The 288,358-nt window shown below is 45.0% G+C and overlaps 1 protein-coding gene across 1 annotated transcript; it reads right to left on the bottom strand.

The window, feature by feature from the left end:
• Positions 1 to 97,711: 97,711 nt before the first annotated feature.
• RYBP (RING1 and YY1 binding protein) lies at positions 97,712 to 216,021 on the bottom strand. Its single transcript, XM_077451832.1, has 5 exons — positions 215,684 to 216,021; positions 205,942 to 206,067; positions 122,349 to 122,972; positions 112,543 to 112,641; positions 97,712 to 107,136 (listed from the first exon to the last, which is right to left on the bottom strand). The coding sequence occupies exons 1-5, from the start codon at positions 215,713 to 215,715 to the stop codon at positions 106,884 to 106,886; spliced, it is 1,134 nt and encodes a 377-aa protein (XP_077307958.1). The 5' UTR covers positions 215,716 to 216,021; the 3' UTR covers positions 97,712 to 106,883.
• Positions 216,022 to 288,358: the final 72,337 nt, after the last annotated feature.

Raw genomic sequence — 288,358 nt, 5'->3', positions numbered from 1 at the left:
CCACTGCCACTCCTATGCTCAACATGGCCATTTCCTTAAAACAGACTATCACCCATTAACACATCTCTTTCATTCATAGTCCCTCCCCAATCAATTAGATAATGTTTCCCCGTTTTTAGAAATGTTTATTACCTTTTTTGTGCTGCACTATAACATTTCTTTCTTTCTTGCCTAGGTGACAATAACATTGGGCTTCCACTGCCTTCTGGGATGTCCATGTCAGGAGCATACTACACAACTGCACAGGTTGTATTAAAAAAAAATAATACATGGGCTCTCCCGAACCCCTCCTGGCTGGTCGGTCACCAGCCTCGCACTTACCCCCATCTAGGACGCAAGCTTCCTCCGGGCGGCGGGTTGCGGCTTTACCCTGCGTCTCTTCCTTCCTTGGCTTCACGGCGGCGCGGCTTCCACTGTGTCTCCTCCTTCCTCCTCCTCGGCGGCCAATAGGATCGCTTCTCCTCTCAGCCAATCGGGTCCCAGGATTCGCTTCCTGAGCCAGGATTGGCCTGGGGGAGAATCAGGAAGACAATAGCGAATATTAATTTGCTATTGTCACACAACTGGGTGGGCTCACTGCACAGTGCTCTGCGCCCAGAGCCCACCCTTTTTCGAAGCCAATTAGAACCTCTGGATGAGATGCCGCTGACGGAAACAGAACTACAAAAGATACAAAAGCAATGGCCTTTAATGGGGGATAGGGCAATCAAGGTAAATTGCTGCAGCCACTGGACAAGGGTGAGAGAAAAGTGGGAACATTATTTCCAGAACCCCAGATGATAGAAACTGGGAAAGAAAGAGAAGCAACCAAAGTAAGGAAAGTGAGGGCAAGGGAAAAGGAAAGGAAAGAAGGACAGTTTGATGGGAAGAGGCGGGGGAGTATAAGCAGTAATAGAAGCATCTAAATTGAAGGTAAGGGACGAAATAGAACATAATCCATGGTACCCAAACCTTATGCTGTGTACACAGGGCCTGACTTTTCAACAGCAAAAGTCTGACAGAACAAATCCGTCGGACAATTTGATTGTGTGTGGGCTTCATGGGACCTTTGCTGTCGAAAAATCAGACAAACTTTAGATTTAGAATATGTTTTAATTCTTTCCGACGGAACCTCAAGTCCGGTTCGTAAAATCCGTTCCTCTGTATGCTAGGCCAATGGACGAAAACCAACGCTAGGGCAGCTATTGGCTACTGGCTATGAACTTCCTTATTCTAATCCGGTCGTACATCATCACGGTCAAATCCGTCAGACTTTGGTGTGTTTGTGTGTGTCCAAGTCCATTCGTTCGGAAAGTCTGTCGGAAGTCTACCAAAAAGTCCATCAGGAAGACCGTTGGACCTAGTCTGCTGGAAAGTCCGGTCGTGTGTACACAGCATTACAGAAATTTCTATCATGTTGTTTTGCTGGGAATAAGCTTTCCAAAGAACTAAACTTGAGAAACTTGGTGTTTGACTTCCATAAAGGTAACAGACTGGGTTTTCCAAGGTTGGGCAATGATGGCATTTAGATTTTAATACCTCCAGTCTACTACAGGAGTGTTTCTTAATTACTTTTCCAGTGTTTGCAAAGTTTATCCATCCTTCAAACCTCCTTCAGCACCCTTTTGACATGAGCATTATTGTCAGCTACCATTTAGGGCACTTTGAAGTATTCTCAATGTTCCATCATTTCAATTATCAAAAAATTGCACCCTTTCCCCTCATTCCAAACTGTTCTAATCCCAGCGCTTTTTATCCCTGACTGAACTGACTGTTGATTTTCTTCTGTGATTTGTCTGCTATCACAAACCCCTGAGATCTCCATTTATGACAGGAAGACAAAATAGATGTAGATTATCCGGGAGAAAATTACAGACACGTTGAGAAGCCGATACAAGAAATGTCAGAACGTTATTAAACACAGGCACTTTATAAGCACTCTCGTAATTCATCACGCTATGGGGAAGCTCTTCAAAGATATCCAGAGCAGATAGGACTGAACAGCTCCAGTAAAAAGTGCAATTTGACATGGCCTGCTTGAACTAATTCACATATTAAAGAGTTCTCTCTGTACAGGTTTACTGTTACTGTTTGTGACTTTATAGATGGCAGGAAATGAAAAGTTGGAAAAAATGTCATATCTAAACTTGATAAAAGTTAAAGCCTTTTAAAGGAAAAAATCTAATCACACATAAAAAAAGAGATTCACATTAATTTCACATCTATCTATCCACCCCTGTTATGCCAGGTAGTTTTCTTGCAATTCTGCAGATTCCATAAGATTACCTGAACCACCTGCCTGCTCGTTGGACTTGTCCTTCTACTTTGATCTCCTGCCCTTTCCACCTATCAATTTTTAGAGAAGGCAGTGCATTTTAAAGGACAAGCTCAATATTTATCTAAAGAAGAAAAAAAAAACAGCCTCCTTTCTACAACCCCAAATCCAGAAATGTTGGGATGTTGTGTAAAATCTAAGTTAAAACAGAATGCAATGATTAGCAAATCTCATAAGCTCATTTTTTATTCATCATAGAAAATAGAAAATCATCAAATGCTTAAGCTGAGAAAATGTACCATTATAAGAAAAATAATGATGTAATTTTAAAATTGATGGCAGTAGTAATACATCTCAAAAAAGTTGGGACAGGGCAACCAAAACAATAACTAACAAGGAAAAGCTGGAAGAACATTTTGCAACTATTTAGGTTAAATGACAACAGGTTAGTAAAAAAGTTCATCGTATATAGTCAGAGTGTCTCAGATGGAAAGACGGGCAGAGGTTCACCAATCTGTGAAAATCTACGTCTAAAAATTGTTTAACAATTTCAAAATAATGTTCCTCAATGTAAAATTGCTAAGACTTTAAATACTGTATATCATCATCTATGGTACATAATATCATCAAACAATTCTGAGAATGAAGAGATATCTCTGCATTCAAGGGACAAAACCGAAACACAATATTGGATGCCCATGGATCTTCATGCACTCAGCTGGCACTGCATTAAACACAGATTGGCATCACTGCATGGGCTCAGGAATACTTCCAAAATCACTGTCTGTGAACAGAATTTACTGTGCCACCCAAAAAATGCATGGTAAACTTTAGAATGTACAAACAACACAAAAGACCTTTTGCATTCAAAGTACACTTACAAATCTTCACTGTGCCACCACTATTATGATATTAAAGGTATGCCTTCACCTTGTACAGTGGACCCCACTATTTTTATAAACAGGAGGTCAAACAATGACTAAATGTAATAGATGTGCTCCCCAGCTACTCCTCTCAAGGTTGCTGGTATCCTCATTCAAAGGGCTGCTATCATCCACCATTTTCTTAAACGCAACTCTGATCCAGGGCAATCCATAAACTGTAATGCCGCGTACACACGGTCGGAGAATCCGTCGGAATGCGTCTTATCGGACCGTGTCGTCAGATAATCCGACTGTGTGTGGTATGCATCAGACTGATTCCGTCCGAATCTCCGCCGGACCCAATTTTCCAACATGTTGGAAATATTTCCCGACCAACTGGGCCGGTCGGGCGTAATCCAATCATGTGTAGAGAATTTTGATCGGACCAAGTGCCACGCATGCTCAGATCAAATTCCTACATCAAAGCTATTGGCTACTAGCCTGAATCTAGTCCCATCGTAACGAAATTACGTCATCACGTTCTGAAAGATCTGAGTTTTCGACAACTTAGTCCGACCGTGTGTATGCAACAGTTTCGGACACAATCCGTCAGACTAAATCTGACGGACAAAATCCGACGGATTTGGTTGGCAGAATCTCCGACCGTGTGTACAGGGGCTAAGATAACGCCATAGAATGAACTCACTTACTTTGAAATAAAAGAAGGTAAAAATACACTTACAATCTCCAATATACTAAAGACTTAAGCATCAAACACTAGCTAGTACAGGGAATCCAAGATGGTGCCTCGGGTACATCCAGCGATGACGTCACATTGCTCTGCCCACCTGACGTGTTGTGACCTACCCAAAATTTCTCAAAGGTCCTTTGCTGCCTGGTACAGATTGGAATTGCCAATATTACAATGGTTGTTTTTTGTAATTTTTTTGTTTATTGCAAACACCAATAAACTTCTTAAAAAAGAAAACTGCTCCCACCCCATTCAATGTACAAATTTCTCAGAATTTGCACAGCCTCTAGCTGTTGTGAATAATCCCTATAATGTGTCCAATAGAGATGTATTTAGGCATCCTTTGAACTCCTGCTTATTTGTACACCAATGAGCTCTGGGTCATTTCACACCCTGCAGGTCATGTGAGCTGTGTGGCTGGGAATCACCCAGCCTACAACTCAATGGAGTACATAAATTCAGAGTTTTGGTTAGAGATGGGTTCAGAGGATGCCCCAGCTCATTTCTAGTGTCGAATGTGTTTATTACCTATGGTTGATAGCTCCATCTGGTGGCCACATTGCAGTATTTCTCTGAAATATCACATTCAGGAAAATACTGCATTACGGCCATTAGATGAAGCTGACGATCAAAGGAAAATAACACCCATTATGCCGCGTAAACACGACCAGACTTTTAGAGGGACTAAGTCTGACAGACTTTCGACGGAGTTCTGACGGAGTTCTGACAGAGTTCCGACGGACTTTCCGAATGAACGGACTTGGCCACACACAATCACACCAAAGTCCGACGGATTCGAACGTGATGACGTACGACTGGACTAGAATAAGGAAGTTCATAGCCAGTAGCCAATAGCTGCCATAGCGACGGTTTTTGTCCGTCGGACTAGCACACACACGAGCGGATTTCTCAGTAGGAACTGGGTCCGGCAGAGTTCTGTCGGAAAAATTTGAAACATGTTCCATTTCTAAAGTCTGTCAGACTTTTGCAAATCAAAAGTCCGCTGCAGCCCACACACGTTCGAATGGTCTGCCGGAATCATTCCGTCAGACTTTTGATGTTGAAAAGTCTGGTCGTGTATACGCGGCATTAGACATATTACAGGGATCGTTCCCAATGGCTATTTGCATGCTAAAACATTCACATTTTTTATAAATAGACCCCAGAAAGTAAATCAATTTGTAAATCAAATTTGAGAAACCCCCATTATATGTTTCAGTATAATCCAGATGACGACAATAGGGTTTATTTACTAAAGGCAAATCCACTTTGCACTACAAGTGCACTGCAATTGCGCTTAGAAGTGGAGTCTCTGTAGATCTGAGGGGGACATGCAAGGAAAATAAAAAAACAGCATTTTTGCTTGTACATGATTGGATGATAAAATCAGCAGAGCTTCCCCTCATTTCAGATCTTCCCCTCAAATCTAAAGCGACTGCACTTCCAAGTGAACTTGTAGTGCAGAGTGGATTTGCCTTTAGTAAATCAACCCCAATGTTTGGATATTCTGATAGCCGTGGGTGCTGACTACCAGAATGCCATAGCTAGCACTCCAAATGTATCCATCCATGCAGTTTAGCGTGTTTGTATGTAGCAATAGTTCCTTTCATTCAGCCTGCTGGGATGAATAAGAGAAATGTTAACGTGTATGGCCAGCTGTAGTCTCTGCCCCAGAAGAAGCTTGTAACGTTGTTTTCCAATCGCAGTCATGCACAATTCTTTTGATTATCTTTGTTCTGCATGGTAATGGGTAGACAGTTCGAAGATGGTACATCTTGGATTCCAGCTATTCGGAGATCTGACATATTTCCCAAGAATGACAAAAAGCTAACAAAAAATACATTTCATTGTTTCCTGCTAGTTTCTGGTTTGTGACCAGCAAAAGGTAATATACATAAAAAGAAAAAAACATAAACTGTGAGGCTCAAATGTAGATACCATCAATCTTACCTTGTAACTCCAAGATAAAACATTCCACAATCTTCGAGGAACTAAATTAATACAGTAGACAGAATTATTATTATTATACAGGATTTATTTAGTGCCAACAGTTTACGCAGCGCTTTACAACATTGAGGCAGTCAGTACAATTACAATACAATTCCATACAGGGAGGAATCAGAGAGCCCTGCTCGTTAGAGCTTACAATCTAGGAATTGACTTTAACCAATAAATAGACTCATTAAAAATATAAAATATATATATATAAAACAACATTACATGTGTATAACTACATACAAAGGATGGAGACATTCCTATCAGTATATCTAATTTATAGTAGATTATATACTAGGTTCATTTAAACCAGGAGTCTCCAACGTTTTCAAACAAAGGGCCAGTCTACTGTCCTTCAGACTTTAGAAGGGCCGGATTGTGGCCAGCGGGGGGGGGGGGGGGGGGGGGAATACCCCAAGCCCAACATCAGTGAGAATAAAATATGACCTCAGGGTTGGTGGTCAGTAGGAGGAGTAGTGCCCCATTATTGGTATTAGTAGGAGGAATAGTATCCCATCATTGGTATCAGTGGAAGACATAGTGCCCCATTGCTGGAGTCAGTGGGAGGAATAGTGCTCTAAGGGCTGGATAAAGACTAGCAAAGGGCCACATCTGGCCCTCGGGCCACAGTTTGGATACCCCTGATTTAAAATATAAACAGAGAAAGATTTAAAAAAAAATACATCAGAAAATAGGACTGGTACCTTGTATAGACACTACTCTCACTCAAATGTGGCAAATGTGTACAGAATTGTTAATTAAATATCTATTTAAACTTCACACCAGTATGTTGTGGTAACAGGCGGCAGAAACTGCATTTTAATGAGCATTACCGTAATGCATGCAATGAATTGGATATGTGTGAAGGGGCCTTAAAGTAAAGCAAGAATGAGAGAAACATGGATGCTGCACAGCCGAGACAAGCCGCACCACGGCTCAAGGGGAGGGGGGGGCAGGTTAGACTTCAAAATTAGGGTTAGAAAGCACCTAAAGTGATATTAAATGTTTTTTTAAGTATACATGGTATACTTACCAGATCTGTGTAATGGTTTTGCACTGAGCAGCCCCGATCCTCCCCTTCTCGGGTCCCTCGCTGGTTCTCCAGGCCCCTCCCCGCTACCTAGTGCCCTCATCAGGATCACTGTTAGAAATCATGGGGTTCCATACAGCCCTCCTGACGGGGCCCTCCAACCATGTCTACACCCCTCCCACACCCCTTGGGAATGCAGCGGAAAAGCAGCACTGACTTTATCCGCCTACACCCTGAAAATGAAAAAAAGTCCACCCTCCCACCTCCAGGGCCCCTCTGTTAACCTGTTGGGGCTCAGGGAAATGTAATTCAAGCCCTGGTAAGTAAGTAGGAGTGAGGGTGTGTTCTGGTAAAATCCATTTATTAATTTAGGCAGAAATTAACAATTAAGCCACCCTGGGCCCCCCTGTTTAGCTGATGGGGCCTAGGCCCAGTACAACAGGACCGGTTGTACTATCTTATCAGCAGCCCTGGACCCCATAGTAAGCAACTTTCTATGGAGGCACCTGAGCAAGCTTTCTCAGTGTTTCCATTCACACACAGGGCACGGCTTGGCCCTGCCCCTGCTCTCTCCCCATTGGCTCACTGGCTGCGACTGACAGTAGCAGGGGCCAATGGCTACCTCTGCTGTCTCAGCCAATGAAGAGGGAGAGCCAGGGCTCTTTCTGAACATCGCTGGATTGAGAGGGGGCTCGGGTAAGTTTTAGTGGGGCTGGGATGCATAGAATGCATCAAGGTAAAAAAAAAAAAAACTTGAGCCTTTACAACCACTTTAAGAAATAAATAACAAAGTACTACATACACTTTACACTTTGACCCATAGGGGTTGGCAGTGCAAAGTTCTAATGGTTGATTATATAGCAGAACTAAACCCTCCTAACCCTTGGAGCCATAGAAGCTGCCATCTTAGCCTCTGTTTGATCTGCAGTTGCCCTGGTGCTGCACATGTGATCAGTTTTGACAAGTGCAACTGTGATAGTTATCATTCGCAGCATGCCTTGAATTTAACTCTTTCGGGAGTTCTGTTTTAAGTGGTTTTGCTTATACTGAGATGATTTCATCAATCCTGCTCCAGGCAGGAGGAAGCATTTCATCTTTCTCTTCTCCCCCAGTGATCACACAGCATTGTAGCTTTGTTGAAGGTCACTAGAGAAAGGCAACACAATGCAGCTGATCTGTTTCAGACCTTTGTGAACATCCAAAAATTGTACAGGCATCAGCATTTGCATGATGGTGTCCTCTCTAAATCCCAGCATGGGAAGTAGGTTTTTGACCCTGAATTATGCCTAAACAGAGATGGTATCATCCTTTTGGAAAGTGCAGTGGAACCTTGGATTACGAGCATAATCCGTTCCAGGAGAATGCGTGTAATTCAAATCATATCAAAGCAAGTTTCCCCATAGAAGTCAATGGAAACGAAGATAATTTGTTCCACATTTACTTCTATTACATGCAATACATGGCCAGAGGTGGGGAGAGGGGTGTCAGAGAGCCTCGTAAATACTCGAGGACAGCTTGGAAAGCCTCGGAAAGGCTCAGGAGCACTCGGGAACAGAGTATTTCCGAGTGTTTCTGAGTCATTCCAAGTATTTTCGAAAGGTTCCGAATGGCTCCGAACTGTTCCGAGTGTCCCCGGCGCCCCCGCACCTTTGGCCAAATGCGGTACTGCACTGCCCATTAGCTTGAATTCTGCTCGTTTTGCAAAACAACACTCGCAAACCGAGTCAGATTTAAAAAAAAAAAAGTTGCTCGTCTTTCAAAACGCTTGTTAACCGCAATACTCGTAAACCAAGGTTCCACTGTATAGCAGATAAAGGCATTATATAGAGGGGAGTGTAATTTGAACGGAAATTTTGGTCGGAAAAAGCTCTGATGGTTTTCCCGACAGAAGGCTGATGGCTCAAGCTGTCTTGCATACACACGGTCAGGCCCGGACTGGCCATAGTGCAGACCGGGCATTTGCCCGGTGGGCCGGGGCCACCCGTTGCCTGTCTATGATCAGGCCACACATCGGGAGGTAAGCGGCGGCCGTGGCCTGATCCTGGGTAACACAGGCCACGGCCGCCGCTTGCCTACCGCCATACGGCCGTGCCTGTGTCATGCGGAACTGGCGGCTGCATGGGCTGAGCTGTGTGTCTCTCTCACACACAGCTCAGCCTCAGCGCCGCGCTGACAGTTCCGCTCTCCTCCTCCAGCTGTGGGCGTCCGCACGGTGAGGAAAGCTGCTGTCACTATTCCCCCCTCGCTCCCCCTCCCCTTCTCACGTTGGCAGAAGGGGAAGAGAAGGCGTTCCTATATGGTCGTTTTCCCTCCCCATTGGCCAAAACAGAGTGCCAATCAGAAGAAACTAGAGGGGCATCATGGGAAATGTAGTCCCAGAGATACATGGCACCATTGGTCTCAGCAGCGAGCAGACTACAGTCCCCAGCATGCACTCTGCTGGGGTGAAAGAATAAACCCAGAAACAAGCTGAGGAGTGCTTGTAGCAGCTACTACAGCAGACATGGCAAATGAAACAGAGGACTGTGGGGGGGGGGAACTAATAGCCCCAGCACAACCAGAGAGAGAGCTACGCTGTACCTGCACCACCAGAGAGCCACGCTGCACCGCTCCACCAGAGAGAGTGACGCTGCACCGCACCACCAGAAAGAGCCACGCTGCACCACACCCCCAGAGAGAGCCACGCTGTACCGCACCCCCAGAGAGAGCCACCCTGTACCCGCACCCCCAGAGAGAGCCACCCTGTACCCACAGCACCAGAGGGAGCCACCCTGTACCCGCAGCACCAGAGGGAGCCACCCTGTACCCGCAGCACCAGAGGGAGCCACCCTGTACCCACAGCACCAGAGGGAGCCACCCTGTACCCGCAGCACCAGAGGGAGCCACCCTGTACGCGCAGCACCTGAGGGAGCCACCCTGTACGCGCAGCACCAGAGGGAGCCACCCTGTACCCACAGCACCAGAGGAAGCCACCCTGTACCCGCACCACCAGAGGGAGCCACCCTGTACCCGCACCACCAGAGGGAGCCACGCTGTACCACACCACCAAAGAAAGTGCCACGCTGTACCTGCACAACCAGAGAGAGAGACACGCTCTACCGCATCGCCAGAGAGCAGGTCAGTGTCACTGGGCCATGGTCACAATAGGAGACAGACAGTACTGGCATGGCCACAATAGGACTGGGACACTATAATATAAAGGGGACTGCCCTGTAAAAGGGCACTGCAATCATTGCAGTGCCCCTTTTTAGCGCAGTTCCCTTTATATCACAGTGTCCCTGCACATTACAGTTTGGAGGACCAACACCAGCCACCCCCGCTAATGTGAACCCCCCCCCCCCCCCCCCCCCCCGGTTGGCTGCTCAGTCTAAAATGCCCGGGCCTATTTTTTGTCCCAGTCCGGGCCTGCACACGGTCACATCAAATTCCGACCGCCAAGAGCGCGGTGACGTACAACACATACGACGGGACTAGAAAAAGGAAGTTCAATGCCCAGTAGCCAATAGCTTCCATCTCGTAGTTGAATCTGAGCATGCGGCATGCAGGAATTCGGCCAGCTAAACTCCGATGGAGCATACACACAGATGTCTATGCAAGTCGCACTTGAAAGCACCAAAAGTAGTGTAGCGAACTACGTTTTCAAATCACAAAAAGTCAGCGTCTTACAGATTTTAACAGGTTCATTGCCGACACTAGGGCGTGACTTGTCATGCGATTTTGGACCTGTAATATCACATGACAAGTCACACCTGTGTGACAGGGAGCTAAGTCCACTTTAAGAATATCTCCTGGTTGATGTAGTAGGTAGGCCGAGGCAGTTTCAGGTACTTTGCAGAGCATAACAGATTGGTCGTTGGTGTGTAAAGGCAGCTGTACACAGCAATTTAAGAGGCCATCTGCACCCTGCTTGCATTGTGACCAATCCTGCCATTTATAGGGCTCATTGAACCATGGAAGCAGCACTAGGTGCACGTGTGCACAATTTTTGCATGGGCGCAGTGCAAAGCATCTCAGTAGGATTGCGCCCCTTTGGACTTCTTTGCAGCTGGCAAAACTGACAAGTGCTGCCCAATGCAGGTGGGGTGTAAATGGCCTCTTAAGCGGTTGCCTATAGCTGCCCTAACCCAACAAAGAAAATGCTTTCTAATATAGGAGCTGTGTCACCTTTGCATTGTGTTATAATGGCATAAGCTAGAATTTCTCTTTAAGGCAAGGGCCTTTCTCTAAAACAAGTCTGACATCATCCCAGTCCTTTTGTCTCCTTTTTTCCACGCTTGTCCTCAGCGGGTCAATGGCGGCCGTGTGTCTCTTTCCAGCTTGCGAGCCTGTTCCTCCAGCCTCATTCTTGGCAGCTATAAAAGAGATCAGCCGTGATGGATTGTGGCTTCGTTCCAGCGTCTTTAAACGTTGCACGCTTGAGTGTTGGCAGTGAATAAAGAAACGCTCACATGGCTCTCCAGTGTTTATTTTTTTTTTTCTGGTTACTGCACTATGTGTTTTATTTCAGAATACTATGTTTCGATCATTACTCTTCATTACTTTTTAGAGAGAGGCCATATGCTGTAAATTTGATATGTCTCAGATCTTCTGTACTTCAGATGCTGGAGAGGATCAGTGTTATTTTCTCGCTGTCAAGAGAAAAGCAACAGCTTTGTGCATCTGGTGGTGGCTTATCTCTCATAGACAATCGTCCCGGTCACTGAGCTGTCACACCAGTCAGAACTTTTCTTGGCTAAAGTGACGTAGAATACAAAAACCTCTGTGAGCCAGCGCTGGATAAATTCCAATAGTCTGGTAGTCAGTATGCCCAAAATATTCCAAGTAGCATCGCCTTTAGATCTGAAGAACCCTGTCTTTCTTGTTGTCTTAATTTTACCATTATGGGTTCTAGGCTTGACCACCTACTAAGTTTTACATGTAAGTTTTATACTCTTCCGCTAACACCCAAATCCACCACTCAGCTTCTCCAAAGTTTGTGTCAACTTATAGGACCATGCGGCCTCTGCTTAGGCATTTTATTACCCTGCATCAGCCCCATTAGTATCCAAAAGTTCAGTATCAATTGATCATGAGCAAACTTCCAAAATGCTTTGAGATGGACAACTCGGTGTTGTAAGTTGAGTGCACCAGCTTCACTATGATGAGAAAAAAAAGGACCAGTCCACCCAAAAGTGACATTCAAAGTGTAATTCCAGTCTAAACCTAACTAAGCTAAATTCTACTCCCACCCCCATTCTAAGCCTATACTATCTACCCTGTAATAAGGAAAGATGCTTACACTTGCCTATTAGTGGGGGTACCTTTCGCGCAGAGTGCACTCATCAATGATCGGGACCAGACAGAGACTGCAGTCATGTGGAAGTCTAATGCCCCGTACGCACGATCTGACTTTCCGACAACAAAACCATGGATTTTTGTTCGAAGGATGTTAGCTCAAACTTGTCTTGCATACACACGGTCACACAAATGTTGGCCAACAATTATGAACGTGGGAACGTTGTAACGTACAAGACGTACAACAAGCCGAGAAAAGGGAAGTTCAATAGCCAGTTCGGCTCCTTCTGCTTGATTCCGAGCATGCGTGAACTTTTGTGCGTCGGACTTGTGTACACACGATCGGAAATTCCGACAAAGTTTTGTTGGCGGACAATTTGAGAACCTGCTATCAAACATTTGTTGGCGGAAAATCTGACAGCAAATATTCGATGGACATGGTCGGACTTTCCGACATCAAGCTCACATCTAACATTTCCCGTCGGAAAATCTGACCGTGTGTGCGCAGCATAACATAAAGGTAGTTTCTCGAATTAGAGATGAGCCAACACACTATTTGCAGTATTAAAATACAGATTTCCTCTAAAAAGTGCTGTCCCGCTTCACTAAACACTTATAGCTTAATAACTGTTGCATTAGGAGGGACGCTCCAGAGTCCACGCCCTCTCCACCAGTCCAGTGTACCTCCATTACCTCATTCCCAGTAACAGAATGGGGTCCCGCCTTGCACCTAGCGTGGACCTCATGTGCGCACTTGTTAACTCCTTCTCTTCTGTACTCATGTGACCAGGTCATGGATCTCCATAACGCAAGTTTGGTTACCCATAGTAACTTCACTGATGCTCTTGCTTACTTGCCGAGTAGACCTTTGATAGTGGCCTTGCTTCATACCCCACATGTGCCCTACAGACCCTGGTTCTTCTGATACGCCAAAGCCAACATGCACTCCTTTGAATAACTTCAGACCAGGCTCAGAACATTTGATGTAACTTTACTGAAAAGCTTCACAGTACAGTCCAACATGAACAGTGATATCATAATGTCCCTATCTACCTATAAATGGCTGCCCAGGCGTACCTCAGAAAGGTAGAAGTCCATTATGGCCTTCTTCACATTTTGGTTCTTCTTCAGAAACCCGATGCCTCAGACAGATTGCAAGGCGCAGTCCACAGCAGCTATGGCATGTACCTTACAATGTCGCCATCTGAACCGATGAGAGATAACCAGAGAGCCCCAAATGAAGCCTTCTCCCATATTATATCACTGGTGCATAGGCTGGATCCAAAAAGCACACAGTTTCCCCCTCATCCAGTGTAGGGTCTTCTTTTCATAAAACATGCTTCATATCCACCTTGGAGGTTTGGGTGTTCCTGTCCAGTTTACAGTGTAATAATATAAAAATTCTCTTGCATGCCTATTATTATAATATAAATCAAATATCCAATGGAGGGCGTGGAACTGCACTTGTAATGACTTTATCAAAGTATTTTCTGTTTGGAAGAGGTGGCAAACGTGACGTCACCACTCGCCCCTCCACCTCGCCCAATCAGGGAACACTTTGCATTCGTTCGGAGAAGGGCACCCTTACAGAGTGACTGTTCTCCTGTGTTCCCAATGCAACAGGCTGGCCAAATAGCACAGGACCCGTAAGCTAGTGGAGATCAGTAGCAGTGTCTACTTAAAGGGTAACTCCACTTTCGTGTGGAAAAAAATAGCAAATAAAGAAAAAATAATATAGCCCATATAATTGTGACACTAATATTGTAATTGAATGATATTAAAAATGACCTTTCCTTTTCAATCTTAAGCCGCTGTAATTTTCTGAGAATGCATTGTAATATGGCTACATGGAGATGTTCTGTACACAGAGTGTGTACTCACTACTCCCCAAAAACATAATTTCCCGCTTGTGTGATTGGCTCAACAATTTTCGCAGAAGTCTGCCTAAGATACAAATCAGATTTCAGGCATCCCCTGTAACAAAAATGTAATTTTTGGAGAGATGCTTTCAATAGGAACACATCTAAAGGGATGCAGGCCAAGCAGCTTTCTTTATTAGTGCCCTACAGCTGCACACCTGACAGTTAATTATGAAACCACTCCCTTTAGACCTACTCAGTACAGAGGCACAGAGAAATACACATGGATTTATTCAGAAAAATAAAAGGTAGGAATCTGCAGAGGGGAATATTTTTTTCACAAACGAAAGTGGAGTTACGCTTTAAGTGATTTCCAGCTTTCAGGGGTATTACTCAGGTATGGAGTATACATAGTTATATTGGTCCAAGATGGACCAATGTAACTGATGGACCAAGATGGACCAATGTAACTATGTAAAAACATACCATACATGGAATTCTACTTTTAAAGAGGAAGTAAACCCTGATGGGTGTTACTTCCTCTTTGATCCTCTGCAAAGGTAAAGCATAATGGACTACTATGCATCGCATAGTAGTCCATTATGTGTCACTTACCTGACACAGGGGCCAGTGAAGTCACCGCTGTCCCCTGTAGTCCAGAGCGTCCATCTTCTCGATGGATCTCGCTGCTCCGGTGCTGTCATTCGTCGGAGCCGCGATGATGCCACTCGCGGCATATCCTGCGCACCGCTGTCTACGGCGCATGCGCCGTAGACAGCGGTGCCTGTCTTTCGGCAAATATCTCCTAAACCGTGTAGGTTTAGGATATATTACTTGGACCTACAGGTAAGCCTTAATCTAGGCTTACCTGTAGGTCAACGTGGTTTGTAAAGGTTTACAACCACTTTAAGTGCTTTACTGCTTCTTCAGGATATGTAAATACTTTAGTGTGCATAGTCTGGATACAGGTTCTCTTTAATTATATGCTTAGTCACCTGCACAGCAATCACTGATTCGCTTGCAATGGAAAACAGTTTCTATCCTTATTAAATTAATTCCTTAGAATCATTTGAGGATGATTCTACAATTTAAATACTTCTTATTGGAGTAAAATTTCTTTGTCCATATTCACTTGGTCAGTAGCCCAATTCCAATATAATTTTATGAAGAAATCTTTAGGCATTTGCTTAACAACGCTTTGAATGGCAGTTTTAAAAAATGATTAATTTTGTGACTTCTTAATAGTTCTCTGTAGATAAATGATATAAATCATAACTTCATTGCAGACATCTCTTTGTACCCAGTGGTGGTTAAATGGAGGACAGCGTGATTATAGTACCATCATTAACAGCTAATTTTAGCCTTTAATACATCTAAAGCAGTAAAGAACTGCCTGGAATGGGCTGCCGGGTAGTGCAGTTAAAGCATTAGTCCAGGGAAGTCACAAAAGTGGCCATCTCTAGAAACAATTGGTCCAACCAGTATTCATATATCAGTAATAGGTGGGGTATGGCAAGGTGTAGACAAAGTGTCCCGTCTCCCAAAGGCTCCCTTGCTTCCTACGTTTCCACCTGTGTCAGCACTTTAAGGGCCCCTTCATTTTAAATAAATGGCACTACTACACACCACCCAAAATGTAGTGTGCTAATAAGCCCTAGTAATGTTCTATAAAATGAAAAGTAAAGTTTGAAAGCAGATGCTGACTGAGGTATTTCTTTGCTGGTTATGTTCAATACTTTTGGGGTTAAATGTATTTTCTGCTGTGTAAGTTGAACTGCTTAGTTAATGTTTGTGGTGCTGTTTGGTAGGTAAGGGTTAGCTCTGTTGGTCATCTTTTCCCAGGCTTTTCTGAAGAGTACCACTCTCTTCTGAGCAAAACATATAAAAAGTGAACTGAATCTAGATCAAGGACTCTTTGGGGACTGAATTGCTCAGATGTAAGCTGCCACTCTGCCAGGTCAACACCCCTTGTGGGAACCTAGTCGGGGTTACAAAGGGGTATAGACTTATATGGACTTTAATGGACTTATACTGCCAGTCATGGATTTACTACCCATTGAGGATAATTGCTACCAAATTATGGATTTACTGCCAATAATGGACTCTTGCCCTGCAAGGACTTTTGATGGACTTTACTACCAATTAAGATATGACTACCTCCTGGGGCACTACAACAAGGGCACTTGGAGAACTTTGTCAGGAATGTGTTCTTGAGATGTCTTGGAGAACCATTTCTTTGTTACACTCACTACTTTAGTAAAAATAACTTTGTTGTTCAGTTCAATTGCCTGGTCTGAAGTCATTAATGGCGTGTCAAAAAACAGGGCTTAATCAAGGGGACAAGAGAAGTTAAGGAGGATACAGTACAGAGATCTAACGAGCAGAGAAACTGTCCTAGGGAGGCTATATTGCCACTACTAATGACTATCGTACTTGTGCCAAGTGCTTAATCAGCCAACCAGTCAGGTAGCAGATGACATGGCACGGGAGACAGAGTCTGGGGTAGTGTAGGCATTTGATGCTTGGTCTCTTTTACTGGCGACCAGCTCCCCCATACTGGGACTGTCCTCATGGCACATAGTTTCTAGGGACGTAGCTTGGGAGTCACACATGCTGAAGTGAGGACCTGGGAGAACAAGCATGGGTTTACGAGTAATGTGCTTCCTGTATTCAATAGCAACATATGGATCATAGTCACTGGGATTCAGATCACGTGATTGCGGAGTTGATGGAGACGTTGGTGGAGAAATTCTGCACACCTCCAGAGAGGAGAAGTCCAGCAGAAGTGTGTCCATAGTGCTTATGTGTACAAGTGTGGCCAGTGTAGAAGTTTGGCCATGGATTAAAAAGAGTCAGTAAGTTTGTTCCCAGAGGAATCTCACTTTTAACCTAGAGTGCTGCCTTAACACTGGTTTCCTGTGACCGCAGCCCACGCCCGCCCCTGGGGTCACTAATTAAGGCTGGCTCTAGGGTTCCCGCACTTGGGCGCTGTAAGCCCTGTCTACACATAACTGCACTGCAATAGTTTGAAGCCATCTTAAAGGCAAAGTGCACAAAGCAGATAGTAGCAAGTCACTTGCATTTTACACCCCTTTCACACCAGGGCGTTTTGCAGGCGCTATAACATTAGAAATAGCGCCTGCAATCCGCCCTAAAGAAGCTGCACCATTGTGTGTATTGTGAAAGCCCCGAGGGCTTTCACACTACAGCGGTGCGCTGGCAGGACGTGAGAAAAAAGTCCTGCCAGCAGCTTCTTTGGAGCGGTGAAGGTGCGGTGTGTTTACCGCTCCTCCACTGCTGCACCCCATTGAAACCAATGGGGCAGCGCTGTAATACCGCTGGCAAAACGCTGATATTGCGGCGTATTGCTGGCTTTTTTAACCCTTTTGCGGCCGCTAGCGAGGGGTAAAAGCGCCCCACTAGCGGCCGAAATACGCCGCAAATCCGGCGGTAAAACGCTGCTAAAAATAGCGGCGTTTTACCGCTGATGCAATGGGCGTTGTGGTGTGAAAGGGGTCTTATAGTAAAAGCTACACATGGGAAGCTGCTTTTGGATGAAACAGAATGTGATGATGTTCCCCTACATGTCTCCTACATATTCATATATGATGTTTTATGACCAGGTGCATAGGACACATGGAGAAGTGTCACTTATCCATTTTGTAGGATGGGATTGACCAACAGCTCTCCACTTTACATTAAAGTAAGTGCTGATGTGAGTGGCATTAGATGGGCACTGGAGCTGGGATGCAATTGCAGTCGACCTCTTTTTTTTTTTGCTGCTGATTGGCTGGATACCTTCTTGTTTCTTGTACTTTGACCAGATCAAAGTTCCATACTTCCTAACCTTCTGTGATGGGATCAACTCCAGAGATAAAATGATAATTCTCCTGCTCTACAAGACTCTGGTCCAGCCGCACCTGGAGTATGCTGTTCAGTTCTGGGCACCAGTCCTCAGGAAGGATGTACTGGAAATGGAGCAAGTACAAAGAAGGGAAACTAAGCTAATAAAGAGTCTGGAGGATATTAGTTATGAGGAAAGGTTGCGAGCACTGAACTTATTCTCTATGGAAAACAGACGCTTGAGAGGGGTATGATTTTAATTTATAAATACCGTACTGGTGACCCCACAATAGGGGTAAACCTTTTCTGCGTAAGGGAGTTTAATAAGGCACATGGCACCTCATTAAAATTAGAATAAAAGAGGTTTAACCTTAATCTACGTAGAGGGTTCTTTGATGTAAGAGCGGCAAGGATGTGGAATTCCCTTCCACAGGCGGTGGTTTCAGGGGTGAGCATCGATAGTTTAAAAAAACAATTGAATGACCACAACATACAGGGATATACAATGTAATACTGACATATAATCACACACATAGGTTGGACTTGATGGACTTTTTTAAACCTCACCTACTATGTAACTATGAAAAAAGGACATTGCTTTCCCTTGCCATATTCCTTGATCATTTAACACAAAAATGATCACCTGAGCACATTGAGGCTTTTCCCCCCTCTACTTATCTGTTATATTAGCAATAAAAGTAATTTATGCAATAATCTGAAGGATGGATTAAAATATTAGCTCTATAAATAACTATGGCAGTTAAATAGTTAGTATATTTATATAGATCTCTATACCTGTGCTAAAAAAGGAACATCTGAGGAGACACGAGGGACAGAGGGATTGGGTTCCAAATGAGAGACAGTTGGAGTTTAGGGTATTTCAACCCACCAAAAAAGTGAATCCAAAATCCAACAAAGATTGGAACTTCATACTGGTTACAATGTGTTGTGTAGATCAGGGGTCTCCAAACAGCAGCTAGGGTCGGTGACATATTCTTAATCTGCACAGATTAAAGATTAAGCTAAACAGAGGCTGCCTATGGTTTCTGCCTTCAACTTTACCCCTCCCCCCCTCCATGTCCCTCTGGGGACTTTGATTGGCACACTGGTGCAAGGGGTAATCTGCTGAGGATGCTTATGTAAGGAGAGCTCTGATGTAAGGGGACCCTGATATATAGGGGGGCCATGATGGGGACTCCAATGCAAGGGGGTTCTGATGGGGACCCTGATGCAAAGGTGACTCTGATGGAGACTCAGATTAAATGGGGACTCCTATGGGAACCCAGATGTAAGGGTGGACTCATGAATATATCTAAAATATAGGATGTGGCCCTCATGATGAAAAGTTTGTGTATCCCCGGAGTAAACGAAAGAAGCGGAGGGATCTAACAATTGTAGAGTCTGAAAAATGCATGAAACCATTAGGTGGTTTAAGACCCAACCCCATCAATCTACCTCCCTGCCCAACACATCCCCAACATGTTTGGAGCACCCCCACTCCCATTTTATTGAAAAAAAAGTCTATATATACAGTGTAACCTTTATCCAAGTACTCATCCATTTGTATTACTTAATGCATGCCTAGGTTAATTTCTGCTTAAGGTAGATGTTTTTCTTCCTGACCCCCCCAAGCATTCCAAAGCCAGTACGATCTCCAGTGGGCATCCCATTTACCAAAGCAACCCACCTAGCAACCAATGACACTGTGTGACTGTGGGTCATTGATTGCTAGGATGCTGGTGACTGAGCCACACAGCATCATTAATGGTAAGGGTGTAGGCGGCAGGGCCACACAGCATCATTAATGGTAAGGGTGTAGGCGGCTGGGCCACACAGCATCATTAATGGTAAGGGTACAGGCGACTGGGCCACACAGCATCATTAATGGTAAGGGTACAGGCGACTGGGCCACACAGCATCATTAATGGTAAGGGTATAGGCGACTGGGCCACACAGCATCATTAATGGTAAGGGTACAGGCGACTGGGCCACACAGCATCATTAATGGTAAGGGTATAGGCGACTGGGCCACACAGCATCATTAATGGTAAGGGTGTAGGCGGCTGGGCCACACAGCATCATTAATGGTAAGGGTACAGGCGACTGGGCCACACAGCATCATTAATGGTAAGGGTACAGGCGACTGGGCCACACAGCATCATTAATGGTAAGGGTATAGGCGACTGGGCCACACAGCATCATTAATGGTAAGGGTACAGGCGACTGGGCCACACAGCATCATTAATGGTAAGGGTATAGGCGACTGGGCCACACAGCATCATTAATGGTAAGGGTGTAGGCGGCTGGGCCACACAGCATCATTAATGGTAAGGGTACAGGCGACTGGGCCACACAGCATCATTAATGGTAAGGGTACAGGCGACTGGGCCACACAGCATTATTAATGGTAAGGGTACAGGCGACTGGGCCACACAGCATTATTAATGGTAAGGGTACAGGCGACTGGGCCACACAGCATCATTAATGGTAAGGGTGTAGGCGGCTGGGCCACACAGCATCATTGGTAGGTATAGTACAGACTCAGCTGCCAGCATTCTAGAAGCCAGCTCGGTAACATTGACTTATGTATACAAGGCAATGGTACTGAGCTGCAGTGAGGATAGCAGAGAGTCCGGTATACTGTATATACTCTGTCCTCAGTGCTGCCCACCACAGAGTGGTGGTGGACAGGTGGTCACCTCAGTTTGCCCTGTTAGTAACATACCTCTGCATGGACTCTCTTCCTCAATCATATGGTGGGTTCTGAATGCAGCATTCTCCTGTGAGCATCTGGATGATCCACCTTGGGGTGGGGTCCTGGCGCCCTAGATTTACAGGAAGTGGGTGCAATGGCACTTGCATACCTCCCAACTTTTTGAGATGGGAATGACACCTATTAGCAAAAGTATGTAGGCATAGGGCACACACCCTGCCACGTCCCTCTTAAAGGAGAATTATGCAAAAAAAAAAAAAAAAGATTAGTTAAACCTACTTCTTATTTACCACTACTATACCTTTATATTGGCTTTTGAAATGTACAAATTCAGCAATTTAGAATTTGGATGAAAGGTTTAGCACTGGGAAACACTTTTTGAAAGTTTAAAAGTGCATTTCATATACAAGTATATAGATCAGACCAGAATGAGGGACAAATGAGAAGGAAAAAAAGATAAAGGGACTTTGTTCCAAAATCAGGCCCAGTCCCTTTAAATCAGGGACAGTTTGGGGCTATGCATGTGGCACCAATTAGCCTAGTTCACTGGTGACATCTTGTGGTGGAGAATAAACACTGCAGGGGACAGCTCTGGATTAAAGACAAGTACTGTAGTAAAATCTGCTTTTTAATGCAGGCTTTGTCTAGGCACAATTTTTTTACGTTTTTTCCTGAAACTGGGTTTTGAATTTCCGGCAATCAGCATACCTTCAAATATCACTATTGGCATGGACCCTTTGCATGCAAATTTTTTCACATTTGACTTGAGTTCACCTTTAAATCTAACCAAATAAAGGCTTAATGCATTCTGAAATGACGACTCCTATTGTCATTCTAATGCAGGTTGAAAATGGATAATCAATATTCTGGTTACTATCAGCAACAGAGATTTTTTTTTTCCTTCAGACATTTTATACAAGAAACCCAAAGCTCTTTGCTGGTTTCTATGACAACAGGACAGGGACACAATCGCTCAGCAGCCCTGGCAGAGACTTGGCAAAGAGCTATGACGTATATCCAAGAAGCGTGTAATAAAAGATCCTAGAAAGCTTCCTGAAAAATAAATGAAAGCATGACAGAGCTGTGGCATTTACATAATCCACCTAGAATTAAAACATTTAGCGTTTCGGAAAAACAAAAAGTGCCGTTCTTTGGAACGCTGAACGGTTACGATTGAGGGCTTTTTGTCTTGTGCGAACAACGCGCTGCTTGTCGTTTACTCTGCCGTGGCATAAATTTGCTGGAGCTTGCTAGGCGGCATACCAGCATTTCTGGAGTTGGATACCTCTGTCTTCTATGGGAAAAAAAACATGGCAATTGTTAATGATACACAGTGTTTTAGCAAGCTTAATGTTATCCAGTTAGGGCTTATTCACCCATGCAGTCGGGGGACAGTAAAAGAAGGTGGTTGAGCTGTGGTTTTATCCCCCCCCCCCCAACCATCATCCCTCTAAACAAAGCAATGCAGCCACTCGGGACTGCACCCATGTTGTGGCTGCAATGATTTGCTTTGTGGCCACAGCAAAAGTTAAACATCATATCGTAATTGGCAGGCAGTACCACCATAGAATGTGACTCTTTCAAAGGAGTGGGGCCGCAACCTATAACTGCATGCAATGCACATGGTTGTGACTCGGGGGTTTGACATTTTGAGACTTAAAGCAAGCTGTGGCAAGGCGCCTTATCGCCTGCTCATCACCTGTTAAACGCAGGTGGTGGCAGTATAGCTGCACATTTAAACAAGCCTTTAGGCCATACTGCAAGGCTCCATTCGTACCTAATCTCCGTAATTTCCTTCTGCGATTTCAAGTCGCAGCAAAACGCGGGACTTCTTAATGGCATCCCAATCCCCCTGTGATTTTGTCGTACGGTAAATCGCTCTGCAATTGAAACGCGCGACGCTTGTTGCTCAAAAAGGAACATGAGCTTCGTTTGGGTGACAGCAACGCGTGTTGCGCTTTGCCATGATTGCAGCTCGATTTACCTTGCAACAATTGTTGCAAAATCGCAGTGTGATTGGCTTGCCACTAGAAGTAATGGCATTGTAAATGCATCCTGCGTTTTGCAGCGATTCTGTCCATGATCAGGTGTGAATGGAGCCTAAAGCTGGACTCCAGTCAAAAATAATTATAAAAAATAAATAAACAAATAGTCCATTAAAAGATACAATAAAAACAATCAGTGTTTGCTGCAATACACAACTTCAGTCCAGAGCTGTCCCTCACAGTAAATTTTTTTCCTACCACTAGATGCCCTTAGTCTAGTTTGAATTGAATCACGATCACTTATTCCAGAGGTCCTTAACCCCTAGGCCAAAGACTGATACTGGTCTTTGGCCTGTTTGCAACCAGGCCCCACAGCATGAGGTGAGCGGCGGGTGAGTGAGCAAGGATTGATCTGTACTTACAGCAACTCATATTACCGCCTGATCTCTGCCTCCTGTCAGATCAGCGGCAGTTTTAGAATCTCATAGGACAGCAAACTTGTACTGTAAACTGTGCATACGTGGGATTTAGGTTGCCCACTCCTATGGGAATCTAATGCCGCATGATCAGAACTGGAGGTAGAGCCGTGGAGGTGGGGAGCGGTTGCAAATACCAGTTTGACTGTCTTTTCTTTGACTAAATCAGTCTCTGGTGACAAAAAGGTTGAGATTGCTGACGTATGCTTTCCTGCCAAAACAGTACCCCTGGAGGTGGTTGCAAAGTACCTGGTACATAATTATCTGTGTTGTCCGATTTTCCTTGGGGCCCTTCTGTGGGTGGTGCATGTGTAGCTGTCTCTTTACAAATGTGCAAATGATGGCTAGAGACCTACCAGACAAGGGAGCTGTCTTAATTGCATTAACCTTGTTAATGTTGGGATAAACATAGATGGTTCAGCTCACCCCTTCTGGTACACAGGAATCTGGTCCAGATCACTTGGCAGTCTGCTGTCCTCTAATGTCAGGTTCCGGCGGCTCAGTCTCTTAGCTTGGATCCCCACAAGGCTCAGTCCCTCAGCAGATCGGATGATTAGCAAATTGCCTCTGGTCACACAGTACACAGGTCTTGGCCCTCTGGTCCCTGTGCGGCTCTGTCTTGGTTGCTCAGTTCTCAGGCTATGTAACTCTAGTGCAGCTGTGACAGGTCCAGCAACATGTCTGCTCAGATCTCCTACCTCTCTGCAAAGACCCCACTTTCTGCAGATTTGCCTAAGAAAAAACCCAGTTCTCACTTCCTCCAAAATGCAGAAGATCCTGGGTAGAGAAGTCCACAGTCCATTAGCCTCCCTTGACTATTGTGCAGTGCTCCTTTAAGAACCACAATTCCCATGTTCCCTGAAGTTTCCAGAGTTCTGGAAAGGTACTCGCAAAAAATGATCCTCTCCCCAGACCAAACCTCTGAATAGCACCAAGTCAAGGAAATATTCATGACTTAGTGGGTCATCCTTTTCACATTCATTACTGGAACCTCCGACCAGCAACAGGCAGAAGCAATCGACCCATCAGGCTTGGGGAAAACCTACAGAACCCAGAGAAGATTACCAGCTCAGGCTGGTTATAGCATAGCAGAAGCACTTTCTAATTTTATTAGAGATACAACTCATAGGGCAGGGGGCGGCTACATTAGCTTTTTCAATACCATCTTCCTTGTCCTTCTGCCAGAGACTTGCAGAAGGACAAGACCTGTAAGATTTACTTAAAGCAGAACTGAACTTACCTCCTCTGTAACGGTTCAGGTCCCTCACTGATGCTGGCATCTTCTCCCCAGGTGCCGGTCCTCGGGCATCTCCACTGGCCCACATGGGATGACGTAACTCCTGCATATGCGCAGGAGGCCGTCTTCCTGGCACACAGGGATTGTTCCAGCAATGTATGCTGAGTTATGCATGCACGGCTCAGTTTACGTGGAAGACTGCGAGCAGAAGGTAGGTCTATTTTATCGCAGAAGAGACATTGCATGTCTCTTTTGTGATAATACCCTGTCTGCTCGCAGTTTTGTTCTAATAAGCCTTTGCTTCTGCTTTAAGTGCAGCAATAAAATAAAATAAATCAGATCTCCTGCCTTTCCATATAGGACTGTGCTAGGTTGCAGAGCTGTACAAATGTTAGGACTGGATGGATAGAAGTACAAATCCTTTGGCAGGCAAAACAACTCCTATATACACCATATATTACACACACACACACACACACACACACACACACACACACACACACACACACACACACTTGACTGGCCTGCACACAGTCCTGACCTCAACCCGATACAACACTTTGGGATGAATTAGAGCGGAGACTGTGAGCCAGGCCTTCTCATCCAACATCAGTACCTGACCTCACAAATGCGCTTCTGGGAGAATGGTCAAACATTCCCATAGACACCCTCCTAAACCTTGTGGATGGCCTTCCCAGAAGAGTTGAAGCTGTTATAGCTGCAAAGGGTGGGCCAACTCAATATTGAACCCTATGGACTAAGACTGGGATGCCATTAAAGTTCATGTGCGTGTAAAGGCAGATGTCCCGATACTTTTGACAATATAGTGTATGCATTTCATCTGTGTATTTAGCCTGGAGTTCAGCTTCTTAATCTTTCACTCTTTTCTTCCGGTAATCATTTCTATTTGTTTTTTTCATCTATAGCACAGTAATATCTACACCAACATCACTATGTCAAACGTGCGCAAAATAATTAAGTCATAGAAATTCTTCCTTTTTTCAGGTGTTTTTGAAATACCGAACAGCATTATCCGTCCGATTACGCTTTACATAAATGAGTAAAACCGTCCGCACAACATTACACAGTTCACGTAGCTAATGATTACAGTTCACAGTCTAGGTCAGATTTAATTAGACGATGCATTAAAACAGATTTGCAGAAGCACTTATTCTGATTTAATTACTTAAAATGATAGTGTAATGAGCATGCTTATGGGGTGGGGGGGGGGAGGTTGGGGGGAGAGAAAGTACTTTAATGGCATCCTTTGAAGTTAATAAGAGGAAAAATTAATCTTTTAACCAAAAGTGTAATGTAACAAGTACGTTTTTAAATCATGCTATGGGAGCCAAGAACGCGGCTGGAATGAAGAAAAGGTGTTTCTCGTTGCCAGGACTGCAATAAATATGACAAGCGTGCCAGGATTTTTCAGTAAAAGTGATTTTTGTAACAAGGGATCAAAATATCTTCCGGCAGCAGATTTAATAGGAAGCAGTCCTGCATTTTTTTGTCAAGGTACTATTTTGGGTTTTTACCGAGTTTACCCAAAAATGTTTTGGGGGCGATTTTATTTTTCATATATTTTGAGCTATATTTTCTGGACCGTTCAGATTTAGTTGGAGGTGCTGTGAACGCTGTTACTGTTTCTCGGGTTGTCATCTAGGGGTTCATTTTATTTACTGTTTCGGCAGTACAGTAATTATCCAGTCTCCAGAGGAATCCCCACTTTTGGGGGTAGGGCTATTGCTGTGTTGAATACTGTCCCTCGTCGGATAGTGTCAGCCCTGTACTGCGCTTGCACAGTACGGAGGACAAGGAGACGCCGAAGGTCTCCGAAGATGAACGGCGCCTGCGCCCTGAGTCCAGGTTCAAGCCCCACCATCCAAGAGGACATAGAGTTAGATTAAAAAATTGCTGAGCAAAGCGAGGCCGTGCCCAAAGCGTGGGGAGCGAAACGAGCCCGCGAGGGGCCCTGTTACTAAGTGCTACCGTATGTCCACTTGCATGGTGGGGCTTGAACCAGGACTCAGGGCAGAAGGTACTAGCAAGTGTGCAGGCGCCGTTCATCTTCGGAGACTTTCGGAGTCTCCTTGTCCTCTATACTGAGCAAGCGATGCTCCTGCACAGTACGGGGGAGACACTATCCGATAGGGGTAACGGTTTTTGGCAGAACACCGTCTTTAAGGCAGGACAAAAGGGGCAGCTGCCCTGGGCCCTGTCATTGTTGTGGGACCCAAAGCAGCTGCCTCATACTTGCCAACTATCCCAGTTTAAATTCCCTTGTCCCTTGAAGTTTTAGTCCCATGCTGTGTCCCGATATCTCAGTGTGAAGTGCTGCTACCAATGCTGCCCAGCTCTGCCCTATTGTTGTGTACAGATTACTCACATACAGACCCTGTGTTTACATGTAAATAACCGGCAGTTCATATGTAAATAGCTGCATAGATATGTAAATAAAGGCGGCATTCATATGTATATCATGCCCGCTGCAGTGAGGAGATGATGTGCTGTAACCCCTAGCAACCAATCAGTGAGCGGTATTACTGTACAGTAATCTCTAGCAACCAATCAACAAGCAGAAATCATGTGCTGTAACATCTAGCAACTAATCAGTGAATGGTAATGTGTGATGTGTGATGTAACCTCTAGCAACCAGTCAGTAAAGGTAATGATACACTGTAACCTCTGGCAACTAATCACAATTTCTTCCTGATCTGATACAGTAAACTGATTTTAAGTCTAGCTGCTATTTATTGTATGTCTCAGAGCAGGTGGAGTGCGAAACGGTATGGGGGGCCAGTGGCGGAACTACCGCCATAGCGACACACGCGGCCGCTATGGGGCCCGTAGCTGAGAGGGGCCCGTGGGAAGGATGAGGAATGCATACTGCGGGGGGGCGAGCACCTCCCGCACGGTCCCCCAGACAGCGGAAGTGAGGAGAGGAAGAGGCAAGCTGTCTGTACGAGCAGAGAGCTGTAATAGCTTTCATTTGAATGTCCTGTGTTCCCGGGGCTCACCGTCACATAGCCCCACCTCTTGGCCTGGTGCCTTTGATAGACAGAACACCGGTCCAATGCGGGACATGTGACGTCATCAAAGGCTCCGGGCCAAGAGGTGGGGCTATGTGACGGTGAGCCCCGGGAACACAGGACATTCAAAAGAAAGCTATTACAGCTCTCTGCTCGTACAGACAGCTTGCCTCTTCCTCTCCTCGCTTCCCCTGGCTGGGGGACCGTGCGGGCGGTGCTCGCCCCCCCACTCTGAGGCAGCCCCACGCTTGCCAGCAGACATTTGAGGGCTCCAGTATGCATTCCTCATCCTCCCCGGTAGTTCCGCCACTGGCTCGCCTCTTCCTCTGCACAGGTGAGGCTGCATTGTGACTGCACATTCATTCAGCATTTCTCTAGTTGTTAAATTCTAACATTAGTCATTGGTTACATAAAGGAAAATTACCAGATCATTCAGATCTTTACAAATGCTGATCTTTTAATTCGTGCTATATGGTAATTTTTTGAATTGGCAAAGAAACCAATGTTTGAAAAAAATGTTATGTCTAAAGAACATGTAATGTACAGTGCATTTTTGCATGTAGGAATTATCTTTACTACATATTTCAGATTTTTTTTTTTACAGCTATAAAGTTCTCAGTATTAGTGTTTGCGTTTTTAAACGATAACTTAATTTTTCACTTAGAATGAGAATGAGGGAAAGGAAAAAAATCGCTAGGTTGATTGGTTGAAAAGGGACAGTTGGTAGATTAAACCCTATAATGAATATTCTCACTTTTATTCTATCCAAGTAAAGGTATAAACCTCTGCCAAATGCAATGGGGCTGATTTACTAAATGAGTAGAGAATGTTTACTCTCAAAAGTGGTTATGCTAAGCCAGCCTTTCTCAGCCTTTTCAACACAAAGGAACCCCTCAAAAAACTTTTCAGTTTCAGAGAACCCCTGCTAAAAAATGACTATATCTACAACTCATGATATACTAGTATGATGGTCAGTGGTAAGAATGCTCCTTACTCTTGTGGTCATTGTGAAGAATTCCCACCTTACAGATAGCTAAAAAGATCAATGGTGTCAGTGGGAACTTATCTGAGACAGAAATTGATCAAGGAACCCCTAGCAACCTCTGGAGAAACCCTAGTTGATAAACCCTGTGCTAGGCTACGGTTTAGTAATTCCTTTATTAATATTATAGTGTAGCACCCTCTACCTTAGGTAAGTACATGCTAGGTGTAGGTTTTGTGTAAGCTGCCAGCGCAGGTAAATTTAAGAAGGCCTATGCTGTGAGCTAGGTCTGTTTGTTTTGATCTGGGGGCAGGGGAGTGGTTTAGTATAGCAGCAGGTGACTGATATGTGCCTCAGTTCTTGGGTGCCTCCTCTGTTTCCAGGGAGAAGGTTCTGGAAAAGGGACATGGCAGAGAGCTGGAGTGCCATGTGGTGCATGTGGGAGCTCCGACCAATCCCCAACTAGGACTCCTTCATATACCCATGGTCAACCTGCTGTGGGAGGAGTTGTCGGCTGGATGATAGAGTGTTAGACTGTTGTGTCTGAGGGAACCCCCTTTCTTGGGGGGGTGTACCTCAGGCAGGGTGCTCGGGGCTGGGAGGGAGCCTCTCCTTACACGGTTATGGAGAGGTGTCTGGGAACAGGAGCCAGAAAGGACAGCTGGTCAGCACGTCCTGAGTAAAGTCATTCAGGAGGGATCCAGGCCAGGTATCGGTGAGTGGAAATCACAGTGGAAAGCTCTGGAAGAGACATGCCAGGAGTTGGATGTAGAGCCAGAGCCCCCCCACTCTGAGGAAGCCCCATGCTAGCCAGCAGCCATTTGAGGGCTCCAGTATGCATTCCTCATCCTCCCCGGTAGTTCCGCCACTGCCTCGCCTCTTCCTCTGCACAGGTGAGGCTGCAATGTGCACCGGTCACGCTGCATTGGGCACAGGTGAGGCTGCATTGGGCACAGGTGGGCAGAAGTGAGACTGCATTGGGCACAGGTGAGACTGTATTGGGCATGGATCACGATGCATTGGGCACAGGTGAGGCTGCATTGGACACAGGTGGGCACAGGTGAGGCTGTATTGGGCACGGGCAGGCCATGCTGCATTGGGCACAGGTGAGATCACAATGGGCACAGGTGAGGCTGCATTGGGCATGGGGCATTCTGCATTGGGCACAGATAGGTCACGCTGCATTGGGCACAGGTGAGGCTGCATTGGGCACAGGTCACACTACGTTGGGCGCAGGTGAGGCTGCATTGGGCACAGGCCACACTGCATTGGGCACAGGTGAGGCTGTACTGGGCACTGGACACGCTGCATTGGGCACAAGTGGGCACAAGTGGGCACAAGTGAGGCAGTATTGGGCACAGGTGAGGCAGTATTGGGCACGGGCAGGCCACGCTGCATTGGGAACAGGCAGGCCACATTTGGTACAGGTGAGGATTATTGAAGCACTAACACCAGCTGTTTGGAGTATCTTTATCTGTTGATTGTTAAACTTTCTGGAATATGTATATTGCTATTGTGGTGTAGGATCTGGGCCTGTTGTCCCTCCATCCCTTTGCTTCCTTCCTTCCTTCCTCATTCATCTCGGACTCGAACCACACCCCCTTTTAGCCACGCATTTTAAACCACGCCCACTATTCAATTTAAGCCCCACCATTTTTTTGTGGGGGGGGGGCTGTTTGAAGGGGGGCCCCATACAACATTTTGCTATGAGGCCCTGTGATTTCTAGTTACACCCCTGTGGGGGGGCCCAAGAAAACATTTGCCCAGGGTCCAATCAATATTAAAGATGGACCTGTTTTGGGGTTATCCTTATAGATCAGTTGTCAACTTATGAGCTAAAGGGCAGACCAGGGGCAGATCCAGGGGGGCAACAGGGCAATTGCCCCCCCTCCCCTGAAAATATCACACTGTCATGATTGTTACACTGCCCAGTCACAGCGCTGCACTGCCTGAGTCTCTCTCTCACTCTCATCAGCCAATTAGCGGCACAGAGAGAGAGACTCTAGTGTTTAATTACGCGGCACCGGGACCAGGAGGAGCCTGGAGGTGGGTGGAGCTGCACCACTGGCATGGCAACCCTGCACTCGTTGCTAGCGCCTGGGCCGCCTGGCGTCTAGCAACACGTGATGTCACTGAGTCAGTCAAGTCAGACTCAGAACCGATGTGATGGTGAGTGACAATCCAATAGAAGTATGTAACGCTGGACCCATAACACCAATGAGCCCACCACGTAGTGCAAAACAGTGAGTAATTCCGGCTCCCCTCCGCCCTCTGAGCAGTGTGTGAGGGGAGGGGACGTGAAGGGCCTGGGATGGAATCCGCCATGTGTGCAGGTGACGTGGTAAGTGACAATCCGCAAGGTGTGGCAAGTGACAATCCGCAAGGTGTGGCAGGTGACGTGGCAGTGACAATCCACAAGGTGTGGCAGGTGACATGGCAAGTGACAATCCGCAATGTGTGGCAAGTGGTAATCCGCAATGTGTGGCAAGTGATAATCCACAATGTGTGGCAGGCGATATGGCAAGTGACAATCTGCAATGTGTGACAGGTGACGTGGCAAGTGACTATCTGCAATGTGTGACAAGTGAAAATCCGCAATGTGTGGCAAGTGACCATCTGCAATGTGTGGCAGGCGACATGGCAAGTGACAATCCGCAACATGTGGCAGGTGACGTGGCAAGTGACAATCCGCATCTGGTGGCAGGTGACACACTCAGGGCTCCCACTGATTCTGCATTATGGTGAGTTGAACCATTTCATTTTATATAACAATGTAATAATAGAAATAATGCACTTCAATCATCCTGACACCATATCAACCATGGTGTCAGGGTGATTGAAGCGCCAACACCAGCCATTTCCCCGATAAATTGCCCACAAATTTTTTTTTCTGGTAGTGCCCCTCCCAAGAGTAGACTCTGGATCCGCCCCTGGGGGACCCTGACAGCACCCAAGAGCCCCACATTATGTTCAGTGTATGTAATGAGTGAGAGGACTGTCTGACTGCAAAACTAATAGAGGAAACGAAGGTCAGAGTGTGGACATGCTGCAGAAGACAATATGAAACTGGCAATAAGTTACATGAGGCTAGTAGAGATCAATGTTATTACCCTAATCAATGTTCCCACTACAAACTGCTGACATCTGAGGGCTGCACATCATATACCCAAGGGCCGCTTGTGGTCCTGGGGAAACAGGTAGGGCACCAGGGCTAAAGATCCTCAGACTAACCATTGGAAGCCATGTTCCTTCAAACCCCACTGCGTCCGCCACTGGGTACACATTTGTATTCAAATTTTTAGCTGGTGTGTCTCTTATTTTGTCCACCTGCAGTCCCCCAGTGACTTCCTGGGTTCTTTTGGTGGCCTTTTATGACCCATGTCTGTTGGCTTCTCCAAGCTGTTTGAGGTTGCTGGCGCAATACATCTTTACTACTCATTTTACCTTCCTGATGAAGCCTATTACAAAACCCACTGAAGATCTACTTTTATCACTACCCTACTGATACAGTAAATAATGTTTTCTACTTGTTATTCGAACACCTATGGCTAGAATATATCTATCTATATATATATATATATATATATATATATATATATATATGCAATGTAAGGGGTTCCGTTTAGATGGTATTGTTAAATAAAGATGTTCTCTACAACCGCTATTTTGTATAGAAACTCATGTTGATGTTTTTTTATTGAACAATTTTCTTGAATAGTAATAAAGTAAAGTAAAAATAATACTTTTGTAGCTCTATGTTTTTATTTTATATTTGGCACCTTAAAAGCCCTATATTTTCTCTCTATATATATATATTTTCCTCACGTACAGGTTTGTAGAATGTGATGAACAAATCTATTTTTCCAAACAGGGATTCAGATATGCTCCATCTAAAGCTCATAAGTTGGATTTGCTGTGTTGAGTGATTCTTTGGTAAATGGGCCCTTTGTTTACTTCCTCGTTGTACAGCACCCTCTGGGCAGTGGCGGCTGGTGAAGTTTTAAGATGGGGGGGCGCTAGACCACGCCCACCCTTTTGACCCATCCCACTTCTCATAAGCCCCACCCATTATAGAATCCACCAACTCCGTCCCCTGTAGTACATCATATACAAGGCTCTACATTATACACAGGGCTCTATACTTCATATACCAGGCTCTACATTATACACAGGGCTCTGTACATCATATACCAGGCTCTACATTATACACAGGGCTCTGTACATCATATACCAGGCTCTACATTATACACAGGGCTCTGTACATCATATACCAGGCTCTACATTATACACCAGGTTCTAATGACACATCAATATGTCTGACAGCCCAGCCACACTCCTCGTTCACCAGAGAAAAAAAAACAGGAAACACAAAAAAGGTGCTCGGGAAACAGCAATAGGCAGAGGTCACCGCAGACAATGAAGTACAAGAAAGCCTAATAAAATAAAACAAATACAGTCATCACATTTAGTGACTGCAATAATGCAATATCTTAGGCCGCGTACACACGCGGGGACTGTTCGCCCAACTTTGTCCGTCAAACAGTTTCGGCAAACAGTCCGCTCAAAATTAGCATGGACGGACATGGCCACACACGACGGACGAACAGTTTGCTGAAACCGTGCGCGATGACGTGAACGGCACGTACGACGGGACGGAAAATACGACGTCCTATACACTGCATTATAACTTTCGGCGTGAAAATCCTTTCTGAGCATGCGCGCAACTTTGTTTGACGAACAAGCCTACACACGCGGGGACTGTCCGCTGAAACAAGGTTTCAGCGGACAGTTTTTCGGAATTTCCGAAAAACCTTGTTCAGCGGACTGTTCGCTGAAACTGTCCGCTGAAAGCCCACACACGAGCGGACTGTCCGCTGAAACTTGGTTTCAGCGGACAGTTTCAGCGAACAGTCCCCGCGTGTGTACGCGGCCTTACATGTTTGCCTTTGGTGGTGGGATCAGAGGGATGGTGATGATCAGAGACAGAAGGATGGAGGTGGGGTGGGGAGTTGGATCAGTGGTGGGTGGGATGGGATCAGGGACAGAGGGATGGATCAGGGACAGAGAGATGGTGGGTGGGATGGACCAGGGACAGAGAGATGGTAGGTGGGATGGATCAGGGACAGAAGGACGGTGGGATGGATCAGGGACAGAGAGATGGTGGGTGGGATGGACCAGGGACAGAGAGATGATAGGTGGGATGGATCAGGGACAGAAGGACGGTGGGATGGATCAGGGACAGAGAGATGGTGGGTGGGATGGACCAGGGACAGAGAGATGATAGGTGGGATGGATCAGGGACAGAAGGACGGTGGGATGGATCAGGGACAGAGAGATGGTGGGTGGGATGGACCAGGGACAGAGAGATGATAGGTGGGATGGATCAGGGACAGAAGGACGGTGGGATGGATCAGGGACAGAGAGATGGTGGGTGGGATGGATCAGGGAGAGAAGGACGGTGGGATGGATCAGGGACAGAGAGATGGTGGGTGGGAGGGATCAGGGACAGAGATATGGTTGGTGGGATGGATCAGGGACAGAGAGATGGTGGGTGGGATGGACCAGGGACAGAGAGATGGTAGGTGGGATGGATCAGGGACAGAAGGATGGTGGGTGGGTGGGATGGATCAGGGATCAGGGACAGAGAGCTGGTGGGTGGGATGGATCAGGGATCAGGGACAGAGAGATGGTGGTTGGGATGAATCAGGGATCAGGGACAGAGAGATGGTGGTTGGGATGAATCAGGGACAGAGGGGTGGGTGGGTGGGGGGAGGCTTCATATGGGCTGTGTGTTTCACAAGAGCCTCCACTGACACTGCCAAACCGAGACACAGCAACACCAGTGGAGGTAAACAGAAGCACTGACGATCAGCACTTGACAAAACACACAGCCCGTGTGAAGCCTCCCCCTCCATCCATCCTGTAGCTCTGCCCCCCTCCTGTGGATTTCCAGCAATGCATCTACGCTACGGTCTACCTTGTTTCATAGTGCACTGGCACTGCAGTTCTCTCCTCTGCTCCTCCGCTCGGCGCACTGATCTGACGAAGACCGGAAGTGACTAACTAGTCTGTCACTCAAGCCCATAGCAGGCGCCGGGCGGATGCAGATCGGCATTTTTAGTTGCGCCGCAAGGCGGGTTAAAACCCCGCAAATGAAGCGCCGCGTCCGCAATCTTGTGATTGCGTTGACGTGGCGCTTCGCATAGTGCACTGTGTCCAGCGCTGCACTGTGTCCGGCGCTCGTACACAGTGCACTTAAGGACTTTTTGCATTTTTTTTTTTTTTTAAAGGGCCATTTAAAAAAAAAAATAAAAATGTTTTTTCAATTTTTTTTTTTTTTGTGACTGCCTGGAGGGGGGGCGGCGCCCGGGCGCCCCCTATGGACGGGCCGCCACTGCCTCTGGGTCCTCCTCCTATCAATATTTTCTTGCGGATAGTTAAACAGCCCATAAACTAGTAAAGTTTAGTTTGAAATGTTTCATTATATAAAAACATTTTTTTTTTAACCATTAGTGGGGTCAAACAAACATTTGTTTTCGACTGCAGTGATGAGGAAATTTGAAAGAGCGTGATGGTAAATTTTTGAAGACTTAACAAATTTTTAACACTGAATGCGATTTTTGTTTGAGAAAAAAGATTAATTTCAAAATCCAACGTTTAAAGCAGACAAAATGTTGAAGTACTTTCAAATCACATTGGCCAGGTCAATAAATGTACTGAGAATTTCAGACAAATGCTACGTAGGGCAAAGAAGAGCACCAGGGTAGCAATAGCCACCTGCATCCTAAAAAATTAAGGACACTAGGTCGCAATATGGAATCAAAATGTATAACCGGCAACTCATCATCCAAAAAGAAAATTCATTTATTGATGCAGGTGGAGCACAGATATACAGTGGTTTACGCGTTTCAGCTACAAAGTCTTAGTCATAGAAAATGAATTAGCTTTTTGGATAATGAGTTGCCGGCTATAAATTTTGACTCCATGCTGTACCTGGGTGAAAGGATTACACAATCAGCCAGAGCACCGTTCCCTTACCTCCAGATGGGTGTTGTTTTTCCTCTCAACACTAGGCCTCCCATCTCCCACCACCGAAGAATGCATAGTTGCCAACGGTCCCGAATTTCCCGGGACATTGCCGGGATTAGGACATTTGTCCCGAATTAATTTTGTCCTGGGAAATTCGGTTTGTCCCGGGAAATTCAAATTTCCAGTTTTTCGCCGCCGGCCGCTAGAGGTCCGTGGCCGGCGGAGACAATGTTAGTCTCCGCGCGGCAACATGAACGACGGGATGTTGGGGGCCAGTGGTATGTCGGGGCCCAGTCTGTGGATGGGATGTCAGAGGGGGCCAGACCATGGATGGGATATCATGTCAGAGGGGGCCAGTCTGTGGATGGGATATCAGAGGGGGCCAGTCTGTGGATGGGATATCAGAGGGGGCCAGTCTGTGGATGGGATATCAGAGGGGGCCAGTCTGTGGATGTCAGAGGGGGCCAGTCTGTGGATATCAGGGGGGGCAGTCTGTGGATATCAGAGGGGGCCAGTCTGTGGATATCAGAGGGGGCCAGTCTGTGGATATCAGAGGGGGCCAGTCTGTGGATGTCAGAGGGGGCCAGTCTGTGGATGTCAGAGGGGGCCAGTCTGGATGTCAGAGGGGGCGCCAGTGAGTCTGGATGTCAGAGGGGGCGCCAGTGAGTCTGGATGTCAGAGGGGGCGCCAGTGAGTCTGGATGTCAGAGGGGCGCAGTCAGAGTCTGGATGTCAGAGGGGCGCAGTCAGAGTCTGGATGTCAGAGGGGCACCAGATGTTAGGAGGGGCTCCGCTGATGGACACCAGATGTGAGGAAGGCTGCTCTGATGGACACCAGATGTGAGGAAGGCTGCTCTGATGGACACCAGATGTGAGAAAGGCTGCTCTGATGGGGCACCTGATGGCATCTGGTGGCAGGCAACGTGGCTAGTGACGCGCTCATGGCTCCCACTGGTTCGGCATTATGGTGAGTTGAATGATTTCATTTCATATTACAATGTAATAATAGAAATAATGCGCTTCAATCATCCTGACACCATAACAATCATGGTGCTGGGATGATTGAAGCGCTAACACCAGGTATTTGGAGTATCTTTATCTGCTGATTGTCAAACTCTGGAAAACACATTGCTATTGTGGTGTAGGATCTGGGGGCTGCTGTCCCTCCAATCTTCCCCCCCCCCCTTTCCCTCTCCATCCCGCCTTCATCTCAGACACTAACCACACCCCTTTGAGCCATGCCCAATGTAAGCCACACCCACTATTTTACGTAAACCACACCCATATTTTGCCGCGGCGCAATGCGCATTTTATCCTTTTTCTATGCCACACCTATAACCACATGCCCCGCCCCCTAATTATAACACAACTACGCCTACTACCAAAAAAGTGTCCCGAATTTTTTTTTTTACAATGTTGGCAACTATGAGAAAGGTGGCATTAGGCTGCATTAACGCTGTACAATCGTATGCATGGTAAGTTTACATAAACTTTACGGGTTCTCAGCATTTGGACTTAGACGCAGGATCTTGCTGCCATTGTGAAACACAGTACAGAGATCATGGTCCTGTTGCATAAGCGTACTTTAATTGCTACTATAATAGGATCATTGCACATTTTTCAAAACAAAATTAGTAGCAAGATTCATTTTTTGTCAAGAAAATTTCAAAAAATGTGCTGAACAATATTAAAAACAAAGCTTGAATTAGAATACAATAATAGGCAGGTGAGCCTGGGCTTTTCATTTTTTTTTCCTTCAACGCGTTTGGAGCAAATATTTCTTCATCAAGCTGTCTTGGCTTTAATACAGACACTTGTAAATATTTTATATTATACACAACCCACATGCTTCTCTTCATGTTGTAGCGGTGCAGCGCAGCTGTCAATCTTCAGCGCTGTTTTGGTTGTTTTACAGCCTGGAGACAGAGAGACCTTAATCAATAGAGCAGACCACAGCCTTGGCTGTGTCTGAGGTCTGGATTGTCTCTGACTTAAGAAGAATATATATCAGATAGAGAAGCTGGCCTCACACTGTTTGTGGTTTTAAGGATAAGTATGGGAGCTGAGGCGTTAGTCCCAGGGGATTCACTGTCAGAAACCATACCAAGATCTCATTACAAGTCTCCGGTGATGTGTGCAATCAATGTGAATCATATATAGAATATAGAGGAAAGAATATGTTGCCCAAAGCAGCCAATTAGAATCCAGCTGCCAGTTTTCTTAGTGCAAGCTACTAAATATGAAGAAAATATGAAGAAAAATATAACTGGCTGCATACATTCCTAAAATCTAGGCCTTATATATGTACAGTGAACCTGTGTGTGTGTGTGTGTGTGTATATATGTATATACACATATACATACCCCTGCCAGAAAGCTAACATTTCCTGTTTCAAAAGAAGATATTCAAATCCAAGGCCTGTTCCACTTAAAAACATTCCCACCCATGCGTTTGTTCTATAAGCCCTTGTACACACGGTCGGAGATTCCGTCGGAATGTTTCCTATCAGACCGTTTTGTCGGATATACCGACTGTGTGTGGTCTACATCGGACTGTTTCCGTCAGAATATCCGACAGACCAATTTTTCCAACTTGCCGGTAAAATTTTCCCACAAAATGCTCCGAACGGATCATGTGTAGCCTACTCCAACAGACAAAGTGCCACGCATGCTCAGATCAAATTCCTACACCAAAGCTATTGGCTACTAGCCTGAACATTGTCCCGTCGTAACGAAATAACATCATCACGTTATGTACAATCGGATTTTCCGACAACTTAGTCCGACCGTGTGTATGCAACATCACTTCCGGACCTCTTCCGGAATTAATCCGTCGGAATGACTCGGACGGATTTGGTTGTCGGAATCTCCGACCGTGTGTACAAGGGCTAAGACATGAAATTCAACCATTATAGCTTTCTACAAGTTTGCTCCCCATAGCCTTTTTGGACTTGTGGACCAGTTCCAACAAATTGGATCTACATAGTGCATTTGGGCTGATCCATTAGGTTGGTCTACATAGTTAGTCTTTTTGGGATGAGCCAAGACACCAGATGGTCTATTTTATGGTAAACATACTAGGCAGAATACACTTGATTCTTCTGGTACATGATATATTCTTCTACATGACATAGGAAGCTTTTCTTTAGATTGCTATTTGTCCTTTACCATCAGTCCTGTTTGACAAGGTACGCTGCTAAGAGTGTAAGACTCCACATAGCATATGTGAATCTAAATGCCACAGGTGCATGAACTATGTTAAGGTGATTTTCCGAGAAAAGATTTTCTATAGATTAGAGTCTGAAAAGGTCTTAAAGCAGAGTTGCAGCTCCATTTTTTAAGCTGAGATGACAAGGACCGCTCCTTGAATGCCTCTTGGAAGGTGTATCATGGAATGTCCACTTGGGGGTAGACAGCAAAAGGTAGACTCAGAACATGTGGGTGGAATTATTACTCCTAGCTGGCATGAGACCATCATGGAACTCTGTTGAAGAGCTAAAGTCTACAGATAGCTGTTAATGTGGGTTGTTGTTTGTTTTGTACCACCAGGTCTGTTTGTCAATGGACCCTGGTAGGAGTACAAGGCTCCAGGTTGCATTTCTGGATCCAAAAGCCAAAGATACTTGCACATCATATAGGTGATCCTCGGAAGAAAAAATATTTTCTATAGATTAGAGTCTGGAAAGGTTTTGAAGAAGATCTGCAGCTCCAGTTTGCAAGCTGAGATGGTTGAGGCCTCTCCTTAAAGGCCTTCTGGGAGCAGAACCAGGGGATGTCCACTTGGGGCTAAAGACGCAGGGTAGACTTAACACATGCGTGGGATCATATCACTTATTTAGCATGAGACCACCATCGTTTCCTCTTGATGAGCTAAAGTCTAAGGACAGACTTTCCTCTGCGTTGTTTGACCTTCACCATGAGTCTTGTTCATCAAGAGACCTGACAGAAGCACAAGGCTATAGATAGCATTTGTGGATCTGAGTGCCAAACATGCATGCATTATATCTAGGTGAGCTTTAGAGAAAAGATATTTTATATATTAGAATCTAGTAAAGTAATGTCTTAAAGCAGAGCTGCAGTTCCAGCTTGCAAGCTTGAATGCCTCCTGCTAGTGGCACCATGGGATGTCCACTGGGCGTAGACAGTGCAAGGTAGACCCAAGACATGTGGGTGGGGGTATCTCCTAGCTGGCATGGGACCACCATGAAATTCCGTAAAATAGTTAAAGTCTAAGGACAGCCATTACTCCATTAATGTGTCATGTAATTTCTACTTATCTGCATTGTACATTCATAAGGCCTGTGATAAGATCATCCAGTGCTGCGTGTCGCCCTTCTCTTACAGCCAGAATTGCCGTACTGGATCAGTATCACTCTTTATTATACAGTTCCACTGTTTGCAAATACATTCAGTTTTACTTACCAGCCCCATTTCCCCACTGACTATGCAGGGAGGCAGCATTAATTAGTTTTGGCCCGGCTACAAGAGATTTTGACAAGGATACAGAGAGAGAGTGCCAGGAAAAGATGGATGCGTGGCTTAACACCACACAATACAGATCCTGTCTCACTGTCACAGTGAAATTGTTAGCACAATAAAGTGACAGGCTGTTAAAAAACAAAGCAAAAAAGAAAGTGATGACAGAAAACATTTCATCATTCTGTAACTTTAGAAAATAATAAAGTCCATAATGTTCAAGTTCCAGCAATATCTAAGCCCTTGTACACACGGTCGGAGATTCCGACAACCAAATCCGTCGGAGTAATTCCGACGGATTAATTTCCGGAAGAGGTCCGGAAGTGATGTTGCATACACATGGTCGGACTAAATTGTCGGAAAATCCGATTGTACATAATGTGATGACGTTATTTCGTTACGACTGGACTACGTTCAGGCTAGTAGCCAATAGCTTTGGTCTAGAAATTTTATCTGAGCATGCGTGGCACTTTGTCCGTCGGAGTAGGCTACACATGATCGGAATATGTCCGATAGGAGCATTTTGGTCGGAAAATTTTACCGGCAAGTTGGAAAACTTGGTCCGTCGGATATTCTGACGGAAACAGTCCGATGCAGACCACACTCAGTCGGAATATCCGACAAAACGGTCCGATAGGACACATTCTATCGGAATCTCCGACCGTGTGTATAAGGGCTAAGAGATTTGGTCCAGGATAGGCAACCCACAGTAAAACCGCTGCCAATTTTGTCCCCAAAGGGGTAGGGAAATTCCTGCTTGAACCCAGAAATTACAGTTGAATTTATTACCTGGATCAAAACTTTCTCAAACAATTTCTAAATAATAATAATTAGTTCCCATTAACCATATTGAAAGCAGTTCATTCTTAAATGCAGTCTCTGAGGAAGTTGGGATACCAAGGAAACCGGTCAGATACTTGACCCTCTCCCATTGATCCTGTGGTGGTTCTTCCTACATCTATTTCTGATAGATGGACTTTTGCTTTTAGACTTGGAATGAAGTTCCTTCAACTTGAAGCCTCATGAGAGAGAGTGGACTTTTAAGTTTTCTTTTACAGTGATCTACTTCCTAGCAATAAGGATGACATCCATACCACGTATATATATGGTCTCAGTGGTCCCTGTTGGAATATGTGTGTGGACATTTACAGGCTAATTCCACCTGGAGGTTTTGGTGGTCCCCGTAGAAGTCCATGCATTCATTTTCTACTGCAGATCACAGGCTAAATCCAACTTGAGACTTCTCCAGGAGTGCCCAAGGCTCCTGGATAACATTTACAAAGTGCTTACAGATTGGCTACATCACCCCATTGTTCTGGCTTCAGTCTTTGGATACAACCAATATGCTTGGAAAATGTTATCAACTAAGGCCCTCTTGTGTGATTTCACATCTTTGCCTTTGCAAATTGTTTTCACTTTACAATAATATACAGTGCCTCGAAAAAGAATTCAAATTTTCTACATTTTGACATGTTCCAACCAAAAATGTATATGTATTTTATTGGTATTTTATGTGATAGACCAACATAAAGTGGCACATATTTGTGAAGTGGAAGGAAAATGATAAATGGTTTAAAATTTTTTTTGTACAAATAAATATCTGAAAAGTATGGTATGCATTTGTATTCAGCCCCCTTTACTCTGATACCCCTAACTAAATACTAGTGGAACCAATTGCCTTCAGATGTCACCTAATTAGTAAATAGAGTCCACCTGTGTGTAATTTAATCTCAGAGGTTTGTTAGAAAACCTTCATGAACAAACAGCATCATGAAGGCCAAAGAACACACCAGACAGGTGAAAGATAAAATTGTGGAGAAGTTTAAAGTTTAAAGGTCTAGGTTATAAAAAAAATAACCCAAGCTTTACACATCTCGAGGAACACTGTTCAATCCATCATCCAAAAATGGAAAGAGTATAACACATGGCCGTCCACCTAAATTGACAGGCCGGGCAAGGAGAGCATTAATCAGAGAAGAGCCAAGATGCCCATGGTAACTCTGGAGGAGCTGCAGAGATCCACAGCTCAGGTGGCAGAATCTGTCCACAGAACAACTATTATGCCGCGTACACATGACCGGACTTTCCAGCAGAAAAGGTCTGACAGTCTTCCTGACGGACTTTCAATGGAGTTACGACGGACTTCCGAACTAACAGACTTGCCCACACACGAATGGACTAAAGTCCGTTCGAAAGTCCGTTCGTTTTGAAAGTGATGACGTACGACGGGACTAAAAAAGGAAGTTTAATAGCCAGTAGCCAATAGCTGCCCTTGCGTCGCATTTGGTCTGTCGGACCAGCATACAGGCGAACGGTTTTCCCGATAGGAATTGAGTCCGTTGGACAGATTTGAAACATGTTCCATTTCTAGGTCCGTCTGAATTTTTTAAAGAAAAGCGATCGGACTATCCCACACACGATCAGACTCTCCTACGGAATGATTCTGTCGGACCTATTCTGCCGGAAAGTCCGGTCGTGTGTACGCGGCATTAGTCGTGCACTCCACAAATCTGGCCTTTATGGAAGAGTGGCAAGAAGAAAGTCATTATTGAAGGAAAGCCATAAGAAGTCCTGTTTGCAGTTTGCGAGAAGCCATGTGGGAAACACAGCGAACACGTGGCAGAAGGTGCTCTCGTCAGATGAGACCAAAATTGAACTTTTTGGCCTAAAAGCAAAATGCTATGTGTGGGGGAAACCTAACCCTGCCCATCACCCTGAACACACCATTCCCACCGTGAAAGATGGTGGTGGCAGAATTATGTTGTGGGGATGCTTTTCTTCAGCAGGGACAGGGAAGCTGGTCAGAGTTGATGGGAAAATGGATGAAGCCCAATACAGGGCAATCTTAGAAGAAAGAATAATTGAAGAATAGCGCTTTTTCCAAGTATCAATCAATAAAGTATTTATAAACATGACATAAAAAATAGTGAAAAATTGTTGACCAACGTCCCATATGCAAAAAGTCCTCTTAAGGGTTAAGAACTTCATAAAGTGTTCATAAAGTGCTCCTAAATCTAAGATTTATATCTTAAAGGTGCGACTAGACTCAGTGGGGTCACTCTGTAAGGTGAGCTGGCATTGCACCCAGTGGTGAAAGTGGTGTCACTTATCACTGGAAATGTTTTTTGGAGGAGCACTTTATAAACACTTTATGAAGTTCTGGGTTATTAACCCTTTAAGAGGACGTTTTGCATATAGGACTTTGTTCAACAATTTTTCATTATTTGTTTGCCACGTTTATATATATACTTCATTTTTACTATGTTGGAATAAGCGCACCATTCTTCAATTATACATTCATTATAGTGCAAACATCACTTTTAAATGATGCAGCTGTTCTGTTTGTGTATAACACGTATTTATTCAACACACATAGCAGTGTGCTGTGTAATCCATACCACTAAATCTTAGAAGAAAACCTGTTATGCCGCTTACACACGATCGTAATTCTCGTCTGAAAAAGCTCTGATGGTTTTCCTGTTGGAATTCCGATGGAATTCCGCTCAAACTGTCTTGCCTACACACGGTCACACCAAATTCTGACCGCCAAGAACGCGGTGACGTACAAAACGTACGACGGGACTAGAAAAAGGAAGTTTAATACCTAGTAGCCAATGGCTTCCATCTCGTAGTTGAATCTGAGCATGCGTGAGTTTTTGCGCGTCATAATTGCATACACACGATCCGAATTTCCGATAGAAAGTTTTTCCATTGGGAAAATTGAGAACACGCTCTCAAATTTTTGCTGGAGGGAATTCGGCCAGCTAAATTATGATGGAGCATACACACTGTCGCATTTTCTGATGAAAAGCTCTTTTGCTGGCCAAAATTCCGCTCGTGTGTACGCAGTCTGCAAAAGACTTGAGACTGGGGCGGAGGTTCGCCTTCCAGCAGGATAATGACCCTAAACATACAGCCAGAGCTACAATGGAATGGTTTAGATAAAAGCAAATGCATGTGTTAGAATGGCCCAGTCAAAGTCCAGACCTAAATCCAAATTGAGAATCTGTGGCAAGACTTGAAAATTGCTGTTCACACAGGCTCACCACCCAGTCTGACAGTGCTTGAGATATTTTGCAAAGAGGAATGGTCAAACATTTCACTCTTTAGATGTGCAAAGCTGGTAGAGACATCCCCCAAAACACTTGCAGCTGTAATTGCAGGGAAAGGTTGTTCTACAAAGTATTGTATGTGTGTATGTATATATATTAAACATTTCATGATAGCCCTGTCAAGTAGGTATTTTTACAGTAGTGGTTTCTGTTTCAAACTTTTACCATTACTATCACATGCAATGCGTTCTGCGTCTATGAGCACATGTATAGCCAAAACCTTTCTTTTTAGTTTTGGGTAAAGTAAGGAAAAGTTAAAACCCCTGAAGTTCATTGTTTGGTGCCCATATCATGTTGGAGAGATTTTATTTCACTCGCTATCTTAGAGACACAACAAAAAGTGAGAAGAAATGCCTTTAACCACTTCCCACCCGGCCAATGCACATATACGGCCGGGTGGGAGCCGTCTACTCCTGATAGGACGTTCAGGAACGTCCATCAGGAGGAGCGGGATCGCGCGCACGCGTGCCCGCGCAGCGGCGCGATCCCGATGCGCCCGTGTCACCGGGACACGGTGCATCTCAGATCGGCAGGAGGGCTCTGTGATTGGCCCTCCTGATCACATGACGGCCGTGTCCAATCACGGCCGTCATGTGATGTAAACAAACAGCCGGTTGCTAGGCAATCGGCTCCTCCTCTCCTCACACAGAAGTCATCGCTGAGGAGAGGAGAGCAGATTGCTGCAGCCGGCTGATGATCAGTGAGTATGAGCTGTTTTTTACAGCTTTTTACTCACTGATCTTCAGTCTAGTGTAAATACACAACACACCACACAGTGTAAACACAGTCCCCACATATGTCCCCATAACACACATGTCCCCAAAACATACATGTCCCCAAAAAATAAAAACACATGTCCCTAATAATAAAAACATGTCCCCCACATATGTCCCACTAAAATCACTTGTCCCAATGATTATGTGCACACATATGTACGTGATCACCTGCACACATATGTACATGATCATTTGCGTACATATGTCCGTGATCACACAAACCAATTATTATACACTTAACGGAATTTTTTTTTACCAAAAACATGTAGCAGAATACATTTTGGCTTAAATTTATGACAAAATTTGATTTTATTGGATTTCTTTTAAAATAGAAAAAAGAAAATATTGTTTTTTTTCCAAATTTCCGCTTTTTTGCGCTTATATCGCAAAAAATAAAAAACGGAGTCGTGAATAAATACCACCAAAATAAATCTCTATTTGTGCGAACAAAATGATAAAAATTTAATTTGGGTACAGCGTAGCATGACCGCGCAATTGTCACTGAAAGCGCTAGAGCGATGAAAGCTGAAAATTGGTCTGGGAAGGAAGGGGGCGAAAGTGCCCTGTATTGTAGTGGTTAAAGCAGTGTTTCTCAACTCCAGTCTTCAAGGCGCCCCAACAGGTCATGTTTTCAGGCTTTCCGTTATTTTGCACAGGTGATTTGATCAGTTTCACTGCCTTTAGTAATTACCACAGCCGTTTTATCTGAGGAAAATCCTGAAAACATGACCTGTTGAGGCGCCTTGAGGACTGGAGTTGAGTAACACTGCTTTAAAGTATATGAAATTCTGCTTAGACAATGGTCTCTAGGACAGGTATCCACAGTGGAAGGCTTACCCTGACCTTCTCTTCTCATGACAACTGAAACATTTTAGATTTCCCATCAATTACGGTCTAAAATATTTTACCTAATCTTTAATTTTTAACAAAAAGCAAACACAAACTTTATTTTACTTTTTTTTAAATGTTTTATTCATATATGAAGATGTTAAGGTAAAGTTGCCTTGTTGCTATGCTGATGCAGGTACAAAGAGTAAAATGAAAATGTGGCCTTCTGCTCATATACCCACCATCCTAGATATTAAAAAAGACCTTCAATGTATTCTTCTGTGAAAAATCATTACCTTCATCTCCATCTATTTACTCCCCAATCCCCCCCAACCTTACCTTTACTTTGTCTCATGGTCTGATTAGCCTGCTGGTGTTTAGTACCTTGCTTGTTTTCACATGCCTCGTCCCTTTAACTTTCTCCACCCCTTAGGTGTCCTGATACCCCTTATTGCTCTATTCTGAATAGTTGTTGGGATGACTGGTCTCCAAATCCGTCTTGCTCAAATCATTTGTTTGTAGCCTTTGAACACCATTGCAATATCTGTATTAACCATTGATTCCCATATGCTTATGGGTGTTTTCTGACTCTGTGATTTATAAAGAATTACCCTTACTGGCATAGGGAGTGGTATGCCAAGAGCAATAAACAAATACTTAAAAATCAAACTTTTGATTGTTGTGTTACCCCCATGGGGGAGGGGATCATTCTCTATCAAAGTGGTTGAAAAAGCCAAAAAAGGCTTTTTTTTTACCATAATGTATTCTCTTCATTAAAGTGGATGTAAACCCCATACATGAAATCTGACCTGGGCACATATATCTGTAGTATTTACTTATTTCTCTCCAAAGCCCTAAGTCTCGTGTCTTTCTGCTGCTCTGTTCCTCTGTTATCTGCATGATAACTTCTGACAAGTTCTCTGACACAGGAGATAAAAGCAGCTGGAAATTTGTGTTGGGAAGGGTGCTATAAATAGACTAGCAGAGAGCTGGTCTATTCACAGCACAGCTCTGCAAGTTTCTTCGTTCCTCGCCCTATGTGGAGTGGGGGTGTGTGTCTTTCCTCTAATCAGCTGTCACACAGTGTATGCCCGGACTCCCCTCCCACTGCTGAAACAGGAAGACAAATTTGTAACACAATGTGCACTTTCTAAAGAATATAGAAACCTGAAGACAGCAGATATACATGTAAAACTTATGTAGGGAGACTTGTTTCATCTCTGTGTATCATTCTGAGGCTGTTCACTTCATTGGGTATATGTGAGGATTTACATCCACTTTAAGGTAAAAAAACTTCATCTGTCTATGCAATCACAGCCCCCCCCAAGCTAAAGCACTCACCTGACACCTCTCGATCAACACTGTCCCTGCCAGCAGCCCTACTCTCTCCACCTTTCACAAATAGCACATCCTGTGACAAGGGAGTGAGGGACAGAGTGGCTCGAGAGCAAGCCTGCATGTAAGCAGGGGTTTTCAAAAGGGCTCTAAAGGGTTAACAGTTTTCTTTTGCTGTGTTTATGCTCTGGTGTAAACCAGGTGAACTATATTGCAAATTGTTACACTGTAACAAATGTTGCACTGTATCCCTTGGTGATCCTGTTGAACTGGTGGTTCCTGAGAAACAAGGGTTATTGCTGCTAGCCAGGTTTTCCCTGCGCATCCTACCCTATAAATAAGGGTTAATTAGTGCTCTAGAGGGGGTTTTACAGAGAGGTTTTGGAGACATTGTAAAGATGTAGTTGTTACTCTGCCAGTTTGCCCACTTGTGGGAACCCAGGTATGGACTCTTATGAAATAATTATTTCCCTTGGGGATTTATTGAAGCTAGATTGCCATGCTAAGGACTACAGTATTTGTGTCACCTGCTAAGGCAACCAACCAGTCAGGAAATGGGTGACATGGCAAAGGTGACAGTTACTCTGGTAGTGAAGGGGCTTTATGCTTTGCTCCTGATGATTGGACTGCTGAGTTGGTGGAGACCCGTACATACTCCATGGTAGAAAACCAGGAGGGAGAGGCCTTCTCTAATAGAAGTTGTGTCTAAAGTGTTAACAGCAGGAGCGGACTGACAACTCATGGGGCCCCCAGGCAATAGGAGATTATGGAGCCCCCAGGCAATCAGAGATTATGGGGCCACACAGTATACACACACACAGTATACAATCACACAGTGTACACATACATGTACACACAGTATACACAGACATGTTTCTATTGGCTGAGAAGGTACTGGAGAGGTGGGGCAGCTATAATCTCTGGATTTTTAGACCAAAAGTATGTTGGTAAGGGATATTTCAGAGACAGATGTAAAAAAAAAAATTTTTTTACATACTGTCCCTGGTTTTACTGAGCCTGGCAACCCTGATGGGGCCCCCTAGTGGCCCGGGGGCCCTCGGGCAGTGCCCAAGTGGCCGAATGGTCAGTCCGCCCCTGCTTAACAGTGTAAGAAGTCACAGATTACAAAGTGTTAACTGTTCAAGAGCCTGCTCACTTTTAAGTCTGGAGTATCACCCTAATGTTTATTTTCACATGGCCACAGCTCCTGCCTAAGGTTTAGGCATTAGCGAGTGTAGTTCCACAGTGTTCCCACTAGGGTGCCATAAGCCCTGCCCAACATGCTGGTGGGCCCCCACAGGAGGCGGCTTCCTATGGGGTCCACCAAGAAAAGAAGGAGCCAGGAGTGCCAGTGGGGGATCTGAGAAGAGGAGGTTCAGGACCGCTCTGTGCAATACCATAGCACAGAGCAGGTAAGTGTACAGTGTTTATTATTTTAATAAAAACAAAAACTTTGCAATCACTTTATGCTAGGTTCCTCTTTACAGGCTACTAAGTGATTCAACAAATCTAGTATTATCCGTATTGTACTGTACTGTTATCAGACTGAATCATTTTTGTGAAAGCTCACTATGCCTTCAGTTAGAAATCGTTGCTCATTTGGAAGTTAGAAATGTATTCAAATATGTTTCATTAGACATTACATGGTACCATTGTGCCCACACTACTTTTTTTTCTTTTCACATGGCCATCAATGGTGGTTGACCTGAGGTATCATACAGTGGATTAGTGGTTAGCACCTTTTCTTTGTAGCATTTGGGTCCCTGCCTTGAACCCTGGTCAAGACACTGTCCACATTAGCATTTCTCAACCTTTTTACCACAAAGGACCCCTTGAAATAATTTTGAAGCTACAGGGAACCCCTGCTAATAAGTATTATATTTACAGCTCACAGTACAATAGTGTGATGGTCAGTGGGAAGAATGCTCCTTACTTTTGTGGTCATTGGGAAGAATTACCCCCTTACAGTTAGCTAGAAAGATCAATGGTGTCTGGGTACACATCTGAGAGATACAAATTACTTATTACTCGAGGAACCCCGCTAGCAACCTCTAGAGGAACCTCATTTGAGAAAAGCTGGTCTCAATGGAGTTCACATTTTCTCCCTTTGCTTGTGTGGTATTTCTCCCACGTGCCAAATACATGCTAATAGGCTGGCACTAGTATGTGTACACTGATCAACCATAACTTTATGACCATCCACCTAATATTGAGTAGGTCCCCCCTTTGCCACCAACCCAGCTTGTCAAGGCATGGACAACACTTGGCCTCTGAAGGTATGCTGTGGTATCTAGCACCAAGCCATCATAGCAGATCCTTTAAGTCCTGTAAGTTGGGAGTTGGGGGCCCCATGGATAGGACTTGTTTTTCCAGCACATCTCTCAGATGCTTGATTGGATTGAGATTCAGAAAATTTGGAGGCAAAGTCAACCCAGCAAACTGACTGCTGTGATCCTCAAACCATTTTTGAACCATTTTTGGAGTGTGGCAGGGCACATTATCCTGCTGACAGAGACCATTGCTATCAGGCAATACTGTTTCCATAAAGGGGTGTGCTTGGTCTGCAGCAATGTTTAGGTAGGTGGTATGCATCAACATCCAAAAGAATGGCAGGATTCAAGGTTTCCAAGCAGAACATTGGCCAAAACATCACACTGTCTCCGATGGTTTGTATTTTTCCCATACTGCATCCTGGTACCATCTCTTCCTTAGGTATGTGATGCACATGCACACACATGCACCTGGCCATCCACATGATGTAAAAGAAAATGTGACCAATCACATCAGTCAATCTTCTTACATGGCTCTGTGGTCTAGATCTGATGCTCATGTGCCCATTGTAGCAGTTTTTAGTGGTGGACACGAATCAGCATGGGCACCCTGACTGGTCTGCTGCTAATCAGCCCCATACACAACAAACTGCAATACCCATTTTTTTCTGCTTTCAGCACATCAACTTCAGGGACAACATGTTTGCTTGCTGCCTAATATATCCCACTGACTATCGTGTGCCATTGTAATGAGATATTCAATGTTATTTACTTAACCTGTCAGTGGTTTTAAAGTAATGGCTGATCAGTGTACAGTATATGTATGTGAGCTAGGGACCTTAGATTGCAAGCTCCCTCCCTGGTGGCAGGGACTTATGTGAATGTACAATCTGTAAAGCAATAATAATAATCTGTAATACAGAAATAATAACATGAGTTTGAAAAATGGATATATAAATACATGTTTATACTTTATAAAAAACTGATTAAAAAAAATGTTAAAAAAAGTCCAAAAGAAAGTCAGAAGTACTTAAATGCATATTTTATATTAGGTTAGTAACTTGCAATTTCAAAAGGAAAGGTCAGCAATGACAGCTTCCCTGCTTCTGTCACAGGTACTCTTGAAGAAGGAAACATGTCCAAGCATGTCCATGTCCATGTCCAAGGGGAAGCAGCCTTAAAACTCCAGATCTATAGAGTTTTTTTTGCAATGTTCCTCCACTGAACCTCTGAAGGCCCCAGTCACACCTGAGCAAATAGGGGCATCACCAGATGAGAGTGTTTCAACACTAGATTTTCATTATATTCAATTTCGCTTGAAGCTTGTTGCTCTATGAAGCACTTGACCTCTCATAGGGCACAACTGAACGTTTTCCACGTAAACACCTGCAAAAAAAGTGAAAAACAGGCAAAGTGCTGTTTTTTTTTTTTTACGTTTTCTTGGTTGGTAACTGACTTTCCATTGGCTAAAAATGAAATAAAATACTCAAGCCTGAAATGCGTGCAATATTTTTTTAAAAAGCCAAAAAACAACCAATGACGCTCAGGTTAAGTGTAAATGGGGCCTAGTGGACATCATTTTCTATGAGCCCGCCCATTTGTCAGCAGCTTGAGCTCTGAGGAAGAGCGCTTGTCCCTCAAAATATGTTAGAAGCCTTGCATCTACTGAATCCTGCTACAGGTGCTAAAGAGTTCTTTTAATGGAACCTCCAGAGAGATGGTAAATGACCCCAAGTCTGGAATAGGATGTAATGCCGTGTGATTTTATTGCTTTTGTGAGTAATTTTAAATATTTTCATAATAAATTGGTGTCTGAAGGTTCGGACATATAAATTCCCCACTCCAAGCCGCTCCTCCTCGCTGTCACTTCCCCGGATGCTGAGGGTTATACGAGGCGTCTCTGCTCACAGACCAAGTGCTGAGAAGAAAGCCACCGCACACGCCAGAGAGATCACTGGTGCCCACATTTATTAGGAAGGATATCCACAAATTTGACATTGACAGTCCTCGTCTAAGACTAACCCCCCCTAATACATTTCACCAATCGGACATACAGGTGCATATCACAAAATTTGAATATCATCAAAAAGTTAATTTATTTGAGTGATTCAGTAATTCAATTCAAGAAGTGAAACCCATGTGTTATATAGATTTATTACACACAGAGTGATATATTTCAAGCATTTCTTTCTTTTAATTTTAATGACTCAAAATTCAGTATCTTAGAAATGTTGAATATTGTATAAGACCAATAAAAAAAAGGATTTTAATACAGAAATGTTGGCTTACTGAAAAGTATGTCCATGTACAGTATAGTATGCACTTAATACTTGGCCGGGGCTCCTTTTGCATAAATGACTGCATCAATGCGGCGTGGCATGGAGGCGATCAGCCTGCGGCACTGCTGCGGTGTTATGAAGCCCAGGTTGCTTTGATAGTGGCCTTCAGCTCATCTTGATTGTTGGGTCTGGTGTTTCTCATCTTTATCTTGACAATACCCCACAGATTCTATATGGGGTTTAGGTCAGGGGAGTTTGCTAGCCAATCAAGCCAATGATCATTAAACCAGGTATTGGTACTTATGGCAGTATGGGCAGGTGCCTGCTGGAAAATGAAATTAGCATCTCCATAAAACTGGTCAGCAGAGGGAAGCATGAAGTGCTCTAGAATTTCCTGGTAGAGGGCTGCACTGACTTTGGACTTGATAAAACACAATGGACCAACACCAACAGATGAAATGGCTCCCCAAACCCTCCCTGACTGTGGAAATTTTACACCTCATGCAACATGGATTCTGTGCCTCTCCACTCTTTCTGTAGACTCTGGGACCTTCATTTCCAAATGAAATGCAAAATGTACTTTCACCAGAAAAGAGGACTTTGGACCACTGAGCAAGAGTCCAGTCCCTTTTCTTCTTAGCCCAGGTAAAACGATTCTGACATTGTATCTGGTTCAGAAGTGACTTGACACAAGGAATGTGCCAGTTGTAGACCATGTCCTGGATACATCTGTGTGTGATGGCTCTTGAAGCACTGACGTCAGCCTTAGTCCTTATGGATCTCCACCAAATTCTTGAATGGCCTTTGCTTCACAATCCTCTCACGGGCTGTGGTTATCTCTGTTGCTTTTGCACCTTTTTTCTACCACACTTTTTCCTTGAACTTAACTTTCCATTAATATGCTTGGATACAGCACTCTGTGAACAGCCAGCTTCTTTAGCAATGACCTTTTGTGACTTACCCTCCTTGTGGAGGGTGTCAATGACTGTCTTCTGTACAACTGTCAAGTCAGCAGTCTTCCTGAGAGACCATTTAAAGGCTCGCAAAATCTTTTGCAGGTGTTTTGAGTTAATTAGCTGATTAGAGTGTGGCACCATGAGTGTACAATATTGAACTTTTTCACAATATTCTAATTTTCTGAGATACAGAATTTTGCACAATTTTGGGTTTTTACTAGCTGTAAGCCATAATCATCAAAATAAAGTAATGCTTGAAATATATTACTCTGTGTGTAAAAAAAAATCCATATAATCCATATAATATATGAGTTTCACTTTTTGAATTTAATTCCTGAAATAAATTAACTTTTTGATGATACACCTGTAGTTGTAGAAGCCTTCTGGGTGAAACGCATTAGCGGGGTGGTCCTAGACGAGGGCACTCAGTGTCAAACTTATGGCTTTCTTCTTAGCACTTGGTGTTTGAAGGTGTGGCACTAGCCCGGTGCGCTTTCTCTTTTTGTGATGAATGCCTGGCACAGGTTGTGGCAGTGGAGGAGGAGGGAGGGATGTCAACATTTCCCGTAGGGTGCACAATAGAACTGCCAATGTAATTATTTACTTTTTGCAAGGCTGCTTTTTTTTATTTGTCCAGTAATCCTTTTATTAATCCTTATAATTCTACCCAGTCCTTCTACACCAAAGCCTTTGCATCCCCCCTTCTGCCATTCGCGGAGTCATTTACAAGTGTTATTCTTGGAATTAACAATACAACCTAGAACCCAATTCGGTTTAATTAACATATCAGCCCATGACTTCAGAGTATAAACGGAATGTGTCCTGATGAGACTGGAGAAGCCATCGCTGTTTTCTCCTTGAAGAAAGCCACAAATTACAAGGTTGCGCAGTCTTTATGCAAAGTGTGAGTGATTTATGGACTGTCTTTTGCAACCTGCCGAGTCAATTCTTCAAAGATGTTGCTTCTAATTAATTAACCTCATTGGATGAGACTGACATTGTGTCTCCTGCTGAGCAGAAGTGGGGAAGGAAGATACGGTGACCTAACCTCCTGTATGAATATACATAAAAATGAGATTGACAACCACGGTGCCCACACGCTACCAGTTCTCCGTTTCTGGAAATAAACCATAATTTGCAGCAAGAAACTGGCCTTTTTATCTTTATTCTTTTTCATATGTTCGGTATAAAAAATTACAGTGCATTGAAAAAGTATTCATACCCCTGGAAAATTTCCACATTTTGTCATGTTACAACCAAAAATGTAAATGTATTTTATTGGGATTTTATGTGATAGGCCAACACCAAGTGGCACATAATTGTGAAGTGGAAGGAAAATTATAAATTCAAAATTTTTTACAAATAAAATGTCTGAAAAGTGTGACGTACATTTGTATTCACCCCCTTTACTCTGATACCTCTAACTAAAATCTAGTGGAACCAAATTGCCTTCAGAAGTCATCTAATTAGTAAATAGAGTCCACCTGTATGTTATTCAGTCTCAGTATAAATTCAACTGTTCTGTGAAGCCCTCAGAAGTTTGTTAGAGAAGCTTTGTGAACAAACAGCATCATGAAGGCCAAGGAACACATCAGAGAGGTCAGGGATAAAGTTGTGAAGATGTTTAAAGCAGGGTTAGGTTATAAAAAAATTCCCAAGCTTTGAACATCTCACGGAGCTCTGTTCAATCCATCATCCAAACATGGAAAGAGTATGGCACAACTGCACACCTACCAAGACATGGCCGTCCACCTAAACTTACAGGCTGGGCAAGGAGAGCATTAATCAGAGAAGCAGCCAAGAGGCCTATAGCAGTGGCGTAGCAACGTGGGAGGAGGGGGTGGTCCACCCCGGGTGGCACACATTGGGGGGAGGGGGGTGTCAGCCAGGCACAGGCAGCAGTGGTGGCACTGTGACATCCAGGGCAGGGAGAGAGGTGAGCTGTGACAGGGTCCCATGTGCGGACCGTACCCGGGTGACTGACACCCAGGGCCACACTCACTGCACCGCTCACAGCCAGGGAGAGAGACAGTTAGCAGCGCTGAATAGAGGACGGCAACTGCTCAAGTTAACCAGCAGGTGATTAGTTGCTAGATGGTCCTAGCAACCAATCATTAGCATTGAAAATATGAAAAATGAACTCCAGCAGTTCCCACCCTTTGTTCTGTGCTGCTGTGTCTCCAGCTCTGCATGCATGCCCCAGTAAGGTAGGAAGGGGCAATGTATAGGGGTCCCGAGCTGGGGGGGGGTTGTGTGTAATATGCAGGGGTCCTGTGCTGGGGAAGCTGTGTGTAATGTGCAGGGGTCCCGAGATGGGGGGATGTGTAATATTCAGGGGTCCAGAACTGGAGGGGCTGTGTAATGTGAAGGGGTCCAGAGCTGGGGGGGGGGCTGTGTGTAATGTGCAGGGGTTCAGAGCTGGGGGGGATGTGGAATGTACAAGGGTCCAGAGTTGGGGGGTGTGTGTAATGTGCAGGGGTCCTGAGCTGGGGGGATCTGTGTAATGTGCAGGGGTCCAGAGCTGGGGGGCAATGTGTAATGCGCAGGGGTCCAGAGCTGGGGGAGCTGTGTGTGATGTTCAGGGGTCCAGAGCTGTGGGGGGGGCTGTGTAGTGTGCAGAGGTCCTGGGCTGGGGGGGATGTGTAATGTGCAGGGGTCCTGAGCTGGGGGGGCAATGTGTAATGTGCAGGGGTCCTGAGCTGGGGGGGCAATGTATAATGTGCAGGGGTCCAGAGCTGTGGGGGGGGGGGGCTGTGCAATGTTCAGGGGTCTAGAGCTGTGGAGGGGGGGCTGATGTGTAGTTGTGGAGAGGGGGTACACAGTAGTGACAAAGAGATATTGGAGGGTGCAGAGGTATGTAGGGGGCACAGTGGGATGTTTTTACATTGTAAAGTTGGGGGAGTGCCAGATATAGGATCCACCCTGGGTGCCAAATGCTCTAGGTAGGCCCCTGGCCCATGGTACCAAAAGAAGTCCCATTGCATTTTGTGAGAAGCCATGTGGGGGACACAGCAAACATGTGGAAGAAGGTGCTCTGGTCAATTGCGACCAAAATGTAACTTTTTGGCCTAAAAGCGAAACGCTATTGCCACGTACACACGATTGGAAAAACAAATGTTGGATGCGAGCTTGTTGTCGGGAATTCCGACCATGTGTATGCTCCATCGGACATTTGCTGTCGGAATCTCCGACAACAGATGTTTGAGAGCTGGATCTCAAATTTTCCGACAACAAAATCCATTGTCTCATATGTAGACAATTCCGACGCACAAAATTCCACACATGCTCAGAATCAAGCACAAGAGCCGCACTGGCTATTGAACTTCATTTTTCTCGGCTTGTCGTACGTGTTGTACGTCAAGGCGCTCTTGACGTTCATAATTTCCAACAACATTTGTGTGACGTGTGTATGCAAGACAAGTTTGAGCCAACATCCATCGGAAGAAAATCCACGTTTTTTGTTGTTGGAAGATCTTCTGTACGTGGCATATTTGTGGCGAAAACGAACACTGCACATCACCCTGAACACATCATGTGTCCCACCGTAAGACATGATGGTGGCAGCATCAAGTTGTGGGGATGCTTTTCTTCAACAGGGCCAGAGTTGATGGGAAGATGGATGGAGCCAAATACAGGGTAATCTTAGAAGAAAACCTGTTAGATTCTGCAAAAGACTTGAGACTGGGGTGGAGGTTCACCTTCCAGCAGGACAACGACCCTAAACATACAGCCAGAGCTACAATGGAATGGTTTAGATCAAAGCATATTCATGTGTTAGAATGACCCAGTCAAAGTCCAGACCTAAATCCAATTGAGAATCTGTGGCAAGACACTCTCCATTCAATCTGACTGAGCTTGAGCTATTTTGCAAAGAAGAATGGGCAAAAATGTCATTCTCTAGATGTGCAAAGCTGGTAGAGACATCCCCAAAAAGACTTGTAGCAGTAATTGCCGTGAAAGGCGGTTCTACAAAGTATTTGACTCAGGGGGGCTGAATACAAATGTACCCCACACTTTTCACATATTTATTTGTAAAAAAAAATTGAAAACCATTGATCATTTTCCTTCCACTTCACAATTATGTGCCACTTTGTGTTGGCCTATCACATAAAATCCCAATAAAATACATTTATGTTTTTGGTTGTAACATGACAAAATGGGGAAAATTGCATGGCGTATGAATATTTTTTCAAGGCACTGTATATGCAGTACATCTTTTATCTTTACAAATGCTGCAGGGACAAAAAATCTTACCAGAAAACCAGTATGCTCCTAACTACTTGTAGTGAAGTGACCATTCAAACTTTTCTGCACTGAAATCTCAAGCAGCCCAGGACAAGGGTGGGCAGGAGAGGAAACTGCCCTGGGCGAGGTTGGTGATTTGGAGGGTTGTGTGCTAGAAGGGGTGATTTGGAGAGGAGATTGTACTAGGAAGGTGGATTTGTGTTAGGAAGAACGATGTGTGTGTGGGGGGAGGATTTGTGCTAGGAATGATTGGAAGGGGATTGGTGCTAGGAGGGGAAATTAGGGGGAGGATTAGTGCTAAGAGAGGGTATTTGGAAGTATTTGGAGGGGGGATAAGATTTATGATTACCCCCCTCTATGGTGAGGGGTAGACGATTTGTACTAGAAGGGGAGTGAGGGAGGGGATTTGAGCTGGGAGGGGGAATTTGTATTGGAAAAGGGTATATTTTTTGTTTGGGGATAATTTTTACTTGCAAGGGGAATTTTTATTTGGGGGTGTGAAGATTAGTGTTTGAATTTTTTTGGAGGGGGGGATTTTTGCTGACACAAAATGCTCGTACATTTGGGGGGGGGCATCCCTGTCATTGCGGTCAGAGAGAGCATTGAGTCAACATCTCAAGAAGAGAGGAAGAGAAGAACAGAAGGCGGCGAAGACATCAGACCGGGCCACCGCCAGTAAAAGAGCTGGAAGAAGGAGCGGAGGCCCAGCAAGAAGAACCGAAGAGGGGGACAAGACCCCCAAAGTCGGAAGAAGACCCCCGGACGGCGGCGGCGACGAAGAAGAAAGCCGGGCTCCTCCGCTAGTAAAAGAGCTAGCAGAAGATAGCAGAGGAGTCAACGAGAAGACCCCCCAAGACGGAAGAAGTCCCCTGGAGATGTGCAATAAATTATTTTTAACCCTTGTGTGCTGTGTTTTATTTCCATTTTTTTCACAGGTGAATGGGTACGGGTACATTGTACCCCATACTCATTCACATAGGGTGGGGGGCCGGTATCTGGGGGCCCCCTTATTAAAGGGGCTCCCGGATTCCGATAAGCCCCCTGCCCGCAGACCCCGACAACCAATGGCCAGGGTTGTCGGGAAGAGGCCCTTGTCCTCATCAACATGGGAACAAGGTGCTGTGGGGTGGGGGGGCCGCACGGCGACATTGACTACCTTCGATAGTCCCGGCTACCTGGAGCCGCGTTGAAAATGAACGGACTTTCCTCCGTGTGTGTGGGTAAGTCCGTTCATTTCAAAAGTACGGCAGATAGTCCGGCAGACTATGCAGCGGATAGTGTGGCGGACCTAGTCCGCCGAAAAAGTCCCGTGTGTGGGCAGGTCCGCTCGTTCGGACAGGCTGGCGGACTTGGACTTTACAGCAGTTTGTCCGGCGGAAGTCCGCCAGATTAAGTCCGCCGGATAGTCTTATTGTGTGTACGCGGCATGAGCGTGGTATGGTTGTTGGTGCCAGACGGGTTGGTCTGAGTATTTCAAAAACTGCTGATCTACTGGGATTTTCACGCACAACCATCTCTTGGGTTTATAGAGAATGGTCCGAAAAAGAAAAAATATCCAGTGAGCGGCAGTTGTGTGGTGGAAAATGCCTTGTTGATGTCAGAGGTCAGAGGAGAATGGGCAGACTGATTCCAGATAATAGAAAGGCAACAGTAACTAAAATAACTACGTGTTACACCTGAGGCATGCAGAATACCATCTCTGAATGCACAACACATGCAACCTTGAAGCAGATGGGCAACAGCAGCAGAAGACCACACCGGGTGCCACTCCTGTCAGCTAAGAACAGGAAACTGAGGCTACAATTGGCACAGGCTCACCAAAATTGGACAATAGAAGATTGGAAAAACGTTGTCTGGTCTGATGAGTCTCGATTTCAGCTGCGACATTCAGATGTTGGGGTCAGAATTTGGCGTAAACAACATGAAAGCATGGATCCATCCTGCCTTGTATCACCGGCTCAGGCTGGTGGTGGTGTAATGGTGAGGGGGATATTTTCTTGGCACACTTTGGGGCCCTTAGTACCAATTGAGCATCGTTTATATGCCACGGCCTACCTGAGTATTGTTGCTGACCATGTCCATCCCTTTATACATAGCTCCCAACTGTCCCTGATTTCGAGGGACTGTCCCTGATTTGGGGCAATGTCCCTCTGACCCTATTCCCCCCTCATTTTGGTCTGATCCATATAGTTATATATAAAATGCACTTTTTATCTTTCAAAAAGTGTTTCCCAGTGCTAAACTGTTCATCCAGTTTCTAAATTGCTGCATTTGTACATGTTAAAGCCAATAGAAAGGAATAGGTAAAAAAAAAGCTCTTGTGGATTTGATTAACCTTTTTTTGGGGTTAATTCTCCTTTAAGGGGGTGTGGCAGGGGGCGTGTCCTATGCCTACATACAAACAAGATATTTGGGGGGCGCACCCTAAAAAAATGCATAAAGATGGTGCTGCCATAAGACCATACAACAGAACAAAAATATTACAGCGCACGCATGCAAAACTAACATTTTACCTCCAGCAAGGCTTTTTAAAAACACCTAGACATTTTCAAAAAACATAAAAAAATATAGGGATTTGGTCACACCATATTGCTATACGGTGCTTAAGCCCACTTACTGCGACAAAGTACCCCATGATTGGTGGGTCCTACACTATCCATAGACTAGGAGATCCTGCTTCCCTGAACCATGGGAGCTATACTCCTCTCTATGGGAGAACATGAGGTCTCCACCATGACACAGGTGGTCACTTTCTTGTTTGTCTATTGTATGGATTCTGACCAAATCCTGTTGGGTGGAGCACCCCACTCCCTCAGTAAGTACCAGGGGCGGACTGACCATTCGGGCATTCGGACGCCGTCCGAGGGCCCGCGGCCAGTAGGGGGCCCGTGAGAAGCTCCTATGCTGCTGGCAGTGCTGCGGTGGAGCCGTTCTGCCGCTGCGGGGGGGGGGGGGGGGCGGGGGGGCGGCCAAGACACAGCATCTCCCCTGCACCTCTAGCTTTCAGTTCAGTAGGGGCCCGGGAGATGGGAGGCGGCGATCGAATATGTCGTTACAGCGGCATCTCCCTCGGGCTTGTGTTTCTCCATTACAGTGTATAGAGTGGAGAGGGGAGGGGCCTCTGACCCGGGCAGCTATAAGTTTCACTCTTCTGTGAGTTGCTCAGCTTGTACACTGTTGCCGACTGCTGCCCGGGTCAGAGGCTCCTCCCCTCTCCACTCTATACACTGTGAAGGAGAAATACAAACCCCAGGGAGATCCCGCGGTCCACAGGCACCATGGAGCTGACGATCGCCCCTCCCACCTCCCCGTGCTGGGGGTTGGAGGTGCACAGCCAGGTACAGGGAAACCTGGGGGGGGTGTTTAAGTCTGGGGACCCTGCTGCATGGAGGGGGCTCTCTGGGGACCCTGCTGCATGGAGGGGGCTCTCTGGGGACCCTGCTGCATGAAGGGGGCTCTCTGGGGACCCTGCTGCATGGAGGGGGCTCTCTAGGGACCCTGCTGCATGGAGGGGGGCTCTCTGGGGACCCTGCTGCTGCATGGAGGGGGGCTCTCTGGGGACCCTGCTGCATGGAGGGGGGCTCTCTGGGGACCCTGCTGCTGCATGGAGGGGGGCTCTCTGGGGACCCTGCTGCTGCATGGAGGGGGCTCTCTGGGGACCCTGCTGCTGCATGGAGGGGGCTCTCTGGGGACCCTGCTGCTGCATGGAGGGGGCTCTCTGGGGACCCTGCTGCTGCATGGAGGGGGCTCTCCGGGGACCCTGCTGCTGCATGGAGGGGGCTCTCCGGGGACCCTGCTGCTGCATGGAGGGGGCTCTCTGGGGACCCTGCTGCTGCATGGAGGGGGCTCTCTGGGGACCCTGCTGCTGCATGGAGGGGGCTCTCTGGGGACCCTGCTGCTGCATGGGGGGGGCTCTCTGGGGACCCTGCTGCATGGAGGGGACTCTCTGGGGGCCCTGCTGCATGGAGGGGACTCTCTGGGGACCCTGCTGCATGGAGGGGGCTCTCTGGGGACCCTGCTGAATGGAGGGGGCTCTCTGGGGACCCTGCTGCTGCGTGGAGGGGACTCTCTGGGGACCCTGCTGCATGGAGGGGGCTCTCTGGGGACCCTGCTGAATGGAGGGGGCTCTCTGGGGACCCTGCTGAATGGAGGGGGCTCTCTGGGGACCCTGCTGCTGCATGGAGGGGGCTCTCTGGGGACCCTGCTGCTGCATGGAGGGGGCTCTCTGGGGACCCTGCTGCTGCATGGAGGGGGCTCTCTGGGGACCCTGCTGCTGCATGGAGGGGGCTCTCTGGGGACCCTGCTGCTGCATGGAGGGGGGCTCTCTGGGGACCCTGCTGCTGCATGGAGGGGGGCTCTCTGGGGACCCTGCTGCTGCATGGAGGGGGGCTCTCTGGGGACCCTGCTGCTGCATGGAGGGGGGCTCTCTGGGGACCCTGCTGCTGCATGGAGGGGGGCTCTCTGGGGACCCTGCTGCTGCATGGAGGGGGGCTCTCTGGGGACCCTGCTGTATGGAGGGGGGCTCTCTGGGGACCCTGCTGCTGCGTGGAGGGGGCTCTCTGGGGACCCTGCTGCTGCGTGGAGGGGGCTCTCTGGGGACCCTGCTGCTGCGTGGAGGGGGCTCTCTGGGGACCCTGCTGCTGCGTGGAGGGGGCTCTCTGGGGACCCTGCTGCTGCGTGGAGGGGGCTCTCTGGGGACCCTGCTGTATGGGGGGGGCTCTCTGGGGACCCTGATGTATGGGGGGGGCTCTCTGGGGACCCTGCTGTATGGGGGGGGCTCTCTGGGGACCCTGCTGTATGGAGGGGGCTCTCTGGGGACCCTGCTGTATGGAGGGGGGCTCTCTGGGGACCCTGCTGCTGCGTGGAGGGGGCTCTCTGGGGACCCTGCTGCTGCGTGGAGGGGGCTCTCTGGGGACCCTGCTGCTGCGTGGAGGGGGCTCTCTGGGGACCCTGCTGTATGGGGGGGCTCTCTGGGGACCCTGATGTATGGGGGGGCTCTCTGGGGACCCTGATGTATGGGGAGGGGCTCTCTGGGGACCCTGCTGTATGGGGGGGGGCTCTCTGGGGACCCTGCTGTATGGAGGGGGCTCTCTGGGGACCCTGCTGTATGGAGGGGGCTCTCTGGGGACCCTGCTGTATGGAGGGGGGCTCTCTGGGGACCCTGCTGTATGGAGGGGGGCTCTCTGGGGACCCTGCTGTATGGAGGGGGGCTCTCTGGGGACCATGCTGTATGGAGGGGGGCTCTCTGGGGACCCTGCTGTATGGAGGGGGGCTCTCTGGGGACCCTGCTGTATGGGGGGGGGGGCTCTCTGGGGACCCTGCTGTATGGGGGGGGGCTCTCTGGGGACCCTGCTGTATGGGGGGGGGGGGCTCTCTGGGGACCCTGCTGTATGGGGGGGGGGCTCTCTGGGGACCCTGATGTATGGGGGGAGGGGCTCTCTGGGGACCCTGATGTATGGGGGGGGTTCTCTGGGGACTCGAGTACCTGTATGTGATTCTGCTCACAGGAGACACAGCCCCGCAGTAAATGCACGTGGTTAATGTGAGTTTATTTTTCTTTATTTTCCTAACTCTTTAAACCTTTATTTTGAACATACAGTAGAGAAATTCTGTCACCAATGCATATGATGCACCAGTGCAAAATATACGTGGTGCTTTGTGAGGGTGTGGCTTGTGTTTGGGTGGGGACAAGGGGGGCCCCATGATCCCCCTACTGTCCGGGGGCCCCATGAGTTGTCAGTCCGCCCCTGGTAAGTACCTCTCATTAGTGACCACCTGTGTCATGGTGGATACCTCATTCCCATCTTGGAATGTTGGGAGGTATGCTTTATTACTACAGTGTCCCCATCTTCTGATGGCTCCTTCCAGCAGGATAATGCACCATGTCACAAAGCTCCAACCACCTCACCACTGGACAATGAGGTCTCTGTACTCCAATGGCCTCCACACTCACCACATCTCATCCAATAGAGAACCTCTGGGATGTGGTTGGACGGGACATTCTCATTATGGATGCGCAGCCAACAAATCTGCAGCAACTGTGTGATGCCATCATGTCACGATGGAGCAAAATTTCTGAGTAATGTTTCCAACACCTCGTTGAATCTATGCCATGAAGAATGAAGGCAAAAGGGGGTCCAACCCGGGACTAGCAAGGTGTACCTAATAAAGTGGGCGGTGAGTGTAGTAAGTCCTAGGCGGTGAAGCTGAGATTATTTCACCGCAAGCAATGTTATAAATTCTGACCAAGCACATGGCTTGCTAAGCAGTAAATGGCTGCTTCCATCAGAGGATTCTGAGGCAGGTGTTCAGCTTCCTCACAGATTGCCTTCAATTCTGCACGCCGCTGATAGGCCCCCGATTCTGCGGGGTGAATTGTAAATTTAGAACTGTGAGCGAAGTACAAGGCGCTCTGTTCTGCTGTGACTTGGATTCCTGCGGACTGCGGCCAGCGTCACTCCATCAGCACAGGTGCCCTTCCAGAATACAAATGAGATGTCTGTAACACAGGCGGAACGCCACGGGCACGCTGGTGCTCTACGCCTGTTTATGCCTAATAGGAAAATAAGAGGTCAGCTGTGTCTGCTTATCACATAGCAATTATCCCAAGAGTGTGCAGCAGGAGAACAGGCAAGGTCACTACGCATCTGCTAAAATATTCACAATGCACTTCCATTAATGAAAACCATAAATCTTGACAGCCAGATAAATAATATTTATGAAATAAAAAAATTTAAAAAGCAGCTGCGTGCAAGATGTCTGTCGGTCAGCGAGAGCTCAGGCTTGCGTCAGGCACAGTCTTTCGGTAGCGAAACTCAGGGTGTTAAAGGAGAACTCTTGGCGTGTTCCCTAAGAAAAAGTATAGTAGTCAAAAGTCAAATGTGCCGACAGGGCTGGATTTCCAATTAGGCACTGTTGGAATGTGCCTACAGGCGCCCTTCCTAGAGGGGCGCCCATCTGTTTGAGTTTTTTTAACCCTTTCACTGCCGGGTCCGTACATTGTACAGACCTGACAGTGGGGGGGAGTCACACACAATCTGTGTGTAAAACTGACAGGCAGCTGCCTGATTGCTTCCACATACTCCCCCGGGACTGGAGCCCCCCCAGAACCAACAGGGAGGTTGCCAGCGGGTCGAGGGGAGGGAGAACAGCGGATAGCAGACACACATCTGCCCGTCATCCCAGGAATGGGATGTATTGCAATGCATTCAGTGGAGCCCAGAGGAGACATGCACTGTCTTTTAGTTGCTTTAAAGAGAACCTGTAATATAAACATCATCATATAGGGGTCTTTTTGTCCCCTATGTGATGAAAAAAAAAAAGTTACACCCAGGCACATAAAAATTCCCCCACCCCCATATATACGCACGTACGAACGTAAAAGCATGCATTGGGAGAGCCTACACGTGATTGCAATACACGTTACATGTCGCCTCGCACGCCAAAGTGAGAGCAATAATTCTAGCACAAGACCTCCTCCGTAGCACTAAACTGATGACCTATAGGGGGCTTTTGAAACATTGTCACTGGACTTTTCTACAGCAAAGGTCCAACTGAACGAATCGGTCACACCTTTGCTGTCGAAAAATCTGACGGACTTTAGATTTAGAACATGTTTCAAATCTTTCCGATATGGACTCGAGTCCGGTCCAAAAATCCATTTGTCTGTATACTAGTCCGACGGACGAAAACCGACGCTAGGGCAGCTATTGGCTACTGACTATGAACTTCCTTATTCTAGTCCGGTCGTACATCATCACATTCGAATCCGTGGTGTGATTGTGTGTGGCCAAGTCAATTCGTTCGGAAAGTCTGTCGGGAAGACCGTCGGACCTAGTCTACCGGAAAGTCCGGTCGTGTGTACATGGCATTACTGTTTTCTTTTTTGTTTTTTTTGGGTGGGGGGTGCTTCAGAATTCTCTGCCTATTGGCTTCAGAGATGTAAATCTGGCCCTGTGTGCCAATGTACAAGATGTAAGGCAACTATAGATGCGAGGTGGTCGGTTGCAGAGACATGTCTTTTCAAAATGATAATTGCCCAAAGAAATGTGCCCATATTGCCTGACCTCCACAGTACTGGTGACAGACTGGTGACATCCCAACTATTGTCCTTATGTGGGGTGGGGGAAACCATTGTAAGTGGCTGAGAAATTCCAAACTGGCCCATCAACTATTCCCAGAGGTAGGGATGACTTTTGACATCTCACACTTTTGTTGAATTTGGAAACCATTTTGAACATGGTGGACATTTTCCTTTGTTAGAACCCCACTGTGGACAAACATACAGTGCCTTGCGAAAGTATTCGGCCCCCTTGAACTTTTCAACCTTTTGCCACATTTCAGGCTTCAAACATAAAGATATAACATTTTTATTTTTTGTGAAGAATCACCAACAAGTGGGACACAATTGTGAAGTGGAACGAAATCTATTGGATTTTTGAAACTTTTTTAACTAATAAAAAAATGAAAAGTGGGACGTGCAAAATGATTCGGCCCCCTTGCGTTAATACTTTGTAGAGCCACCTTTTTCTGCGATTACAGCTGCAAGTGGCTTGGGGTATGTCTCTATCAGTTTTGCACATCGAGAGACTGAAATTCTTGCCCATTCTTCCTTGCAAAACAGCTCGAGCTCAGTGAGGTTGGATGGAGAGCATTTGTGAACAGCAGTTTTCAGCTCTTTCCACAGATTCTCGATTGGATTCAGGTCTGGACTTTGACTTGGCCATTCTAACACCTGGATACGTTTATTTGTGAACCATTCCTTTGTAGATTTTGCTGTATGTTTGGGATCATTGTCTTGTTGGAAGATAAATCTCCGTCCCAGTTTCAGGTCTTTTGCAGACTCCAACAGGTTTTCATCCAGAATGGTCCTGTAATTGGCTGCATCTATCTTCCCCTCAATTTTAACCATCTTCCCTGTCCCTGCTGAAGAAAAGCAGGCCCAAACCATGATGCTTTCACCACCATGTTTGACAGTGGGGATGGTGTGTTGAGGGTGATGAGCTGTGTTGCTTTTACGCCAAACATATCGTTTTGCATTGTGGGCAAAAAGTTTGATTTTGGTTTCATCGGACCAGAGCACCTTCTTCCACATGTTTGGTGTGTCTCCCAGATGGCTTGTGGCAAACTTTAGACGAGACTTTTTATGTATATCTTTGAGAAATGGCTTTCTTCTTGCCACTCTTCCATAAAGGCCAGATTTGTGCAGTGTACGACTGATTGTTGTCCTATGGACAGACTCTCCCACCTCAGCTGTAGTTCTCTGCAGTTCATCCAGAGTGATCATGGGCCTCTTGGCTGTATCCCTGATCAGTCTTCTCCTTGTCTGAGCTGAAAGTTTAGAGGGATGGCCAGGTCTTGGTAGATTTGCAGTGGTCTGATACTCCTTCCATTTCAAAATGATCGCTTGCACAGTGCTCCTTGGGATGTTTAAAGCTTGGGAAATCTTTTTGTATCCAAATCCGGCTTTAAACTTCTCCACAACAGTATTACGGACCTGCCTGGTGTGTTCCTTGGTCTTCATGATGCTCTCTGCGCTTTCAACAGAACCCCAAGACTATCACAGAGCAGGTGCATTTATACAGAGACTTGATTACACACAGGTGGATTCTATTTATCACCATCAGTCATTTAGGACAACATTGGATCATTCAGAGATCCTCGCTGAACTTCTGGAGTGAGTTTGCTGCACTGAAAGTAAAGGGGCCGAATAATTTTGCACGCACCACTTTTCAGTTTTTTATTTGCTAAAAAAGTTTAAATTATCCAATAGATTTCGTTCCACTTCACAATTGTGTCCCACTTGTTGATGATTCTTCACAAAAAATAAAAATTTTATATCTTTATGTTTGAAGCCTGAAATGTGGCAAAAGGTTGAAAAGTTCAAGGGGGCCGAATACTTTCGCAAGGCACTGTATGAATGAACATATATGGTAGCCCAGCGATCCTTTCAATAAGCAGCTTGAATGAAAAACCCCAACAGAACCAGAAGATTACAGTTTCGGGGTATGAAGGGGTAGTGGCAGAGCACTTCAGAAAAAATAAATAAAGTATACATCTTTTAAATATATGAGTCTTCTCACAGTCATGTGGCAAGTTCTGTGTCTCTTTCTCTAGCACTGGAGGTAGGCCGTCCTCAATTCCACTATAAACACCAGGGTGATGACTCTAATCCAGGCGCAGGAGCGTTGCTAGTTGGCAAAAAGACCAGGGGCTTCAGCCAGAAGTCCAAGGCCGGAAACGGGGGAGATTGGTTTACGTGACACAGGCTTTTTTTTTTTGGCTGGGCCGTGACCTACCTGACCTACATACACTGACGGTAGTGACCTACATACAATGATCTACCTACACTGACCTGCCTGACCTACATACACTGACATTTACATACACTGACGGTAGTGACCCACATACACTGACATTTACGTACACTCTCTGACCTACCTCAGCTCACTGAATGATCCCAGTTAACCACATCCATATTCACCATCACTGTCCAGGCTGTCAGGTGACGTTACGGACATCGATGTCACCGGACTCCTCCCGCCTTCCCTTCGTTAGCAGACGGAGTCACCTGGGGAATGAGGGAGGAGTCCGGTGACGTCTATCTCCGTGATGTCACCGGATCTCCGACGGAGCTCCCTGAAGACCCGGAAGCCTGGCGGAGAGGTGAGTACCGATCAAAAGAATTTTGATCGATCAAAAAATTTTACGATTAATCGAGTAATTAATCTTTAATTTTCCCAGCCCTATTTTTTTTAACAAAAAATAAAAACCCAGAGTTGATCAAATACCACCAAAAGAAAGCTTTATTTGTTGGAAAAAAATGATAAAAATTTCATTTGGATACAGCAGCCTTTCTCAACCTTTTCAACACAGAGGAACCCTTGAAGTAGTTCTCCAGGCTCGGGGAACCCCTGCTAAAAATTAGAAATCTACAACTCATGATACATTAGTGTGATGGTCAGTGGGAAGGATGGTCCTTATACTTGTGGTCATTGGGTAGAATTACCTCCTTACAGATAGCTAAAAAGATCAATGGTGTCTATAGGAACTTATCTGAGAGGCAGAAATTTCCCAATGCTGAAGGAACCCCATAGCAACCTCTGGAGGAACCCTAGGATTCCACGGAACCCTGGTTGAGAATCACTGGGATACAGTGTTGTATGACCACGCAAATGTCATTCAAAGAGTGACAGTCCTAAAAGCTGAAAATTGGTCTGGGCAAGAGGGGGGTTTAGGTGCCCAGTAAACAAGTGGTTAAAGGACATGCCTAGTTTTGTTGGGCCAAGCTAAAAATCGCTCCCCCCTATTTGAATGCTAACATACCAAATAAATGTTCTGTTCCTTTCAAGAACTTAGATGCAGCCTCTTGCTGAGATAGTGATCCCTTACCGTGAGTCATATAGGCAAAAACATAAAGTGTGTGAGAAACACCGATGAGCACTGATTGTGGTTCTGCATCCAACGACTGTCGCCATTGACAGTGGAAAACGTACGTCAACAGCTACAGCAGTCCTGTGTGGGCTGACATTAGTGAGTTCAGATTATATGAAGTTCTGGGAATTTAATACTTAACATCCCTGTAATTATTCTAATTGGCGGCGTCACTGCAGTCACAGCGGTGCTGAAAAGTTTCTTTTCTTTGAGGCGGTTTCTTAAGACAGAAACACGGCTTCATTGAGATCAGCCGCTGACATGTAACCGAGGCTTTTTCAAAGTGCGCATACCCAGTGGGAGAGCGACCATGCTGCGAGTTTAGGGCTGTTCTATGAAAACTGTAATCATTACCCCACATACACCAAGCAGATTGAAACATTGATTTCCAGGGAAGATTTGAGCCTCGGAGGGGCAGAATTATAAAGTAGTGGTATAGTCTGACTACAACCTTCCTGCTGCTTTTCAAATAGTGCTTTCCCCTTTGCTTGCATTTGGACGTTTCTGTTCATTTTAACCATTTGCTTACTGGGCACTTAAACCCCCCTCCCGTCCAGGCCAATTTTCAGCTTTCAGCGCTGATGCACTTTGAATGACAATTGCGCGGTCATACAACACTGTACCCAAATTCAATTTTTATCTTTTATTTATTTTGTTAAAAAAATGTAAAAATGTAAAAAGACCGAATTTTTTTACAAAAAAAATAAATATATTTTTTATATTTTGTTATAAAATTTTGCAAACAGGTAATTTTTCTCCTTCATTGGTGTACACTGATGAGGCTGCACTGATGGGCATCGAAAGGTGACAGTGATGCGGGCACTGATGGGTGGCAATAATGGGCAATGATCGGCACTGGTAGGTTACATTGATAGGCAGCACTGCCAGGTGGCACTGATTGGCACCACTGGTGGGCATTGATAGGTGGCACTCATGGGCATTGATAGGTGGCACTGGCAGGGGGTACTGGTGGGCACAGATGAGGCAGAATTGCTTCTCCCTCTTCGGGACCGATGTCCTTTGCACATAAGCTGGTGATCAGCTTTTTTTTTCTCGTGAGGAGGAAAAAAAAGTTTACCGAGCTTTTGTTTACATCATGGGATCAGCTGTCATTGGCTGACAGCTGATCACGTGGTAAGGGATCTGTGATCACCCGAGTCTCAGTGACTCGGTGATCACAGCGTGCGCCGGGGGGGGGGGCGCGGGAAGCACGCAAAGGGGAGGACGTCATATGACGGCCTCCCAGAAATTCAGTTCCTCGCTGTGGCCATCATTCGGCTATAGTGTGGACACCAAGTGATTAAAGTGTTTTAAAGCATTTCTTTTTAATTAAAATAATAAATATTTTATACTCACCTGACCCCGAACCTCCTTCTCTGGGGGCCCCCACCAGCACTCTTGGCTGCTCCTCTTCTGTGTCTGCCCTCAAAGCAAGCTGTTTGCTATAGGGGCAGATGTGCAGGCTCGCTTCCGAGTGTGTGTCCACTAGACATGTGCAATTCGCTTTGTTCCGAATTCTTTTTTTGATGAAATTCGACAAATACGGAAATATTCAAATTAACAAAAAAAAACAAATTTGTCTGAATATTCGTAAATTCGAAAATTCGTAAATCTGAAAATAAGAATCAAAATCTGAAAATTCAAAAGAACGAAAATAAGAACGAAAATCCAAAATAATAACTAACTAATATTAACTTTTACTAACTATTAAATAAAGGTATTGGAATTTCCTTTCAAATTTGGCTATTAGTGAACGCAACGAATAGAAATTTATCTGAAGTTATGAATTATCTGAAGTTATGAATTATCTGAAGTAGCGTATGCCGCATCTAAACGAATGGAACATAACAAATTATTAAGAATATATAACAGTAATAATGAAAACTTTTAATTAATATTATTTATTATCTATTCGTTACGGTCCATTAGTTTAGATGCGGCATTCGTTATTTCGGATAATTTGTAACTTCGGATAAATTGGTTACGTTCATAAACAGTCAAATTTGAAAATAAATTCCAATACCTATAATTTAATAGTTAGTTATTATTAGTTATTAGTTAGTCAAATTTTTGAGTAAACAAATGGAACATAATGAATTCAAAGTTTTCCAAAGTTATGCATTTATTCAAAATAACGAATTTCGATCATAATGAATGACCCGAAGGAGCCTATGGGAAGATGGGAAAAAGAACTGCAGTCGTGCACAGCGCGGGATCGATACAGGACTCAGGTAAGTGTTTGGGGGGGAGGGGGCACACTTTGAGGTCAAGGGGGTTAGGTTTTTGGGTCAATGGGGGGGGGTGTGTCAATAAATATAGGCAGTTCACCCATGTTTTTACTGCCCCCCCACCCCAACATTCCTTTGCAATAGTTGTAAACGCTTAGGGTCGGTTCATGCTGGGTTTGAACGGGAAAGTGTGCGTTCCTGTGCAAATCCTGCACGGTGCATTTTGAAAGCCTATTCATCTGAATGGTCTGCAAAACACACTGGACCAGGGCTGCTTGTAATAATTTTAAAAACGCACTGCATAGTACCACATTAACACTATATTAGCACCTGCATGCAGATCGCAAGGGCAGCAAGTTTTCAACACGCCTTTCCCGCACCGCATTCTGGTGTGTTCTTGCACTTACATATACAGTGCCTTGAAAAGTATTCATACCCCTTGAAATTTTCCACATTTTGTCATGTTACAACCAAAAACATAAATGTATTTTATTGGGATTTTATGTGATAGACCAACACAAAGTGGCACATAATTGTGAAGTGGAAGGAAAATTGATAAATGGTTTTCAACATTGTTTTACAAATAAATATATGAAAAGTGTGGCGTGCATTTGTATTCAGCCTCCCCCCCCCCCCCCCCCCGAGTCAGTACTTTATAGAACCACCTTTCACTGCAATTACAGCTGCAAGTCTTTTTTTGGTGGTGTCTCTACCAGCTTTGCACATCTAGAGTGACATTTTTGACCATTTCTCTTTGCAAAATAGCTCAAGCTCTGTCAGATTGGATGGAGAGCGTCTATGAACAGCAATTTTCAAGTCTTGCCACAGATTCTCAATTGGATTTAGGTCTGGATTTTGACCGGGCCATTCTAACACATACAGTATCTCACAACAGTGAGTACACCCCTCACATTTTTGTAAATATTTTAGTCTATCTTTTCAGGTGACAACACTGAAGAAATCACTTTTGTTGCCATCGGTTTAGACATTAATGGCTGTTTGTTGTGTTATTTTTAGGGGACAGCAAATGTACACTGTTATACAAGCTGTACACTCACTACTTTACATTATAACAAAGTGTAATTTCTTCAGTGTTGTCACATGAAAAGATATAATAAAATATTTACAAAAATGGGGTGTACTTACTTTTGTGAGAAACTGTAAATATGCTTTGATCTAAACCATTCCATTGTAGCTCTGGCTGTATGTTTAGTCGTTGTCCTGCTGGAAGGTGAACCTCCACCCCGGTCTCAAGTCTTTTGCAGACTCTAACAGGTTTTCTTCTAAGATTGCCCTGTATTTGGCTCCATCCATCTTCCCATCAACTCTGACCAGCTTTTCTGTTCCTGCTGAAAAAAAGGTGTGATCAGGGTGATGTGCAGTGTTAGTTTTCAGCCACACATAGTGATTTGCTTTTAGGCCAAAAAGTTACATTTTGGTCTCATCTGACCAGAGCACCTTCTTCTACATGTTTGCTGTGTCCCCCACATGGCTTCTCACAAACTGCAAACAGGACTTGTATGACTTTCTTTCAACAATGTCTTTCTTCTTGTCACTCTTCCATAAAGGTCAGATTTGTGGAGAGCACGACTAATAGTTGTCCTGTGGACAGATTCTCCCACCTGAGCTGTGGATCTCTGCAGCTCCTCCAGAGTTCCCATGGGCCTCTTAGCTGCTTCTCTGATTAATGCTCTCCTTGCCCGACCTGTTAATTTAGGTGGACGGCCATATCTTGGTGCAATTTCAGTTGTGCCATACTCTTTCCATTTTCGGATGATGGATTGAACAGGGCTCTGTGAGATGTTCAAAGCTTGGGATATTTTTTTATAACCTAACCCTGCTTTAAACTTCTCCACAACTTTATCCCTGACCTGTCTGGTGTGTTAATTGGCCTTCATGATGCGGTTTGTTCACTAAGGATCTCTAACAAACCTATGAGGGCTTCACAGAACAGCTGTATTTATACTGAGATTAAATTATATACAGGTGGACTCTATTTAATAATTAGGTGACATCTGAAGGCAATTGGTTCCACTAGAATTTAGTTAGGGGTATCAGAGTAAAGGGGGCTGAATACAAATGCATGCCAGACTTTTCACATGTAATTATTTTGTAAAAAATTTTGAAAAACCATTTATCATTTTCCTTCCACTTCGAAATTTTTTTGGTTGTAACACGACAAAATGTGGAAAATTTCAAGGGGTATGAATACTTTTTTCAAGGCACTGTACCCAGTGAATTAACTGGCCTCAGGTGATACACAGAGATTAAACAAATCTATATACATTGTACCTGTTTGTCTGCAGCCATCTCTTCTCTACAGCCTTTCAAAGCCCAGAATGTACACAACATTTCTGAGCTCCACAAAGCAGGGGGCAGGGATCTGTTGCCACACACTGCACAGCATAGAGCAGAGAACTGGGTGTAATCTGAGATCTGAGTGGAGGGAAATAATAAACCCCCCTCTACACAGTCTCATAGGGAAACATGAAGGAGTTGAGGTTGTCAATCACCTGCTTTGGAGGAGGGGGGCAGGGCTGTTTCCTGGGATTGCTTAGTGTCTTCATAGACTGTCAGAAGTGACTAATTTAGATAGCAGAGTAATAACAAAGGAGAGGTTTGCAACCATTTTAAGCTGCAAAGACCGCTGGAAGGGGCTGTATACATGTAGCAGTTGTGGCAAAATATTATATCCCCTTTCACTTTTGGCGGGCACTACTGCCATTGCATGTGACCTATTCAAGTGAACAAGGCAGTGCCACGTGCAATGTTTTCGGTTGCGGCACAGTGGTGTAGTCCTTACAGGGTTAAAACAGGTGCAGTGGAGGTCCTTCCTTACCGCCTGTCAGGTGCCTTTGAAAATCGATCCACCAGGGATCACTTTTAAAAGTCTGCCGCAAGTGTAAACTTAGCCCAATAAATAGCAAAAAATAAATAAAAAATGTAAAAATCAGTGGCACACCAGTTGTTCTGTGCAGCATTACACAGAGCGTGCTCAAAACATTCATTTTGAATCGTTAATTTGCCTCCTTACCCCCTGCCTTAACCTCTTAATCCCTGAGCTAGCATAACTCAAGAGGGCGAGTGCTGAGCAACTCCATTCATATTTGGCAGGCATAGCAAAGCATTGTGGCCACAGCATGTGTACACCCTGGGCCACTGCCTCTGCAGTTAAAAGGGGTAGCAGTTGAGGACGGTAAAGACACGGTTCAACCGCAGGGTTTTCCTGTCCCACAACTACTAGTGTGAATGAGCCCTATGATGTATTGCAAAGAGTGATATCTATTCTCTATTATAAATGAACCTTTAGTATTGTTCAGGGCCCATTTACACTAAGGCTGCTTTCACACTGCAGCGGGAGCAGCGTCGGCGGTAAAGTGGCGCTATTTTTAGCGGCGCTTTACCGTCGTTTTAGCGGCGGTGTGCGGGCGCTAGCGGGGTGGTTTTAACCCCCGCTAGCGGCCGAAAAGGGGTTAAACCCGCCCGCAAAGCGCCGCTGCAGCGGCGCTTTGCCGGCGGTATTGCCGCGGTGTCCCATTGATTTCAATGGGTAGGAGCGGTATAGGAGCGGTGAATACACCGCTCCTTCACCGCTGCAAAGATGCGGCTAGCAGGACTTTTTTCACCGTCCTGCCAGCGCATCGCTCCAGTATGAAAGCCCTCCGGCTTTCACACTGGAGTTAAAGGGGCCGGTTTTTTTCAGGCGTTACACAGGCGCTATTTTTAGCGCTGTAACGCCTGAATACCGCCCCAGTGTGAAAGCAGCCTTACACGCTGTGATAACACACCTGGTATCATATATAACATGTTACAAAAAAAGGGTTATGTCCGATCTTCAGAACACTGTCTCTCTGTAACCTTGAAAAAGAGGATCTGCATACCCTTAAAATGTTGATTTTTCTACTGATATGGTAAGGGGCCATCCTGGAAGTTCAGTTAGAGAGTTGGCTTAGCAAATCCAGCCATAGATGGAGCATTTTTCTTTCCTGCAACCACGGGTTGCAAGAAAGTAAATTGTTTAATCTCCCCATTAACGCAGTCAGCGTTGTCAGGGAAATTCCTCCCATGGAGCCATTGTATTCTCCCGGCGGAGAAGGGAGCAGGGAAAACCGCCCCAGCTGGCAGAAAACACTGATTACAGCTAGCAGCTATAATAGAATCCGACAGGCTGGTTGTACCTAAGTTGATCGATCAATTGATAAACCTGGGTACATTCAGCCTGCCCATATATGGTTCGAATCTCAGCCAGTTCAGCAGGAAAGTTTGAACCGTCTAACAAGGGCAGCCCGTGTATTGAAGTAGGCCGCCTTAAAGTGATCCTGAGGTCAAAAATGTCATACTTACCTGCTCTGGTGCAGTGGTTTTGCACAGAGCTGCCCAGATCCTCCTCTTCTCGGGTCCCTCCCTCCTGCCGAGTGCCCCTACAGCAAGCAGCTTACTATGGGGGCACCCATGCCCGAGCCGCTGCTCTGTGTGTCCATTCAGACACGGAGCCGCCGCTCGCCCCCACCCTTTCATGATTGGCTAACTGACATTGATTGACAGCAGCGGGAGCAAATGCCACCGCTGCTGTGTCTCAGCCAGTCAGGAGGGAGAGTCCCGGACAGCTGAGGCACATGTGTACATCGCTGGATCGAGATGGGGCTCAGGTAAGTATTGGAGGCTGATGCACACAGAAGGCATTTTTCATCTTAAGCATTACAACCACTTTAACACACTGCAAACATGTGAATGGTGCCTCAACGAGAGCCACTGCTTGGAACAGGTAAAAACAAAGGAAAATCTTTCTGCATAGCTGTGTACTTGGACCCGAAGCATGGAGCAGCGCGCCCTGAGCCCATCCAGTTGTGTGACAATAGCGACGGGGGAGGGGGATTTTGACCGATGGACCAACCAAACAGGGTTTGCCGCTTCCCCAAAAAATGGAGCACCAGCCGCCACTGGCCAGAAGTATAGCGAAAATTATACTTCCTGGCATCAGTGAAAGTTTAAATAATGCAGAAATGGCAGGGATCCAGCAGGTGGCATGTTTAATAAAACATTTAAGCCTGCAGTTCTTCTTTAAAATCGCATGATCAAATAATTGCATTGCATGCTTTTATCGCATTGTGTATCACTTGCGTTAGAAACAGTACTAAAAAATCGGAAGCGAGGAAAAAAAAAAAAAAACAGAATCTCAATTAACAATATGTATGTTTTAATGGGTTTTAAAGCCAAACTAAATCCTGTATAATAATAATAATAATGGGAGAAAAAAGTGAACTGGGGAACGTAAAAGTCCAAAAAAAGTAAAGAATTATATTGGTACATTTTGTATTTAATGTGCATTTATTCCTGAAGTCTTAATCAAATGGTCAAAAGAATAAAAAAAAAAAAATACTAATGAATTTACAGTCCATGGTGACACATTGCAATAAGCTTTGAGTTTGTGTCTTGGACTAAAAGCGATCCTGCGGTCCTCAGAATGGCCGCCCGCTGTGATAAGCTCATATTGCAAGCCAGCTAAGTGTATTGATTAAAAGGATTCCCAGCTGGTGCCAGGAGGTTTTACAAAGTTATTGAATTAAATGCCTGGTAAGCCTTAACACATTAGTCCTACGTTTTGGGTGTAGAGGAGCTATCGCATTTCGCTGCTTGGCAAATTATTGGCATTGTTTTGCTGCTTGAAGGATCAGTGGCGAGTGGTGACCAGAACATGAGTACAGTGAAATGACAGTTCTGATCCGTGGATCATTGTCAGGTACAGCTCCCCGGTCCCTCATCTGTGCCAAATGTCCAACCTGTACATGCAGCACATTTAAAGGCACACTCCAGCTGAACATGAACATGGGAAGGAGGGCCCTCTGTTGTTGTGTGCCTATAGTAAAATCTTCCCAACATAGGCAGGGCAATACAAATCTGACAGAGGTTCTAACCCTTTGTTACAGTACAGAACATATTTTCCAGTAGAGAGGGATGAGATCTGGCTTGCCCTCTCCAATTGCTTTCTTAATGTACAAGCCATGGAAAACTCATAAGATAATGGTCTTTGGTACTTCACCCCACCAAGAATAGCAAAACGTATTCAGTCATATCCTGCTACTTGTTTCCGAAGATGTCCAGACATAGGGATCATGGTACATATTGTGGTGGACCTGCCCCAAGGTTCGCTGTCTGTGGATATGAACCTACACCACGATAAATGCAATCCTATTGATTAACCTACATAAAGATCGTAGGAGGCCCTTCTCCACTACATTAAAATGTTCCTCACCCTAGCCAGACCATTGCCTAGTCTTGTAAATCTCCATCTCTTAATTTTCCAGAAGTCAAGATCTGCATACAGCGCAGAATCATTGAGGAATCGATCGCCATAATAAATGATAAAACACATTCCTTTTGATTTGGCAGCCATTGCTTAAAGCGGGAGTCCGCCGTTTTTATTTATTTATTTTTTTTTTTAAAGCCAGCAGCTACAAATACTGCAAATAATGACACTTACCCGCCCAGCGCGCCCGCGATGTCGGCACCCGAAGCCGATCTCTCGATCGTCTCTCGGGTGCTGCCGCCGCCATCTTGGGTATGGGAATCAGGAAGTGGAGCCTTTCGGCTTCATTTCCCGGTTCCCTACTGCGCATGCGCGAGTCGCGCTGCGCAACAAGGATGGTCCCCGCTGTCTCTGGGATCCGTGTGTTTCCCAGCAGGCAGCGGGGGACCTTCGGAAAGGGGCGTAGATTCTGCGGAAAGGGGTGTACCTTCTGCAGAATCTACGCCAGAAGTGGGTGCAGATACCTGTACTGTACAGGTACCTGCACCCCCCTCCCCCCTGAAAGGTGCCAATTGTGGTGCCGGAGGGGGGGAGGGTTCCAATGAGCGGAAGGTCCACTTTAGGGTGGACCTCCGCTTTAATTGTTCTATACTCTCAAAGTACACCACAAGCCTACTCCAACTCTAGGCTTCAAAAGCCATTTCCCATGCTTCAAGAGTCTCTACTTCTTTTATCCACAGGCTCCCCTTTCTACTTTGGCATCTTTTGAGAACCCCTTCTTCCCTCTACCTTCTGCTCCTAGCGGTCCTACTCACGTTTCACCAGAGTGGCATCTTCTGCTTGAAGTCACCTCCTGAAGACGCCGCTCTGGTGAAGTGTACATAGAAGCGTAGGACTGCCATTTCCGGGTCCTGTATGACATCACATCTGGCCCAGGAGGCTTGGAACGCACACGGTCTAATGACAGGCGTGGCAGGGCAAGTTTACCCACATAAGCTGTATACACCGATGCCGGTTCTAGGCACCAACACATGTGAGTGTAACTTTTTCTTGATCTATTGATCTTAATAAATACTACACAATGATACTTTTGAATGGTCGCCATATCAGTGAAATGTCATTCAACTGGAGGAAGACAGTGAAGATCATCCTAAAGTGAGAAGAGCCTTTGAGGGTCAAAAACCACTGCTTAACCTACCTTTAAAAAGGGGTCGAACGCCTGGTGACTGTGCATCTACACTTTTGAGCACAAGTAATGAAGACATGAAACTATTTTAATAAAATATTCACTTTGAATAAATATTGTTTCACAGTTTTGGCGTTGGGATCAATACCACATTGGATTTTTCTTCTTCTTCTTTGCCTTTATTGCATTCTTATGGTGGTTAGTATAATTGTTTATTTATGAAGCATGCAAGCGCCACACTTTTTATGGTTTAATGTTGCAAGGGTGGATTGGTTTTTGCTTAAAGGAGCAGCTACATATGCATATACATTAATCACAGACATTGTCCTGGGGCAATTGGTTGCATTTTTTATATATTGATTTGATTATTTTCAATAGAGTTCTGTGAAACCCTAGGGTTCCACCAGAGGTTGCTAGGGGAATTTATTGTTTATTTACCTACTATTTGACGGTGCGTGTAAAGTTCCAGAGCCAATACCACTTTGCAGGGCCAGTTACAATGATCTTTTTACCCCATCTGTAAAGGGATTTCTCTCTACAGGTCCCAAATGTAGGGAAAATTCTGCCACTGACCTCCAATGAATTGGTTTTAGCAGGGGTTCCCCCGAAGCTTGAAGATTAATTCAAGGGTTCCTCTGGGGTTAAAATGCTGAGAAAAAGTCCCAATGTCCCTTACAATTTCCCCCCCTTTTCACTTTAATGTTTCCATATAAATAGGGATGGAGACCTGTGTACCGGATGGTCATGGCCTCATATAAAGTCCCAACCTTTTCTCCTTTTTTTGAATAAAATGCTGAGAAAGGCTGGTGTACACTAATGTGTGTAGAACATAAAATCCAAATGTGACAGACCCAACTGGGACAGGGGCTTTTGGAGGAGACCCTAGGGTAGCCTCTTGCTTACTGTCTATGGGCCCTGAATTTTGAGGGAGCTACGAGCATTCAGGAAGATATCCTGTTATGGTAATAACAAGTCATCTTGCATTACATATTTAACAGTCAAGGAAGCCATGATGGTCTCTGCCAACCTGAAACTCAGTGGGAAGATGCATGTGAAAAGAAAGCTGGTTAATGAGATTTGGACAGCTCTGGGTCTTCTTGAATGCTCGTAGCTCCCTCAAATGCCAGGGCTCATAGTCAGTAGGCAGGAGGCTAACCTGTAGTCCCCTCCAAAAGCCCTTGTCCCGATTGGGTCCGTCACACCAAGTTGTGACAATAACAATGTGAAAAAGTCTCAGTAGCTTAAGGCTGTACTTTCTTTATAGGAATAAATCAAATTATGTATGTATCTCTAAGAATACTCTGCAAAACACTTTCACGTTAAAGTTTTTGTACTATGTTTAACCACTTCCCGACCGGCGCACGCCGATGTATGTCGGCAGAATGGCACGGGCAGGCATATTGGCGTACAGGTACATTTCTATATGCCGCCCTGCCATCGCGTGCGTGCCGCAGACCCCCCGTGAGTCCGGTCGAGACTCGATCGCCACGGGAATACCCGCAATCGTCTCACGGGGAGGCTGAACGGGGAGATGCCGTTGTAAACAGCATTTCCCCGTTCTGCCTAACAACAAGTGACACTGATCTCTGCGCCATGTGATTGGAGAAGAGATCAGTGTTCACCAACACAAAGCCCAGCCCACCACAATTAGTAACACGCCCCTAGGAACACTTAACCCCTACACTGACACCCCCTGGTTAACCCCTTCGCTGCCAGTGTCATTTGTATAGCACCAATTGCTGTATAAATGACAATGGTCCCAAAAATGTGTCAAAAATGTCCGATGTGTCCGCCATAATGTCGTGGTCACAATAAAAATCGCTGATCGCTGCCATTACTAGTAAAAAAAAAAAAAAAAATCATAAAAATGCCATAAAACTATCCCCTATTTTGTAAACGCTATAACTTTTGAGCAAACCAATCAATAATCGCTTATTGCGATTTTTTTTTAACCAAAAATATGTAGAAGAATACTATCGGCCTAAACTGAGGAAAAAAATGTTTTTTATATATTTTTGGGGGATATTTATTATCACAAAAAGTTAAAAATAATGCGCTTTTTTCAAAATTGACGCTTTATTTTTGTTTATAGCGCAAAAAATAAAAAACGCAGAGGTGATCAAATACCACCAAAATAATCCATTTGTGGGAAAAAAAAGGACGTCAATTTTGTTTGGGAGCCACGTCGCACGACCGCGCAATTGTTAGTTAAAGCGATGCAGTGCCGAATCGCAAAAAGTGCTCTGGTCTTAAGCCAGCAAAATGGTCCTGTCTGAAAGTGGTTAAAGATCCTTTATTAAATACAAATGTATTTTACACGTAGTAATACATCTCTTGGGCTATGCTGAGAAGCAAGTAAGATATTTTTAGTGGCACCTTTTTGTTCTTTTTCTAGTTGTCGAGAAAGTATATAAGTGTTTTTGTTAAAGATAGAGATATACAAGTAGCTGGGGTTTTTCCAAGCCTTTCTCGATTTTAATAGCTAACAATATACAGAAGATTAAAGTTTGAGAATGTCTGGGGATGTCCTAAATTGGATTATTAAGTATAAATTGTGGGCGCCTAGGGACTTGTATTCCAGTAACTTTCCATATTAAGTTTAATATTCTATTCCAATATCTCTGATTTGGGGACATTCCCACGGTATGAGGAGCATAGTTCCTTGATGTTCACAACCCCTAAAGCACAATGGAGAAGTTCCTAGGAATATTTTCACGAGCCCAGTGAGACATCGATACCACTTCAACAGAACCTCCAAGTTAGCTTCCATAAGGGAGATATTTAGAATGCCAGGGTAGACTCTGGAACATCGATAGAACCACTTTTCCAAATGATGACAATCTAACTTCCAATTCACATGCTGTTACTTAAGGTAGTTTGTCACTCCACTCAGCTCAGCAGGGGATCAGCAGACAGATCCACCAGATCCGGCCCATGTGAATGGGACCTTAGTACTGTGGGAGTAAATACATTTTTGGACAGGCTATGTCCTTTATTTTCAAAAGAAATTCTATTATTTTTGCTTGGAGTTTCTGGAGATCTGCCTTTATTAAATGAATTGGAAGAGATCTGAACTAATATGTGAGTTTGGGCAGCAGTCATTTTTATCAAATGTATTCTACCCATCCAGGATAGGATATATAATGACCACCTGTCCAATTCTTTACCTAATTTGTTTAAAAAATTGTTAGGTAGTTAGTGTTAACTTACATTATAGTGACAAAAGTATTGGGACGCCTGCCTCTACACGCACATGAACTTTAATGGCATCCCAGTCTTAGTCCGTAGGGTTCAATATTGAGTTGGCCCACCCTTTGCAGCTATAACAGCTTCAACTCTTCTGGGAAGGCTGTCCACAAGGTTTAGAAGTGTGTCTATGGGATTGTTTGACCATTCTTACAGAAGCATTTGTGAGGTCAGGCACTGATGTGGACGAGAAGGTCTGACTCAGTGTCTGCCATAATTCATCCCAAAGATGTTCTATCGGGTTAGGGTCGGGCCAGTCAAGTTCCTCCACCCAAGACTAGCTCATCCATGACTTTATGGACCTTCTCCACTGGTTCAAACCATTTGGTGGAAGGGGTATTACGATGTGTGGGATTTTTCAGAGTTTGGGCTTGGCCCCTTAGTTCCAGTGAAGGGAACTCTTAAGGCGTCAGCATACCAAGACATTTTGGACAATTTCATGCTCCTAACTTTGTGGGAACAGTTTGGGGATGGCCCCTTCCTGTTCCAACAAGACTGTGCACCAGTGCACAAAGCAAGGTCCAGAAAGACATGGATGAGCAAGTTAGGGGTGGAGGAACTTGACTGGCCTGCACAGAGTCCTGACCTCAACCCCATTGAACACCTTTGGGATGAATTAGAGTGGAGACTGCAAGCCAGGCCTTCTCGTCTGACCTCACAAATGCGCTTCTGGAAGAATAGTCAAACATTCCCCTAGACACACTCCTAAACCTTGTGGACAGCCTTCCCAGAAGAGTTGAAGCTGTTATAGCTGCAAAGGGTGGGCCAACTCAATATTAAACCCTATGGACTGGAACGCCATTAAAGTTCATGTGTGTGTAAAGGCGGGCCTCTCAATACTTTTGGAAATATGGTGTATCTATATTCAGGGTGCGTTGGATGCATTGATGTCGCCTGCCAAACTTTTCAGCCAGAGTTAAAAATAAAAGGCAGCGGCCGAGGCATACGTTTTAATTAAAATGGCGGGAGTTCAGTAAAACCATGGCTAAGCCACCTGCACCCCCGAGCCATCAGTATGATAATGTGAAACACCCTTTCCTGTCCAACTGACAGGTGTCACAGGAATAGGAAACGCAGGAGGAAATCTTCCCAAAATGGATACTGATAATAAAGAAAACCCCAGAGCAACTCTAAAGCAACCCATATAGATTACTCGGACAGAAAGAAAATGATTCAATTCCCCCCATCAACACTGTGTTGCCCCCCATAGAACTATTATGTTCTGGTGGTGGGGGGTCAGGGAGCCTTCCCGGCTGGCAGAACACAATGGCTATAGCCACCAGCAGTAATCAAATGTATAAAGCCCGTCACACTGGTTGTACCCAAGTCAATCAATTGATCGACTTGCGTACAATCAGCCTGCCCATACACGAATCAGATCTTGGCCGGTCCTTGCTAAATCAGCCAAATTTCGATCCATGTATGGCTGGCCTAATCCTTTTGGCTGTTTTTGTTTTTTTTTGTGCGGAGGGGTAAAAAAAAAAAAAAATAAAAAAAAAAAAAATCAATAAAAGCATGAATATTACATTCATTTTTACTATTTTATTTGTGAAAAAAACTACAAGCAAGAGATTCATAAATAGACATTTCTAATTAAAGCAGAAAGGAAAATGATAGAGTGGCTTCTAGGACAGCGGTGCACATGCTAGCAACAGGAATATATTAACATCTTTTTTTTATTTCATTTTGCTAGACAAAAAAAAGCAGTGTTTAATAAAAATTCCCCGAAAACATTTAAAGACCTGTGAATTTCTGACCATTGCACAAAAACCACCAAATTGACAATTTTTTTTTAGCATGAAAAAAAAAAAAAAGGAAAAAAAAAAAAAAAATCATAAAATGTTTTTATAGACTGTACAGTAAAAACCATTAAAAGCAGACTACAAGCTTTATTTTTTTCAGGAAAAAGGGAAAAAGTTTATATTACACAAAAAAAAAAAAAGGTTTCACAAAGTTATGTCCTAACAAACAAGCATTCAATAGGAACCGGCAGCAGAAAAAGAAATGCTAAAACTACAAAAACTAAAAAGACAAAGGATGTAACCAGCTTTACACAGTAAATAAAGGTTACAAGTTATACGTAACAGAATTTGTTGTCCATTGAAAGCTTGTACGTTTCAATGGAATTGCTAAATGTTGGCTCTCAAACCATGTTTGGTTACATACACGCAAAAAATCAAAAACAAAAAAAGTAAATATATATAGTCAGTAAATAAAAATTTCAATAATTTAAGATACAATAAGCTTAAGAGGGAAAAAAACAAAAAAAAACACAAGGGGGTTTTAGTAAGGCAGGTGAACCATTATCAGGAGTTGCGGAGTGTACTTACATTTTTCTTAGAGGAGCCGCTATGTACAGTATGCTTACAGCCCAACAGAACTTTTAGTTCAAATCAGGTGCATACAATTCATTGCATCAAAAGAAAAGCTGCATTAAGTATTAACAGCTTGTTAGAAAACAAGACTGAGTAGGAAAGCCTGTCTCCTGCTAGCATGTTGCAGAGAAAGAACCCTTGTTGTGTTATGTGGAAGCAGCGGTCTCTCTGCCGAACTCTGACATGCCCTCTGCTGAGACAGAGCTAGAAATCTCTAGGTAGAAACCTCCAGTCACCTGTTGACTGTAGAAACCTAGTTCTGAACAGTGGCGGCCACTCCAGTAGGATCGCAGCCCCCCCTAATCCATGTGCCCGGCCCCTAATCTACATGCAGGGTACCAGACGCGTGGATTTCAATGGGTTTTTTATTTAAATTTTTTTTAACCGCTTGCTGACCTGCCGCCGTCATTATACTGCGGCAGGTCGGCACGATCCCGCGAGCCGTCGTACACTGTTTCCCCGAAAATAAGACCTAGCGTGACTGACGGTGATGGCTGCAATATAAGACCTACCTTCCAAATAAGCCCTAGTTAAAGTCATTGTAGGTCTTATTTTCAGGGTAGGGCTTATTTTCGGGGGGAAAGGGTAGGGCTTTTTTGGGGGTTAGGGCTTATATTGCAGCCATCACCGACAATCACGCTAGGTCTTATTTTTGGGGAAACAGGGTAGCTATACATCAGCTCCTTTAAGTGGGGTAGCAGGCATGCGCGCTACACTGCGGGGGTGCCGATGCTCATTGTGATGACCGCCGGCCACGAGAGGCAGAACAGGGAAGTGTGTGTAAACACACAAATCCCTGTTCTGTTCTATGAGGAGTGACAGATCGTGAGTCCCTAATAGCTAGAAATCCTGATCTGTCATTTCCTCTCGGTCAGTCCCCTCCCCCTACAGTTAGAAACACACACAGGGAGCACAGTTAATCCCTTGAGCACCCCCTAGTGTTAACCCCATTCCCTGCCAACGTGGTTTATACAGTAATCAGTGCATTTTTATAGCATTTATTGCTGTATAAATGGCAATGTTCATAAAAGTGACCATTTGACTGATGTGTCCGCCATAATGACGCAGTCCCGATAAAAATCGCAGAACGCCGCCATACTAGTAAAAAAAAAAAAATAATAATAAAAATGCAATAAATCTATCCCCTATTTTGTAGACTCTATAACTTTTGTGCAAACCATTCAATATAAGCTTATTGCGATTTTTTTTACCAAAAATCTGTAGAATACATATCGGCCTAAACTGAGTAAAAATTTGCTTAGAAATTGAAAAAAATGGGGATATTTATTATAGCAAAAATTACAAAATATTGTGTTTTTGATTTTTTTTTTTGTTTGTAGCGCAAAAATAAAAGTCGCAGAGATGATCAAATACCACCAAAATAAAGCTCTATTTGTGGGAAAAAAAGGACGTCAATTTTGTTTGGGCACAACGTCGCATGGCTGCGCAATTGTCAGTTAAAGCGACGCAGTGCCGAATCGCAAAAAAACGGCCTGGTCATTCATCAGCCCAATCTTCTGGGGCTGAAGTGGTTAAGCATGTGATTAGAGCCTGAGGCTCTAAAAAAAAAAAAAAAAAAAAAAAGGGTGATCAAGCGATGGGGGGGGGTTTGACCGACCGAACGGGAGGGAGGTTGGGTGGTTTTGCATCAGCCGCCACTGGTTCTGACTTCACAGAAGGACCTCTGCAGAGACACAACTGCTTCCACACAGAGAGCAAGCGTGCTTTTCTACAGCATGCTGGCAGAGGACAGGCTTTTCTACTCAGATGTGGCTACTTCTGAAATAATTTTTTGCGCACATTTGCTTTGATGCACCGGGACTGTATTTAGCAAATTTAAACTGGACTTTAAAAAGTGAAATCCATAGTTCTTATTAGGATATATACGTAAATGTGGTCAGCTAATGAAAATAGTCTTTTCATGTTATTAATATTTGTAAAATCCTTTGGAATTGTATGTGAACATGGGAACTGCCATATTTAATTACTGCATATACATGCTGTGCTCTGAATCGCAGCACAGAGATTGTGCTTTACCTCTCTGCCTTTCTCAAAGCAAGGCTAGGATTCACCCCAGCGCCAAAGGATTCCTTAAAGGGAAAACAGTGGCTTATTCTGTAACAAATTTGTAAGTCTTGGCAGCTTTTCAGCAGCAATACTGATTGCACTGTCCAATATACAGAAAGCCACAGGAGGGAGCACCTACAAATCTGTATATATTAAAAAAAAAAAAAAAAATCATCATGAAATGATGGCATAGCAAGCAAGTAAAAATGTGACACGTCAATACTTTTAGGTAAGCTTTACAATATTAGCTTCATATGCAGTCACTAAAAAATAGATAATTGTTTCCTTTTGAAGCAAAATGTGAAGTGCTAATTTCTAGGGTGTTAATTGGTTAAATAAAATAAATTTCACACCAATTATGGCTGCCTCCATTGTGCCTCTACGGCAAGTACACTTTAAAGATTTTTGTTCTTAAGTGTTTTGTCACAAGGAAGAAAGAAAAGCTCCTTGCGATTAATTATTTAGACAATAAACGCATTTTGATTTGTACAAAGTTGAGAAAAACCGTGATCTGAAAGGGTTGAAATATGTAACACTGTGCTCTCTATACAATCTCTGTTGGACCAAGCGCCGAAAACTTACAGGGGCCTCAGTTGTCAAAACCAGGAACAAAAAGGGTCTATCCAATCAGACTCTCGCTGCCTATTTCACAAGGCACTTTAGCAAATGAAAGCTTAAATCTGATTGGTTGTTGCAGGCAGCACTCCCCCCCCCCCTTTTCACCCAGTTTGAGCTATGCAGCCCCCCACTGCCATTTCAATATTTTCATACTGAATAGATTTGGCCCATTTGTGAACAGTGAACCTCCAAATTCTAAAACATTGCTAGAACAAAGCAGGGAACACACAATGGGTATGCTCTGAGGATGGAGGAAAATTAAGGGAATTATCGCAGAAGTTTACTACACAAAAAAAACAGCATTGGGTAAATGCTCAGTCATGCACAACAGCTATTAGTAGAGATCCATTAAATTCTTCTTCTTAAAAGGTGAGTTTTAATTCATGGATTTAAAAGAAGTTTCTTTAGGTAGCAATAGTTGCCTATACACTTGCTTTCAAGGAAAGTTCCTTCTGTGCTTCTGCCGATATAGTTATTAATGCCCAGCCCTCAAATCATTTGCTAGTCGAGAGCTGTGTAAGGCAGGCTCTCTGACTAAGAACTAAATGTCCGAAACGCGTAGGTGGTTTTTCGTTACAGCATTTTACATGTCTTTTCAATTAAGGAATGCTTTTTGGATGTCATCCTAAGTGCCGACCATCCCTTTCCTTATTCAGGCCATACACAGTTCAAATCTTGGATGGTTCAGCAGAGATTCGAAGTGTGAATGGGCAGGCTGAATGTACCAAGTTGATCGATTGATCAACTTGGGTACAACCAGCATGCCGGGTTTTACCTGCGATTATTGTTATCAGCTGCTAGCATGAATCGCTGTCTTCTGTCTTTTCCCAGCAGGGACAACTTCCCCCTCCAGCAGAAGACAATGACCTGACAGGAGGGATTACCGCATCAACACTGTCTGTGTTGATGGGGGAAATCTAGAACATTTCTTTCCTGCAACCCGTGGTTGCAGGAAAGAAATTTGCTGTATGTATGGCCAGCCTAGGGCTTTGGTCCTTATCTTAAACTAACATTTCTAGATTAGTTTGATTGTTCCACCATAGATACCTATTGAGTTGCATGAAAAAAATGCCATTTATGGCAGGACCTCCCTTAGCTCATTTTAAATAAAAGTCCTGGCCTCAACACAGCCCTTTTGTGAAAGCATAAATAGCAGAATGCCATATAAGTAACAAAGCTGAACTCTTGGCGTGTAAAATTTAATATAAAATAAATTCCTCAATAGCCACAAAGGATTTAAAGCACCTTGCAAACCCACATATTACCTTGTAAAGTAGTGGTGACGTCATCACTGCGCTGTACACAGCCTATGCAAAGAGCAGAGCTGTGGGAGGGACCTAGTAGGCCCCACCCACTACAGACTGCCTGCAGAAAACCTCAGGAGGGGGCGGAGACAAGACCGGTCATCCTGCACAAGCAGAGAGGGCAGTAGTGACCGGTCTTTATTAAAGGAAGTCAAAGTTTCACATTGGATTACTGCACAGATCTGGAAGAAATACACAAAGCACACCAAGATTTAAGAACGAATGCACATGACTCTAGTATTTAGACAATATCTACTTATCCCGGAGTTCAGTCTTAAGTTAAAAAAACAGTTACTCCAGGAAGGAGTGAAAATCTCGTCACCCGTGGGTGGAAAATCTGTACAGTGGTGGGTTACCTGCATTTTCTAACAGACATTGACATAGTTCATAAATATCTTATAATTCAATCACTTGCACTTAATTTGTTGTTACACTGCAGTATAATGTAGCTCATAAGTTCAACCTTTTTGCTGTAGTTTTCAATTCCAGTGCTGGGCAATTGAGTTTGGGCAACCTGTGGCTCCCCAGCATGCTTTGGCAGCCTTTCAAAACTCAGTCCCCCAAATGTACTGGTAGAGAGATAAATTGTTAATTTAAAGCAGTGGTTCCTTAAAGTGGAACTAAACCCTCCTATTCTTCACATCCAAGGAAGCTGCCATCTTAACCTCTGTTTAATCTTCAGTTGCCATGGTGCTGCACATGTGATCAGTTATGACACCAGCCATTTGGTGGCTTGACGGTTCTGTTGACTGAACAAGCAACTGTGATAGTTATCGTTCACAGCATGCCTTAGGAAACCATTAAATCGATGGGTTTAGTTCCACTTTAAAGCGTTACTAAACCCAGGACCCTGCACTCACTATATCTGGTCTCCCACAGTACACAGAACGTGGAAATGCAATTATTTTAGCAAATATAAACTGCTAAATACCTTTTCTCTATAGCAGTCTTGTGATTTCTATCAGTTCCTGGTGAAGATTGCGGGAGGAGTTTTCATACTGCACTGAGCTGTCCTATGAGGCTGCAGGGCTCCTGCCCCTTTGTCTGGACAGTGCTCTCTAGCAACACACACCAAACTGAGCATGTGCAGCCCGACTCCAAAGGCTGTCTTATCTGGACTTGTGCAGGGGGACAGTGCAGGGAGGGGAGGATCTGTGCATACAAGATAGAGCAGCCTTTTACACAATGCAGAGGATTAACCCCTTAGGTTCCACAGCAAGTATAACAAGCATACTTTACTGAACATACAGAGTTATTTTACTGTTGTGGGTTTAGTAACACTAATTACCAGCAACAGATCATGTTTTGGGACTTTCCCTTCGATAACACTCCTGTCATACAAAGCAAGCCATTGACCATTTAAAGCACCTCTACTGCCGTGCTGAAAACAAGACCTGTTGGGGGTATTTGAGGACTAAGGTTGAGAATCTCTGATGGCTGTACATATAATAAAGGTTAAGAAGGCTGCCTTTGCGGAAAATGCTAGTTGCTTGGGTGTGATGTTGGCCCCAATAGTTTCAAACCTTAACCCAGTATCGGTATGCAGATGTAGATATCGATCATGCCTTATATGCATTCTTAGTTCAGTTCAGGTATTAAGGAAGTAATAAAGCTCAATGGTTCATTAGCTTGCGATTTCAGAATGAGTTCAGAAATGGAAGCCACTTTAAATCCACAATCGCACCCCCGATCTTAATATCTTCAGATACGTCTGGTGCTTCCCCCGTCTGCCCAGTGCTCTGTGGCGGACTAGAATTTTTGGCTGACCGCATAAGGATTTCACTATAACTGGATTGCATCACAAAGACACAAGCCAGCCTGCACCCAAACATTGCATGCCTGCTTTGAAAGCATGAACGTAAATACAATGCACTCAATTAAACCCACTTCCAGCCCAATGCTGTATATAGTTGAGTAATTTGGCTTAAAAAAAACACAAGAACGCCTTAACCCCTCTACAATTATTTTTTTTCCATTTGCCTGATTATAGCAAACTGCTGAAAGACGATTTTATATATAGTTACCATATTTATATAGTGCTAATATATTTGGCAGTGTTTTACAGAGTACATGGAACAATTCACATCAGTCCCTGCCCCAGAGGAGCTTACAATTTAATGTCCCTACCCAAGTCGTAGAGACGCAGACACACACACACACCAAGACCTATGTGGTCAGAGGAGAATGGACTCTCTGTAACAGTTTGTCTTCAAAACTCAACTTCAGGGTAGCTTAAATATTATTACTTTGCAGTGCCACCCTTCCAACCAAACTGCAAATTGGTTAAAAGTTCATGGGGGGTAGAGGAATAAGCAGTAATACCTTATTCCTAGCCTTCCCAGCAGATGGTGCTCTTCTGTGCTCCATTGGTGTGGATGGGCCCTCACATACAATGCTGTACCGCTGGTCCTACATTGTACGTGAGGACGTTGCAAAGCCTGCAACCAACTAAGGGAAGAGGTTTTGGGTAACTAGTCTTGTAGTCAGACCTAACTACAATTAGCTGAATTGGAAGGGGCTTTGGGGAACTGGTTTCGTAGTTAGGCTAAGGTGAGAATGAGACAAATTGTTTTACTCCTGGACTAAATGAGATATTTTTAATGCTGCTGGGAGCTGGGCTTTAATTTGAGGTAGGAAAACAATAGATAAGTCTAACTCATTGATGGTTTGGGCATAAAGGCCCAAATTGTATCCTGGGCCTAGATTCCCAGAGTCTGTGCGTTTCAGAGGAGACATGGACCCAAATTCGAAGCAACACCACTCCAAAGGGTCCCCTAGGCACAAATCTCCCAAGAATAGAGAACCCTCAAAAGCCAGGGCCCATAATCAGTAGGCTACCCTGTATTCCCCTCCAAAAGCCATAACATTCCTGATAGGAGGCAAACTCTGACGACGATAACTGGGTTTGCACATTTTGATTTTTGCCCATACATATAGTGTTCCCCATTTGCAACCTCATCAAAGCAAAACCACATTGCTAACCACTAGGCCATCATGTTGTTCATATTTAACTGGCTGTCATGGATTACTGTACTCTATTGCTCATTGCACAATACCATTAAATATCCAATATTACATAACATCTTTTTTCAATTTTCACAGTCCAGTTCACTTTTTTAAATTTAATGTTGGACTTTCAGCTATGCTCAGGTACATGATTTGTCAAACGAAAAAGTGTTGTACTACTAGGAAGGGTCTGTTCACACACTATGCATCGGCCAACACATAGACAAGGCAAGTTGCCATAAGTACTATGAGTTTAGTTAACTTTTTTTTTTTTTTCTCCAGGGAAACCACTCCAATTTTAGATTTTTACCAACATCTCCACCTGCAGATGCCTACTCACTGAACAAATGCCACTTTTTGCTGTCAAGAGAACTTCCCTATTATTCAATGGTACTTGCCAGTAACGTCTGCCATATTTATAACTTGGATCACTTAAAAATTAGCAAATGGAAAGTCATTCATTTTACAATAGATTCTACATCAGATCCCTATTAAGACCTGCTAGCTCTCCTAAATCTACATTTTCTGCACTGGAAATGAGGATATCTGTCTCCATTAGGTACTCATTAGCATACACCAGCATCAGACCTATGAATGCTAAGGACGAACGTGGTCGACGCCTTTGGTTGAATTTTCCCTTATGAAAGAAACTTAAAGCGGAACTTCACTCTCTCAATCAACATTGACTATTTTTTCATTCCTTATGCTGCTAGCTTTAGTAAATAGACAAGAAAGTATATCATATTTACTTGTTTTAAAGCTTTTTCTCTCTTCTGCTAGTCTCTAATCCTGGTCATATCCTGCAAGTAGGGCGCCAGATATTCACTCCCCTTGGCCTGGTAAATAGCCATGGGACCCCCAGGAGATCGCAGCGATAGTTAAACATGGGCAGGCAGATGCCTAAAATGAATTAGTGTTTTTTTTGGTTTCTGGTGCTCAGATGCATTGCAGTTCTGCTTTAAAAAAAATTAATAAAAGTTGTACCATTACAAATTTTTTCTGGCTTAATTTGAAGTTTTCTTGCAAAAAGTGCTTTATTTGGAAAGGCCAACCTTCCAAAGTATTCCTCCTAACAGTTTACTGATCTATGTTCTAACCTTGCTACCCTTTGCTAGGTCACCAATGTAAACGTGTTGTTTTTCCTCTTATAAATGGCAATTGTGACTGCTAAAAGATAAAACAAATGGATTTCCTATGGAAGGGTCAGATCAACTATTGTAGGCACTCCAAATATTTGGCACACTGAAATCAGATTTTTTATTTTTATTTTTTTGGATGCGCCAAATGATAGTTGGATTTGGAGGGTTTGAAATTAAAGAGGTGCACTAATCATTTAAAAAAAAAAAAAAAAAAAAAAAAAAATCTGTACCAGATAATGGTTCAGAAAATAGTTTTGTCAATATTTGCCACAATAGAAGGTGTAAAAGTAGAACAGCAAGAGGATGACGAAGCAAGACAGTTACACATTCTACTATACTTCAAATAAACATAAGTTTGCCATGTGAGGTGTCAGAATAAGACATCACGTAGAGCAATTTCATTGCATTTCTCAACCACCGCCAATCTTCAATCTTCATTTATCTGGCCCTTTATCTTTCTTCCCAGCAAGGTTATACTAGAGGAATTTGTTAAATCCGTGACAAATATCCCTACACCACTATCGGATGGTTAAGTGACATTGGTCTGTGTTCCATTTGCATTAAAAAAAAAGTCACAGAACTATTATAAAACGTAAAAAAATTTGAGCTGTTGATGACAGACAAGTATCTGTAAAGTGACCTTTATATCTTTCAGCAGTCACTTGGAGAGATCTGAATCTTTGTTTCTGTGTGTGGCTACTTCTCCTTGAACAGGTCATACACTGAGTTTTGGTCAATAACTGCTAAACTGGCCAAAAATTGTGGGTTGCCCTGTTGGCTCTTGAATTGAAAAAACGAAAGAGCCAGGTGGCCGCACTGCAGTTTGCACACACTTGGGGCGATTTACTAAAGCTGGAGAGTGAAAAAACTAGTGTAGCTCTGCGGCTTCCAGGTTTTTTTTTTTTTGCCAAAGTTTAATTGGACAAGCTGAAGTTAGAAGCCGATTGGCTACAATGCCCAGCTGCAGTAGATTTTGCACGGTTCCGTTTTAGTAAATCAAGCCCACTGTGTAGTAGGGATATTTCCCTTGCTCAAATCTGAGTCTGTGCAGTTTTCTTCGTTGGTGGCCCCTCGTGAGAATCCAGCTTTGAGAAGCACGGTCTCAGTATTTAATAGTGGTGGTGGGTAGAGACAACATCTGCAATGGTTTTCTGGCAAAAGACTGCATCAGCTACTCTTCTACTGCAATGTGGGGCAGCCAAGCACTATCGGATCTTTCCTCTAGCCTGGAACACAGGTGGGCAAGCTGGACATTATTCAGGTAAGGCCGTATCTATCTTCACCTGTGTCTCTGTGGGAATGAGGCTTAGGTCCACCTTAGTAGTGGAAGGATTTTTTCCTGATTTATATTTATATGGGAGGGTAAATAGAGACGTGTCCCGATTGACATGGCACCACATCCATTTCAAAAAATGTAGAAAACAAAGAAAAAAAAGGTATAGGACTTTAACAGTTGCCACAAATAACCTGAAGTGAAGAAACTTTAGACTACGTAAAAATATACAAAATTTTATTTCATATCCTCATAAAAATGTACAAATTACATACAACTATCTCCTATACATTTCCCAACTGGCTATATTAAACACTATGTATGTGAAAACCTGTAACCAATGGCCCAGTTAACTTATTATATAAGCGGATGAGGGTCTTTCACAAACAGGCCAGGTACAGGAATCAGTAGATCATTCCAGATATGGATCCCTACGCATTTCAACAGATTTTTGTTGTTGATGTTACAGGTTTTCACGTATATGTTTACATTGCGGTTATCTGTGGCGACTGTTAAAGTCCTATACCTTTTTTGCTTTCTGTAAATGGGGAGGGATGACTGAAGGTTTTTTTTCCCCTTTAAGGCCTCATACACACTGCAGCTAAACAGGCGTTTGATGTGTTTGTTTGTTTTCTTCCTCTAAACGCCCCGTCGGGTTAGCCTGTGTGTCCATGCACACACAGGCATTTACAGGCTGGAGGGTTTAGAGGCTGAAAAAAAAAATCACTTGCATTTTTGGAGTTGAGCATTTGGGCAGAAAATGCAGATGTTAATGCATTCTACTGGCCAGAATAAAGGATCATTCTGGCCAGTAGAATGCTTGAACGCTAAAAGCGCATAAATGCTTTTGAAAAACATGGCTTTTACTGCTTTTTTTTTAGCCGCATTCTCCTATAATGAGAAAAGGGATCCAAAGGAGCACATGTGCATGGAGCGTTAAATATCCCCTTAAAAAAGTAAATAGGTTTGTGTACACCAATTTCAGTAGCCCCCACTGTCGAAAATACTGATCAGAGATCTATTTACAGGGTAAAATATGCAATAATGCACATGCAAGCCAATAAACACAAAAAAAAAACACTCCTGAAAACAATCTAACAAAAGAAAGGTGATCTGTAACAAATACCAGCCATAACTTGGGACTCTAAATTTGTTTTACATGGAGGACTGCAGTAACGGTAAAGAATAGGTATAGCTATAAGCTCAGGCAGGAATCCGCGGCTCGCTAACTGCAGGGAGTTAAACATGCTCGGCAGGTTGAGCTAAACCAGCAATTATGGCCCCATAAAACACTGTAATAAGACCATGACTTACGCAGATAAACAAACCCGCTACGGAACACTTTGTAAACGCTAACGTTAATTCCTTCTCTGCAAGTCCCTGATCTAGCTGTAAACTTGCCATAAAACAGAGAAAACCTAATAGACAGGACGTGTAGCACAATGATGGAAAAAAATTAAATAAAAAAAAAAAAAAAAAAAAAAAAAAAAAAAAAAGGGTGTGCGCTCTATAATAGCAATCAAACAAGAATCGCCCTTCTGTGCTATCAGAGCAGATTAGAGAATGAAATGGAGAAGCTGATTGGTTACCGTGAGCACAGATGTTCTTTCAGACAGTATAACTTCACAAACATAAGCAAGAAAGATAACATTTTTTTCATTCTATTTTGAGGTGTGCGGGCAACACAGTAGAAGAAACTAAAAAGGGCACAACAATTACTTAGTATAGAGCAGCCACTTTCCACCAGGGTTCTGAAAAACCCTAGGGGTTCCTCAAGAGGTTGCTAGGGGTTCCTTGAGCTGTGGTTGATTGACCCTCCTGTTTGACGTTGCCTGCAGAGTGTCAGGGTCAACACAACTTGGCATAGCCCGTGGCATGACAATCAATCACCTTTTTTAGCTGTATGGTGAGCTTTTTTTTATCACTAGCCACCAATGTAAGGGTCAATTTTGCCACTGACCATCAATGAATTGGTTTTATAAATATATTTTCAAGGGTTCCTCTGGGGTAAAACGGCTGCAATAGAGGAATTTAAACATTTTAGATAACTGAATGTATATGTAAAGACAGCACTCTGGTCAGCCCTCTGTAATGAGGTGTTCACCGTGTTTATTGTTGGACTAAGCAAGATTACCCCACTGTGAATAGGTAGGAAAAGGGAAAGAAAATCACAAAAGACTTTTCAACACCAAGCGTGTGTGAATTACGATTAAAAAAGGAGGTATAACTCCATTAAGGCCAATACGGTACAAATGCATATCAATCAAAAAAAAAAAAAAACCCACATCCTTCAAAACAGTACTTAAATGTTCAACCCTACCATTTTTGCCATCAACCAGTAATATGCAAGCTGGGATGCATTTACATGGTTTGCTGGCGATCTTACTTACTACCTAAATTTGACTTACCAGTTAGAACTGTTCTATCGAGAACTTAAACATGACCCTTGAACTATGATCTATGCCAGGACATGTAGCCAAGGAGTTGGGGTGACCATGGATGGGCAGAGGTCTACAGGAGAACAATAGGGGGTAGACATCTGCTCATTCCAGACATGGAATTAGCTAGTGATGTGTCTTATGGCTCATCCCAGTGGACATAATCGGCACACATACAGTTTGTCTTCTCTTATTGGGAAAATAGCAAGTTGAGAAGGCTCTGTACACAAGGTACGCTTCCAGCAGTTGGAAAGTTCTTGTTATTAAAATGACCAATGCTAGGTCAGCAGCATTAGAGCTTTTAACATCCACATATCATCTTTAGGCTTTCGTTAAATTGTGCATGTCTACATCTCCAGGTAATATGGGCATCATTGTTCTGTAGTATTGTAATTATAAAAGTTTAGGTGTGCCACAGAGGAGGGATTGCCTGAAATGATTCTGAATTGTAATGTCTGATGCACACATATCTTGTGGTCTCTGTAAATAGTACTAGGTCTTAGGTTTATATTAACCAGTAGATAGCAGTAAGGGCGCCACAACAATGGTAATAAAGTTTTTTTTATTACTGAAAGATCAACACAGGAAATCCAACATGTTTTGGAGGTTCACACACTCCTCCCCTTCATTGAAATTGTGAGTTATATCATGTTAGGAACGAGGCATTACCTGCTGGTGCAAACATCTGATGTTGTATCTAAAAACCCCATTTGAGTCCATGCATTCCTGAAGTAACATAACTCACAAGCCCTGATAAAGGGTGAGTGTGAGCCCCCCCAATTTGGCTTCCTTATATTAGTGATTTTCCAACAATAAAAAAAAAAATACACTACTCATGGCTCTCATCATTGGTGTGGTGCCCTTGAAGCCTAACTCCACGCTAAGGCCTTATGTACACTAGCAGCTCCTAAACTTGAGTTTATGAGCTTTTTGCATTTTTTTTTTTTTTTTTGCCAAAGCGCCTAAACTCAACTCCAGAAAAGCCTCGTGTCCATGTACCCATAGGCTTTTACCAGGATTTAGGAGCTGCTGTTTTTAGGGGAAAGAATTGTGCTCAGAATAGGAATGTATTGACCCCCAGCCGCAGGAAAACGCAAACCTAAGCAAAACTGCACTTCAATTTTGTCGTGGTCGGCAGACAAAGCAGGTAGTGTGTACTTGAAGCCCTATTGTTCCAGACTTATTTAGTGCCCCTACTGGGTGTGCTGTATTAACCGCAAGTCACCTCAGCTACACACAGTATACAGCGCTGTTTTCCGGCCGTGGGAGGGAGACTTCATCTCTCTCTCCCAAAACAAGATAGAGTTGGGTGTAGAACTGCTCAGCCATTCACAGGAAGCTTTGTGTTCTATAAATATAAAGCTTCCTCTGATTGGCTAAGGTGGAGACACATCCAGATGATGTCGCAATCTCTGCCTCAGCCAATCATAGGCAGGTTTGTAATCCTTCATAAACTACAAAGCCCCCTATGAATGGCTGAGCAGAGGTCAGCCTGACTGTTTTGTTATGGGAGTGGGACAGGAGATCTAGTCCCACTGCCATAACACAGCGCTGTATATTTTACGTAGCAGAGGCTACAAACCGTAGTAATATTATAGCATACACAGCAAGCACCTGTTACTGCAGTAAATAATTTATTTGGGTCAACTTGGCCCAAACTAACCATTTAAAAAGAGACATTAAACATGGCGTTAGGATTTTTTAAAAAAAAGAGAAGAATAGGACTCCTTAAAGAAAAAAAATATTACTCATCTAGGTGGATCCAGCATTGGTCCGATGCTTCATCTGTTCCCCCACCGGCTCTAAGACCAATGAACCGAGTGATAAAACACCGCCGACTGCTCAGCTCTCAGTCAACCTGCAGAGAACTGGTGGCTGTCAGTCACCGGCTCTCTGCTCCTTCAGTGCTCACTGGAGCGCTGGGTTGTGGAGGTGGCAGGAATGGCTGGCTCAGTCTCCCAGTGGCTTGCCGAGAGGCTGAGCCAGCTTCCTGTCCAAGCATCTGGGTGGATTCCCAACCGTATGGTCAGGATATTTTCAGAGCCTGCATCGGCTGTGACGTCAGCTGATAGGGGGCTTTAGCCCACTGAAAACTGATCACAGAGTGCAGAACAAACTGCACTCCTGTGATCAATAGAAGTACAGCCAAAAAATCTTGGCTATACTTCTCCTTTAATGATATCCCTTCAGACTTTCCCTCAGGACCTCTTCTTTTGGCTGAGGGTTCTTTGTGTAGTTCAGCTTGATTAATGAGACAGTCATTAATACTGGACATTATTAATAGGAGATGTTGGCACCTCTCATGTATGCCTTCCTAGTTTATATTATAGTCCTTTATGCTTACTCTGTGGTCACAGCTCCTTAGGGTACTGGCACTGTAGAACTGTAATGTGCATGCAACCTTTGGTCAAAAATTCTACATTTATCTGCAGGTTAACATAAATTTTATTGTCATGGCCAAATCCTTTGAAGATCCACGGGGACCATGCAGAACTGTCTGAAAGAATCACCATGTGTAAATACTATGAAGAACAGAAAAGCCGCCAAAAAAAAAAATGGGAGCAAACAGAGTTTATTTGATAAGACAGTGCAAAGAGCAATAACGATCTGCAAAGTGCAGTAACCCATGACAACTAGATTTCACTGCTCTTCAATTTAGAGCGGTCTGTACAACAAACAATGGCTGCTTCTATAGAATAAGGATTAATGGGTTGCCGCATTTATCCTTATTCCATAAACCTCTTTAGTGTGCATTTCTTCCTACCTGCGAATTTTCCTAAGAACGTTGTATCTATACTCTTGCAAGCATTTGCGCAAATACATAAAAACATGTATCTTACGTCAAAGGTAATACTTTACAGAAAACCTCTACATATGAAAACAAACCAGCCTTTAAAAGTCAATTGCTTGCCCAATAAAGAGATCGTTGGGTTTATTTAAACCAGCAGTACAAATTGCAGCAACCCATCGCAGCCAAATCAGATTTCAACATACTATAGGCAGATGAGAACTATGAATGCTGACCGTCTGCTATGGGTTATTGTTCTTTGCCTTGCTGTCTATACACCAGGACGCCAATGAGTGCGAAAAAAAAACAATAAGTGCTCAAAAGTAATATTCACAAAGACACAAGTTACATGAAAATTACTGGAGAATAGAAAAAAAAAATGCTTTTAATGCATATATTCTAGGGAATGTTCTTTTCAGCAGGAAAGATAAAATACCGGTACTTTAAAATATTTTTCCCAATATGAACAATTCAGGCACATATTTTAAACATTAAAATGACCTTTGTGTATTTACGTGTAAATCCAAAAAGCAAAACTTTTTGAAAAAAAAAAAATTTTTTTTTTTTTTTTAAAACCCACGTCTTTTTTTTTTTTTTTTTAATAGCCATTTCCTCATTGGGGAGATTTTTATGCTCATGTAGACAAAGAAAAGAGATCCTATTCAGTTCTATGATGAGCTGATGCAGCCCAGAAATGGGTCAGGAAGCTGCTGGTCAAATAATTCATGTGACATTAGCCTTTTAACAAGATCAGACAGGCCCTTTCCTAAAAACACTGTAAATGGTATTTTAGTAGGACATCTCTTATGCTAGTTTTCCTAAAAACTGTGTAGGCTCAACAGCCTCTAGCTTCTGATGGTCAGATATAATCCAAATGTCAACGTTTTTTTAATTTATTTATTGCTTAGGATAGAATTGAGAAGGATATCTGGCATTTACCGATACCCATGGCTCACTGAGGCCTTATTCACATGGGGTTACTGTTGTGTACTCCCGTACAAAAAGCTGTCTTTGGATAGACTGCATTCTAATCGGTGCATCGATCCGTCCTCACAGACGTATGCTTGGGGATGTGCTGCAGCCACTCACCTGTGCCTCCCATGCTGGTAGAAAACAGCACTTTGTATGGGTGTACATAACAGTAAGCCTGTGTAAATAAAACCTTAGGCTTCGTTTACACATGTGCGCCTGGGTAGGGGGGTTGTGCCCTTGGGCAGTCAAACCAGGAAGTTGAGCTGCAGTTTTACCGTTCCTTAACTGCTCGCCTGAATGCTAACCTGCCATGGGAAAATGTAAACAGCATATCGCTTTCGACGGGCAGTGCCACTGCCCAACATGACGAATGCAGTTCTGCTGGGCCACAGCACAACCATGTGCAATGTACATGACTGGGGTGTGGTAGTACAGCAATTCTAGGTTTAAATCAACACCTCTGAAAAGTGATTTGAGCCCTGGTTCACACCAGTGCAGCTTTGAAATCATGTGACTTGAGCACGATTTCAAAGCCACACATCAGGTTGGTTGGCATTGCCGATTTCATTGCATCTTGCAACTTTATTTAAGAGGAGTCTATGAAGTAGTAGCAATAAAATCGGTAAAAAGTAGTGCAGGAACTCTTTTCTGCGAAATGAGGCAATACGAACAGTTCCATTGCCAGCAATGGAGTGTGACTTGTGCGATTTGGAACTGTGAAATCACACACGTTGCACCGGTGTGAACAGGGGCTGAGAGTTGAATGCTTTTCAGAGGAGAGGCAGTCCCTGCTGCAGAGATCCCTTCTCACTGATGGGGGTTCTAGCCTCTTCCCCATATGGATTTCAGTCCATGTGGCGGTTTGAGATTTACCTTAATTTCTATCTGGTGAAACCATTGTTATTAGGACAAGGAGATAACTGAAAACTCCAACAGAGCACCCATGGTAGCAATAAAAACCAGACAGTGGTTCTTATGCTTTCCAACACTATAAAAAAAAAAAAAGCCTGGACATTGAAGAGAAAAAAAAAGGCTAGCAATAAACAAGTGCAATATTCTAAAGACACCACCACTCAGAATCCGTCATTAAGAAGTGTCTCTGCATCTTTCAAATCACACAGGGGACCAAGTGCATGTAGCACTTGATCCTGTTCTGATCCATTCAGTGGTTGCTGAGTAGCATGGTTGAACAACTTGTCCCCCTCACCCCAGAGCTGTCCAACCATGCAGCTAGTAAGGAGACAAAAACTTAAGGGCTCACTGATGCTCACTAGTATTTGGCAGCAGGTGTACTGTGGAGGTGAGCACCATTCATCACAGCAGGGAAGGGGTGAGCGCCATTCATTGCAAAGGAATTAGTAAATGATCAGCACTGTGGGGCTGTGTGATCCATCTGCTAATGCATCGGATGTTTACTAGTCAGCAGTGGTGAGGCTGTAAATGGGTAGACATCAGAATGTATATAGTGAGAATCCTAGAATGGAAGATAGAGCTGTAGCTCCCCTAAAGGAATGCTGATAAATTGGGCTACAGCCTGGGGTGGAGCTACAGCCAGTACAAACAGAAATAAATGCGTTTAAAATGCACAAGGGGCTACGGATCAAAAACGGGACCGAGTGTTACATCCACCTAGTTCCCTGGAGGGTTGAAGGAGGATTTTTAAATTGTGGCAATAATTATTTTATTACTTTACCAATGTAAGCAGCTAAAAGATGATTGGTGCATGGTTATCAGTTACTATCCTTCTTTCCTGTCTGAATCATGTTCTCAAAAAATGTATTTGTGAATATTACTAGCCACTGACAAATGGTCCAGCATTTAATGCATAATGGGATAAAGCAAAAGTATTTGTGGAATCGTTGAGAAGCATAATAAAAAAAGGAACCAACAATGGTCTGTATGATTACATTTTATGGCTTCTACGACACAGGGGGACAAACACGAGCTAGAGAAAAACAAATGCGTGCTGTTAACCATAGCAACCAGCTTTCAGTTTTCATATGCCAGGAAAAATGTCAGCTGCCCTCTGGTTGCCTTGAACAACACAGCCATTTTTTTTTTGTTTGGAAATGGGCCTTATACATATAAAGCATATCACTTTGGGATCTTCCTTCCCCCAGCTAATATAATTGGACGAACTGCCACTTGTGAATTATTGCACTGGCTCACCTTTTTGGAGCAGGTTTGAGAATGTTGTGATGTTCTAAATTTGCCCAAATTGACTAATTTCAGAAGTAATTTTCCCAAAGAAACAATTGACCTGTCCTGACCACAGAATTTGCCCTGCGGTGTCCAATTTACTAAATCCACCTAAACATCTGTTTTACAAAAGTCTGCCCTCAAGGCTCTCTTTTCCTCCCATGCTTTCTTCTAATTCAGGCAATTGCATTGTCAGCCTTGTTGCTGGAGCGGTCACTACCTTGGAACTAAAACTCAGCCTGTATGGCAGACAACACTATTACAAAACCACCATATAAAAAGTACAAGGGAAAAAAAGGGAAGAAGATGCCTTTGTTGGCTTATCTTTGAAGGTGGAGGCACCGCCATCCTCACTATGCTTTGTCAGGTCAGTTACGTGTAGTAGGCATGTACAATATTTGGTCAAATGTTTGTAGGAAACTGACTATCACCCCTATATGAGCTTGTTGGACATCAAATTACAAAACAAAGTGCATAAAATCAAGCACATAGCCAAGGCCTCTCTATTGACAAGCATTACCATACAAAGACATTTAGACAATTGAGCTCTTCCAAAAGTTTGGTGAAGGCCCTTTTCTTTTCCAGCATGACTATGCCCCTGTGTACAAGGCTAGCTCCATAAAGACATGCTTTGATGTGAAGGAACTCAAGTGACCTACACAGACGACTTCTGACCTCAACCCTACTGAACACCTTTGGGATAAATTGGAATGATGGTTACAAGCCAGGTCCTTCTAATCCAACAATACCTGACCTCACAAATGCTCCTTTGGCTGAATGGGCACTTCCCACACACATTACAAAATGCAAATACTAGATCCAGGACAGTGACTCTTGTTGAAGTAGGATAGCCCCAAAGACTGGACCTGCAAAGGTGCAGCAGCAGCTTTTCCTTCTATTATGGCACAAAAAGTATAATTGGCACAACAGCCGTTTGCTTTTTTAAAGTACTATGAACTCATGAAGTTGACAGTTGTTCCTTAAGGCTGGATTCACACCTACGAATTTTTAGTGCTTTTTGCATTTTGCAGATTTGCACTACAGTCCATTTACCATGGTTTTCTATGGAACACTTTCTGTTGTGCAAATCTGCAAAATGCAAAAAGCACTAAAAATGCATAGGTGTGAATCCAGCCTTAGGCCCCTTTCAAATGAGTGCTCCGATTGGGTCCACCTGTCCGTTCGCCTCTATGGAGTGGAGGAGGTAAAACTGACTTGTGTCCGTTTACACCCATCTACCTCCAATTGGATCCGATATGGAAAAAAACTGGAAGGGGATGAGTTCTCCATCTAACCAGATCAGAGGGCAGACAGATGTAAATAGACTGCTGGTCCGTTTACATCTGACTGCCCATAGTGCAAAGCCAGCTGTGTGTGTGTTTAAGCAGAGCAGACATGGACCTGTCATCCGTCTGCTCAGTTTATCAGGGGACAGATCCCCTGCTGAGAAAAACAGATACGGTCCATATGAAAAGGGCCTTAGACTAGTGAAATGTTTGCTTTATAGTCATTGCAAACTTGGTTTTTAAAAGTGCAAGTTCAGGGGTTACCATTGTTATCTTTCCTTCAACTACTCAGCGACTGACCCAACACAATTGTGCAGTCAGAGACATTGGAGTTTCAAGCCTGCATACCCATTCTGGATTAGTGAATCTATAGGCACTGAAAAGTAAGAAGGAGGATGAGAGCCCCGAAACTTTTACCATCACATAAAAGTTGGAAAGCACACCCTTTTAAGCTTTTAATCATCCCCCCCTTAACATAAGCCCACTGTCTCCACTGGCAAAACAAGAGAAATGGAACGTTTGAGTAGAGCCCTGAAAACACATCCACTAGACCAGTCTTTCCCGACCTTTTCAACACAGAGGAACTCTTGAAATACCCCAACGCTCTCAGGGCACCCCTGTTTAAAATGACTATATCTACAAATCTTGATACATTAGTGTGATGGTCAGCAGGAAGAAAGCTCATTACACTTGTGGTCATTGGGAAGAATTACCCCCTTACAGATAGCTAAAAAGATTAATAGTGTCAGTGAGAACTTATCTGAGAAGCAGAAATTGCGCATTGCTCAAGGAACCCCTATAGCAACCTCTGGAGGAACATTGGGATTCCATGGAAGCTTGGCTGAAAAACCCTGCACTAGACTCTCACTTTTAGGTCAACCGTTTCCGTGGGAAGATTAGCTGCACACAATAGCCCGTTTTGGCAAAACTATAAAAAGGTTTTCCTACTTAGACCAAACTGATTTATATTTCAAATGTGATAAGACCTCTAAACAAAATCATTATTTATTGGCACATCTAGTGCAATGTTAAAATCCCACGTAATAAACTGGTACCCCCAACAAACCAGGGCAGAAATTAGGCAAATGTTACCCGACTGCTGGAACGGGACAGCAAGGCTCTTTTTAGGATCACACATCATTAAGATTAAAAGATCTTTTTGTACAATTTGGCCAAAATGGTAAACAGCAAAAGCAACAAAGACAACATGCTGGATTAAACACTTGCATCTAAAATCTAGGCAAAGACCAGTGGTTTACAGTGTCCCTAGAAATGATAAATATTGGCTTCCTTAATTTTCCCACACTGAAAGTCTAACTCCAGCCAGAACTTTTATCTTGGGGTCTAAACACAGCGAAGGGCGAGAACTTCTGTCAGGTTTTATTGCGGTCTGTATCCCCACTGAGATTGCCCCTTCTTCCAATGACACTGTGCACTGGCATCCAATCCATGTGATATCTTGGCCACCATACTTTTTTGTGCCCAGTACATCCTTGAACCCACCTCTATATATTATAGAAAAGTGCAGCGCTGTGAAAATGAACATAGACTAGTGCCTAAGTAAACACATGTATATAGTACATAAGTGAACTAAAAGAGAAGTATGGGGGGGAAGAAAAAAATTCAGAATCATACTTACCTGTCCCCTACAGCTTGAACACTGAGAACCAAGCAAAGACCGCTGATCGTTCAGTTCTCAGTGTTCCCCGAGCAGAGAGCTGCTGCCTATCATATATATGGTCCACATACCATATGGTCGCGACCTTTCTCCAGCTTGGACTGGCTCTGTGACATCAGCCGACAGCGGGCTTCAGCTCACTGTCTGCTGAAAATGGGTCACAGGAGTGCAGAACAAATTTCACTCCTGTGATCCACAGGAGAAGTACAGCCAAACGAGCTTTGGCTAAACGTCTCTTTTAAATGACAATATTCAAATTATGTGAAAAACATCAATCTAATCAAATGAAAAATAAAAATAAAAAATAGTCCCAGTGGAGAGCCAATGAAAACGGGGTGATCTTCCCAGACTGCAGCAATGAACCTCCAAGCCTCCATCCACACAGCAAGACCACACACCACCTCAGTGCAACAAGGAGGGGGTTTACTGGAATAATATGACCCACCAATCAAGAGTGGTCAAATCGCACTCTATATAAGCTCCAAGCAATCAGCTTTCCTCCAAACACGTGACAGGCACCCACACCGTTATGTGCATACACTGTGGTTCAAAGAAGCTCAACCTCTCAATAGATTAATTCTGAAGAAAACCAACATTGTAGAAGAGAATGAAAAACGCTCCTGCCACTGCCTCTGGGAGGTCTGTCCATCCATTTGTCTTTTTTGCATTTAATATTGATGTTCATATAATTTGAATATTGTCACTTAAAGCAGATTTCCACCCGAAAGTAGAACTTCCACTCATTTGTCTCCTCTCCCCCTCTGGTGCCACAATTGGCACCTTTGGGGGGGGGGGGGGGGGTCTTTGACAGTTATCCTGTTCCCACTTTCGAGAGTGGGCCGTGGCCAGTGACATCACCGCGGGGCTACCTCCTCCTCTCCCTGTCACGGGGCCTCGCGCATGCACAGTAGGGTTCCCGGCGTGAAGCCGTAAGGCTACACTGCCAGGTACCCTTACCAGCAATGGCGGTGGCAGCACCTGTCAGCTGTGGAGCAGACATCGATGGACTCCAGGACAGGTAAGTGTCCAATTGTTAAAAGCCAGCAGCTGCAGTATCTGTAGCTGCTGGCTTTTAATTTGGTATATATTTTTAATATACACACACACACGTGTTTACTTAGGTACTATTAATATTTGTCTATGTACGTTTTCATAGTGCGGCACTTTCCTACATTATATTTGAGTACTGTGTGCTATACTTTTGGGGCTCTAGCATGTTTGTTTGTTTTTCACCTCTACCTAAAGCCCTGAGGAAGAAAGTTTTGAACCGCCAAACCGTGTTGGAAACCCATTTTGTATCATGTTTAATAAACCTGGATATAGTCAATTTTTGTGGCACACTAGTCTTTTGCATACCCTACAGACGGTTCCAATGACACTGGGACTGGAACCGAGACTCAATTACCCCAATGTAGTCACAGACAGTAATACACCTCACAAAAGTTTGACTCATTCTCCATGCTATCCAAAACCAACAACAACAAAAGTTCTGGTCGATGTTAGGCTTATTATCAAACAATTCAATTCCCTTTCAAGATAAAACAAGAGAAAAAGAAAGTAATTTCTGCCAGCTATACACTCATCAAGCCCACACAAATGTAGTACATAAACCGACATCCTGGACATGGGTCCTTATTCTAAAGTTTGCTTAAACAACTGTGAGAGTTTCCCACGTTCCAATGAAACCGTTTCTTAAAACAGGTGCAAGTGAACCTTTGGCAACAGTTTCTATTATGCTGCCATCTTCTCCTTCGTTACTAAAGTTTTCATTTTTAGACTGATCTTAAAATTACAGCTATATTGTCCACAGCCACCAGTCAGAACGTCTTGTCTGATTGGTAGGTGCAGGTAGTAGAGACAGTTCATATTGTTCTGAGATTTTACCAGCTTGAAATAAGTCAAGAATTTAAACAACACAAGGAGGATCTGTGAAAAATGCAGCATGGATACGGTTACTGAGACAACTTGCACCTGTTTTCAGAAGTAACAAGATACATCTTTACATGGGTCAAGGAATACTTTGTCAGGAGACAATTTTTGGGGAGGAAAGGTTCACATGGTTTGATATTTCTAACAACCAACGCCAGAATGGCAGACAGAAGCTGCTGGCACCATAACGGGTTAGATATCTTGTCTTCGGGCCTGTGTTCAAAGTTCTCCATTCACAGTGTATCAAGCACCAGTGTTTGTTTTTCTATGTATTGGTTTAAATAACCATTTATTCATATATATATATATTTATATATATTTATATATATATTGATGTATAAAAATTGATAATATGCTGTATTACAGGGAACAGGTCCAGGGAGGGCAAGAAAAAAAAGAAACGTAAAAGATAGGCATAAGCACAAAACAAACAGGAGGGAAGACGGGGTTGTGAATGCAATAAATAAAAGTCAAAAAATAGCAAAAAACAAAAAGAGTACAAGGAAAATTGTGCACAGTAGATCTGTATAAAAAGGTAGGTTGAGGAGCACATCCAAATACAAAGGCTTGAAAGAGGAATTGATGAAAACTATGTAATAGGTCGTTGGTGTGGGGTTATGAAGTTCCACGGTTGCCAAAAGCCCAAAATCCGTCCAAAATGGTCCTGGGGGAGCACGTGACAGGATGGTGTCCAGGAAAAGAAAAATGGTGGGGGAAAAACCATCAATAATAAAAAAAAAAATAATAATAATATTAATAATCCAGGAATATAAACAGAGGCAGACGGGGTCCTGGAACTCCTGACCCCCCAAATCCAGAGTCTCTTCTGCCAAAATGAATGTGCAATATTTTGTTTTTCCTTTTTTTATGTATTTTTCAGAAAGACTCGTCGTTCACCACAGACATGTCGCCCTTGGGGGTTGAGGAACGGGATGATCCTTTGTCTGTGCATTCTGAGCCGGAGCCACTCTGGTTCTGCTGTTCTGAGCCCGCGCTGGAGGTGACTGTGGAGGACGAGGTGGAGGAAGATCGAGTCTTTTCTTTAAAGTCTGTGATTATTACCGTGACGTTTCCCACTGTTACAGCAAGCTGCTGTGCGGTACTTCTGTCTACGTTTTTCAGCCTGGGCCTAGAGATAAAAACAAAACAGAATAATCCTTATTGGTTGTAGAGATTCTCTGCTACAAGAGCTGGCCATACACGGCTTGAACGTCATCCAATTCCTGTGGATTGGTTGATTTTCGAGCCATGAGTGGCCATGCCGACACCACCCGTCATTAACAAATTTTGATTGGGAAATTGACAGAAAAAGTCTGCTGAATTTTGCATTTAATAAGGTGCAGTCACAGTTCAGGTATATGAACAGGTGCGAATCCTGAACACCAGATCAGAATAGCCAGCAGCGGGAGATTCTTATTTCCACATTGTTTAGCGTGGATAAGGAAATCGGTTTGTTCAGCTCAGTGCAAATCTTTACATGTACAGTCAGAGTGGAATGTCCTTTGCTGCCCTTGTGCTATGTGTCCAGTGCACCCCTGTGCCTTTAAGGAGGGACAGGCTCCTTCCAGGCTCACCTGCCCTCTGCCTATCCATTATAATGCATGTGCTTCTACTAAGGAGGGTCTCAAAATTTAGGGTTAGGCTTGGTTCACACTTATGCAAATTGGATGCGGGTTTCTCTGCATCCAATTCAGATGTCAGGAGCCTGTGACCCTCTCTCAAATGGAGTCATGTCACACAGCTCTGAGATGGCTGTGGAGCGAATTGCACAGGAGTCCTGTGCATCTTCTGGTCCATTTCAGGTCCAAATTCAGCCAAAAATTCAGACCAAAAATCAAACCACTGCTGTGAGCTGCTCCGCATGGCAGTGTGAGCCCAGCCTTAGGACTGCAGATAATACTGGGGTGCCATGAAGTAGGTATGCAAATTACACATTTGTAAATGTATGCAAACTAAAACCCTGTTTTTAACGCATACTGTTAAACAGGTTGGTTGCGGGCTGGCCGTTAAGTTTAGCTGGGAATTTTCTTTGGTTTTGTTCGACATGCCTCGCCCTTCCATGTACTGCAAAGGCCAGTTATAGAGCAGTGGCCATTTGTTTGTAGAGTGGACCTTCACTTGTTAGATGAACAGGTTCTGATTTGGTTTCTTGCCCCTCTATTACAAAACTGGGACACAATTTGATATCATTGGTAAATAGTGCAGTCTATACTGCAAGGCAGCACTTCATGCTTTCTTGCCTAGGCAAGAATTCTGTGTGCATCCCTTACTTCCTTCTACCACAAGACTGTGCACATGTGCAGACACAGCACTCTGCTTTGCCAGGCACCCAGGACATGCCAGGGCCCAGCAGCACATCTGTGCCTGCGGGAGGACCCCATCGCGTGCAAAGATGTACTGCCGAGCTCTGCTAAGCCCCGGATAGCCAGCCGAGATCTGTGAACGTGCCATATTTAAAAAAATGGTGGTGCAAAAGAGCAGTACGGTTAAAAAAGCAGGGGTGCACCTCTGCTTTAAAGCAGAGTTCCACTTATTTAAAAGTCAACAGCTACAAAATGTGTAGCTGCTGACTTTTAATAATCAGACACTCACCTGTCCCGTGATCCAGTGATCCAGTGATGTGGCTGCCTGAAGCTTTGCTCTTCTCCCCCCTCCTCTACGCGGTGCTGGCATTGTAACTGTGGGCTCCCGGATGTGGCTTCACAGCTGGGCGCACAACGCTCAGCCTCGCTGTGAATGGCCGGGCAAACTTCTGGGATCTGTGTTGTGTCCCAGAAGATTGCAGGGAGGGAGGGGGGAGAGGTGATCTTCCTTCCGGCACCAGGGGAGGAAGTTGGAACTGGGTGCCTGTAAAAAATAGGCTGCCCACTCCCCTCCCCCCCCCCCCCCAAAAAAATGACATGCCAAATGTGGCATGTCAGGGAGTCACCAGAGGTTCCATTTTCGGGTGGAACTCATTTTAAACAGTAGAAGTATCCAACTGTAACAATAAATAGTACTATTCTATAGCATTTTAAAAGGGCAATTAAAGTTTCTGTAAATCTCTCAGAGGGCGACACAGATTGCAATAAACGCTGCCTTTCTTTCCAGGAAGGGTAAGAGTCACTGTCCGGTATTTCATGGCTGTGTTCATGTTTGGGAGATCCTTCTCACTTCCTGTGAGGTCACCATAACAGGACGTGACCAGAGCTCTCCCCATTAGGGACAAAGCAATACAATCTTGAAAGGGGTTATAGCCCTTCACTTCTTAATCAAAAACTGTTCATATTAAAAGGCCAAGTTCTCCTGTTCATTCTTTAAGAATCCCCCCCCCTGCCCTTTTCCAGCTGCACTTTATAAAATGTCTTTTGCTTCAGTGATTTTAGTAGTGAATCAGCAACACACATCCATTGTGCGACACTGACATGCATGGTGCAGAGCTTGCATTTAAAAGGCTACATTTGGCTTTTCATAAAAAAATAAAAAAAATAATTAATAATAATAATAATAAAATCAAGATGAACCCGCAGCCCCCATTGCACTTCCCTATTATGATCGACTTCTCCAATCATCCAGGCACACTTGAAAATTTCACTATATAGCCCCAGAGGTGGGGCTGCACACAATGGAGAGCGAAGGCTGCGTTAAGCAATGAAAGCTCCCCATTGCAAGCATTGTGATGGTACACAGTCCTTGGTCGGGGCCGTAAAATGAAATTGTGTGCGGACTGTTGCACTGGCTGACCTGTAAAGCAGGCTGTCAATAAGGCTAAGGGCCTGTGTCTATAGGCTTCAAAGGGAAAATGATACGTGCTTAGATTAGTTTGAGATGCTTCTGACATCATTGAGGTTTCCTTGTGGGTGCAACAGACGTGCTTTAACTGTCTTTGTATTCTTATAGACTTTTAGCAGATCTGACACCAGCAAAAGCCTGCCGACACAGGCCCTAACTGAGCTGATCTCATTTAGGGTTGCTAATCCTAATTCCCACAATAAACGCGACCATTAGAGGGGCTTATAAATCTACATTCAAATCGAAATAAGATAAAGCAAGCAGAAATGCAATAATCTCATAGTAAATTACTATTTGGTGATTTTTACGACCCAAAAAGGTGTAGGTTTCCCTACTATGAACTACTGGGAGGACTGGGGTTGAGAAAAGTTGCATTTGACTATATGCAGGTCTCAGAACTGAATGCTATGATGGCATTACATACATTATAAAAATAGTGATGTTAAAAATGTATGTACCCAATTGGGAAATTCACCTTCTCAGTTTGTCCTGACCACCATTGTCAGACAGATGGGTGGTCACACTCCATAGCCCCCCCCCCCCTCCCCCCCACCAACACTTCTTACTAAATCCAGGGGATCTTCTCCCTTGTATTTTTTAATTTGTTGCTGGTGTGTGTGGCTCAGGATCTGTGCACGAGAAGACTACAAGTCACATCTGCCACTATTGCAGAGGGTCTCATAGATCTCTATAGACTACAAGTGAGGTGACCTCATTGCACTTGTAATCCACCGATACTTCATGCGGTTCCATAACTGAAGCCCTGTACACCATTCTTTTTCAGAGTTTAGTAGATAATGTTATAACCTAATTCACATTGTATGGCGTCTCTGCACGCTCCCCTTCTCCCCGATCTCACTGGCGTCTCTCTGCACGCTCCCCCTCTCCCCGATCTCACTGGTGTCTCTCTGCACGCTCCCCCTCTCCCCGATCTCACTGGTGTCTCTCTGCACGCTCCCCCTCTCCCCAATCTCACTGGTGTCTCTCTGCACGCTCCCCCTCTCCCCAATCTCACTGGTGTCTCTCTGCACACTCCCCCTCTCCCCAATCTCACTGGTGTCTCTCTGCACGCTCCCCCTCTCCCCAATCTCACTGGTGTCTCTCTGCACGCTCCCCCTCTCCCCAATCTCACTGGTGTCTCTCTGCACACTCCCCCTCTCCCCAATCTCACTGGTGTCTCTCTGTATGCTCTCCCTGTACGCTCCCCCTCTCCCCAATCTCACTGGTGTCTCTCTGCACACTCCCCCTCTCCCCAATCTCACTGGTGTCTCTCTGTATGCTCTCCCTGTACGCTCCCCCTCTCCCCAATCTCACTGGTGTCTCTCTGTATGCTCTCTGCACGCTCCCCCTCTCCCCAATCTCACTGGTGTCTCTCTGCACGCTCCCCCTCTCCCCAATCTCACTGGTGTCTCTCTGCACGCTCCCCCTCTCCCCAATCTCACTGGTGTCTCTCTGTATGCTCTCCCTGTACGCTCCCCCTCTCCCCAATCTCACTGGTGTCTCTCTGTACGCTCCCCCTCTCCCCAATCTCACTGGTGTCTCTCTGTATGCTCTCTGCACACTCCCCCTCTCCCCGATCTCTCTGCACGCTCCCCCTCTCCCCGATCTCTCGTTGTACGCTCCCCCTCTCCCCGATCTCTCGTTGTACGCTCCCCCTCTCCCCGATCTCTCGTTGTACGCTCCCCCTCTCCCCGATCTCTCGTTGTACGCTCCCCCTCTCCCCGATCTCTCGTTGTACGCTCCCCCTCTCCCCGATCTCTCGTTGTACGCTCCCCCTCTCCCCGATCTCTCGTTGTACGCTCCCCCTCTCCCCGATCTCTCGTTGTACGCTCCCCCTCTCCCCGATCTCTCGTTGTACGCTCCCCCTCTCCCCGATCTCTCTGTATGCTCCTTCTCTCCCTGATCTCTCTTTATGCTCCCCTTCTCCCCGATTTCTCTGGTGTCTCTGTATGCTCTTTCTCTCCCCGATCTCTCTGGTGTCTCTCTGTATGCTCCTTCTCTCCCTGATCTCTCTGGTGTCTCTCTGTACGCTCTGAGAGTCAGTGAGCTTTGTAACTTGCTCTCTGGAGGAGAGGAAAGTGAAAGTAAACTCGGCTCTGACCTCAGTCACAGTGAGGTTCAGAGCAGCAGACACACCCTCTTCACACAGGTTCAGGCCCTTGTCATATTACACAGTCTGTCAATCAAAGGAAAAGGGGGTGTGGTGGCACTTTTTTTTTTTCATGGTGCCAGTTTTTTTTTTAATCAGGAGGATTACAGACGACAGGCTATTTTCCACCTGTCATAATATGCACAAATGATTTGTGCCCTTGTTCCTTATTAGATTTAATGTTCTGCTTGCATTTTATTTTCCAGGTTCACAACCAGTTTAATGCAAAAAATTTAAAAAGATCATTCTCACATTGTGTGCCTAAGCCCATTCAGCGTAACTGCAAGTGCATTTCCTCTGCTCAGTTTTCTGATTTTGTGCATAGAGAACAGCAGTGCACAGCCATTCATGTCAATGGAAGGCTGAACACTGCACCTGGGCTGCCTAGGCAGAAGGAATATGCTGGGAGTTGTGCTGAATGTGCATAGAGCCTTAAATGCACTTTAAAACAATATGGGCGCATTTAAATTTTTTTTTTTTTTTTTTTTTACAAAAGGCGGGATTAGCCATCAACTCTTTCCGGTTTGATTTAAAACAGAAACCAAAAAAAAAAAGTTTTGGCTGTGTATACACTTTAATAATACAACACCCCTTCTGTTTGTCAATGGCACTTACCTAGAAGTGTGGTTAAAGTTGCCGATCTTTGTCACTGAATTTGCAGACTGAATACTGTTCACTTCGCTCTGTGGGTCTCTGTGAATATCTGGCTTTGGTCTGCGGGAGAGACAACCAAAAACAACACACGCTATTTAGATTCTGTTTATGTCAATACAGACACACGTGCCAAGTCATCAGTCTGTTTGGCTAGCATGAGCTGTACAATGTGGAGAGATAGGGAATGCTCGCTATCTCGTCAGCCCAAGGCGGGGAACCTGTGGCTCCTGGCAACTGCTGGAACTACAAATCCCAGCATGGTGTACCAATCATCTGCTGGCAAGCCATAATGGCCATTATACTGCTTAGCCTGTGAGCACAGATATGATGGGATCCCTGGCTGCTGACCTGTGCAATCTGCGCTCTACGATACTGATCCTGTCGGGCTTGGAAGAAGCATGCGGAATGGAGATCAGACCTGTTAGGTTGTATTGGCAGAGCTCGACCCTGTACCTTTAAGTAGCCAACGGCATATATTCTACTAGCCAAGGTTCCCTTTCACCACTTCAGCCCCAGAAGGCCCCCCCCCCCCCCCACTTCATGACCAGGCCAATTTATGGGATACAGAACTGCGTTAATTTAACTGACAATTGCGCGGTCTTGTGACACTGTACCCAAATAAAATTGATGTCCCTTTTCCCCACATTTAGAGCTTTCTTTTGGTGGTATTTGATCACCTGTACGGTTATTTTGGGTGCTTTCAGAAAAAAAAAAAAAAAGACAAATTTTGAATAGCTTAAGGGCCGGTTCACACAGGGGGCAATGCGAGGCGACACCGACTTGCCTCGCCGCGACCTCATCGGCTACTTGCAAACGACTTCTGTATAGAAGTCAATGCAAGTTGCCCCGAGGTCGCCCGAAAGTAGTACAGGAACCTTTTTTCTGAGTCGGAGCGACTCGAGTCGCTCCTCTCAGAACGGTTCCATTGTACAGAACGGGGGCGACTTGTCAGGTCGCGGCGAGGCAAGTCGTGTCGCCTCGCATCGCCCCCTGTGTGAACCGGCCCTTAAGTTAAAGTGGAAGTAAAGCCATCGATTTAACCAGTTAAAAAAAAAAAAAAAAAGGCATGCCGGGAATGCTAACTGCACATTGGCTGTGCTCTAAGCCAAACTATCAAACCATCCAATGGCTGGTGTCATAACGAATCACATGTGCAGCACCATAGCAGTTGAAGATTAAACAGAGGCAAAGATGGCCGCTTCCTTGGCTGAAAACGATAGGGGAGTTTACTTCCACTTTAAAGTGGCATTGCGGGCTATACTTAACTAATCTTAAAAACGTTCCCTCCCCTCCCTAACATCTATGCTGACTAACTTGTACAAGAAAGGCGTAAACACCCATTTTCCCGCTCTTGTCCTGTCACGTGTTATTCCTTGTGTCAGTCAGTGGCAGCTGCAGGGGAGAGAAGAGAGTGCTCGACAGTGGCTGGTGATTTTTGGAAGCGACGAAGTCACCCGTAGGATCCTATGGCCCATCTGCTGTCAGTGCTCCCTCCTCTCCCCTGCAGCCACTTCTGTCAGACACAGGAGAGCCAGATCACGCGTTTATTACCTTGGTTTGTATTTAAGACTTGAATCAAAGGACAGGAAGGGAAATTAGGGATGGGGTGACGCTTGATCGTTCAGACTCTGTACTTTTCGCTGGTATTTCTATGCAGGTGTGTCTCCCTGATTGCTCAAAAAGATTTCTTCTCAAAATGCGAGCGTCCCCACTGCTTACAATTATCCAACCTACTTTTCTTGGGTTGGCTTTTTAGCCCCCTGCGATTCAGCACTGCTGTGGCTAACCCCCGAGGTGGACAATCCCACTACTTTACCACCAACGTAGTGGTTAAAGATCTTGTTCAAACTTTCACACATCCCCTGAAGAAGCAATCTAATGCGAAACATGTCGGGACTATGTGTGCTTGACGAGAACAACCACTGTATTGCATTATTCTGAATCTTTTAAGCATATATTGCTACTGATTTTAAGCTCAAACTTAATAAATTTTTGTACTACTAATTTTGTACTTCAATTAATTGTATTTTGTTAATTAGCACCGCAAAAATCCCTAATTTCCCTTCCTGTCCTTTGATTCATGTTTCAAACTTTCAGGGATGAGGTGCCATCTTTGTTAGGTGTTGCTTGAGGTTGAACCATCAAAATTATTCCAATTTTGTATTTAAGACTGTCTAAAAATTGAAGGCCACAACAGACGTTGAATCATCCATAAACAATGTTTTTTACAATACAACATAAAAAAAAGATTAGATAGCCAACGTGTTTCAGGGGTAATAAAACTGCTTCATCAGGGCTCAATATTGGATTTAGCATATAGTGGATTGACTGTAGTACATGCAGGGTTTCTGATCCGGGCTGGTGAAGTAGCACAGCTTCTTTCAGCACTTGTTTTAAGTCGTCTGTTCTTCTACACCCCTGAAATGTGTTGGCATCAACATGCATACATACTTACCTTTACAGCATCCTGTGTATTGAAACTTCGCTACTCCCCATCAAGGTAATAGACACTTTAGGTAGGTTGAATACCTGTCATCACCGCCATGTTTTTTTGGTTCCTACCATCAGGACCCAAATCCAGCAAAACGGTCTTTAAAAGGTTAACAAACTGATAAACTGGCTGAGGGTAGGAAGTCTTTGAAGACCCTATATGTGGAAAAGCTGAAGTTCTGGCATTAGCAATGGTATCTACAAGTTGTCCAAATAGCAGGAAGTCAGGGCTATGGCATGGAGTTGTGGTTCTGAAATGTTGCAGTGGATAACAAAAGTATGTGCAATATCTTTACACAAGTGTCCCTATGGTCGACACCATTTGGTTTGGTTAAGGTTAGTTTGGTTGCACCTTTGTGCAGATTCTGCATCAAAAAATCAAGCAGTATCAAATTCATTACTTCAAAAGTAAGGATCTAAGTGGTCTGTAGTTTAAGGTTAGACAATGACAAAAGTTCCAGAATACCCTCCGGAAAATGCACAAAGTACCGTAGATCTGAAATTTCAACAAAGGGAGCATTGTTCTAGTGAATTAGTAGTAAGATAATAAAATTTAAAGTTTCAAATCTTTAATGGCAATAGTATTGATTCATGTTTAACATGGGTTTCTGTTTAACAGGCCAATATCCGGCCGTGTATACCAGCCTTTAAACTCTCCATCACATTTTTATAAATGTGAGATATATAAGGAAATTCCACAAAGGAAGCTCTGTTCCTGTGAATTAGTAGTAACGGACAATAAAATTAAAAGTTTAAATATTTAATGGTAATCGTATCAATTCATGTAACAAATGTCAAATGTTATACAATGGAAGGAAAGTACCCTGTGAGCACAGTGACTCGCGTCTGCCATGGTATTCTCCGCAGAACCAAGAAAAAGGGATGGATGGCTGTCACATACCCTAATGTTGTGGAGGAGGGATGGTTAACCCGGAGAAATGCAGGCTTCGCTCCCGGGTCTCAAACCCTGCCAGATGGAAGGAGGATGTGGGAGAATTCCGAAGCTCCTGGATGGAGGCAGGGAGCCCAGGAGGAGCCCGCTCCACTCCCGGTGGTCAGGGAGATGGTACAGAGCTGGTCGGTCCAAATGGGGGGGGGGGGGTGGACGGACGACGACAAGAGCAGGCAAGGAGCTTGGGTCCATGTTGGAACCATAGGCTCAGTCCACAGGGCAATAGAAGAGAGGGTGTGGATGTTGAAGAACATTTCTTCACAACATCCACACCCTCCCTCCCTTCCATTGCTCTATAGACTGAGCCTGCCTGTGATTGCTGCTGCCCTCCAACATGGGTCCAAGCTCCTTGCCTGCTCCTGTCGTATTCCCCCCCGATTGGGACCGACCAGCTCTGTAGCATCTCCCTGACCACTGGGAGTGGAGCGAGCTCCTCCTGGGCTCCCAGCCTCCATCCAGGAGTTTCGGGATTCTCCCACATCCTCCTTCCATCTGGCACTGCTTGAGACCCAAGAGCGTAGCCTGCATTTCTCCAGCTTCACCATCCCTCCTCCACAAAATTAGGGTATGTGACAGACATCCATCCCTTTTTCTTGGTTCTGCGGAGAATACCACAGCAGACGTGAGTCACTGTGCTCACAGGGTACTTTCCTTTCATTGTATAACATTTGACATTTGTTACATGAATGAATGAATAAATGAAATACTTGTATAGCGCACAATGAGAACTGAATCGCCTCTAGGCCTAATACGATTAACATTAAATGTTTAAACTTTTAATTTTATTGTCTGTTACTACTAATTCACAGGAACAGCGCTCCCTTTGTGGAATTTCCTTATATATCTCAGCTGGTCCTTAAAGTGGTTGTAAACCCTTACAAACCACTTTGACCTACAGGTAAGCCTAGATTAAGGCTTACCTGTAGGTCCAAGCAATATCTCCTAAACCTATATGGTTTAGGAGATATTTGCCCGAAAATGGGCACCGCTGTCTACAGCGCATGCGCCGTAGACAGCGGCGCGCAGGCGCACTGAGCGCGGCATTTCCAAAAATGGAGCTGCCGCGCGTGTCGACTGCCGTGCGCATGCGCGGGAGTGACGGCTTCGCCGAATGACAGCGGCGGAGCTGCGAGACGCCACCAGCAAGATGGATGCGGCGGACTACAGGGGACAGCGGCGACTTCGCTGGCTCCTGTGTCAGGTAAGTGACACATAATGGGCTACTATGCGATGCATAGTAGTCCATTATGCTTTGCCTTTGCAGGGAATGAAAGAGGAAGTAAACTCATCAGGGTTTACTTCCTCTTTAAAGTTTGGGAGCAGTGACCAGAGTACATTGTATACATATATTTTTTTATGGGCAACTTTGATTACATTAATGCCCCTGGCACCTGTGTTTTACAAAGAATATCTGGGCAAGGCAGAGGCATTAGGCACTCTGAAATGTAAAAAAAAAAAAATGTGATGGAGAGTTTAAAGGTTGGTATACACGGCCGGATATTGGCCTGTTAAACAGAAGCAGCCCAACATTTGGCCAGTATGTACAGCAGCCTGTCCGGCTTCTGTCTGGAAAACCAGCAGCCGATCGTCATTCGAATCGGTGTGTTCTGCCCGAGGTGGGGGTACCCTGTCAGAAAACGATTGCTCAACAGGGAGATCGCTGTACTAACATTACATAGTCAGTACAGCAAGTGATTGCATATTTTTTTTTACATTCAGCCTGCTGGGTTGAACGGAAACAAAAATTGGTGTTGACACCGGTGTACTACAGCGTAAACCTGTGTGAGGGCTTTGTTTACCTGCACTGGGATGCATAGTCATAAATATTGGCACCCCTGCAGTTCTGTCAGATAATGCACCATTTTGCCCAGAAAATTGTTGCAGTTCCAATTGTTTAGGCATTCTCATGTTTATTTCTTTTGTTTGTGTACGACACAAAAAGGAAGAAACAAAAAGCCAAATCTGAGACATTCCACGCAAAACTCAAAAAATGGACTGGACAAAATTGTCACCTTATCAAAATTGTAAGAAATAATTGCATTCCAAGTTTGTGATGCTCCTGTAATTTGTAATTAAACTCACCTGTATCAATTAACAGGTGCTGGCAATATAGAATTCACATCAGCAACCAGTAAAAATTTAGAAAAATGGACTCAACCTTTTTGTTATGTGTCTCTATGTGCCACACAGAGCATGGAGAAGAGAAAGAGCAGCAAAGAATTGTTTGAGTATTTGAGAACAAAAATTGTAGAAAAGCATGGACAATCTCAAGGTTACAAGACCATCTCCAGAGATCTTAAGGTTCCTGTGTTCACTGTGTGCAACATTGTCAAGAAGATTACATCCCATGGCACTGTAACCAATCTCCTGGCTGGAGGTGGACGAAAGAGAAACATTGATCAAAGATTACACAGCAAAGGATTGTTCAAAAGGTGGATAAAGAACCTCGATCAACTTCCAGGCAAATCCAAGCTGGCCTTCAGGCACAGGGTACAACTGTGTCAGCTCACACTATACGTGGTCATCTGAATGAAAGGGATAGCTATGGTAGGAGACCCCACTGCTGGCACAGAAACATAAAAAAAGTCAGATTGGAGGAAGCCGAAATCCTTTTGGGAGAATGTGCTGTGGACAGACGAAACGAAATAACAGCCTTTTTGGTAAAGCCCATCCTACTGTTTTCAGAAAACATGGTGGGGGTTCACAGAGGTTTCGTGGTTGCTTTGCTTCTTCAGGCACTGGATGTCTTGACCATGTGCATGGCATTATGAAATCTGAAGACTACCAAAGAATTCTGATGTGCAACGTAGGGTCCAGTATCACAAAGTTGCTTCTCCATCAGAGGTCAAGGGTCTTGCAGTAGGACAATGACCCAAAGCATACGTCAAAAAGCACCAAGAAATGTCCAGTTTAAAATCACATAGAGCACCTGTGGAGAGATCATAAAACAGCAGTTGCGAAAAAGGAACCCTTCCAATCGCAGAGACCTGGAGCAGTTGGGCAAAAGAACAATGGTCCAAAATTCCAGTAGAGAGATGCAAGAAACTCAATGGTTACAGAAAGCGATTCATTTCAATTATATTTTCGAAGGGGTGCACTAGCAAATATTAAATTGAGGGTGCCAATAATTTTGTCTAGTCCATTTTTTGAGTTTTGCGTGGAATGAGCCAGATTTGGCTTTTTGTTTCGCCGCTTCTTTGTGCCGTACCCATACAAAGAAATAAACATGAGGATGCCTAAACATTTGTAATTGCAACAATTTTCTGGGTGAAGTGATGCATTATCTGACAAATGCAGGGGAGCCAATATTTTTGGCCATGACTGTAGGCGTTCCATGCACCTCGTGCAGGCAGTCAAATTTATGTCAATTGAGACGTAGCGGCTTCAGCAACACAGCTACTGATCCCAATCTGACATTTGTGCAGGAACCGATGCACAGCCCCAAAAGTACACTGTCTGCGTTCGGGGGCATGCATCTGCAGGGTTGTCAATTTGGGAACAGCAGTGGTATCTGTACAACCAGTGGGTCCCAATTGACATGGACGGGACTGCCTGCACAGTGATGCATGGAACACCTGTGCGGCTTAACTGCAGCTTTTAAAATCACAATTGTAAACAAGCACACAAAAAGGGAAATAATAATGGGGATACTTGTTCTGATATCAGCTGTATCAGGCCACATTTACACCGGCGAATGAGCTTAACACTCATTCCATGCAAGAACCAGTGGGTGTTCCCGGCGAATAGCAATGGTAAGCTTCTGGCTCCCGCAGATAACCATGGCCAGTGTTATGTATTTGCTCATGGTGCGGTTGCGGGTGATGACAAGTGAGCAGCAGTGATTAGCTGCGGGAGCCTGCAGCCACCCTTTGCTTTCAAATAGCGATGGGCTCGGGCGTGTTTTCGGATCGAACCCACCAGGAAGCTGGCACTGCACACCAACAATCATAGGCAGCGTGTGTACATGCAGCTGCCCGTCAGGAAATGCCTTACTGCCTATGACTGCCTTTCAAATTCTCACAGGAGCTCTGGCATGTAATCAGTGTTGGGCCCAATCGAGGGTGTGAATGTGGCCCTAGAGGATGCTCCACATTTTGAAGAGATTTCCAGTTGTGTAAAAATGATCAGGAGTGAAGGCAAAAAAAAAAAGAAAAAGAAAAAAAAAAAGGACGGGTGTAGAGAAACACTTCTCTACTAAACAAAAAAAATAAAAAGGTATATTATGTATATATATATATATATATATATATATATATATATATATATATATATATATATAATTTTTTTTTTTCAGCTGTAGGCATATACTTGCAGTGTTTTTGTAGGTTTCATTTACCTTTAAGCATAATTTCTCTTACAAACTTCTCATTAATCCCAATTAGGCTGTCGTTCAATAACCTTTTATTCCAGCTATTCCTTACAGGACCGTGAAACAGGATTTAAAACATAATTTCTGGGCCAAACTCAATCTCTCGACACATAAAAGGAGAATTTTTTTGTCACCGTTCAAATATCTGTTGGCCAATACATCCCAGCAATGCGCTGATCCCTTCTCCGGTTTGGAATGTAAATGAGCTATTGAAACCGTAGCAACAAATACACAACCTCCCAATATCAAGTAATTATGGGCTCTTCAGCCACAAATTCAGATCGTTTCTCACACGAGGAGGCAAACAATGTGCAGTCTTTATTCGCAGACAATGAGCCTTTTCACTCCCCTTCTTAATTCACGCATCTGCTGAGCCAATGATGTTTACAATGATACAACGTACACTTCCAGAACACTGACAGTTGGTTGTCAGCGCCGGCATTTCTCGCCTATCTGTGGTCATTAAAGAGCCTTTAACATCTTCCTTTGCTTTTCATATTGCAAACATTAAAGGAGAACTTTGCTCAGCACTGTTTACATCTAAGGGCTCAGACAAGCATAACTATTTCTCAATGTAAAATGAAGGATCTTGCTGGCAGAAAGATCCTGCGTTTTAGATGTCTGTATGCATCTAACGTTTGTTAGACGTTTATATAACTAGAGATACAGCATACATGGACCCTACTGTTGGCAGACATGTAAATATCAACACTATTGATAGGTCTCTGCTACCCAGCGTCCTTTGGTTGCTAGGATGCATGCAGCCTCTGCCGTCCAGTGTCCTTGGTTTCTAGGAAGCAGGCAGCCCCCTCTGCCTAGTGTGCTCAGTCTCTAAGATGCAGGTGACCCTGCTTAGTATTAAAAAAGAAACTCTGTCGTAAATAAAAACGATTCTGAAGATGCTAATGACCTTGTGTATTAGGATGAGTGATGAGCGTGGTATAATCTGTACAATCATTTAAATTGATGTGTGCTAAGCCGTGTATGTACCACCCAAGATGCAAGGGATACACATGATCAGGGTGGCATTTGTACATTCTCCCCATGTATGTATGAATTTCCTTCAGGTGCATCTCTTTCCCCTTACCATCCATGGCAGCTTAAAGTGGTTGTAAACCCTTACGACACACTTTGACCTACAGGATAGCCTAGATTAAGGCTTACCTGTAGGTCCAAGAAATATCTCCTAAACCTACATGGTTTAGGAGATATTTCCCGAAAGACAGGCACCGCTGTCTACGGCGCATGCACCGTAGATAGCGGCACGCAGGCACACTGAGCGCGGCACCCGTCAACGGCAATATGCCGCACGTGGCGGCTCCCGTGCGCATGCGCGGGAGTGACGTCATTGCGGCTTCGCCGAATGACAGCGGCGGAGCAGCGAGACCCACCGAGAAGATGGATGCGGTGGACTACAGGGGACATCGGTGACTTCGCTGGCTCCTGTGTCAGGTAAGTGACACATAATGGGCTACTATGCGATGCATAGTAGTCCATTATGCTTTACCTTTGCAGGGAATGAAAGAGGAAGTAAACCCATCAGGGTTTACTTCCTCTTTAAAGCAAAAAAAGTTGCATGTTTGCATTACTCCCCACCCCTCCTTCCTCTGGCACAGCCCCTCTGGGCTGCTTATGATTATGCAGGGACAGCTTCCTGGCAGGATAGCTAAGGTGGGATAGAACCAGGATCCTAACACGCCTGAGCTCATCCCTGTTATTTACCATAAGGAGTATGGTTAGAAGGTCTCAGTAGGGAGCCGTGAGAGAACATCTTTAGTCCAACAAGCAAGGAAGTGACTAAAAAAAAAAAAAAGTTACGTGGCCCATTAATGATCCTGTTGCTCATGAAGAGTCACCAGTGGTGGGACCCTGGTCTTAAACGGCAACAAGAAGCTGTACACAGTAGCCCTGGTGGTTATGTTCCATGTACAGATTGACCATCACATGTGAACCTACCTTATCTTTTTATTAGTGGTCTTCTTGACAACACTTGAACTAATGTCTCGCTCATTTTTCTCCTTCTCATGTCTGTCCCTCTCTACTTTCTGTTCCTTTTCTGGTTTTTCTTTATCATTTTTGTCTTTCTCTGTTTTCTCCCTGTCCATCTTTTCCTTGTCCATTTTCTGACGATCTAGTCTCTCCCGGTCCAGTTTCTCTCTGTCCATCTTGTCCCGGTCTAGCTTCTCCCTATCAAGCTTCTCGCGGTCTAGCTTCTCCCGATCAAGCTTCTCGCGGTCTAGCTTCTCCCGATCAAGCTTCTCGCGGTCTAGCTTCTCCCGATCAAGCTTCTCGCGGTCCAGCTTCTCCTGATCAAGCTTCTCGCGGTCCAGCTTCTCACGGTCTAGCTTCTCCCGATCAAGCCTCTCCCGGTCCAATTTTTCTCGGTCTAGCTTGTCCCTGTCCAGTTTCTCTCGATCCAGCTTTTCCTTCTCAGGTTTCTCCTTGTCCAGCTTATCTCGCTCTGTTTTTTCCTTTTCAGGTTTTTCAACTTTTTCTTTCTTCTCTTTCTTGGGAGGTGGCGGGGTTGCATACTGTTGGGCGACTTGCTGCGCCACCAGTTGAGAGTTTATTCTGGGCTTCCTGCAAAACATAAAGTTGAAAGAAAATGGTAAATACCTTATAGAGTAATGGTTCCAACCAGTGGATTAGGATCCACCTTAAGCTGCCCCCCCCCCCCAAGTGTCAAAGTATCTGTCTGAGCAAAACCCATAATGTAAACTGGTCATGACAGAAATACATAATATGCCATAGCGGACCTCTTTTTGACAAAGATGGCTGCCCAATTTCTTTATTCCACAAAAAGCAATCCACAGCCTTACTAAACAACTGCTTAAATAAAACCAGTTACAGGGTAAGCCAACTACATGGGTCAGAACTAACCCAACACAAGATTAAAGAACCCATAATGCCTAATTACTATGTTGCTACTAAGCAGCAAGCACAACTCAGTAGTAAGCCAACACGTCTGCTCTTCTGTACATATGCAAACAACATTTAAAAGACTGCATGACTGAGATTATACACACACACTATATCTATAGATAGATATATCTATTATGTATATTAATTTGTATTTTTTTAATTTTTTTTTATTAACTAAGCCCTCCCATTTACATCTGAGTGATTTGTTGCCCGTTTCTTGAAGCTCAAGACTCATATTGTAGTTATGTTGACGTTCAAGGAACATGAGCTTTTTTTGTTTTTGCAGACAGAATTGCGCATTATAACTCCGACTTTAACAGAAGCACCTGAAAATATGCTATACAATCATATTTGCATCTAAAAAACTGGTCTCCTCCTTCAAGCAATGGAAAAAAAAAATTCAGGAATGTCCATACTAGATGTGAAAACCTTCATCTAACTGGTAAGGGCCCAAAAAGAACCTCTACGACCGTAGAGGGCCTAGGAAGAAAATGGCATAGCGGGCATTCATCAAGAGCTCCAATAGCTCTAAATTGGCCAAAACAAAAATACCTGTAGCTTGAAAATTCATGAAACCCATGAAAAACCATGCTGGATAAGAGTTTATGCTCTGATCTATTTGGTGGCCATGATTAATGTAAATAAAAACCCCAGAGTTGCGCTGTTTAACCGCCTGCCAACTGTATACAATACATATACGGCAGCAAAGCGACTCCCTTGTGCAGGATCACATACCTCTACCACTCCCGGGTCTGGGCTGCTTACATGCGCCACCAGCGACCTGCTCCCGCTGTGAATGGACACATCGGGAACCAATCAGTTGGTCCGACGGACGTCCACCAGGACCCACAGATCGTTCAGGAGACTGCCTATATAAACAAGGCACATCGCCATTCTGTGACAAGGGAAGGCTATGATCCTGTGTTTTTGCCAAGCAGGAACACGGATCTCTGCCTTCCCTCAGTACAAGCACCCCGACACAGTTGGCAAGCACTCCCTAGGAACACATTTAACTATTTGATTGCCCCTGATGGTAACCCCTTCCCTGCCAGTGTCATTCGTGCAGTGAAAGCTTATATTTTAAGCACTGATCACTGTATTAGTGTCACTGGTCCCAAAAAATTGTCACTTTGTGTCAGATTTGTCCTCCGCAATGTCACAGTCCAGTTATAAGTCGCAAACATATCAATATACGCTTATTGGGATTTTTTATCAAAACCACGTAGCAGAATACATATTGGCCTAAATTGATGAAGACATTTTATTTACCTTTTATTGGATGTGTTTTATAGCAGAAAGCAAGAAATACAGTTTATGGTTTGTTTGTTTTTTTCAAAATTGTGGGTATTTTTTTTGTTTAGAACGCAAAAAATAAAAACCAAAAGGGAGGTGATCAAATACCACCAAAGGAAAACTTATTTGTGGGGAAAAAAAAAAAAGAAGAAGGACATCAAATTTTATTTGGGTAGTGATGCACGCAGGGTGGATTTGATTTAAATCACTACTAAAAAGGCTCGATTTATACCAACTCGATTTAAATCATAATTTATAAAGAGCAATTGTCACCGGCCCCGCAGCAGCTCCTCTGACCCGCTGTTGACTCACCGACAGTCCCATTCACTTTAATGGGACAGCTGGTGATGTGGCAGTGACACAAGGTGATGGACGTGGCGGCAGCAGGTGAGTGGATGCCCGCTAACAGGCGCTGCCATGATAGATCTGAAATGACAGGTGTGCTTTAAATATAAGGACTTATTCTTGCTGGTAGTTCGAATCTTTAATATTTGCTAACAAAATTATTAGATTAATAAGCATTCAGGTTAGTAAAATAGAGGTATCAGAACCTATTCAATCATACAGTTTGTAGTGTACATAGATTTGCAAAACTATTGGATAAAGGGATATGCCTCAACTTTGTTTTATCACATGGTTACAGGGAAATTCTGTAAATGCATTATTGCTGTGCAATTGTTATCTCAGCTTGCATTCACTGAATGAGTTTATCAAAAATGTAAATATTGCAGTATGCACAGCCACATAACCAAGCTCCATTTCATGCTGAATAAGCCAAATTATTAATGCATCTTAAATAGAAATCTTTAGATGGATTTTTACTCCAAAAGAATTTTATTAAAATAAATTTGATGAAAAAACAAACAAAAAACAAATCAGATTTAAATAAATTGTTTTTGATGTTTAAAAAAAAAAAAAAAAAAATCATTGATTTTTATCCACCACCCTGATCGCACAATTGTTAAAGTAACGGAGTGCCGTATCGAGAAAAAAAAGCCTGGTCCTGAAGGGAGTAAACCTTCCGGAGGGCAAGTGGTTAAAGTATAACTGAAGGCAAATTTTCTAGTTTTAGATAGAATGGAGAGGGATTAGGACACCTGTCAGTTCATATTGCTGTTGTCTGTGTCCCCATTAGAGATAGAGATATTCACCCCATTTGTCCTGTTTACCATTATCACTGAAAGTAAAAAAAAAAAAAAAAATAAGTAATAGAGGGGAAATCTTCCAATAGGGACACCAATTCTGGTGACTGGGGGTCACTCCATCAAGTCAGCATACCAAGACATTTTGGACAATTTCATGCGCACAACTTTTGAAAGTTTGGGGATGGCCCCTTCCTGATCCAACATGACTGCCCACTAGTGCACAAAGCAAGGTTCATAAAGACATGGATGAGTGAGTTTAGGGTGCAGGAAATTGATTGGCCTGCACAGAGCCCAGACCTCAACCCTATAGAACACTTTTGGGATGAATTAGAGTGGAGACTGTGAGCCAGGCCTTCTCGACCACATCGGTGCCTGACCTCACAACAATTGCGCTTCTGGAAGAATGGTCAAACATTCCCATAGACACACTCCTAAACCTTGTGGACAGCCTTCCCAGAAGAGTTGAAGCTGTTATAGCTGCAAAGGGTGGACCAACTCAATATTGAACCCTACGAACTAAGACTGGGATGCCATTAAAATTCATGTGCATGTAAAGGCATGCTTCCCAATACTTTTGGTAATATAGTGTATACAAATATATATATATATATATATATATATATATATATATATATATATATATATATATACACATACATACATACATACATACATACATACACACACACACACACACACACACATATACACACACGAGAGAGAAACAATAGGTATTAACCAGCATCAGCAAGTACGCTCTTAAAAACGGATATCGGTACATCCCTACTATAGTAGGTTGGTCATGCTTATACCATTTTCCAGTGCGGAATAAAGGAGGTACGTGGCTCCGGCCTACGTAATTCCTGCTCAGATTTAGCACAGCAGCTTCTTAGATCCTACTTGACTTTAAGTTGATTTATGCCGTCTATTTCAACCTATACATGTTTTCTGTACCCATCACATGTGCTTTTTGTTGTGTGCCTTCTTCAGTTGGGTTTTGCCTCTATTGCGAGATTTTACCTGAAAATCTCTAAAGACTGTTGTCTTAATAACCTTAATAGAAACACTGAAACAAAAAAGCTTCAAAACAAGTGTCAAAATTGCCTGCAAACATTCACGCTCAATTTTGAACTGGGGGGGCCTAAAGGTTAAACTACCTAAAGAAATTTTTATGAGTTTTGCCACACTACAGGCTTATGCCGGCCATACACGGTTCGAATTTCGAAAGAATTTTCTTTCGAAAATCGTATCTAAGAATTTTCGTATGAATTTCGCACCATTAGTGGGCTGCAGCAACAGCCGATTTTCGTGCGGAAATAAAATTTGAGGAATCGGACATGTTGGAAATTTTTAGAAAAACGAACGATTTTCTGATCAATGATGGGAGAATCGTGCGAGAAACGTAAGAAAATGTACGGAGATAAAAGAAAATGTACGGAGAGAAAAGAAGATTCCCAGCCAAGAAAATTCTTTTCTGTAGCAACATGAGGTGAAATTGAAGGCTTGGTCGGCCGAATTTCGAAAATCAATGGTGGCATCATCGGATCACAAAAAAAACGAATTTTCTGATTTTGAAAAGAAAATTCGTTCGAAATTCGACCGTGTATGGCCTGCATTAGTCAATCAGTCACCTCTGCAGGAGGCAATACAAGTGAATCTCTTGACTCCACAAAACGCAGGTAATATACACAGCTAGATTTTTTTTTAAGGTAAATCCTTCCTAAATAAAGCGCTATTGCCAACTAACGACATGATTCAAGTATGGTGTGGCAGCCTTAAACGACAGGTTTGCTTTAACAGAATCCTGGATAGATTCTACAGAAAGTTGCACATTGTCTGCTGCGCCGTGCTGCTTTACAGCAGTGGAACAATGGAAACGCGATCCTTCAGGCAGCGAGGCGACAAAGGCAGCGCGGCTAATCTCCAATGCAGAGCACGTCGGTTTCGTGCGGCGGCGTCATGGCAGGACAGCCTTGTTCTATACAACAATAGCGTCTGTGTCCCTCTGAGGAATCACGATGATTACTTTGTCTGCGGAATGACAGCTTCACACTTATCGACTTAAGAGTGGAGAGGAAGGACTGGCAGTAAAGGCTAAAGATTCAGATAGGCAAGAAATACGGTGAAGAAAATCTGTAGGGGTAAATGTCTTGGTAGCTTTGTATTTCAGGTTTCACCACACTGGGAACATTTTAATTATTGGACAGGCTCCACAAGGCCCTGGACACTAGGAGGACAAATAACACCTCTTGCCAGACTGTCAACTGTTTGTGACCCAAGAAGGAGCTCAATGACAAGAATTGAGCCTACAACACCTCAGAGTAGGCTAGACCAATGGGTCTCAACCACTAGGCTGCTGGTCAGGCCATGAACTTCCTTCTTTTCTTGCCTTCCAGCCAGCTGTAGATCTCTTAATGTGCCACAGTGCCACCCAACCCCTCATAGTGCCCTCAGGTCCCTTGTGTGTCTAGAGCCCCTATGGTGTCCCCCAACAGTGTCCTCAAGCTTGCTGCAAAGCCTTGATTCTTCCATAGTTCTCCGAATCTGTAGCCATGTGCTCCACTTCTGAAGTGCCCTCCAGTCTCCCACACGGTTCTTGGAAAATCCCCAGTCTCCTGGAGAGAACGAATAGCCCCCTCCAGAGATCACAGCCCCAAAAAAGTTGCTACCTCTAGAAACCCAATTCCCTACAAGGCTACCAAGTCTGAGTCCCCCAACCCCACCCAGAAATCCCACCCTCCCACTGCGACACTCAGCCCCCTATCCAGAGCCTTCCAGCATTCCAATACATATTTTGTATTCACAAAATGTTATTGTGCGAGCAACAGGGAGAAACGAAGATGTCGAGCAGCACAGAACTGGTCTGAGGAAGTCCAAATCAGTAGTAGGCGCCACGACAGGGGCCAAAAAAGCCATACTGCCGACATGTAAACAGGCCTAAGCGACTCAACTATCCACAAAGGAACTGGGAGGCAGAAAATGGCAGCAGATGCTCTGGACTGATGAGTCAAAATGTAAAATATTTGGCTGTAGCAGGAGGCAGTTTGTTGGTGAAGGGCTGGAGAGGGGTAAAATAATGGGCGTCTGCGGGCAACAGTGAAGCATGGTGGAGGTCCCTTGCAAGTTTAGGACTACAGTTCTGCAAATGGAGTTGGAGATTTGGATCAATGGTGTCCTCAATGCTGAGAAATACAGGCAGATAATTATCCATCATGCCGTACCATCAGGCTTGCAATTGGCCCCAAATGTATTGGATTCTGCAGCAGAACAACGACCCTAAAAATACAGCTAATGTCATGAAGAACTATCTTAAGCGTAAAGAACAGAGTGGAAATGATGTTTTGGCCCCCACAGAGCCCTTATATCAACATCATGGGATCTGTCTGGGATTAAAGAGGAAGTAAACCCTGATGAGTTTACTTCCTCTTTTTTTCCCTGCAAAGGTAAAGCATAATGGATTACTATGCATCGCATAGTAGCCCATTATGTGTCACTTACCTGACACAGGAGCCAGCGAAGTCCAGCTGTCCCCTGTAGTCCGCCGCATCCATCTTGCTGGTGGCGTCTCGCAGCTCCGCCGCTGTCATTCGGCGAAGCCGCGATGACGTCACTCCCATGCATGCGCACGGGATTCGACAAATGCGGCAGCTCCATTTTTTGGAACTGTCGCGTTCAGTGCGCCTGCGCGCCGCTGTCTACGGCGCGTTTTCGGGCAAATATCTCCTAAACCATATAGGTTTAGGAGATATTGCTTGGACCTACAGGTAAGCCTTAATCTAGGCTTACCTGTAGGTCAAAGTGGTTTGTAAGGGTTTACAACCACTTTAAATGAAGACACAGAAGGATTTGAGGCAGCCTACATCCACTGTTCTCCAAGATGTTTGGAACAACCTACCAGCCGAGGTTCTTCAAAAACTGTGTGTAAGTGTACCCAGAAGAATTGATGCCGTTTTGAAGGCAAAGGGTGATCACACAAAATATTGAATTGATTTGGATTTCTCGTCTGTTCATTTACTTATAATTTCTATTTCATTAAATGTTTAAAAAAAAATAAAAAAATAGTAACACTTCTATTTCAAAATCACACAGCATTTTTCACACCTGCCTAAAACTTTTGAACAGTAGTGTACATTATGCCAATATCTGGTGTCATAACCCGACCAATCCAAATATGAAACAGATGTAAAGTCCTCAAGGTTGGGCAGCCCATCAAATTTCACGGTTTATGTTGGGAAATCATCCTGACCATTCAACTAGTTGCAGCACAGTGGATAGCCCTCCTGATTTTTTAGGGACAATACGTGCATGGTGTTTGTATGTTTTCAATATGATTGTATGGGTTTCCTCTGGGTGTTCCCTTTTCCTCCTACAATACAGAGAAGTGTGGGTTGGTTAATTGGCTTCTTCCCAAATTAGTCCTACTGTGTGTGCAGGTGTGTTAAGACTGTATGTTCCTTTGGGACTAATGTGAACGGTTCACTGCTCTCTGCAGAGCTCTGTGGAAAAAACAAAGTCTATAAATAAAGAAAAATGAATCCATCATTAAAGCCCAACTCCAGGGAAAGTAAAAATCTTCCCAGGCAGTGGGGCTGTCCCCGCACTGCAAGGATTAATTGCTAGCTTGGGTCTAGATGGGAAAAGCAGTTTTATCCTATGCTCCAGCAGCAGATGGTTCATCAACGTCCTTGTGTTCAACGGACACTGCATTGGCCTTGATGATGTCGGAGGACCTGCAACTGCTGGAGTGAAGGAGAAGAGGTGGAGAGGAGCTAAACTATATTGCCGAAAGTATTGGGACACCTGCCTTTATACACAAGTAAACATTAATGGCATCCCAGTCTTAGTCTGTAGGGTTCAATATTGAGTTGGCCCATCCTTTGCAGCTATAACAGCTTGAACACTTCTGGGACAGCTGTCCACAAGGTTTAGGAGATGTGTCTATGGGAATGTTTGATCATTCTTCCAGAAGCGCATTTGTGAGGTCAGACATTGATATGGACAAGAAGGCCTGGCTTGCAGACTCTGCTCCAATTCATCCCAAAGGTGTCAGGACTCTGTGCAGGCCAGTGAAGTTCCTCCACCCCAAACTGTCTCATCCATGTCTTTATGGACCTTGCTTTGTGCACTGGTGTGGAGTCCTGTTGGAACTGTTTGGGGGTGGCCCCTTCCTGTTCCCACAAAGTTGGAGCATCAAATTGTCCAAAATGTCTCGTTATGTTTGCGCCTTAAGAGTTCCAAGCCCAACCCCTGAAAAACTACCCCACACCATAATCCCCCCTCCACCAAATGATTTGGACCAGTGCACAAAGCAAGGTCCATAAAGACATGGATGAGCGAGTTTGGGGTGGAGGAACTTGACTGGCCTGCACAGAGTCCTGACCTCAACCCGATAGAACACCTTTGGGATGAATTAGAGTGGAGACTGCGAGCCAAGCCTTCTCGTCCATATCAGTGCCTGACATCATAAAATGCGCTTCTCGAAGAATGTTTAAACATTCCATACACACTCCCAAATCTTGTGGACGGCCTTCCCAGAAGAGTTGAAGCTGTTATAGCTGCAAAGGGTGGGCCAACTCAATATTGAACCCTACAGACTTAAACTGGGACGCTACAAAATTGAATGCGTGTGTAAAGGCAGGTGTCCCGATATTTTTGACAAGATAGTGTATTGTAGCAGCACCAGGGATCAGGTAGTAAAAACGTTTTTTCTTGTTCCCCTAGACCTAAATGAGCATTTAACCCTTGCAGTACGAAGCAGCCCCACTACAAGCGAGGAGTTTTACTTACTTATCTGGAGATCAGACTGAGGCATGCACAAATCAACATTTTTTTAAAATGCCAGATTTCACCAGCAGGTGGCTCTGCAGCTACAATTTGTTTTTGCAGGCCTCTACTTTAGGACAAACCAAGAAAGCAGAAGCAGCAGATCTAAAGTGGGCATTTTCCTTCAGTTTGAATGCACAGGTAAATCTACTATATTCTTGCATCTCTTGGAGACATGCCCACTGTAATTCCCAAATCTGCTCTAGACACACCTGCAGCAGTAGAGGAAAATCACTGCATTCTCCAAAAATAAGGTGGGTTCAGCAGATACCAAGATCATGCCACCCACCCCAAGAGAATAAATAAACTAGAGGGTGAAGCAACTGATCTGCTTCTACCAGATTCTAAAGGTTTTGCATGGACACTGCAGAAATAAGCATCCATCACTTTGCCATTTGAAGACTTATAAAGCAGTAGAAGTGGTTAAAAGGGGTCGTACAGCTTCATTTTTTTATTTTCTAAATGGGTTCCTTTAAGCTAGTGCATTGTTGGTTCACTTACCTTTTCCTTCGATTTTCCTTCTAAATGTTTCTTTTCTTTGAATTTCTCACTTCCTGTTTCTCCTCAGTAAACTTCACACCATCATCCGAGCGGTGTTTAGTCAGCCAGAACAGCTTACTGAGGAGGAACAGGAAGTGAGAAATTCAAAGAAAACAAAGAAAAAAAAAAACATTAGGGAAATCAAAGGAAAAAGGTAAGTGAACCAACAATGCACTAGCTTAACCACTAGGTGTCTGCGCTATAGCTGAAAGACGTCTGCAGCGCGGGCGCCAATTGCCGGAAGGACGTCCCTGGACATCCTCCTGTTTACTTACGCGATGCGTGCTCCTGCGAGCACGCATCAGGGGAATTCTGTGCTGGCCATGTCCCTTGGTCTTAATGTGCAGCCTAAAGAAAGGAGATGTTGAGAGACAGGCTCTTAGTTCAACAAGTAGCCCATAGAGGGAGCTCTTGGAAGACAGAGATTTGGACTCAATAGGCAACCTATATCCCATGTGCACCCTTTAGTGGCAGCAAGGAGAAACGTCTTCAGCATTATGTAATATGAAGTCAGGAAAACTTGCCAATCGCTTTAAATGAGGTTAAGATTTCTGTGTGACTGTTGACGGAGTCAAGAGCAGCAAGATATGCACTGAAAAACGGCATCGCCGAAAAACACATTCAAATCCTTGTCACTGGAAGAACCAAGTACTGTAACAATCTTCCTGGCACCTTTACGTGTTTATTACATTACAAGCTCTTTACATTAAGCCTAAGGTAACATTTCCCATCAGTTCATAAGAGAATGAAATATTTCACTCTACAAGTGGTCTTTCTTGTATGCGCACATCGCTCCTCGCCAATCAACGAGCAAACAAAACAGAATCCAGAAGACCAAAACTTCAACACAACAACAGGATTTGATCCGTTTTTGTAATATGCCTAAAAACAAAAACACACACACACACACACACACACACACACACACACACACACACACACACACACAGTTCAAGGAATTGAAGTGGAAAGAGGAATTAGTAAGTGAAAACCACAAATAAAAATGAGGAAAAACTGCCAAAAAACGAAGAGGGAAACGGCCGGTCATTTCACAAGCTATTTTTGAAGGTATTGGCTGATTTAATTTATGTGAAACACGGGTTGGAAAAAAGAAGTACCTTTAATCTGCTGGGTTTCAAAAGCCGAGTCATTATCCCGAGGGGATATTTAATTAATTCATCAGCCTTGGGTTTCAGGAGATTTGAGGACAGTAAAGAATGGGCTCAAATAATCTCCACATGTACTTTAAATTCTCCTAAGAGAGAACATATGTATCACTACTAGAGCCAAGAGAAATGAGCCAACCAGCAGACTACGATATTTCCCTCCTCTCCTCCCTTATTAAAGGGTGCCCACCAGCCAAATGAAGTCACGGCTGCCATGCAATGGGCTGGCGCACTTTAGGGAAGACTTCCAGTCAACTCCATCAAATTATTAAACATCTCAGATGCAGTGCTACAAGTTCATCACTGCCTACCTGGATCAGGTAAGTATTGGGACCTTCTAAATAGTAAACATGCAATGGACCCAGCCACAGAGATGACGATCAGAAGTTCATCGCTGCCTATCCTACTTACCAGGACTGGGTAATGTTTACTACTGGGGCCTCCTAAATAGTGTAGTTGTCATCTCTGTGGCTAGACCTGTTGCATGTACACTATTTAGGACGTCCCAGTATTTAACATTACCTGGTCCTCCTGGTAGGTAGGATAGGCAGTAAGGAACTTGATAATTTCTGTGGCTGGACCCATTGTATGTACAAATTCCTTACTGGCTATCCTACCTACAAAAAAAAACAGGTAACATTTAATATTGGGGGCCTCCTAAATAGACCAGGCCCCAGGGATGACGTCGGCAAGTTCTTTACTGCCTATCTTACCAACCTCAGACCAGGTAATATTTAATAATATTTAATATTGGCACCTCCCAAATAGGGTACACGCAACGGGTCCAGCCACAGAGATAACTAGAAGTTCATCACTGCCTATCCTACCTACCAGAACTAGGAAACGTTTAGGCTGCATTTACACCTGAGCGTAGCATTTTCAAGCGTTTTTACCGTGATTCGCTGTTTTTTACCGCGATTTGCCGCGATTTTGTGCAGGGCAAAAGGTCACCAATGTTAAAAGAAGAAAAACGCCCAAATCTGCTCAATTCGAGCGACAAAAAAAAAAGGGCCCGGAACTTATTTGGGCTTCAAGCGTTCGGCTTCAGGCGACATGTAGTGGAGATGTGAACCATCTCCATTGAGAATAATATAATTTTTCCCCTCTAGCGTTTTGTAGCTTCAGGCTTCAAGCTACAAAACGCTCAGGTGTGAATGGGGTCTTAAGGCCTCCCAAATAGGGTGCATGCAACAGGTCCAGCCATAAACGTGAAGACTGTCTCCATATTAAAGTAGAACTAACGAGGCAAAACTTTATTATTTTTTTTTTTTAGTTGGGGATATTCATTCTCCCTTCTGTTCACTGTTACCAATGAGAGTAAAAGAAATCCAAAATGTTTGGGTGCCCATCTTCCATTTTGAATGATCTTCCATTAGGGACAGTAGTTCTGGTGACAAATCGGGCATTTCCTCACTTTGGAGGGATTTCCTATCACTTTCCGTTTTGGATAGGTACAGGAATTCCAAAGGAAATCTCCCCAACAGGACACAGATGGGGCAAAAAAATAAAAGGATTATAACACTCACTTGCTCTAACCATAAAAAAAAATGTTTTGCCTTGTGTTCTGCCTCAACATAAAAAGCATGAGATGTGGTGGATGCAATAGTTTTCCCAAGTATTCTTTTTTTTCCCCCGCTTTAAATTTTCACCTAGTGATCTTGCCAGATACACAACTCTTGTTCTTAAAGGGTACTGGGGCCAGTATGGAACTGGGGTATTTTTTTTTACTTTAATATAACAATATATTAAGTAAAAAAAATAAAAAAAAATAAAAAACACCTCAAATTTAGTACCCCATTAATGCTTTAGGTAGCTTTATTCATAAGCAGCACAATTCACAGACTGGCATTGTGTATCGGCACCCATCACCTTCAAAAGACACAATGCTGTGAGCTATAGACTGGGTTTATAGTGTAAATGCAGACGATTGAATCTGAACAGAAAGTCAGCGCTTGAGAGGAGGGTAATTGTCATGCTGCGCCTAGCAACTCGCGGCACAAGAATCTTGTTACAATGCCCTATGCTCTTGACCCTACATTTTTAATTAGTCCTATCCCGTAGTTATAGATAAGGAGTGGAACAAAGAACATCACCACAAACCAAGCTACATCCTTGTGACATTCTTCCCGGTGCAAAGTGTGATCAACTAGCCGATGGAAAGCATGCCCGCTTGTCAACGGAAAACACAGCGCTTGTCACTTGAATCGTACATTGTCTCCACATTGTCCGCCCTGCGAGATGCACTAATGGACTTCTAAATGGGGGAGACTCTGGGGGCGAAAAAAGGCCGATTCCACTTCTGAGCCATTTCATAAGACGGAAAATGAATGCCGCACTGTACAGACGGCATCGCTAAAGATAAGCATGTGGTGCTGCGATTACCAGACCTTCAAAGCTGAACTCTGGGAATAAGCAAATATTGTCTAAATACAAGAGGAATTTGTATCAGGGTGGATTTGATTTAAATCAACTCTATTTAAATCATAAAAATTTTTAAAGAGCAACTGTCATCTGTCCTGCAGCGGCTCCTCCTCTGACCCATTCATTTTAATGGCACAACAAAGTGTCATTAAAGTGCCAGCAGGAACAACAAGGCGAGGGACGTGGCGGCAGCAGGTGAGTGGATGCCCGCTAACAGGCAGTGCCATGATAGATCTGAAATGACAGGTGCTCTTTAAATGTAAGGACTTGTTCTTGCGTTAGTTAGAATATTTAAAACAAAATGAAGGTTTCCTATTTAGAATAATAAGCTGCCAGGTTAGTAAAACAGCGATATCAGAATCAATTCGATCAGTTTGTAGTGTACATAGATTTGGCAAAACAATGGGATAAAGGAATATTCCTGAACTTTGTTTTATCTCACATCTTACTGTGCCATTGTGTGAATGCATCAATGCAGTGCGTGTTATCTCAGCTTGCATTCACTGAATGAGTTTACCAAGAATGTAAATATTGTAGAATATACAGCCTCATGCTACATAACCAAGCTTCATTTCATGCTGAATAAACTAAATTATTCTTGTATCTTAAATAGTTTTCTATTTAAGATACAAGAATAATTTAGTTTATTCAGCATGAAATGATGCTTGGTTATGTAGCATGAGACTGTATATTCTTTATAGATTATACTCCAAAAAATATATTTTTTTTTATTAAAATAAATTTGATTTAAAAAAACAGAAAAAACAAATTGATTGATATCCACCCTAAAAAGTGTATGCTTATTGAATTTTGGTGAGCTTTGTGTATTTCCTCCAGATCTGTGAAGCAATCAAGTGTGATACTGTGGTTTCCTGTAATAAAGACCCATCACTGATGCTCCCGCACTTTGTGACTGGTCTCAACTCCGCCCCCTCCTGCTTTTTGCAGGCAGTCTGTAGTGGGTGGGGTCTGCTGGGTGCCTCCCACAGCTCTGCTCTCTGCACAGGCTATGTACAGTACAGTAATGAGATCACTGCTACTTTTACAAGTTAATAGCTGTGGTTGAAAAGACATATGGTGCACACAGAACACTATCACTCTGCCTTTCATGGGCGGTGACAGCATCTCTTTAAATCAGAACTCCAGCCTAAAAGAGTAAATGAGATAGAGTTAGAGGGAGAGAGAGTGAGATATAGATCTAACACTCTCCCTCCCCCTCACTCTCTCTCTCTCTCCCCCCCCCCCCCCCCCCTCCAACTCTCTAATTTTACTCACTTTAATCCACATCAAGAAGCTTACAATCTAAGATTCTGCTCTCACATGCATATCATACTAGGACCAATTTACAGAAGATCTAATTCACCTATGAGAATGCCTTTGAAGTGTGTAAAAAAAAAACAACTGAAAATAGTGCCCACACCAAAAATCAGGGGCCCCGGTGTTAGAAGGCAGAAATGCTAACTGTGCTCCAATAAACCATTTTTCCTGCCAAAGTATTTGCAGTTCTGTTCAGCCAATGTTGCAATCCATACAACCTGACCAAACTACATCCAGACCGGATGGTGACCATTATGGTGTACTGTTCTTTCCTTGTGTCCCCTCCATAATCATTAGGCTTTTAATGATCATCATCACACTGCACAGGTCTCTGATCTGTTAGGCTTCTCCTGAAAGCTCCCCAATACTTCCCTCTCCAGCAGAGTCAAGTGACTGAACTGAAATACAACCACTAGATTTCAATATTAAAAAAATAAAAATAATATGATACAGCAAACTTGCAGACATGAAAGAATATTTTAAACATTCTAATTTCAAATGCATGCTTGTTTCCCTTAAGAAAATAAAGGCCTATTAGTTGTTCTAATATATCCAGGGATACCAAAAAAAAATGCAATTAGAACCTCTAAAAATGGTCATAGACCAGTGCACCACTGCTTTGTTTCTGAATTCTGCCGCGTATTGTAAAGAAGAGCATGTCTGTAGATCAGGACTGCAATAGACAAGGATGGCATCAGCTCCACCGCACCTGACTGAGTCCAAAGCCTTCGATTCCAGGAGTCACAATTAGAGATTTCAATGTAGCAACGCACTCATGTAATCACTGAAGAGATGGATCACCAACTGCTAGAAGCAGAAAGGCCCTGCTTATATTTAGCTAAACATACCCTCCACGCCAAGTGATTCCAGACAGCTAATTGTGGACAGCAGACAGCACACCTGGATAGATCCCCGATGTCTCCATTGTTCTCACTCCTAGTAATCCCTTACAGATATAAACATGTAGGCCTTCATTACTGGCCTGCAAATGCGACTTTTACACTTGCTCCTGACAAGGAACAAGCTTGCAGCAGGTGAAGTCATAGCCAAGTAAGTTCTGATATGCATATTCAGTCAGTGATGCAAATACTACTGAAGCCATTGCATCAGAATGACAGCCAGGCAGTAGAAACTGCCTGACAAGCTGTTAGGATTCTGCCATTTGTTTTCCAACCTGAAACTATACATGAAATATCCCCAGATAAGCATTACAAAAATTCTAAATATGACACTAATACAATAAAGTTTGCTTTAGCCACATTCCTACCAGGGCAATTTTTTAAAACATGTCAAAATCTGCATTTTTTTCTGAAAAATTATTTTAAGCTCCCAAAAATTATATTTTTTTCTGAAAGTAGAAGCCCTGGAGAGTAAAATGGCGGCAGTTGCATTTTTTTTTTGTCGCACAATATGTGTGCAACGGTTTCCCAAATGCATATTTTCAGAAGAGAAAAAAAAAATATGTGAAAGAATTTTTATGCAAAAACAAGATAAATCAATTTTTGTAAAATATAGGGAAAAAATAACTGCTCTGTTCACTGCTGCACAGCCATGTTGGAACAGGAAGGGGCCATCCCCAAACTGTTCCCACAAAGTTGGGAGCATGAAATTGTCCCAAATGCCTTGGTATGCTGACACCTTAACCTCTTGCCGACCAGTCACCGTCATACAGCAGGTCAGCGCGATACCGCGTAACGTCATAGCTATACCTCGGCTCAGGGGCTCGGGATAGCAGGCGGGCGCAAAATGTTGCAGTTACGATAAAAATCGCTGTAAAAAAATAAAAATAAAAACAAACAACAAGTCTGTAAATCTATCCCCTATTTTGCAGGCACTATAACTTTTGCGCAAAACCAATCAATATACGCTTATTGCGATTTTTTTTACCAAAATATGTAGAATACATATCAGCCTAAACTGAGAAAAAAAATGCTTTTTAAAATAAGGGGGATATATTTATTATAGCAAAAAGTACAATACACTGCGCTTTTTCTTTTTTCAAAATTGTAGATTTTTTTGTTTATAGCGCAAAAAATAAAAAATATTTGTGGGGAAAAAAGGACGTCAATTTTGTTTGGTTACGTTGCATGACCGCGCAATTGTCAGTTAAAGCGCTGCAGTGCCGAATCGCAAAAAATGGTCATTAAGCAGCCAAATCTTCCGGAGCTGAAGTAGTTAAAGAGTTCTCTTTCCTGGAACTACAGTATCTCACAAAAGTGAGTACACCCCTCACATTTTCGTAAATATTTTATTCTATCTTTTCATGTGGCAACACTGACACTTTGCTACAATGTAAATTAGTGAGTGTAAAATGTAAAGTAGTGAGTGTACAGCTTGTGTAAGTGTAAATTTGCTGTCAACTCAAAATAACAATGAATTCCCTGTGTATTGACATTCATTGCAAGTGGCAATTCAATGAATACATTGTGGTAAACTGTGTTGCAACACTGAAGAAATGACACTTTGCTGCAATGTAAAGTAGTGAGTGTACAGCTTGTATAACAGTGTAAATGTTCTGCCACCTCAAAATAACACACAGCCATTAAATGTCTAAACCACTGGCAACAAAGGCGAGTACACCCCTAAGTGAAAATGTCCAAATTGGGCCCCCACCATGTCCTAACCTCAAACCCGATAGAACACCTTTGGGATTTATTAGAGTGGAGACTGTGAGCCAGGCCTTCTCTTACAAAATCAGTGCTTAACCTCACAAATGCACTTCTGGAAGAATGGTCAAATATTCCCATAGACACACTCCTAAACCTTGTGGACGGCCTTCCCAGAAGAGTTGAAGTTTTTATAGCTGCAAAGGGTGGGCCAACTCATTATTCAACCCCACAGACTAAGACGTCATTAAAATTCATGTGCGTGTAAAAAGGCAAGTGTCCCAATACTTTTGGTAACCGTGCATTTGGATTTTCCTCCCTATTTTAAACAGAATGGGTTATTTTACAAGGTGAGGGTTTACATATGTTTTAAGCAAAGAAAAAAATACATAGATGTTCGTTTCAAGGAAAGCGCCCGTAATCGTAGTCCCTTAGCTTTATTTTTAAGCTTCCAGGTCTGTATGATGAAGTATGTGATCCATCCACTTCTAGCAAAACAAACACGCCTGTCCTTCACCTGAAGAGTCCAGTAATACTTTGAGCTTATACGGCATCCGTGTCACAGTGAAGACATGATACTTTATGGGTCCTGAACTTTGTCATTGGCATGTCAATGCCAGATCTGCAGAAATAGTACGCACAAAAATTCCATTACAGTTAATGGAAAACTCTTACTGCTCGGTGTCAGACATAAAGAATACCTATGGCTATACAATACATACAAATTCTGCAGCATGCCCAGCAGCCCAAATACCAAAGGGATCCGACATGCAAAGACCTGCTAGTATCCCTGGCACATGCTCTACCACCTCCATCATTCCACTGTTGGTCTATCAGTGCGATGGGCAGGCTCACCAATTATTAGTGGGGGGTGGGGCATGGGGGAGAGCGGGTAGAACTGGCGATAAATGTACATGGGGGGCAGCCTTAATTGCTCATTACATATGCAGGTTCCTTTTCCTGCTTTGCAGTGTTACACAATGGTTGTGCTTTATTGTAAGAAAATTAATTGGCTGACTCATCAGAACAATGAATTCCCTGTGTATTGACATTTATTGCAAATGGCAATTCAATGAATACATTGTGGTAAACTGTGTTGCTTTAAAAAAAAAAAAAAAAGTCAAGGCCCGTCACACAATACTGCATGGATTAGGCGCGCATCAACGCACGTGAACGTTTACGTGTGAATGAGCCCTCAATCTGAAAGAGGAACTCCTCCTCCCCTTAACCACTTCCATACTAGGCCAATTCTGGTACGCCTCTTCTACATGTAAAAATCATGATTTATTAAGGAAAATAAATAAAAACACAAAACAATATTTACCCCCATTTTTTTGTAGAATGTGAAAGATGATGTTACAAGTAAAAAGATACCCAACACGTTAAGCTTTAAAATTGCGCACACTACAGTATTTAAAAATCTCTATAGGCTACCCTTTAAAAATATTTAGAGGTTACCAGTTAAGAGTTACTGAGGAGGTCTAATGCTAGAATTATTTTTCTCGCGGTACCGTTCACGGCAATACCTCACATGTGTGGTTTGAATGGTGTTTACATATGCAGGGCGTGACAGGTCCTCTTCATAGAGAGATAAGAGGTCTACAAGTCCCCAAATCTCTAAGCTGGAAAGCGCAAGTTTAAAATAAAAAAAAGAATCTCAGACTTTTCAGCAAAAAAAAAGAGTTTACATTTGCCCGTGCCGCAAGCGATGTCATGACATCCCTTTCAAGGGTCATAGAGATGGCCAAGTCTATGGTAAAGCGTCTCCAGCGGATTCATTCTCTGGCTGCCCGATCGCACGGGGCGAGCCCGGGAGAAGCACTGTAGGATGGTGGGCAGGGAACGGACACCTGTAAATGCAATCAAGAGGCTCAACAGCCGCTATGATGGCTTTAATTGCCTGCTGAAAAAAAAAAAAAAAGGAAAAAAAAAAAAAGAGAGATAGCTATCTGAATGATGCCTACAGCTGCAGGCATCAGATATCTCCACTCAAAGTCCAGGACGTCATATGAAGGCCTTCGGGTGGGAAGTGGCTAAAGCTCCCCCCCCCCCCAACCTAAGCAATCTGGTAGCATTCTCTAACGGTCTGTCCTGCTGCTGCTACACACCAGATTGAATCCCATGCCGCCATCTACTTTATTTAAATTTCAGGAGCAAATGTAAAGCAGAAAAAATACAACAACAATAGATTTATTTTTCTGGGCACATGGAAAATGGTACCACAAAATAAACAAAAATCATGTTTATTATACAAATATTTAAATTTCATTATAGTAGGGGTGCATATATTATATATATATATATATATATATATATATATATAGCTGGCCGAAAATAGGGTTATCTGATAGGAAAAAAAAAAGAAGGTGCCAATAATGGGTGTCATAAAAACGTGTTTTTGCCATGTTTATGGTGCGTTTTTCATAGGTCAAGTGACTCAAAAACCGCATCAAAAGCGCAATATAGGTGCTTTTTTTTTTTAAACCGACCAAATATGCCACCCATACCCAAGCAGGATTTTTTTTTTTCAACGGAAGTGCGAAGACTTAAGTAGAATTTAAAGGGATACATTTCACTTGCATTTTTTTTTATTGCAAAAGCACTTCAAAAACTGCTCAGTGTGAAGCTGCCTATCGGCCGAAAACATTTTCTTATTCATTTAAATTCATGATATTAAAAAGTTGGATATAGTACAATTATATTTATTTTTTGAAAAAACTGTCCATTTCGGTTTTCGGCCAAGTGCATCTTGAATTTTCAGTCCAGCATTTTCATTCCGGTGCACCATCAATATAAAGCATATATCCAGTGTTTGCAAAGTGAAGTTCACCAATCTTATTTCAAATCCACATGTTGCTGCTCAACATGTTTCGAAGGCTTCAAACCTCTTCATCAGGAGTACAAGACAACAGTGTCCTTATAGGTAAACCCGGTAGCGTAAAATCAAAAGTTTCCATAGTTTGCTGGAGTGGAAATTCTCAAATCCAAAAACGAGGAAGCCCAGGGTCATAAAGATAGTAGTCCAAAAGGTGTAAGAAATTTCCAATATAGTCCTCCACTTTTTTTTACATCAAAAGCAAAAAGAGCTTCAAAAGATACAGAGAAAAACATTCATGAAAGAAACCAAATCAGTTCTGGTCGGGAGTAAAATCCTGCCACCCATAAAAAGAGGAAGCAACAGCAAGCCCAGGTCCTTGACCACAACAGCAATATATGAATTCCATATGGTTTAATAAATCAGCAGATCAAGATACGCCAAACATTATCTGGAGGCAGATCCCATCAAATCATTTTGAAGCATTCAAAACGCATCGAGATAACGTGGATGTTAAATTGAAACAAAATTTGTGAACATTTTGCAAACACTGGGCAAAAATAAAAATAAAAAAAAATCCACTGCTACAAGAATTACTGTTTTACATGTATTTGAGGATGTTGGCATATAGGACAAAGAACCTTTATCCCTTAGGTTTATAACTTCAGGAGCCAAATGTCTCTTCCTGGTCCTTACAGCTGACCCCTCGATGCCTGGCAGGGGCCACTGCAGCTATACCAGTAATATTTAGTTTGACATTTTTCGTTTTAAGAATGTTCATTCGATTTTCGAACCATTAGTTGGGTCAAAATTACACTTGCTTTTGACCATAATGGCAAGAGAATTCAAAGAAGCCGGATAGTAAATTTTAAGGCTCCATTGCTCCACACACCTGAGCGTAGCAATTTACTGGCCTTTTTACAAGCATTTTTAAAAGCATTTTATAAACCTATTACAAGCGTTTTACAGTTTCAGGGGCTTTTGTGTAGCCAATAGAAAAAGCACTAAGGCGGGGGAGAGCAACTTAGGGGTAAGAGAGCTGTTTGAGCAGGAAACCAGCAACAAAACGCTCAAGTCAGGGGTTTCTATTGAAGTCTATGCTTGTTGAGCGTTATAGAGCTCCAAGCAGAAAATCGATCATTTGTAAATGGAGCCTAAACAAACAGTTTCTAATGGTGACAGGATCGGATTGGATCGGACGGCGGCGGGTGTCTGCTGACATTTTTTACTCTGAAGAAGAGACTGGAGGTACCCATCGGGCCTGCCTGAAAAACTGACGGAGCTGATCAGTTTGACTGTGTGAAAGGGGCCTAAAGAGTTTGCATCTACAGTTGTGCTCATAAGTTTACATACCCTGGCAGAATTTATGATTTCTTGGCCATTTTTCAGAGAATATGAATGAGAGCACAAAAACTTCTTTCACTCATGGTTAGTGTTCACAAAAGTAGGTGAGGTTGAAAAAAAAAAAAAAAAAAAAAGACACAAGTCCAACCAATGTGTGCGATTATAGGTCAGTATTACATTGTATATCCCTGCATGTTGCGGTTGTTCAGGTGCTTATTTAACAGTTTTTTTAAACCATCGAAGCCCCCCGCTGAGACCACCACATGTGGAAGGGAATGTCACATCCTTGCCGCTCTTACAGTAAAGAATCCTCTACATAGTTTAAGGTTAAACCTCTTTTCTTCAAATTTTACTTAGTGGCCTTTTTAAACTCCCTCCTGCAAAAAAGTTTTAACCCTATTGTGGGGTCACCAGTACGGTATTTCTAGATTGAAATCATAACCCAACTCAAGCGTCTCTTCTCCAGAGAGAATAAGTTCAGTGCTCGCAACCTTTTCTCATAACCAATATCCTCCAGACCCTTTATTAGCTTTGTTGCCCTTATTTGTACTCGCTCCATTTCCAGTACATCCTTCCTGAGGACTGGTGCCCAGAACTGGACAGTATACTACAGGTGTGGCCGGACCAGAGTCTTGTAGTGGGAGAATTATCGCTTTATCCCTGGAGTTAATCCTTTTTTTATTGCATGACAATATTCTGTTTGCTTTGTTAGCAGCAGCTTGGCATTGCTGACCCCATCATCTACTAGGACCCCCAGGTCCTTTTCCATCCTAGATTCCACCAGAGGTTCTCCCCCCAGTATATAGATTGCAATCATATTTTTGCAACCCAAATGCATTAATTTTACATTTTTCTACATGAAACCTCATTTGCCATGTAGTTGCCCACCCCAGTAATTTGTTCAGATCTTCTTGCAAGGTTTACACATCCTGCGGAGAAGTTATTGGTCTGCTTCGCTTAGTATCGTCCGCAAATACAGAGATTGAATTGTTTATCCCATCTTCCAGGTCCTTTATGAACAAATTAAATAGGATAGTGTTTGGTTGAAGCCATTTATCATCAACTGTGTTTACTCTTTAAATCATAATCACAACAGAAATTACCCTGATATAAAGCATACCCCAGGTCTTAAAGGGGTTGTAAAGGTAAATGTTTTTTCACCTTAATGCATTCTATGCATTAAGGTGAAAAAACATCTGACAGTGCCTGCGTCCCCAGCCCCCCCCCCCCGTTTTACCTACCTCACCCCTCGAAAGTCCCGCGCTTGTCCCCCGACATCCTTTCCACCGTTCAGCCTTGCCGCTGATTGGCTGGAGTGGATGGATGGAAAGCAGCGCAGCCATTGTCTCGCGCTGCTGTCAATCACATCCACTGAAGCGGAGCGCCGGGGCCGTGTGATGCAGCGAGTGGCTATAGCCGCCAGCTGTATCACGGGAGCGCGCCCGCAGATGCTTCTCACCATGCGAGGGAGCTCGCATGAACATGAGAAGTACCCGCAGTAGGAAGCCGAGACAGCCGCCGAGGGACCCCAGAAGACCATGTTAGGGGCCACTCTGTGTAAAACGAGCTGCACAGTGGAGGTAAGTATAACATTTTTTTTTTTTTTTTAAATAACAAACATCACTTTACAATACCTTTAATTCCGTGTATTGCCCCCTTTAACATCGCTGACAGCTTGAAGTCTTTTGTGGTATTTGCGGCTGAGGCTCTTTATCTTCTCAGATGGTAAAGCTGCCCATTCCTCTTGGCAAAAAGCCTCCAGTTCCTGTAAATTCTTGGCCTATCTTGCATGAACTGCACGTTGGAGATCTCCCCAGAGTGGCTCAATGATATTGAGGTCAGGAGACCGAGATGGCCACTCCAGAACCTTCACTTTATTCTGCTCAGTCGATTGGCCTTGTGTTTTGGATCAGTCATGTTGGAACGTCCAAGTACGTCCCATGCGCAGCTTCCTGGCTGATGAATGCAAATGTTCCTCCAGTATTTGACAACATACTGCATTCATCTTTCCATCAATTTTGACCAAATTTCCTGTGCCTTTGTAGCTCACACATCTCCAAAACATCAGCAATCCATCTCCATGTTTCACAGTAGGGATGTTGTACCTTTCATCATAGGCCTTATTGACTCCTCTCCAAGCGTTGCATTTATGGTGGTGGCCAAAAAGCTCAATTTTGGTCTCATCACTCCAAATAACTTTGTGCCAGAAGGTTTGAGACTTGTCTCTGTGCTGTTTGGCATATTGTAAGCGGGATACTTTGTGGCATTTGCATAGTAATGGCTTTCTTCGGGCGACTCGACCATGCAGCCCATCTTTCTTCAAGTGTCTTTTTATTGTGCATCTTCAAACAGCCACAACACACGTTTTCAGAGTCCTGTATTTCACCTGAAGTTATTTGTGGGTTTTTCTTTGCATCCCAAACAATTTTCCTGGCAGTTGTGGCTGAAATTTTAGTTGGTCTACCCGACCATGGTTTGGTTTCAACAGAATCTGTCATTTTCCACGTCTTGATCAGAGTCTGAACACTGCTGATTGGCATTCTCAATTCCTTGGATATCTTTTTATACCCCTATCCTGTTTTATACAGTTCAACTACCTTTTCCTGCAGATCCTTTGACAATTCTTTTGCTTTCCCCATGACTCAGAATCCAGAAATGTCAGTGCAGCACTGGATGAAAGATACAAGGGTCTGTCAGGAGTCCAGAAACTCATTGACCTTTTATGCACACACACTAGTTACAAGCAAACAGATCACAGGTGAGGATGGTTATCTTTAATAGCCATTCAAACCCCTTTGTGTCAACTTGTGTGAATGCTATCAGGCCAAAATCACCAGGGTAGGTAAACTTTTGATCAGGGTGAATTGGGTAGTTTGTTGTGATTATAATTTAAAAAGCGTAAATACAGTTGACTGATAATAAATGGCTTCAGCCAAACACTAACCATGAGTGAAAGAAACGTTTTTGTGTTATTCATATTCTCTGAAAAAATGGCCAAGAGGTCATAAAATCTGCCAGGATATGTAAACTTAGGAGTACAACTATTTTTTTTTTTTATTTTTTTTTTAGGATAAAAAAGAATACCCCCCCCAAAAAAATATTACAATCATACCACACATCTCAGCAATGTCTAAAACCATCAGTTCAGTTATTGGGTATGATATACAATGACTTACAGCACACAAGTATTACAGAAAATACCCTACAAGCCTGCTGTGTGAAAGGAGGAGAAGCATAATCCAGGCAGGAAGTTAGCCAGGTGGCAATTGGAATGCAAACTCCAGTGCCGATTTCTAAACTGGTTCATGCAAATCCAAAAACAATGTACCAAGAAAAGCTATGTTAATAATAATGTAGACGAATTGCTTCTTTATTTTGCATGTATGCTCGCTGCAGGCGCCCCATACATCCTACACACTATTCTCCACACATTTGCATATATAAATGGAATAGGAAAGATAGGTGAAGGAAAATAAAAGGGACATCCGTCATGTGGGGATCATAGGGGGGCAGCCATTGTTGGACTCTTCATTTGCAGATTCAAGTTTTCTTGCCGTTTGTGCTGAAGCTCTGCCATCCATGCTTTACGAGTTGGTGACCCGAAACAAGTATGAGACATTAAGAGCGCTGATTTTTTTTTTTTTTTTTTACATCATTTACAGATCGTTCTGAAGGAAAACTTCAGCTCAAAATCGCCTATACGATCCGAGCAGAAGTGGAAATGGGTGCCTGTCAAAACCAGGTACCCGCTCACCCCCTACCCCAAGAAGAATGCCAAATGTCAAAGAAAAGTAGGGGAGGAGGCCTTAAAGTGGTTGTAAAGCCTTACGGTTTTTCACCTTAAAGCAGAGTTCCACCCAAAAAGTGGAACTTCCGCTCATCTGATTCCCCCCCCCTCCGGTGCCACAATTGGCACCTTTTGGGGGGAGGGGGTGCAGATACTTGTATAAACACAGGTATCTGTACCCACTTCCGGGATAGACTCCCGCGTGAGTCACGACCCTTCCCGCACCCCCCGTCTCTTGGGAAACACACAGGTCTCAGGAAATAGTGGGGACCATTTAGGATGCGCAGCAGGATTCGCGCATGCGCAGTAGGGAATCGGGAAGTGACGCCGGAACGCTTCACTTCCCGATTCCCTAACCGAGAATGGTGGAGGCAGCAGCCGAGAGTTTCATCTGCTTCTGCATCACTGGACTCCAGGAAAGGTAAGTGTCCATTTATTAAAAGTCAGCAGCTGCACTATTTGTAAAATAATAGATTCTATGCATACACAGATGTGCCACAAGACTTCAGGGACCGCTGAGAGCCTGTGGTACAACTGCGTACGTGCGCAAGAGGGGAGATGTGATCTCATGCACGTACGAAGAAGGCGGTCTTGGAACTTCCGGGTGTCTGCTCATATTCGGGGAAACCCCCTAGGCAGATGTGCCCTACGTCTCTGCTGGATCTCCAAGACCTCTAATAGACAAATCATCTGTGGCTTGGGCATTCCATGCCCCACACCCTCATGTATACAAGGGCCATGTATACCTGCAGCTGAAGGGTGCGGAATGCCCTTGCCATAGATGATTGGTCCAGTACGGGTGACAGGTTCCTGGTGGTTTCAGTAGAGCATCCAAACACGCCTGAGCTCATCTCTTGTTATAGTTAGTCTATAGTGGATTTCTCCTTTAAGAAGAATGTTTCCCCATTCTTAAAAATATAGGCAATCAGTTCCAAGTGGTGTACCACCCCCCAGCCCCCCCCCCATTCCCCAGCCCTGTCCTGATGGTGAATTTATGGAATGAAACACAAGACGATTGTGCTCGATGGGAAAGTCTCATTTAATGAGATCCATATTTCCTCTAAACTTAGATAGCTAGTAAACTATGTAAAATATGTGCTAGATGTTCTTTAAAACAAAACCATCTCCAAAAACTTTAAACTGTATCCACATTTCAAGCTGTCCTCGGCAGGGTCGTAAAATACGCAGGCTTATTTTAATATGCTCAGGCAGGGCTGGGACTTACAAATAATACAATTTGTAGAATGTTCCAACAGGGGAAAAAAATTATATGCAAAACACACACATCCGTTCACTTTATGCTGGGTTCACATATATGCGCGGCCGGTTTCTGTGCAGAGTCCGGTGCGGTATCTATTTATCAATTCAGGTGCGAATTTGACACTTAAATTGCACTTGAACTGGACTGAAAAATGCTCGGGACCCCGTTTTAATTCGCACCGCAATTGGCCCGCATGTATGTGATCCGGCTTAGTTGACAGCCGGTCCGGTTAACATGTTACGTGAATTGGATGCGATTCAAAATGCACCCGATATGCACGGATGTGAACCAAGTCTAATAGAATGATTTTCTTAGTTCAATGTGTGTTGTAAAAAGATCTTCACCTTAAACCGAGTTTCATAGTCAAAAAAAAAAAAAAATGGAGATATTTTCTCCAAAGTACATTTCATTTGGTTTGGTTTTTTACATTTCATTTGGTTTTAATACTTTAGATCAGTGGTTCTCAACTCCTGTCCACCGGACCCACCAACAAACCAGATTTTAAGTATAACCTTGGGGAGATGCAGAATACTGCAATCACTGAGCGGCAACTTGTATCACCTGTGATGTATTTCAGTTTTCTTGCAAACCTGGCCTGTTAGTGGGTCCTGAGGACAGGAGTTGAGAACCACTTCTTTAGATCTTTTTCTGCTGTAGAAGGGTAGATTGGTGATCTGATGATGGTGGTGACATTTTCAAGAAGCAGCAGATGTGGAAAAAGCACAAATCCACAGAAATAAGCAGAAGCACAGAGATCCTTGCACTGCAGGTACTCAGGTAAAGCTTCCTCTCCAGCAAAGAAAACAGCTAATAGAACAGAAGGGACATTACCTTATCTCACGCCAAAATTCACGATTCAAGACGGTCAGCTCCAGCCAAGGATTATTGCAATGACAGCGCACTGCTCACTCCCACCGAAAGCGATGCCCCCAACTTATCTAACCCAAAAAAGGGCTTAAAAAGGGATTGTTTTTATTTTTGAAAACACAAAAAAATTTGAACATGTCATACTTACCTGCTTTTTAAACCAGTTTTGCACAGAGCAGCCCTGATTCTCCTCTTCTGGGGTCTCACGCCTGCGCTCCCGGCTACTCCTGCCTTCCGAGTGTCCCCATAGCAAGCCACTTGCTATGGAGGCACTCATGCAGACTCGATTCCGAGCCTCTATTGACGCACATAGTGCAGCTCAGTGCCGCGCTCTCTGCCCACAGAATGTCATGGACAGCAGCAGGAGACAGTGGCTCCCACTGCTGCTAAACCTTCAGTGAGAAAATGGGAAAAATCAATGCTGCTACAGATGGACAGTGCTGGATTGAGAGAGGGCTCAGGTAAGATTTAGTGGGGAGCTGGAGCCGACATGGAAAGTTTTTTTTTTTAAACTTAATCCAGAGAATGAATTAAGGTAAAAAAACATTCACCTTTAGAACCACTCTAATAATGATTAAGTTCTGTTTTGGGTGAAACATGGGACCAGGGCTTTGGGTGGGAGGGAGTGTACTGTCATCACAATACACCTTGGCTGGAGACGATGGTCTTTGGCAGCTTATTTAGATGGTGGATTACATTGGAGCAAGAGCAGGCTCCAGGGCCTTAACACCAGACTGATTTCTGAGAATTGGGGAGGATACAGGATGGTCTATGACCAGTGAAAGGGATTGGTTTCATCCAAATTTCATGAGACTTGGGCCGGCCATAGAGAGATCAAAATTTGGCCAGTTCAGCAGGGACTGGTCGAGTTTCGATCCATGTTCGGACACTGAGGTTGTACAGAAGTCAATCTATTGATAAACGTATGTACAAATCGCACTGTCAGATTTTTCCCCACTTGATCAATGCTGCAGGCTATAGCCTACAACGCTGCTCAGTATATTCTGGGGACGTTTCCCAGCTGTCAGAATACAATAGCTCAGGAAAGAGGACTCCCCCATCCAGCTCAAGTCAAGTTTTTTTCAATCTTCTGGTTGAAAAAAAAAAAAAGTGGATTCATCTAGGAGTTGCATACGGTCAGAGGCAGTGGTATCATAGATGATCTCACGCTGTAGATATACAGCTGTGAGGCTGCAGAACAGGAGAGCCTAGGCACATTGACAGATGGGGGAGTGCACTGGTATTCTTCAGGGGAAATTAAAAGCAAGAAGTTGGTACAGCTTAAGCTATTTTTAAATATGCCCTTCAATATAGCCCCTATAAAATGGCAAATCTCCCCTTTCGAGCTCAGGGCCTATCGGGAACTTGTACTCTGCCCATTTAGGGCAGCAATTAAGGATGTTAGATCCTTAAAAAGGCATACAGGTTGCTACCTTGTTGCGAAGAAATATAAAAAATTATTTAAATTTCATTTAGAACTTTAGAAGCTTCTCAAACTAATGTTTAATAAAAAACAGAGTTCTTCAGCTCTAACATTACACAGCACTCCAACCTCTTGTGAATGACCATCACCCAGACTTGACAATTTCAATCAGTATGCAAAATGATCATGCATCTGTAGGAACATTGTGACACCATCTTTCCTAATCAAATGGATTTTTTAAAATGGCTTAATTTTAAAAGTGAATGTTCATCAAGCTTTCGTCATGGTCAGTCAACAGAACTGCTGTACTAAGGTTGGATCTTCTCATGTCACCAAACAGCCAGTGCCTACAGACAGTACATAAACATCAGCCAACCCAGCCAGTTATGATCAGATTGGACAATCCTTTAGCCTAGCTTCCTTGGCTGAAGAATTTGTGCACCAGATTTCTACTGTTTTGACCCCTGGCTTGGCCCTGTGCCATCGGTCATATGCTCTTCACCCATACGTTTAAAGTGAACTTGTGATCAGGCTGTGAATATAGAAGTATGTAGACCTACAAGTAGCATTTGAGCTTTTGAAAAAAGAAAAAAAAAAAAAAAAAAAGTCCTTATTGACCATTGTAGCTACAGGCATTATGGATCAATAAGTTCACAGAAGAAGCACTGTAGTCACTGCTTGAATCACTACTGGGAGGAGAAAGGAGGAAACAGAATTAGTTGAGCATTTGAGTCCCTGCAAGGAGGGGAAATATTAAGGGAGACAAGCTCGCCGAGTCAATGCTGAAAGAGGGAGCGGAGGTGCCGAGTCAATGCTGAAAGAGGGAGCGGAGGTGCCGAGTCAATGCTGAAAGAGGGAGCGGAGGTGCCGAGTCAATGCTGAAAGAGGGAGCGGAGGTGCCGAGTCAATGCTGAAAGAGGGAGCGGAGGTGCCGAGTCAATGCTGAAAGAGGGAGCGGAGGTGCCGAGTCAATGCTGAAAGAGGGAGCGGAGGTGCCGAGTCAATGCTGAAAGAGGGAGCGGAGGTGCCGAGTCAATGCTGAAAGAGGGAGCGGAGGTGCCGAGTCAATGCTGAAAGAGGGAGCGGAGGTGCCGAGTCAATGCTGAAAGAGGGAGCAGAGGTGCCGAGTCAATGCTGAAAGAGGGAGCAGAGGTGCAGAGTCAATGCTGAAAGAGGGAGCAGAGGTGCCGAGTCAATGCTGAAAGAGGGAGCGGAGGTGCCGAGTCAATGCTGAAAGAGGGAGCGGAGGTGCCGAGTCAATGCTGAAAGAGGGAGCGGAGGTGCCGAGTCAATGCTGAAAGAGGGAGCGGAGGTGCCGAGTCAATGCTGAAAGAGGGAGCAGAGGTGCCGAGTCAATGCTGAAAGAGGGAGTAGAGGTGCCGAGTCAATGCTGAAAGAGGGAGCAGAGGTGCAGAGTCAATGCTGAAAGAGGGAGCAGAGCTGCCGAGTCAATACCAAGAGAGGGAGCAGAGCTGCCGAGTCAATACCAAGAGAGGGAGCAGAGCTGCCGAGTCAATGCTGAAAGAGGGAGCAGAGCTGCAGATTCACTGCTGGAACAGGATGCCGGGGTAGCCGAGCTGCTAAGTAACAAGTAAACATTATTGCTTTTGCTGTGAACTTTGAGGGTAAATTGCTCCACAATGCATTCAGCAACAGAGGTCACAGAGGGCTCCTTCTAAAGCTTCTTAACGGTGTCTTAAGAATACGTTAATACTCTAATGTCCACAGCCCGGCCATAGATTCACTTTAAACACATACTCTCAGCCCATCCAAACATGCGAGAAGGAAAAAAGATCCTTTGTATGAAAGATCTCACAGCCGGCACATCCAACCACCATCCACATGTCTGCAGGGAGCTTAATATTTGCTGAAATCTACTTATAAGCTCCAGATGCGATAAGCCATGAACAGTGAGTGGACAAGGCTGAGATCTTTCCCCGGAATCCCTGCACAGCAATGTTAGCACTGCTTTAACTGGAAGGGATCCAGCGGGAAAAATGCAATACAGAATCCCTGGGGAACCTGTGTTTTTCCACACAGAACATTAGCTCACAGGAACCGCATTACCGCTCCCTAAACCAAAGGACAAATCCCAAATCGACCAGGGAAATGCAAGCACTTACATTTTTTATTTCACTGTAAAAAGAAAAAAAAAGAAAAAGAAAAAAACACATCATGACAGTGAAACTTCCTCTTGCACTCATTTAATTCAAGCCTAGGAGGCAAATTTTTTTCCAGACAAAAATAGAAAAAGTATATTTTCTACAAATTAAAAAAAAAATAATCTGAAGCACTTTTTCATCAATCTTACTGCTTAAGTAGTTTTATTTGCACAGCAGTTAGGTGCACTGGGGTCATGGCTATCTGCCAGCACTGGGTATGGTCCCTGACAGCTCCCCCTACAAGAGCTCTCCACTATGTCAACACCACTCCCCCACTACCACTAGGACATGTCACCGACCTGCAGAACGCTCCTTCCTGCCAATGTAATGTGCAAATTATGGGGAGGCTACAGCTTCACTTTCAAAACCCCTCACTGGTCAAACTGATTAAGAGAACAATGTACACTTCGGTATTTATTTTTTTTACATTTCTACACCTTCTTAAGTTGAACTCCCCCCAAAAAAAGTTCCTCGATCAACTAGTGCAGGGATATGCAATTAGCGGACCTCCAGCTGTTGCAGAACTCCAAGTCCCATGAGGCATAGCAAGTCTCTGACAGCCACAAGCATGACATCCAGAGGCAGAAGCATGATGGGACTTGTAGTTTTGCAACAGCTGGAGGTCCGCCAATTGCATATCCCTGAACTAGTGTATTGGAGAATGGCAACTTTTGTTCCAGTTTTCCAGCCTCTGGGTGGAGAGCCAACCCAGCACTGTCCAAAAGCCCTAAAAAGTTTTACACATGAGCTAAATATCAGGTTCTGTCGAAGTGGCATGACCGAAAGGGTCTGCTAATCGGCCTCTGATCAGTGCTCTCAGCCAATGGCTGAGATCGGTGATGTGCGTTTTATGGTGAGGGGGCTATCCTCCCGTCAAAACACAATAGCCCAGCAGGGGAGACCACTGCACTATCATCGGATTCTCAGTACAGGATCTCCCTGCCGAACTCTTCGTTTTTTTCGTTCAGCTCGTTGGGTTGGAAAAAAAAAAAAAAAAAAAAACACACCGACTGTATCAGGCTTAAGTAAAGCCAAAATGTTTTGTGTTTTTCCCCCCCCCCATTTTTGGTTAGTAGCCAGCCAGTCCAGTCAAGAAGCCACTAGGACAGGGGTGTCCAACCTTCTGACTTTCCTGGGCTATATTGGAAAAAGAGGAATTGTCTTGAGCTGCACATAAAATACACTAACAATTACGATAGCCAATGAGCAGAAAAGGTCAGGCAGATCACAAGTTAAAGATTACCGATATAAATGATGTACCTATCAGGATGATGAAGTGTAATTTTTTTTATAAACAAACTTTTTTTTATAGAAGTAAAAGAGGACAACTTAAAACTAGTGCGATATTTGATACAGTTTTTAAAAACCGCATCAGCATCTGGTTCAATAGTAGCGATTCTCAAGGTGCTGATCCCATATTTTGGTTCCAATTTTGCCCTTCTTGTGCTTCATCCTTGCAAATAGTTGCTCACAAATACAGGTGGTGCCGAAAACCGATGACATAAGGCTTGATTGTGAAGAGCGGGAAATTTTTCTTTGGGAAGATGAAACTTAAAGTGAAGCTCCACCCTAAAGTGGAACTTCCGCTCATTGGAACCCTCCCCCCCCTCCGGCACCACAATTGGCACCTTTCGGGGGGGTGCAGATACCTGTACAGTACAGGTATCTGCACCCACTTCCTGCATAGATATCCGCAGAATCTGTGGATATTTACGCCACTTCCTGCGGGTCCCTCCTTATTGCAAGGCGCGACTCGCGCATGCACAGTAGGGAACCGGGAAATGAAGCCGCAAGGCTCCACTTCCCGATTCCCAAGATGGCGGCGGCAGCACCCGAGAGACAATCGAGAGATCGGCTTCGGGTGTCCTGGGCAGGTAAGTGTCCTTATTTTAAAAGTCAGCAAAAAAAAAAAAAACGGTTGAACTCCCGCTTTAATAGCGTCCAGTATATCGTCCTTGTCAAATTTTTCTTCGGCTGCATGTGTTCGCTAAGTGTAAATACATTTAAAAAAATAAATGCAACCTTTTTAAATAAGTTTACAAAAGTTGTGTTGGGCCGCAGTCATAGCCGTCTTGGGCTGCAGGTTAGACACCCCTGCACTAGGACAATTGTACAGAATAAGGAACTGCTTATGCCATCAATTTGTCATCCATTATAGTGCGTGCATCCCACAACCCTTGGTTCCATGTAGGATGCCTCTATTCATCATTCCCCAGCTTCCCCCTCCAAGCCTTCTGCCTTCCCCCTTCGATAAAAGTACTGAGCCAACAGTTCTTTAGCTTCCGTTTTCAGATGTTCAGAACTGATTATTAGGTCACCAAGCAATCAAAGGTCTCTACGTAACAAAGATCAATTGGTAGAGGCCTTTGATCACTTTGAGATGAAAGAATCGGCAACCATTGCCAGAAAGAGGTTACCATCTGACATCAGAACATTAGATCTTGCATGGAGCGGTGGTGCAAGTTCTGTATTTAGTTGATAAAAGAAACATCCAATAGGGAGAAATAAGGAGGCTTTCCCTGCGGACCGTCTCCTGAAAATGTTAGTTGACTTACCATCTCCAACTTCAATGCTTCCCAAGTCGCTGAACTGGAACAAGAATGCCGAGCAAGAACATCAGCGCTACCGATCTAAATACTTGTTCCAAGTTAGTGACTCAAAAAAAAACAAAAAAAACAAAAAAAAAAAGATTCAACATAACAGTCAGGCAGCTAGCATTTGTTTTTGAAGGAGAGCTCAGAAAAGAGGCGCACCCCAGGTTTTCTGCATGGTTTGCACATGCAAGGCTAAGCAACAGGTTCATTAGGCTTGTCTATACTTCTTTATCTATTACAGTCAATTATATAGCTCCTCATTCGTTCCCCTGCCCTAGGAGAGTTAAGTGACATAGCGGGTACTTCAAGGTATGGAGAATCAGGGATCATGTGACTTCCCTCTTCCTCACAGCATTGGTGTTTAGCTATCAATCATTAAACACCCAGCACTATCAAATGGAAATTCTCTGCCTTGGGTATGCTCTGACCAGGACTGACCCAGAACATCTTGCTCCAGCAAGCAAGATGAGCAGTTGTTGAGTAAAGGGAAGGGAGTATTTACAATAAAAGGGGGCTGGCGCTGAACCTATTGTTTTGCAGGTGATGCTAAAAAGCAGACTTTGCCAGACACTTGTCTAATTCAGCCGTTTATGGTCGGCCCAGGTAACGTTCATATGCAGCCTCCAGCCCGCACACGCTTTCTCAAGAGAAAAAGTCAAGTCAATCAGCAGGAATCCACTATTGTCTTCCCTTGGGAAAAGCCATAAACACCAGAGAGATCTCTGGAATGACCTCCACTATTTCTATAGGAACCAGCATGAACAATCACCCATTTTTTGTAAACAATTTGTCTTTTGGTGGTTGGATTGTGCATAAGCAGCCATCACTAAATGTTTGTATGCAATTCTACGGGCTCTGTATTCAACAATGGGATGGGGAAAGCAGGAAGCTGTAGAAAGGTGCAAGGTAGAACCTTCGAAAGTTTAGCACATTATCCTACTCTATTTTGTGTTTCCATTTTTTTTTTCTCCAAGTTAAATAAAGAAAACATGAAATCACCATGCATCATTGCACTGCACAAAGTCTAGCGAGTATTTCAGAACAAGGAGAAATACAAAAACATTAACAATCCCAGAGTTCTTATTTAGAACATCGCGACAGGGAATCGTCAAGACATTGGTTGACCCATATGGGAGGCCAATTGTTACGTGTTAAAGTTACCACAGCATCAAACAGCACTCCCAGAAGGCAACCACACCTAGTATATAACCCAAAGCTGCCATCAGTTGGCCATGGAAGTTCGTCTTACCTTAGAATAAAGCAGAGAGATGTCCACTGATCAGGACATCCTAGCCTTAAATAGGTCACACTGGCACATAGGGGACTTCCACAATCTGGCTATAGTGAGTCTAGCAGCCACAAAGATGAAAGCCATCAAGCTTTTTGGGGGCCTTGGGGTCCCCTCCACGGGGGGGGGGGGGGTGGGGCTAAGTAATTCCTGCCGTGGAGAGTGGATGAGATTGACGGACGTAAGTTAATTAAATTAGAGGTACGAATACAAAATCTTGTTTTTTGGACATATCCACCATGCATGGAAGACTATAGCAGCCTTGCCGCAAACCTCAAAACAGTGGGGAGAGGCACCCAGGCCAATGTACCACCTTAGAAGCACTTTGTAGTGTTAACAATATTCTATTTGAAATGCAAAGTGTATGTAAATCAACAATGTTTCCTTTTGGTCTGTTTGTTCGGCAATATAACATTAAAAGTGTAAAGTTTGATATCTGTGGGGAAAAAAAAAAAAAAAACCTGTTGATCCTGCCAGAGATTGGGTGAGCTCTTTACTCAAGGTCCTTTTACAAGGGTGGTAAAATTTTACATAGAAATACCATGTGGAAATACCATGTGGAAATACCATACCACTTGGCACACAGTTAGTGCATGGCCCCCCCTCACTTTGTGTGTTTTTGGCAAATCACTTGACATGTTGGGTTAAATTTGCCACACCAGGAAGTACCGAGCACCAACAATGCCTATGAACCCGAGCAACCACCAATTTAATTTGCAGATAGGCGGAAAAACTGAAGAATCAGCAGTCTGATTTTACTGCCCCTTAGCCATCTGTGTGAACATCGCTCTAAGTTGGGCATGGATGGATCAAATTCATCTGGTTCAGCAGTAACCAACCAAAATTTGATCCATGTGAGGCCAAGCCAGTTCAATCGTTAAACTTTTGTTGAACAGACTTGCTGGAAAAGGTTTCTCAATCAGCTAGCTGTAGCTGCTGAACAGTATATTCTGACAGTCGTGCTGTCATAACACTATGTCCCAGTGAACATCCACCTTGCCTGAATAGATGGAGGAATCAATTTGTGTTTTTCAGCCTACTGGCTGAACAATATATAAAAAATAAAATAATGAATACCCTATGGCCATTTTTTTTGTAGGGAGCTGACGGCAGTGGTGCTGGCACAATGAAATCCCAAAAGGAGCCCAGTCCAGGTCCACCCTGTGGACCACAGAACACCTCCTCTTATTTTTTTGAAGACGAGAAGCGACGGTGGAGTTCTGTTGTCCTAACACACTTAAAGCGGAGTTCCACCCTAAAGTGGAATTTCCACTCATCTGACCCCGGTGTCACAGTTGGCACATTTCAAGGTGGAGGGGGGTGCAGATACCTGTCTAAGACAGGTATTTGCACCCACTTCCGGGCATAGACTCCCACAGGAGTCTACGCTTCTTCCTGTCCCGCCGCGCTGTCTGCTGGGACACACACGGGTCCCAGAGACAGCACGGACCATTCCCATACTGAGTGACAACGTTGCTTTATAGATATTGTTCAACAAATAAGCATTGTCACCCTAGGACAAGAAGTGTGTTTCTGGCAGGATCACCAAGGGAAAACAAAAAGCAAAAAATGAAATACAGCCACCCCATTTGACTGGTAAGCCGCAACATATTCCTTTGTTCTTGGCTTTAGATACACTTTAAAAAAAAAAAAAAAAAGGAAAAAGAAAAGACCTCCACCAGAATAAGCATTAAATTAAAGCCAGAGACATTCCCGGAGTCAGGTAGCAAACACGTCTGGAATATAAAAAAAAAAAAAATTACGCTGCTTTCGACTGGGGGTTGGCAGTCGTTTTTATTGAGGTCAATGCATGCTAATCTTCTCTGGCTCCTTCCAAGATCCTTTTGGCTCCCAGATCTGACTAATGGGCTCTGCAAATCGCTATTATTTTGTCCACTTAATGCAACCCCCACACACTTCTTTCTTTAAGCACTTGCTATAGGCGCTGCCTTTTATTGATGCGACCGTGACACAGCGTGCTGGAAATGCAGACGTGCCATCGCAGTCCTCTTTAATGTTCAGCAGGGGGGCGGCGGAGGGGGCTAATTCCCCTTTACAAGCTTGCAGCATTGAACAATACATGCAAGGGGTGATGGAATGTTGGAGATCTACCCTGAAAAAGGGCTGAGAGACTTTACTGCAGACCTGCACACAGGGAGCCAGGGTGTGAAGCTTCTTGCCATTCTTCTCTGTCCTTGCATGACCCCTTAGCAAGAGAGAATTTCCTGTCACTCGATCTGCAGCTTATTAGATGAACGCTGCTCTATGGCCGAGGGGGGGGGTTGGTGGCTGATCGCAAAAAAAAAAAAAAAAAAAAAAAAACTTCTAGAACCGAGAGAGAACGGGATGTGAGCACAGGCTGACCGCATTATAGGACACATTTACCAGAGTTAACCCTATTCTGCCTATTGTGTGCATTTCGCTTCTTACGTTTGAATGTTTATTACAGTCTAAAGCAGATCTAAACCAAGTCACTAAATTCTCATGAGCTTCAACAGGTTAGGCCTCATGTACGCTGCAGCTTGTGAACTCACGTTTAGGAACAGTCGGGCGTTTTTTTCCCAGCAGCCCCTGAACTCTCCTCTGGTATCTTATGTGTACACTCAGCCCTTTATAGTAGGTTAGAGGCAGTGGAGGTTACCGGCATTTTTCTGAAAGCAGACAAATTGTGTTCAGGACTGTAGTTTATTGGCATTTTAAATGCCAAAATGATGATTGTAACCGTGGTAATAAAAACGGAAAACATTTTTACCACATTTTGTTGCCTGCAAGAGAGGGAGGAAAAAGGAGGAAGGAGGAAGGAGGAAAAAAAAAAAAAAAAAAGAAGAAGAAGGAGGAAGAAGGACAAAGGGAAAAAGGGGGGGACGAAGGTAAAAAAAGGGGGGGCGACGAAGGGAAAAAAGGAAGAGTGAGTGAGGGAGGAAGGAGGAGGGAGGAGGTAGGAAAAGGGAGGAAGGAGGAAAAAGGAGAGAGGTGGAAGAAAAAATAAATAAAAAATAAAAACTGAATATACATTGGAAACTTCTAAAACTATATACCCAGAGATGACCCAGAGGAAAGCAAAATAAAAACCATGGTCCAGTTTTCTACAATAGGAGAAATAAATAAAAATAAGAAAAAATAAATAAATCTCTTGTTCTCCTCAAGGCACTGACCGCCAGCACAAGGAGGCCCCCCCCCTCCCACTGATTGCCAACGCAAGGAGGCCTCCCCACTGACTGCCAACGCAAGGAGGGCTCCCCCCCTCCCACTGACCGCCAACGCAAGGAGGGCTCCCCCCCTCCCACTGACCGCCAACGCAAGGAGGGCTCCCCCCTCCCACTGACCGCCAACGCAAGGAGGGCTCCTCCCCCTCCCACTGACCGCCAACGCAAGGAGGGCTCCTCCCCCTCCCACTGACAACCAATGCAAGGAGGGCTCCTCCCCCTCCCACTGACAACCAATGCAAGGAGGGCTCCTCCCCCTCCCACTGACAACCAATGCAAGGAGGGCTCCTCCCCCTCCCACTGACAGCCAATACAAGGAGGGCTCCTCCCCCTCCCACTGACCGCCAAGGCAAGGAAGCCCTTCTCCCACTGACCACCAGCATAAGGAGGGGAAGCCCTCCCACCAATGTGAGGGAATACTACAGTTTTCCTCGTCTTTTTCTGGCCATTTTTATTCCAAATAAGGAACAGTTGGAAGATATGGATTTGACTTGGCAGCAACCATGCAGAACTGAAATACAAATATTGGGAGGAATGTAAATCTGGTCACCTCAGTGCCATGCAAGCAATTGTATTACCCATCCAAGTTAATACTGGCAGTCTCAGCACAGATTGCTTGCTGTAAGCGAGCACTGCATGGATGAGATGGAAGTGAGGCTTGCAGAGATTTCTAATGCTCATTTCCTGAAGGCAGAACTTTTGGCGTTGTGCCTGACCCAGAACATGCGTGGAGCTATACACTAATGCAGGGTGTCACCAGGCCAGCGGGAGTCAATCTAGAAGCTGCCATCCATTTAACAGCCCGGGGGTTATATAATGCGGGGCCACAGAAACAAGAAAATCACTGCAGAATTAACAAATAGTCAATAAAAGCCCCTTTTCTGTCTCTGACGTACTTGCTGTAGTTTACATTCTCAAGTAAATCCCAACTAAAAATATTTAGCTTCTTTTGTGCACCATGCACATTTTTTTTTTTCTTTAGATCAATTATTTGTTTACATCTTTTAAATACGTCCCAGTGCTGCCAATCTCTGGTCTACGTGTGTTACGGTATCTCCTTTTCTTATAGCGAGCTTCCTGATGCACCCTGCCTGTGTAATGTGATTAAGCCATTGAAACCTCCATTAGAAACTTTGCCTTGTTTTGTACTTATTTAAAAAAAAAAAAAAAAAAAAAATAATGGATTAACCACTTTAAGAAAAAAAAAAAAACCCACACCATACAATAGTTACCAATTTTTTTGCATAATGTGAAAGGTATCTATTTACTCAGCATAACATCATCTAACATTTCATATTTAAAAAGCTTTGTTTAGCATTACAGAGGAGGTATTGTGCTAGAATTATTGTTCTCGATCTAATGATTGCGTGTGTGGTTTAAACATTGCTTACATATGTGGGCGTGACTTACATATGGGTTCGCTTCTGCGCGTGGGCATGGAGGGATGGGGTGCTTTGACTTTTTTTCACTGTCCCCCCCTTTTTTTTGGTCACTTTTATTCTTATTACAGAAATAAGGATGGCAGGCCCACTTTATTGAGAGATCTGGGGTCAAAAAGATCCCAGATCTCTCATTTACCTTTAAAAGCAAAAAGAAAAAATTTATTTTTTGCATTTATACATTTAAAAAAAAAAATCATTTATTTTGGCCAAGAACTGGAAGTGGCATTAGACATCGCTGAAGTCCTCCAAGAGCGTACAGACGAGTGTCGGCCATCTTGGCTTCACACACCTTCCTGCTCAGCAAACGGATGTGCATCAGATCACTGCCAGGCTTTACCGATGGGTCAGGTAAGCCCGGGAAATCCCCCCCCCCCCCCCCCCGCTTTTAAAAGTGATCCTGTGGCGATTGCACCCGCGGGACCACTTTTATCTTACAGAGAACTGGCCATAGTAAAAAATGATACTGGGTTTATGGCAGTTAGCTGCTGCCATAACACTGGTATTAAATATCAGAGTAATATCATAATTTTACTATGGGCTGGTCGCCAAGTGGTTAAATGCATTTCCAATTGGATGCTCCCTTCTTTAAACGCCCTGCACTGCCCACTGGAGGAGGGGATGTTTCGACAAGTAACAGGAAGAAAAGGAAAACTTCAGAAGAGTGATGATGCTCAATCATAGATCAGAATGTAGGAGGAGATGTACAATGATGTATATCTTCATGTGAGACACCGGCCTGCAGTTCTGCAGAATTGGCATCAATGTGCCAGCATCTTTAATTCTTTCATCTAGTAAACATCAGACAGGTCATGCCTACAACTCTCATCCCAGATATACAGTTCTGCTCACAAAAGTTTACATACCCTGGAAAAATGTATAATTTCTTGGCCATTTTTCAGAGACTATGAATGACGCACAAACTTTTCTTTCACTCACGGTTAGTGTTTGGCTGAAGCCATTTATTACTCTTTTTAAATCATCTTTTTAAATCATAACCACAAACTACCAAAATTACCCTGATCAAAAGTTTACACACCCTGCCGATTTTGGTCTGATAACATGCACACAAGTTGACACAAAGGGGTTTGAATGGCTATAAAAAAGGTAACCATCCTCACTCAATACATTTCTGGATTTCTGACAGACCTTTGCATCTTTCATCCAGTGCTACACTGAGGCTCCTGGATTCTGAGTAATGGGGAAAGCAAAAGAATTGTCAAAGGATCTGCGGGAAAAGGTAGTTGAACTGTATAATACAGGAAAGGGATATGAAAGGATATCCAAGGCATTAAAAATGGCAATCACCAGTGTTCAAACTCTAATCAAGAAGTGGAAAATGAGAGTGGTCTGTTGAAACCAAACCACGGTCAGGTAGACCAACTAAAATTTCAGCCACAACTGCCAGGAAAATTGTTCGGGATGCAAAGAAAAACCCACAAACAACTTCAGGTGAAATACAGGACTCGCTGAAAACATGTGGTGTGGCTGTTTTAAGATGCACAATAAAGAGGCACTTGAAGAAAGATGGACTGCATGGTCAAGTCGTCAGAAGAAAGGCATTACTAAGCAAATGCCACAAAGTATCCCACTTACAATATGCCAAACAGCACAGAGACAAGTCTCAAACCTTCTGGCACAAAGTCAATTTGGAGTGATGAGACCAAAATTTAGCTTTTTGGCCACAACTATAAAGGCTACATTTGGAGAAGAGTCAACAAGGCCTATGATGAAAGGTACACCATTCCTACTGTGAAACACGGGAGGTGGAGCGCTGATGTTTTGGGGATGTGTGAACTACAAAGGCACAGAAAATTGGGTCAAAATTGATGGCAAGATGAATGCAGTATGTTGTCAAATACTGGAGGAACATTTGCATTCATCAGCCAGGAAGCTGCATATGGGACGTACTTGGATATTCCAACATGACAATGATCCAAAACAAAAAAGGCAAGTCGACCTGTCATCGACTACAGGAGAATAAAGTGAAGGTTCTGGAGTGGCCATCTCAGTCTCCTGACCTCAATATCAATGAGCCACTCTGGGAAGATCTCCAACGTGCAGTTCATGCAACACAGCCCAAGAATTTACAGAAACTGGAGGCTTTTTACTAAGAGGAATGGGCAGCTTTACCATCTGAGAAGATAAAGAGCCTCAGCCGCAAATACCACAAAAGACTTCAAGCGGTCATTGATGGTAATATATATATATATATATATATATAAAATCCCACAATCACTGGTGGCCCAAAAAATAAATAAATAGAAAAAAGCACCACAATCATTGCTGAGGAATAGCGCATTAACACTCCCCATCTGCACGCCCCTATCTTCACTTTTGACCTGACAATCCTCCTTCCTGCTGTGTTTACAAACGTTCAGCCTATTCACAACCCCGGAAGGAGAACTTCTTTCACAGCGAATGGGTTGAATGTTTGTAAACACTAGTAGTGTACAGAGCCCCTCTGATCACCTATGTACATCATCATTGGGATCTGAGCAGTCCCAATGACCGCTCAGATCACAGCCATTCATGGGAGCAATGGCCCCCTGAGTGTTTTCTGAAGCTCGGTTTATAAACGTCACTCCAAAAATATATATTATGTCCACCTCCTGATGGCATTCTATGCATTAAGTGTCAGAAACCTTTGGAGTGCAGCTCCCCCCCCCCCCCCCCCCATACTTACCTGTGACCCATCTCGATCCAGCGTGCATGCGAGCAGCAGCTCTTTCCTCATTGACTCACACAGCAGAGGGAGCCGTTGGCTCTCGCTGCTGTCAATTATAGCCAGTAAGCCAACAAGAAGAGAGTACGGCTAAGCCATGCTCTGTGGACACACAGTACGGCTTGGGAACAAGCAGCTTGCTATTGGGGGAACTCGGCAGAAGCCGGGACTGCTGGCAGGGGATCCAAAAAGATGAGGTTCTGGGCTGCTCTGTGCAAAACCATTACAAAGAGCAGGCAAGTATAAAAAAAAAAAAAATGAAAATCTTTCCTTTAGAATCACTTTAAAAGTGGTTCTAAAGGCAGAATTATTTTTACCTTAATCCATTAAGGTAATAAACTGCAAGCAGCTCCCTTCTCCATCCCACCAAGCCCCTCCTAAATACTTGCCTGAGCCGGTTGTCGATCCAACAGTGTGCACAAGAGCACATTCTCACCTCATTGGCTCAGACACAGCCTATAAGAAGTGAGCACGGGGCGGGAGCGAGGGGAGCCTGTGTCTTATGGACACAGAGTTAGTTTGGGAGCAAGCATGCACTCAGCAGTCGGGAGGAGTCAGGAGCGCCAGCAGGGGACTCAAGAAAAGCAGGATTGGGGCTGTTCTGTACAAAATCATTGCACAGAGTAGTTAAAGTGTTTTGTAACCATACTTTGTTAGCACTCACCTGTCTGCCTTAACGCGATCTCTCCGGTGTATCATTTTTAAACAAAAAAATAAGCTGTTCCTGCATTTCCGAGCACCGCTTGGCACTCACTTGACTGGCCGCTCCTCCCCCTCCTGATCTGACAGGTACAGCAGGAAGGGCCAAGAATCCCCCCCCCGCTCAATTCAGTCAGGAGGAGGAGAGAGGCAGCTGGTCACATGAGCGCTTATTTTTAATAAAACAGACACACTGGAGACATTGCATTAATGCAGACAGACGAGTGCCAGAAAATAACAGTTATTTAAAGCGGGGTTCCACCCTAAAGTGGAACTTCCGCTGATTGGAACCCTCCCCCCCTCCGGTGTCACAATTGGCACCTTTCAGGGGGGAGGGGGGTGCAGATACCTGTCAAAGACAGGAATTTACACCCACTTCCGGGCATAGACTCCCACGGGAGTCTATGCCTCTTCCTGTCCTGCCGCGCTGTCTGCTGGGACACACACGGGTCCCAGAGACAGCGCGGACAATTCCTATTGCGCAGCGCGACTCGCGCAGTAGGGAAACGGGAAGTGAAGCCGATTCGCTTCACCTAGAATGGTGGCGGCAGCAGCCGAGAGATCGATCGGCCTCGGCCTCGCTGGACCCTGGGACAGGTGAGTGTCCATTTATTAAAAGTCAGCAGCTGTAGTATTTATAGCTGCTGGCTTTTAATATATTTTTCCCCAGTACAGTCCCGCTTTAAACAGGAGAGGAGGGGAGGGGTAGACCCCGACACAGAGCTAACAGGCAGGGAGGGAGGCAGGGAAGGACGGAGGGGGTAAGCGAATTAGGAGAGGACGACAGGACAGAGTGGATGATGGAGTCACATAAACTGACCATGGTGTCAGGGTTCAGCAGCCATGATAAACCATGGTCAGTTTACAGGGGGAAGGGCAGAACCAGGCATGATCAGCCAGGTATTGCAGGCAATACGGGTGGGGGGGGGGGGGCAAATTACACAGCACAAGCACTGTTAAGGGAACAAGATTTTTTATTTAATTTTTTAGGGTAACAAACACTTTAAAAAAAAAAATGAAAAGCCTGCAACTACAAATACTGCAGCTGCCGTCTTTTAATATATTCAAACTTACCTTTGGGCGGCACCGTGGTGTAGTGGTTAGCACTCTCACCTAGCAGTAATAAGGGTCGCTAATTCGAATCCCAACCACGACACTACCTGCCTGGAGTTTGCATGTTCTCTCTGTGCCTGTGTGGGTTTCCTCCGGGTACTCTGGTTTTCTCCCACACTCCAAAGACATGCAGGTAGGTTAATTGGCTTCTGTCCAAAATTGGCCCTAGTATATGAATGGGGACCTTGGATCTTGGGCTCCCTGAGGGTAGGGACTGATGTGAGTGTGCAATGTACAGGGATAGGGACAATTGTAGGCACTCACTCAGGATGGACTGGTGTCTTTATTCAAAACCTGTTCAGGGAGCCTGCAATGTCGGCACCGCAGCCGATCTTTGGATCTGCTGTCGGGTGCAGCAGCCGCCACCATTGCGGGAACCCAGCAGTGAAGCCTTTCAGCTTCACAGCCAGGTCTCCACTGCGCACGTGTCATCACTTTAGGAGCTAAAAGATCAATTCCAGGTGGACTGGCCCTTTAAGTGTGTGCATTTAAATAAACATCTGCTTCAAGTCACTAACTTTACAGTCGCCAAAAAAAGACAAAGTCTGCTGTGCCCCGACTTTCGTTTCCTCCTCCAGGACACGACACACAGAAAACCGAGCCAATTCTCGGCACATTTCAGAAACACTTCTGCTATAAGCTTCTAGGATTTCCTGTGCGCTGCAAGTAAATTTGTCACCTGATAATAAAGTTACAAGAGAAAAAAAAAAAAAAGAAAGAAAAAAGGAAACCAAAAATGTGGCAATCCACCATGTGCTGAGAGCAGACACTGCAATATGCCGTCTGTCACTTCTTCCAGATTCAAATGTTTTAGAACCAGCCTGGCTTCCCTCCAGCCGTAACCAGAACTATAATCAGCGGTTCACAATGCTGACCACAAGCAAATACTACGCTCAGTTTCACTTTAGCTTAGGCGTGAGGCGAGCTTCTACTACTTGCAGATCTGTGCGAGAACACAAAGCACGAGACTCGGGGAAACAGACGCCCCCCATTTACTGAGCACCTGCAGCTCCAGCACTCCCTGAAACACAATGGTTGCCAGTTCTCCAGGGGAAACGATCAGATAAATTTGGTACTAAACACCTAAAAAGATTTGTGTCTCCTTCTAGAAGATTGATAGGAGTACAGATACACTTTGCAAGTTAAAATCAGTATTTTTTTGCTAGAAAGTTATAGAACCTCAAACATCATATTCTTTAGCAGAGACCCTGGAGAATAAAGTGGCAGTCATTGCAGTTTTTTTATGTCACACTGTATTTGCACGGCAGTTTTTCTAACAAAATAAAAAAAAAAATTAAATAAAAACACCTTTTATGAATTTTAACCATTTCAGCCCCGGAAAAGATTTACCCCCTTAAAGAGGAAGTAAACCCTGATGGGTTTTACTTCCTCTTTTGCTCGCTGCAAAGCCTGCAAATGAAAAGCACAATGGGCTAGTATGCATCGCATACTAGCCCATTACGTGCCACTTACCTGCAAAAGAATCCAGCAATGTCCCCTGTGTAGGCAGCATCGATCTTCTGGCCCCTCTTTCTTCCAGGCCACAGACTCTGGCTCTGTGATTCGCTGGAGCCACGTGACGTCACTCCCAAGCATGTACACGGGAGCCGCGATTAACTGCACAGGCTAGGGAAGAAACGGCACTTAGTTTGCGTTTCTTCCCCGTGTATGGCGGACTACAAGTGAAATAGCTCCTAAACGGCACACGTTTAGGAGATATTTCCACTAGAGGTCGACCGATATGGGTTTTTCTCTGGCCGATGCCGATATTTAGAAATCATGGCGGCCGATAGCCGATATATGATGCCGATTTTTTTGGGCCGATATGTTAGGCCGATTTTATTTTATTTATTTATTTATTTTTAATCCCCCTTGATCTAACACACCTTTCCCACTGTGGCGTTTTAAGGCGCTTTTGGGCTAAAAATAGCGCCTGTAAAATGGCTCCCCTGCAGTCTGTGTGAAAGAGAGTGCTTTCACACTGAGGCGATGCGCTGGCAGGATCTTAAAAAAAAAGTCCTGCAAGCAGCACATTTGGAGTGGTGTATACCGCTCCTCCACCACTCCTGCCCATTGATATGAATGGGCACCACTGCCGAAGCGCATGCAATGCGATTTGGCAGCAGTGCTTCATGGGCGCATTTAACCTCTTCCTTGGCCGCTAGCTGGGTTATATGTGCCCCACTAGCAGCCAAATAGCACCGCTAAAATGATGGTAAAGAGCCGCTAAAACTTGCGTTTTACCATCAACGCCTGCCCGCTCCAGTGTGAAAGCAGCCTTCATAAGTGATACAGAAAATTTCTTACACTTAAACATTTATTAAACAAAACAAACCTCCAATCAGTTTACTTGTATGTATGATTTAGATTAAAAAAAATATATTATATATATATATATATATTAAATAAAAACAGGTAGTCAAAACTTTTGGACAAAAAAAAAAAAAAAAAAATGGGCTAACTTTACTGTTTTTATTTTATTTTTATTTTTTAAATGCTGTATTTTTTTCCCAAAAAAATGCATTTGAAAGACCTCTGTGCAAATGCCGTGTGACATAAAATATTGCAACAAGCGCAATTTTATTCCCTAGGATCTCTGCTAAAAAAATATATATCATTTTTGGGGGGGGTCTAAGTGATTTTCTGGCAGAAAATACAGGATTTTTACTTGTAAGCAACAAGTGTCAGAAAAGATTTAGTCTTTAAATGGTTAAACTGAGAACTTCTACACACTGAGATGACTTCATTCATTCAAGTGTAAACATTGTATCTTTCTGTTCTTTTCTTGGCAGTCTGCCCAGAGTGGAGGAAAGGGTTGCTATGATGACTCAGTCAACTTAGACTGACTTCTATACAGAAGTCATTTCAAAGTCCCGCTGTAGTTCTAAATCGGCTTTTTATCAGCACAAATCGGCCGATGCCGATTATTTAAAAAACTGCAAATATCGGCCGATATATCGGTCGACCTCTAATTTCCACTACCTATAGGTAAGCCTTATTCTAGGCTTACCTATAGGAAGAAGTCCAAAAAGTAGGTTTACAACCACGTTAATTCTCTGGCTATTTTTTGTGATACGGCACTGCGGTATTTTAACTGACAATTGCGCGGACGTGCAACGCTTTACCCAAATAAAAAAAGATGTCCTTTTTCAACATAAATAGAGCTTTCTTTTCTGAGGGCTTTGACACTGGAGCGGTGCGCTGGCAGGGCGCCACAAAAAGTCCTGCCAGCAGCTTCTTTGGAGCAGTGAACTCACTGATCCTCCACTGCTGATCCCCATTGAAATGAATGGGGCAGCACTGCAATACCGCCGTAAAATCGCAGCCAGAGATTTAACCCCTTTTCGGCCACTGCTGCCAAATAGTGCCGCTAAAACAAGGGTAAAGTGGCGCTGAAAATAGCGCAGATTTACCGTTGACGCGGCTCGGTGTGAAAGCCCTCTAAGGACTGCTTTTAAAGTGGTTGTAAGCCTCAGAGACCGGCCACTTTATTAGGTACACCTGTTTAACTGCTTTGCACAAATTGCTAATCAGCCAATCACATCATGACTTACTGAAGTTCAAACCTAGCATCAGAATGGGGACGCAAGTGACTCTGAACATGGCATGGTTGTTGGTGCCAGGTGGGCTGATCTGAGTATTTCTAAAATTGTTGATCTACTGGGATTTTCACACACACAACTAGCTCTCAGGTTTACAGAGAATGGTCCAAAAAAGAAAAAAATAGCCAGTGAGCGGCAGTTGTGTTGAGGAAAATGCCTTGTTGATGTGAGCAGTGAATGGCAGACTGGTTTGAGATAATAGTAACTCAAATAACTACTCGTTACAACCAAGATATGCAGAATACCATCTCTAAATGCACAACGCATTAAACCTTGAACCAGACGGGCTACAGCAGCAGAAGACCACACCGGGTGCCACTCCTGACAGCTAAGAACAGGAAACTCCGGCTACAATTCACACGGGCTCACCAAAACTGCACAATTGAATATTGAAAAAATGTTGCCTGGTCTGCTGAGTCTCAATTTCCGCTGCGACATTCAGATGGTGGAGTCAGAATTGGCGTAAAACAACATGAAAGCATGGATCCATCCTGCCTTGTATCACTGGTTCAGGCTGGTGGTGGTGATGTAATGGTGGTGGGGGGGAATATTTTCTTGGCACACTTTGGCCCCCTTAGTACCAATTGAGCATGGTTTACACGCCACAGCCTACCTGAGTATTGTTGCTGACCATGTCCATCCCTTTATGACTACAGTGTCCCCATCTTCTGATGGCTCCTTCCAGAAGGATAATTCTCCATGTCACAAAGCTCCAATCATCTCACCACTGGACAATGAGGTCCCTGTACTCCAATGGCCTCCACACTCACCACATCTCATCCAATAGAGAACCTCTGGGATGTGGTGGAACAGAATGTGCAGCCGGCAAATCTGCAGCAACTGTGTGATGCCATCATGTCATTATGGACTAAAATCTCTGAGGAATGTTGCCAACACCTTGTTGAATCTATGCCACGAAGAATGAAGGCAGTTCTGAAGGCAAAAGGGGGTCCAACCGGGTACTAGCAAGGTGTACCTAATAAAGTGGCCAGTGAGTGTACATTCGGGTCCATTAAGGAATATATTTAAATTAAAGAGGAAGTAAACCCTGATGGGTTTACTTCCTCTTTTTTTCCCTGCAAAGGTAAAGCATAATGGACTACTATGCATCGCATAGTAGCTCATTATGTGTCACTTACCTGACACAGGAGCCAGCGAAGTCGCCGCTGATCCCTGTAGTCCGCCGCATCCATGTTGCTGGTGGCGTCTCGCAGCTCCGACGAATCACAGCGGCGAAGCCGCGATGACGTCACTCCCGCGCATGCGCACGGGAGTCGCGTCTCGCAGCTCCGCCGCTGCCACTCGGCGAAGCCGCGATGACGTCACTCCCGCGCATGCGCACGGGAGTCGACAAATTTGGCAAATCCATTCATGGATTTGCCGCATTTAGTGCGCCTGCGCGCCGCTGTCTACGGCGCATGCGCCGTAGACAGCAGTGCCCATTTTCGGGCAAATATCTCCTAAACCATATAGGTTTAGGAGATATTGCTTGGACCTACAGGTAAGCCTTAATCTAGGCTTACCTGTAGGTCCAAGTTGTTTGGAAGGGTTTACTTCCTCTTTAAAGCTTCTGTGCCTGGAGTTCAGCTTTAAGTTTTCAGTAATTGGGGGTAGCTCTACTTTAAAATAAACATACAAAATAAAGAGTTAATTTGGCACGTAGGAGAGAAATCTAGGATTGCTACTTTCCGGCAATTGTTATGTAAAGCACAGACAGAGCGCCATAACTCTCTACATTTCCCCCACGGATTCCTCCCGTGGATCAGCACAATGTAGCAGGTAGGACGCAGGCCGTACTTCTCGCAGGCTGCAGCCCCGCAGATCACAATGGAAAGTGACAGACGGCTGTCAGGATAAACCCCCAGTGACCCGTTACAAGTCTGCCGCTCTGCTCGAGATCACAGGGAGACAGAGGAACAAGGATTTCTGTTTGACTCCTTCTGCACATCCACCTGGGGAAAGATGCGCATTATCTGTCTGAATTTCACATTGTTTTTTCCTGACCGCCTGGAGGAATTAATTCTATCAGAGGCCTATGTTTACAACCATCAAGCAGAAGGCACAAGCGTGTTGCGCCCAGTCTCCAACACGCGTTCCGCGATTTGTTCTGCATTCTGCAAACGTACGCAAGCTGAAGAGATAAAGAGGCAGTGTCATTGTCCCATTCAGGTCAAAGTGACAATGTCTGCTGATAGCAGCCCCCCCACAAAGGCAAGGAATACTCCCTTGTATGGTCCGGTCCACTGCCACCACCTTGGCAATTGACCTCTCAGGCCTGAACATTGACACATGGGTAGGGGAGTCCACCCTGTTAAGACTGAAGTTGAGCAGTAGTAACCGTGCACGGATGGGTGGGTACAACTTGCTGGTGGGGGGCGCTTTCAGGCACTGTACGGAATAAGCATAAGGGTTGATTTACTAAAATTGGAGCGTGAAAAAAATGATGCAGCTCTGCATGAAAACCAATCAGCTTCCAGGTTGATTTGCCAAAACTTAATTGAGCAAGCTGAAGTTAGAAGCCGATTGGCTACCATGTATAGAAAACTAAATTCTCAAAAGCCACACACCAACATGTTTCGCCCTGACCAGAGGGCTTAATCATGGGGATCCCCATAATTAAGTCTTGTGGGCAGGGTGAAACTCGTTGGGGGTGTGGTCTGGAGGAAGCCAGGCTGAGGCGGTTTCCACTTTTTACATATAGGGCTTTGTTGTGATGTGTGGCTTTTGGGACTTTTCTTTCTTTGCATGGTTAGCCAAGGAGCCAGGCCAAATTCTGTCCATTCCTGCACTTCTAGCTGCTGACAGCAAATGAGGACCTGCTGGAGCCTTGAGCAGCACCCTTAGTTTTGGCAGCACAACTGCACCAGATTTTGCACTCTCCGGTTTTAGTAAATCAAGTGACAGTGTCTACAAAGTGGATATGTAGACGAATCGATAAGAGCATCACAAACATGATCTTAGTAGTCCAAATCCTTTTATTGATTCTACAATAAAGCAATAGGCAGCCAACAAGTTTTGGGTGCCAAGAAAATCCTCTAACAGAACTTCTGACACACTTTGGCTGCCAGTTTCTTTTTTCTGGCATCAATAAGAAGCTTTTGGCTGTGAAAATAAAGTTTTGGTGCTCTAATTGGTCCAATTACACTTTGATTTCCTAATGTGGGTGACCCTACTTTTGAGTGCTCAGGATAATGGATTTTTTCACCAAAGATCTGAAATTTTTGCTGACCTACTTTCCAAAACAACTCGACCAGGGTGGATAAAGATCAATGATTAAAAAAATCTTTTTTTTTTTATTTAAGTCAAATTTTTTAGTTTTTATCAAATTAATTTTTATTAAAATGCTTTTGGAGTAAAAAACAATCTAAAAAAAAATAAAATAAAAAAAGATAGTTTTTTTTTAAAATTTAAACCACTTCCCGACCGGTGCGCGACGATGTACGTCGGCACAATGGCATGGGCAGGCAAATTGGCTTACAGGTACGGGCATTTGTAATTGCCGCCCTGCCATCGCGTGCATGCCGGTTTGGACCCCCGTGAGTGCGGTCGCGGGTCCCATGGACTATCACCGCGGGGATACCCGCGATCGTCTCGCGGAGAGGCTGAACGGGGAGATGCCGATGTAAACAGCATCTCCCAGTTCTGCCTAGCAACAAGTGACACTGATCTCTGCTCCCTGTGATTGGAGCAGAGATCAGTGTTCACTAACACACAGAGCCCAGCCCCCCACAGTTAGTAACACGCCCCTAGGACACACTTAACCCCTTCACTGCCACCCCCTGGATAACCCCTTCACAGCCAGTGTCATTTACACAGGAATCAGTGCATTTACATAGCACTGATTGCTGTATAAATGACAATGGTCCCAAAAATGTGTCAAAAATGTCCGACGTGTTCGCCATAATGTCAGAGTCACAATAAAAAATTGCTGATCGCCGCCATTACTAATAAAAAAAAAATAATAAAAAATGCCATAAAACTATCCCCTATTTTGTAAACTCTATAAATTTTGCGCAAACCAGTCAATCGCTTATTGCGTTTTTTTTTTACCAAAAAATATGTAGAAGAAGAATACGTATCGGCCTAAACTGAGGAAAAAAACTTTTTTTTTTATATATTCTTGGGGGATATTATAGCAAAAAGTAAAAAAATAATGTGTTTTTTTCAAAATTGTTGCTCTATTTTTGTTTATACTGCAAAAAATAAAAACCACAGGGGTGATCAAATACCACCAAAAGAAAGCTCTATTTGTGGGGGGAAAAAAAAAAGGACGTCAATTTTGTTTGGGAGCCCTGTCGCACGATCGTGGAATTGTCAGTTAAAGCGACGCTGTGCCGAATCGCAAAAAGTGGTCTGGTATTAAGCCAGCAAAATGGTCCGGTCTGAAAGTGGTTAAGATACATTCATAATTTACTTTATTCAGCATGAAATGGAGCTTAGTTATGTAACAGGAGGCTGAATATTCTGCAATATTTACATTTTTAGTAAACTCGTTTAATAAGTCCAAGCTCTGCAAGATAACATGCACTGCATTGATGCATTCACATAACTTCACTCTAACCATGAGATAAAACAAAGTTCAGGAATATTCCTTTATCCCATTGTTTTGCAAATCTATGTACACTATAAACTGTATGATTGAATCAGTTCGGATATCACTGTTTTACTAACCTGACAGCTTTTCTAAATAGAAAACCTTCATTTTGTTTGCAAATATTAAAGATTCAAACTACCAGAAAGACCAGTCCTTACATTTAAAGAGAACCTGTCATTTCAGATCTATCATGACAGTGCCTGTTAGTGGGCATCCACCCTCCTGCCGGCCCTGGCCCGCGACCCTGCACCCTCCTGCCGGCCCTGGCCCGCGACCCTGCACCCTCCTGCCGGCCCTGGCCCGCGACCCTGCACCCTCCTGCCGGCCCTGGCCCGCGACCCTGCACCCTCCTGCCGGCCCTGGCCCGCGACCCTGCACCCTCCTGCCGGCCCTGGCCCGCGACACTGCACCCTCCTGCCGGCCCTGGCCCGCGACACTGCACCCTCCTGCCGGCCCTGGCCCGCGACACTGCACCCTCCTGCCGGCCCTGGCCCGCGACACTGCACCCTCCTGCCGGCCCTGGCCCGCGACCCTGCACCCTCCTGCCGGCCCTGGCCCGCGACCCTGCACCCTCCTGCCGGCCCTGGCCCGCGACCCTGCACCCTCCTGCCGGCCCTGGCCCGCGACCCTGCACCCTCCTGCTAGGCCTGGCCCGCGACCCTGCACCCTCCTGCTAGGCCTGGCCCGCGACCCTGCACCCTCCTGCTAGGCCTGGCCCGCGACCCTGCACCCTCCTGCTAGGCCTGGCCCGCGACCCTGCACCCTCCTGCTAGGCCTGGCCCGCGACCCTGCACCCTCCTGCTAGGCCTGGCCCGCGACCCTGCACCCTCCTGCTGGCCCTGGCCTGCGACCCTGCACCCTCCAGCCAGCCTTGGCTCATGAACCTGCACCCTCCATCCGGTCCTGGTCCGTGACCCTTCACCCGCCACATGACACCACAAAGCTTCTAATTTACTCACTGGTTATGTCCCGCCTCGAATACTGCTACCCCCTCATTGGCTTGCCTTTACAGGGGCTATCCCCCCTTTAGTCCATCATGAATGCTGCTGCCAGGCTCATCGACCTTACAAACCTTTTAGTGTCTGCCACCCCTCTCTGCCAATCCCTCCACTGGCTTCCACTCCCCCGACAAATTCAATTCAATGTACCAACATACAAATCCTTCCACAACTCTCCCTTCAGGTACATCATTAACCTCTACACACTGCTCAGGGTCAGCCACTTCCTCTACACACTGCCCAAGGCTGGCACAAGCCCCTACACACCATGGCACCAGTCATTTCTTCTCGCTATTATTTCAGCCCGTCCCTTCTCTTCATACTCCAGTGTGAACTATTATTATCACCGGCTTCCAGTTTATACACATTACACATCTCTGTAAAACGCTACAGCATTGCAGTGGTAAGAGTAATACTTCACAGAAAGTCGGGTTAGGAGGTCACAGGGGTGACTGTTGAATGTAGAAGAGCCGCTCTGATCTTGGTAATAGCAGAGCCGCAGAACAGAGTCTGGAATCTCGGCACACCGAGAACAAGCTGTAATAGCTCCCAGACCGTTAGCGTACATAAAGAGGAACATGTTCTGGTCACCAACTTGCATTTTTTAGTCACCATGGTGACCATAATTGGTCCAGCCCTGTTCTAAGCAGTAAGTACCAGTTTGTGAACACAGCTGTTCATAGAATGCAAGTCCTTGAAAAAGACCAACACAGACGTCTTTCTTCAGACCAAACCTATTGAGGAGAAATGTCTCTGGATGTACCAGGACCACCACAACCATGGCCAATCTGAGAAAAAAAAAAAGAAATACATTTTATCAACATCTGGCTGTTCAAAGGTGTAAGCAAGCTTACGGCTACTACAACCGTGAGCTTGGTATTGATTCATTTCTACCAGAAAATGGCTTTCAAGTAAAAGTGACCGAGGTGGATCTTCTCCATAACAGAACTACAGAGAATGTCCTCCTCATCTCCATTACATAGGACTATGGAGCATCTCCTTGTCCTCTCCACAATATAGGAATACCAAACATCGCCCCTTTATCTGCATAGCATGGAACTACAGAACAACTGCCCTTCATCTTCATAGCATTGGACCACAGAACAACTGCCCTTCATCTTCATAGCATTGGACCACCGAACAACTCCCCGTCATCTCCACAGCATTGGACCACCGAACAACTCCCCGTCATCTCCACAGCATTGGACCACCGAACATCTCCCCGTCATCTCCACAGCATTGGACCACGGAACAACTCCCCGTCATCTCCACAGCATTGGACCACAGAACAACTCCCCGTCATCTCCACAGCATTGGACCACAGAACAACTCCCCTTCATCTCCACAGCATTGGACCACCGAACAACTCCCCTTCATCTCCACAGCATTGGACCACCGAACAACTCCCCGTCATCGCCACAGCATTGGACCACGGAACAACTCCCCTTCATCCCACAGCATTGGACCACCGAACAACTCCCCGTCATCGCCACAGCATTGGACCACAGAAAAACTCCCTTTCATCTCCATAGCATAGGATTACACAAAATGTCCCAATCATCTAAATAACATAAAATGTTCCATAGTCCTTGTCATCGGCATACCATACAATTGCAGATCATCTCCATAACATAGGACTATGGAACACCTCCTCCTCATGTGTATAACATAGGATTACATTATTCATGCCAAGGTTCTAGGTGTAGTCCTGGACTCAACTAACCGTTCAGCCCAAGATCCATTCACTGTCCTCAGCTTGCCGCTTCAACCTCCAGAACATCTCCAAAAAAACACCCCTTCCTAACCAATGACACCACAAAGCTTCTAATTTACTTCTCCCACCTTGAATACTGCAACCCCTTCATTGGCCTACCTTTACAGAGGCTATCCCCCCTTTAGTCCATCATGAATACTGCTGCCAGGCTCATCCACCTTACAAACCCCTCAGCGTCTGCCACCCCTCTCTGCCAATCCCTCCACTGGCTTCCACTCGCCCATTAAAATTTAATTCAAGGTACTACCAACATACAAATCCTCCCACAACTCTCCCTCCAGCTACATCACTAATCTGGTCTTAAAATGCCAACCTAATTCATTCTCTCTTTGTTCCTCCCAAGACCTTCTGCTCTCTAACTCACTTGTCACCTCCTCCAATGGTCACCTCCAGGACTTCTCCTGAGCCTCTTCCATCCTCTGGAGCTCCCTACCCCAATCTCTACGACTATAAACTACTCTATCCACTTTCAAACTATCCCTGAAAACACATTTCTTCAGAGAGGCCTATCTGGCACACACCTAACAACTATACATGTATTTTCTCCATCAGCCCGTCCCCACAGCTATTACTTTTTTTTATCTCTTGACCCTCCCTCATACATCTCTCGAACGAGCAGGGCCCTCGGATTCCTACAGTATTAAACTGTACTGTAATTTTACTCTCTGCACAAACAGCCAATGCTATATAAATCCTGTATAATAACAATATTATAATAAATAATATTGTCTCCCCACCATGTTCAGAACACGGGGCTGCGGAACATCTCCCGCCCAGAACACGGGGCTGCGGAACATCTCCCGCCCAGAACACGGGGCTGCGGAACATCTCCCGCCCAGAACACGGGGCTGCGGAACATCTCCCGCCCAGAACACGGGGCTGCAGGACATCTCCCGCCCAGAACACGGGGCTGCGGAACATCTCCCGCCCAGAACACGGGGCTGCGGAACATCTCCCGCCCAGAACACGGGGCTGCGGAACATCTCCCGCCCAGAACACGGGGCTGCGGAACATCTCCCGCCCAGAACACGGGGCTGCGGAACATCTCCCGCCCAGAACACGGGACTGCGGAACATCTCCCGCCCAGAACACGGGACTGCGGAACATCTCCCGCCCAGAACACGGGACTGCGGAACATCTCCCGCCCAGAACACGGGACTGCGGAACATCTCCCGCCCAGAACACAGGACTAAGGAACATCTACCCCTCAAATTCATATCACAGAACTATGGAACATCTCCCGCTTATAACACAAGACTATGACATCTAAACTTATCTTCATAGCATAGGGGCAATGAAACATCTCCCACTCATCTTCAGGACACAGGACTATGGAAAAAATCTCCCCCTTATCTTCATAACATAGGACTATGGAGCACCCCCCCCCCCAATCTTCATAATAAAGAACTATGGAGAATCTCCCCCTCATCTTCATACCACAGGAGTATGAAACAGCTTCTGCCCATCTCCAAAACATAAAATTACGTAACATCTCCCCCTCATATTCAGAACATAGGACTATGGATTATTTCTTCCTCATCTGCATAACATAAGATTACAGAGCGTCTCCCCATCATCTTCATAAAATAGGACCAAAAGAACATCTCCCCCTCATTTTCAAAGCATAGGAGTATGGAAATCTTAGTCATCTGCATAACGTACAATTACTGAAAATCTCCCTCAGATCTCCACAACATTAGACTACGGAACATCTAATCTGCATAACATGAGATTACAGAACATCGCCTCTTCATCTCCATAACATGGGGAAGGTGTTCTGAAGTTTACAGAGGTAACGTAGGCAGGGCTGATAACGCAATGCGCACAGGACAGCAATGGACGACTGGTAGGATCAACAGGTTTTTTTTTGGAACAGATCCTACAAAATATTAATCAAAAAGAAGCAAAAAAGAACCGGTCATAGTTAGTGTTTACATATAATGTAAAGACATCCAAAAGGTGAACTAAAAAGACTTTCCGATAGACGTGCCTGGGTTTCTTTAGAACCTCCATGGACAAACACATTCCGTAGAAGCGGTCTACGAATTAATTTTCCCTCTGCGCACAACATATATAATGTATGCTAACCAAATAGACGAGCACCAAGAATGATACCGTAATTTGGGTGATCTATGCGTTTAGAAAGTAATTGAATGGATCGCAGCGCTAATGTAACGGTATAAGAGCAATGGCATCATCGCTTAGTGATATCCGTCACGAGCCAAATGGAATTATCAGCTGGTGCAGACGAGAAGCGGAATCCGGGCCTCGAGAAACACTGAATGGTGAGAGCAGCACTTTACAGACTAATAATACGCTCTGTAGAGGAGTCCTCCAGAGAGAGCGGGAGGGGGGGGGAGACATGACAGGCAGCAGATTAACTCTATCATTACCCAGCCATCTATCAGCATGCTGCAGCCTTCCCAAGTGTGCTAAATGCCAGGAATTCTATCCATAGCAATAAACCGCAGCTTAGGACAGCCTCTGCAAGCGTATTCGATAAAGAAATGCCAGGAGCGGAGGCGATGTATAGCATTAGCTATGATAAAAAAAAATGTTTAAAAAAATGCACGTGCGCTTTGGGATTATTTCAACATCTACCCTTTATGTTACCTTTTATAGGACTTTCACATTTTATGTGCTTGCTTTAATAATGTTTGCACCCCTAACATACCAAGTGAACGCGCGAAAAATGCGGTGCTTTAAAAAGGGTATTGGTGCTACTTTGCTGAATTTACCACACGTAGGGAAGCTAGCGATGCGCCGAAATTTCGGCAGCCGTAAATACCGGCTAAACATGGCGTTATCAGCATTTTGCAGGTAAAAGAAAAAGGATGCTACTGTGATTTTACCATACTGGTGCGTTTTTTCATAGGTCATGCGACTCAATCTGCATCAAAAACGTAACACGGGTGCGTTTTCAATGCATTTCAATGAGGAGGATTTTTAAGACCACAATGAAAGAGCAACATACCAGTGCGAGGACATACATCGAATTTAAATGCATTTTCTTAACTTTTCTTGCTCTAAAGTTGCCAATAATGGTCGACAATAAATCCCTTTAAATTTATATTAATTAAAAAGTTGAAAATACAAGTATATATATGTTTTTGGCCAAGTGCATTCTGCATTTTTGGCAGCACAATTTCCATTCGGTGCACCTCCTAAGGGACTCCCATGGAAACGAGTGGACGGCCCTATGCAAGTAGTGCGACAAAAAAAAGAAATCATCACGAGTTGTGAGCGTAAATGGGGCCTCATATCAGTCCCTGCTCTCAGGGAACTTACAATCTAAGGTCCCCATCTCACATGCATGCATACCGATGCTAGGGCCAATTTTAGAGCCATGCCCCTCAACATGAATCGCACAGGAAATCGATGTGCATTCCTGTGCGATTCACATGCTGCTCTGTGACTTGTGATATCAGCCTATTCTTTTGGAATAGGCTAAAATTGCACAGCACCAAAGTATGCACTACTTTTTAACCACCTCAGTACAGTGCAGTTACACCCCCTTCCTGACCAGACCAATTTTCAGCTTTCAGCGCTCTCACACTTTGAATGACAATTACTCAGTCATCCAACACAGTATCCATATGAAACTTGCGTCCTTTTTTCCACACAAATAGAGCTTTCTTTTAGTGGTATTTAATCACTAGTGGGTTTTTTATTTTTTGTGCTATAAATAAAATAAAACGTAAATTTTGTGAAAAAAATGCCTTTTTCTTCGTTTCTGTCATAAATTTTTGCCAATTAGTAATTTTTCTTCATAAATTTTGGCCAAAATTTATACTGCTACATATCTTTGGTAAAAATAACCCACATTAGTATATATTATTTGGTCTTTGTGAAAGTTATAGAGTCTACAATCTATGGTGCCAATCACTGAAAATTCATCACTTCTGATCAGGCCTTCAGTACATCAGGTGTATCTCATTTCTTGAGACTCTAACTAGTCAGGAAAGTACAAATACCCCCCAAATGACCCCTTTTTACAAAGTAGACATCCCAAGGTATTAAGTAAGTAGCATGGTGAGTTTTTTTAAGTTGTCATTTTTTCCCACAATTCTTTGCAAAATTAAGATTTTTTATTTTTTTTTATTTTTTTTTACTAAATTGTCATATTATCAGGTTATTTCTCACACACAGCATATGTATACAACAAATTACCCCCCAAAATACATTCTGCTACTCTTCCCGAGTACGGCGATACCACATGTGTGAGACTTTTACACAGCCTGGCCACATACAGAGCACCAACATCGATGTAGTACCTTCAGACGTTCTACGAGCAAAAATGACGCATCTCATTTCTCAACCACCTATTACACTTTTGAAGGCCCTGGAGTACCAGGACAATGGAATTTCCCATAAAATCACCCCATTTTGGAAAGCTAACACCCCAACGTATAATCTGTGAGGCATAATGAGTCTTTTGAATGGTTAATTTTTTTCCAGAAGTTTTTGGAATATGTGGAAAAAAATTAAAATGCATTTTTTTTTACACAAAATTGTCAATTTATAAGATATTTCTAACACATAGCATGTATATAGCAAAAATTACACCCCAAAATACATTCTGCTACTCCTCCCGAGTATGGCGATACCACGTGTGTGAGACTTTTACACAGCCTGGCCACATAGATGGGCCAAACATTGAAGTAGTACGTTCAGGCGTTCTAGGAGCATAAATGACACATCTTATTTCATTCCTACCCATCACACTTTTGAAGGTCCTGGACCACCAGGACAGTGAAATTACCCACAAAATGACCCCATTTTGGAAAGTAAACACCCCAACGTATATTCTATGAGACATGGGCTGCAAATAGGTACTCGGGTACTCTGATGGGCTGGAGATAGGTACTCGGGTACTCAGGTGGACTGTGACAGGTACTCGGGTATTTAGATGGACTGGAACAGGTACTCGGGTACTCTGATTGCCTGGTGACAGGTACTCGGGTACTCTGATGGCCTGGTGACAGGTACTCGGGTACTCTGATGGGCCGGGACAGGTACTCGGGTACTCTGATGGACTGGGACAGGTACTCGGGTACTCTGATGGGCTGGGACAGGTACTCGGGTACTCTGATGGGCTGGGACAGGTACTCGGGTACTCTGATGGGCTGGGACAGGTACTCGGGTACTCTGATGGGCTGGGACAGGTACTCGGGTACTCTGATGGGCTGGGACAGGTACTCGGGTACTCTGATGGGCTGGGACAGGTACTCGGGTACTCTGATGGGCTGGGACAGGTACTCGGGTACTCTGATGGGCTGGGACAGGTACTCGGGTACTCTGATGGGCTGGGACAGGTACTCGGGTACTCTGATGGGCTGGGACAGGTACTCGGGTACTCTGATGGGCTGGGACAGGTACTCGGGTACTCTGATGGGCTGGGACAGGTACTCGGGTACTCTGATGGGCTGGGACAGGTACTCAAATACTCTGATGGACTGTGACAGGTACTCTGATGGACTGTGATTGACAGGTACTATGAGGGGTGGTGACAGGTCCTCTTTATTGGGGGGGGGGGCAATCAGTATGTTTGGTGTACACTGTATGCGGTAACGAGATGTTACCGCAATCTCCTCCTCACACACGATCGGTGTGTGAGGAGGAGAACCCGGTAACATCCCGTTACCGCGGTTTGTTTACATTTTAGTGATCGGCTGTGAAAGGATCACAGCCGATCACGTGGGTAAACAGCCAGCCAATGGCTGTTTACCAGTGTCGGTGACGAGCAGTGTTCCCGGGGAACACGCCGCCACCGACGTGCACGCGCAGCGCGCTCGCGATCGCGCGCATGCGCCGTGCACGTAGGGGGTGTGACCATCTGTGATCGGCCGTGACTTCATCACGGCCGATCACGTGGTAAACAGCCATAACGAATGGCTGTTCACCCCCTTCGGTGGCGAGCGGTGTCTCCGTGACACGCCGCCACCGAAGAAACAGGGATGCGCGCGCACGATCGCGCGCATCCCTGTTTAAACGGGAGGCCGTCATATGACGGCCTCCCGCCACAATAGCTGCGCCGCCTGGCCGTCATTTGACGGCCGGCGGTCAGCAACTAGTTAAAAATGCACTGCAAATGGATCACATGGTACAAAAGTACCATGCAATCCAGGGTTAGCAAACGCACTGCGTTGGCAATCTGCAATTGAGGGGGTTGTTAACTCTGTATGGACACCCTCTGCTGATCGCAAATAGAGTACTTCTGGCATGCAGTGTGAATCGCACAGGAACGTGCGGATTCATGTGTGAGCATGGTGTGAACGAGCCTTTAGGCTGCATTCACACATGGGCATTTTCTGTTCCGTGATTTCCAAACACCCAGGTGTGAATGACAAATCGCACAAAACATATTTCAGATGCCATTTACTTGAATGGCACCTAAAAACCATTGTGGGGTTGTGCTGCAATTGTTTCATGATAAAATCACACTGTAATGGCAGCAAACCGCATCGCATTAAGCATGTCACCCAAAAAAACCTTGTGAACTTTTTTGGGGCTACGAGCAATTTGCTGCGATTTATAACGTGACAATCACGACAGAGCTGCACCGCGTTTTTAGGTGCCGTTCAAATGAATGCCACATGAAATGTACGTTGTGCGATTTGTCATTTACACCTGGGCGTTTGGAAATTGCAGGCAGAATCTCGGCTATTCTGCCAGCGGATCAAAACGCCCATGTGTGAATGCAGCCTTAGACAGGAGACAATTAACCTACCAGCATGTCTTTGGAGTATGGGAGGAAAGCGGACTACTTGGAGGAAACCCAAAGAGAACAAGCAAACTCCATGCAGATGATGTCATGGATGAAGACCACAGCCCTGCAAGGTCACTACTGCCCAATAAAAGGTTCCTGTGTCACATACACACATCCTAGAGGCAATTTAGACAGAAGTCATTAAACCTACAAGCATGTCTTTGGAGCATGGAAAGAAATCCATGCAAGCCCAAGGCAAAAATGAAAACTCCATGCAGATTGTGTCCTACTTGATGACACCAGTATTGCAAGGCAGAAGGGGCCAATGACAAGGCCACTGTGCTGCCCTGCTTTAGAAAGCAGCCACAGCCGAGTAGAAAAGCCTGTCCCCTGCCAGCATGCTGCAAAGAAGAGGAGCCTTGCTCTCTCTGTGGAAGCAGAGGTCTCTCTTCACAAGTCCCACGTGCCACTTCATCAAATTTTTATAAATTGTATCAAAGTAGAACAGGCTTTATTATTATTATTTATTTATTTTTTTAGGGCCCATTCACAGAGGCCTGTACAGCATGTGGTTATGCACCCGAAAGTGACAGACGCTCCGTAGCATTGCCGCCAGCATCCAGTTGAAAATCAATGACAAGCTGACAGGCGCTAAGAATGAAAAACAGCGTACTGCAGACAATAAATATTTCCTTACCAGCTATCAAAAAATGGCCACTTGTCCAGTTCCCCCAGAGCCTCAGTGTGGACAGAGTACGCATTGCTGCTGCGTTTCCTCCTACCGCCCTACAGAGTGCAGCGACTTTGTGTCCCATCCACGTCCTGCACATACGTTTATAGGGAAGGCTTCTATTATTAAACATTATTTGCAGCAGTTCGCATTGAACCGTTAGCAGCGCGTGCTCTCTCTGTTGCGTGCCCAACACTCATGTATACAAAGGCTTTGTCTGCACTCTATTCAGATATGTTGTAGACTAATTACATACATTTTTAATTCCTCTCCACTTAAATCGATATGTTTTTGGCACCGAATATTAAACTCACGAGGCAGTCGGCATCACACCACAAGCTATCTAGATCTATGATCTCTGGCAGGCTGTGTGATGATTATATTTTAGTGGAGGACACACGCGTTAGAAAAGAAACGCCATTACAAGCCAGGATATGCGAATCCAGTAACAGGCAAAAAAAAAACTAAAAAAATTATATTTATATATATTCTTCTTTAAATTCATCTTGCATACAAAATGGTAAAAACATTTAAATATTCTAATCGCACTGGTTCTAATCTTTTGGGGGGGGGGGGGGGGATTTAAAGGATGTTGATCCAGTTTCATCTTTTGAATGGTCCTATGAAAATGCAGACCAGTGTGTTCCCTGGTTCTAGCCCCACCTCCTTTTTTAACTGTAATGATTTCTACAAAACAAAAAACGGAAGATAAAAAATAACAATATGTACCTGCTATAATAATAATAATAAAAACAACAACATGTACCTGCTCTGTGCAATTGTTTTGCACACAGCAGCCTTGATCCTTCTCTCCTGAGGTCCGCTGACGGCACTCCTGGCTCCTCCCCCCTTACAAGTGCTACTAAATTCACAACAGTAAAATCAGTCTATACATGCAATAAAGCTTGTTATACTCATTGTGTGACCTAAGGGCTTAAGCCTTCAAATTATCTAAAAAGGTTGTTTTATCCTGCCGTCTTTGATCCTCCTCTTTTTTACTGTCCCCAATCCATCTCCTGATAGAACACAGCCTTGAAGGCACTCTGCACATGCTCAGTATTGCCATAGAGTTTTTCTTTTCTTCTTAGGAGCATGCATGTGAACAGCACAGGGCCAATCAGCACTGTCCAGACAGAGGGTCAGGGGTCCTGCAGCCTCATAGGACAGTCAGGGGAGAATGAAAACTCCTCCTTCATCTTTAAAGTGGTTGTAAACCCTTACAACACACTTTGACCTACAGGTAAGCCTAGATTAAGGCTTACCTGTAGGTCCCAGAAATATCTCCTAAACCTACACGGTTTAGGAGATATTTTCCTAAAGACAGGCACTGCTGTCTATGGCGCGCAGGCGCACTGAGCGCGGCATCGTCAACGACGAAGATGCCGCACGTTTCGGCTCCCGTGCACATGCACGGGAGTGACGTCATCGCGGCTTCGCCGAATGACAGCGGCGGAGCAGCGAAACCCCACCGAGAAGATGGATGCGCCGGACTACAGGGGACAGCGGTGACATCGCTGGCTCCTGTGTCAGGTAAGTGACACATAATGGACTACTACTTACTAAAATAATTGCATTTGCTTGCTCTGTGTACTGTGGGAGACCAGATATAGTGAATGCATGGTCCTGGGTTTAGGAACACTAAGATTGTAAGCTTAGGGACAAGGACTGAAGTGAATGTACAGTATGGAAAGCCCCAAAGTAAATTGTTGGCGCTAAAGCCAGCCATGGACTGATCGAAAATCGGCTGGTTCAGCAGGATCCATCATTGAGCAGGCTGGTAGTACTGAAGTCAATCCATTGACTTCAGTACCACCAACCTGTAGAATTTTTTCATCCAATCACTGCCAGCAGCTATATCCCCCAGAAGCGATCGTTGTATTCTGCCGGTGGAGAAGGCTCCAGTCCGTAATAACACAATAGCACTGCAGGAGAGATCAACACTGACTCAAAATGTATTTGATAAGAATATCAGCCCCAGGCATTAAGTGCCGCCGACAGAGAAACTGAGGCCTAGATGACAACACAATGTCGGCCATTTTCTGGAGGCACAGTTCTGAAAATGCGCTAACAAAACTACTAATAGATTATGTTATATTGTCCAGAGAAATGATCAGAACAAACATCTGCACAAGGCCTTCCTACAAGCCCTAAGGCCATGGCGGCTGCTATGTTCCACATTGGGGCTAATATATCAAATGTGGCCCCAAGCCATTGTCTGGCCTCAAAAAGGACAGGTGGGAAGAGAGAATGTTATCACATATCCTTCCTGAACTATTCCCTCCTCATCCATTTACCATTTCCTTTATCTTATCTAAGTATCAATCCTGACCTTCCTCACCCCACCTAGAAGGTCACGGCCCTCAGGGAAAGGAATTCTCAGAGGACAAGGTCATAAAAAAAATCTCAACTCCAAGGGATTCCCCTTGAAAACCAAAACAGACAAATTTAACCTTAGAAGATCTTGAAAAAATACACAAAACAGCAACTTGGCTTAAAAATCTATTGTTGGTTAGCAAAACAATTTTTTAAAAATCCCAATAGTACATAAATAACTAATATTTGGCTAGAGAATCCTAGGCACGGCGCCGTAAAAATATTAAATTCAAATTTAGAAAAGTCTTCTTACGAGGTGACAAACTGCATAAACAAATGCCGTAACAAAGAGTAGGGGGTGGGGATCTCTTCTGGAAAACAAGAGATGGATGTGACAGAACAGCTGGTGAAGCCATCTTAAGCCCTCGTTCACATTGGAGCGATCTGTCATGACCTCAAGTCGCAGCCAATTGCCAGAAACGGCACCGATTTGCAAAAGTAGTTCCTCCACTACTTTTGGCGACTTCAATAGACATTTGTGCATTGAGCCACATAGATGTCTTTCAAGTCACACTGAAATGCGGCTTTGAAATTGTGGCTTTGAGGTTTCAAAGCCGCAATTTTTTTAAAGTTGCATTCAATGTGAACGAGGGCTAAAAAGGATAAATGCACTACACACATTACAACCTGACCATATAATCAACCCGAGATTTACCAAAACTACGGTATGTAATATGAGGACCTACTCAATCAATTTGCATCCAGTCAGGCCAGCCGATGCACTATATAGTTATTGGCAGCTCTAAAGAAGATTGTACATTCAGATTGCAACGTGTGTTATAAGGATTAAAGGGTAAGATCACCTTTACAAAAAAGAAGAAATAATAAAAAAAAAAAAAAAAAAAAAAATAAAAATGGCTATGCAGGTAAGGTAGGGTGACCAGACATCCCCGGTTTCCGGGGACAGTCCCCGTACTGAGGACACTGTCCCCGAACCAAGTCTGTCCCCGGTTTTGTCCCCAGATTGCATTTGAACAGGGGCTGGGGCAATATCAAAGACAGTCAGTGCAGAATAAAAAATAAAATAAAATCTGAATTACATCCCCCCCCCCCCACTCTGCCGCTCCTACTAGCTTAGGGGGTGGGGTGTAGTTCTTCATCATCTGTGCCCCTTTCTGATCATCATGTGCTGGTCAGGGCGGAGAGACTATTTCTTCAGTTTTGGGTGCATGCCAGTTTCGCTCCTGCTCGCGTGTTCTTCAGCCTTGGCTCAAGTCCCGGCCAGCCACCTGCCCATCTCCTTGCCTTCCCTGGCCGAGTGATCTTCCTCCGCTCCCCACCCAGTAGTAGCCAGGGTCTGGAGAGTAAGACTTGACAGGCTGTGAGGCGGGCAGCGGCGACGGGCAGAGTCACTAATTGCCGCCATTACTAGTAAAAAAAAAAAAAAAAAATATGTCCCCGGATTTCATTTATAAAATCTGGTCACCTTAAAGGTAAGGGGCATCTGTAGATAAAAACAAACTTTGCAGCTCCAAGACCCCTTTCACACTGAACACTTGCCCACGCAATTAGAAAAGCACCGCTCGCTTTAGAGGCGCTTTGCTCTGTGGGTGGGAGCGGGGCACTTTTAACCCAGAAGAAGGTGTCAACAAGGGGTTAAAAGTTCCTAAAAAGCACTGCTGCCAAAGAACTTTGTCAGCGCCGCCCAATGATTTTAATGGCGGGGGGGTGTAGGAGCGGGGTACGCACCGCCCCAAAGACGCTGCTTGCAGGACTTTTTTTCCCTCATCCTGCAAGCGCATCGCCCCAGTGTAAAAGCACTCAAGCTTTCTAACTGGGGAGACTTGAGAGGCGCTTTACAGGCGCTATTTTTAGCGATCAAACGACTGAAAAGCGCCTCAGTGTGAAAGTAGCCCAAAGTTGAATAATGCCCTTCTATAGATATAGGCCATTTATGTACCTCATGAAGCCCGACTTGAATACTCCCAGGACATTGCTAAGGCCTAGTTCTTACTCCTCAACCTCCATCACAGGAACGAGCTCTCAAATACCCGAGCTCAGATCTACTGCATCATGAGAGAGAAAGTGCAAGTGAGGGAGTTTCAACCAGAGAAACCGCTCACTCCTATGCTGGTGGAGGAAAACAGTACGACTAGGCCTCAATTAGCAACGTCCTGGAAGTATCCCAGTCAGGCTTTGTGAGGTATGTAAATGGCCTACACCAATAGGAAGGCCATTATTCAACTTTAGTTAGAGCTGCACATTTTTTATCTACAGACCTCCCTTACCTGCATAGGCTGTTTTTTGTAAAGGTGGTGAACTAACCCGTTAAACAAAGTGGTTTAACGGGTGCCGATTTACAAGCAAGTTTTCACTTTCCTAGGCGTGCCTGCGCATTACAGCTCCATAGGCTTCTATGGAGATGAAGGAGCGACAGTCTCAGATGTTTATAGGGCTGTAATGTGCAGGCGTGGCGAGCACAGCGAAGACCTGCATTGCTGAATGGAAACATACACTGGAGGCCATGGCCTTCTGACCAAGGCAAATACAGTATTGCATCTATGAAAGGCTGGGTCAGGTTAGGACAAGGGGCAAAAAGGGTGAATGCACTTTGTGCTGGGGAGTTGACCCTTTCTGAAGAAGTAAACTTTTCTAACAAGACAATATAAAGTATAGTAATTTATAGGAAACAAAAAAAACAAAAAAAAAACAAAGCAAGTCCCCTTTTACACCGATACGTTTTTACTCTGCAAGAAAAAGGTTTCCCTTTAAATCCTATGGAACTTTTCACACCACTACGCTGTGGGTGCAGTGTATTTTTAAAAGTCCTGCATGCTTGAGATAAATGGAAATTGCGGTAAAATGCACAGCAATTTGCAATTTTGGTCCATTTTTCACAGGTGCAGGCAACGCAAAAATGCACCAGAAACGCACAGGAAATGCATATGAATCACAGCATTTTTACCACAATTTTACTACAGAGCAGTGTGACATAAGCAGGATGGATAAAAAACGATTTTTCTTCTTTTTTATCAGAAAAAATAAAAAAAATGTATTTTTGATTATCAAATTTATTTTAATAAAATGCTTTTGGAGTAAAAAGCTATCTAAAGATACATTAATAATTTTGTTTATTCAGCATGAAATGGAGCATGAGGCTGTATATTTTGCAATATTTACATTTTTGGTAAACTCAAAGAATCCAAGCTCTGCAAGCTGAGATAACACGCACTGCATTGATGCATTCACACAGTTTTGCAGTAGCCATGAGATAAAACAAAGTTCAGGAATATTCCTTTATCCCATTGTTTTTTCACATCTATGTACACTACAAACTGTATGATTAAATCGGTTCTGATATCGCTGTTTAACTAACCTGACAGCTTATTAATTCTAAATAGGAAACCTTCATTTTGTTTGCAAATATTAAAAGATTCTAACTACCAGCAAGAATAAGTCCTTACATTTAAAGAGCACCTGTCATTTCGGATCTATCATGGCAGCGCCTGTTAGTGGGCATCCACTCACTTACTTCTGCCACGTCCCTCACCTTGTGCCACTGCCGCATCACCAGCCCTCCTATTAAAGTGAATGGGACTGTTGGGGAGCCAATAGCGGGTCAGAGCAGGGGCCGCTGCACGATAGAGATGACAGTTACGCTTTAAAAATTATGATTTAAAGGGGCGTTTCGGCCAATAAATTTTTTTTTAAAGTCAGCTGCTACAAACACTGTAGCTGCTGACTTTTAATAAGGACACTTACCTATCCAGCGATCCCGTGATCTCGGCCGCTCCCGTCCATCGGATTGGCTACCGGCGCCTCCATCTTAACGAAGGGAAACAGGCAGTGGAGCCTTGCGGCTTCACTGCCCGTCTCCTACTGCGCATGCGTGAGTCGCACTGAGCTTTGTGAATGGTCCCATTGTTTTCTGGGGGATACACATGTCCCAGAAGGCAACGGGGCTGCTCACCAAAGAGGAGGAAGCGCAGCGGAATAAGAAGAGGCAGATTAGGAAGTCCGTCTAGCAACAGCGGTTTCAGGCAAGTGAAAAAAAATCTATATTTTTTTTTTTTTTTTAAGATTATTAATGCATTATTTTTTTTTATTTTTTTGGGGGCGGCCCTCCACTTTAAAATCAAATTTATTTAAATGAAGCCTTTTTACTAGTGATTAAAATCATGATTTAAATCGACTTAATTTAAATGAAATCCACATTGTCCCGCAGCTTAAAAACTACATTTTTCTGTGCTTTATCTATATTTTAGTAGGCTGGTGACAGGGTCTCTTTAATAGGCGGAAACACAAAAATGAACCCAGGATAATGTGCAGACACCCCCTCAGCAGCATCGCAAGCCAAATCAATTAATAGAAGGGTCCTCTGGAGTGTGAGGTGGTCTTCTGTAATAAACAGTTTGAGAAGATCGTCCAAGTCATTATCTTTTCATCACCTTGACCGCCCTTGTCATACAGCGCTCATCGCCAGCGGCCCTGAGAGCAGCGAGCAGACAAAGAGCCGTCTGCTTGCTTGAGTCTATGAAAAGGCCAAATTCCAGAGGAAGGAAAAAAAAAAAAAAAACCCATGAAGTGAAAATCTCAAGCTTAGAGCAAAGTGCAGAAAACGATCGGCAGGAATATTTTTCCTGGTTGCACTCCAGCAAACTGGTTGATCTGGCATTCCGCATTTCAACGCCCCTTTCTAAAATAAGCGATGAGCACAGAGAAATGGCGTAAACAAGAGACACGTGTTCCTGTAAAGCGGACCAATACTCCAATGATAGCGCTAAACTCCAACCAAGCAGCTAATTACAGAGAACGACTTCCATACACTGTATTCGTTCTACCTGCCAGAGAATTTGTATTTCTGCCCATTCAGTCCTGAGCTTTACACAGCACAGCCCAGACACCTGATTTTTCTCTGCTGCAGTTAAGTAATTCTTACAGGTCTTGTCCTTCCCTAAGCCTATGATTGGACAGTGAAAGGAGAAGCAGCAAACTGATGAGCACAGCTCCCTGTCACTCTGCTCTCTCTCCTATCAGCACGCCACTTGTTAGCACATAAGCACAGCATCACAGCCAATTAGCTCCTTTTTCGGCTTCTCCCTGTCCCAGTCTGAGTTCTGCTGTACAGGGATGGCAAAAAGCGGAAATGAAATACTCGTTATCACGAGAACAGGAACCGAGGGAGAATTTTTGTAATGGGGACAATTGCCACAGTGACTATAGAGTTTGTGGGAGCCAAACTTCCCTGTACACTGGGTGCACTAATGTGCAAATACCGACCTTAAACAAAAAGACCTGATTGATAACGGAGGTGACCCAAATGGATGAGTATATTAGGTGTGGAAGGGGGCAATCAGTATAGCCTGCCTTGACTTCTTTCCAAGTCAAGACTAAGCCGCACCTCCTATAGCCCTCCCACTGCCAGAACTTTACTGACCAGTAGAAGTTCTGACATTTTGATAGCAGGTGGTACCAAGTACAGCAAAGGGGCGGAGTGTAAAGCCCCATACACACGGTCGGACTTGTACAAACTTTTCCGTGGACTTTTGTACAAAGTGTGTTGTCCACAAGTTTGTATTGCATACACACGGTCGGACTTTTTGACAACAAACACGAACGTAATGACGTCACAACGTACTGACGCCGCTTCAAAAGAGGACGTTCAATGACTCCAGCGCCACCTTTGGTCAACTTCTGTATTGTAGTCTGATCGTTTGCAATGGTTCTGAGCATGCGTGTTTGTACCTTGTACAAAAGTCCGATGCTTTTGCGTACACACGGTAGGACTTTGCTCCATCGGACTTTTGTTGCCAGAAAGTTTGTCCGTTCGCACAGCCAACAAAAGTCCGATGAAAACAGAAAAAGTTTGTCCGATGGAGCGTACACACAGTCGGATGTTGCTCCAAAACAGCTAATTTGCATGTTTGTTGTCAAAAAGTCCGACCGTGTGTACGGGCCTTAACAGTGACTTGGAAAAAAAGTCAGATCTAGAGTCCTTTATAGCCTGGGGAAACTGGCAATCCCATAAATGCCTGGATAAACCTCTTACCAAATTTTTGGATTCTTATAGCCCTGTATATTACGCTGACTGAGGAACAGATCTAAAAGTTTGCATCTAGCCACACTTTTAGCTAATACCACTTTCTGGGGAAGAGAGCCCCACATTTTTCACTACTCTAACAGTAAATACCGTAATCTGTCCTTGCTTTAAAAATTTCATCTCTTTTCACCTAATCCTAAATCACAACCATGTGGGATCTTAGAGCAGTGCCAGGCCATGGCAGTCTGTGGCCTCCCGCCACCCACAGCTCCCCTACACAAACATAGTGCCACCAAACCTCCCACAGTGGTCCACTGTGGCCCTCAACTTCCTACAGCAGTGCCCGTGGACAAGAGAGCCCTCAGCCCCCACATCCTCATAGTGCCCCCCCAGCTTGCAGCAGAATTTTCAGACCCCCAACAGTGAACCACGGTGCACGCTAGCTTGCTGCAGAGCTTCCAACCTCTCATAGTGCCCCCAATCTCCAACAGGGTCCCACAGTACCCTTCACCCTCTCACAGTGCCTCCTAGCTTGCAGCAGAGCTTCCAAATCCTCATAGCGCCCTCAATCTACAATGGGGTCCCACACTACCTTCTACCCTCCCACGGTGCCCCTTAGCTTGCTGCAGAGCTTCCAGACCCCCATAAAGCCTCTAATCTCCAACAGTGTCCCCCCCCCCCCAAGTGCTTTTCAGACTAACAGTGCTACTTGAAAGCCCCCTGCCTACTGGAAAGGCCCACAGTACCCTCCAGGGATTACAGCCCCAAAAGTTGCCCCCCAGCTGTTGCCAGAATCCCTTCCCCTACTGCAGGGTTCCTAAACCCCCTTCGGCTCCCCCACAGTGACACCAAGCAACGTCCAGTGTGTTTCAGCATTTCAATACTTTTATGCACAGTAGGTTTCGGAAGATGTTGGTGGTCTCCATAAGGTTGAGAACTATTGCCTTAGAGTAGAGTAAACAGGTTATTCCCATTACAGTATATAGCATAGAATTTCTACACAAACCAGATTGTAATTTTATGTTATTAATCACTTCAAGACCAAGGTAGATATACTTTTTTTTTTTTACCAGGGCTATGGCTGAAGACATCAGCCATAACCCCGTTTTTTTTTTCACCCGGCAATTCTTTCTGCTAAAAAGCAACTCAAGGGGCTGGATCGCTTTTAGAAGCAGTGATAGGGGTAGTCCCTGCCGTCCAGGCTAAGAGAACACAGTGATTATTGCTAGTGGCTATAAGGCTAGGTTCACACCCGTGTGGGTGGTGCCGCTGCAGGACCCGCACAAATTCCAGTAGCGGCAAACCACCCGCTCACAGAAACACGGGACCCGCGGGCAGGTGCCATTAATCATGATGGCACGTTGCCCGCACTGGAAATCACACATGCACTGCCGGCTGCGATTTCTTTCCTGAGGGGCACAGCAGCCCATTTAAATGAATGGGCTCTTGTGCTCACACAAACTGCGGTCCGCACAGGTGTGAACCTAGGGTAGTGATGGCAAACCTTGGAAACTACATTTCTCATGATGCTCAACTACACTTTAGAGTGCAAGAGCATCATGGGAAATGTAGTTCCAAAAAATCTGGGGTGCCAAGGTTCACCATCACTGACCTAGGGTAACAACCGCTAGCGAGAATTCCATGTAAAATCTGGCAGGCTGGTTGTACCAGAGTTGATCAATCAACTTGGATACATTCAGCCTGCCCATACATGGTTCGAGTCTGGGCCAGTTCAGATTCAAACCGCCTATGGCCAGTTTAGTGCACAACAGGATGTGATACACCAGACGTCACATATGTGCTTTTTTTTTTTGCAGGTTGCTGCACTACATGCGCAGGACCAGCCCATTCATTTCAATGGGCTGCCCTGTGTGTGACATATGCAGCACAGGCAACTTCTTTTTTTTAAGTTTGCGAATTTTGCGGCATTTTTTGAGCATTTATTTTTGTATGTCTGCTTGCCAAGTTTTGGTGGGGGAGGGGACATAAAGGATTAATGGCACTGCAAGTGCGACGTGTTTTTTGCGCTCTGGTGTGAACGTAGCCTACAACTGTAAAAAAAAAAAAAAAAAAAAAAAGTATAGGATCAAAGTCGATAAGTGCGACTGGTTACGCAAAAATATTTACACAACACCACTACCAGTGAGATATTTTCGGCATCTTTACGAAAAGTCAATAAAAACCGCACACATACCGAAACAGTCTCGCTGCACCTTGTTTACTATTAACTGTCAATCACGTGCAGGAAACGCTCACAGAGAATTCACAGCCTCTTTAACCAGTTTCAGATAACAGATGAATCATCTGTTTTTTGTACGCTTCTATGTAAAATTCCTCCTCTGTGGTCCAAGTCACGTCACACAAAGACGTCGTAGATTATTCATCCAAATCCTGCGAATGCAGGCTTCAGGGAATGGCCGATACAAACCACGCGGGGGGGGGGATATTAATTGGAGGGCTCATCTTTCTATGAACGTGAAAGAGAGCGATTCAGAATTTAGTTCACTTGTCTGTTCTTTAACCAGTGCCCACCCAGGCCAATCTGTATTTTTTTTTTTTGTATTAAAAAAATAATTTTTATTATATATATATATATACATATATATATATATATATATATATATATATACATATACACACACATATACACACACACACACACACATACATATACACACACACACATATATACACACACACACACACATATACACACACACACACATATACACACACACACACATATACACACACACACACATATACACACACACACACATAGAACCCCAAAACATTATATTTTTTTGTTAGAAGAGACACTAGAGAATGAAATGGTGGGCGTTACATTTCTTTAGGTCACATGGTATTTGTGCAGGCCTTTTTTTCCCCCCCAAAAATTTTTTTTTTTTCCCTAAAAACACTTTTTTTTTTGCACACAAACACCATATAATACCCAATTATTTGTAAAAATATAAAAGATGATGTTACACCGAATAGATAGATACCAAACATATGAAGCTCCAAATTGCGTAAATGGCGGCAAACTACAGTACATAAAAATCTCGCTTTAAAAGCTTTACCAGGTTACCAGTTTAGAGTTACAGAAGAGGTCTGGAGCAAGAATTATTGCTCTCACTCTGACGTTCACGGCGATGCCTCACGTGGACGATCACCATTTACACATGCATGGGGGACTTACGTACGCATTCGTGTTTACATGTAAGCACAGGGGGAGGGGGCGCTTTATATTAAAAAAAAAAAAAAAAAAAAAAAAAATTGTGTTTTTTAGAAACACTGTCTTTTTTTTTTTGGATCAACTTTATTGCTTTCACAAGGCATAAACATCTCTTGTGAAAGCACTGACCGTGATAGGTCCCCTAAAGGGAGAGATCTGGGGTCTATTAGACCCCAAATCTCTACTTTGGGCTCCAATACAGCCAATTGGACACAGATCAACCTGACCGAGTGCTTCCCTGGTAAAGGTAAACAAAGAGCCAAAACCAGAAGTGACAAAACCCTCTGCTTGGTTTCACAGAGAAGGAACGTCATCAGTTCCTCTCTTCTTGTAGTGTCACAGTGGCATCTCTACCGGGCTTTGCTTGCTGTCCAATCGCAGAGCCCGGGTGTGATGCAATTGTGGCATTACACAGAGGAACTGACAAGGGCGGCAGCAGTGGCGTGTGTGTGTGTGGGGGGGGGGGGGGGGGGGGGTAAAGAGGGAATCACTGGCTGAAAATTTTCACACTGGGATGATGTCTGCGGGCATCATCACAGTATAATCATTTCAACCTGAGGACATCATATGGGCTGGAAGTGGTTAAAAAGGTGACCACACAATATACAACCTTTAGCTCTATAAGGAAGTTGTGTGGTGGAAAATGCCTTGTTGATGTCAGAGGAGAATGGGGCAAACTGGTTCGAGATGGTAGAAAGGCAACAGTAACTCAAATAACCACTCGTTACAACACAAGTATGCAGAATACCATCTCTGAACACACAGCACATCCAACCTTAAAGCAAATGGGCTACAGCAGCAGAAGACCACACCAGGTGACACTCCTCTCAGCTAAGAACAGGAAACTAAGGCTACAATTCACACAGGCTCACCAAAATTGGACAATAGAAGATTGGAAAAACATTGTCTGGTCTGATGAGTCTCGATTTCAGCTGCGACATTCAGATGGTGGGGTCTGAATTTGGTGTGGACAACATGAAAGCATGGATCCATCCTGCCTTGTATCAATGGCTCAGGGTGGTGTAATGGTGAGGGGGATATTTTCTTGGCACACTTTGGGTCCCTTAGTACCAACTGAGCATCATTTAAATACCACGGCCCACCTTAGTATTGTTGCTGACCGTGTCCATCCCTTTATGACTACAGTGTCCCCATCTTCTGATGTCTCCTTCCAGCAGGATAATTCTCCATGTCACAAAGCTCCAATCATCTCACCACTGGACAATGAGGTCCCTGTACTCCAATGGCTCCACCCTCACCACATCTCATCCAATAGAGAACCTCTGGGATGTGGTGGAACAGGATGTGCAGCCAACAAATCTGCAGCAACCGTGATGTCATCATGTCACTATGGAGAAAAATCGCTGGAGGAAGGTTTCCAACACCTTGTTGAATCTATGCCACGAAGAAGAAAGGCAGTTATGAAGGCAAAAGCGGGTCCAACCTGATACTAGCAAGGTGTACCTAATAAAGTGGCCGGTGAGCGTATATACCCTGTCGCTTTTGGCTGATGCAACGCCTGCTGAGTGCGACCCATTCCAGTGAACCGGGCCGCTATGCACGTGCCCCACAACCAATGCACATGGTTGAATCGTGCTAGTCGGGGGTTCAAGCAAGCAGTGAGGAGGAGATACAGCATCAAATGCTCTCAAGACAGACACACAATTACACAAATGATGCAGGAAAAAAATAAAATAAAACAACAAGGAAAATAAAATAAATAAAAAAAAAAAACACGAAAATAAATAAAAACGTATTTACATCAGCAGGTGCACATAATGCATGTGCTGCTGAGCATTTTTTTTTTGCTTTTCCCATCCTTTACCTCTACCGAATCCCATGCACAGCACAGCCTTACCATGCGTTGTAATGCGATTTTGTGCGCTGGGCTACATGAAATTGCATTAGGTCTACATTTTTATCTCAGCGCAATGCTTGGTAGTAGGAGCCGTGCCTGTGCAATGAGCAGCTCGATGCGCAAGGCGTGAACGACTTGTCAGGACAGAAATACGGGGCAGATTTTTAAAGGCGTGATTACCAAGGCTTCCTTCCTGCGCCTTGTTCTAGTACTCAGCGAGTCGCTGACCTGGAACAAACACGCAGGTCAGGAGCCGGAATCTACCGGCTGTGTAATCAGGTCAGCGACGCCGTGCCAAGATGGCCAAAGTGCGGTCACCCTCAGCAACCGGCTTTTATTCTACTGAACTGCTGGGTCAGAGATGGCTTCTGATTGGCCAGTGTAAGACGTTGCACTTTGAACATTTCACTGCTAGCAAGATGCCGGTAACTTTTATTTAATTCTGTACTAAAATACATGTTAACTAATCGCTAATATAGGCTTTTATAGATGAAAACTGAAACAATGTTTCCCCTTCCCCGCTTATCATCACCAACATGACAATTACATTTTTAAATAAAGCTTGTATTTATTAGGCTTCATTTAGACATTGGCAAGACGTTAGAGTGGTTGAGCCGCATTTTTCCACCCGCCAACTATACCTCCCTTAACCGCTTCAATACCGGCCACTTTCACCCCCTTCCTGCCAAGGCCAATTTTCAGCTTTCAGCGCTGTCACGTTGAATGACAATTGCGCGGTCATGCAACACTGTACCCATATGACTTTTTCCCCCACAAATAGAGCTTTTTTTTGGTGGTATTTAATCACTTCTGGGTTTTATATTTTTTGTTATAAAAAAAAAAAAAAAGGTTTTGCGTTTCGGTCATAAAATTTAGTAAAATCGGTAATGTTTCTCCTTCACTGATGAGGTGGCAATGAATGATGAACGGCATTGACAAGCAGGCACCAATGGGCATATATTGGCATCACTTCTTGAGCATTGTATAAAAAGGCCGTTTGATCCTGTCTTCTCTGATCCTCCCCTCCCAATGTCCCCCAAACCATCTCCTGATAGCGCAGAGCCCAAGGAGGAACTCTGCACATGCTCAGTTTGGTGTGTATTGCTAGAGAGTTTTTGTTTTTTGGGGCGGGTGCATGTGATCAGCACAGGGCCGATCAGCACAGGGCCAATCAGCACCGTCCAGACAGATCTTCAGGGATCATGCGGCCTCATAGGACAGTCAGGGAAGAATGAAAACTCCTCCTACAAGCTGTAACCAGACACTGATAGAAGTCACAAGACTGCTATATACTGTTGATGAGAAGAAGAGGTATTTAGCAGTTTATATTTATTAAAATAATTGCATTTCCATGTTCTGTGTACTGTGGGAGACCAGATATAGTGAATGCAGGCTCCTGGGTTTAGTAACACTTTCAAGCTGAAATAAAAGATTTCCCCTTCCCTGCAGACCACCAACATGCCAATTACATTTTTAAATAAAGCTTGTTTTTTTTTTTTAGGCGTCATTCATGTGAATGAGGGAGGCGGCAAAAATGCATGGTTGAGCCGCATTTTTGCTACCCGCAAAATGCCCTCCCCCACCCTTAAGTGGCACCAGGCAGCCGGCAAGGGTATTTACATGCCTCGGTGGCGACGCTGCACACCTGCAGCAAAGTTTACTGGACATGGAACACCACACTCAAGCAAATAGGAGAGCACAACAAACACCACGCATTGCACACAGTTGTAGCACATTTGTTGGCAAAAACTGGGTTAAAACTGGCAGTAAGGAGGCATTACATTGGCTCTGAAGCGCAATCCGAACGCAGTTAGCTTCAGAGGACAGGGAGATTTGGACGCATGTCTAGATCTACTGTTACATAACTCATTTTTGACCCAGGGAGGTCATCACCGGGTCTCTATGCTTCTCTATACAAAGCAGGCAGATCATGGCTGGTGGGAGGGGCCACATAGGTTGTGGAAAACATGATAACACCCAGCATCAGTACACCTCTCAAGAGCCCTCAGTCTTGATGGAAGCAGTGGTTGGGCTGTTGGGAGGAGTGCATGTAGACAGAAAGTGCATGCAAAGGGGCTGCAGGAGATCAGCAGCACTGAGATGTAACAAAGGGCTTACAATAGTAAAAAAAACGGATGTAATCTGAAAAAAACCTGCAACTGTTTACGATACAAATTTTTTATTAATTTCAAATTTACATTTACTTTCAAAAGGGAAAAAATAAATAAATAAAACACTCCACGGCTCCAGGAACTAATTTTGTGCTGCAGCGAATCAGAGACCTTTATAGAGCGTACTTATTACCACTTCGTCTCTCTTAGGTCTACACAGGTGCATGCTCCCGGCAAGTGCCGTCATCCTTATTTGTTTCACGGTTAGTAGGGAGTCAATGATCTGTAACATGCTAAAGCAGTAGTTATGCCCTCACTGGCTGCATGCTTGTCTCAGATCAGTGAGGCAGTGACTACTATTCTAAGGGGATAATCCTAAAACAGGACTGGGATGGACGCTCCCACCGCTGTACCCCGACAGTCCATTTAAAGATGATATTTTTTTTAGAAGAGCGTGCAGTTATGCTTCTTGTACAGACAGACATCAACCTTTTCAATGATCGCCGGTGGGGAACTGCAAGACCCAGCATGACCTGCAAACCTCCAACGGTAATTACAAATGCGGAACTACATGACACAGCATGCCCCAGCAGCCACCAGTAACCCCACTAACAGCTGCTAGGAAACTAAGACCCAGCATGACCTGCCAGGCTCCGCCAGTAACAGGCGGGCAACTACAAGATCCAGCAAGGCCTGCAGGCTCTGCAAGTAACAGCCAGGCAACTACAAGAGCCAGCAAGGCCTGCCAGGCTCCGCCAGTAACAGGCGGGCAACTACAAGATCCAGCAAGGCCTGCCAGGCTCTGCAAGTAACAGCCGGGCAACTACAAGAGCCAGCAAGGCCTGCCAGGATTCGCAAGTAACAGCTGCAAAGGAGCTACAAGACCAAGCATGACCTGCCAGTCTCCAACAGTAATAGCTGGGTGACTACAAGACCCAGCATGACCTGCTAGCCTCTATCAGTAACAGGTCATGCTGGGTCTTTTAGTTTCCAAGCTGTTATTGGTGGAGGCTGCCAGGTCATGCTGGGTCTTGTAGTGGCCCAGCTATTACTGTTGGAGGCTGACAGGTCATGCTGGGTCTTGTAGTTGCCAAGCTGTCAACCTCCAACAGTAATAGCTGGGAGACAAGACCCAGCATGACCTGGCAGCCTACAGCAGTAACAGCTGCAAAAGAACTACAAGACCCAGCATGACCTGCCAGCCTCCACCAGTAACAGCCGGGCAACTACAAGACTCAGCAAGGCCTGCCAGCCTCCAACAGTAAACAGGTGCAAAGGAACTACAAGACCCAACACGACCTACCAGTAACAGCCGGGCAACTACAACACCCAGCATGACTTGACAGCCTCCACTAGTGACAGCTGCCAGGGAACTACAAGACCCAGCATGACCTGCTAGCCACCACCAGTAACAGCTGTTAGGGAACTAAAAGACCCAGCATGACCCGCCAGCCTTCACCTGGGGGCAGCAGCTGGGCAGCTTCCATGGCAGAACACCTTCTGAAACAAAATGCCATCTGCCAGGCTGTCAATTGAATCCAACAACTTCAAACCTTTCAATGTCCCATCCCCAGCTGCTGTTCTGCCCCCTTAGCTCCAATACATTACAAGTCACTGACCTGGAACAAGCATACAGATCAGAGAAGTCAGAAGGCCCAATCTGTGTACTTGTTCTGGCTCAGCATGAAATCCAGACGGTTTATGTCTTCAGAAGGGGAGAACAGCAATATCGAAAAACTGAAAGTAGCAAGAAAAATCACAAGGCCAAATCCCAGGAGTGTGAGGAGAGCGGCGCGCGCACGCACACAGTGTCAGGTCCATTTCTATAGAGGACAAGAAAACATCCAGCATGTTCCTGGGGCCAACACTCCCTTCATCAGGGCTGAAAAACAAAATGACAAACATCTGCACATGCCGAGCCTCCTCCTCGATCAGAAGAAAGAACCTTATACTGACCATACAGAATTAGAAGCAGATTGTATAAGCGATATCAAACCCAAAAACCTATTATATTGCAGCTTACCAATCATTAGGTGTGGTGGCTGCATTCATTTTCTTTGGCTTTGTCAACTGGCCAGAAACACACCTCCTGTATTAGTGAGACACGACTCTGGAGAAATGAGCATAGGAGGCACAACAGACAACAGCATTGCCAGTCTGGGGTGGGAGGGTAGTGTTAAATGTATTAGCAGATTTAGATACACTAACAAACTCAAGCTCTAATATATATATATATATATATATATATATATATATATATATATATATATATATATATATATATAATCTCTATCACAAATGCTGATCACTGCCAATGTTAAATGGTTTGCCTCATTCATGCAAACTGATACATTCTGCTGGAGAGCTTGATCTTTTGAAAAATTCAACAGACTTGCTGTCTAAATCTCCAGATGAAAAACAGAGGAAAGAAAGCCTGAAAAATGAAAACAAATGCAGTCATCACATCTAAGGATTGTTAAGCTGCAATATAATAAAATGTTTGCTTTTGGAGTTTAATACGGCTTTAGGATATCATGCATGGCTCTGACACTTTTATATCATTCACAGCACATCCTATTAAAAGGAAACTCCACTTTCAGTTTTTAAAAGTCACATAACATATAACACCCAACTGGCGTCGGTCTTAGAAGGGATCTCCCTGAATTTACACAATTTATGTAACGTAACAGCAATGATACATGATAGCACAGCGCTTTGCCTAATTAAAAGGGGAACTCCAGGCACTTTTTCCAATTTGAAATCAAGTGGGAAGGGGATTGGGGAGAACCATACACATCGAGATTTCTCTTGTTCAGTTCTGCAAGCCAAACAGCTGAACAGCTACAACATGCAGAACCGTGGAGCAGGGAGGAGCTGGATCAAAGCTGCACATACACCAGTAGAATTTTGTTCAAAACTTTTCATTTTAAAGCAGATCCTTACTGTATCTGAGCACCGCAAACCAAAAACTATTTCATTAATTTTTTAATATTTAAAGCGAACTCGCCCATCCCTCCATGTCTCCGTGCTTTATTTTGTTGAGAAATCACTTTGAAAAGCAACCCTCTAGCATTTCTGGCCGTGTCCATCTTGAGTAAGGGCAGATGATTCATGTAGCAGTTGCTTCCTGGAATCCATCTGCCCTCAACTCAGGCATGCACACAAGAGTGTGCTTAGCTGAGAAAACCCCTCCTAATCTCCTCCAGACTCCTGGAATGTATGTCATCATTTAAAGAAGCCAGGAAGTAACTGAAGAAACGTATAAAAAAAAAAAAAAAGTTTAAAACAAGTAAAGGATATACTTTCCTATCCATTTAAAGAGTTCTAAACCCAGGACCCTGCATTCACTATATCTGGTCTCCCGCAGTACACAGAACATGAAATGCAATTATTTTAGTAAAAATAAACTGCTAAATACCTTTTTTCCTCAGCAGTATATAGCAGTCTTGTGACTTCTATCAGTGTCTGTTTAAAGTGGTTGTATAGTCATTTTGGGGACTTTTACCTACAGGAAAGCCTATAATAAGGCTTACCTGTAGGTAAAAAAAATATCTCCTAAATGTGTACGTTTTAGGAGATATTCCCCTCGCAATGCGCCGCTGAATGCAGCAGCTCATGCGCACAGGGGATTCTCGGTTGGAAGCCCGGCAGACGCCGGACCCTGCTGGGAAGAAATCTCCCACGCGCATGCGAGTGAGTGGCCGGAGCCGCGATTCCCCGGAAGAAACGCCGAAAAAAAATGTCAGCTCCCTCGGCGTGGATCGGGCCAGATGTCGGGGCCTCGTTCTAAGGTAAGTATTTCATAATGAGCTAGTATGCGGTGCATACTAGCTCATTATGCCTTTTCCTTTGCAGGTCAGGAAGAAAGAAAAAAACTTCCGCGGCTATACAACCGCTTTGAAGCTTGTAGGAGGAGCTTTCATTTTCCTCTGATTGTCCTATGAGAGTGATGACAAACTTTGGCATCCCAGATGTTTTGGAACTACATTTCCCATGATGCTCATGCACTCTACAGTGCAGTAGATGGGAAATGTAGTTCCAAAACATCTAGGGTGCCAAGGTTTGCCATTACTGTCCTATGAGGATGCAGGACCTCTGTCTGGACAGTGCTGATTGGGAGGGTGCATGTGATCAGCACAGGGCCAAGGAAGGAAAAAAAAAAAAAAAAACTCTCTAGCAATAAACACTAAACTGAGTATGTGCAGAGTGACTCCAAAGGCTCTGTACTATCATGAGATGTATTGGGGACAGTGGAAGAAGCGGAGGACCAGAGAAGACAGGTTCCAACAGCCTTTTTACACAATGTGGAGGATGAACCCCTTGGGCTCCACAGTGAGTATAACAAGCATACTTTACCTCATATGCAGACTGATCTTACTGTTGTGGGTTTGGTAACACTTTAGTAATGATATCAGGACTAAAAATAAATCAATGTTGATTGGAAGAGTGAAGTTCCACTTAGGCCGGGTTCACACCACAGCGATGCGGGAACGCCGCGAATCCGCGGCGTTTTCCAGCATCGCACACCTCCCGCCGGCAGTTCACACTGCCCTATGCGGACGGCTGGGAGTGTCAATGATATGTTAATGACACCCCCAGATCCGTCCGCATATCGCAGTGCGATCTGCCGACTCACACAGGAATCGGATCGCATGGTGTGAACACCCATGCGATCCGATTCTGTTGCGGACCAAAAAAAGGGTCCCGTGCGAGTTTGCTGCGGGAGCGATGCGAATTCAGCCATACTATCTGTATGGCTGAACTCGCATCGCTACGGAGATCGGATGTGATTTGCACTGCGGGTGCGAATCACATCCGGATCTCCCCCCCGCAGCAGTGTGAACCCAGCCTAAAAGAATATTCAATCAATTTTTTAATATCGTTAGTGGGGTCAAAATTGACGCTCGTTTTCAATTACAGCGATGAGAAATTTTGAAGGAGCAGGAATGGACTTTTATCTCTAACAAAATTTCTAACAGTGAATTCAGTTTTCTTTCAGGAATGTCCATTCATTCCTAAATCGAATGTTAAAAGCAAACGGAAATTTGGAAGTACATTCGGATGACATTCACCACGTCATTGAACGTACTGAGAATATGTTTCAGGAATGTTGGTTCAAAAATCTATTAGTGTACAGCCAGCTTAACAAAGCAGAGTTACCCAAGACAGGGTCATTCTATAAATGGGCGAGATAATGGGTCAAATAAAAGCGCGCATGCAGAGCCGGTTGCAGGAGCAGTGCATTACACCACCATGATGCAGGTCTGCTCTTTCCTTCCCAGCATCCTCATCTCAGACACAACCCACAGCTACAAGACATTGAGATGGAAGATCCCCTTCTATCCTGCACTGACACACCCCCCCAACACTGATTGGTCACTGGCCACCAAGCCTGTAACCCTGCAGACTCCGCCCCCTTGACTCCAGAGGATAGAAGGTCCTTAGCCGTCTCTGTGATGATATCATAGGATCAAATGATGGAAGACTGCACAATGCAAGGACAAGGCCATTACAAATAAAAAAACTGAATAGGGACGCTGCACAGGGGGAGAGGGAGGCTTTAGGGGAATTTTAGGTGCTGACTGGAGTTCACCTTTAAGGCAGGAAAGACCTTAGTAATGGACTGTACCTGGTAGACGTTCCTTTCCGCACATCACATATGCTGCACTTGAAGGCTTCTGCGCTGTTCTTAAAAGTGCATACGCTACAATCCCAATATCCTTCATCGGCTGAAGGCTTAGCTTGCCTTTTTGGCCTGAAATAAATAAATATAATAGAAATCATTAAATATAAAATGGCACTATGCCTAAACAAAGGGGCCATACACAGAAATTAAGATATTTATACAATTGTATTTTTGTGTATACAGTGGACTTCCTGACTTATGGGATCCCCATAGAGCACACGTGTCAAACACAAGGCCCGCGGGCCGAATGCCATCTGCCAGGCTATTTCATGTGGCCCTCGCACCTCTCCTGCAGCTCCCCCTTCATCTTCGCTTCCACCCTGTGTCAATAGTTGGCAGCAGAAAGGACAGTTCTCCTCCAACAGATCATGCGCCTTTCTGTGCAGCCACTGCACCCCCTTTCGTCTCTGCCTCCCCTGGCCTCAGCATTCAGCAGACTGCTAGCTGACTCCAGCCCTCCTCTGGTCCTCCTCCAGAACTTGCACTTTCTGCTTTCCAGCTTCGCTCCCGAGCTGCAGAGAGATTTGGCTCTGAGCCTGTCTCAGCAGCTGGCAGCAAAGAGGAATAGAACTCCTACAGATCCTGCACCTTTCTGTGCAGCTGCAGCGCCCCTCTTCTCCACAGCCACTGGTCTCCACATTCTGCCGACTCCAGCGCTCCTCTAGGCCCTGCATTGCTTCCCAGCTCAGATGGAACACCATGGCAGGACCATGTTCTATCCAAGCAGTCTCCAATAAAGTTTTTTGTGGATGATACCAGAGATGTGCGACCCTCATTTTTAGACTTGCATCACCTGCTACAGAAGTGTGAGTGGGCTCCATGCCAGTCTGCACTTGCCTTGTGCAGCTTAAATCAGAGCTCTGCTTGTCTGCCTCCTCCTTCCCCTCCGTTGCCACATTTGGCACCTTTGGGGGGGGGGGGAAGAGTACCTGCTCCAACTTCCGGTTGACTTCATCACTGTGAAGTCAGCCAGAAGTTAGACATGAACAAGGCTCCACCCGAAACGCGTTAGCGTCTTACTGCCGTTTCCTGCCATGTAAACAAAGAATTTTTGCAATGGATGCCGGCCTTATTGTATTGGAGGATACGTATCACTCCTTCCTGCCTTCAACATAAAATGGCGCTAACATAGAACAGGAAATCTCATTACAATTTCTAGAGAGGAAAGTTTATATTTAAAGGAGACGTGCCTTATAAAAACAAAGTCTATCCCATCCCCCCTCCCTTTACCTTCATCTGAAGGCCGCAATTTTGACATTTATTTACATTCAGCAGTGCAAGTCATAGTCCCTGCCACGCGTGCGCATTACACTTAAATTGGGGTTCCATTTACCCCACTGTAGCACAACATCAGGCTTCAGTTGTAGGACATTTGTGTGGTGCATTGGGATGTACCTTGGATTAAGGCAGGGCACTGAAATCAATGGACTTCCATTGCACCACAACATTCCAAAAATCAGACATGTCCCAACATGTATGCGTCCATGCACCATGGTGCCCTACAATGCATGTGCCTTAGTGCATTGGGGTGATATTAAAATGAATGGCACCAAAGTGTATTAACACATGTAATGCATGTTGCTCCAATGCATGCATACAAATCAATCCTGACACCAATGACGGGGCATTGTTCCCCCCCCCCCCCCCCACCGGCACCAACGAGGGACTATTCCCCCCCTCACCGACGACGAGGGACTATCCCCCCCCCCACCGACGACGAGGGACTATTCCCCTCACCGACAACGAGGGACTATTCCCCTCACCGGCACCGACAACGAGGGACTATTCCCCTCACCGGCACCGACAACGAGGGACTATTCCCCTCACCGGCACCGACAACGAGGGACTATTCCCCTCACCGGCACCGACAACGAGGGACTATTCCCCTCACCGGCACCGACAACGAGGGACTATTCCCCTCACCGGCACCGACAACGAGGGGCTATTCCCCTCACCGGCACCGACAACGAGGGGCTATTCCCCTCACCGGCACCGACAACGAGGGGCTATTCCCCTCACCGGCACCGACAACGAGGGGCTATTCCCCTCACCGGCACCGACAACGAGGGGCTATTCCCCTCACCGGCACCGACAACGAGGGGCTATTCCCCTCACCGGCACCGACAACGAGGGGCTATTCCCCTCACCGGCACCGACAACGAGGGGCTATTCCCCTCACCGGCACCGACAACGAGGGGCTATTCCCCTCACCGGCACCGACAACGAGGGGCTATTCCCCTCACCGGCACCGACAACGAGGGGCTATTCCCCTCACCGGCACCGACAACGAGGGGCTATTCCCCTCACCGGCACCGACAACGAGGGGCTATTCCCCTCACCGGCACCGACAACGAGGGGCTATTCCCCTCACCGGCACCGACAACGAGGGGCTATTCCCCTCACCGGCACCGACAACGAGGGGCTATTCCCCTTACCGACACCGACAACGAGGGGCTATTCCCCTTACCGACACCAATGATGAGGGACTATTCCCCCCCCCCCCCCCCAAGAAACCAATAATGGGGACTATTCCCCCCACTGGCACCAATAATGGGGACTATTCCTCCCACTACCACCAATGATGAGGGACTATTCCTCCTTCTACTGGCACTATGACATTTTTATCACGCCCACTCATGCTGGGGCATTATACAATCAGATTGTACAATCTCTATACAAGTTCTACTGATTTACCAATGCTATGTCATAACGGGACCAGCCTACACAATTCAGTTTATATCCAGTCAAGCATTCCCTTGCACTACATGGTTGATAGCAGCCCTGAAGGAGATTGTAAAGTGTATGGCCAGCTTAACATTTTTTACAAACCGCATGCCTGTTCCCCATCAACGACTCAGAAGAATGGCAGGCCCAGAGCCGGCAATGGCGGCTCCCGTATTTCCTACACGACGGGCTTCACTTTAAGAGCGTTCCGCGTTCCACTGACTCATGCATTCCGGAGTGCAGACACGTCCCTTCATCAAACAACAGCATACACAAACCAAACTCAAATGCCTTCCAAATACCACGCTGCTTTATGTACACAGCGTTTAATTACACCCGTGTGCAAATACATACAATGCTGGCAATAAAGGATAACTTCGCATTCACAACCGACTTCCTGTCTCGTCTTCCCATACAGCCAACTGACATTTTTTCTTTTTTAATAAAAGATAAGAAATGAGGCAGCCAGTCGTGTTTGTTAATCTGAGCCCCCCATGTAATATCGCTTTACTACCCGTTGATCCCGCTATCAGAGCTGATCCTTTTCCACAAACAGGGTGACAACTTTGTTCATTCTGCTGTGAAATCACCTAGTTGTCACCCTGTCAGAAGGGTAGCCTACTGAAGCTGACGATTTGGGCTCATTCACACTAGCATTTGGGGAGGGCATTAAAACCCTGCGATCTGGCCCCCAGCCCCCACCCGCTCCCTGCTTTAGCTGGGGATAGACACAAGCTGGGGCCACAATTCTTTCCTTTGTGGCAGGAATTATACCCGTCGCTTTTGGCGAGCCTCGCTGCTTGCAATCTATTTAACCGCTTGATGATCAGCCACCATCATTATACTGCGGCAGGTTGGCACGGCTGCGCAAATTGTTGTACCTGTATGTCGTCCGCTTTAAAAACAATAGCAGGTGCGGCGTTGGCGGCCGCAAAGTCCTCAGCCACCCGCGATCGCTTCACAGAGAGCCAGAACAGGGATCTGTCAATGTAAACAAAACAGATCCTCGTTCTGACAGGGGAGTAGAGAGAGATCGTCTGTTCCTAGTGATCAGGAACAGCGATCTCTATCTACTCCCTGTCAGTACACTACCCCCCCAGTTAGAAACACCTCCCTAGGGAACACTTAACCCCTTGATCGCCCTCTAGTGTTAATCCCTTCCCTGCCAGTGACATGTACTCAGCGGCTATTTTTAGCTCTGATCGCTGTACCCCACCCCTTCCCTTCAAGGGTTAAACAATCATTTTACCAGTAAAAAATTTTTTTTATTATTCTCCCTCCCCCAGCAGTCGGCGCGATTCTATTCTCCCTTCAGCTTGTTGGCGGTCCCTCTGTGTTCTCGTGTACAATGCAGGGCTAGTTGGCCCGGCATTGTACATAATGATGTCAGTATGCCTGTGCCGTGGGAGCACCTTGGAGAAGAGGCGGCGGGAGCCCATCACATACCATGGGGAGAGCCTGCGGGAGTTTGGGGGGGGGGGGAATCAGGTGATCAGTGCTACAGGTAAAGTCAGCATTTAACCCTTGCAGTGTCAGGGGGAGCCCCACTGCAAAAGGAGTGGATTTTTCTTTTCCCGGGAAGTCAGCTTTAAAGTGGTTGTAAACCTCAGACATGAAATATGAACACAGCATATCCCTCTATAGTGTGTACTTGTCTCAATCCAGAACACTAAGGGGTTGATGTTCTAAAACTGGAGAGTGCAAAATCTGGGGCAGCTGTGCATGGTAGCCAATCAGCTTCTAACTTCAGCTTGTTCAATGAAGCTTTTCAAATAATCCTGGAAGCGGATTGGTTACTATGCAGAGCCACACCAGATTTTGCACTTTCAAGTTTTAGTAAACCAATCCTCTAAGTGTAATTTCTGTCTGCTGCCTCCTCTGTCCGATATTAGCGTGAATCGCTTCTGACAAGTTATCCCGACACCAAGATAACAAAAAGGTGACAGGGGAGGGACCTACAGCTGATTGGCAGCCTCAGCTCTGTTCCTGTATGAAGGGGTGGGGGTGTGTCTCTTCCCTCCAATCAGCTCTCAGAGCTCTTCTCACTGATGTGACTTCAGCTCTCCACCCCCTGCTTTTCAGAGCTGAGAGATCCTCTGTAAATTCTGCACTTTGAATGGATGTAGAGAGAAGAAGACAGCAGATAAACAGGTTCAACTTATGTGGGAGAATTTATTTCATCTCCTGAGGCCAGTCACTTCACTGGGTATATGTAAGGGTTTACAACCACTTTAAAGGTCTATTGGAGCCAAGCATGATGGCCAGGTAACTGCCATTTCCAGAAGGAATGGTCAGCGAGGGCAGCCCCCATAATTCCCTCATTCTAGGACCTGGAACAAGAACACAAATAGAATTCTGACATGTTTACAGCATGCTAGTTACAGGTCTGTGACTCACATAAGTACTGATACCAAACAGCCAGGAAACAAGTTTTTTTTCTTTTTTTTTTTTTTTTTTTTTTTAAAGGAACCCATCGAGTGCAGCCCCTTCTCTAATTGCAGGGTCAAAGCTAACACAAGACACCAGCAATGATATATATGAATGTCAAATATATAAAAAAAGGAAAAAAAAAAAAAAAAAACAATCAGGAACTTATACTGAAAGAAAACAGTTTCCGATCTCCCAGAAATGCTAGTTGCCTGGCTCACTAATGCACAACCAGTTGTCAGACATGGATCCTGATCAGCCAAATTGTTCTGGATCAGTGATGTGTTGATACCAGAGGGACCGAACAGGGAAGAAACCGGCATTGCAGAGGAATGGCACAACACAGACTATCCCAACATTGCGACCACACACTATACAATCTGATTGTACAATCTTCTATAGAAAACTTTGTAGTATGAGAGTCTGCCATACTGACTGAATAGATTAGGTAGGTCCTTAGATGACAAAACTGACTGTATGGATATATTGTAAAATGTATGGTAACCTTACAGAGGAGCGCCAGACTTTTAATACAAGGACATTTACCTGTCCAGGGATCCTCTGCTGTCCTCACACAAGCCGATTCTTCTATCGGCTTCGGGCGCAGGCATCTGTAGTGAGAAACAGGAAGTGAAGCCTTGCAGCTTCACAGCCCGTTTCCTACTGCGCATGCACGAGTCACGCTGCGCCATGTGAATGGTCCCGTAGTCTTTCAGGACCTGTGATGTGTCCCAGAAGACTGCGGGGGAAGGAGGGGGGCTCAAAACCAGGTACCAGCTCCCCCCCCAAAAAAAAATTGCCAGATGTGGCAGTGGAGGGTGCAAACAAGTGGAGCTTCCCTTTTTGGGCGACCTCTGCTAGCCCATACATGCTTTATTTACAAACAGTGAATCAAACGAAAAAAATAAATAAAAATTATCCGATTCCCCCATCCACACACTATATGGACAGGGGAATTTATTGTATTCTGACAGCGGGGAGACTTCCCTGAAGCCAGAATTCACCGATCAGTGCTGCCAGCTTTAGCCGGCACCACTGATTGATCAGAAAAACCCAACAGGCTGGTTGTACAGAAGTCAATAGGTAGATCGACTTCTGTACAACCAGCCTGCTCATACATGGATCGAAATTTGACAGGTCCCTTCTGAACTGACCAAATTTTGAACCAGGTATGGCCACCTTAAGGCTCACATAAATTTTACAATCTGATCACACAATCTTTATACAATCAACTTTGGATTTACCAAAACTATGTAAACCTAATCTATCCAGTCAGTCTGGCAGGCACGTGTACTACTAAGTTATTGGCAGAGCTACAGGAAATCGTACAATCAGATTGTAACATATAAGGTTAAGCTTGATACACACCAATAGTGTTTTTCTTTTTTCAACTTAAAAAAAACCTGACAGCTCTGTTCGGAGCCGCTGTACTAACGATCCAATGTTAGTACAGTGACCTCCCCTGCTTTTCTACTGTCTCTTGACAGTAGATACAGAACAGAACACTCCGCTCAGCTCTCTCAGCCAATCAGAAGCCAGTCAGCTGCTGGTTTTCCAGCATGCTCGTCTGACAGAAGCCAGCCAAACGTCGACCGGTTTCTCCTGAACTGGCCGATGTCGCCTGACATTCAGCCGGTGCGTAATAGGCTTTATCCCAGGGATATGCAATTAGCGGACCTCCAGCTGTTGCAGAACTACAAGTCCCATGAGGCATAGCAAGACTGACAGCCACAAGCATGACACCCAGAGGCATGATGGGACTTGTAGTTTTGCAACAGCTGGAGGTCCCTTAATTGCATTTAGCCTAAAGGGGGACCTACACTATAAAATCTGATTGTACAATCTCCGTTAGATCTACCAATCAGCTATGTAGTGTAACGGTCCATCTGATTGGATACATGTTGAATGGTGTGTCCGCCTCTATTGTGGTTTCGGTAATTCTAAGCCCTTGTACACACGGTCGGAGAATCCTTCGGAATGTGTCCTATCGGACCGTGTCGTCGGATAATCCGACTGTGTGTGGTATGCATCGGGCTGATTCCGTCGGAATATCCGTCGGACCCAATTTTCCAACATGTTGGAAATATTTCCCGACCAACTGGGCCGATCGGACCTAATCCGATCATGTGTAGAGAATTTTGATCGGACCAAGTGCCACGCATGCTCAGATCAAATTCCTACATCAAAGCTATTGGCTACTAGCCTGAACGTAGTCCCATCATAACGAAATTACGTCATCACGGTCTGAAAGATCGGATTTTTCGCCAACTTTGTCCGACCGTGTGTATGCAACAATTTCGGACAAGATCCGACGGGCAAAATCCGACGGATTTGGTTGTCGAAATCTCCGACCGTGTGTACAGGGGCTAAGGGTAGACACACACATTACAATACAAAATTAAATTTACTATGTATTAAGGGGATACACCTATACCAGTCAGTCAATTCCTAGTCAATCAGATAGACCCTTTGTACTACTGATGGTAGAACAATCAGGTTGTCAAGTTTATAGTTAGCTTAAAGGACATTGTACATCCAGACTGTAGAATGTATGGTTAGCCTAGAGCAGTGATGGCAAACCTTGGCACCCCAGATGTTTTGGAACCACACTTCCCACGATGCTCATGTACTCTGCATTGTAGTGGAGCATCATGGGAAATGTAGTTCCAAAACATCTGGGGTGCCAAGGTTCACCATCACTGGTTAAGAAGAGCTTGTACAACCAAATTGTATAGCAAGCTTAAAGGATATTGTACAACCAGATAGTATAATGTATGATTAGCCTAATGGATATTGTGCAACCAGACTGTATAGTGAATGGTTAGATTTAAGGATATTGTACAACCAGATGGTATAGCAAGCTTAAAGGATATTGTACAATCAGACTGTATAGAGTATGGTTAGCCTAGAGGATACTGTACAACCATTGTATAGCAAGCTTAAAGGATATTGTAGACCAGATTGTATAATGTGCCTAATAGATATTGTACAACCAGACTGTATAGTGTATGGGAATCTTCATATTATTGCAGAGACCACAAAACAATTGCCAACCCGCAAACGTTTCTAAACATCAAACGCCTGGCTTCCTGGGCATTCTCACATTCGCCAATGCCACCCACCGACTTTCCCACAGACTAACTTTTTCAATTTTCTCGCTCCCTCCTCATTGAACCCAACAAGAAAATGCCCGAGCGAACGCACGGTGCAGCCTGTCAATTTGGCGACTGCAGGGGGCACTAGGCAGCAACGGTACCTCCGATTAAATTTGCTGCCCTTCAAATTAACCTTACGTGACCACGGGGAGCATCACACACACACACACACACACACACACACACACACACACACACACACACACACAAAAAAAAGCCTCCGGCCCGGGAGGAGTTAAAGAGCACGGAACGTCAAAAAGGAGACGAGCAAAGAAAAAAAAAAAAAAAAACAGGAAAAACGGTCGTCCACAGCGCCTGATGCCAGGCGAACGTCTCTGCCCTCACCTCCCACCGCTCTCCTGCCAGTGCCCTAATTGTCAGTGGAGACCGCCGTCGCAAAAGAAGGACGGATCGACCCCCCATTTTCCCATCCCGACGAGGTTAACCCTTTCCTGTCTTAGAACCCCCCCTTCCTTTTCCAAGGTGAGATCAGGAAGGGGTTAATGAGAAAAAAAAAAAAAAAACACACAACACACCCCACTGTGAAAATAACACAAAAGACAAAAGCAGCCATGGCGAGTCTTTCCATAGAAGACATTCCAACCACCCACCGCCACCGTCTACCGATCCCTTGCAGCACCCCCACCCCCCGCCTACCCCCCACCTTGCTTACCTAGCAATAAAAGAAATAATGGGGGGGGGGGGCACTAGGATCATTTATTTGGATTTTATTCGGGGCAGTGGAGGCGTTGCGCTCTCCTCTCCACCCTGCTCCTCGCCTTTTTCTCCTCTCCTGGTAAATATTCTCTTTGTCTGAGGCTCAGTGCAGGGAGTGTGTTGTGTGTCTGAAAGGCTCAGCCGCCATAGCACAGCAATGCCCTGGCGCACTTCCCCTCGCCTCCCTATAGATCATATACATTAGGAGACGCTCGGCAGGCGGTCGCCGCGCAATGACAGCCCCCCCCCCACCCCCCACTGCCTATCCCCGGATCGGGCTTGGTCTACCCCCATTGTCTGTGATTGGGGTCTAATTTAAAGGGACTGTTGCAAAGAAGAAGAAGGGGGTATTGGCATGCATGGTGCAGGGGGGGTATTGGCATGCATGGTGCAAGCGCATGCAGGGGGGGGTGCATCTGGCTGCACAGGGCAAAGATCACATGCATTGCATTTACAGGGGCCCTTTAAATTGGGGGGGGGGGGCATGATGTCTCCAAGTAAGACATAAACAAGACATACACAGGGAGGGGGCTGATTCTGCAAGGGCATTGGCAAAACAAGCAAAGAGGGAGGGGGGTTTAAAATGTTAAATGTCCATCTGGTTGCATATAAATAAATATTCCCCCCTCCCTCCACCACCCATCCCCCCCTCTGCACTGTACCTGGTCGGGCTCTTCTTGTCGCCCATAATCATGAATGTAAAATCCACGCCTGGTGCACCCTCCCCCCTTTTCCTGGTGATGTGCAAAGGGGGACCCCCCCCAAAACACCTAGAGAGACCGGGGGGAGGCGGAGAGGGGGGGCGGCCCGCTGGCGGCGGACTGCGGTTTGCCGGTGGATGGACGGAGCCCGGGGAGGGGGGTTGGGAAGAAGAAGGGGAGGGGGGGTGAAGTCCGGGATCAGCCGTGCTCTCTCCTCCGCCGATCCGCTGCCAGACTGCACACAACCAGTCACTCGGGGACGGAAGGAAGGGCGGGGACACGGCCGACGTGACGTCACGGGGAGCGGGCAGCCAATGGCGGAGCGAAGGGGCTTTAAAAGTCCAGCGCTGGGGCAAGTGGGGAAGGTGACATGAGCGGGGCTGGAGGGGTCAGGGTTGCTGGGGATTGGGGAGGTGCATGGGATCAAGAGTGGGCATGGACCAAAGGAGCATTCATGGGCTCAAGAGGGTATATGGGCTAAAGGCTGATGCAAGGGCTCAGGGGAGTGTATGGACTAGAGGGGGGTGCAAGGTCTCAGGGAGGTTTATGGACTAGAGGAGGACTCATGGGCTCAAGAGAGTACATGGACTAGAGAGGGATACAGAGCTCGGGGTTCAAGGAGTGAGGGGGGAGGGTATAAGGCCTGGGGGGATGCAAGGGCTTAGGGTGCACGGACTAGAGGGGGATGCAAGGGCTCGGGGGGGGGGGCAAGGAGTGAGGGTGGAAGCTTGGACTAGAGGGGGAGTATAAGGCCTGGGGTGGATGCAAGGGTTTGGGGTGCATGGACTAGAGGGGGATGCAAGGAGTGAGGGGGGGGGGGGAAGCAAGGTCTAGAGGGGGGAGGGTAGAAGGCCTGAGGGGGTGCAAGGGCTTGGGGTGCATGGACTAGAGGCGGATGCAAGGAGTGAGGAGGGAAGCATGGACTAGAGGGGGGGGGGGTATAAGGCCTGGGGATATGCAAGGGCTTGGGGTGCATGGACTAGAGGGGGCTGCAACGAGTGAGGGGGGGAAGCGTGGACTGGAGGGGGGAGAGTGTAAGGCCTGGGCGGGGATGCAAGGGCTTGGGGTGCATAGACTAGAGGGGGTGCAAGGAGTGAGGGGGGAAGCGTAGACTGGAGGGGGGAGGGTGTAAGGCCTGGGCGGGGATGCAAGGGCTTGGGGTGCCTGGAATACAGGGGGTGCATGGAGTGGGGCGGGGGGGCATGGACTAGGGAGGGCTTTGTATGGACTGGAGGGGGGAGGGTACAAGGGCTGAGGGGGGTCCATGGACCAGAGTGAGATGCTGGGGGGGGGGGCTGAGGCTGCATGGGCTGAGGGTCACCATCACCCATCCAGGGATGGTTTAGCTGCTGCAGCATCTCCCTTTTTTTTTGGGGGGGGGGGGGTTTGGATAGGCATAAAGCAAACAGTATGCAAGCCCAAGAACAAAAATTGAGAGTATTGTAGCTTTCATGTGGTGGCTGCCTTCGTTTTTCTTTTTCACACTTTTTCTCCCTTTATTTTAACCTGGTAGTACCGCCATGAATGCATTTCCAGTCCCAGGGTGACAACTGTGCTGACCAGTTTTGTCACCTTAGGACAGAGATTGTGTTAAGACTACAAAACACTGGGATAGGACAACATTTGGTTCAGATGGTGCCAAGCTTGTGTGGCGGCAACCAGGTGACTACATTTGGTTTAGATGGTGCCAAGCATATGTGATGGCAACCAGGTGAGGAGTACAAAGACAAGTTTGTCTTTTCTACAGTGAAGCATGGTGGTGGGAGTGTCATGGTCTGGGGCTGCATGAGTGCTGCTGGCACTGGGGAGCTACAGTTCATTGAGGGACCCATGAATGCCAACATGTACTGTGACATACTGAAGCAGAGCATGATCCCCCTCCCTTTAGGGACTGGGCCGCAGTATTCCAACATGATAATGACTCCAAACACACCTCCAAGACCATCACTGCCTTGCTAAAGAAGCTGAGGGTAAAGGTGATGGACTGGCCAAGCATGTCTCCAGACCTAAATCCTATTGAGCATCTGTGAGGCATCCTCAAATGGAAGGTGGAGGAGCGCAAGGTCTCTAACTTCCACCAGCTTCGTGATGTCATCATGGAGGAGTGGAAGAGGACTCCAGTGGCAACCTGTGAAGCTCTGGTGAACTCCATGCCCAAGAGGGTTAAGGCAGTGCTGGAAAAATAATGGTGGCCACACAAAATAGTGACACTTTGGGCCCACTTTTCATTTAGAAGTGTACAGTGCTGCCATCAGAAATAGCGGGGCCCCTTTACACAGCTTTAGGCCTTGGCCCCATTTCCCAGGGCCGGGCCCACATTTCCCAGGGCCTGCCCACTGGCTGTCCTATCGAATAAGCCTACCTGCCATCCCAGGTCGACCCTCTTTCTCTATCCCATGTCCTCTTCATCCTCCTGCAATCACATCTCCTCCATCCCATGTCCTCCTCCAGTTTCATCAACTCCATCCCATGTCTTCCTTCTCCAGTTCCATCTCCTCCATCCCATGTCTTCCTTCTCAAGTGCCATCTCCTCCTACCAGAGAAGGGGTAAAGTGGGACAGGAAGGGAGCAGAGGGACAGATGGGGGACAGTGGGTCAGGAGGGGGGAGTGTCACAGCAGAAGAGCAGCATGGCAGAAGGGGGCAGCAGGACAGGAGGGGGAAGTGTCATGGGAGGAGGTCAGTGGTACAGGAGGGGGCAGTGTGACGGAAGTGGGGCAGTGGGAAATGTGGGGGGGGGGGCAAAGGGAAAAGTAGGGGGGCAGCATCACAGATTAGAGGCAGTGTCTCCGGTGGGGCAGGGGAGAGGCAGTGTCACAGGTGGAGGGCAGCAGGACAAGTGGGAGTGTCACAGGTAGTGGGACAGGTGGGAGGGAGTGTCACAGGTGGGGGCAGTGGGAAAGGGTGGAGGCAGTGTCACAGGTAGGGGAGCAGGGGGACAGGTGGTGGAAAGAGAGACAGGTGTCACAGATAGGGGGCATTGGGACAGGTGGGAGGCAGTGTCACAGGTAGGGGGGCAGCGGGACAGGTGGGAGTGTCACAGGTAGGGGGGCAGTGGGACAGGTGGGAGGGAGTGTCGCAGGTGGGGGCAGCGGGACAGGTGGGAGGCAGTGTCACAGGTGGAGGGCAGCAGGACAGGTGAGAGGCAGTGTCACAGGTAGGGGAGCAGTGGGACAGGTGGTGGGAAGAGAGACAGGTGTCACAGATAGGGGGGCATCGGGACAGGTGGGAGGCAGTGTCACAGGTAGGGGGGCAGCGGGACAGGTGGGGGGGTCACAGATAAGGGGGCAGCAGGACAGGTGGGAGGACCTAGGGAAGCACCAGTCCTCCCAGCTCTCATCTGTCCAGCAGTGCCAGGAGGGGTAGCTGAGCCTTTGTCCCACGTCCACCAGGATCTCTGATGGCAGCTGCAAGAAAGGGGGGTGCTTCTCCACCCTGACCACCTCCCCCATGGGGCCCTCCGCTGGCACCATCTGGCCCCGCACAGCCTGGAGCACACTGGTACCTGACCGGAGTGGAGCCTGCATGCACAAAAGAGGGGGGGGGGGGCTTCTCCACCGACCTCCTCCTCCATTGGGCCCTCCGACCTGCACACATAAAATAGTGGGGAGGGGCTCCTCCCCCCTGGTGTCCTCTTCAATGGGGCCCTCCAACCTGGTACCTGACCTCAACCCACCCCACACAGCATTTGGCAGCAGGCCCCTGATCTGCACACATGTGGGATCTGCCCACCTCTCCACCCTCCCCTGCATCCTAGCAGCCGGACCACTCTGACAGCAGCCTCCTGTTAAAGATAGCCCGGATTGTGACCTGTGGTCCGGGCCCCTTACATGAGTACCGGCTGTAACCCCCGATGGCAGCCCTGGGGGAGTACTCACTTTTGTTGCCAGCAATAATGGCTGTGTGTTGAGTTATTTTGAGGGGACAGCAAATTTACACTGTTATACAAGCTGTACACTCACTACATTACATTGTAGCAAAGTGTCATTTCTTCAGTGTTGTCACATGAAAATATATAATAAAATATTTACAAAAATGTAGGGACATGTTGCAGGATATGGTCAGAGACAAGGACCATGTTGCAGGATATGGTCAGAGACTAGGGACATGTTGCAGGATATAGTCAAAGACTAGGGACATGTTGCAGGATATGGTCAGAGACTAGGAACATGTTGCAGGATATGGTCAGAGACTAGGGACATGTTGCAGGATATAGTCAGAGACTAGGGACATGTTGCAGGATATGGTCAGAGAATAAGGACATGCAGGATAAGGTCAGAGACTAAGGACATGCTGCAGGATATGGTCAGAGACTAAGGACATGCTACAGGATATGATCAGAGATTAGGGACATGCTGCAGGATATGGTCAGAGACTAGGGACATTCTACAGGATATGGCCAGAGACTAGGGACCTGTTGCAGGGTATGGTCAGAGAATAAGGACATGCTGCAGGATAAGGTCAGAGACTAAGGACATGCTGCAGGATAAGGTCAGAGACTAAGGACATGCTGCAGGATAAGGTCAGAGACTAAGGACATGCTGCAGGATATGGTCAGAGATTAGGGACATGCTGCAGGATATGGTCAGAGACTAGGGACCTGTTGCAGGATATGGTCAGAGACTAAGAACATGCTGCAGGATATGATCAGAGATTAGAGACATGCTGCAGGATATGATCAGAGATTAGGGACATGCTGCAGGATATGGCGAGAGACTAAGGACATGTTGCAGGATATGGTCAGAGACTAGGGACATGCTGTAGAATATGGCCAGAGACTAAGAACATGCTGCAGGATATGATCAGAGATTAGGGACATGTTGCAGGATATGGTCAGAGACTAGGTACATATTGCAGGATATGGTCAGAGACTAGGTACATATTGCAGGATATGGTCAGAGACTAGGAACATGTTGCAGGATATAGTTAGAGATTAGGGACATGTTGCAGGATATAGTCAGAGATTAGGGACATGCTGCAGGATATGGTCAGAGACTAGGAATATGTTGCAGGATATGGTCAGAGACTAGGAAAATGCTGCAGGATATAGTCAGGGACTAGGAACATGCTGCAGGATATAGTCAGAGACTAGGAATATGTTGCAGGATATGGTCAGAGACTAAGGACATGTTGCAGGATATGGTCAGAGAATAAGGACATGCAGGATAAGGTCAGAGACTAAGGACATGCTGCAGGATATGGTCAGAGACTAAGGACATTTTACAGGATATGGCCAGAGACTAGGGACCTGTTGCAGGGTATGGTCAGAGAATAAGGACATGCTGCAGGATAAGGTCAGAGACTAAGGACATGCTACAGGATATCATCAGAGATTAGGGACATGCTGCAGGATATGGTCAGAGACTAGGGACATTCTACAGGATATGGCCAGAGACTAGGGACCTGTTGCAGGGTATGGTCAGAGAATAAGGACATGCTGCAGGATAAGGTCAGAGACTAAGGACATGCTGCAGGATAAGGTCAGAGACTAAGGACATGCTGCAGGATAAGGTCAGAGACTAAGGACATGCTACAGGATATGGTCAGAGATTAGGGACATGCTGCAGGATATGGTCAGAGACTAGGGACCTGTTGCAGGATATGGTCAGAGACTAAGAACATGCTGCAGGATATGATCAGAGATTAGGGACATGCTGCAGAATATAGTCAGAAACTAAGAACATGCTGCAGGATATGATCAGAGATTAGAGACATGCTGCAGGATATGATCAGAGATTAGGGACATGCTGCAGGATATGGCGAGAGACTAAGGACATGTTGCAGGATATGGTCAGAGACTAGGGACATGCTGTAGGATATGGCCAGAGACTAAGAACATGCTGCAGGATATGATCAGAGATTAGGGACATGTTGCAGGATATGGTCAGAGACTAGGAACATGTTGCAGGACATCCACAAGTCTGCCCAGAGACTAGGAATATGTTGCAGGATATAGTTAGAGATTAGGGACATGCTGCAGGATATGGTCAGAGACTAGGAATATGTTGCAGGATATGGTCAGAGACTAGGAACATGCTGCAGGATATAGTCAGGGACTAGGAACATGCTGCAGGATATAGTCAGGGACTAGGAACATGCTGCAGGATATAGTCAGGGACTAGGAACATGCCGCAGGATATGGTCAGAGACTAGGAATATGTTGCAGGATATGGTCAGAGACTAGGAACATGCTGCACGATATAGTCAGGGACTAGGAACATGCCGCAGGATATGGTCAGAGACTAGGAATATGTTGCAGGATATGGTCAGAGACTAGGAATATGTTGCAGGATATGGTCAGAGACTAGGGACATGCTGCAGGATATGTTCAGGTACTGGGGACATTTTACAGGAGATAGATACCAGAAATCCTTTACCTGCTGAAGGCTTGGCTTGCCCTTTTGGCCTTAAAAAAATAAAATGAAATCTGTAAAAACTGTTTTAAAGCTACACTCCAGGCAAACAGTTAAATGCACAGATCAAATGCATATATGGGAGCTGTTTACCTGTAAAAAGATGTGTATTTCCGTCCATCCATTCCTGAGATTTACATAGCTCTGTCACATAGCACAGTTCTGTCTGTCAGAGAAGTAGATCTGAATTTGTTCTTCTGCATTTAAAGCAATAACAAACCCTTCAATCCCTTACAGTCCAGGAAGCTGTCACCTTAGCCTCTGTTTGATCGACCAGTTGCCATGGTGCTTCAAATGCAATCAATTATGACACCAGCCATTTGATGCCTTGAATGTTCGGTTGAGAGCACAAGCAAATGTGACAGTTGTCATTCACAGCATGCCTTGAATGTGACTATATTTGGACACAGTTAAATTGGCGGGTTCAGTTTCACTTTGAATAACATTTGCAGGTCTTGTCCTTCCCCAGCTTGTAAATGGATAGTAAAAGAGAATCAGCAAACTAATGATCTCACCTCTCTGGCACTCTGATCTCTCCCTCTATCAGCATGCTCCCTGTTAGCACATGGGAACTGCAGCAGAACTGACTGACATCTTGTGCTGTTTCTCCCTTTCCCACACTAAGCTCTGCTGTACAAGGACTGTAAGAGGCTAATGCCAGGTCAGATTTGGGTACTTACACTGCTTGTATTTAACACAATAATGTAGTAGTGCATTAATGAGCACATTGCTAACTTAATTGGTTCCTTTTATATCCCGGATTGTGCCCAGGTTATTTGACGCCCCCCACCACAGTAACCGCATCCTATGCTGCTTTACTCTTCTTGTTGATGGACTTGTGGTGGGTTCCTATAGTATCGGGATCACCCTCCAGAGATTGTATTGGCTTATGAATTTTTTGGAAACATTCAAAAGTGGACGCAGTCTTTAGCAGATGTCTCCATTACCATGGCAACCCACCTGCAATTCACCAAACCAAAAACAGAAATATTGAAAAACCTGTACAATCTCTGGTGGGTATTCCCATGGCAACCCACCCATAATCCACCAAACAGTAAGCGGAAACATTCAAAAGCCGCAATGGTTTCCAGCGGGCATCCCTATTACCATGGCAACCCACCCGCCATTTACCAAGCCAGAAGTGGAAATATTAAAAAACCTGTACAATTCCCAGTGGGTATCCCCGTTACCATGGCAACCCATCCATAATCCACCAAACAGGAAATGGAAACATTCAAAAGCCACTATGGTTTCCAGCGGGCATCCCTATTACCATGGCAACCCACCCGCCATTTACCAAACCAGAAGTGGAAATATTAAAAAATCTGCACAATTCCCAGTGGGTATCCCCGTTACCATGGCAACCCACCCATAATCCAAACAGAAAGCGGAAACATTCAAAAGCCACTATGGTTTCCAGCGGGCATCCCTATTACCATGGCAACCCACCCGCCATTTACCAAACCAGAAGCGGAAACATTTTAAAACCTGTAAGTCTCTGGCTGGTATTCCCGTTACCATGGCAACCCACCCATAATCCTCCAAACAGGAAGCGGGAACATTCAAATGGCGCTATGATTTCCAGCAGGAACCCACAATCCACCAGAGTTTTAGAAACTTTTAAAAGCCATCTCTGGCAACTTTCCCCTTTACCGTGGCAACTTGCCCACAGTCCGCCGAACAAAAAGCCGAAACGTTCAAAAGTCGAGACCATCACTGGCAGGGGTCCCCTCTACTGTAGCAACCCACCCATAATCCGATATTTTTTTTGCTTCTTGTTGGATAAAGTGTGAATTGGTTGCCACGGAAATAGGTGATGTCCGTCGGCGATCTTATTGACTTTTTTGAATGTTTCCAGTGATCTTGCTATACTTTGTCTCATGGACTTAATGCTGCCCCCTACAGTGTCTCCCTGAGAGCTGCCTAAGGTAGCCACCTCAACTGGCCTCATGGGAAACAGGGCCCAGGTTAGTGGAAGTAAACCCAACCCAAAAACAGTTGCATATAAAGCGGAGGTCCACCCTAAAGTGGACCTTCCACTCATTGGAATCCTCCCCCCCTCCGGCGCCACAATTGGCACCTTTCAGGGGGGAGGGGGGTGCAAGTACCTGTACAGTACAGGTATCTGCACCCACTTCCAGCGTAGATTCTGCAGAAGGTACGCCCCTTTCTGCAGAATCTACGCCCCTTTCCGAAAGTCCCCCGCTGCCTGCTTGGAAACACACGGATCCCAGAGACAGCGGGGACCATCCTTATTGCGCAGCGCGACTCGCGCATGGGGAAATTACGGGAAATTAAGCCAAAAGGCTCCACTTCCTGATTCCCATACCCAAGATGGCGGCGGCACCCGAGAGACGATCGAGAGATCGGCTTCGGGTGCCGACATCGCGGGCGCGCTGGGCGGGTAAGTGTCATTATTTTAAAAGTCAGCAGCTGCAGTATTTGTAGCTGCTGGCTTTTAAAAAAACTAAAACGGCGGAACTCCCGGCGGACTCCCGCTTTAAGGCATGCCATGAATTATAATCCTCACAGTTGGTTGTATCCTCAACCGAACCATCAAGCCATCAAATCATTAGCTTCATAACTGATCACTTGTGCAGCACCATGACAACTGCAGATCAAACAGAGGCCAAGATGGTAGTTTCCTTGGTTGTAAAGAATAGGTGAATTTTCTGTAACTGCTTACCAAAACAGTTATATCCAAAGAACCAGGGGCTTTTATCAGTGGGAATGCGGGGGAATGCAGTTCCGGTACCTCGATTACTGAATGTATGCAATAGCAAAGGGTGCTCGGGTGTGATGGAGGGTCTACTGATGCTGGCTGATGGGGTATCCATTGTTGCTGGAGGGTATCCATTTTTTATGTGGCAACCTATTGTTGCTGTTGGAGGATCTTTTGTTACTGGGGGGGTCAGTTTATGCTGGAAGGGATCTACTGATTAGGGAGGGGCCTACTGTTGCTGGATGCTGAAGAGTCTGTTGATGTTTGCTGCTGGTAGGATCTTTTGTTACTGGGAAGTTTATTTTATTGCTTTTCTAGTTACCATTACCAATTTCCATACAATTTACTTAGCACTACAAAAGGATAATTGGTTCTATATTTTATAAACTGAACTGTATTGGGAGAGAGGTAGGAGGTGGAACCAAGGGCCAGTACTCAGAAGTGGGTAGGGGCGGAACCGAGGGTCAGTCAGAGGTGGGAAGAGGCGGAACCAAGGGTTAGTGCTCGTAGGTGGCGTGGGGAAGAACCAAGGGTCAGTGCTCAGAGGTGGGAAAGGGTGAAACAAAGGGTCAGTGCTCAGAGGTGGGAAGGGGCAGAACCAATGGTCTGTGCACGGATGTGAGTAGGGGGAGAAACAAGGGTCGGTGCTCAGAGGTGGGTAGGGGGCAGAACCAAGGGCCAGTGCTCAGAGGTGGGAAAGGCTGGAACCAAGGGTCAGGCTCAGAGATGGGTAAGGCTGGAACCAAGGTTCGGGCTCAGAGGTGGGAAAGGCTGGAACCAAGGTTCGGGCTCAGAGGTGGGAAGGGGCGGATCCAAGGGTCAGTGCTCGAAGGTGAGTAGGGGGCGGAAACAAGGGTCAGTGCTCAGAGGTGGGTAGGGGCAGAACCAAGGGTCAGTGTTAAGAGGTGGGTAGGGGCAGAGCCAATGGTCAGTGCTCAGAGGTGAAAGGGGTGGAACCAAGGGTCAATGCTCAAAGGTGGGTAGGGGCAAAACCAAGGGTCAGTGCTCGGAGGTGGGTAGGAGCCAGAATCAAAAAGTGACTTTGAAGAGGGGAGTTCCTGCACCCATTCCTTGAAATAAAATGCCCTGTTGCTTGCGCTGTCATCCGAACTGTCAAGCTATCAAATGGCTGGTGTCATGGAGGCTGACTGTGAAAGATAGCAGAATTTAGTTCCCCTTCAAGCTCTTCTTACTTACCCAATCAAGTCCCCCCCCCCCCCAGGGTTGGGGCCGATCCAGCTGAAAAGCTCATCATATGTTATCTCTTATCTCTAGGCTGCTGTAGATGATATCTGAAGCAGTCCAGACCCTCCCCATAGGATGTATAAGGAAGTATAGGATTACATCACTCATGTAACTATGGCTGATTTCTGGTCAGTGTGGGGACGTTGGGGCACGCACACACATTAAACATGGGGAATGAAACGTTCAGAGGTCCTGAGTATCCGCTTACAAGTCCATGGGGGTTGTTCTTTCTTTCCTTGTGATTCCGACGAACATGTGCCTTTTCATTTTATTTTTTTTTGCACATTAAAAGCAATTGTATTAAGTAACCCATGTACAATGAAATTTCCAAAAAAACAAGAATCTTTACACCTGTCCCAGTCAGTATTATGTTCAGTTCAGCTACAAATTTCAATACAGTCAAACACACCATACATTACATCAAACACATCACATACATTACATCAAACACATCACATACATTACATCAAAAACATCACATACATTACATCAAAAACATCACATACATTACATCAAAAAGCTCTTATTGCAAATCTTAATTCTTAACCACTTGAGCTCTGGAAGATTTTACCCCCTTTATGACCAGACCTTTTTTTGATATTCGACACTGCGTTACTTTAACAGGTAATTGCGCAGTTGAACCAAAACTATTTTTTTTTTTTTTATCACACAAATAGAGCTTTCTTTTGGTGGTATTTGATCACCACTGTTTTTATTTTATTTTTTGCAATATAAACAAAAAATAGGAGAATTTTTTGAAATCCATGCATCCAGTAGATTAGGTGGCCGGATGCATGGATAGGGGGGCTGCACCCCTAATGGACGGGCCGCCCTTGCTCTGGGCTGTGGTTGCACACAGCCGATCAGCAGGTCCCAGCCATGAATCATTGGCTGGGACTTGCTGATGGCTCCTGCTGTGTACAATCGCTTTGCCGACAGCAGCCGCCCATCCACAGTGCATTATCTACATAGGGCGCTGGACCATGGATTCCAATGGGGGGGAGGTTTATTGAACCACGTAATTAGAGCCAGAGGCTCAAATATGCTTCAAGAAAAGGTGGGCTCAGGGCGTAGAGCACTGCGTCCTGATCCCACCCAGTTGTATGACAATAGCAAATGAATAATAGCTATTACCACACTGATTCTCCTCCCAGCCATTTAGGAAGCGGGTCGTGAGACCCGTTTCCTGATTGGCCTGAAAGGAGAAGCCATGTTATTGGCCTATAAGGAAGAAGGAGATGCATGGGAAGCCCGGGACAAAGAGGAATCTAAGGGGGGAAGCTGCGGCCACTATCTCCATGGGAAGCCCGGGACATGGAGGAGTCTGAGGGAGGAAGCTGCAGCCGCCACTGTCTCCACCTGTCAGCACAGGGTGAGATAGCGACAGGTTGGGGGGGTATAGTGCATGGTGAGGGCTGGGGGGGTCTGTGGTCAGGTCCGTCTACAGCCCCCCCCCCCCCCCCCCCCCACCAATGGAGTACCAGCCACCACTGTATATCTCAACACACTGAAAGGTCATAAAGCTCAATTCCAGGTAGGGCTATTTTTGCATATCCAAGTATGCAGGCATCCAGGGTAAAGCTGTTCACATATACCATCCTCCTCACCGCCATTGACGTCATCCATTCCACGCTGTGCTCCACGAGCGCTTCAAGCCTTGCTTTCAGATCGCTCTACTGCAGGGTAGTCTTCCCGGTCACGATTTCAGACTGACTGCAGTGAGAGCCAGAGGTGAGGAGGACGGTCTATGTGGACAGATTTACCCTGGATGCCTGCATACTTAGATGTGCCTCTTTTAATCATCAACCATGTGAGTTGCTAAATATTGTACCTTCATTAAATGTAACTGTATTGCTACACTTAGAGGCGCCTCTCTTCTCTTTTATACTCTGTAGATCCTGCTGGATTTTACTTCTAATGCCCTTGTGGAGGCTTCCATTTGAGAATGGACTTTTTATGGTTACATAATCACATTGCTATAATCTTTTCTATGGAATATAAACTGAAGAATTTATGAATAAATGGCTGTGGACCGAATCATCTGACTTTCCATTATTATTTATGGGGAAATTTGCTTTGTTACACAGGTGCTTTGAATTACAAGCATGTTTCCAGAACGAATTATGCTCGCAATCCAAGCTTTTACTGTCTTAGGCACCGCTGCTACAATGATCGCCAATGAGTCCTGTGCCAATCAGCTGCCTTGCTGCTTAGTAAACGCAGGAGGTTTCCTGCTTGACATGGGCACCATTCAGAGAAAAAAATGCACTTCCTTGATGACGGCAATTCATTGAGAAAATACAAAGTGTTCTCTGAATGGTGTCCTTCTCAAGCAAGAGACCGCCTATGTTCACTAGGCAGTTAGGTGAGCTCCTTGGCATAGGACCCAGAAACCAGTGACGATCACTGTAGAACCGGTGCCTACTGCAATGATTTCTGGCTTTCTTGGCAACCCTAGAAGTATGACATACACATTTAAAGCAGAACTAAACCCATCCATTTAACAGTTTAAAAAAACAGTAATATTCCCGAAAAACATGCCAGAATGTAACTGCCACATTTGCTTGTGCTCTCAGCCAAACTGTCAAACCGCCAAACCATCCAATGGCTAGTGTCATAACTGACTACATGTGCAGCTTATGGCAGTTGAAGATCAAACAGAGGCCAATATGGCAGCTTCTTTGGCTATAAAAAAAGAAGATAGGAGGGTTTAGTTAATCCTCTGCATTGTGTAATAGAGCAGAGGCTAGGGGACAAGCTGCACATGCTCAGTTTGGTTTGTATTGCTAGAGAGTTTTTTTTTTTCTCGGGCAAGTGCATGTGATCAGCAAACGGCCAATTAGCATTGTCCAGACAGTGTCAGGAGTCATGCAGCCTTATAGGACAACCATGGCAGAAAACTCCTTCTACGAGCTTTAATCAGACACTGATAGAAGTCAGAAGACTGCAATATACTGCTGATGAGAAAAAGGTATTTGGCAATTTATATTTACTAAAACTATTGCATTTCCATATCAATATAGGAAAAGTGCATTTTGGGACTTTAAATGAGGCCAGCATCAAAGGGACGCCAGCCTCCATCCCTGTCAGTAGTTTATAAGGAGAGGAGAGAGATGGGACTTTGAGTGAAGCACACAGCAGTAAATGGATTGGTCAAGTGACTAAGAAAGTTTAATTTATTTATATTTCACAAATCATACATTTTTTGCAAGTATTTTGGGCAACAGGCCTCTAAAACATACTTGGGGCAACATGCCTCGTACAGTATAAATCACAGTTCAATAAATAAATAAACATGTATTGAGTAGTTTTGAGACCTTAGCTAGTAAGTAAATTAACCAAAAATTCAGATTATATAAAAACTTGATATTCCATGATTGCAATAAAAAGAAGTTAATAATTCAAGGCTCTACGCGTTTCACGGCACTATAGCCGCTCATCAGGGGCAGGTACCATGGAATAGATCTAAAAAAGAAAAATAGCAAAAAATAATAAAAGGAGAAATAATGAAAAAAAGAGCTAAAAATGGGTGTTGGCCCATATTGAAAGAAAAACTGTGCATCCAACTTACATTTGCATCCGCACACCATCTGGGTGGCATAGAGGATCACCAAAAAAAAGACCGCAATGTGACGCCCCCAGGTAGCACAGTAGCCTGCATGGATGGTCGCAACCGCCAAGAACACCTCCAGAGTCGGTGAGTGCAATGGGTGTGATGTAAACTTAATGATTGAAAGAAACCCCAAAGGGGACCTAAGTGAAATAAAGTATAAAAATATGAATTGTAAACAAGTGTTGCAATAGTGTTGGATGGATGGTGCAAGAAAAAAAAAAAAGAAAGGGAGCAATTAAAATGAAAAAAGAAAAGAAAACATGTTGTGTACCTACGTCGACTGAAAAGGACCGTAGTCGATCCACGTAAGTGTGATCATACTAGTGAAAGAGAAAGGTGGAATGTGTGAACCTACAACGGGAGATGCCTGGGCAGACGCACCATCTACGTCCCGTCACCAGGTGCATGCAACAGTGGAGGGAGGAAAAGCAGTCACCTAGACGGCTCAGCCGTCCGGCGATTAGCGCCTGGCCATCCCCACACTGTGCACGCCTAGAGATCAAATTCGGTCGGCAATGCGGCGCCACAAGGACGCCATCCGTCCGACCCTTATAACGAAGCTCTGGCGAGCAGGGACCATCTCCCCGCCCCTCCTACGTCAAAAGGGGGCAGGATGGGGGAGGAGACCCACAGTCAAACCACAGCCAGTGGGGGTGAACACATTTCCATGTTCTGTGTACTGTGGGAGACCAGATAAAGTGAATGCAGGCTCCTGGGTTTAGTTACACTTGAAATTCAGCTTTAAGGTGAGGATATAAAATACAGGGGGTATCATGCTGATACTTATTAAAACTGAAAAAGTGTCCTGGAGAGGCTAGGAACCCACTTCAATATTTGAAAATAAGTCTAGTTGAATGTGACCAACTACTACTAGGTATACCATGAATGAGAACCTTCACTGACATTAATGTCAAGGAAAGAAAATGTCTATATGGGCTGCACATCTCTGCAAACCCCAGGTAAGAATGTAGCTGGGGCTCTAGCCAGGCCTCCAACATGTTTCACACCACCCCAAAGCTTAATCATCTGGGGAGGAGTGAAACCCATTGGAGATAAGGTCTGACTGGTGCCCAGGCTGAGGCTGGTACACTTTCTTACCTGGGGATTGCAAAGATGTGCAGCTCATATGAACATTTTCCTCCCTGTACATTGCTGTACTAACTCCATCCTAGCCTGCACTCACAGTGCAGCTGTGAGCAATACAGCTTGAGCAGAATCCACAATTTTGGTTTGGCTTTATAAACATTACTCACATACACACTATATTGTCAAAAGTATTGGGAGACCTGCCTTTACACACACATGAACTTTACTGGCATCCCAGTCTTAGTCCGTAGGGTTTAATATTGAGATGGCCCACCCTTTGCAGCTCTAACTGCTTCAACTCTTCTGGGAAGGCTGTCCACAAGGTTTAGGCATGTGTCTATGGGAACGTTCCCAACTAACTTTGTGAGAACAGTTCGGAGATTGCCCCTTCCTGTTCCAACATGACTGCGCACCACTGCACAAAGCATGGTCCATAAAGACATGGATGAGTGAGTTTGGAGTGGAGGAACTTGACTGGCCTGCACAGAGTCCTGACCTCAACCCGATATAGAATACCCTTTTGATGAATTCGAGCGATGACTGCGATCCAGGCCTTCTCGTCCAACATGAGTGCCTGACCTCACAAATGCACTTCTGGAAGAATGGTGAAACATTCCCATAGACACACTCCTAAACCTTGTGGACAGCCTTTTCAGAAGAGTTGAAGCTGTTATAGCTGCAAAGGGGGGGGGGGGGGGGGCAACTCAATATTGAACCCTACGGACTAAGACTGGGATGCCATTAAAGTTCATGTGCGTGTAAAGGCAGACGTCCCAATACTTTTGCAATATTGTATGTATTTTGCCTTTGTATTTAGCTCCATGCCTGGAGTTCTTCAATAGATTTCTATAATAGAGTTCTACTTTAATAAGACATGCGGTCCTCAACAGCAAATGCTTTGTTGGTGGTTCATTTCGGGAAGCACCTTTGAAAATAATGTGTGCTCCTTCAATTACGAGAATATCGACTGATCCTCTTAGAAAGCATGGTCTGTTTTGGAATAGATGAGAGATGGATTGGCACACAGAAACAGATGTAGAAATAACATAAGGTGAAAAACAGGAAAGTGAAGTTAGAGATATGAGGGAGGAAGAGAACAGGAAGAACACAACAGGAAGAGGGGAGAGATAGAGGCGATGAGGAGGTGATGGGGGCAGAGGTTGCACTGATAACATGGTGGGAATAGGATACAGCTCAGAGAAGGATGGGAGGTGGGAGATTGGATAGCGGGAGGCAGGAAGCCGAGAAAATCAAGGTTATGTGTACTGCATAGAGGAGGAAGAATAAAACAGAAGTGGCGAGGTAGGAAATTGGATGCAGTAGTCTTTCAGGTTTCTACGTTCATAAGTCCTACCTGCAAAACTACATTAATGCAAAGCCGCAGTCAGACTTGAGCTGAGCGTCTTTAGTTGTTTTTTGTTCTATTTTTATTATTATTTAGTAGGGCTGTTACTGATTACAATTTTTATGTTGGATTAATCGATTTTTTAAAATCGATTAATCAGCTAATTTCGATTAATTATAACATCCATACAGATCCAACTACTTTTAGCTGATCTCCTTGCATTACAACTCTGAATTAGTCAGTGGTAAGTGTGGTATACACTGTATACAATCACCAGACACTAGTTAGTTTCCACAATCCATGACTTAACTTCACAGTTCACACAAATACGTTTTTAAATTCAAACTGTAGCACTGACATAAGTAATTTTTTTCCTTCCACAGTAGCGTGACAATCCCCCCACCTCCGGTCTAACTAATCACTCTCACCTTATGGCATGGACCCCTGTGCAAACAGATGGTCATGCAAGCGGGTATCAAAAGGGTTAACATGGACCATAAACTACTCTCACGTCTACTTAGATCTCAGCAAGGACCCCAGGTCATGGGTAGAAAGAAAAGATCGAAGTGCTCACCGCTTAAAGCGGGAGTCCGCCGTTTTTTTTTTAAAAGCCAGCAGCTACAAATACTGCAGCTGCTGACTTTTAAAATAATGACACTTACCCACCCAGCGCGCCCGCGATGTCGGCACCCGAAGCCGATCTCTCGATCGTCTCTCGGGTGCTGCCGCCGCCATCTTGGGTATGGGAATCAGGAAGTGGAGCCTTGCGGCTTCATTTCCCGGTTCCCTACTGCGCATGCGCGAGTCGCGCTGCGCAATAAGGATGGTCCCCGCTGTCTCTGCGATCCGTGTGTTTCCCAGCAGGCAGCGGGGGACCTTCGGAAAGGGGCGTAGATTCTGCGGAAAGGGGCGTAGCTTCTGCAAAATCTACGCCGGAAGTCGGTGCAGATACCTGTACTGTACAGGTACCTGCACCCCCCTCCCCCCTGAAAGGTGCCAATTGTGGCGCCGGAGGGGGGGGAGGGTTCCAATGAGCGGAAGCTCCACTTTAGGGTGGACCTCCGCTTTAAGTATAAGATTTCATTTTTGTGTTCAAACACAAACTACTCACATAAAGATTATAAAAACACAGCATGTAAAGCTGACAATTGTGTTAGTTCCGTAGGGCAGCAGCAGGTGACGTCATGCCTAGCTCCTCCCCTGTACGCGTTACGTTCAATCAGAACTTCAACGTCACCGGACTCCTCCCCCCTTCCCTTCTTTAGCAGACGGAGGCATTTGGGGAAGGGGGGAGGAGTCCGGTGACGTCGATGTCCGTGACGTCTTCGGATCCCTGACGAAACTCCCTGAAGACCCGGAAGAGGTGAGTACCAATCAAAAGAATTTTGATTGATCAAAAAAATTTAGCAATTAATCGAGGAATGAATCTTTAATTTTCACAGCCCTATTATTTAGCATTTATTCTGTACATGCCTTTTGTATGCATTCCAGGCTTGAGCATTTTTTGTACATTTTTTGACCAATTAACAGGTAGTTACTAGGCAAAAAAAAATAGCATTTCTTTGCATTTTCCTGGCATTCCTTTTCAGCTCTATTGGGATCGAAAATGGCAACTGTCCCAAAAGAAGCTCATGTATTTTTTTCAAGCAAGAGGCTGTATGGGCACCATCGAAGTCGAGAATTTATGGGGGTTTTTTTGGTGAAGCTTCAAATCACGCTTCAATTTGCCCAGGTGTAAACAGAGCCTAAATATAATTTAGGAATATTGTCTAATTTTCCAAAAATGCAAAGGCGACTAATGTGCCATTTAGCTGATCTCCCAACCTGACACCCAGAATAACTGGTAGCTGGTGTCCCCCTGCCCGAAAGTGGAACAGTGGCTAAGAATGATAAATATGATACAGTCTGTCAATAGCATTAGCACAGCAGTTATTGTTTTTCTGAGCCCCTTCCTTACCATAATCTGTTGATCTTGCTAGAAGAGCTGCTCATTTTTCCAGGGTAACACTGTTCATTCTGCAGTTAATTTGCACAGCAGGGTTGTCACGCTGTGGAAGGATATGTTGTTTTAAATGACCAAGACATTAAAGTGGTTGTAAACCCGTTTAAAAAAATCCAAAAAAAAACCTCTGCAAGACAAAGGCATAATGAGCTAGTATGCATAGTATTTATTCAGCTCTGGGGGGCATAATTCCTCCCAACAGTGCCAACGATGGAGCATAATGCCTTTCAACAATGCCAACAATGGAGCATAATGCCTTCCAACAATGGAGCATACAATATCTTACAAAAGGGAGTACTCCCCTCACATTTTTGTAAATATTTTTTTTTTTTTCCACAAAATTTTTTATTAAGGTTAAGTAGTCATACAGAGAAATACAAACAATGGAGTAAGTATAGCATCAGAATATACATGACACAATAAGGCATTAAAGCGTAGATAAACAGTTAATAGTTCAACATCTTACTCCAGAATTTAACCAATTTCCAACCGTGGAAAGAATCACATTAAAGATCTTAGTTACTGATATAGTTGAATCTAGAACCAACCTTAAGGGTGCATTAACTAGAAAGGAGGGAAAACTAAGATATTCTGAGCCATCGAATGGGAAAACAGATCAAGCACATTTTTGTAAATATTTTATGTATTTTCATGTGACAACACTGAAGAAATGACACTTTGCTACAATGTAAAGTAGTGAGTGTACAGCTTGTATAACAGTGTAAATTTGCTGTCCCCTCAAAATAACTCAACACACAGCCATTAATGTCTAAACCACTGGCAACAGAAGTGAGTGCACCTCTATTTGGAAATGCCAAAAGTGTCAATATTTTGTGAGGCCACCATTATTTTAGAGGAATGCCTTAACCCTCTTGGGCATGGAGTTTACCAGAGCTCACAGGTTGCCACTGGAGTCCTCTTCCACTCCTCCATGACGACATCACGGAGCTGGTGGAGGTTAGAGAGCTTGCACTCCTCCACCTTCCATTTGAGGATGCCCCACAGATGTTCAATAGGGTTTAGGTCTGGAGACATGCTTGGCCAGTCCATCTCCTTTATCCTCAGCTTCTTTAGCAAGGCAGTGGTCATCTTGGAGGTGTGTTTGGGGTCGTTATTATGTTGGAATACTGCCCTGCGGCCCAGTCTCTGGAGGGAGGGGATCATGCGCTGCTTCAGTATGCCACAGTACATGTTGGCATTCATGGTTCCCTCAATGAACTGTATCTCCCCAGTGCTGGCAGCACTCATGCAGCCCCAGATCATGACACTCCCACCACCATGCTTGACTGTAGGCAAGACACACTTGTCTTTGTACTCCTCACCTGGTTGCCGTCACACAGACTTGGCACCATCTGAACCAAATAAGTTTATCTTGGTCTCATCAGAGCACAGGACATGGTTCCAGTAATCCATGTCCTTAGTCTGCTTGTCTTCAGCAAACTGTTTGCAGGATTTCTTGTGCATCATCTTTAGAAGAGGCTTCCTTCTAGGACGACAACCATGCAGACAAATTTGATGCAGTGTGTGGCGTATGGTCTGAGCACTGACAGGCTGACCCCCTCTCCTTCAACCTCTGCAGCAATGGCAGCACTCATACAGCTATTTCACAAAGACAACCTCTGGATAAGATGCCGAGCATGTGCACTCAACTTCTTTGGTCGACCATGACGAGGCCTGTTCTGAGTGGAACCTGTCCTGTTAAACCACTGTATGGTCTTGGCCACCGAGCTGCAGCTCAGTTCCAGGGTCTTGGCAATCTTCTTATAGCCTAGGCCATCTTTATGTAGAACAACAATTCTTTTTTTTCAGATCCTCAGAGACTTCTTTGCCATGAGGTGCCATGTTGAACTTCCAGTGACCAGTATTAGGGAGTGAGAGCGATAACATCAAACTTAACACACTTGCACCCCATACACACCTGAGACCTTGTAACACTATGACACCCAGGATTGAAAATGACTAATTGGGCCTAATTTGGACATTTTCACTTAGGGGTGTACTTTTGTTGCCAGTGGTTTAGACATTAATGGCTGTGTGTTGAGTTATTTTGAGGGGACAGCAAATTTACACTGTTATACAAGCTGTACACTCACTACTTTACATTGAAGCAAAGTGTCATTTCTTCAGTGTTGTCACATGAAAAGATATAAAAAAATATTTACAAAAATGTAAGGGTTGTACTCACTTTTGTGAAATACTGTAATATTTCCCATTGACGCCAACATTTGGGCATAATTCCTTCCAATGACGCCAACAATGGGGCATAATTTCTCCCTATAAGGCCAACTATGGGGCATAATTCCTCCCAACGACACCAACTATTTCTCCCCAATACTTAAAAATATTGGTTACTCCCACTGGGCACATTTCAGCCCCTCTAGAGTCTTAAGGACAGTAAACTGGCAAAGTTTAAAGTTATAAACCCTTACAACACACTTTGACCTACAGGTAAGCCTAGATTAAGGCTTACCTGTAGGTCCAAGAAATATCTCCTAAACCTATACGGTTTAGGAGATATTTGCCCCGAAGACAGGCACCGCTGTCTACGGCGCATGCGCCGTAGACAGCGGCGCGCAGGCGCACTGAGTGTGGCATTTTCAACTACGGAGCTGCCACGCGTGTCGGCTCCCGTGCGCATGCGCGGGAGTGACGTCATCACGGCTTCTCCGAATGACAGAGGCGGAGCTGTGAGACCCCACCAAGAAGATGGATGCGCCGGACTACAGGGGACAGCGGTGACTTTGCTGGCTCCTGTGTCAGGTAAGTGACACATAATGGACTACTATGCGATGCATAGTAGTCCATTATGCTTTGCCTTTGCAGGGAATGAAAGAGGACGTAAACTCATCAGGGTTTACTTCCTCTTTAAAAAGTTTGGAGACCCCTAAACTAGAAGATGGTTGTTTAGTGGTCAATTTAGATCCACAGCAGGGTCCTTCTTTCATTCATTCACTTATATTTAAAATAGTTATTCAATCAAACTTTCATTTTTAGTAAGGCGGGGGCGACCCCCATACCAATCAGTATTGCCTCCCCATATAAAATAAGTTGCCTCCAGAGGGAATGGAATGACCTTCTAAAGTTTTCATCAAAGACCCTACTTGGTTGATGAACAGCCAATGAGTAGACCTGCCCTCTCAGTAGGAGGCCTGCAAACACATAAAGCAAAGTGTGTATGGTTGCATGGCTTTTGACTGCCTAACATGGGCAAGGTAGAGGTTCAGTTTAAATTAGAGGACGGCTGTTAAACGGTCATTTGAGATCCTAATAGTTCATAACAGGGTTCTTTCTTTAATTGAATCACTTATATCAGAAATGTTTCTCCAGTCGAGGTTTCTTTGTGGTTACAGGGCAGGGGGAGCTTCCATACAAATCGAGCTTCCATACAAATCAGTTTTGTCTCCAGGGGGAGCATCCTATAGCTCATATCAATGGAGCCACTCCATTTGTTCAGTAACAACCTTCTAAAGTTGTCATAAGGCTTAATGTACACGGGACGTTTTGTAACCTCTCCTGAACGATTTATCTTGACAGATAGTAACCGAAATTTAAAAATGTAATTTTTTCCACGTTTACATGCCGCGTTTAGCCGCGTTTGTGCCTAGAAGCATTTTTTTTTTCAAATAGTCAAAAATTTATCTCATACTTTTGTATTTAATTTTTGTGAAAAAAAAACCTAATAAAGAATAAAATATAAAAAAAAAGTATCTCCATTAAAAACGCCTGTAAACAAAACGTGGCTAAACGAGGGTTACCGCGTTTACAATCTGTTACAGGCTTTGGCGTTTAAAATGCCTCTGAAAATCCATCCTGAATGCATTTGTTTTGCTTTCCAAAAAATGCTTCTAAACTCAACTGCCTAGAAACGACTATAAACAGCCCTGTGTACGTGTACTGATAACATAACATAGAGGAGAGTTCAGGGGCAGCTGAAAAAAATGCCCAACTGCTCCTAAACGTCTGTTTACCAGCAGCAGTGTACATGAAGCCTTATGCCGCGTACACACGAGCGGATTTTCCACTTGGATGGTTTTTCCAATGGAATTCCGCTCAAGCTTGGCTTGCATACACACAGACACACAAAAGTTTTTCGAAACTTTCGATTGTCAAGAACGCGGGGACGTACAAAAACTAAGTCGAGCCGAGAAAATGATGTTCAATGCTTCTGAGCATGCGTCGAATTGTTTCTGAGCATGCGTAGGAATTTTGTGCGTAGGAATTTGTACAGACGATCGATCAGAATTTCCGTTCAGAACTTTTTCCGACCGAAAAATAGAGAACCTGCTCTCGACCTTTTGCTGGCTGGAATTCTGCCAGCAAAAGTCCAATGGAGTGTACACACGGTCGTAATTTCTGACCAAAAGCTCACATCCGGCTTTTGCTGGCAGAATTTCTGATCGTGTGTATGGGGCATAAGGGTTCATGTACACGGGACGTTTTTACAACCTCTTCTGAACTTTTTAACTTGACAGATAGTAACCCACGTTTAAAACGTCTGTTTTGCCACGTTTACATGCCGTGTTTAGCCGCATTTTGCATTTAGAAGCATTTAAAAAAAAAATATATATATATATATATATGTATATATATATATATATATATATATTTTTTTTTTTTTTTTTTTTTTAATAGCCAAAAATGAAAAACGCTGGTAAACAAAATGCGGCTAAATGTGAGTTACCGCGTGTAAGTTTGCCTCTAAAGTCAGCGTCTGAACAAATTTTTTTGCTTTCCAAAAATGGCCTCTAAACTCAACTGCCTAGAAATGACTATAAATGACCCTGTGTACATGTACTGATAAGATAACATAGAGGAGGGTTCAGGAGCACTTGAAAAAAATGCCCAACTGCTCCTAAATGTCCGTTTACCAGCAGCAGTGTACATGAGGCCTAAGAGCCCTCCGGCTGATGACCAGTAGGAGGAATCTCAGTAGGAGGCATGCACGCATATGAAACAAAGTGCATGTACCTGCTGTGCTTTTTGATTGCCTGATCTCCGGCATATGTCTGCGTATCCTAGTACCAGTAGCTTGAGCTGCCATAGAAGTCAACCAACTAAACCTTGCCGAGCAATACATATGAGAAGCATAACCTCTCTCCAGTAGCATTTTGGTTAGTAGAGAAATATTTAAAGCAGACTTAAAAGTGAAAGTACCACTCATTCCACCCCCCCCCCCCCCCAATATCATAGCTCCCAACTGTCCCTGATTTGGAGGGACTGTCCCTGATTCGGAGCAATCTCCTTCCGTCCCTCTTTCCTCCTTATTTGTCCCTCATTATTATCTGATCTATATAGATGTATATAAAATGCACTTTTTATCTATCAAAAAGTGTTTTCCAGTGCTAAACCTTCCATCTGATTTCTAAATTGCTGCATTTGTAATTTCCAAAAGCCAATATGAAGGAATAGTAGTGGTAAAAAAAAAACACTTGTGGGTTTAACCAATCTTGTTTTTCTGTGCAATTCTCCTTTAAGGGGGCGTGGCAAGGGGTGTGCCCTATGCCTGCATACTTTTGCTGATAGCTGTCCCTTTTTTTTTTCTAACGATGGGTACCCTTTTCTGGCTGGTACCTTCTCCCACCAGGCAAAAATGATGTCAGCTTGGCCCCCCCCCCCCCCCCCACAAACTCCTGGCAGAAATCTGACCAGTCACGTGATCCCATGCCTGCGCAGTGGGGAGCCCGCTGTGAAAAATGTCAGGAAGTCACAGCCAGCTCCCATACCCAAGACAGTGGTGCCCAGGATCCTAAGCTAGGCAAAGAATCGCTCCCCATCAAGACAGCACTGAACTCCAGGGCTGCTAATTGTCTGTTTCTTAAAAGACAGCAGGTTTAGGCCCCTTTCACACTGGGGCGGTTTTCAGTCGCTACAGCGCTAAATATAGCGCCTGAAAAAAACCGGCCCCTTTCACTCCAGTGTGAAAGCCGGAGGGCTTTCACACTGGAGCGGTGCGCTGGCAGGACGGTGAAAAAAGTCCTGCTAGCCGGATTTTTGGAGCGGCGAGGGAGCGGTGTATTCACCACTCATAAACCGATCCTACCCATTGAAATCAATGGGGCAGCGCGGCTATACCGCTGGCAAAGCGTCGCTAGCGGCCGCATGCAGCCGCTAAAACGATGGTAAAGCGCTGCTAAAAAAATCATCGCTTTACCGCCGACGCCCGCACCGCCCCAGTGTGAAAGGGGCCTTAGTATTTTCCTCTTTAAAGTGCATCTGTCATACCAGAAATATGGGGGTTGCCATTGCTGACCTTTTTATGAAAATTCTAGCTGCCTGGCTGTACTTGGCTTCAACAATTAATAATCCATTTGTCCCTTATTTTGAGGGACTGTCCCTGATTTGGAACAATGTCCATCTGCCCCTCACTCCTCCTCATTTGTCCCTGTATAGTTGTATATAAAATGCACTTTGTATCTTTGTAAAAGTGTTTCCCAGTGTTAAACCTTTCATCTGATTTCTAAATTGCTGCATTTGTAAATTCCAAAAGCCAATATAAAGGAATAGTAGTGGTAAAAAAACACTTGTGGGTTTAACCAATCATTTTTTTTATATGCAATTCTCCTTTAAGGAGGGCATGGCAGGGGGTGTGTCCTATGCCTACATACTTTTGCTAATAGGTGATGTTTCATTGCCATTTCAGAAAGTTGGGAGGTATGTTAAAGGGGTTGTAAACGTAAATATTTTTTCACCTTAAAGCGGAGCTCCACCCTAAAGTGGACCTTCAGCTCATTGGAACCCTCCCCCCCTCCGGCGCCACAATTGGCACTTTTCAGGGGGGAAGGGGGTGCAGGTACCTGTACAGTACAGGTATCTGCACCCACTTCCGGCGTAGATTCTGCAGAAGGTACACTCCTTTCCGCAGAATCTACGCCCCTTTCCGAAAGTCCCCCGCTGCCTGCTGGGAAACACACGGATCCCAGAAACAGCGGGGACCATCCTTATTGCGACTCGCGACTCGCGCATGCGCAGTAGGGAGCCGGGAAATGAAGCCGCAAGGCTCCACTTCCTGATTCCCATACCCAAGATGGCGGCAGCAGCACCCGAGAGACGATCGAGAGATCGGCTTCGGGTGCTGACATCGCGGGCGTGCTGGGCGGGTAAGTGTCATTATTTTAAAAGTCAGCAGCTGCAGTATTTGTAGCTGCTGGCTTTAAAAAAAAAAAAAAAACGGCGGACTCCCGGCGGACTCCCACTTTAATGCATTCTATGCATTAAGGTGAAAAAACATCACACAGTGCCGGCCACCCCAGTCCCCCCGTTTTACTTATCTGACCCCTCGAAAGTTCCACGCTCGCCCCCAACGTCCTCTTCGCCGCTCAGCCTGGCCGCTGATTGGCTGGAGTGGATGGATTGAAAGTAGCACAGCCATTGGCTCGCGCTGCTATCAATCACATCCAATGACACAGTACGCCGAGGGGCGGGGCCCAGTGATACAGCGAGCGGCTATAGCCGCCTGCTGTATCACGGGAGCGCACCCGCAAGTGCTTTTCACCATGCGAGGGAGCTGGCATGAATGTGAGAAGTACTTGCGGGAGGAAGCAGAGACAGCCGCCGAGAGACCCCAGAAGAGCAGGTTCGGGGCCACTCTGTGCAAAACGAGCTGCACAGTGGAGGTAAGTATAACATGTTTGTCATTTAAAAAAAAAAAAAATTACTTTACAATCCCTTTAATCATAGAAGGTAATAAAAATGCAACAAATAATAAATCAAGAAAAAAGGGTGGAAATCTTTATTGCTAGACTTGCTCTGGGTCAGAGACCTAGTGACGCCTCAGGGGTATATTTATGAAGCAAAGAATCTGACATTCATCAAACATTTAATGCAGGTGAATCTTCTTGGTGCATGTGTTTAACCACTTCCCACCTGCCCACAATGTACGTCGCTGCCTGCGCCTGAAACCTGCTGATCAGCTGTGTACAATCACAGCCCGGAGCTCTGTGTTGACAATCAACACAGAGCTCTGTACAGAGAGAACGATCTCTCTGGTTCTTATTAAGAAACGTAGAGATCTATTAGTAAAAACAGCACACTGTACACACAATACACATAGATAGGCACACATTTAACCCCTTAATTGCCCTAGATGTTAAAGCGATGTTCCAGCCGCAAATTTTTTATTTTTTTTTTAAAGTCAGCAGCTACAGTGTTTTTGTAAAAATTTTGAATAAGGACACTTACCTGTCCAGGGAGCCCGCCATGTCGGCCCCTTCGGTCCGGATTGGGTGGAGTCGCCACCATAGTAGCTAAGGGAAACTGGCAGTGGAACCTTCAGGTTTCACAGCCAGTTTCCTACTGCGCATGTGCGAGTCGCGCTGCGCTTTTTCAATGGCCCCGCCGTCTTCTGGGACACACACAGGTCCCAGAATGCAGCGGGGGAGAAGAGAATGTGATGCACTGGGCCCAGGGCCATCTTTTCACATTGCCCGGGGGGCCCCACGTGCCTGGGAGGTCCCACCTGCCCAGCGACCCCAGCCAAGCAGTATGCAGTTCTGCCAATTCAGGGGGAGCCCGCCACCCACTCGTTTGCCCATGTGAGGGGCACGCCCGCAGCCCGCCAGTGTGAGGGGCTCACCTGCCCGGCTGACTGTCCTGTCACTGTGTGAGTGTGTGTCCACAGTCCACTCTGACTGCTGTTTGTCCACCGTGGGGAGGGGGGCTTTCGCCCGCTGAGGGGAGACGGAGAAGGCAGAGGCAGCGCTGAGACTGTGGACCACCCTGCCCCCCGCCTATCCAGAGATATAGTGAATGTAGGGAGGCGAGGTGGACACTAAAAAATTAAGTCAGCAGACTTTCTGACACCAAATGAGAGGTGGGGGAGTATCTCTCCCCTCTGCGGCTGCGTGGAGTACCTGTACGGGCGTCTACCCATGAGGCAAGGCATCCTGGCGGGAGAAGGCATGGTGACGGGATTCCCGGGGAATCGATTGATTGACGGTAAGTCAATCAAGTGCATTTTGCAGAGCTGAGCAATTGATGCCAACCTTCACCACCTATGCCTCTTACTGATCCTATCCCCCCAATAATGATCTCATCCCTATCCCCCCCATCACTTCTGTTGTAGAAGTAATAGGGGGGATAAGGGATGAGATCAGTGGTGGGGGGATAGGATCAGTAAGAGGCACAGGTGGTGGTGGGAGAGGATGGCACCACCAGTGCCACCGCTACCACCCCCCTTCAAGTACCACCACAGTCACCCCCCCTCAAGTACCACCCCTGCCACTCCCCTAGTACCACAGATGCCACCCCCAAGTACCACCGCTGCCACCCACCCAAGTACCACCGCTTGCCACCCCTCCCCCCAAGTACCACTGCTGCCACCCCCCAAGTACCACCTCTTGCCACCCCCCTCAAGTACCTCCGCTGCTACCCCTCCCCCTCAAGTATCACTACTGCCACCCCCTCAACATCACCGTTGCCACCCTCCCTCAAGTACCACCGCTGCCACCAATAAATAATTAGCGCTTTTGTACTGTCCCATTTCAATCTGTAATTTCTTGTTTTTCAATTTCTTGCTTTTCAAGCTTGTGTTATATTGTCCAAACGTTGTGTTAATGTTTAAACACTGATTTTGTTGGAAGTACCAATAAATATAGCCTTATTGATAATTTGCATTTTTTATTCTCGTGCGTGATTGTGTAGACAGGGCCCCAGTGCACTGTATTGCCCGGGGACCTATAATGCTCTTAAGATGGCACTGACTGGGCCGCGGCGAGGCTGGGACGGCAGTACATTATGTACTTCATAAAAGGAAAGAAAAAAAAAATTATCCAAAATCAAGTGGTGGAGGGGTTGTCTTTCCTTTAAGATAAAGTTGTAAAAGTGGGTGGAACTCCCCTTCCCAGCCAGTGTCATTAGTACAGTGACAGTGTATAATATTATCACTATATTAGTGTCACTGGTGATGTTAGTGGCAGTCAGTCAGTTCCCCAGCGTCAGTTATTGTCAGATTATCCGCCACGCTATTACAGTCCCATTATAAGTCGCTGATCACCGCTATTATTAGTATATAAAAATAAGAAAGACTCCAGTATATATACACCATAGTTTGTAGGCGCTATAACTTTCCCTTTCATTTTTTATTGTATACTGTATATGTTTTATAGCAGAAAGCAAAAATATATTGCTTTTTTTAAAATTTTTGGTCTTATTTCATTTATATTGTAAAAATTCCAATTAAATCTGGTCTGTGACAAATATCCCGCAGCAGAGCTGCTGTTTTTTTTATTATTATCCTTATAATTTCACAATTTTCACATTTATTTATGACTTATTTTCCAAGAATGTTTTTTTCTTATGAATAGACCACCAAAAGAAAGCTCTATTTGTGTGAAGAAATTGATATAAATTAATTTTGGGTAAAGTATTTGCAGGATCGCGCAATTACCAGTTAACAGCTTCCCGGCCGCCTCACGCAGATATACTGCGGCAGAAGGGCGCGTAATGGCCGATTAACGTACCTGTAGGTTGCCTTTTGTGCAAACCAATCAATAAATGCTTATAGCGATTTTTTTTACCAAAAATATGTAGAAGAATATATATCGGCCTAAACTGAGGAAAAAAATGTTCGCATGTGATCGGTATTTCTGGGGCGATCACATGTGATATCTGTGCAATGCAAGTTCAGCCATGCAGTACTCACATAGAGAACTCACATTTGATTCGCACAAAAAAGGTGCAGGAACCTTTTTTTCCCCGCACTGGAATCGGATCACATGGGTGTTCTCACCTATGCGATCCGATTCCTGTCCGAATTCACAGTTTGCACTGCAATCTGCGAACTGATCTGCGAGTGTCATTAAAGCGGGAGTCCGCCGGGACACTTACCTGTCCAGCGCGCCCGCGATGTCGGCACCCGAAGCCGATCTCTAGATCGTCTCTCGGGTGCTGCCGCCGCCATCTTGGGTATGGGAATCAGGAAATGGAGCCTTTCGGCTTCATTTCCCAGTTCCCTACTGCGCATGTGCGAGTCGCGCTGCGCAATAAGGACGGTCCCCGCTGCCTCTGGGATCTGTGTGTTTCCCAGCAGACAGCGGGGCACTTGCGGAAAGGGGCGGGCACTTGCGGAAAGGGGCGTAATCTACGCCCCTTTCCGCAGAGAGCTATCCCGGAAGTGGGGGCAGATACCTGTACTGTACAGGTATCTGCACCCCCCTCCCCCCTGAAAGGTGCCAATTGTGGCGCCGGAGGGGGGGAGGGTTCCGATGAGCGGAAGGTCCACTTTAGGGTGGACCTCCGCTTAAAGGCCCCTTTCACACATGCGGATGATATGTCCGTATTTCATCCATCCGTTTGCGGATGAAATACGGACATCCATTCATCCCTATGGGATAGCGGGTGTCTGCGGATGAGCATCCGCAGACACCCGCTATTGTCCGCCTCCGCAAATGTCCGATTCTGCAGACGGAGGAAAATCCTATTTTTCTGTCCGTCTGCAGAGCGGATCGGATGAACACGGACACACGGTCCGTGCTCGTCCGATCCCCATAGAGGAGAGCGGAGAGCTGACAGGGCGGTCCCCGCACAGTGTGCGGAGACCGCCCTGTCCGCAGCCGGCTCAGCGGGGACAACGGAGCGATCCCCGCTGAGCGAGCGGATCATCACGGGGCGGATCTTTACTGATCCGCCCCGTGTGAAAGGGGCCTAACTTTGTATTGACAGTCCCAGCTATTCGCAGAGGAAAGTGTGAACTGCCTGCGGGGGGGGGGGGGGAGATGCGATGAGGGAACTGTCACTGGAATTGCGCTGGTTCCTGCTTCGCATATGTGTGAACACAGACTGAATGTTTGGGTTACTAGACATGTGCACTGACAATTTTTTATTTTATTTTTTCGTTTCATTCCTTTTCTTGCTTTTTTCGGAAATTTGGAAAAATCTAAATTCGGATTTTTCAAATTTCCAAATTTTCGAATTTCTGAATTTCCTGATTTCCGAATTTTCAAATTTCTGAATTTTCGAATTGCGAATTTCCGAATTTTCGGATTTTCAAAAATTTTTTAATTTTAAAATCTGAAAAAAAGAAAGAAAATCCTAAAATAATAAAATCAAAACGAAGTATTAAATTATAGGTATTGGAGTTTCCTTTCAAATTTGGCTGTCCAGCATTTGTTATTTCAGATAATTTGTAACTTCGGATAAATTTGTACTCGTTACGTTCACTAACAGCCAAATTTGAAAGGAAATTCCTATAATTTAGTATTTATTATTAGCTAGTTATTATTTAAATTTTTCGGATTTTCGAATTTTCAGATTTTCATTCTTTTAAATTTACAGATTTTCATTCTTATTCTTGGATTTATAAATTTCTAAATTTTAGAATTTAAAATTTTTTAAATTTCGAATTTCAGAATTTAAAATTTCCGAAATTTATAATTTTCGAAGATTCAGAAATGTGAAAATTTGGAAATTTTGTAAAAGGAAAAATTCGGAAATTTCAGAATTAACGAATTTGTCAAAATTCGTTAAAAAACAAATTTGTAACTAAACAAATAGCACATGTCTATGTTACCCCAACACTTCATATTCCTGATATGTGTCTACTGTACCATGTACTTGTATGAGTATCCTGTTTATTTTGTATTACTTCCTTTATGCTAAATCCCTGGTGTTTCTGCTAGTCCCCCTGCTTTCCTATTAGAAGCTGGCCACACTAAGCAGGAGAGCACACCATGGTTGGTTCTCTAGCTATGCTGGGAACTCAGTATGGGAACTCAGTATGCTCTCCTCCAATGATCAGACTTGTCCTGACACACCCCCACTGCACATCCATTCACGGGGAAGCTCAGTGTCCTGCTGTTTCTCCTCCCCCCTACTCTTATACAGCTGTGAACAGAGGGAATGTGATCCCTTTTGAAAAAAAGGAAAAAAGGTATTAATGATTTTTTTTTTTATATATCTATACAAAAATGTTTTGACTTTCATTTCTATTTGAAACTGAATGGGTTGTTATAGAAGGTGATCGTTTACAATCACTTTAACTGTTTTATACATTTGCCCTTAAGTGTCAGCATGACTGCCATACAAAGGGTGAGCAATGGCAGCCAACATACCTCACTCATGACATCTGTGCTTTAGGTAAATGTATAATTTTTTTTACGAAATTTATTTGCAAATAAAAAAATTATAGCAAATGTGTCTATAAACATATGAATTTACGTCACCCAAGGGGGAACACCAGGCAATAACAGCCTGCCAGCATCAAGAGGTAAAACTCCTGATAATGTAGCTCAATGGCCCAATAAAAATCTAGTTCCATCCAGTAACTGCGGCCCGGGTGCCTTGCAGTGATCTTGACAGCTTGGGGAAAAGCTCACAATCACACACACTAAGTACTTTGATTACCATTTCACACAGAATGGCGTTCACAATAAAGATCACCTATATAGCCAACCTCCAGTCATCTGTTCTTGCACCCAAATGGCACCAGCTGGCTAGGACCACTCCCATACTGGATTGAACTTCCTACTTCTGATCCTGTGTGACATTTTTTATTTTTTTCAAACCTCAGCAGATGAAAACACTTGACTATTACATCTATATGAGCTTATTACAATTAGAGACAACATGTCTGAAAGCAAACAGAATGCTGAATGAAAAAAAAATGTTTAGTTTTGATTCCTTATGTACATAAATTAATTTAGTTGAAGAATTAGTTGAATTAGTTTAATCCATTTTCGGAATTTGTTTCGTATATTCATTTTCAAATTGTTTTGAATAGTTTTCGAATCAATTTTGAATAGTTTTTGAATTTGGATAGTTTTCCAATTTCCAAAAAGAAAAAATAGAATAGAAAAAAAAAAATTTTTTTATATTCTATTCCTTTATTTTTTATTTTATTTTATGCTCTTTGGAATTTGAAAAACTATTTGAATTCGAAAAGTCCTCAATTTCAAATTTGAAAACTATTCAAATTCTAAAAGTATTCGAAAACGATTTTAATTAGAATTTCGTCCGTATTTTTTTTTTCGTTATTTTGCATTTTTTTTTTAAATTTGGTAATAATCGAATTGAATGTGAAGGACACAGCAGCCACAGAGCATGCTGAATGCGTGCCGCGGAGGGCAGGGGTCTGGGGGGGATTTCCATGGATGGTTTCCCAGAACTAGAAGCCGGGGCTTGAATGGAAAGGGCCCCCCTGACCCCCCCCCCCCCCGGTCAGGGGGGCCCTTCATGGTTTCTTGCACCGGGCCTGAAGGTTCTAGTTACACCTCAGATAAATAAATAGATAGACCGATAGATAAAGAGGAAAAGATAGATAGATATGTAGCGCTGGCTCCTGACGAGGACCGCAGTCAATTAATTTGGGTTTCAGGACTATTTCTCTAAATTTCTGGTTTCAGTACCAGTCCAACTGGGTTGCACTGGTTTCCCCATGACCGCAGGTGTCACTGTCACCGCCAGCAAGAGTAGAAACGCAGTCTAGCTGGGTGCATTGAATGCCATTATTCTCTCTGAACCAGCCCAGTGGGAGTGTCTTCCTGCTGTGCATTCTGGGGGTGGAATTTAAGGTACCGACGCCACCTACTTCGGTGGTTCCATATTGGATTTTCTGTCTGTTCGGTTCTGGTAGTCCTCCTGACCCAGCCCCATGGCCCTCCAGGCCTGGGATGCGGAACCATGCATCCTAAGTCTCAAGGCCGGCTGGTCCTAGGCAACGCAACTGCAGGGACAGGCCCGAGTGGATTTCGGGGCCTACTGATCCAAGGGTGGTCCGTTGCTGTCTCATCTGAAGGGAGAGGCCCAGCAACTGAAGAACACCAGGGGAGGACTCTTCAGGAGAAGGCCGTGCGCAAGGCTGGCTTCTCTGAAGGAGCCTGGAGGCTTAGTTGAAGGACGCGTCCATGGATCAGCACTCATACGGTATCGCCGGATCGGCTGAGAGAACCTGGTACCGTATGTCAGTTCTTTAAATTTATCCATATCCCTCAGTAACGTTCAAGTGTATCTCACAAGTCTGTGGCAGAGACTTAGTCGAGCACCCTACCGGCTGCTAGGCCTAGTGAGAGAGGTCTATCCGGGGGGTTGTTAAATTCAGTTGTGAAACGATCTCTATTCCCTGGATTTTCTCTAAAGACTTCCATTATTGCAATCCAAGTACTTGAACTCAATCCTAACCCTCTACCCTTTATTGAAAGACTCTGTTTCTGTTCTAAATAAATAACCCAAGAAGATTTGGTGTCAGTTTCCACATTCTTTGGGCCATCAACCACGGGAACCCCAAGACGGAGAAGCAAACAAGGAGGTAACGGTAAGCCCAAATCAAACCAGCAGCTCTTTCGGGAGTCAGTGCTACAGATAGATAGATAGATAGATAGATAGATAGATAGATAGATAGATAGATAGATAGATAGATAGATAGATAGATAGATAGATAGATACATGCATACATACATAGTGTGTTGTGGCAATGCGCACTAACATACTGTATATCTTCCAATTAATTCCTCCCTCCCCACTAAACATCATGGATGGAGGAATCTCCATTGCCAGCTATTGTATTGAGAAGTCCCCTATATAAAGTCCCCTAGTATTTCCTTGGGGGGTACATCTTTATATAATTTTGTTCTAAGTGGGATGTTGGCAACATATGAGTCTTCTCGGTTGGATTTCTATAAACTATTAAGCAGCACACCTGAGGCTTCTACCTAAGATCGCAGAAGAAAGAAGACTTCTCAATGGTTAGTGTGGTCATGCTGTCCAGCTGACCAATGAGCGCTTGCCATTACAAGCATTATGATAGATGCTCACTCCAGGGCGGTGTATTGCGGCGTACAGACCACTACATGGGCAGCACAGTGCATTGCAGTCTCTATGTGCAGTAAGGACTGGAGAAGTGGCCAAGGATATTTGGAGTCAGTTCACCTTTCCAACTTTGGTAAAAAAAGGCGAACTGACCCTTTAATTCAGAGTACCGTCCGTTTTACAACAATGATTGCCATGGTATTTCTGGCACACGCCGCGTTCTGACAAACTCAATCTTTCTGCCGGTACGACGCAACGGCAATGGGCAATTTCCTGGTGAAAAACGTCCATCATATGCAACTCCTCAGCAAGGCAAGTGCCCAAAAATCGAAAAGCCGAGCTCCTCTCGCTGTTCAATAGCGCTTGTTACCCAGCCACTTGTCAGACAGAAGAGCGCGGCCGGGCATAATGCCTATTGAGCATGCTAAGTAGACGGATCAGCACTTAGAAGGATAAGCATCAGAGTTAGCTGGGGAGCTCTTGAAGAATCAGAGCAGGTACTGCAATAGTATTTGTTGTCTCTGTGGCAACCAGACAGGCTACCGGCGTGCGTGTCAGACACATTCTCTTATTTCGCCTCCGTCCTTCTGCGGGTGAAAAGAAAAAGGGAAAAAAAAAAAGAGCTTTTGTTTAGGAGGTTAATTCAGTGCGCCGCTGCCTTGATAGACAGCAAGACTGCAGGAAGCCGGAATACTTCAGCTTTGATTGGGATGCATTTTCTAGAGCCGGCGCAGTAATGGCGGGGTCGGGAGCCTCTGGGGCACGCGCTGCTTTTATATAACGCCGTTAACAGCAAATTATAGACTTAAAGCTGAACTCTGGGCAGACGTAAATAAAAAAAAAAAAGAGCACCATTTTGTGAAGCGTCCAATAAAACATTGTTAAACTATGTCTAAACCCAAGAACAAAAATGGAATATATTGAAGCTTTATGGCTTTGTTTATAATTACAGCTGGTGGGGAGTGGTAAAAACAGGCGGCTGGAGCACGGTTTTACAGTGCCCTGACCTTAAAGTGGAAGAAAACTAACTACAGCTATTCTCATAAATGCCCCCCCCCCCCCCCCCCCATCTCCTCCTGCCTAACTTGTATAAAAAAGATTTATGTACTTACCTATTTTGAATCTGGTCAGGTCTGGTCATGTGACCCTGCAGCTCTATGTTAGCCCTTGTTCACACTGCTGCGGCTTCAAAGTCACGTGACTTTCGCACGACTTTGAATCCAATATTTCTGCCTGACTTCTTTAACAGAAGTCAATGGAAGTCTTGTTGAAGTCGCACTAGGAAACTTACTCCAAGTTGGAGTGACTTGAGTCGCACCGATTAGAACTGTTCCACTGCCGTTATTGGGGAGCTACTTGACACCTCAAAATTTCAAGTCGCCTTACAAGTCGCGGAAGTGTGAACCAGGGCTAAGGCCTGGTTCACACCTATGCATTTTAGTGCATTTTAAGTTTTGCAGAAACGCACTACAGTCCATTTAACATGGTTTCCTGTGGGCCATGTTCACACCTGTGCATTTTATGGAAAGGGCCAGGGACTTTTTTTCTGGTCTTTGGTTCCATAGACTTCAATGGATCAAAAATTTGGCCTGGTTCACACCTATGCAGGTTGCAGTTTGCATATTCCAGGTGCATTTTGCGTTTCTCAATACACGCTTTTGATCCTTTGAAGTCTATGGAACCAAAAACCAGGAAAAAAAAGTCCCTGGTCCTTTCCATAAAATGCACAGATGTGAACGTGGCCCATAGGAAACCATGTGAAATGGACTGTAGTGTGTTTCTGCAGAGCTGAAAATGCCCTAAAAAATGCATAGGTGTGAACCAGGACTAATGTCGCGTACACACGAGTGGATTTTCCGTCTAAAAAATCTTGAATGTTTATTCCGACGGAATTCCGCTCAAGCTTGGCTTGCATACACACGGTCACACAAAAGTTTGCTGAACTTTCAACCGTCAAGAACGCGGTGATGCACAACACTACGATGAGCCGAGAAAATGAAGTTCGATGCTTCTGAGCATGCGTCAAATTGTTTCCGAGCATGCGTAGGAATTTTGCGCATAGGAATGGGTACAGGCGATCGGAATTTCCGATCGAAATGTTTTCGGACCGAAAAATTGAGAACATGCTCTCAATCTTTTGCTGGCTGGAATTCCGCCAGCAAAAGGCAGATGGAGCATACACGCAGCCGCATTTTTCGACCAAAAGCTATCATCAGACTTTTGCTGGCGGAATTTCTGATCGTGTGTATGTGGCATAAGGGTGCGCTCGACAACAGCTGAGAACTCCGGGAGCTGTGATGTCCTCATAGGCTCCAGTGGCCTAGCCATTGTTGGTGCTTCCTCCTCTGCCCTGCAGCAGCTGCTCACTGACACAGGAGAGCTGGAGCTGCGGGATCACGTGACCGGACCAGAGCCAATTAAATATAGGTGTGTACACAGATCTTTTTCAAACAGGTTCGGCAGGATAGGTAGGATGAAATGGGAGGGAACATTTTTAAGAATAATTATAGTTAGGATTTCTCTTCAATTTTAACCTAATATGGCAGCTAATTAGGTGGTATACATGCTGCAGCCATTGCAAAAATTATACCACTGCCAAATGCAACTGATTCAAGTGAATAGGACTATGCAGTTCGATGCTGCAGACTTTCAACGATATACTCCCAGCTGCCTCTCAACTGGGGTGGATCGCTTTTCAGAGGGAAGGCAAAAAATCTAGGACGAAGTTGCAGCAATTCTCACAGGGGAGGGCTGCGCTCAGTTTCAGTGCCAACTCTTTATTGGGGTGATAGGGAGGAGAACACCTAATCCACTCCCAGCTATCTTAGGAAGCCATGGTCCAGTCTGAGTAATGTGTCCGGTTTTCAGGCGGACTGAAGACCGGACACACGATTCAAAACCCGGACTGTCTAGGTAAATCTCTGACAGGTGGCAACCCTAGTTTACATACACTTTAAAGCTGAACTTTTGATCCAGGAGTTCAGGTTTAAATCTATTCTTGCACTGAGCTAGCAGAAACACATGAACCTGTCTTCATATTTACCTCCTGTAATCCTTTGCACAGCAGCACTGGAAGAGGGAGGGGCAGCATTGAGCCAATCAGGATTTTCTACTACTTTGCATAGTGCTGTCAATCAAAAATGGAAACATACCCCAGGCCTCAGTCCCATTGATTTAGTTACTGACAGAATTTTATTATAAAGACGTCTGTAACTGGAACTTAGATTAATATAAGGTGAAACATTTCATCTGCTCTTGGGATATTATATTACTTTATATGAATGTATCTACATGCATATTAAGTGGCAACTTGTGCTGTTAGGCTAGAAGCATATGCACGATTTTAAGAGGTCATTCAGACATGCAACAACCCTTGCCACCCGCTGAAAAGCGATCAGTGGTGAATCATTTTTTGAGGGTGATTGACAGGAGGCTGGGAATCTGTATGTCACCTCCTCACTGCCTGTTTTAAATCTCAAAAGACCGAACTACCACATGATCCAATCAGGTCCCCCTGAAAAACGGACAGGCGGATCTGATCGGACAGCCTGTGTGAAAGGGGAATGATTGGCTCCCTATGGAAGTAAACTAATAGAATGTAGAAACAATGAATCACTAATGATCACATAATGCTCCAAATCTGTGCGATTAATCACTTCTACAGGCTACTTGTGTGCCTTACTCCATAGGAGGCCATTTGTTCCATGTGTATAGAGATTGATTAATACTCCTAGTGATTAATCATTCATTGTTTTAGTAGCATGAGCATACTAATAAAAATTACCCGAGTACCCTTAGCCTTAAAGTGTATGTAAACCCTAAGGCCCCTTTCACATGGGGGATCTCTCCGTTGACTCGCTGAGCAGCGGGATGACAGGTCTGTAATCCATTCTGCATAGTGGAGCGGACAGAGCCCGCTGTTCTGCATGGGACGGTCGGATTGAAATGGACTGCATGTCTGTTCCATCCCATTGTCATCTGATCTGATCCACCGGATGAATGGCCAACATATCCCCATCTGTCTGTTTTTAGCAGACCGGATCAGATCTGATTTGATGCCGGCAGGTGACAGTGGACACTTGACATCCGCCGCCCTATTGAGAACAATGGGTGGAAAAACGGATAGGCGGACCCGATCGGTCCACTGGTGCCAAAGGCTCGATTTGCATCTATGCATGTTGCTTTTGAGCATTTCTGCAGTGTTTTTTGCTGTGCTTTCCACGTTTTCTAACGGCATTTATATCACGATTTTGTCAAGATTTGTGTTTTTTTTTATTTACATTAACTGTATATAACCCGTTGCTAAGGAGTGGGCTGGGAAACCAACCGCCGTGTCCTTAACAACTGATGAATCGTCAGCTGTCAGTGGGGCTCCCCGCTGACAGCTGAATGTAAAAAAAAAAAAAAAAGATAAGAACAAAATAAAAAAAAACACGCTCTTCCTCCGATGCTGGCTGGCTCTGTTGTGTCAGCTCCCGCTGTCTGCCATTTCTTATATAGCCACCTAGGGGGCATCACTGAGAGAGCCCATCCCCTTGTGACGTCACGTGACATGATCTGTTGAATATACAACTGGAAACATTTTGTTTTATCTGTTTGACAACTGCAAACAAATCTGGTGATCCTATGGGAAAGTCAGAGTTTTCTGTGTCTTCTGCATATGTTCTTGCGTTATTTCAAAGAGCCCTCCTAGTTCTTATCTTGGACTGCTTAATATGTAACCTTTAGGTTGTAGAGATCTAAGAGTGGTAGTGGCTGAGTAGTTCACCAAATCACAAAGAGCAGGACTGACACCACTTAGCCCACAACAAATCTGTCAGTGGTGCAGTACTGAAGGAAAAAAAGTAAAAAAGTGTTACGTGGTTGAGAAAAGAGACATATGCGTCTGTGTGCGGCAGAGGTTTCTGTGATAAGAGCAATTAAAAAAATCTCTTGCTCTGTACTAATGATTGGGAACTAGCAGGACTGCCTCCTATCATGTGCCCAGTGTGACAGCCAATCACAGTGGTCACATAATTGGACAGACTTTCCTGCCCCCCCCCCCCCCCCCCCGGGTTTACAAACCCATTGAAAGGGGCATTAGGGTGGGTAGAGGTTAAAGTAAAACTCCCATTAAAATGAAATATGGGCTGAAATATGGGCTGCAACACTTTCACAACTCGTTCACAATGATGCGATTTGTCATGTGATTTGACAGTTCAAAATCCTGACAAGTCACATCGTATTTTCGGCAATGGAACCGTTCAAATCGCAGCGATTTTGAAAAAGGTTTCTGCACTTGACTTCTGTTAAATTAAGTCGCACGCCGCAATGAAATCGGTGATCCGAATCACACTGATCAGCGGCTTTGAAATCGAACTGAACCAGGGCTTAAAGTGGTTGTAAACCTCACACATGAAGAACGAATAATGTATATCCTTCTATAGTGTGTACTTGTCTCAATTAGGCTGGGTTCACACCATAGCGATGCGGGAACGCCACGAATCCGCAGCGTTTTCCCGCATTGCATGCCTCCTGCCGGCAGTTCACACTGCCCTATGCGGACTGCTGGGAGTGTCAATGAAATGTTAATGACACCCCCAGATCCGTCCGCATATCGCAGTGCGATCTGCACACTCGCACAGGAATCGGATCGCATGGTGTGAACACCCATGCGATCCGATTCTGCTGCGGACCAAAAAAAGGGTCCCGTGCGAGTTTGCGGCGGGAGCGATGTGAATTCAGCCATACTATCTGTATGGCTGAACTCGCATCGCTACGGAGATCGGATGTGATTTGCACTGCAGTGCGGTGCGAATCACATCCGGATCTCTCACCCGCAGCGGTGTGAACCGGACCTTAACTAGTTGCTGACCGCCGGCCGTCAAATGACGGCCAGGCGGCGCAGCTATTGTGGCGGGAGGCCATCATATGACGGCCTCCCGTTTAAACAGGGATGCGCGCGATCGTGCACGCGCATCCCTGTTTCTTCGGTGGCGGCGTGTCACGGAGACACCGCTCGCCACCGAAGGGGGTGAACAGCCATTCGTTATGGCTGTTTACCACGTGATCGGCCGTGATGAAGTCACGGCCGATCACAGATGGTCACACCCCCTACGTGCACGGCGCATGCGCGCGATCGCGAGCACGCTGCGCGTGCACGTCGGTGGCGGCGTGTTCCCCGGGAACACTGCTCGTCACCGACACTGGTAAACAGCCATTGGCTGGCTGTTTACCCACGTGATCGGCTGTGATCCTTTCACAGCCGATCACTAAAATGTAAACAAACCGCGGTAACGGGATGTTACCGGGTTCTCCTCCTCACACACCGATCGTGTGTGAGGAGGAGATTGCGGTAACATCTCGTTACCGCATACAGTGTACACCAAACATACTGATTGCCCCCCCCCCAATAAAGAGGACCTGTCACCACCCCTCATAGTACCTGTCAATCACAGTCCATCAGAGTACCTGTCACAGTCCATCAGAGTATTTGAGTACCTGTCCCAGCCCATCAGAGTACCCGAGTACCTGTCCCAGCCCATCAGAGTACCCGAGTACCTGTCCCAGCCCATCAGAGTACCCGAGTACCTGTCCCAGCCCATCAGAGTACCCGAGTACCTGTCCCAGCCCATCAGAGTACCCGAGTACCTGTCCCAGCCCATCAGAGTACCTGTCCCAGCCCATCAGAGTACCCGAGTACCTGTCCCAGCCCATCAGAGTACCCGAGTACCTGTCCCAGCCCATCAGAGTACCCGAGTACCTGTCACAGTTCATCTGAGTACCCGAGTACCTGTCCCGGCCCATCAGAGTACCCGAGTACCTGTCACGGCACATCAGAGTACCCGAGTACCTGTCACGGCACATCAGAGTACCCGAGTACCTGTCACGGCACATCAGAGTACCCGAGTACCTGTCACGGCACATCAGAGTACCCGAGTACCTGTCACGGCCCATCAGGGTACCCGAGTACCTGTCACGGCCCATCAGGATACCCGAGTACCTGTCACGGCCCATCAGGGTACCCGAGTACCTGTCACAGTCCATTAGAGTACCGAGTACCTGTCACAGTCCATTAGAGTACCGAGTACCTGTCACAGTCCATTAGAGTACCGAGTACCTGTCACAGTCCATTAGAGTACCGAGTACCTGTCACAGTTCATCTGAGTACCTGTCACCGCCCTTCAGAGTACCCAAATACCAGTCACCAAACCATCAGAGTACCTGTCACCAGGCCATCAGAGTACCCGAGTACTTGTCACCAGGCCATCAGAGTACCCGAGTACCTGTCACCAGGCCATCAGAGTACCCGAGTACCTGTCACCAGGCCATCAGAGTACCCGAGTACCTGTCACCAGGCCATCAGAGTACCCGAGTACCTGTCACCAGGCCATCAGAGTACCCGAGTACCTGTCACCAGGCCATCAGAGTACCCGAGTACCTGTCACCAGGCCATCAGAGTACCCGAGTACCTGTCACCAGGCCATCAGAGTACCCGAGTACCTGTCACCAGGCAATCAGAGTACCCGAGTACCTGTTCCAGTCCATCTGAGTACCCGAGTACCTGTCACAGTCCACCTGAGTACCCGAGTACCTATCTCCAGCCCATCAGAGTACCCGAGTACCTATTTGCAGCCCCAGGACCTTCAAAAGTGTGATGGGTAGGAATGAAATAAGATGTGTCATTTATGCTCCTAGAACGCCTGAATGTACTACTTCAATGTTTGGCCCATCTATGTGGCCAGGCTGTGTAAAAGTCCTACACATGTGGTATCGCCTTACTCGGGAGGAGTAGCAGAATGTATTTTGGGGTGTAATTTTTGCTATATACATGTTATGTGTTAGAAATATCTTATAAATTGACAATTTTGTGTAAAAAGAAAAATGCGTTTTAATTTTTTTCCACATATTCCAAAAACTTCTGGAAAAAAATGAACCGTTCAAAAGACTCATTATGCCTCACAGATTATACGTTGGGGTGTTTGCTTTCCAAAATGGGGTAATTTTATGGGAAATTCCATTGTGCTGGTACTCCAGGGCCTTCAAAAGTGTAATAGGTGGTTGAGAAATGAGATGCGTAATTTTTGCTCATAGAACGTCTGAAGGTACTACATCAATGTTAGTGCTCTGTATGTGGCCAGGCTGTGTAAAAGTCTCACACACGTGGTATCGCCGTACTCGGGAAGAGTAGCAGAATGTATTTTGGGGTGTAATTTTTGCTATATACATGCTATGTGTTAGAAATATCTTATAAATTGACAATTTTGTGTAAAAAAAAATGCGTTTTAATTTTTTTCCACATATTCCAAAAACTTCTGGAAAAAAATTAACCATTCAAAAGACTCATTATGCCTCACAGATTATACGTTGGGGTGTTAGCTTTCCAAAATGGGGTGATTTTATGGGAAATTCCATTGTCCTGGTACTCCAGGGCCTTCAAAAGTGTAATAGGTGGTTGAGAAATGAGATGCGTCATTTTTGCTCGTAGAACGTCTGAAGGTACTACATCAATGTTGGTGCTCTGTATGTGGCCAGGCTGTGTAAAAGTCTCACACATGTGGTATCGCCGTACTCGGGAAGAGTAGCAGAATGTATTTTGGGGGGTAATTTGTTGTATACATATGCTGTGTGTGAGAAATAACCTGATAATATGACAATTTAGTAAAAAAAAATAAAAAAAAATAAAAAATCTTCATTTTGCAAAGAATTGTGGGAAAAAATGACAACTTAAAAAAACTCACCATGCTACTTACTTAATACCTTGGGATTAGTGATGGACGAACTTCCGACGGGACGTTTCGCGAACGCGAAACGCGAACGGACACAAACGTTCGCGAAAACGACCGTTCGCCGCGGGCTCCATTGACTTCAATGGGAGGCGAATTTCGCAAACCTTTAGGTCGAATTTGCGGCCACGGGGTAATTATTAGGGGGTAGCACGTAGTCCCACCACCTGGACAATAGCATAATACATGTATGAGGTGAATTTGGGATCGATAACTACAAGCATTTTTTTTTTATTTGGGAAATTGTTCTGACAATTCAGGACTATGGAGCTAATGAAGGCAATGGAGGAGAGGGAAGGTCAGGGACCAGGGTAGGCAAACAAGAGGGTGCAGGAGATACAGAGCACTGACAGCAGCACCGTAATACAGAGCACTGACATCAGCACCGTGACATACAGCGCTGACAGCAGCTCCGTGACATACAGCGCTGACAGCAGCTCCGTGACATACAGCGCTGACAGCAGCTCCGTGACATACAGCGCTGACAGCAGCTCCGTGACATACAGCGCTGACAGCAGCTCCGTGACATACAGCGCTGACAGCAGCACCGTGACATACAGCGCTGACAGCAGCTCCGTGACATACAGCGCTGACAGCAGCTCCGTGACATACAGCGCTGACAGCAGCTCCGTGACATACAGCACTGACAGCAGCTCCGTGACATACAGCGCTGACAGCAGCTCCGTGACATACAGCGCTGACAGCAGCACCGTGACATACAGCGCTGACAGCAGCTCCGTGACATACAGCGCTGACAGCAGCTCCGTGACATACAGCGCTGACAGCAGCTCCGTGACATACAGCGCTGACAGCAGCTCCGTGACATACAGCGCTGACAGCAGCTCCGTGACATACAGCGCTGACAGCAGCTCCGTGACATACAGCGCTGACAGCAGCTCCGTGACATACAGCGCTGACAGCAGCTCCGTGACATACAGCGCTGACAGCAGCTCCGTGACATACAGCGCTGACAGCAGCTCCGTGACATACAGCGCTGACAGCAGCACCGTAAGCAGCCCCAGGAGGAAGTCAGCACAGCACAGGGATGGTGTGATCCCCTCATAATAAGAACCCCCAGGAGGAAGTCAGCACAGCACAGGGATGGTGGGAGCCCCTCATAATAAGAACACCCAGGAGGAAGTCAGCACAGCACAGGGATGGTGGGAACCCCTCATAATAAGCAGCCCCAGTAGAAATATGACACCGCTCAACCTCTTCAAAGAGGAGGGTAGGGGCATATAGTACGGTGTGCTTTTTTGGGTCAGGGAAGTGAGCCAAATGAATTAAGAAGGTCTGTGTGCTTGATTCCAAAAATTGTTTATAGACATATACATGGTCTACTGATCACATGTGTTGAATTCCTCCGAGATCCATGCCTCATTCATTTTTAGAAATGTGAGGTAGTTAACACTGTGGTGAGCTAGGCGAGTACGCTTATCGGTCACAATCCCCCCTGCTGCGCTGAACGTCCTTTCGGACAGGACACTGGATGAGGGGCAAGCCAACAGTTCGATTGCAAATTGGGCAAGCTCTGGCCAGAGGTCAAGCCTGCCCACCCAGTAGTCTAGGGGTTCATCACTCCTCAGAGCGTCCACATCGGCCGTTAACCCAATGTAGTCGGACACCTGACGGTCTAGGCGTTCCCTGATGCTGGATCCGGATGACACCTGTCGATGGGTCGGCTGAAAGAATGACCTCATATCCGAAGTCACCAACACATCTTCAAACCGGCCTCTTCTTGCAGGCGCTGTTGGATTGGTACCCGCAAATCCTTCTCTGGGAGTGGGAATTGCTCCTCTGCCAGCGCACGCAAAAGCAGAATGCAGCATTTCTCGAAGCAAGGCCTGGAAGTGCTGCATTCTGACAGCCCTCTGCGACGGCGGTAACATTTCCGCCATTTTGTGTTTGTACCGGGGGTCTAAGTACGTTGCCACCCAGTACTGGTCCTTGACCCTCATGCTTTTTATACGGGGGTCCCTATTAAAACACTGGAGCATGAAGGCCCCCATTTGCACTAAAGTGGAAGCGGTGTGGTGGCCTGGCTCCTGCTCATCATCCAGGATAATGTCGTCCTCTTCATTCTCCTCTCCCCATCCTCGCACAACAGGGATCCCAGAAAGGTTTAAAGCATGCTCTTCTTGCTCCTGCTCATCCGCCCCGGCACCATCCTCCTCTGACTCCTCATCAGACTCCTGTTGTTGACTTGTCTCAGATAGAGTAGCCCCCCCTGGGAATTCATCCAGCATTGCGACTTCCTCATCTTCCCGCTCCTGCTCCTCCACAGCCTGATCAATGACACGACGCAATGCACGCTCCAGAAAGAAGGCATAAGGTACCATGTCACTGATGGCGCCATGGCTGCGACTGACCAGTTTGGTGATCTCCTCAAATGGCCGCAGAAGTCTGCATGTGTCGCGCATGAGCAGCCACTGGCGCGGTGAAAAAAAACCCAGCTCCCCAGAACCGTTTCTTTCGCAGAGTTCATACAGGTAGACGTTAACTGCACGTTTCTGCTGGAGCAGCCTATCAAGCATATAGAAGGTTGAGTTCCATCGCGTCGGGCAATCGCAAATAAGACGTCTGACCGGCAGATGGTGTCGCCGCTGAATGTCAGCAAGGCGAGCCATGGCCGTGTAAGATCTTCTGAAATGGGCCGAGATTTTCCTTGCCTGCCGCAAGATGTCCTGGACCCCAGGGTATTTGACAAGGAATCGCTGCACGACCAAGTTTAAGACGTGTGCCATGCACGGCACGTGCGTGATTTTGCCCTGTTTCAATGCGCTAAGCAGATTGGCACCGTTGTCACACACCACTTTACCAACTGTCAAATTGAGCGGTGTTAGCCACTCATCTGCCTGTGAACGCAAAGCTGAAAGGAGTGCCGGGCCAGTGTGGCTCTTTGCTTCCAGGCACAACAGACGCAGCACGGCATGGCAACGTCTCACCTGGCATGTGGAATAGGTTCTGGGGAGCTTGGGCGGTGCAGTGGAAGAGACGCTAGCAGCGGAAAAGGAGGAGGCAGCTGAGGAGGAGAGGGAGGAGGATGGAGTAGGAGGAGGAGAAGAAGAGTCAGGCCTGCATGCAATCCGTGGCGGTAAAACCAAATCTACACGGGTGCCACGGGTTACATGCTTGACGGCCGTCAGAAGGTTCACCCAGTGGGCAGTAAAACTGATATACCTTCCCTGCCCGTGTTTGCTAGACCACGTGTCTGTGGTCAGATGTATCTTGGCACCGACACTGTGTGCCAGAGATACATTCACTTGCCGCTGAACATGGCCATATAGCTCTGGGATGCCCTTCTCTGAGAAATACTTCCTTCCTGGGACCTTCCATTGTGGTGTTCCAATGGCCACAAATTTGCGAAAGGCCTCCGAGTCCACCAGTTTATATGGCAGTAGTTGGCGGGCTATGAGTTCTGACAAGCCAGCCGCCAACCGTTGGGCAAGAGGGTTATCCGGCGTCATCATTTTTTTACGCTCAAACATTAGGCCCACGGAAGCCTGCCTTTTTGCAGAAAAATGTGAGCTTGGCGTGATGGAAGGTGGAGTGGAGGACAATTGTGAGGAGAGAGGAGAAGGAGAAGTAGAAGACGAGGCTGGACGGTGAGAGCCTGCAGTGTGGCTTTGTGTGTTCCGTTGCTCCCACTGGGCTCGGTGATGGCTGCTCATGTGCCTTCTTAAGGCGGTCGTCCCTAGGTGAGTATTGGGCTTACCGCGACTAACGCGTTGACTGCAAAGATTGCAGATGGCAACGCTATTGTCAGCAGCGGACACGTTAAAAAAAGCCCACACTGCGGAGCCATGTGCCGGTGTCCTGGGAGCGCCAGATGTGACCGTACATGGTCGATGACTCGCTCCTGATACATTTGCAGTCTGCTTTGTCCCTGCTGTGCAATGTAAGTCATTGCTGCTTCTCCTCCCTATCTGCTGGTCCATATCTCCCTCTGAACTCCCCTCCTCTTCCTCTCTTGTGGGCACCCACGTGACATCACTAGACACGTCATCATCAACGTCACCTTCCCCACCGCTATAAGTAGAGTAGGCAGCAACACCGGGGACCAACCTCCTCCTTGGGCTGATCTGGGTACTGGCGTCAGACTGCTGAGTAGCGCTTGTTGCTACCTCCTCTTCCTGATCCAATACCAAGAGTGGCTGCGCATCAGAAATGTCCTCTTGATATGGATCGGAAAATAATTCCAGTGACTCAAGCGGAAGGTATGTGGTGGTGGTGGTGGTGGTCGTGTTGTTGGTGGTAGTGTCTTTGGGGGTGCACATAGCAGAGAGTGAAGAAGAGGGTGCAGATCGAGAGGATGAGGAGGGTGCAGAAGAGTAAGGCTGAGCGAGCCACTCAACCAAGTCTGGTGCATCCTTTAAAGTAATTGAACGCACCTTCTGCAACTTCCCACTTTGGCTCAAGCCTGTTGCTCCTGCCCTACCCCTACCACCCCTGCGGAAGGGCCTGCCTCTTCCTCTGCATGTCATTTTTTAAATGACCCTGTGACAAAACTCTTAGTCCCTATACCGCTGAAGGACTGCTGCAGTATAGGTGAGCGGTCAGCAGTGGTGCACGTCAACCCTATCTATTGTGGACCTATAGCGGTCCTTACAGAACAGCAGACTGTACCGCACTCAAGCCTATGTACCGTAGCACCCTATACCAAGTTACCAGTCCTTATAAGAACTTTTGTGGACCAAGCAGGTTGTGTATTAGTGTTTAGCAGACTGTACGTCAGTCCCTATACCGCTGAAGGACTGCTGCAGTATAGGGCAGCGGTCAGCAGTGGTGCACGTCAACCCTATCTATTGTGGACCGATAGCGGTCCTTACAGAACAGCAGACTGTACCGCACTCAAGCCTATGTACCGTAGCACCCTATACCAAGTTACCAGTCCTTATAAGAACTTTTGTGGACCAAGCAGGTTGTGTGTTAGTGTTTAGCAGACTGTGCGTCAGTCCCTATACCGCTGAAGGACTGCTGCAGTATAGGGCAGCGGTCAGCAGTAGTGCACGGCAACCCTATGTATTGTGGACCGATAGCGGTCCTTACAGAACAGCAGACTGTACTGCACTCAGGCCTATGTACCGTAGCACCCTATACCAAGTTACCAGTCCTTATAAAAACTTTTGTGGACCAAGCAGGTTGTGTGTTAGTGTTTAGCAGACTGTGCGTCAGTCCCTATACCGCTGAAGGACTGCTGCAGTATAGGGCAGCGGTCAGCAGTAGTGCACGGCAACCCTATGTATTGTGGACCGATAGCGGTCCTTACAGAACAGCAGACTGTAACGCACTCAGGCCTATGTACCGTAGCACCCTATACCAAGTTACCAGTCCTTATAAGAACTTTTGTGGACCAAGCAGGTTGTGTGTTAGTGATTAGCAGACTGTACGTCAGTCCCTATACCAATGAAGGACTGCTGCAGTATAGGGCAGCGGTCAGCAGTAGTGCACGGCAACCCTATGTATTGTGGACCGATAGCGGTCCTTACAGAACAGCAGACTGTACCGCACCCAAGCCTATGTACCGTAGCACCCTAGACAGACCAAGTTACCAGTCCTGATAAAGAGCTTTGTGGAACAAGTGAGTTGTGAATGATTAGCAGACTGCAGCAGAAGGGCAGCAGTCAAGTATAATATTCTTTCTATATTTGGAAGAAAGAATATTATACGTGTACAAGCCTATTACCGTACCACTGATACCAGTCCTGAAAAGAACCTTTGTGGAACTAATAGTAACAGCAAGTCTTTAAAATTATCCTCACTGCCTGACACACTGCTTCCTGCCTGTCCCTATACAAATTGGCAAAAAAGAGTAGGCTGGAACGATTAGCTGGAACAGCTCTTTTGTGGACCTGATAGTAACAGCTAATGATGATGATGATGATGATGATGAAGAAAGACTAATCTGGCTGAGCTGTCCCTAAAATAGCAGCATACAGCGCTCTGTCCCTTTATCTAAACTGACAAAAGAAACTCAGGCTGCTGACCTAACACCTATACCAGTCCTGAAAAGAACTTTTGTGTACCAAATAGCTAGCGTTTTCTCTGTCCCTACTCCACACAGGATCCTTTCCCTACAGTGACAGAAGAAAGAATGTAAAATGGCCACCGGATCGGGTGTATTTATAGGTTAGGGGGAATGTCCAAGTGTCCATGAGCTGTCATGTCTCAATTGGTTGTCCTGTAACACATGATAAACGTGTCACGAAAGGTTAAAGTTCTTGTATACATTAAACACGTAAGTCCGCCGGGGCGAACGACGGAAAAAGGCGTTCGAACCCGCGGACGGCGAAAGTCGGAAATTCGCCGCGAAACGACCGCCGGGCGAACCGTTCGGCCATCACTACTTGGGATGTCTACTTTGTAAAAAGGGGTCATTTGGGGGGTATTTGTACTTTCCTGACTAGTTAGAGTCTCAAGAAATGAGATACACCTGATGTACTGAAGGCCTGATCAGAAGTGATGAATTTTCAGTGATTGGCACCATAGTTTGTAGACTCTATAACTTTCACAAAGACCAAATAATATATACTAATGTGGGTTATTTTTACCAAAGATATGTAGCAGTATAAATTTTGGCCAAAATTTATGAAGAAAAATTACTAATTAGCAAAAATTTATGACAGAAACGAAGAAAAAGGCATTTTTTTCACAAAATTTACGTTTTATTTTATTTATAGCACAAAAAATAAAAAACCCACTAGTGATTAAATACCACTAAAAGAAAGCTCTATTTGTGTGGAAAAAAGGACGCAAGTTTCATATGGATACAGTGTTGGATGACTGAGTAATTGTCATTCAAAGTGTGAGAGCGCTGAAAGCTGAAAATTGGTCTGGTCAGGAAGGGGGTGTAACTGCACTGTACTGAGGTGGTTAAAGAGGAAGTAAACTCTGATGGGTTTACTTCCTCTTTGATTCCCTGCAAAGGTAAAGCATAATGGACTACTATGCATCGCATAGTAGTCCATTATGTGTCACTTACCTGACACAGGAGCCAGCGAAGTCACCGCTGTCCCCTGTAGTCCGGAGCATCCATCTTCTCGGTGGGTCTCGCTGCTCCGCCGCTGTCATTCGATGAAGCCGTGATGACGTCACTCCCGCGCATGCGCACGGGAGCCACCACTCGTGGCATATCGCTGTTGACAGTGGCGCGCTCAGTGCGCCTGTGCGCCGCTGTCTATGGCGCATGTGCCGTAGACAGCGGTGCCTGTATTTTGGCAAATATCTCCTAAACCGTGTAAGGTTTAGGAGATATTTCTTGGACCTACAGGTAAGCCTTAATCGAGGCTTACCTGTAGGTCAAAGTGGTTTGTAAGGGTTTACAACCACTTTAAAAGCACTAAGTATCATTTCTGTGTACTGCTTTGTTCCTCCCCTATCAGCATGAATCACTTCTGACATGTTTCCCTGACACCAAGAGAAAAATGATGACAGGGGAGGGACCTCTAGCAGATTGACAGCCTAAGCTCTGTTCCTGTGTGCAGGGGGGGGGGGGGGTGTTCCTTCCATCCAATCAGCTCTCTCAGAGTATAACTTCAGCTCTCCTCCCCAGTTTTCTGAACTCTCAGACCAGCTTAGAAATTAAGCACTTTGAACAGATGTAGAGAGCCTCCCATACATGGCTGTTTTTAAGGCAGGGCAAAAGGGGCAGCTGCCATGGGCCCTGTCATTGTTGTGGGGCCCCAAGCAGCTGCCTCATATTTGGCAACTATACCAGTTTAAATTCCCTTGTCCCTTGAGTTTTAAGTCCCGTGCTGTGTCCCGATATCTCAGTGTGAAGTTCTGTTACAAAAGCTGCCCAGCCCTATTGTTGTGTACAGATGACTCAACTGCAGACCCTGTGTTTACATGTAGATGCCAGAATTCATATGTAAACAGAAGCGGACCGGCGGCATTCATATGTAAATAGAGGTGGCATTCATATGTATATCATGCCGCCCTGAGGTCACCATCACTTCTGCTGAATGCTGCCCACTGAAGGGGCATGCTTGAAAGTCCTGCCTGCAACTGTGGTAATTCAGCCTAACATCAGCCTATTCTGCAAAGGTAAGCAATTTAGTGTGGGGGAGGGTAGTTTGCAGAGGTAGGGAGAGAAGGAATTACAGTTCGGGGTGCACAGGTGAGCAAGAAGGGGTATAGAAGGTGGGTGCAAAGATGAGTGGAGGAGGCAGGTAGAGTTAAAGGGGAGGGGGATTAGAGTGGAGAGGATGGGGGAAGTTTGGGGTGCAGAGGTTAGCAGGGGTTTTATGATGCAAAGGTGTACTGTCAGGGTGGATAAAGATGTGGGTAGCATGTAGGGCAGCCTAATAATTTCAATGGGTTGCTCTATGCACTAACAATGCAGAAGAAAGTCCCTAACCCTTTTTCAAAATCACACAGTGCCAAGACACATGTCAGCAGATGCGTGAGGGTTTCATTAACAATTAATGGAACTGCTGTATATCTAGTAAAGGGCAGCACATTTCTGTTGGGGGGGGGGGGCAAGAAAATGTTTGCCCAGGGTCCAATCAATATTAAAGTGGAGGGCCACCCAAAAAAAATAAAAAATGCATTAATAAAATTAAAGAAATAAAAAAAATAAGTTTTTTTTTCACTTACCTGAAACGCTGTTGCTAGGCAGTCTTCCTAATCTGCCTCTTACTATTCCGCTGCGCTTCCTCCTCTTCGGTGAGCGGCCCCGTTGCCTTCTAGGACATGTGTGTGTCCCATAACACAATGGGGCCATTCACAAAGCGCCACAAGACTCGCGCATGCGCAGTAGGAAACGGGCTCCACTGCTTGTTTCCCTTCATTAGGATGGAGGCGCTGACAGCCGATCTTATAGACGGATCTGCCTCAGGGCGCCCGTCATCGTGGGATCGTTGGACAGGTAAGTGTCCTTATTAAAGGTCAGCAGCTACAGTGTTTGTAGCTGCTGACTTTAAAAGAAAAAATATGTATTAGCCGGAAATGCCCCTTTAAAGACGGCCCTGCTACCACACTCCAAAGACATGCTGGTAGGTAATTGGCTCCTATCTAAATTGATCCTAGTGTATGAATGTGAGTTAGGGACCCTAGATTGTAAGCTTCTTGAGGCCAGGACTGATGTGAATGTACAATATATATGTAAAGCATTGTGTAGATTTACGGCCCTATATAAGTGCCTGTAATAAAATAATAGAGAAAGAGAAGACTGCAGATAAACAGGTACAACTTATGTAGGAGGATTTGTTTCATTTCTTGCAAAAAAAAGAATTTTTTAAAAAAAAATTCGGTCTTTGTTTATTTAGCAAAAAAAAAATAAAAATAAAAAAGAAACTCAGTTGCGATTAAATACCTCCAAAAGAAAGATCTATATGTGTGAAAAAAAATGATAAAAAATTTCATATAGGTATGAAATTTGGGTATGGGCTGACAGTGCAATTGTCATTCAAAGTGCGACAGCACTGAAAGCTGAAATGGAGTGTATAGAGCAGTGATGGCAAACCTTGACACCCCAGATGTTTTGGAACTACATTTCCCATGATGCTCAGCTACATTGCAGAGTGCATGAGCATCATGGGAAATGTAGTTCCAAAAAATCTGGGGTGCCAAGGTTTGCCATCACTGGTATAGAGTGTATAGAGTCCAGGTCATCCCACATACACTCCGGTGACAGTTGAAGTTCACATAATACTAGTTTACTTTATATCTCTGGGGAGAGATAGAAAAAATAGAAAAAGGCGAAATCGCACATCTTCCAATTGATTTATAAATGTTCAGCAACGGCGTTCCTTTAGTTGGAATGACAGCGTTACCAAAATCAAGCTGCCTTGTGAACAGTTAAATCACCCAATACCGGCTAAGCCTCATTACGTTAGTTTGCTGGTAGCAATTTCAGTTACTTAGATAATGAGATGAATTAGCTAATTAAATGTGACTGCTGTTACAGCGAGGCAGGTAATACCGCCAAGGTGGTGAATAAAACAAACGTCCGGGGACTAATAAAAAGAGAACAGAGATCTATAGTGCTGTGTTCTCCCAAAGCTGCCCAGTCACCGAGTATTCATGTCGAAGCTCAGCTGGTGGACCACACGGCTACAGGAGGATCCAGATGTGCCAGCATGGCCAACTTCTATGGGCACATTTAAAGTGGAAAGCCAGGTCATCACATCCACATGACCATCAGATATCTGTAGCTCTATCAGTATTAGGATCTCCACCGACGATGTACCTCAGATCATTTGGGATTTGGGATAAGTGAAAGACACTTCATTGTGCAGTATTCTTAATAACCAAAATACTCACAAACATAGATGTATAAAATTGTACGTCAATCCATATAATCACAAGAATGTTTTCAACCACTAAGATGGCCAAACTCACACGGCGTGGTGACGTCACGTGACCAAGCTCCATCCAACATGTTTCGTCATATAGACGTCAGCAGGCGGCACTGATAGAAGTCACAACATTGCTATATAATGCTGGTGAGAAAAGTTATTTAGTAGTTGATATTTACTAAAATAATTGCATTTCCATGTTCTGTGTACTGTGGGAGACCAGATATGGTGAATGCAGGCTCCTGGGTTTAGGAACACTTTAATTGCACGTACACACGGCTGGAATTTCCGATTTGGAGCTTTTCATCGGATTTTCCGACCGTGTGTATGCCCATCGATCTTTTTCTGTTGGCATTTCTGACAGGGTCTTTAGATTGAGAGCCTGTTGTTAATTTTTCCGACGGAAAACCTTTCTATTGGATTTTCCGATCGTGTGTATGCAATTCCAACATGCAAAATTCCGAGGCATGCTCGAAAACAATTCGACGCATGCTCGGAAGCATTAAACTGCAGGGAGTGTCAATAAATTGTTAATGACACCCACATTTCAGCTCCCATATTGCACTGTGAACTGACAGTGCGACATGAATCAGATCGCATGGGTGTGAACAGAGGCGAGTGAGGAAAAGCTGATCACCAGCTCTTCCTGTTTACATCGTGATCAGCCATGATTGGACACGGCTGACCACATGGTAAAGAGCCTCCGTTGGAGGCTCTTAACCGAAATCGGTGCAGCCGTGTCTCAGACTGATACACCGCACCACTGATCGCTACGGTGCGCGCGGAGGCTGTTATCATGCAGGACGTCATAATACGACGCCCAGTCAGGATAACACAACCACCACTGCCGTCATTCTGCTATAGATTAAAGGTTAATAACTATGGGGTAATGGTGTTGTGGTAACTTGCACCAAAAAAAGAAAAAGAAAATAACAAGCATAATAATATGATTCTTGATATTACTAGAAAAAAAAGCTTTTGTAAATTTGTTTGCAAAACTCCATCAGTATCACCAGCAAAGCAGCTTCATTATTATCCCATTAAAGAAGAAGAGAATTGTGTACTGCATTTGGCGATTTCATAATTTGCCGCGTCACGAATGTTAATTCTGCATTACGATCGCTAATTTACAAGACCGACCGCTTCTGGCTCGTCCTTGCTTCCGAGCATGCGTGTTTGTACTTTGGACTTTTGTCCGACGGACTTGTGCACACACGCACAGAAAATCTGACAACAGACATTTGTCCGCGGAAAAATTTTAAAGCCTGCCATCCAACATTTGTCTGCGGAAAATCCGACAAAAAATGTCCGATGGAGCATACAAATGGTTGGATTTTCTGCCAACAGCCCGTCATCACACAATTCCCATCGGAAAATCCGATCGCGCGTACGAGGCTCCTCCTCTGTACTGCAACTGTCTGAAATAAAATCACATTGGATTCCACATCTGTGTCTTATTGGAGAGTTAAGCTGCCTGTGGATAGTGCCAAGTCAGCAGGTGACCATACTGTGCCAGCCAGACTGGGTCTAAGGAGCTATATCAATAAATAAAGCGGAATTTTGAAACAGAACAGTTGACTATTGTGGAATGTCACCATTTTACCTCTAATTAAAAATGAATCTTTGCCTACAAACTACGTAAATGACTCCCAATAAAATCACAGTGTCTTTGCCACACGCCATGTCCAGCGACCGAATCGTTCTCCTACAGCCTTCTAATTAACATTGTCATTCGATCTCTCTTTGCATCGTTTAAGGAGGTGTGAAAACTAGCGAGAGGTTGACAACACCAGGTACCCATTATATCAAATGATGAAATGGTGCCAGTGTCACATTAATTGGACAATTAGCTGATAATTAATACAGCCTCTAAACTCTGCCTCACCAGCTTCCCTGGAGGGTGTAGCTCAGCGATCGGGGCCAAGTCATGCAAGATAAGTAAATAAACTGGTTGTGTGGGAGGGAACTGTGATACGTCTTGTAAAAAAATGGAGTCTTTGACATTGGAGCTCGTCACCAGAAAAAAGATGTTGAAAGAGGAATCATCGCCACATAGATTTTACATCAGACTGCATCGAATGATTTTATGTCTTACATTTTGATTGTAGCAAAAAAAAAAAAATCGGGTTTCACCATGTCAGGTTTAAACAGTTTAGTTGGCACATCCCTAGGATATGATTAATCACTTCAGCCCCGGACCATTTTGCTGGCCAAAGACCAGAGCACTTTTTTGCGATTCGGCACTGCGTCGCTTTAACTGACAATTGCGCGGTCGTGCGACGTGGCTCCCAAACAAAACTGATGCCATTTTTTTTCCCCCACAAATAGAGCTTTCTGTTGGTGGTATTTGATCAGCTCTGCGGTATTTATTTTTTGTGCTATAAATAAAAAAAGAGCAACAATTAAAAAAAAACAAAAAAAAAAAACGCATTATTTTTTACATTTTGCTATAATAAATCTCCCCCAAAAATATATAATTTTTTTTTCCCTCAGTTTAGGCCGATACGTATTCTTTGGTAAAAAAAAAATCGCAATAAACATTTATTGATTGATTTGCACAAAAGCTTTTAGTTATAGTTATAGCTTAGTTATAGCTTTTAGTATAATATATAATATAAAAGTAATATAATATAAAAGTTATAGCTTTTACAAAATAGAGGATAGTTTTATGGCATTTTCATTAATATTTTTTTTTTTTACTAGTAATGGCAGCGATGAGCGATTTTTATCGTGACTGCAACATTATGGCGGACACATCGGACATTTTTGGGACCACTGGCATTTATACAGCAATCAGTGCTATACAAATGCAGTGATTCCTGTGTAAATGACAACGGCAGTGAAGGGGTTAACCACTAGGGGGCAGTGTAGGGGTTAAGTGTGTCCTAGGGAGTGATTCTAACTGTGGGGGGGGGGGGGGCTGTGTGTGACACATCACTGATCGCTGCTCCCGATCACAGGGAGCAGAGATCAGTGACACTGTCACTAGGTAGAACGGGGAGATTCTTGTTTACATTAGCATCTCCCCGTTCTTCCTCCCCGTGAGACAATCGCGGGTATCCCACACACGCGTGCGCCTGCAGCACGCCTCTTAAAGAGGAAGTAAACTCTGATGAGTTTACTTCCTCTTTCATTCCCTGCAAAGGCAAAGCATTATGGACTACTATGCATCGCATAGTAGTCCATTATGTGTCACTTACCTGACACAGGAGCCAGCGAAGTCGCCGCTGTCCCCTGTAGTCCGCCGCATCCATCTTCTTTGTGGGGTCTCGCAGCTCCGCCGCTGTCATTCGGCGAAGCTGCGATGACGTCACTCCCGCGCATGCGCACGGGAGCCGACACGCGTGGCAGCTCCGTCGTTGAGAATGCCGCGCTCAGTGCGCCTGCGCGCCGCTGTCTACGGCGCATGCGCCGTAGACAGCGGTGCCTGTTTTCGGGCAAATATCTCCTAAACCATATAGGTGGTTACTTAATCTAGGCTTACCTGTAGGTCAAAGTGGTTTGTAAGGGTTTACAACCACTTTAAAGGTCAACGTACAGTTACATTAGTTTGCCTGTACGAGACCTTCTGCCGCAGTATATCTGCAGCAATCGGTTAAGAAAAAGAGAAATCTCCCTTCAATGGGACTTGTAAGGCAACATACACTGATGTAATGCGAAAGATGGACATAAAAGTAAACAATCAAATAGAATGATCGATATGAAAAAACATCAAAGATTGTACAAAATATATATACATATGAAAAAAACAACAAAAACAAAACACAGCAATTTACATGAAAAATATGACAAAGAGATAATAATACTCTCCGGTAAACAGTAGTCCCCAGTACCCGACACGTTTCTGTTTATACACGTTCGTCAGGGGTATAGGATAGATGTAGATATAGTCATTATTGGTTTTTACTCATGCAAAATGATTCCATAAAGAAAATGGGTGAAGCAACTGTGCCAGAGGGGGTGTAGTTGGACGCCAACCAAGCAGTGGTAGAATCTTGGAACCCAAAGTTCCCGGTTTGTTAATCAGATGGACAGCAGCAAATAAATTCCAGCAATTTAGCTGAACAGTGTCCGCTATATAGAGCATAAGGTAGGTGGCTGGTCAGAGCTTTCAATAAGGATCCGGATCAATGAGTAGCACCAATGTGTTCTTATTTCCATGGGTATATGTCTTCCAAAGTATAAATGAACAGATGGTATAACACCTCCTTACCATCTGTCACATACCCTCTGAAAGGCAATCCAAACTCAGATTGCTCTTCACAGGGGACCAAAGTCCAAAAGCCCTTAGACCCCTTTCACACCGCCGAGCCTATAGCGGCACGGAATTGCAGCACATTTTGTCCGCTAGCGGGGTTAAATAGGGTTAAAACCGCCCGCAATACGCCGCAACAGCGGCGTTTTGCCGGTGGTAATATAGCGCTGCCCCATTCATTTCAATGGGGAGTAGCGGTGGAGGAGCGGTAAACACACCGCTCCTTCACCGCTCCAAAGAAGCTGCTGGCAGGACTTTTCCTGACGTCCTGCCAGCACAACGCTCCGGTGTGACAAAGGAGCAGCAGTTTGAGGGTGGATTGCAGGCGCTATTTCTAACACTATAGCGCCTGCAAAACGCCCTCGGTGTGAAAGGGGTCTTAGTGAATATTGAGATTTTTTCAGTATGCAAAATCTACTACAAATAGCTCTCCATGGTGCTGAAATTGTGTTTATTATTTCTCCGTGCTGTGAGGGGTTCTCACCATCCCTGCTGTTTTTTTATTTTTTTTGTTTGTTTTGTGTTCTTTTAAGTATTTTATATTATGGTGAATGTGACAGGAGGAGCTGGAACACACAAATGTGACAGAAAGTTGTGCATCACACAACGTTCACCAAAGTTTCATACAATTTTCTAATTTCTGGGTAAAAAGCTATGTGAATGAATACCCCAGTACAGGGGTCATCAACCCCCGGTCCGCGGCCCACTGCCGGGCCGTAGACTGTTTGCAGCCGGGCCGCGAAGGCTGCACTGTCTGACGAGCGGCGGCGGAGCGAGCAGAGAGATGACATCATCTCTCACCGCCCGACCACATCACCGCTGTTCCTTGCTCACAGCGGGCCCGCTATACTGAGGCAAGTGAGCAGAGAGATGAGATCATCTCTCACCGCCTACCTGCATCGCCGCTCTTCCATGCTCACAGCGGGGCTCTATAATGCTGGAGGTGAGGCAAAGGAGCAGAGAGATGAGATAATCTCTCTCTACCGGCCCCCCCCCACCCCCCCCATTACCACTGTTCTCGCTTACTGCCCACTACTCCAAGCTTGCCTCTGAACTAATGCACACACCACTGGCAGGTGACAATCCACATCTGGTGGCAAATGACAAGCTGCATTTGATGGCTGGTGACGTGACAATCCAAATCTGGTGGCAGGTGACGTGGCAAAGGACAAAATGCATCTGGTGGCAGGTGACGTGTCAAGGGACAAACTGCATCTGGTGACATGCGACGTGGCAAGTGGCAAGCTGCTTCTGAAGGCGGGGCAACATGGCAAGTGACAATCCACATCTGGTGGCAGATGACGTGGCCAAGGACAAAATGCATCTAAAGACAAGCGACGTGACAAGCTGCATCTGCAGGCAGGCGACGTCGAAAGTGACAATCTGCATCTGGTGACAGGCAACGTGGAAAGTGACACTCTGGCACATTCTGCATTATGGTGAGCTGAACTACTTCATTATATATAACAATGTAATAATAGAAATAATGCGCTTCAATCATCCTGGCATCATATCAATGATGGTGCCGGGATGATTGAAGCGCCAATGCCCGCCATTGCCCCGATAAATTGTCCGCGAAAAGCCGCATACACCCCCGGGCCTTGGCACAATTTTCTTCAACAGCGCCGGTCCCCGGTGCCAAAAAGGTTGGGGACCACTGCCCCAGTACATATATAAAGTAACATGTCAGGATAGGATACCGGGATCTGCCATTACTGAGTCGTGTCAGAAGGTGCAGAATCCAGTACTGTCTTCCTTAGCCCGCGTTCACACTGTTCTGTAGCAAAATTGCAGTAAAAAAACATATGTGTTTTTTTTGCCACAGTAACATAAATACGAGACGAACAAGCATATAAAAATACGAAATCGAAAATTACTTTTAATAAATTCTGCAATGATGAATTAAAATACACGATTGCTTGCACTGACTGCATGCTTGTTGTGGGTAAGTGCCACACTAACAGGCATAATTATAAAGCAGTAAATCTAACTTTTAACAAAATATTCCCTGATGAATCTATTTTTAATTACAGATAAGGACACATCTAATGATAGATGACATGGCATTTAACATACATACGCCTATGTTTATATTTTCTATTTAAAATGTACATATATACATATGTGCATATGTTTTTTTTTTTTAAACCTGATCTTAATAAGTTAAAAATAAAAATGATGTGTATATATATATATATATATATATATATGTGTGTGTGTGTGTGTGTGTGTGTGTGTGTATATATATAGATATATATATATATATATATATATATATATATACTTATTACAGCCAGGTTTAAAATAAATGACAAAGATGAAATATTACTGAATTATTATTGAATATTATGCAGTTTTTTATCTAGCCTACAGGAGGTGCTCTAGTCTCCTTTTGCACATCATTGCTCTGATTACCTTTCAGCTGTGCCAAGAGAAGCCCATTGCTTACAGAACTTAAAGTGTAACTGAGGTCGGCCATAGATGGAGCAAAAGGGGTTGCAGGAAAGAAATTCTTGTTTTTTTATTTAGGGGCTAACTTGTATGGGTATAGGGGTAAGTCTCTTCAAGGACGCTCAACTATATACAATCTCTATGTACACTCCTCTTCCTCCAGCACATCACTTGCTTGCACAAACACTCAGGCCTAGCTGGAACACTGTAGGTGGGATCTGACATGGCACTCAGCCAGATCCAGCAAAAGCCCTTTGCTTGGGCCCCTTTGGCATGTAGAGAGATCAGTGTCCAGCTACATTATTGTGGCTACTGATCCCAGCACCACCTTTTCAGGCACTGCCAGCCCACCTGGCTGCAGCTGCCCTTTTCACTAGCCCTTCTGACTAATCTTCCACAGTCTTTACAGACTGACTCTCCAGCCATCCCAGACTACCACTCACAAGTCCTCTCAGGCTGTCTCTCAGTCCTCCCAGACTGCCCACTCTCCAGTCACCTGGCTGTCTTCTCCCTGGAGATCTCCTTGATGTTCTCGCTAGCTCCCGCTGTCCTCACCCCTGCTCCCGTGCCTCTGGACAGGCCTTCTCCTTGAGTTGTCAGAGGATCCCTCCAGCGCCTGAGGTCACCCCCCTCCGACTAGGGGCTTACCCTCAAAGTCCTCCAACAGCCTCCTCACTACTCCATCTTCAGCTTCCACCCAAACTCACACTGCCCCTGCTGGCCTGCCGAGAGTATTTAAGAGGTGCCCTCCCCCTGCCAGCCCATTTGGCTGGGAATTGGTTGAGGCCCTCAGGAATACTCCATGCAACTCCTCCTAACTTCCCTTCCATTCTTCTGGAAATTGCAGCAAGTAGGGGGAAGTACCAGAGGTGCTGCCTGATGAGTCATCCAGCCTCCCTGGATCACTCACCCTGACCCAGATTCAAAACACAGGCTGGGCTGCCAGCCAAGCATAAATTTACCTGCACTACAAAAACCTATGTACATTACCACACTAGAAGGTGCTACATATGTTCATTTTATTGAGAAATCACTTTCTCAACAGCCATCTTGAGTAAGGTGAATCATGTAGCATTTACCTACTGGAATCCATCTGCCCCTAGCTATGGCATGCATACAGGAGGGTGTGCTAAACTGAGAGAGCCCCTCCTCCAAACAAAAGGAAGAAAATGCCCATGAAGACTCCTGAGATTTTATGACATAATTTTCGCCTTGGCCAGAAACCAGGAAGCAACTGCAAAAATGTAAAAAAAAAAAAAAAAAAAGTTTAACGCAGGTAAATATAATATATCTTCCTATCTATTTGCTAAGGCTAGAACAAAAAGATTAAACATAGTTAATGTTGATTTAGGCAGCTTAGCTCTGCTTTAGGACCTCCTCACGTCTATGCATAGCAGATACACGGGCAGTTTCCTCAAACTCATTAAAAAATGTACTAAAGTGCACAACGTGCTTCCAGTGCCATTATTTCTTAAAGCGGAACTTCACACTCTCAATCCACAATCACTATTTTTTAATCCTTATGCTGCTAGCCTTAGTAAATAGATAGGAAAGTATATCCTCTTTGCTTGTCTTAAACTTCTTTTTTGTTTTTTTCCATTTCTTCAGTTGTTTCCTGGTTTCCATGCCTAGGCAAATTATGTCATACATCTCATGAGTCTTCAGTAGGGGAGGAGGGGCTTTTTCAGTTAAGCACACCCTCACCTGCTTGCATGCCTGACCTAAGGGCAGATGGATTCCAGGAAGTAAATGCTAAATAAATCATCTGCCCTTACGCAAGATGACCACAGCCAGAAATTATAGGGGGTTGTTTTTCAAGGTGATTTCTCAACAAAATAAAGCATGGAGACATGGATGAGTGAGTTTGCTTTGAATATTCAAAATTCATTTAAATAGCATTTTTGGTTTGTGGTGCTCAGAAGCAGTATATGTAGCAAAGTCCCGGTGGCACTGAGGCCTAATGGTGACCTCCCGAGTTAGGGACAGCTGACATCCTTCAGTGTAGAGTTGGTTACAAGGCATGGTGGGTGTGATGCAAGATAAAATGATGGGAGCCAGACACTTTTTGAATGCAAAGAGATTTATTTTTATTATTATTGTGGGAGAGAGGGTTAGGGCTGAGACACCCTTAGCAATGTTGATTGACAGACTCTGAGACTTCTATAGGTATACAGGTGAAGGCCTCCAGCCGGACACCACTTTTGTACAGTTAGGACCGCTGTCTCCTATGGCAACAATCTTGTAGCTGTTACTAACGGTAAAGGTATTCAACTATCTGCAACACAGTTTTCTTTACCCCACACTCGTTCACTGTGGTTCTTCACTCCACGAGCTCCCAGTCTCTCTCACTAGACTTCAGATCCAATCGCCGTTGGATCCCATGAGCTCTTTCACTGTAGCATTCAATTTTCCTCAAGCGTCAGCCCCGCTTCACCGCTGGGACCGTGGCTTGGCACTCACAGATACTCCTCAAGCTTCACCCCCACTGACACGTTAGGTCCCTGGCTTGGCACTCCACAAACGTGACCTCTGCTGGGTCCCTAACTTGGCACTTGCTGATGCTTTCCCACTTCTTCACCATCCCCGGCTGGAGAGAAGCCTGCTCTGGTACTTGCCTCAGCTTACTCACAATGATCTCCGGTAGTAAGGTGGACGGTCCCTTTGTGGGGACAGCTTCCCCTCTTCCGCCGACCATGGCTGGTTCCCTGGCCAGCGGAACTGTTACTTCTGGTTGGACTATAAGCCCCAACCCTGCTCTACTTCTGGATAGGCCCTCAGCTAGCCTAGCAGCCAGATGTCCCCGGGGTAGGCCTTAGGTTTCTAGCCTAGCAGCCCGGGGCAATATAACACATGTCCACCCATACAGCCGTCCAGGTGGCACAGAACCCCGATCACCTGACTCCACCCAAATAAATAGGCCCTCCCAGCAGGCCAAGGTATCCAAGAAAATCCCTGCCCATTGGCTGAGACACCCCATTCATTCCTAATCTGTCCTTGCAATGCCCTTGTCTTATCCAATGCCACCAGATACCCGACCATCTAGCGACAGAAGAGAGAAGTGCAGCAATTCCAGAATTAGGGTGAAATCAATTGACCTCCTAACAATTGACCAAGGCAACAATTGACCAAGGCAACAATTGACCAAGGCAACAATTGACCAAGGCAACAATTGACCAAGGCAACAATTGACCAAGGCAACTGTAGCGCACTAAGCCCCGAAGGTGCGGCTGATTATTTTTGGGCTTACGTTTACCTTCTCCACCTTGTTGTTCTTGTCTAGGGCTTCCCAAGGTCAATGGCTCAATAACTGCAGAGACCGACACTTGAAACCTTTTTAGGAATTTTTATTTGCATCAAACGTTTCTCAGTTGGGAATAGAGGGTATGGGTAGGAAAACTCAGATACTTTTTTGGAAAACTGCTGACACTTAAAATGTCTCTCTCTAGATGATCCAGGGAATAGCCACTCGCAACTGGATACTTCAGCTGTCGGATAAATCCTGGTTTATGGATTTAGCAGCCGACAAGTGATTCAAACTTAGCAAAGTCTCTGCCACAGACTTGGTTGTAAAACTTTAGATGAACACAGAAAGTCTCTCACAGGAACTTAGTTGTAACCGAAGGATGAAATTAGGAACTTTCTTAAGGCCGTACACACGATCTGACTTTTTGACAACAAACATGCAAATTAGCTGTTTTGGAGCAACATCCGACCGTGTGTACGCTTAACGTTTTCGGTTTTCATCAGACTTTTGTTGGCTGTGCGAATGGGCAAATTTTCTGGCAACAAAAGACCGATGGAGCAAAGTCTGATCGTGTGTACAGATAACCATAGGATTTTTGTACAAAGTACAAACACACATGCTCAGAACCAATGCAAAAGATCAGAAAACAATACAAAAGTTGACCAAAGGTGGCGGTAAAGAGCAGAAAAACCACGTGATTTGGTGAAAGTTGGCTGAAAAAGTCCTGCCGTGTGTATGCAATACAAGTTCTCGGCCGACACCCTTTGTACAAAAATCCACAGGAAAGTTTGTACAAAGTCTGATCGTGTGTATGAGGCTTTACAGTACCAGAATCTTGCAGCCGGTCTGGCGATACAATAAGAATGCAGATTTATTTGGTGTCCTTTCAGCTCAGCTTCCAGGCTCTTACCGAGAAGCCAGCCTCGTGCATGGCCCTCTTCTGTAGAGTCCTCCCCTGGTTGTGTTTTGAGTCGCTGGGCCTCTCCAAACCCAAGACTGCACCGGACCACCTTGAAATCCTCCTTCCAGTTACTGCGCCTCAGACTAGCCAGTCTCGAGACTCGGAAACGGATGGATCCGCACCCCAGGCCATGAGGGCCTCTGGGGGCTGGTCGGGAGGACCAGGACCATGGAGTCAGAACATACTTCTGGACCGGAACCCAGAACCACGTGACTTCAGCACCTTAAGTACCCTCTCCTGGAATACACAGCGAGACAACGCACCAACTGATTGGCTCTGAGAGAGTGATTGGTACCCAATGCGTCCAACCAGACTGCGTTCCAATGCCAGAGATGATACATGCACCTATAACCAGCCAGAACATAGTACAGTCAAGCCAAACTGATGCCAGAATCACAATTTAGTGAAATTAACCCCAAGACCAAACTATAGTCTTAGGAAAAAACGAAATTTACAAACATAGTGCATACTCTTCAGGAGTACCGGCGCTTCACAACTATCACTTGGTAAATAAATTTAATAGTAACCCTACCTAAACATCAGAGTGCTAAATCTAGTTCCTCTTTAAAGAGGAAGTAAAATCTGATGGGTTTACTTCCTCTTTCATTCCCTGCAAAGGCAAAACATAATGGACTACTATGCATCGCATAGTAGCCCATTATGTGTCACTTACCTGACACAGGAGCCAGCGAAGTCACCGCTGTCCCCTGTAGTCCGGTGCATCCACCTTCTCGGTGGGGTCTTGCAGCTCCGCCGCTGTCATTCTGCGAAGCTGCGATGACGTCACTCCCGCGCATGCGCACGGGAGCCGACACGCGCGGCAACTTCGTCATTGACGATGCCGCGCTCAGCGCGCCTTCGCGCCACTGTCTACGGCGCATGCATCGTAGACATCGGTGGCTGTCTTTGGGCAAATATCTCCTAAACCGTATACCGGTAGGTTTAGGAGATATTTCTTGGACCAACAGGTAAGCCTTAATCTAGGCTTACCTGTAGGTCAAAGTGGTTTGTAAGGGTTTACAACCACTTTAATGGGAGCTGCAAAGCAGGCTGTCTCTTTAGATAACCTGTAGTGCTCTGGGAAAACTTTGTCCTGTTTAAATGTATATCGGTAAAACAAAAATTAAATATAGATTATTTGGAAATTATTTTTTTTCCCCGGCAAAGAGCAGTTGCGAGAACCGTGTACGCAGCAACTTTCTTCTGCGCTCCCTCATGGTCAAGTCACTCCAGAGTACCCAGCAAACACTGCTTCACCCTTGACACAATTTGTTTCTGAAGCCAGAGCAGGCTCCCTGGAGCACAGACCACTGTTTACATTTGATCTGATAAGTACCACTTGTGCAAACACAAATTACATGGAGGTGATTGGAGAAGTATGTGGAGTACAAGACGCTGGACTCTGCAGTGGCACCGAGCAAGACTGTGCCTCCTGCTCAGCCATATATGGCCTCATTTATAAAAAGTGCCTGAAAGAAGGACTGCCTGTGTTGCCTATAGCAACCAATCAGATTTTTCCTTTAATGTTTCTAAGCAAAAAATAGAGATATATTAAATTTTTGTGATGGGCAACAAGATTTGATATACACTATATTACCAAAAGTATTGCCTTTACACGCATATGAACTTTAATGGCATCCCAGTCTTAGTCCGTAGGGTTCAATATTGAGTTGGCCCACCCTTTACAGCTATAACAGCTTCAACTCTTCTGGGAAGGCCGTCCACAAGGTTTAGGAGTGTGTCTATGGGAATGTTTGACCATTCTTCCAGAAGCGCATTTGTGAGTAGGGTTGCCATCTCATCCCTTTAAAACCGAACACACATTAATTACATGGGTTCTGTGGCTGATTAAGGTGGTAAGTAAACTCACTTAGTGCCTGAGGCCCCTTTCACATGGGGCAGATCCGTTAAGGGAACTTCGCTAGCTCAGTGGATCCGTCTGTTTTCAGCAGATCTTGTTGGATTGGATGGCAGGCAGCTGTCAGCGGACTCATCTTCGCTGACATCCGCTTGCCCATACAAGTCAACGGGTGGCCCACAAAGATCCGCCTGTCCGTTTTTCAGGCGGATCTTTGCAGGCTTTTGGGATGAATTCGAGCGGAGACTGCAAGCCAGGCCTTCTTGTCCAACATCAGTGTCTGACCTCACAAATGCGCTTCTGGAAGAATGGTAAAACGTTCCCATAGACACACTCCTAAACCTTGTGGACAGCCTTACCAGAAGAGTTGAAGCTGTTCTAGCTTCAAAGGGTGGGCCAACTCAATATTGAACCCTACGGACTAAGGCTACTTACACACTGAGGCGCTTTACAGGTGCTATATCGCTAAAAATAGCGCCTGTAAAGAGCCTCTCCTGTGTCTCCAGTGTGAAAGTCTGAGGGCGCTTGCAGGACGGGAAAAAAAAGTCCTGCAAGCTGCATCTTTGCAGTGCTATAGGAGCGGTGTGTTCACCGCTCCTAAAGTGCCCCTTCCCACTGAAAACAATGGGGCAGTGCCGCAAATCCGCCAGCAAAGCTAGGAAACGGTTAAGACCCTGTCAGTTATTTTTGTTTTGTTTTTTGTTTTGTTTTTAATAACAATTTTTATTAGGATTTTTTTTGTTTGCATATAAAAGTAAAAGGATACATGCACTGTGTACAAAATAGACAAGTAGTAATCATGTCATACTTGAAAGCAATCTAGCTGACAGCAACAGAAATATGGGAAGAGGTCAAACCAGCATGATAAAAGTAGCAACAAGGACCTCTATTATAAGCTTATAATGCAAGTAATTGCATTTCAGAATTAACAGTGTGCAAGCATTTAGATATCAAGACAGGCTCAATATTTTACTATCCTGGTAGCCTAAATGACTTAGTGCAAAATATCTCAAAATATAAAATAGAATAAAACGAGAAGAAAAAAACAAACAAAAAAAAACACAAGAACCCAGAATGGACAGAATAGAAAGAAAGGAAAGAGTAGGGAGAAGGAGGAATGCAGCATTGTCCCAAAACCTCAGTAGAACCCAATGACCAAAGTATGGGCAAGATCTGTTGGAGTCCACTCAGGAACATAGTTCCCGAACGAGATTATGGCCCGCCAGTTCATAATTAATTCTATCTGTCAGTTTCTCCATTAGCCCTCTTTCACACTGAACACGGCTTTGAAATCATGCGAGTTCATGCACAGATGACTGACTATTGGAATCACCCCCAAAGTCACCAAAAGTAGTGCAGGAACTACTTTTGGAAATTGGTGCGGCCCTGCAAATTCAACGCCGCACCGATTGGGACGCACCTATTGCCGGCAAAAGGCTGAGATTTGACCTGGCAAATCGCATGTCAAATTGTGCCGATGTGAACGGGGGCTTAATTCTATATCTTTAATTCTAGCATACTACAGAGCAACTGATGATGGGGGAGTGTTTTTTTTTCCCCCAATTAAGTGCTATAAGGCATCTGGCAGCTGTAAGCACATGGCAAAACAACTTTTATAGGGTTTAGCTAGGTTCAGAGAGCAGAGACCCAGTAGAAAACATTTAGGGGTAAGTGAGGACAGGCACCTCCAAAAATGCGGTGTAACGAGCTTTGTACTGAAATCCAAAAAAGGGGTGATTGCAGGACAGCTCCAGTAAATCTAATAAAGTATGCCTTTATCCTAAAGGCATCGCCAACAGTCAGTGCAGTCAGTGAGTCCCAACTGCTCATTCTTGCCTATAGCAGGGGTCTCCAAACTTTTCAGTACAAGAGGACCAAGGTATATTTTACAAATATTCGAGGGCCAAAAAAGATTTTTAGAGTCCCCCCTTACACCAGGGTGCCCATCAGAGTCCCCCCTTACATCTGCCCCCCCCCTTATATGAGGGTCCCTATCAGAGTCCTCCCTTACATCTAAGACACAGAGATTACCGCTCCAACCTCCCAGATCCACAATAAAGTGCTCACAGGTGCTGGCTCTGCTCAAGATTGAGGAGAAAAAAGAATTCCTGGATGGCTGCACATCAAAATTGGCAAAGGATTAAATTCCAAGTACAGTCACCTCATAAAAATAGGGAAAACAGGACAAATAGCTAACCCTCCCTTAAATCTAAGTCCCCACCACATCTAAGTCCCCATCACAGCCCACCTTACATCAGAGTCCCCCTTACATCAAAGTTCCCCTCTATATCAGCAAATGCTGATATAGAGTTTCCCTATATATTGCAAATGTGTGAAAATTTAACCCCTGTGTTTAATGTATATTATTCAACAGAAACACTTGGTTAGTTGAGGCTGGTCGGTAACTAGAGCTGGGAATTTTCCTTGGTTTTGTTTAGCCTTTATTGGTCTATCTGACCTTGGCTTGGTATCCAGAGATCCCTGAATTTTCCACTTCTTAATAAATAATTTGAACAGTACTGACCGGCATATTCAAGGCTTGGGATATGTTTTTTATATGCTTTTTTCATCTTTAGAAAATTCCATTACCTTGTTACACAGGTCTTTTGACAGTTCTTTTCTGCTCCCCATGGCTCAGTAGCTAGCCTGCTCAGTGCATCCATGTGAGAGATAACAAACTCATTGACCTTTTGTACCCAGACACTAATTGCCATTTAATAAGCAAATTAACCTTTAATTGCCATTTTAACCCGTATGTGTCACCTTGTGTGTCTTTCCCAAGGCCAAACATTCCAGGGTATGGAAACTTTTGATCAGGGCCAATTGGGTGATTTCTGGTATCATTTTGATGTAAAAACTAGCCAAACCACTATGTGATCACTGTCCTTAAATAAAATACATTTTGACTTTGACTTTAAAGAGGGATTCCACCAAAAAAAAAATATTAAAAGCCAGCAGCTATAAATACTACAGCTGCTGACTTTTAATAAATGGACACTCACCTGTCCCGGGTTCCAGCGATGCCGGCAGCTGAGGCCGATCGATCGCTCGGCTCTCGGCTGCTGCAGTCACCATTCTAGGTGAGGGAATCATGAAGTGAAGCAAATCGGCTTCACTTCCCGGTTCCCTACTGCACATTCGTGAGCCGCGCCGCGCAATAGGAAATCTCCGCGCTGTCACTGGGACCCGTGTGTGTCCCAGCAGACAGCGCGGCAGGGCAGGAAATGGCGTAGACTCCCACGGGAGTCTATGCCCGGAAGTGGGTGAAAATACCTGTTTTTGACAGGTATCTCCACCCCCCTCCCCCCTGAAAGGTGTCAATTGTGACACCGGAGGGGGGAGGGATCCGATCAGCGGAGGTTCCACTTTAGGGTGGAATCCCGCTTTAAGTGTAATTTGATATAAGTTTATTGATGTGTTGGCATATGGCTGGATATAAATACATAGCATAGCATTATTACCAGATGTGTGGAAGTATGTATGAAAAATAATGCGTTAAAAAAAGTGTAAAATAGTTATATACAGAGATGGGGTCCTTAATTCCCTGATCCAAAATGGATTAAATTTTATTTTCCTCAAAACTCTACAAACAATACCCATAATTACAACATGAAATCTTTTCAAATTTATTAAAAAAACAAAACAAAAAAAAAATCACATGTACATAAGTATTCAAAAATTGAGCTCAGGTACATCTTGTTTCCACTGATCATCCTTGAGATGTTTCTACAACCTGATTGGAGTCCACCTGTGGTAAATTTAGCTGATTGGACATGATTTGGAAAGACACACACCTGTCTATGTAAGGTTTCATGGTTAACAGTGCATGTCAGAGCACAAACCAAGCCATGAAGTCCAAGGAATTGTCTGTAGACCTCCGAGACAGGACTGTATCAAGGCACAGATCTGGGGAAGGGTACAGAAAAAAATCTGCAGCATTGAAGGTCCCAATGAGCTCAGTGGCCTCCATCTGTAAATGGAAGAAGTTTGGGACTCTTCCTAGAGCAGGCTGCCCGGCCAAATTGAGCGATCGGGAGAGAAGGGTCTTAGTCAGGGAGGTGATCAAGAACCTGATGGTCACTCTGACATAGCTCCAGTGTTCTCTGTGGAGAGAGGAGAACCTTCCAGACCAACCTTCTCTGCAGAACTCCACCAATCAGGCCTGTATGGTAGAGTGGCCAGACAGAAGCCACTCCTCAGTAAAAGGCACATGTCAGCCCACCTAGAGTTTGCCAAAAGGCACCTGAAGGACTCTCAGACCATGAGAAATTAAATTCTCCGGTCTGATGAAACAAATATTGAACTCTTTGGCATGAATGGAAAGTGCCATGTCTGGAGGAAACTAGGCACCGCTCATCACCTGGCCAATACCATCCCTACAGTGAAGCATGGTGGTGGCAGCATCATGCTGTGGTGATGTTTTTTAGCGGCGGGAACTGGGACACTAGTCAGGATCGAGAGAAAGATGAATACAGCAATGTACAGAGACATCCTTGATGAAAACCTGCTCCAGAGCGCTCTGGACCTCACCTCATCTTCCAACAGCACAACGACTCTAAGCACACAGCCAAGATAGCAAAGGAGTGGCTACAGGACAACTCTGTGAATGTCCTTGAGTGGCCCAGCCAGAGCCCAGACTTGAACCCAATTGAACATCTCTGGAGAGATCTGACAATGGCTGTGCACCGACACGTCCCATCCAACCAGATGGGGCTTGGGAGGTCCTGCCAAGAAGAATCGGAGAAACTGCCCAAAAATAGGTGTGCCAAGCTTGTGGCATCATACCCAAAAAGACTCAAGGCTGGAATTAGTGCCAAAGGTGCTTCAAAAAAGTATTGAGCAAAGGCTGCGAATACTTATGCACATGGGATGTTTTTAGTTTTTTCATTTTAATAAATTTGCAAAGATTTCAAACAAACTTCTTTCATGTTGTCATTATGGGGTACTGTTTGGAGAATTTTGAGGAAAATACTGAATTTAATCAATTTTGAAATACGGCTGTGACATAACAAAATGTGGAAAAAGTGAAGTGCTGTGAATACTTTCGGGGTGCACTGTATCCAGGAACAGCGTTATCCCAGAGCAAGATAACCAATATTAGGACTTCTCAGGGACAGCTGCAAGCAACTTTCTCCTACACCTCGTACTGGAGGCTCTTCGGGTCCAGATGTCAGTGAGAAGAGGAAATAAGTGACACATATTAACAGTGCCTTCTGTTTAATAAACACCTCCTGGCACCTGCTAGGTGTCATATAATAGCCCTTACAACGTTGGCGACATCTGTTCTCTGTGAAGATTGGATTGTGGGTCGGCCGTGGAGCCGTCTTATTTAAACCATCACCTTGTTACTGTCTATGTGGTTATGTCAGGTCTAGTGAAAGGATGAGGTGTGTGAGAACCTTCTTCAGACTCTGGCACCCGATATCAGTTCTTCACTGGAAGGATGTTCGTGACGGCTCGGGCTGTAGGCTAGTCATAGACAGGAAGAAGCCTAATGAGAATCTCCGCTCATCATCTGTAGCCGCGGTTTCAAAGATAGCCATTGGCAGTGTAGCACCCTCCTAGATAGGTGCTAGGATTAGTTAGGCTGGCCATACATGGTACAAATTTCCTTTCTGCAAACTGTGAAATTCGCACGATTCCTCCATCAACACAGACAGTGTTGACAGGGGGAATCAGCAATTGTCTTCTCCCAGTGGGGAATGCTGTCCCTGCTGGGAGAAGACAGTTATTATTGCTAGTGGCTATAGCAACCGCTATCTATAATCATAAAAGAATCCGGCAGGCTGGTTGTACCCAAGTTGATTGATCGATCAACTTGGTACATTCAGCTTGCCCATTAACAGTTTGAATCTTGACTGGTTCTTGCTTAACTGGGCGAGATTCGAACTGTGTGGTCGGCCTTATACCCCGTAGACACGATCGGATTTTCCAACAACAATTGTTGGATGTGAGCTTGTTGGCGGAAAGTCCGACCGCGTGTAAGCTCCATCGAAAATTTGTTGGTGGACTTTCCGCCAACAAATGTTGGCTAGCAAATTTTCCACCAACTATTTTTTTTTTGTTGCTGGACTTTCCATCGCACAAAAGTCCACGCATGCTCAAAAGTAGAAGCGCCCGGTCTTGTAAACTTGCGTTTGTAATGGAGAATTAACATTTGTGACGTGGCAAATTAGGAAATCTCCAAATGCAGCGCACAATTCTTCTTCTTTAATGGGATAATAATGAAGCTGCTTTGCTGGTGATACTGATGGAGTTATTGCAAACGAATTTTAAAAGGCTTTTTTTTTTCAAGTGATATCAAGAATAAAAACAGTAATAATAATAATAGCGGAAAATAAAAAAAGGAAAAAAGAAAAGCGCAAATCAACACTCACCAAACTTCTACTAACAAGAAATTAGCAGAAGGAGCCCAAAGGTTGGCGCTAAAGAGCTGAAAAACCACGTAGTGCATCTAGTACGTCATTACGTTCGTAATTGTTGGCCAACATTTGTGTGACCGTGTGTATGCAAGACAAGATGGAGCCAACAACATATGAACAAAATCACACGGTTTTGTTGTTGGAAAGTCCGATCGTGGGTACGGGGCATTCGATTTAGTACTGGTTCACTGTGTTCAGGGGAGCTGGCAGCTGGGT

The sequence above is a fragment of the Lithobates pipiens genome, unplaced genomic scaffold (assembly GCF_037356315.1).
Source record: "Lithobates pipiens isolate NorthernLeopardFrog02 unplaced genomic scaffold, aLitPip1_a1.2 Scaffold_23, whole genome shotgun sequence".
Taxonomy (NCBI): domain Eukaryota; kingdom Metazoa; phylum Chordata; class Amphibia; order Anura; family Ranidae; genus Lithobates; species Lithobates pipiens.
This window is presented reverse-complemented; position numbering and strand designations above follow the sequence as displayed.

Excerpts from the sequence above, each read along its gene's own strand:
- RYBP (XM_077451832.1), bottom strand. The coding sequence starts at position 215,715 with ATGATTATGGGCGACAAGAAGAGCCCGACCAG. Across the intron at positions 206,068-215,683 it reads GACAAGAAGAGCCCGACCAG|GCCAAAAAGGCAAGCTAAGC; the intron begins GTACAGTGCAGA and ends TATTTATTTCAG. Across the intron at positions 107,137-112,542 it reads AACTTTAACCACACTTCTAG|GCCCAGGCTGAAAAACGTAG; the intron begins GTAAGTGCCATT and ends TTTTATCTCTAG.